General features: G+C 42.6%; 6 protein-coding genes across 23 annotated transcripts; all 6 read right to left on the minus strand.

The window, feature by feature from the left end:
• Nucleotides 1–3,751: 3,751 nt before the first annotated feature.
• On the minus strand, nt 3,752–49,312 carry mpp2b (MAGUK p55 scaffold protein 2b). Of its 4 annotated transcripts, none has more exons than XM_085284099.1 (13): nt 48,952–49,312; nt 34,824–34,903; nt 20,844–20,944; nt 11,758–11,910; nt 11,371–11,526; nt 10,467–10,694; nt 7,481–7,612; nt 7,295–7,397; nt 6,205–6,273; nt 5,937–6,098; nt 5,595–5,797; nt 5,155–5,283; nt 3,752–4,008 (listed from the first exon to the last, which is right to left on the minus strand). In XM_085284099.1, the coding sequence occupies exons 2-13, from the start codon at nt 34,852–34,854 to the stop codon at nt 3,832–3,834; spliced, it is 1,644 nt and encodes a 547-aa protein (XP_085140225.1). In that variant the 5' UTR covers nt 34,855–34,903; nt 48,952–49,312; the 3' UTR covers nt 3,752–3,831. The 4 variants fall into 4 exon arrangements, with proteins under 4 accessions (XP_085140225.1, XP_085140226.1, XP_085140224.1 ...); XM_085284100.1 differs by lacking the exon at nt 48,952–49,312 and adding an exon at nt 48,655–48,680; XM_085284098.1 differs by lacking the exon at nt 48,952–49,312 and adding an exon at nt 31,187–31,293 and having other exon boundaries at nt 34,824–34,925.
• Nucleotides 49,313–49,541: 229 nt separating this feature from the next.
• On the minus strand, nt 49,542–51,624 carry LOC146568215 (peptide Y). Its single transcript, XM_085283368.1, has 4 exons — nt 51,536–51,624; nt 51,148–51,335; nt 50,049–50,129; nt 49,542–49,780 (listed from the first exon to the last, which is right to left on the minus strand). The coding sequence occupies exons 2-4, from the start codon at nt 51,333–51,335 to the stop codon at nt 49,756–49,758; spliced, it is 294 nt and encodes a 97-aa protein (XP_085139494.1). The 5' UTR covers nt 51,536–51,624; the 3' UTR covers nt 49,542–49,755.
• Nucleotides 51,625–60,898: 9,274 nt separating this feature from the next.
• tut1 (terminal uridylyl transferase 1, U6 snRNA-specific) lies at nt 60,899–70,314 on the minus strand. The gene is made up of 10 exons (XM_085284102.1): nt 70,089–70,314; nt 69,034–69,224; nt 68,728–68,934; nt 68,395–68,509; nt 68,156–68,283; nt 67,844–68,070; nt 67,641–67,750; nt 67,017–67,139; nt 62,558–62,650; nt 60,899–62,476 (listed from the first exon to the last, which is right to left on the minus strand). Exons 1-10 carry the CDS (start codon nt 70,162–70,164, stop codon nt 61,344–61,346), a joined length of 2,403 nt encoding a protein of 800 aa, XP_085140228.1. The 5' UTR covers nt 70,165–70,314; the 3' UTR covers nt 60,899–61,343.
• A 551-nt stretch (nt 70,315–70,865) lies between these two features.
• mki67 (marker of proliferation Ki-67) lies at nt 70,866–82,285 on the minus strand. 8 transcript variants are annotated; one of them, XM_085284110.1, is made up of 18 exons: nt 82,000–82,283; nt 81,335–81,437; nt 80,618–80,699; nt 80,327–80,442; nt 78,509–78,578; nt 78,305–78,380; nt 77,521–78,132; nt 77,178–77,410; nt 76,894–77,102; nt 76,780–76,812; nt 75,824–76,707; nt 75,408–75,523; nt 75,122–75,299; nt 74,888–75,031; nt 73,872–74,767; nt 73,638–73,686; nt 72,932–73,444; nt 70,866–72,777 (listed from the first exon to the last, which is right to left on the minus strand). In XM_085284110.1, the coding sequence occupies exons 2-18, from the start codon at nt 81,421–81,423 to the stop codon at nt 71,126–71,128; spliced, it is 5,952 nt and encodes a 1,983-aa protein (XP_085140236.1). In that variant the 5' UTR covers nt 81,424–81,437; nt 82,000–82,283; the 3' UTR covers nt 70,866–71,125. The 8 variants fall into 8 exon arrangements, with proteins under 8 accessions (XP_085140236.1, XP_085140237.1, XP_085140234.1 ...); XM_085284111.1 differs by having other exon boundaries at nt 75,824–76,404; nt 76,546–76,590; nt 76,627–77,102; XM_085284108.1 differs by having other exon boundaries at nt 75,824–76,812.
• Nucleotides 82,286–86,333: 4,048 nt separating this feature from the next.
• On the minus strand, nt 86,334–229,635 carry raraa (retinoic acid receptor, alpha a). 8 transcript variants are annotated; one of them, XM_085284116.1, is made up of 11 exons: nt 229,317–229,635; nt 211,228–211,277; nt 190,458–190,576; nt 165,125–165,958; nt 102,143–102,291; nt 94,968–95,109; nt 90,133–90,293; nt 89,824–90,000; nt 89,507–89,711; nt 89,153–89,311; nt 86,334–88,984 (listed from the first exon to the last, which is right to left on the minus strand). In XM_085284116.1, the coding sequence occupies exons 4-11, from the start codon at nt 165,276–165,278 to the stop codon at nt 88,788–88,790; spliced, it is 1,344 nt and encodes a 447-aa protein (XP_085140242.1). In that variant the 5' UTR covers nt 165,279–165,958; nt 190,458–190,576; nt 211,228–211,277; nt 229,317–229,635; the 3' UTR covers nt 86,334–88,787. The 8 variants fall into 8 exon arrangements, with proteins under 8 accessions (XP_085140242.1, XP_085140243.1, XP_085140240.1 ...); XM_085284117.1 differs by having other exon boundaries at nt 165,125–165,954; nt 190,458–190,579; XM_085284114.1 differs by having other exon boundaries at nt 190,458–190,579.
• Nucleotides 229,636–270,512: 40,877 nt separating this feature from the next.
• On the minus strand, nt 270,513–271,717 carry LOC146568219 (gap junction delta-3 protein-like). The gene has a single exon (XM_085283369.1). The coding sequence runs from the start codon at nt 271,715–271,717 to the stop codon at nt 270,866–270,868; it is 852 nt and encodes a 283-aa protein (XP_085139495.1). The 3' UTR covers nt 270,513–270,865.
• Nucleotides 271,718–275,074: the final 3,357 nt, after the last annotated feature.

The raw sequence follows: 275,074 nt of genomic DNA on the forward strand, positions 1-275,074 counted from the left end.
ATCTCTTTCCATTTAATTATTATTATTAATCTCTGGCTCTCTTCCACGGCGTGTCTTTGTCCTGTCTGCCTCACCCCAACCCGTTGCGATAGATGGCCCTCCCTAAGCGTGGGTCATCTGGAGGTTTCATCCTGTTAAAAGGAAATTTTTCCTTCCCACTGTCTCCAAAATGCTTAGTTATAGGGAGTCATATGATTGTTGGGGTTTTCTCTGGTTCACTTTGCAAAGTAAAGTGCCTCGAGGCAACTGTTGTTGGGTTTTGTTGCTAATATTGAATTGAATTCAGTAAGAAGCACGGAGAAGCAGTAAGTCTTTTCCTGCACTGGACGTCTTTAAAAGGCTTTCTTTTTTCTTGCAGTAATGCCTGCAGATGGACCCAATTCCAGCAATGACTGAGGCGGTGAATATCCTTCAATATATGTGAGTTGCTTCGTTTTGTCAAGATAAAATCTCTATAAACAAAGGGGATTGCCGATTATTAAATCTTAAAATGGTATAAATGTGTTCCCAGGTTCCCAGTCTTAGTCCTTGCTGTAGCTGGCATACTATTCTGCTTCTATGTCCATGCAAAAAAGAAAAGAGCAGAATTTAATGTCACCATACCGATGCAAGATGATACCAATTCTTCATCACCCATTTCTTTGTCGGAGGATCAGGCAGAAGTGGACACACGTTATGATCCTCCTCGCTACAGCACAGTGGATTTCCCACCACCATACTCACTGGTGCGTGACCAAATTCTATAGCTAGCTTCTGATTCACATTGCACATAGATTTGAGCTACGAGCCAAAGGGATGGATCTGTCTCCAGTGGTGAAACCTGGTATAGAGTAACAGAACTAGAGTTCCATTATTAAGCCTGTGTAGATTCACACAGACTACTAATGGTAGTCTTGAGTGACTAAAAAGAAAGAAACTGGGCTTCTTTTCTTTGATTTGTGAAGACATTTCACCTTTCATCCAAGAGGCTTCTTCAGTTCTAAAACAGCAGATGGCGTATTTACTCTCTAGTGGGGTGTGTCTCCTTGGAGGTGGCCTGGGAGGTTGTTGACCTACTATTAATCATCTGAGTCGTTACGATGCAAAACAAAGTATATATGACCCTAACGACTCAGATGATTAATCATGGCTCAATGAGGGCTACCTCCAAGGTTAAATACCTGGGACTCTCCATTAGTTGTTTGAGTTAGCCTTTTCACAAACCAAAAAGAAGTCCACTTGCCTTCTTTCCAAACTTTCAAGGCATCCCACCATCCCAAGATGCCACCATTACAAGTGAATGTGAATGTTTTCCCACCTATATGTTTCCCTTATCAAATGCAAAGTAGAAGCATGTGGGAACCAAAAAAATTTATGCAGCAAATGGCAGACCATATAAAGTTTAGGAGGTTGTTGAATGCTGAGGCACATGATGTGCAGAAATTGAGCTTAATGGCATGGATGACCATGGCTGAGATGTAATATCTAGGTGCCCCATTACTTTGTTCATATAGTGCATGTAAGCCTTTGTGGTGCACATCTATGTGATGGATATGCCCGCATGAGCAAATGATAAATGAAAAAAACAAACAGATTTGTCCTACAGAGATTTGAATTGCAGAAAAAATAAATTAATGAAATGATTAAATTCCAGCCCGCATTATCTTGAAAGGACCGCAATGTCTTCAAGAGAAAAAACACTTTTCACACAGCACTGGTTATTAATTTCAAACCTACAAACTAGTAAGAAAACCAACATAATTTTTATCTTTATTTTGAAAACACAAAGCTTTTCCAGTTAGCTTAGCCTTAGCACAAAGACTGCAGGGAAAACAGTCTGAGTCTGGCAAAATAAAGCAATAAGGCTCATTTAGCAGTTGCTGTTAAACTCACCAGTGAACCGCTGGTTTATTTATGTTGGCTTAATCACTGCAAAAACTAAAACATAAAACAAGCTTGTGTACAGAACTGCTTCTTGGCTGCACACAATCGTTTCCCATTTCCAGATGTTTCCAGTGATTGAACTAATCTAAAGCTTACTGAGTGTTGGGAAAAGCTGGGAAAAAGCTTTACAGGCAATGCAATTAAACACTGTGCCATAAATTCAAACTGAACTGTGTACGGACAGTCTAACTTTGAACTCTACTTTCCTACAGTTTGATCCCAGGCTCATAGGTGTCTGCCCAAGTAGCCCACCGCCTGCCTATGACATGTATCCAATAATGCTGCCTCTGGCACCTCATTACTGGACAACACCAACTGGACATCAACAACCAACCCCATCATCCTCGGGCAATAATTCTGCTCACCCAAATCCTCAGAGGTCACACAGATTACACTCAACTTGAACTGTCAACAACAGCAGAATGTATTATGTCTCATATATGCATTTAAAACAGTGTTGTTTTCTCTTTTATTGAATATAACTTGAAGTTTAAAAATGATTATGCACTATGCATATTCTCTATTTCAATTTTTAATAGTCGTTACAGGAAGATTCAGACTACAGTGTAGTAGATCCCTGGTAGAACCATAAAAGCACCATGTATTTCTATATGTTGCATTATATACTCTTTATTACAATACAGTACGTACAGGTTGAAGGAAAAATAACATAAACAATGAATACGTTGCCAGAATTTTTTTTTAATTTTCTGAGTAACATGTACAGTGATAGAAGTGAAATGTTACATGATGAAAAAATATAGCGTTTCCTTGGCTTTTCAACCATGTTAAGGCAAAAGTAAGCATTAAATCGAAGCCACTGATAAATATTTTTACTGTTTGTACATCAAAATAACAAAAAAACTTCCATCAACTAGCCAACCAGCAATGTTAGGTTACACGTTCGCCTTCATTACACAATCAGTGCATACTGTAGGCTACTTCGTCAGGTATTTTTCTTTCTTTTTCTCAATAGAGCTTAAGTGTTCTCAGTGCTACAAATACAAGTCCGACAGAATCAAGCAGACAGAAGTGACACGCTGTGATCCACTGGCTGGATCCTTTAACTGTCAAACAAACTAGAGCTTTACCAGCACGGGACAGGAAATGTTCAACGTATTCAACATTGAAAAGCAAATAAAACAAACTGAGACTTCAGGAATACTGCAGAAGGTCTCACTCTGTTTCTGTATACATATACATATATATATATATGAGAGTGTGTGTGTGCACATTAGGGTATCTCGTGTGTATTGCATGTATCTTCAAAATGATCTATTGCTGTTCAGTTTTCAAATCTGTGGACACAAACGAGATTACGCACAGTTCTGAACACATACAATCATACTGTATGATCAAATAAAATATAGAGAATTTGATACAAATATGACATTTGGTATCTTTTATCCTTAACCAATCTGTCCTACCGATCCAATGTAAACATTACACTACATAAAGTATTTAAGATTCAAAGGCTAAAACGTTAAATGTCCTTCAAGGAAAACCTCCAACATAGCACTGTTACTTGCAAAACATATGGATTACTCTAAGTCTATATCCACATTTATGATAACACACGCACACTCACTCGCACTATTGCACTGAACCTCATAATTACCTCTAAGTCCTTCTTTACAAACATCAATAGAGCTTTATTCCAGTTCTGACAAATAAAGTACAACTTGACCTTAGGCTCAACAGAGGAACACTAACTTTGTACAAAAAACAATGCTCTACATGAGGCTGGTCTTCTGCAGTGTATCCGCTTCTTCACCACACGCCTCTGCCACCAATAGCTGCATGTGGAAACAACCCACCCCACCCCCCCTCTGGAGCTACCAGTGATGTATCGTCCCTCAACCTTTGGCCTGTGACCTTGGCACCTTGCTGGCGAGCTCTCGGTGACTCTCAGAAAACCCAGCTGACAGGCACCCACTGGTGCTCTGTCGACAGTTTCTCCAGCGCAAGCCGTAGACTTCGGAACGCCGCCTCCAGGCCGTCGTTTATGATGCAAAGGTCAAAGTAATGTCCATAGGCTCTCTTGATGCGCTCACTCTCATCCACCGTCCTCTTTAGTTCTGAGTCCTGAAAGGAGTGTGTCAGGGAGAAGTGCTTTAAGGACAGAATTGTAAACACTGTTAAAGCTACTGACACCAAGGGAGTGGACATAATGTTAAGAAACCAGAGAACTTTCACGACCCACAGCGAGCAAATCCAATATATATTTTTCAAACTGCAAAAATCCATGCAACAACAAGTCATGGTCATAAAGTTTTTACAACTCTACCTGATTCAAGTCAATTTGATCGGTTTCTCCTTAAAGGTCACCTCTTTGGGCTGCTTCCAGCGAGGTTTCTATTTCTAAAGTGCTCTCTGGAAATCATGCTACGACCTTTTCCCCATTTTGGTGTGTGATGCAGGTGTGTCCAAACAGCTACTTTTCAACTAAAATTTTATTTTGTCAGAGCAGACAGTCACAAGAGTCTCAATCTGGTGAGTAGAGTGGGCAATGACCAATGATTGTGAAGAAAACTCCTGCTGTGTGAACAGTGTGAACCACAGTTTCTGCTGCATGTCCTGCTTCAGATACTTCCTCTGCACTGATGACCTGACCCTGGAGGACAAATGTGCTCGCACAAAATGACAAGTGTCCTTGGTGTGTTTCTCCTGACCTCAGGCAACCTGCCTTCAGGCTCGGACACTCAATCGAAGACTGAGGTTTGAGATATGATCTCTGTTAACATGAAGGATTCATTTGATACAGAGTGTGATGTTTGCTTTCTGAACAAATTATAGGTCCAAAGTGAAATTGCAGCACACACAGTTCAAATGTTTAGAACCTGTCAGGACTTCAGGTGAGCAATTTAAATATACCAGCGGCAGTGGAAGCGAGTGCACCAAAGGAGCACATAAAGAAAGCATTAAAGTCAGTTTAAATAAGAAATAACTTAACTAAATAAATAATAACATGTGTTTTGGGGTGGAAATGTGCAAAGACTTTTGCTACAAGTTTAAATATATATTTCTACATTGCGCAAAAAATTACCGGAACACATCAAATGTTTTGGTTCAGATGTTGTCAGATCTTGAATGCTCCACCAGAGTAACTGATATGAGCTGTTTCCAGCAACACAGGGGTCGCATCAAACCATAGAGCCAACAGCTACATCTCATTTGTTACTGTGGGCCTCTAATGATCTTGGTAGAGAACGAATGAAAGCACAGACTTACTGTTAACTGTTTTGTGACAACTCCTGACTCAATTGCCGACCTATTCATAGCTTTGAGGACCTCAAAGTCTGGGGCTTCGATGAACACAACGTAGGGCAGGAATTCAGATGTCCGCAGGACTTTAATAGCCTTAAGAGAAAAGCAGAAACAGTACAGATGTTTTACAATCACTGCATCCCTTTGCCGCAAATGAGCAAAAACACTCAAACAAATCCAATAGAAAAGCTAAGAATCCCATTAAAAAAACACCTGCAGCGTCTTTCTCTGACTTAGTTAATAAGATGTGTAAAAATAATTATCTGAGTGGATGCAGATCATTAAGAGATCCTCTTGGATAAACATTGATGAAAAGACTGAAAGCAATTCAGCAGCCACAAGCTGTTCTATCCTGGAGAAATTAAAGTGTAACCAAATAAAGAAGGTAAAGCTGTTTCCTCTACCTGTGGGTTAACATCCAGGATGCAGATCTTTCCTGTTTCTATCACATCGTGTATGGAGCTGATCTTTGTGCCATACAGGTTCCCGTCATACTCGCCGTGCTCCAGGAAACGCCCGTTTTTGATGTCACATTCCATTTCGCTGCGGCTCATAAAGGAGTACATCTGGCCATCTCTCTCATCCACCTTTGGTTTTCTAGAGGTGACTGGGTCATTGCAATAAACAGAAACATCTTGGGGGTTTTTTAAACTGATCTGCACTAAAGGTTCAACTTCAGCTACAACAAAAACCTGCTTGTGCTTTTACTGGTGAGTATGGCGTCGTGTGATGATAGCTTTACTCACAGGGGATTGTGGTGCCATAGCGTTGGGGATCTGACACCAGCAGTTTGTTCTTCAGGCTACGACGGCCGACACCCTGAGCTCCGATCAGAACCAGAGTCTTCCTCCTGAAGGGCGGGACTTTGGCAACCTCCTCGTAGATCCGCAACTCATGACGATCAAATTCTGATCAGGAAGTAATAATAAGTCAAACTGAGACAAGAAAAAATAAAATAAAATAAAAAAATCACAAGGTAGTGGATCATTTTGCCCAAAGCTCATATAAAGTTACCTGCATTCTTGGTGGTCAAATACATCATCTTTTTCTTCTTCTTACCCACCACTCCTGCACAAAGAGGACCTGAGACAGAGCAGAGAGAAAAGCAACATCAAACCTTCAACCACTTAACAAAATACTTCTGAAAACACTCCAAGAGCTGATGAAAATGTAAAGCATGGGAGGGTTTTACAGAGACCACTAGATGGCACTGTGCGCCAATACTAATTAGTTGCATACAACCAATCTGCTGCCAGGGACACCTGTGACTGCACGATCTGCTGACCGTCTGTGCGGCAGATTATTTGGCATAGGAGAGAGTATCTTCTAGAAGGAAAGTAATACTTGGAATCACGAGTACTCATATACTCAGTACTATCCTGATGACAAATTTACCTTGTCAAAGTAGGGCAAAAAATAATTGTGACTTTGTTCTGAACAGCTATAGTTCTAATTATTAAATATTGTGTCCCAACTATATAGATCAGTGGATAAACATTATTGTATCAATTTCCAAATGTTTCATTCTCTCTCTGCTGGTATATGTGGAAAACATGCTGATAGACAGCTGTGTCCTTCCTGAGCTCCAAGGGCAGTACAGTTGGACTGTCATCTTCCTCTCCTCTACAAGTGAAGGGTATGCAGCTGGCTATGACTCACCACCTGTTTTGTTGCAACTGAGCAGAGCAGAGCAGTCAAATCTAAAGAAACACGGCCTCTTTTCACGCCACGTCTCATGAGAGGAGAGATCATTATTGATCAGATTTTACGGACCGTTGTCTTATCACCGCTCCTCAATCAAGCCTTCTTGTCGAGGAGGGGTAGCGCTTGAATGTCAGACCCTGCAGCTTAATAACCAACAGATTGGATCAGGCCACCTGAGTCACTCCGATGCTCATTACCAGATCAGCGCTCTCTGACTGAGGAGCAGACTGAAGAGGTGAGAGGAGGATGAGCGAACAGCGCCAGATGAAGCACTTGTATGATATGGAGAGGAACAGATGTTGGCTTTGTTGCCGGGGTGTTTGTGCAGTGAGGAGCCTGTATCGAATCTGCATAATGAGAAGCGCTTCTCTGCTCTGCTGCATACCGCTAATAGGTGTACCTGTAGTAGCGAGCTCCAGATCTCTCTTCACAAAAGCCTTCCTCTTCTCCTCAAGTAGCTGGCTTGGAATTAGACCTGCGCTGCCACCTTCTATATGACAGGCCTACGAAGGGGAAACGCACATGAAGCGGCTAACAAATTGAAACATCTTATGTGACTAAAATACGCACATGTGGCTGTACTAACCTGCCACCAGTTGAGGTCCTCCTGGTTAAAGATCTGCAGAATGTCCCCACTGTTGAAGCTAAGCCCCGCCTCCTTACATGGAATCAGGTTATCATGAGACGGGTCGTAATCAAAGTGACACTTCACAAAGGCCTGAATGAATAATTACATTAGAGAGAGGGAACATGTCAGTCAAACCTTTTACACCGAATATAGAATCGTGATGCTTCCTGTGTGTACACGTGATCGGCTTAGATGGTCTGGATGACCGACTGTCCATCAATATGAAACAGCCCTAGCCCATGTAAAGCCTTCCCTATCTCCCAGCTCGCTCTTCCGACAGCTTTAGCCTGCAGGATTCAGCTCATAAACCAAACCATCTATCCCAACCCCCACTGATAGGACAAGGAGTCGATGGACTGAGACAAAAAAAAAAAAAAAAAAAAAAAAAAACATGGAGAAAAAGAGGGAGAGAGAAATAAAGAGAGAGCCAAAATCTGTAGCCATGGCAACCATCCCCTCCTCCCCCCTCTGCGCTTGACGTCGTCTCTTTTCTGAACTGATGCATGAACATAAAATGGGCTTTGCCATCCTGTACCGTACTGCCTTTGCGTGCGTGCGTCCTTCCCTCTGTAAGGACACGACAGACAGACGGACAAACGCATATTCTCCTTTAGCCAAAGCGAGCTGTCAGTTGAGTTTAGTCGCCAGCGTTACAACCAAGCTCCAGGCCTGGACAGCTGGATTACACTGAGACTTCTGGGTACAACTCTAATCGTAGCATCGACACCACATACGTTGTGCGTCCACCTACACAGCTCTTAACTGTGCGAGCACAACCAATCATTCTTTAATGTCTCCTGCGCACAGATTTCTCTTAAGTATTTAAGTAGGGCAGCTTTCATAGAAAAAAGGAAAACTAAACCCTCAACAAAGCGAAGGCTTTTAGACCATAATGTATGCCGGAGATATGTATTCTTACAAAGAAATCTGCATCTTTTGAAATCCATGAAGAGCTATACCTGAGGATAGACTCTTCTGAGGTGCTGAATGGAAAGGAGGTGATTTCTCTTATACATGAAGGCCCTCTTTCAGCAATTTTGCCAGACTGAACGCTGTCTTTTGGTGCAGGGTGCTATCATCCTAATGTGTGAAATACTTCTGTTCTGTAAGGTTCTGCTACCATCGTAAAGATACGCACAAGGTGTCTTTTGAAGTCAGTGCCTTGACACATTAGAGTGTATAAGGGAGGGATGGTGATTTGTTGGCCGTAGTCTTTTCAAGGAGTTTGTTTTGTTTTGTTTTTACTCCCTGCTGTTTTGTTTACTTTCATGTTCAGCTGCTGGTCTGGTTTTTACACCAAAACTAATGAGGTTAGGTTTAGAAACAGATCGTGGTTCTGGAATAAAACACACCCCTGGAATTAAACTTACCTAATGAGTTTAATTCACAGACAGTATAAAAGACAGGCACTGGTTTCTGAAGTCATAGAGTTGAGTGTTTCAGACATCACCATGTTGGTTTATGCTATCTGTGGTTTAAACGTGATACTATTGGTCCTTTACAAATGTGCATGTGTGAAGATGAGAGTGAGAAACCCGTCTTAGTGTGACAGTAACCTGATGCACGCACTGAGGCCAAAGCATCGCTTGTATTTGATTAATTAAATCCCGGAATTAAGAAATAGACAGAAATAGACATTTTTTTCACACAAATCTAGTCAGAAACAGGTGTCTTAAAATTTTGTCCTCATGATATATCTTTTTCCTCAGGAGGAAAATTAAACCAAAGATATTAAAGTTTATTCTGTCATGCATGTCTGAACCAATAAATTAGGAGATCGTAAGCTTTGTAAAATCACAGCTTTCTTCACACTAAAGGACTATAAAAATACATTTCTAGTAGGTGGTGAACACAAAAACAGTTTAACTGCAAACTATCTTTATAGTATAATCTCATATATAAGCTGGATTTTTTTTCACCTATACAAATACAGGCCGTTTACCATTTACTATTCTTTTCTTATAAACGATGTTCTTGTATATGTTGGTTAGACATAAAGAATTTATTTAATCCAGCTTCTCAAGATTCACTGCATTTTTCCTCTTCGCAGAGGCCAATCAGTAGCAGTGTTGTGTACACTGCATCCTCTCATCCTTGCATCCTATTGGCAAAAATTTACCAGGCAAGATAACCTTTCAATTTCCCCTCAATACTAAACTCGGTGAGCGGGTTTCAGTTTGATCAGAGTCTGATTCTTAGAAAGCTAATGCTCATCAGCTAACATAACCAGAGGAGAGCACTGACATCAACTAATAACTAAGCACTACACCAAGCAATTTCCTGCAAACATTTGATAGTCAATCAACTGTGGCATCTGAAATAATGAAAAAAAAGGCAAACATATGAAGGGGATCCTCTGCGTTATAAGCTGCCTGTGAGATCTTTCTCTAGCTTGCTCATGACGATTTCAATTACAGATCCATTATGCATGGGTGCAGGAAAACTGCTCTGCATTTGGATAAGTGACAAAGCTGTAATGCACATATTAAAGCTAAATAGCCAGTGTTATCTAAAAAGTCCCATTATGGTATTACATAATGATTCCTGGCACAGCGTGCAAGGTTATAGATAGCAGGGTGGATGCCAGGGAGGACATTAAGTGGTGCTTACTGATGAAAATGACTGTATACTTTTAAATCAATTGAATCTTTTTATGCAATATTTATTCCACAATGTATTCTACTTTAACAAAAACAGAAGCTTAAATGTGGAAGATCAAAGCATTTCGAGCACAGAAAGTTCCATTAAAGTGTCCTTTTTATATTTATTTCCAGCTCCAGTTTGTGCCATTTAGGTATTTTGGGGATCTTTCATGTGTGATCAAAGAGCAACAGCTATGATGCAGCAGAGTTTGCAGAACAAGTTTTAACTGCACAGATTTAACTTGATTTGAAGCAAAGCTTGAATCGGGTTTGCTTTGTAAACACTCCTAAAAATGACCGACCTGTCTAGGTGTGTGCGGCTCCTGGTAGCTGGGCAGGATCTTCAGTACAACGCTGCCGCTTGCGTCCTTCAGCATTTCCTGGAGGACTTTGGGGTCGTTGCCGACCTCTTTGCCGTTCACCTCCTTGATGATGTCGCCAACATGAAGCAGACCTTGCTGGTCAATCATGCCACCGTGGAGGATCCTGGCAATCACCAGCTCGCCGCTCTCTACTCGAAAAGTCACTCCCTGTGCACATGTACAGAGTCTCAGTGTAATAATTATTTTTCATGCGGGCTAACTAGAGAAGGAGACCCAGGGGGACAGCCTGGCAATGTCCTCCACTGTAAAGTGGTTTAAGAGACGAGTGGGGGTGAGTGTTTAATTTAATTGTGAGGGATGAAGCCAATGGTAAAATCACTTGAGCTGAAATTAGGAAGCCAACAGATGCAAACATATCTACTGTTATATTAGAAAGACATTTAGGCTTAAAGAGATATATTTCAGGCTTCTTGCTTTAACATTGAATCACTATTATTGCACCTTATTTTTCTTTTTTATCTTAAACTAATGTCTCGTCACCTCTGACCCGTGATTGGTTGATCCGAGAAAGATGGCAGAGAGTTTGTGTGCAGAAAGTGAGACAATAGGGCATCTGGCAAAGTTATCATCAAATTATCCGTATGTGCCTGCTCACCGTGGACATAAATCACACTAATTTAGCGCTACAATGCCGCATAAATCTGACTTTTGTCTCTTTTTAACAATGGTAGAGAAAAATCTCATTATACTGAGTGCATATGCTCCACCCAAAGCATAAATCCTCCACTTCTCTGGGGTGTTTTATCTGCTTACAGTTTATAGTCAGGCTCAATCCAGCCTTAATGATTACACTTTGCAGGTTTTCTTTACTGAGCAGACTTACCAGGTGCTCACCAGACACCTTACGGATGCCGACCATCCTGACTGCGTCTGGAGGAACCGGCTGGTTGTTGAGGGCTGCGTCCATGAATGAACAGGGGCTCGGTGGTGGAGTCTCATAGTTTTTGGATGCCACAGAATCATGAGTCTCCAGGAGGGACTGTGAACATACCGACAGGTGATGTAATCACACATGAAGACGTAATACACATTACATAAACTGCAAAAAATTATCTCGTCTTGCTCTCATCAGTGAGGCTCTGCCATCAGAGCAACAAAGTACTGCAGCTCCAGTAAGGGAAATCATGTTTCACGAAGCTTAAAAAGCTAGACAAGTGCTGGTTTATTCAAATTAAAATTTGATGTGAGGGATGTGTCGTGTTTTCCAGACCTGGAAGTGGGGTTCCTTCAGGATGCGAACAAGTTCATCAGCTGCCTGGCTTCTGTTCGCGAGCGGGCTCAGCTCTTTGAGGATGTCCTGGACCAGCTCCACATTGTTCTCACGCACAGCTTCAAGCTTGGGTTCCTCAAATCGCTCATGAGCCTAGGATTCGATTAATATAAGACAGATGTTACTCCAGGCTATCCTTCCAATCTCAGTCCATTACCTGTCTCTCCTATTACGTGTTGTGTGTATTTTCCACTGATGGAGCAAAACTACACAATCTCCTACTTTATTTTATTTTTAATGAGTGCAGCAAAGTAGCTTGTCAAGTTACAACAAATTTAGCAAAGCAGAAGTAGCAAAGAGCACAATAGCAAACAAAACAAAACCAAGTAACCTCAATCCAAGCTCCTGCAGAGACAAGCGCACAGCCTGTGTTCATAAATGGTGACTTGATGATACAAAAATAAAAATAAATAACTACAGGCACCAAGTTGAGCAGAAACATGTACCCTGCAGGTTTTTCAAGGTATGATGTGAGACATCAATATTTCAGGGAGCATTCATTTTTCACTTTCCGCTCCCCTGCTGCTAAAGATAGACGTACACAAGGTCTCCACACCTCTGGCTCTGAGTGAGCAAACTTATCATGTGACTCTTGACTCTAGGTTAAACCTCTCTATGGTACACTGTGCTATGCTCTGCAAACCATTCAGTTGCTACAGAACTTAATTACATGCAGACTGTTTTTCAAAAACCAAATGCAAATGCAATCATTTACAGTGACACAATTGGCAACTGCACACTAACCGGTGCTGTGCTTGTAGATTCATATTGTTAGGCAATCCCACAGAGTATTTGTGTGGTGGGACTGACTACTACCCTGGCAGCTAAAATGTTTGTTTGCTGAGGATGAGATGAAGGATCCATGCCGGGGGACAAGAAACTTACACGTAAACGCACAAACAGATCCACAGATATTCAGTCAAACACATAAATCTGTGTACTTAACTACACGGTACTACACACAGAGGGATACAAGGTTTTATCTTCAGGCATTCGAGCAAGCACGCAGCTCTTTTCTAACCTTAAGGAACAACATAGTATGAGCAGAGAGTAGAAGTAGGAATAACTGGTATACACACAATGCGATTGACACAAAAAAAACAGATCTGTGTAAGCGAAGAAAAACATCTACTCTGAAAACTGCAGTAATAACACATTTATTCTCTGGTGATGAGTGGCATTCCTTTTAGAAGTAATTTCAGCACAGTTAAAAAGCAATCTCTTAGATTATAGTATTACCTAATGATAAGAGTACGCAAGAAAACTTCCACATAAAATAAAATTAATTTTAAAGAAAACATTGCCATGACCTTACCTATGTGTTACAGTGTCCATCCTACCATTCATCTACTTCTGGAAATCCTGACTTAACCTGCAGAGCGAGCTGTCATTGGCAGCACCTCTTCAATCACATGCCCAGCACGCAGGACTATTAATTCCCCTCAGAGTGACAACTCAAGCTGACCTAAAAGCTATTCGCTGCAGTTTCAGAGATGCAGCAACAGCAGCAACATTTTATCCCTCTGGCATAAAATGATGCAAATACTGCCACATGAAAACTCTCTGCCACCTCACTAACTGACCTTAACAAGCCTGCTAACGCAACCATATCCACGAGCTCAGCAGAATGCCTAGAAGTCATGGACGGAAGTAACAAGTAAGAAGAAAATGCAGTGGCATGGTTACAGTAACAGACTGCTTATTTTAAAAAGTAACTAAATAACAACTAAGTAACTTAATAACTTAAAGTTCCTACTTCACCTCGTCTATCACATTCACAAACTTGGGTGTCAACGCCGCCTGCCCACCCAGCCAGTGGCCAACAATACCCTGCCAGCCTTTTATAGCTGAGGGGTATAAAAAGTAATCTGAGGAAAAGAGTTTCTCCTTTTTCTTTTTCTTCAACTGCAAGTGAGTTAGCATCGCTTTATTTGACCTTCATACATTTAATAAGCACCACCATAGTAGGTCAGGACTCTTATGACTCTAAGTCAAATATTTCTAAATTGGCCATCTGTGTTAATCCTCGAGGATGGATGGATGGATGGATAATCCGTTTAGAGCAAGCCCATGTTAAAATAAAAATATTCATATTTGGCTGAAGTGTACCGAGACTCTGATAAGTATCCACATTTTCTCCCACCCCTAGTAACCAGTAGTACAACTCTTTATCTAGGCTTTTCAGCAATCAAGGCTAATGAGCACTGGTGCTCTAAAGACAACCAGTTAACAAAGCTGGCGCAGCAGTGTTACAATTATATTAGTCTGTAAAAATTCACTCTCTCATTTTTGCCATTTTACAAGCTGCATGAGACAATTTCCTTGCCTTTGCCTAAGATATCAGCTGTAATTCAACAGGACCTCTATGTCAGCTATAGAAATAAACATAAACTGAATGCCAGGTTTGTGAGACATGAGGACCTTATTTTAAAATAATCCCATGCTATAGCACTGTTTGGTCCATTTACATTAATCTGTTGTTAGGTGGTTGCCAGGCAATGTGATTGCACCATATTAAATCACATATATCATTCAAATATAAAAAAACTTTATAAGGTGTTACAGGTGCAAAGATCCTAAAAATTGGTCAATTTAGCCTGTTAGTGGTTGGTTGCTGGGCAACACCATGATGCCTTAATATCTAATATAGATTAGAGCCTTCAGGGTCCCAATATATATCACTGTGTGCCAAGTTGATGGTGCAGGAGGTCATGGATAACCACAGAGCCAGAGATTTGCTGTATTATAGAAAGATACTTTGCAGAAGCCATTGTGAGTAGTACCAAGGTTCATTATTTCAGAGCCACGTGGCATTGTTTTACCAAGACGCCGCAGTCTCATTAATAGTCTGAACAGGCGGCATGTGACGGCTTAGAAATTAGATTAAATAGCACGAGGTACAAAGCTGAAAGTGTCAAAGCAAGCGTCGGCTCATTTAGTCGCCCTAACTACTTTAATAGTTCCGACTACTCTGTTAGATAGAGAGCCAGGTGCTGAGTCAGTACCACAAAACTGATAATAATGAAGCGCTGCAACTGAATATTCGAGCTTCAGCTCCTCTTATCAATATCTGCTAAATGTCCTGTAATCATGATTCTGATTCTTTATAGAACTGTGGGTTGTGCTGATTGCATTGTTCTGTGCAATTAGCATAACTGCAGCCACCGTGCCATAAGCGTGCACACATGAACACTCGCTCTATCGTCCCCGTCTCTCTGTTAGCATTTTCTCGGTCTCTCAGCACATCAAGCAAAAGCTCGTTAAGTGTTTATAGATCCACCACGAGTCAAAGGGAATCCACCGTCCAGGAAATCCTTCTTAAATCCTTCACCAAGACTCACAGCTTGCATCAGATGAATCTTTTATGAGGATGCTCATCAATACACTGGGACTGTATGTCTCTAAGACACTCGGCACAAATAGCAGGGTCATGCTCTTGCCACGCACTCACACACACAAACATGCCTCAAAGCATACCAAAAACGAAGCAACAGAAAGGGACACAGAGAGAGAAAGGATGCAAGGAGCATCTCCCTGGACAGAGAAACAACTTCAACTTTACTCTTAGCAGCACAAATATAAGGAAAAATTAACTCTCTGTCTATACTTTAAATTACACATACTTTTTTCTTGCATGTCTTTGCAGTGCACAACGGGAAGCTTTTTCCTTATCCTCCTGTTGCTTGGGGAAAAAAGTCCAGGTTTTTAAAAAGGGATGAGAAAAATTCTGCTCTTGGCAAGAAGTGGGAGGGGAAGACGTAGTGAGATGAAACTGCGAAAAAAAAACTGTCTGGCACCACTCAGCTCTTCCACTCAGCTCCATTCACTTCAAAAAGCTATACCCTGTACCTCCATTTGAATAAGAATGACCTAGGGCTGGTTTTGCATGAGGACAGCTAAGAAATTGCATCTCTCATCATGTGCATGGAGAGTACTACTTTGTAGTTTTTGAGAAATCAGCTCGGTTATTCAGCCATGCAGCCCATGTGCAAGTATACATCGTGATGATTGAAGAAATGCAAGGATCCACACTAAGGCATCGTAGAGAAACAGCTGACTGTCACTAAAATCAGGCCTATGGAAAAATATCCAGTTACTGAATTGTTGATGGCACCTGCTCTATTATTGATACAGTAAATATTTTACCAGTCTAGACAAAAAAAAAAAAAAAAAAAAAGACTGCCAGTCATGTCTGAATTTTCTTGGACAAAAGGATGATGTTGTAGGCACGACTACACTGATTTTCTCTCTCTTTAATCCAAACGCAATCTGTATAAACTGAACATGTTTATTTTCACTGATGACAAAAAAAGAAGAGTGCATGTAGAGTAAATCAAAGATGTTTCAGTGGCATGGCAGCCTTTTTCATCCTTGTTTCTTCTTTGCTGTAATACTTTAGTAGCGAGTATCACAAGGTGTAAGGTTCTCCTTTTACATTTTAGATTTTGGAAGTCTCATTAAAAACTGATGAACGCTGAACGCTAAGTCTAGCAGATTGTTTAGTAGAGCAGCAGCTCAAACCAAGGCTGGATACAACCAATTCCACAGTCATATTTTTGTCACATTTCGCAGTGAAAGAAGAAGGCATCAAAACATTCTGTGTGTGAAAACCACACAGGCATTATAATGTACAGAGAGCTTGTCAAGCCTATGCAAAATGTGCAAGTGAGTCATTTTCAATGCAGTAAATATAAAGAGAGTTATAAGGAACATGTCTCATCTCTTATGAGCACAGCTTTTTGAATAAATAAATACATTTTAAATCTATGTCTAATCTAATCTACTTCATGTTTTTAGTGATCATTAGAGTTGCTACTGCCATCTGCACTGAATAAATCAAGAATACGTGGGCTGTTCCCTTCATGTGTGTTGTTTAAATGACTGACAGGTTTGAAAGAATAGGAATGCTAATACTTCTAAAAAAAAAAGAAATATATGTTTATCTGTTATTTTTTGTTATGTGTAGAGACACATTTAACCTTTTTGTGTATTTTTGCATATTTTCTGGAATCCATTCAACCTGCTGCAACAATGAAACGCCTAGAAACAAGCTCCACCTGTGCCAACAGCAGTGACATAAGCCAGAGGTGTGCGTTAGCTGGGTTTAAGTTTGCACAGCATCAACAAAATTGGTTCCTGCCCCTGCTGAGCATGCTCAGCTGGCTCTCCCAATCTCTATTAATGGGAGTGTTTATGAGGCAAACAAACTTTAATGGCCAGTATCTTGTTCTCATTTGTCTCCAGTAAGGGGGGCAAATTCCTCAAAATATTAATGTTTATTCTAGCTTTCTGAATTAAACTTCAAGCACTTCAAACCACTGAGAGAAGTTGTAAACCCCAAATTTAAAAAAAAACAAACATGCTAATAATACTGCTAAGCAATAAAGAGAGGCTATGTGTGCTTCGTAAAGAGGTAAAATTTAAACAAGTAGGCAGGTACAAAGTTTTTTTTTCTAGTCTTCTTGCAATCCGGTTGTTCAGTGATGACGCGACGAATCCTACTTCCGGGTCTAAAGTAGTCTGCGTTTAATATGGCTTTTGTGTTGTTAACATGTTTAATGTTATGTATTTTCTTCTATTTGATCTCAAAAAGCTCCTAAAACAGTCAGTGATCACTGTTGACCTCCCTCGGCTTTTATTACCGCTAATCATTTATTTAAGCTCAGTTTTTAAAACCTTAGGGTGTAACTACAGCCCAGCCCATGCAGCAGTATATGAATGACTAACCTCGTATTGTGGATGGATTATCTCAGTTGTTCTCCTGGCTGAAGTTTGGTCCTTTTACAGCATCCTGCCATGCGATTACATTTGTTCCTGACCACCAAGAACACTCACGGTAACTTTTATCGAGTTAGCTTGTTTATATTATGCTAACGTAGCTGTGTCGCTAGCGGTCACGCAGCACATCATTATATACCAGCTAGCCCAACTTCAGTAACCCTACAAACGTTACTGCTGTTTAGTTTTCTGTCTTCATTTATGCTGGAAGTGATAACAGAGCTGTACGTTTTAATTTGTTTCCAAAACCCCGCAGTCAGGACATGCTATATTGTATTTAGATAGAAGCTAGCGAGCTAACTTCCTGCTAACTTCTAACTCCGTTAAATGTCATAAATTCCGTTTTCATGGATGCCTGGATGTTAAACTCAATTGTTACACCTGGTAGAGCAGAACGCTGATCATTTTATTAAAGATGAAAGACTTTAGACAGTTTTTCAACTCTCAGTAATGCCACAGTGATCGTTTGATATATGGACCTGCAGCGGAGTTTAGACCCAGACACGGCTAGTGACGTCAGACTGAACAACCGGATAGGAATTCTAAAACTCCCATGAAAAGTCAAATTAAAACATGCTAGTAAATCCATCCGTCCCTTCTCTTCCGTTTATTGTTATTAAAGTTGCGAGGGAGGAGCTCGAGCCTATCCTAGCTACCAGATTGCGAGAAGCAGGGTACACCCTGGACAGGCGTCAGGCTGACGCCTGTCCATGGGGCTAGCACAATAATAAATCAATTTGAAATAATATTCAGAATAGAATTGTGGGTGGTTATTAAAGCTTAGCTTTTAATGTAGTCCACAAAAGTTTCCAGTTTTTCTGAGATTAATCAGAAAAGCCATGCACAGTGAATCTTAATTTCTTAAGTTTTAGATGCTTACCTGGCTCGTCTAATTCAGAAGAATCAATCTCTGTGCTAATAAACTGACAAACTCTGTTATTTTAAGCTTAGTTAAAATAACAGAGTTTGGATCTGGTTGAATAGTCATTTCAAAAATGTACTGACGATATTTTAAAGACTTAACTCCAATACCCAGGTAGCTTAGTAACCAAAAAAAAAAAAGAACATGGCAAAAATGACTTTTAATGTAACAGTGTTAAAGCTTTTCATAGGATGTGAAAATTTAAGAGAAAACACAAAGACTTGGCAGCAACTCTGTGCATTGAGGCATGTAGAAACTGCTGAAGTTCAACCTGAGCATCAAAATGGGAAAGAAAGCTGATTTTAAGTGACTCGAAATGTGGCGTGGTTGCTGTTGCCAGAGAGGTCAGAAAGTGCTGATCTACTGGGATTTTCCCAACATTCCCAGCCATCTCTGGGGTTCACAGAGAATGGTCTAAAAGAGAGGAAGCGAGCGGCAGTTCTCTGGGCGTAAATGCTTTGTTGATGCCAGAAGTCAGAGAAGAATGGCTTTTAAGAACATGACAATGAGTTCAATGTATACCACAGTCGCCAGATCTCAGTTCAACATAGCACATTTGGGATGTGATGGAATGGGAAATTCACATCATGGACGTACCCCCAACAGATATGCAGCAACTATGTGCAGCTATCATGTGAATATCATGTGACCAAAATCTCTCAGGAATGTTTCCAGCACCTTGTTGAATCTGTTCTACAAAGAATTAAGATATGTTTAAAGGCAGGCTAATGACTATACAGAAATAAACTTCTAACACAGAAGTTTTAACATTTTATTCTGTGTTACTGAACTCAAAATTATAAATATGCATCCTTACAATATTGGTGATTTTTCTCTAAAACAAACTTGCATCTAACTTAAAATACGTCCCCAATGTTACCACATCACACAGACATACACACTGTGACACGAATGACCCACACGTACACACTGTTAGTTACTCGTTGTGTTATATATGCAACTTTTCAAGATTGCTCTGTACAATTTTTCACCCAACTTGTTACTGGCACAGCGGTCCCAGGTTGCAACTGAATTAGCACGACTGATCACCAAAATATGTCCCAGCTGCTCTGTCAGTCTTCTGGCACTTCCCACTGAAGCCACTGTTCCACCACTTCCCGACTGAGGCCGGGGAGCCATCCGGCCGAGCCGACTAACCCCCACCCCCAAGTGGTACCCCAAATACTGTACCTACATACATCCAACTGCGCACTTCGGGTTGGCAATGAGCCCCTGCCTCAGACACTCCAGGACCCCAGCCATCCACTGCACATGCTCCACCCAGGTGTAACTATGGATGATGGATCATTCAGGTAGGCCGCAGCATATGCAGCGTGTGGATGCAGCACCCGGCCCATAAGTCACTGGAAAGTGTCTGGGACTCGAAAAAAAAGAAAATTGGAAGTGTGGCAAAATGGTACAAACTTTACGGATTGGAACATGCTGTCTTTTCCTTGGACTCTGGAGACAAGGGAATCTGCCAGTAGGCCTTGGTTAAATCCAGTGTCTGAAAAAGGGAGCAGTGCCTAACCAGTCCAGGAGCTCGTCGACCCAGGGCATGGAATAAGTGTCAAACCGTGACACTTGATTCCTCTGTGGTAGTCAACACAGAACCCTATAGACTATGGGGCTACACCATCCTCATCCTCATGAATGAACTTACGAATCATGAATTTTAAAGTCTTATTCAGCCAATCCACCAGCCCGTCAGTCTGAAGGTGGTAGACGCCAGTCCGAACTGATTTAATGCCCAGTAATTCATACAGTTCTTTTACTTTCGAGACATGAACGATGTGCCATGGTCAGTCAGTATCTTTTCGGGATGCTGACTCGAGAGATGACCTGAAACAGCACCTGTGCCACACTGTTTGCATAAATGGTCTGCAGCAGCACTGCTTTGGGATATCACGTTGCATAATCCACCAGAACTAATACAAAGTGATATCCACCAGTGAAATGCCCCGATGAGGTCCAATGCGGTCATATGGGACCTCCATTAATGGTAATGGGCACAATGGTAATGGTAGTGGAAAACCACTTCCCAGCAGCTTTTAGGCACCAACTGGATGTGTTCATCTTCCGTGCAAGTGTCACGGCTCACTCGATAAAGCCTATCTGTGATCAACACAAAATGCAGGTAGGTCAGTGCTGCGTCAGGGAGCGCCACTTGGCCATTAATTCTTATCACCTGTTCTGAGCTAAGAGTTTCATCACAAATCCACTGCCTCACAACTCCTCTGCAGCAGAGCCGCAGAACACATCCACGCCACACACACACACATTTCACACACTTATTTATGTATTTATTTATTGAAGTCATTCTCACCACTGGGCTCTCCATGATGCCTTTGAGGAAGATGAGGTCCAGGTCATTGGCAGTTGTGGAACTTGTGCTGTCACTCAGTGTGTCCAGGGCCTGATGCATGGCTATACAAACATCAAAAAAAGGAAAAAGAGAGAAAACACACAAAAAAAAGAAAACAGAGTTTATCTCACTCTACTACTGTGCTACCTTCCACTGCTACCCATGGGAAACAGACTGAACAGCTCACCTCAAAGACAAAGGGAGCACATATACAGTAGCTCATACTTCATTTGCGAGTGAAAGAAGTCTGGAGGGAAAGTGAGCAGAAGGGAGGAGGGGAGGAGGGAAAGGAGGAGCAGCCTCACATCCTTTCCCAAGCAATTTCACCTCTGTCAGTCACTCTGCTCTTAAGTCTGTCACAAGTGGCAGTATCTTTCTCCCACAACTCCCGACTTCCTCCTTCCCTCTCTCCTACACATAAGTTCGCACACGCACACACACATTCACACACTAACTCGCTCCAGCTATACAACAACACAGCTGCTGAAGTTGCTCAGCGAATAAACATTTTTTTCCATCAGAACACTGTTTTACAACTTGGATAAGAATAGATTTTAATAAGCCATAACTCAGCGGTCTCGTTTTGAAATGAACTTTCTGGCTCGTGGAGAAGCTTCAGTGAGAAACATGAATGCATGAATGCTCCTCTCTCTCTGTGATGTAAACTCAGACTGCTAAACCCTAACCAATCAATCAGCAGCCGCAATGAGACATCAACAATTCGATGGCGGTCAGAGAAGGTTCAGTCTATCCTTAAAGCATTGCTTTCGACTTACACTCTGACTCCTACTGGGAAGCATTAATCACAGCAGACATGGCTGCCAGAAGAGTGGGTATTTTCGCTAACAGGGAACAGAAATGGTCTAAGTTGGTAAACAGACACTAAGGCCTTTGTGTCAACCCAACACCGGTTCTTAATGTTCGAGATACTGGCAGAGCAGTGTCCCTGCACATATCCAGCATGGCTGACTTCAAAGCTCTCACCACCTCAAAGGCTCATATTAAGATGTGACTGATCAAATAACAGGGCGGCTATTTCCTTTTGTGTTAAAAGTCTGTGTCCCAGTTTCCTGGAAAAGGTAGAAGACTGAGCGTGTTCTTACTCTGTTGAATTAAAAAACCAGAGCCCAACTAATACAGCATTTTTAAGACTGGTTATTTAAAAATTCAACTTATCAGTCACTATGTTTTTCTTCCAGACACATTTAACAGATCCCTAACATTTGTTATGTATGTGCTTACTAGGAGAATAGGACAATGCAACTTAAAAGAAATCTTGTTTTATTGTCACAATAAGTTGCGGATGATCTGCTAGCACCAGCTGGCAGTTGTGTTTATGGCATTTCAAATGCCTGTCATTAACAGGGAAGTTGCAGAGTGCCCTCTAGTGGACAAACAATGCCACATCAACAGTAATTACACGATTGAAGGGTGTTTCTTCACGTTTTTAATTTTTGTTTACTGGCTGTTATGAACGCAGATACTGATATATCTCCCATAGTTAACATCAGCTGATATAATAGCTCCACCAATCGAATGATCAGGCTAAAAATAAACAAACAAGTAAAATAATGAGAGAGCTAATACAGCTATCTAAAACGAGAGCTCATAAATTCTAAAGTAAATCGAATTTTGTTGTTAACAACAGCAGCAACAATGCAATTAATTGGCATAAAACGCATCGATTTATTCTTGTATAACTAACAGCCATACTTTTGTTAAATATATAATTTTACAATATATGCCACACCATATAACAGAACTCTGCAGACATTAACACCACATTAAATCTGTCCTAAAATAAAATTGATTTTTGATTTGATTTTCCACCTTCTGAGCTGTGAGAGCAAAAAGAGCTACAACACAAACACGTGTAATAAAAAATAAACCAACATAAAACAGTAAATACATTTATCAGTGAGCCAGGAAATATCACATAATAGAAAACTTCACATTTTTGTTGCCCCCCTGAAAGCCTGATAACAATGCATGCAGCTGCTCCATTAACATTACACAATAACAAGAGTCTTAAATAATTTTATTAACTTACTTAATGCTATTTAATTTTATTTTTAATGCTTCAATGCTTGGTTCTGGCTTCACTGCACACTTTTTATTGATCATTAACCATAAAAATTTAGGTGTCCTAGTTTCATTTTAGTGAAGTGAAGCTCAGCATGTTCGCTAATTCATTCAACTTAGTTCCATATTTTTCCAAATAAAACTGGCAAATGGCTTAACGGTGACAGATTTGAGATATTTAGAGAGTAGCCACAAACCTATTTTTGGTCTACTTCTGTTAAGTATTATTAAATGCACACTTGAAATACTAACAAACACATTGAGAGCAAGCTGTTCTTGTCTCTGCCTATAGCGAGAAATAAAAGGTAGAAAGGAAGAAAAGAAGACAACGGAAGACCACCTCAAAGATTACACAGTCCATCCGTCCTCTTGCCCAACAATTTCACAAGTAAATTAAATTAATAATTTCACAAGTCTTCCGCAGTGGAGTCTTTTTTCTCTTCCCTTTTTCCCTCTAACACCAGCTCTGCTCCAGCAGGAGAGTTGCCAAGTTTGCGTCTGGCAGAGAATATCACACCAGCAGGCCTGGTTTACAGGTCCTGCATAATTCTCTTTAATCATTGCAACTGTACGCAATTGTTGCTGTCACATCGGCCCTTTCCCCAATCTTAGTTCATCTCTGCTGCGCCCAGACACGTGTGAGGATTTTTATTTCTTTTAGTCACATGTTTCACTTCCATCTTTTTTATCATCTTTTCTAGCTCTCATCCAACTTGTCACTGGCTGTTTTAATACACTTACACATCAGCCACTCTAACCATCCTGATAAAACAGACAGCTGCTTTACCAAAGCGTGTCAAAGATTTTACACAAAGTCACAAAAATATCACAAACTGGAAATGGTTTTGACTCACATTTAGGCACAAAGGAACCATCAGAAAGTGTGAAAAGGGCCCACGTTTAATAATCACACTGCGGAGTATTACTGGAATACATCTATTATTCAGAGAAATTATTAAAAATCCAACTTGTCCTCTTTGGGTATCGTTGCCTTTCTTCTATGTCCAAGTTTATGCACATAATTCATGATGTATAACAAGCACTATAATGTAATAAGCACTGCTTCCCCTATTTTTCATGGTGTGCATCAAAGCAAATATCACAGAGACGTGTCCACAGAGATAAATTTCACCCACCCAGAAGAATCAGCCACCCACGTGGTGAAATCCATATTTTTTTAAATCACAGTGGCTTTTATGTTGTTTTTTCCTCTTTTCATTTTGTGTTCCTTTGTGTTTTATGTGATTTTCTTCACAGGTCTTCAAAAATCTCTCAGTGCTCCTCTTATATACAGAACACATGTTCAAAGTACGGCAATTTTTCTTGAATGAACTGCAAAATCTGCTTCTAGTTACAAATGTTTGACCCTAGTTTTTTTCTTTCCCCCCTTCCTACAAGTGACATTAACAGTGTTCGCATAATAAATTATAGTGCTATAACAATGTAGTGTAGTAGTGTTGTCACTGTAGTCACTGGGTAACAGCTTGATTGGTCTTTCCTCTGGTGCACGACCCAACAGGTCTTCTGAAGCAACACGAGATCCAGCAGATCTATCACAATAAAGTCCTTGTTAATAAATGTTCACTGTAATGCTAAATGACCACAGGGCCTGGTAGGAGTTTGTTTTGTGTTAACAGTGTAGTGCTGTACTATTAACAGGGAAATGGGAGCACATCAATATGAGAAGTTGTACATATTAGGCTCAAACAGAAGGAATTATAAATTAAAGTCTTTAATAAAAGCCCCCTTCAAATAAAGGCCTTGATACTTTCTGCAGGTGAGGTAAATAAAAGCTCCAGCTACTTCTGTGGAAGAACCAAAAAAACCCACATAAATTAGACACTCAATCCGTCAACGAGTCCAAATTGCATTCACAACAGGCCTGACAGTCGTTTAGTCTGTACTCAGCTTAAGATAAAGTATTCATTGGCTTCTTTTTATACTGCAAGCTTCTCTTTCAAACAACTTCCTGTTTAGCATTCAGGTGGAATGTTTCATCTTGTACACCACCACTGTCACAGCAGTCCTGCCTTGCAAAAACCTGCCATAGAGCTGCAGCGTATTACTGAATGCATCTCTCTTCTGCTCACGACTCATTTCAGATTGAAGTTGCGTGTCGACATTTGTGTATTAATATGCTATGTGCCTTTTTTTTTTTTGTCCGTTCTGGGGGCCTTTACAGGTGAGAACTCAGGCGAAAGTTATTTTTCGCTTCGCTGAATCCAAATTGCCTCTACCACACACTGGAACTTGATACCATTACGGAGCTTTCATTTAGCAGGTGAGGGCTTAAAAGCACAAAGGGGGACTCAGGTGTGCCAACAGACTTAACCAGCTACAAGCACATTATGCCCTCTACTCAATCTACTCTTCCAGGGAAAAAAAGCTTCACGCTTGAGCAGATTTTCTCTTTGGAGCATTTCACTATTTTACATTTGCTGGATTTATGGATAAACTCCTGAAGAAGCAGAATATTATGAGAAAACCTGAACATTTTAAGGAAGTTAAAATGGAGTGATGGCTGATTTTTAATATAGGTTTAGATGAAAACCCAATCTACAGTAGTTAGCAGCCAAAAAATTGAAAATTATAACATGCTGTGGTGGCTCCCTGCAACCGCCTCTCAACAAAGATTGCCAAGATACCGCTTGCCTGCCTCTGCTACAGCAGGGGACGTGTAATTAAAGGAAACTAAATTAAAGGTGCTTTTGTCTGTTAAAGCCTCATCCGAGCGCCTGCTCACCTCCAAGGAGAGTTACAATTAAACCCAATGTCACGGACGCAGCCAAACAATCTGGGCTGTTATTGTTTGCGTTTGGAGCACAGCAGGGTGCAAGGACCTCTCAGTGAAGGTTATTCTGTTGCTATGGAGCAGCAGGGAGAGGGTACACAGAGGGACTGCGGGAGGGTGGAAAAAAAAAAAAGGAAGGAAAATTTGTGGGAGATGCAGATGTGTTGTTGTTTCACTATGTGGAATCCTCACGGGGTATTACAGTACTCACAGAGGAGTACAGTGTGCAGCTGACTCTTTACTCCCAGTTGTTTCTAGCTGTAAAAACAGTCTGGTCTGCTTAATACGCCTGAGATACACAATGTGTTTTAGAATGCAGAGCCAGATGAATAAAAGTCAGTTAAAGGAGCTCTTTTGGCAACAGGTAATGAGCAAGCAAGTAGGTTATTTTTTTCTAGCAAATAGTAGATGTGATATTTAAGGCATCATCAGCAACTAATAATAATAATAATGGATTGCATCTATATAGCACTTTTCTGGAGACTCAAAACGCTTCCACATTCACACACTGGTGTGAGGCAAACCACAGTTGTAGCCACAGCTGCCCTGGGCTGCCATATCGTGCCATCAGCCCTTCAGGCCAACACCAGTAGGCGGTAGGGTGAAGTGTCTTGCTCAAGGACACAACGACGAGGACAGACAAAGCTGGGGTTCAAACCAGCAACCTTACAAGATACATAAGGATAAGGTTACAAGATGAGCTTCCCAACCCCCTGAACCACGGTCGCCCTAACCCTAGTCCTGTGTCTTTTTATAAGACTGATCACCTCTTAGACCCCTGACAGCCAAGAAAAGAAAACAAGCAACAATATTTTTAATAGAATAGAGTTAAGGGTAATGACTAAGACCTCACAGGGTTAATTCTACTTCAAAATATGGGCTTTTTTAATTTCAAATGTGGATTGAAATTCAGTATAGCTTTTAAAAGGACACTTAAAGTCCGTATTGGCAAATGCCTGGCAGTGACAAATCAGGGCACTTGCACTGGATGAGGTAAATGTTTAGGTTCTCAGTTTGCACAGCCAGTAACAACACCGGCTTTGTCCCGTGAAACACAGACAGATTCCTGAAGAAGCTCATTGATATTCTCATTGTCTCCTGGAAGAGCTGCTAGAAGTCGCTGCAAGTTGCTGGAAGTCACCTTTATAAAAAAGAAAATACTATTTGGCCTTGAAAGACATTATTAAATACTTTTATGTTGCTTTTAGATTTGATTCAGTTCCCAGCTCTCCAGCTAAATATAATTAACTATCAATCCCTCAGGTAGCAAAAGATAAATGTTTAAGACACTGGTGGAGAATGATATTGGATTGGAATATATTCCATGCGGTGTGTACGTGCTAGAACTGATGAATCGTTAAGGCCGAAGCATTCTATGAATTTATCCCAGTGCAATGGGATTCATGAATATTTCCAACATGACACAGTGTTGCAGCTTGAAGCCCTCTGAGTGCAATCAGTCTGATGAGATTCCTTCAGGAACAACAACACAGAGCGTACAAACTACAACTAAAGCAAACAGAATGAGCACACAGTTGGGGCACGCGCACTCAACTCTGAATTATTAAGTCAACATCCTCCTCGTGGAGTCTCACTGAAAAAGAAAACTGGTTCGTAATGAGGAGGTGTAATAATGTCGTCTGGAGCACGTGTGTGCACAACAATTGTGTAATTTACTTGCATGGTCAATCAGCATGGGTGCGTTTGTTTGTGTGCTACTTGTAGAGACTTGCCTGTAAATAATTAGATCTCCTCGTTAAAAACATAATAATAACTCCACTACATTAATGTGGCTGCACACATAATACACAGTTCTAAGTTTTGGACTTAAACATCACAATGTGAAATGAAGGTAGTGGGAAAATAATCAGCACCCACAGGTGTTGTCACTTCCTGCTGATAAGGCCTCTGCTCAGGATGAGATTAAGTGAAGCAGCTGAATTACATGAAGGAATTACATGAAGCATTAAATGTTTTATATAAATAATGCTGCAGGGACCGTGTGCCTGTGTGTGGGTTTTTGTGTGTTTTAACAAGTGTCAGAAATTCCAACTTGTGATTCTGACTCTGGTTTTTGCATGACAGAGTGGTTTAAAACAGGATGCAAACGCAGCACGCGTATGGTTAATATCTACTTTCCCCAGATTAAAAGAGCAGTGAGTCAGATCCAGTGCGTGCATGCCCACAAAACCTGGTCATGGAGTAGAGATTAAGTGATGCACAACAACAAAAAGGAGTGCCCTACAGAAACATAACTGTATAAAAATATAAGTGGATTGTTTCATCAATCTCAAATAAGTAGTTTTTTGTAAACTTCCCCATTCTGGTCACTTTTGGCAAAAACCTTTAACATCAGCTATCCCATCTCTACATCAGCTTCCTGTTTTTTCAGTGCCACTGTCTCCAAACCATACATCATAGCAGGTCTCACTACCAATTCGTAAACCTTACACACTGTCTGTTGCTTTGGATGGTTGCCCTCAACTATTTAAACTCATCCACCTTTATTACCTCTACTCCTTGCATCTTCAGCTTGCCATCAGCCTCATTCTCATTAACACACATGTATTCTGTCTTGCTTCAACTGACTTCTACTCCTCTTTTCTCCCATACGCCCTTCTACCTGTTTTCTACTTCCACTACAGATCACAGTGTTGTCTGCAACCATCACTGGGACTCCTGCCTAACCTCATTGCTAAAAAATCTTAACTGTAATAGCTCCAATGAAAAAAAGCAGAAATGTCAGGGGTTATTTTACAGAGATATTTCACTAAATGATGTTCATTTTTTCAAGGCAATTGCTATGTTATGCATTGTTATCAGCTTGATAATGGCTGTATATTATCCTTGCTTGACTTTAAAAAAATTGTAAGTGATCTAACAGCTATAACAGTGTAGGTAAAAGTCCTATAAAAGGCAATCCTTCCAGTGGAAGTAATCATGACCTTCTCTCTCTAGGTCCCAGATAGCCAATCAGCAGGATGAGGGACTTTTAAGCAGCCTCCCTATCACCATGGTGATGCTTGCTACAAGCTGGCATGCTATGGATGCAGGTCAGATCGCCTTATTAGCTGTATGAAGGTCACCAGTGGAGACAACACTTGTGATATTTGTTGACATTTTGCAATTGGACAGCAGCCCCTCCTCCACCCCCCATTACCACAGAAACTGTCAACAAAAAGATGATTTTGTGTTACGTCCCCCCCCCGTCCCGTTTGGTTCTTTTGCAATCAGAATTATTGTCTATATTTTATTTTATTTTCACTTGCTACACACGGGACAGACATGACTGGGGGAAAGAAAAGGGAGAAAGAAAGAGAGGTAGGGAGAGAAAAACAGCGGGGAAGAGGAACGGTGATAAAGGGCAAAAAACAAAAGCAAACGAAACAAACAGACAGAAAATACATACATCAATCACCTGGATCACCTGTTGAGAAAGAAAAAAGAGAAAACAAGCAAAAAAAAAAGAAAAAAAAGAGCAATATAATAAACAACATCATCGTGACGACCTATGTGAATATAACAGTAAATACTAAATATTGAATATTATTGTGCAGCACGTAAGATCGACAGCGCACAGTGTGCTTTGAGGTAGCAGCCAAAAAGGGCGTCGTTTGTGTCTGTGAGCACCCGTGTGTACACCTGTGAGCGTGAGCGCGCTTGTATTCAAAAGGTTCCTTCGTGTAATGATCTGCTAGAGGGTGTGGGGAGCCATAGCCCCGTCCTCCAGGGCATGAAGCAGCAAATGGAGGAGATCCAGGCTCCAGACATCCAGAGACACTCAGAGCACAAGAGACCAACAGAGGGGCAACCGTGCCACTCTCCCGGAAAGAGCTGAGGAGAGTCCCAGATGAGGGGTCACTCAGCAGCCGCGGAGCAGAAGCCAGAGGGGGTTGCAGTGACGTGCCCGTGAGCTCTGCCGGCAGCCAGCTGTGCCAGAGTGACCGAGCCCCAGGGCCGAGGGCACCCCACTCAAAAGAGATGATTTTGTCTTACGTTCTCACTGTAACTAACCCTAATAACTTTATGAATGTATCTCGCTGTACGCAGGCAAGCAGTTTGAGTCAAACCGTACATCTGTTTTCTTTGGCAACAGTTAATGAAAGAGCAAACCGAGATCATCTGAGTGTGATACGGATGAAATAATTGCCAGTGTCACCACATTATCGAATACTCTCCGCCACAACCGTATTAAATTGTCCCTTTCTGTTGAAACCCGGCGATTATCTTTGACAGTGTAATCTTACCAACACACTGTACTCAATAATCCATCATCTGTGTTTGAACACTGCTTCATTAGACCGGTAGGCACGCAGAATATTCCTCCAATAGTGTGAGAGTTTGTGTACTGTTCTGCAGATGTGTGGAGTGTGTGTGTGTGTGGAGAAAGGGTGGAAGTGAAAGAGCCGGAGAGTTATCTGAAGGTTGTGAGTGTGACACTTCCAAGCGTGCTGTCTCTGATCAGAACACCGCTGCATATGAATGACCCCCCCCCCACACCCACTTACTCACCATGAATGTACAATGCACTGGAGGTCTCTCTCTTTATCCTCCTTCTCTGTGTCTCATTCACTGTGCACTGATAGACAGGATGCAAATGCATTGACTGAAAATATGATTCATTACGGCTGTCATCGCTGTCAAGCTACACACTGAAAAGCCGAGGATATCTTGCAAGACAGTATACTGTGTGACACAAATTAGACTTGGCAATGATGTAATGATGCTGCTAATTTAACATGACAGCATCAAATACTTGTTTCAGTTCTTATCCCCCTCACCTGATATCCACTGTTTAGCCAAGACAGGCAGCCCATGCATGGACCACAGGGACCCACGTGAATAGATACGAACACACATTCGCAACATATTATTATGTGGTATACAACTTTATCCAGTATTAATGAATTCCATGTATTATAAATGGGTTGTGTGGTACTTGTCACTCAATGCTGTGCTAGCAAACATTGTCTGGCCACTATCATCCAGTACAACAAATTAGCTTTTACACTGAGTTTTTTTTTTTTTTCTTTTTTTATTGTGGCATCTAAACTGGTCTCTCTCAGTTTAAAGCTCCTCCTTTCACAATCTCTGTAAATTAAAAGAGAAAAGAAAAAAACGGACTCTGTGTTGAAATGATGTGTTCTAGTGAATAAATGTCTTTGCATTCTGCTGCCTGGGATTCGTCTAAATCGCATGCTGCCCTGGGTCCCATTCTGTCTCTGCTCATCGTCATCACAATCTGGAGACATGAAGCAGCACATCAGGAGCAGGTACAGTATGAATTCAAACACCAACTGGTCCTCAACCACCAACATTATAACACTGAATTGGTTGCTGATTACAGCCTAACTAGTAGCAGCACACACACCTGAACTGCTGTAAACAATCCCTATATTGCTTCGCGGCAGGCAAGTTCCTGTGTTCTTACCTTCTCCCTCCAGCTTGATATCCAGGCCCTCTAGGGAGTTGGCTGAGTCCCCCTCCTCCAGGGAGAGCCTTCCAAACAGGCTGCCAGCCATAGTGAAGAACACCTCACTACAGGACACACACACTCTCTCAGTAACACACCCAATACTGTATCAGAGGCAGTCTGAGAGATCTTCCTCTCCCTCTCTCTCCTTATCGCTCCCTGATTCCCTCCTCTTTCCGCCAAAATGACTCCTCGCTAACGGCACCTCGCCGCTCTTCCCCTCCCTCCCTCTCCACCTGCTCTTGAAGTGAATGTGTATAAGCTATGCCTGGCCGAGCGTCTTCTCCTCAGCATGAATGAACGGAGATGAGGGAGGGCTGGGTGCATGTGGAAAGAAAGAAGGTGGGGGGACGCGAGAGGAGAAAGAGAGGAGGGAAGTGTGATGCTTTCCTTAAGAGGAGGGTAAAGAGGAGCCAGGAAATTTGCTTGTCTAGGTTTCCCCATGGGGGTCAAGTGGGGGGAGAGAGTAGCAGAGGGTTGGCTTGTAAGAAGGAGGTGTGGTCAAAGAGGTGGCGCTTAGGGAGCGCACTTGTGTATTTTGTTACTGCTTGCCATTACTATTATCAGAGGAACAATCACAGACTTGACTTTTTAAAATATAATACAAATGAAATTATCTAATTAGGAAATTTATATCTGAGCTACTTCGCTGACATAAATTTAAAAAAAAAAACAAAGTTTCAAATAAAACCTGACCCTTCTCTCACCCTTCTCCACGTCTGAACAAAATATATCCCTGCTGGAAGTGCTGCTTTTTAAATGTAAAAAAAGACATAAATTGGTTTAGAGAAACAATCGACTGCATGTTACTAAAAATGCCACTCATCCCAGTCTCAGCCCTCGGCTAGTGCACAAATCAAGACTGACTGACAGCCTATTACACAAAAGACTCAACACACATTCTTGGTATAAATGCTTCTCTTTCTTTCTCTCTTCCTCTCCTTTTCTGGCAGCTGACTGCTGGAATTTACTATCATATATAACAAATAACTTTGAGGCTGTGGATTTGAGATTTGGCCCCACGTTAAAAAACACTGGAGTGACTTTCCCAGACATGTGGGGCTGGATGTAAAAATGATGTGTACGCACAAAAAAACACCTTTTCCCACACATATATCAGTATGTGCATGTGTGTGCATGTGTAAATGTGCAGGCATACCCACATTACTCCAAACAACACAACAATTTTTTTAAATTTACAAATACAATTTACCCATTAAAAACCTCACCGCAACTAATTTTGAGTACTAACTTTATTCTTAACATTTTTTTAAATTATTGATCATTTCTCATGAGCGGTGGCTGTGTATAACAGTCTGCTTCCCTTGTGTGAACTTCTATACACTTTTCCCCTCCTTTTTGTAGCCCAGCTGTTTCTTTTTCTTTTTTTTTAACTCTGTCACATTCTTTTTGTCTTTTTTCCTTCAGAAGTTTTTCTTCTATTTGTGATTCACATCACAAAATACACATTTTCTTTTACTCCACCACTCTGGTGAAGTGTCTTAAATACAGTTTTATTTACAAATATAAATATACCTTTTTTAGTTATATGCATGTATTTTTCTCCTTTTCACGAGTTTCTGTCTTCAGCGATGAGTGAAAAGGAAATACATGGAGACATGGCTATGTGGCAGTTTACTGTTTAATGCAAAAACATTTTCTCGTTTAAACAAGAAAACATACTTTGACTGATGTCAGAATATTACAGATTTACTTTCATATAAATGGAACAATTTTAAACACGTGATGCCAAATTTGCCTTGCAGTCCAGCACTTCTCTGTGGAAGCATTTGCACAGGATACAATGCCTACTTTTGTTATGTTAATCACAAACAGTCACAAATTACTATTCTGGATTCAGCTTGATAACTATAGACAGCTTCAGAGCTGGATAGAAAAGCAACAGTAACTCAAATAACCACTTGTTACAACCAAGGTACGCAGAAGAGCATCTCTGAACCTTAAAGCAGATGGGCTACAGAAGACCACTCCAGGTACTACTATTCTCAGATAAGACAAAAGGAAGCTACAATTCACAAGGGCAACATCTGGATGATAAGGTTCAAATTTGACGTAAACAACATAAAAGCATGAATCCATCCTGCTTTGTATCAGTGATTCTGCCTGGTCCAGCTGGTGTAATAGTGTGGAGGACATTTTCCAGCACATCCTGAGCCACTTAGTACCAGTTGAGCATTGGTTTTAGGCCACACCCTACCTGACTATTGTTGCTGACCATTTCCACTTCCAGTGGGATCATGCATTACTTTACTCTGCTCAAATCAAGCACTTTTGGGATGTGGTTTGATGGTAGGTGACAAATCTGCAGTGATGCTGTGTGATGCTATCATAAGCCAAAGTCTCTGAGAAATGTGTTCAACACTGCGTTGACTCTATGCCATGAAGATTTAAGGCGGTTCTGGAGGCAAAAGGGGGTCTAACCCAGTAAAAGACAGGTGTATCTAATGGATGATGTCACCAAAATCAATAATTAGGGTAAAATTCAAATCTCAAAATTCTGAAAGCGCCATGATATTTCCTTGTCCATGGTAGTGCAGCTGCGGTAGCTCTGCTCTGACAAGCCATGATGATTGCTGCGCAAAAGACAATACGCGAACCATTCTGTGGTCTTTTTCCTACCAAAGGAGGAAACACTCTCAATTCACCAAAGCAAAGATCCAGATCTGTTCAAAAAAACTAAAGCTCAGCAACTGTCACAGTAACAATAGCTAAAGTGTTATCCTTAAGTTCTACTGAAATATGCATTAACATTTCATTTCATGCAGCTGGCACTCGTATTGTAAATCAACTTTACTTCAGGCTAAAATGTTAGCAATGGCTAACATTGTATGCTAATAAAAACATAACATAATTGTAACATTAGTTGCTTAATCTGCAACCATCGTAAGATTTCATCAGTCAACCAAGTATAATGTTAACATTTTAAATAAATGATCTGCCACCCTGTCACGTTTTAATACAACCTTTTAATAAAGGACTTTAAAATGGTCAACCCATGTACTTAAACATTATGTGTTATTAAATTGGATATTGAGAATCATGTGGTTATACAGGTATTGGTTTCTGATATCGTGACATTCCTAGTAACTAATAAAGTGTCCAATGAATGACTGTATTGTATTGTAGCAGCCACCGACTAACTACAGATCTACAGAGTTCAAAAAAGCTGACCAGAAAAAAAGCTAACTGCCAAAGTAAGTAAGACCCTTACACGACACTTGGAGGTTAATCTCGTCCACGTCCTGCTATTTCAGTGACAATCTTTAATAAAAAAAAGTCACTTTATGTGTCAAATGTGTGTTCATCTGAAAACTTGCACAGTTATGTATACACCGATGTATACTACTCAGCTCTCATGCATTTGGCAAATCCTTTAAAGCATGACTGATCTAGAACTGGCGTTTTACCGCTCGGTTAGCCAGCTCATTAAGTCACATTAGTACTCTGGAGATGAGATACAAGTACTGACTGAAAGAATAATCACTAACCAATCTCTTCCTCTCAATATCTCACTCACTCACTCACACACGCACGCACGCATGCGCAATCTTCACAGCGAGACCGAGACACTTACCCGAGTCAGAGCTGGATGTGGCCACGGGCATTTTAGAAACTGGTTCTTCTGAGTATCCTCCACAAGACTTGTTAGGTCAACTGCAATAAAAAAAGAGAGTGCAAAACGAGAAGGTAGATGCATTAAAAAACGAAAACCTTTATCTATCCCACTGCTGGGTTAGAATTAGGAATGAAATAAGCGACGGAGGGTAAAGTTGTGTTGTTAGGTTGAAGCTCAACACTGAGTGATCGGGAGAAGACTTAGTGTACAAATCCCTTTCTGGCACAAGCGCAGTCAATGGACTAAACATTCACACTAACAAGCTCCCACACAGGGTAATTGGTATTTAACTTTATTAAGACCTAAAAACAGAACAGCTAGTTGCCCTGGTAACATCTAAACAATTTTAGCCATTGTATCTGTTGGGAATACCATTAGCAACAGTTGGAAAGACTTTGTAAGTGGGTTCAGCAAGGCCAGTTATCACTAGCTTAGTGAGGATCTCTGCTGACTCTAATTGATCCATTTATCGTCATGAAAACGTAACAAGCGTCGCAGGCAGAAGACTGCAGGATTAACGATCTATTGTTCTGGGATCTAAAATTGGCTCCTCAAGTCATGGAGAATTTGTGAAAATACAAACAGTGAAAAGTAAATAAATGACATGGCGAATGAGGGGGAACATAAACTCAGCAGAACAATGAATGGGAATCGTGTCTATAGAGAAACTGAAAATGTAAGCGGAGGAGAAAAGGCAGGAGGAAACTAAAACGTATGCAAGGGAGTTAAAGAGAGAGGGAACAATGGTGAGGAAGAAGAGAGCGTTGCTGATAGGAGACAGGCAGCACTATTCAAGGATGCTAATTCCTGGTTGTCATGACAATAGCTATCCTTAGTGGAATAAATGCTGTAGTGGTCAAAAGCGAGCAATGTCACCGCAGGGTAAATGTCTGTGTCTGGCAACATAAAAATCCCATGTTAGCCTTATTGTCACGTGGATGGGATGATGCTTATTTTCAAAAAAATGCTACATTATGAATGTTTTCTGTCAGGGTTACAAAAAAATAAAAAGAAATTCAAGCAGCAGCTTCCAGGAAGTTTTCAGCTCTCTGATAGGCTTCACCCAAACTAACTCAAATGACCAAACTGGACCTCTGAACTGGGTTTGGGGTTTGGTGCCTTTTGGATCTGTGTACATCACTGACTGCACTAACAGTCAGTCTGAGAAGTCTGCAGTCTCTATTTTATTTGTAATCAGTATCTGAATCTGTGAGATGCATCCATAAGGTCCTTGGAGCAATGCCATCTAAATCTAATCAGTTCTGGTACCAAAGACCCAAGACAGTGTGGCCATAATGCTGATGCTGAGGTAGTAATGTCACAGTGGCTACGTCTACCTTTTTGTGTGTGTGCATAAATAAATACCAGAATAATACCAGATCAGTCTACTAAAATCAGACCCATACTCAAAGAGGAGTTGCGATTCCTGTCAACTATGGATGGACGAACAGACGGATGTTGGATGCCTCGCTCATTTGTCCTTCAGCTGGATGAGCTAAAAACTTTTATCTTTTACCACTACTGAGCAAATGATATTTTTTAACTTCCCCTTAGGTTGAAATTTCCAATAACAAAGATACTCAGAGCAGTTTCTTGTAGCCCATCAGTTGTCAGTGAGCACAAACATAAAGATGTCTTTAAGCCCAGCGGTATCTAATCTTACTCATTTCATTCTCTGCACTGAGATCAAAATATTCCCAAATCATATTTGCTCAGATATCGTCTGCAGTTTTGTGCCTCAGCATTTTATCAACATATCCCAGGGCACAGATTGAAAATTCAGCTTATTAACTATTAATGTGACCCCACTGTGCTTTTTGGCCTACTTCGAAGGCATACGCTGCAATAAAAACTATGATCTACCAAAATATAGGGAGCTTGGGATTACTGTGTTACCACCACACCTACCTCTTCCATCTGAATAAGTGTCAGAGTGATTTGTTTGGATATACTAATGATACCAAACTGCTGAATATCATTATGCTTTTATTAGTTCGACTGGTTCCACTGGGCCGCGTGTTTTGATTCTGTCTGTGGTCTTTGGCCATATATACTTGCCTTATGTAATGAATCTACTTCTCTTTGTCCCCAGACATGCCATATCATATCACATCTGGAATAATAAAACCCAACTGAATGTAACTGGCCTTTAGAGAAAAGCTTTTGCAGTTTTTATTTTTTTGCGGTTAGTAATTGTTCCTGGGTGTATTTTAACTTAATTCTAACGTGTAATGATACCAGAAGTGTCCAAAACTGTATATTTGAAAGTAATTTACATAATAATGAACCACAGATGGAAAATATTCTCATTAGATTGCTTGACTGCACGGACAAAGGTCTTGTCTCATTCCTCTTTGTGGATTGAATATAACTGGAGGGCAGTATTTGATCTGAGGAGCAGTACACAAGGGCTGGATGAAAAAAAGGATCTTCAATAATCGTCACAGAGTACAAAAAATAATTTTTTCGTATGACATCAATTTTATCTGAATATACCAATTCATTTAGCAGTCTGCTCAATTACTTAGCAATTATGTTAAGTTTTGTGTTTTTTCATATTAAACCACAATTTTGTGGTTTAATATGAAAAGAAGACAATAAAAAGCCTTATTCTGAAATACTTTCAAATTAACCACTGAAAGACGTAGCTTGATAATCTATTTCAAATCTGACATTATTCCTCCCTTTTATAGTTTTTATATCGCTATATAACCCTTCTTCAAGTAGTATCACAAATTTAAACCTACAAATCAATCTCATCACAAAGTTATTACATTTTGTATTTAAAGTATTAAGCTATTTTTATTGACTCGGTGAGAAACAAATCTATTCTTTTGCTCACTAAAAGGACTGTTCTCTGGATTTGTGATTCATATGAATATTGTTGATGACAGTATTAAGGAAGAAGCTCCAATGTATCATATCTATTCTGTGATTGGATGATTTCATAGCTGCAGATTTAGCACACAGCTGAATCTCCCTCTAAAAACCTTAGTGCAGCGTTTGATACTGTTGACCATAATATCCTATTAGAGCGATTAGAACATGCTGTAGGTATTACAGGTACTGTGCTGCAGTGGTTTGTATCATATCTGTCTAATAGACTCCAATTTGTACATGTAAATGGAGAGTCCTCTTCACACACTAAGGTTAATTATGGAGTTACACAGGGTTCGGTGCTAGGACCAATTCTGTTTACACTATACATGCTTCCCCTAGGCAGTATCATTAGAAGGCATAGTGAGTATGCTATGTACCTTCCTTGGACCACTGCAGACCAGAAACACCCCACAAGAGCTGCAGTTTTGGAGATGGTCTGACCCAGACGCCTAGCCATCACAATTTGGCGCTTTTCAAACTCGTTAAATTCGTCACTGTTTTCCTGTTTCTAACACATCAACTTCGAGGACAAAATTTTCACTTTCTAACATACCGACCCGCTAAAAGGTTCCATGATGAAAAGTTAATCAGTGTTATTAACTGTTTGTGGTCAGAATGTTATGCTTAATCTGTGTTACCTTGTGTTACCGCTTTATCAGACCCTCTTTTGTCTTGCCATCACAAAAAAAGTTACAAACTTTAAGATCTGCCCTACTTAGACCTGCAAGTAGTGATACTAAAGAATCAAGAGGAAGGTGGATCCCCTCACTCATACCTCTTAAACCCTGAGGAACACAATTGAAAAGAATCATTTTGAAAAGTGAAAAAATATAAAAAATATATTAAGTCAGCACTAAACAAGTATAATGCCAGCCCGATAATTGTCCCAATAATAACTGATATAACTCAAATCCACAAATTCCCTTCACTATAACTGTAAACATTGTTTAACCTTAAATTAAAGGTTAAACAATGGAACCCCGACTTACGAATACCCCATTTAACGAAAAACTCAAGTTACGAAGGCACTTAACGGCAATATTTCTGCCCGAGTTACAACAAAATGCCTGTGTAACAAAATCCGCTGGCTCTGATTGGCTGAGCCCAGAATGCACACAATGCCCACAATGCCTTCCGAATCATGTGACAACCCCTTGGCTTTCGTATTTGCACTTCGCTGTTCCACTTGAACGACGTATTGTTGTTGCAGTTAGCAATTAGCCTATAGTCTATCGTTCACTCAAAAGGCGCGATGGGTGCTTCGACTTACGAAATCTTTGACTCTCGGGAACGAATTAATTTCGTAAGTCGGGGTTCCACTGTTCTAGCTTATTTCTCTTCTGAATAATTCATTCATTTCCACCTCATTAGAAGTTTTGAATTTTTTATTTTTACTTAGTTTTCTGCTGAGTTCTGCTGTCAGTTAGGTTTAAATACACCCCCTTTACAATGTCAAACACAGGTTAGAAATCTCAATATTTTCAGCTACTGGGGTCCCAATATTCACACAACCGAAAGTTAACATCACTACCAGAAGCTTTACACTGTCCTTTCTAATGGCATTTAACTGAAAAGCCTGTGTCCACCAATTAATTATTAAATTGAAATATGGTTGAGAGTCCCTCTCTGTTATCGACTAAAATGTGACATTTGGGGCTGAGATATTAATTAACCAGCCTGTGTATCCTGTTTCGTTTACTGGGATTTGTAATTGATCATTTTTTCCCCTGAATCTTTTATTTAGATGGTTAAATTTCCCTTTTTTTTCTCACTTGTTTTTTAATTTTTGTAATTTTTTTTATACTTTGCACTTCTGATGGGAACACCTACAGGCCGTGTTTCTAAAAGTGTAACAGTAAAACACATTCTTAGATGCTAAAGAACTCATGGCTTTTGCAAAACTCTGATCCGAGTGGATCAGGTCCTTAATACCACATACCAAGCCCCCCAAGCTTATCCGAGGCATCCCATGTTTGCACTGAGAAATGACGGCACTTGTTAAAAGTATGCAAAGACCACACAGCAGTTAAGAAGTCAAAGCCGACTGCAGCAGACCTTGGCCATGCAAGATACCAACACACCAGGAGGGTTGGAAGGACAGGATGCCGGGAAGAGAACCGAACCCTTTGAGCTTTTTACTCTGCTATTCTGCCTTTTGTAATATTAATAGGGTAAATTAGTCGAGAGTCAATGATGGTGCGGTCATAACCAGCCAAGGCATTTTCTTGGTAATTGGTGCCATTTTCAGAGAGAATAGCCTGTTACATGTAACCAGTAATCAAGCTCTACAATCAAGGATAAAATAGGTATCTCTCAAAAATAACATTAAGGGTGAAGTTGTTCAAAATTAGCATTTCTCGCTAACTGCCTTTCTACTACAAGCTACAAGAGACCCTGCATGCAGCTTGTGGGTCAGTGTGTCTCCACTGTAATACTGTATCGCAGCATCTAAACTATCTCTGCTCTCTGAGTGGTTTTTCCCGCTGGGTCCGCATTAGTCAGCTCACACACACACGCTCATGCAGATCTCCATCTTGCTCACTGTATTGCAGGAAGAGAGCAGCTGTCATGACATCACATTTGCCGGCCTGCTATCATCTCTACATCAACTGTCAGTTCCCCAAAACAAGAGGCCAGCAGCAGGTTTGGTTCTTGTGGTCGACGTACACAAAAAATTATATTCATTTTAATATAGCTTACTCAACATTTCCAGTGGAACAACATTATTCTGGAGATTGCTGCAACACAGAATAAAAAGGGCAAAGGTCAGTTAAAAATATCCCTAGAGTTGAAGGGAATTCTTAATTCTGCATTCAGGGAATTCTTTGTTGCGCAGACTGTAAGCCTACACTTGTGTGAACCCAATGCACTGTGATAAATTTATTATTAACTCCATTTCCTTTAAGGTAGTGCTTGCAGATATATGGCATACAACTGCAAAGAAAGCCTGTGTCCAATTTTCCTGAAATTGCACGCTCCAGGACACTTTGGCCTGGAGCAATGACACAAGCAGCGGCTCAGGTGTTTGTACGCCAAGTGTAAAACGCCTTGAGGTGTTCTCACAGTGAGGCTGCATTAAAGCCTGCACACATGCTCGCACATACAGATACACATGCGAGCACACAAGCACCAGCAACCAAACAAGTCTTAATCCACACATGCAGGCTGGCGTCACGCCTAAAAATAACCCTGTGCTCCCACAGGTTCAGCTCCTCTCATTACTTTACAAGGGAAAACTGTCGTATCCAAGACAACCGTGAGCAGCTCTTTTTCTGTTCCCCGGTGCTTTGCCATGGCAACAAGGGAAAATGCGTAAAATAATAATAAGTTGGAGCTAAAATTGGGTCTATTACAGTGTTTGAGCTACACTTCAACTCAGCTTTGCTCTTTGTCTGTGGAAATGATTTCAGATTAGCTTTATATTTCAAAAGTATTCACACAACAGCCTGGAAATACATTTTGACAGATCTCACCAGCCAAAATTAAGCTTGTAAAGGACACATGACACCAAAACAAACCACAAATAAATCTATGGGACAATTACATAACAGCCATTACTACAAAGAGCCAGCCAAACAAAGAAACATACTGTTTGAGTCAATCATGTTGTCGCACTCACACATGCATGCAGCTGGGCTTCACAACAGTCAGTTGTTTAGTGACAGAAGATATCTATGTTTCTTGTTGCTGTTGTAAAGATGCAGGTTAATGGATTCGAATGAGAAATGCACCGATCAACCGGCCAGGGACTGGATCGGTCAGTTTTCCCAGACAGGCGGGCAGCCAGTCGGCTTCCTATAATTACAATTAAAAGTCTGTTTCATGTCTACACAACACGTGCGCATGCAGCACACGGAAATCACGGCATGCATACTTGCACCCACACGCTAAAATGTCACTAGCATGATAGAGCCTCACCGTGACACAAACTTGACCAAAGTAAACTGTGGGGGGACCTGAAATACAGAAACCTAATGAGACAAGCTTTTGCACAACTGAACATGGTCATTTTAAAGACATGAACAAAGAAGTGGCTAAAGCTAGCCAAGAGCCTCGGTATGAGCAAAGGATCAAAATAATTATGAGTGAAAAAGAGAAAAGTATTGGTGACATGTTATCTAATGAAGTTATAAGCATACTGAAAAATAATGTATGTACCCGACAGCTGTTTTGTTATATAAATCAGTTGGACCTGCTTTTGTTTGATAGGGTAAAATATGTCAGGTAAAGGTGGGCGTACAGCAGCTTATATTTATTTAGTTATTGGTATCTTTTTTCATTAGCAGAGCGCTTTTTTCCAGTTGTTTAAGCAAGAGAAGTTCCTGTAACCTACAGCAGTTTAAGAAGATTGTTAAGTTTAATCATTTCTTTAATTTATTTTATTTTCTTTTGGGGGGGGGGGTTGCCTATCTGGTCAGTTATAGCTCTTACAAAGAAAAATGAAATTGGCAGAAATTGCTATTGGCAGGTCATGTGTACAAAATAAATAAATAAATAAATAAACATCAGAAGCTGGAATCAGCCAAGAAAACGACAGTTGTTACATCTCTAATTGAAACATTCTAGGAGGGGAGCAATGTAAAAAAAAAAAAAGTGTTAATTAGACCCAGTGCTACCTCTGCTTGCTTTGTATACAGAAAGACAACGGTAATTAAAAACTGGACATCATTGAAAATTGTCTTTTAAATGCAAAAAGCTAATAACATTGTGCTGGGGATAAAATATTATCAGCCATGTTTCACAAAACACAAATTATACTTGACCTTCTAACAGGAAGAATGACATTTATACTGAAAGAAAAAACAAATACATTTGTAAAAGTCTGGAGATATTTCTTTAAACTTTGTAAAATATGTAGTCAATCGGGACAATTGAATGTCATACCTTAGCAGCATTATATCTTTCGAATAGACATCTCAATTCAAGGATATGTAGTACCATGTGTCATAAAAGAGAAGGAGCTTTTGGTTATCTTTGGGGCTTTTTAGTTTAGATTTTACTATTGATCTGTTCAAAAAACAACTAAAAAGTAGACTGTAAAAAACTTTAGGTGGCTGTACTGTTATTTTTATTGTATATCTAATGTGAATTAGCATGAGATTAGTTAAGTAAACTGTTGGGATGAACCAGATGAGGAAAAAATAGGATATTTAAGCCTGCTTTTTGGACAAAGTCACCACACAACTTAAATATATTTAGCTGGATTTCGCTGGACAAAACAAAAGTTATGGGTCTTTTCTCATTTATTTATATAGGAGGCACAGTTTACCCCAAAATAACTCTCCAGAGGAATATTAAACTCAAGGTTATTGCTTCATATGAAGTCAAACTTGATTTAAAGTGGGCTAATAATAGTAACAGTAATAATAAACTCCAACAATGTTCCCTATCTTTTAGTGTAAATAAAAACAAGCACATTCTCGGAACGTTAATGGGCCATTCATCTAAAAAACAGACGATGAAAAGCCCTGCTTGTCTTTAAAAAAACATAAGTGCAATTTCACTAATATGTGTATGTTTCTGTGTTTTCCACATAGAGTCAGTGTATTATATGTGCTTTATAATGTACAAATCACACTTTAAAGGCACAATGACATCACATATTTTGGAGCTAATAAAAATATCTGATATTTTGCAATCTTGAAATAACTTTAGCCTTCCATATATTTCCACTACTGTGTAATGCTAGCATTGGAATACCAGGAGCAGCAGTCTGTTTAATAAAAACCAAAATGTCAGTGACGTAGTAGCTCTTCTGACTCATGATCCATCAAAACTCACACATTATTTCAATGTTTGACGTACTGAAGAAAGCAGTTTTGTAATCATTGTTTGACTATGCTTCACAATAATGAGAGTTTCAATCCTATCCAGAACAAATTAATCGCATTCACCACCAAATACAAGTGTTTGAGCTGAGGAATCACTGTGTCACAGCACTGACCATATTACCCAACCACACCTTCCTAACGTGGGAGTCTAATGACTAATAAGATGATGATCAGCACCTTTTGACAGGATACAAGTGCTACAAGTGTGTAGCAAAGTGATATTTCAAGCTTTCCCATCATTTTGCATTTCATGATGTTCTTTCTTTATCAGTTTGTACATGTAAAAGTAATCAATATAACATTAATGACACAACCGGCCATGACCCTAGCTTATGACATTATTATGCTATAAATAAACCTAATGATGAGCACACGCCAACGCTCATTTTATGATCATTACAAACCAGACCAATAAGTACGCATAGAAAAATGGAAAACTCAAAGTCAACTTTATTGTCAATTCTGCACAGAACATACACAGGATCAAAATGTTGTTTCCCCCGGCCTACGACAGGCAGCCAAGATAAAAATAATAAATAAAGTAAACTAAAGCAGGGAGCTGTAAGAATACGAGATATAGGTATGAAAATAATTATTAGTATGTAATCTGATTTCAACAAGATACATTCAAGCTTATAAACAACAATTAAGCTATATGCATTATTTAAATTATTTGTATAAAGTAGCAAGTATAAATGAATTACTTGCAAAGCAACAAATATGACCTGATATATGTTTAATTAAATTCTGGCCAGTGCTCTATCTTCACTTTCCACTACTGATATGCTATCACACGGTAGTGGCTTTATGTGCTGACTCCTTAAGATGTGATGAAATTGTAACATCTGCTGCTAAAAGCACTGCAATACAACTTCAAACAAGCATACTTTAAAACTTTTAAGTTCTCTCACCGACATAGATTCATTTTGATTATTCTTACAGAAAAAAACATATTATAGCTTAGCAGGTCTCATGAAATCTTCTAGGAGAACATTGGTATGTTCATTCTTTCCTGAAAGAAATGGAAGAAGTGTCCTTAACATCACCTTCTGGTGATCATATTAACTTTCAACTTACAAATACTGATACATATCATGATAGTGTGTGGAGGTCTTTTGAAGGAAAAGTTAAACTGAAAACCAGTTTAAATCATTGTTGAGTGATTCAAAATAAAAGTGTTCTCTGCTCCCCACATGCATACTAATACACCCAGTGCACAACAGTTTGGCTGCATGAAGAAACAACATGGAAAAGAACACCAGATGTAGTTTTCCGTTGAAGAGATTGAGGTTGATAATGAAACTTTATCTTAACGGGGCTTTAAAAATCTAATTGTAGATGGTAAATGATTAACAATCAGCTAACAGCTTTCAGACCCCATGGCCATTTCTGCCACGAGACAGTTTGTGATTCTCAAATAGTTCAATTAAGTTCATTATCTCCTCTGTCTTTTGCTTTGTATTTGGCTTTATGCTGCTTTGCACAAAACCCCCCAAAAAACAACCAATTTTCTATTTTAAAGCAACATGACTACAATTGAGTGCAATCACTGCATATCATTTGAAAACCTGTGGTTTAAGTGTTACGAGTCTTCCTTTTCTCTCTGGTGACAGAGATTGTAATTAGACTTAAATGTCATGTATGTATCAGTGAAAGGGTAAAGGGCTTAGGCAAAGTGCTGTGAGCTACCCAGGGGGAGCTTTAACAATCAGCACCCTGGCTGGATTTCATTAAAGGATCACTTTTTCTTTTTGTCGTGATGGAATATAATTGTGGGCGTTTCATTGATCCCAAATGTTTTACACAAAATAACTTACATTAGCCTGACTAATATCAGCATTTATCAAGTATAACACAATACAGTATGGCATGCGTAAAAATATTAAAATTACAGCGCAATACAGATACTTTTAGTACAGCTCTGGAGTACGCTAACAACATCTGACGCCAGCTTTGTAATGTTTCGGTTTGTCTCTTCATTTCAGCAGCTTTCATTAAAAATGACTAGTTGCTTCATCAACAGTAGTGTGAAAACAGCTTTAGTAAACACAGCCAACGGGTACAGTCATGTGAAAAAGGAAGTACACTCTTTCCTAAGAGAAATCTAAATGCAGAAGCAGAGTGTGATAAAACTAAGTACACCCCATGATTCAAGAGCTTGTAGAACCACTTTTAGCAAAATAATGTGAAGTAATCATTCTCCGCATGACTTTATCAGTCTCTCACATCATTATGGAGGAATTTTGGCCCACTCTTCCCCAATGTGACGTTGTAGTGACATCTTTTATATGTCATTTTTGCACCTCTAATTTTGGTCCACTGAAGGGGACGTCTAGTGTTGTCGTTCGTACGATCTCCATGTGCGGGTTAAGTTATTTTTGCTTCTATAGACTATGTAGCCACATGTTTCCAGCGGGTGGAGGCCATGTTTTTTGTTCAGTAACAGTTATGTGTGAAGGAATGCAGAACAAAGTTCAAATGTTGAACGTCATATTGACGTCTAAGTTGGGTCATGGCTGGACGTCGAAATTGTAGACTTAGTTTGGACCGCCGTACCCAATATAGACATGATCTGGACATCTATCTGACCTCCAGTGCTTAGTTGGTTGGTCCTTGCAGTTTCTCTGAGCATTGCAGTATCTGACCTTCAGGTGAATTTGTTGGGATGGCTATGCCTAGGAAGATTGGCAATTATTCTGAATTTGCTCCATGTGTAGAATTATAAATTTCAAATTCTTTATCAAGAAGACAACCATTGCTTTTCTAACATACTGCCTGATATCTTTCTTCCTTGCATTTATGGTAAAACACACCTGAATGCTCTAGACCAGCCAAACTGCAAACACCTTTGCTTTTATAAAGATGATCAAACTTACTGATTATTACTTAATCAAAGGCAGCACCTGACTGGTATTTATGCCATTAATTCCTATGGAAGCAGGAAGGATGTATTCAGTTTTGCTAAATAAGTAATGATGTGTTTTATGTCATGTGTTGTTCACGAGGTTGTATTTGGACCTGCAAAAGAACAGATGACTTTTTATTATGTTCTGATAGAAAAACCCTTTCAAATTGAACATTGCACTACCATTCTGTCCTCCAAAAGAGAGGTCTAGTACAGGTAGCCTAGCAGACGACTAGTCCACCTTTTTTTTACCGAGATGTGAACATGTTTATTTCTGTTGTTAAATTAGGCATTTACACGGGGGGTCCATAGGGATTCACTCTTACAGCCACCCTCAAGTGGTGATTCTAGTGACTGTAGGTTTTGGCACTTTCACTTTGGCTCCCTTTTAAAGCTTTGCAAGTTGCCGCCTGGTGCCGGAGGGGCTGAGGTGGCAGGTAGAGAGTAATGAGCAGGTCATTTCTTATGAATAGAGGTTGGGAAAAGATGCTGAGGCTATGTGAACCACGACTCATTAATCTCCCTGTGGAATCAAGCGGGGATGGGGCCTTTCTTTTAGCCTGCTACAATTGATTAGAATTCCTAGTTGATGCAGTAATTCACCACTGGGGCTGTGAAAGCAGTAAGCTGAACAGAGTCACAGTTGAGAATCATTGAAGGTGGTTTGACTAAGAGTATTCTGTATGTATCATAAAATAACTTTTTATTGTATTTGGTTGTGACTCACACGTAGCTCTTTGAATCCTCCTGAAAGTTTGAGTAATACAAAAGGATTAGAGTTTGTTTATGCACTAAATCGAGGCTATGGCATGCGGACATTTTTCTCCTGATCTAAATCAATGCCTAGAGCTACATTTATTCACATTTTTCTTGCGGGAGACATTCTCACTTTATATAAACAACAAAAAAATAAATAAAAGTTTAAAGCAAAGCTGCTAAATGATTAAAGAACTCCTTTGGAAATCTTTCTGTCGAAGTGGAGCCACAACTGCCAGTCTTCTAGTCAATCCCCAAAGCTGGGAAATTTATGGTAAACCTCACACTTCCAAAATAAAACTGATAAGAAGGCAGAAGTTTCTTTAATCCCAGTAAAAAAGCTCTTTAGTAGATTATGGATCCAAATGCAGGACTCAGGAAACAAAGACTCAAATCAAATTTAAAGCTGTCAGCTCAAAGTGAATACAGAAAGTCCAAATATTTGCAGAGCAGGGACCCCAAACACCAGAAATCTCAGGAAACATGAGGCAAGCTGACATACAGGTATGAGGGATGATACGGCAAAGGACATAGGACAAAAGATAAACATCGGTCAAATGCATGCTTGTTTCAGTGAGTGCATCTTTAAACATTAATGTCGTAAAACGCTGATTAATAAATAAAAACCTTGGTCAAATTTTTGGATATCCAATCTTATTGTCATCAAAACAAACCAAAACGCCTCTAATCTATAAATCAGACAAACTCTGTTAGCTACAAATTGTTGAAGAACAATCTGAGATACATTTTAAAGAAGGCACACTTTTAGGCAAAATCATTAAACACAATGGGGTAGTTATATATTTTGCTACATTTTAATTTAGAGGTAAAATAAATAGCAATGGTCATTGCCTCTACTTAAAGGAATAATAATAATAATAATAATAATAATAATAATAATAATAATAATAATAATAATAATGTGCAGGCTAAATCAGAAACAAAGGTCACTTTAATGTTTTTAAATTGAAGACACTAGCAGTACTTTTTAGACTAATATAACGAAAATATTTCACATTATAGATTACTTTGCGGCTCTATGCCCAAATGAACCTTTTATTGTCTATCTTCTCTCTTATTGCTCTTTATTTACAAATCAGGCGTATTGTTAGTTGGGTAGTCCTCACGCGCTCAAACACCTGCACTTATCCCCACTATACGGGCATGCGCAATAGCATCGAATCCAGTATGTTACCAATGTTCCCAACAAATCATTTCATTGTACAAAAAAAGACAATAATTCTGCCTAGGGTTGCCATACAGAGCAATACTGTTTGCCTGTTCTGACTTTACACAGAAGCAAATAGCGTGTAGCCTGAGGCCAATTAGGCTAGCTCAATAAAAATTGCATTAGCCCCCCCCCTCCGCCTCCTCAAGCGAATGAGCGTAACCTCGAGAAACGACTCCACGACATTACCTGGATTTTAACAGGAATTCCTAATGGCAGCACGGTCTCTCCTCCTCGGAAGCGCTCATAAAGACAAGGAGTGAAATAGCTGGACTTCTTTGTAGAGGGTAGGGTAGCTTTAATGACAAGAACGGGGTAATGAAGACTAAACGTAGCCTGTAACAGTAGACACCTGGCGAGTGGGGAAGGTAGACTATGCCGCTGGGAAAGGCTTTGCTTCGATTAACGGTATTAATACTACCCACTGCCGCTAAAAACTAAACACCGCGTGAAAAATAATAATAAACCACAGGATGAGGTGCTCACCTGCCCGGTCACCTTTATCCGGACGCCCTCTCGATATGAGATGCAGGAAGAAGACGAAGAAGGTGTGAGATATCAGACTGACAGTTGCTGGAGCTCGGCAGCCTTTTTCCCCCCTCTGTGCAGTCACTTTCACAAAACCAGCAGCTACCCACACAAACTGCTATCTTTAACGAGACAGCACATAAAAGGGCTCGCGTGCTAATAGAAATGGATCCATTGATTAAAAGCCAGTAGGCTGCCGGATATTAAGCACCGGTCTTGTTTCCCCTCCAAAGGACGTCCAGTCCAAGAAGGCTTTGTGATGGCAAACGCGTGTTTTGGGCTCGTGCCCCTGTGTGAAGTTAAAGCCTGTCCACTGCCGTCGATGTGAACCCATGCACGAGCAGCAATAGGAGAGCAGAACTTGGAAATGTGCGTTTTCTAGTTATATAGTGACACCTAGCGGCAATCAAAGTCATTGCAGTTACAGTGCAGCTGCTACAAATACTCTTACTCCCATCCTCCTATTACTACCACCACTATTACAACTAATAATAATAATGATAATAATAACAATGCAGGATTACAAAAGCACACGTTGGTCGGTGTAATACTTTAAATTCACAGAGGTGTTTATTGTAAATTTGATTTCGATACAAATTATTTACACATTTGGGAGAAGAATTATTACATGTACTTAGAAGGGCAAACAAACATAGTGAAGCAAATAGACATACATGCTTATCATATAATTAAACATATGGCATCACTGGATCCCAAGCAGGTTGCTTCTTGAGGATGTTTTGGTAGTGTGGGATTGTGTGTTTACCACTGGTCAACGTAGTCAGAGCTGTTAAGAAAAGAGAGATAGTTTTAAAAAATGGTTACATTACTTGAACTTTTTTTGCATCTTAATAAGTGGTTTGCAAAAGCGCTAAAAGATTTCTCATAGTTCAATAATATAGTCGGTTTAGTCTGAGTATTAATTAACTGTTGCTTTCTGGTAATGGGGCTCTTATTCAATATTGGTTATTAGCCTGCCTAGTAAATTTGATACACCTATTTCAATTTTTTCACATTAAAAAAAATTCTTCTAGGCATCATGCCATGTTACTCACCGTGGCTCAGTGTCTTGGTTTGAATTTCCTCCATACAGCAGCCAGGCCACCGCCTCCTCAGGGGCTGATCTCTTCCCATACCTGAAGGAAGTCCACACCAGCATATTTAACAAGTACGACTAAATATTAGAGGTTATTACTCACGTGATAACTCTCTCTGCTCTTAAGCATTAGCATTTCATCAAGTGCTCTGGTATGATACCATGAGCCTCACTATGACTTTCAACATAAGAACCAGGCAGGTCAGCTGAATGCTGCATGTTGAGTCTCTGAGAGCTTGTTCTTTCTTTGGTCTCTGCAGTCTGCATATCAGTTCTGCAGCTGTCTGAGTGCAAAGGAGGATTTTCAGGTTCACTGCCCACTGTACAACAAGGCAAACATACCAGTCAGCTCTGACTATAGTACTGAAGTCTCTTTACTGAAAATCAATGCCTGGCCGCTGAAGAGCAAACCTGCTTTTATTTGAGGTAGGAGAGGCTGCATTGTTAAGCCCTTTGAGTTCAATAGTAGATTCAGCTCTTTTAATTACCTTTAATGACATTATTGACTATACTCAGCATCCATCTACTAAACCTAAGCACCCAGACATGTAAAAATCTAATTTTGAATATTTATGACTCAGCTTTGACTTTCACCTGTCAGGAAACAAGGAAAATGAATAAAAATCTGTGGTGTTCCAGAATGTGTATTAAAAGATCTGGAGTATCAACAGAAGCATCACAGTCTGTCTGGATTGCAGAAAAAGAAAAATAGCTGGACTCTTCACCAGCATCTGAAAAGCCTTGATTTAAAGTATTGAACAAACCTTACGTGACTGAGTCATGTCACAACGGGAGGGCTTCCATGCCCCATTTGGCAAACCTTGCAAACCTGTCCTTGAGCCCAAGACTTTAATCCCTCACATCAAAGGAGACAGACTTTGTATCTGATCCAACCAGAGCATGAAGAGGTACCACATCCCTACAAGTTTATCCAGCATCTATTAGCCTTCTTCTCTTCTTTCTCACCTTTTCCATCTGACATATTAGCTTATTTAAGAAAACAACCTGATGCACACCCGGGTTTTCGCTACTCCTTTAACTTTCTTTTAGAGACTCACCTCTGTCTGGTGATGAGGTTGACATAGTGCCTGACGGCTGCGTGATATTTGGCCCAGTCCTCCGGTGAGGCGTCGCTCCCGGGGCTCTCTGGTTTGGGAGGGTAGGCGTCCGCAAAACTGCTCAGACACACCAGGATGCAGACGACGAGCGCTGCGAGCATCATCCACGATCTGAGCGTGTTGGCCATCTGAGGAGAGAGGAGAAACAGCAAGGAACGATCACATCAAAGGCAAAATCTGCTAAGGCTCTGTTTCACAGGAATAGAGAGTATTACAAAGGTTATATGAAAGTACGCAAAGTGCCAATAAGTTTCGAAGTGTGTGTGTCTGTTTGTGGTGAAGTTAAAAATCAAGACGCAACAGAGAAACAGAGTAAGAAATAACTTACTGTCTGATTTGTCTCCTGATGATCTGACTGTCACCTCGGCAGTGCACCTCTCTTGTTTCTCTCCTCTCAGTTCACGGTTTTTATATGATCTGGATGGACATCTGATGCGCACCGAGTTAACGATTAACCACACCCCCCGGCTTTAGTGGCCGTGTGTAAATGGGGTAATTATGTCCCCCACGAAAAAAAAAAAAACTCAGACTAAACTTATGTGCCTGGGTTCCGATATTTGGCTTTTATCTGAATTCTGAAGTTTTATTGGGTTTATGGGGAAAAGACGCTGATTTTACTGTTGGATTAGCCAGTGTGTGTTCAGCACCACGAACAGCGCATCAGGGCAACAATATAGAAAAGAGCACAAACTGCTCTTTAGAAACCATAGCATGGTGTTAATAGAAGTGAGATATATAATGTTTAACATGTGAGAGAAAACATTTTAACACACATTACATATTAACTCGGTAGCCTGTCACTGTTCTCACATAGTCCTGCTTTATTTCACGATTACTCAGTGAACTGTTATTTTGTTACACTGCCTCGTTCCCATAGCGGAAGACTTTCTGCATTTCTTTGCATTTATGTGAATGAATTCATTCTATGATGCAGCAATGCAACTATAAATCCTGCTGCATACATTTTTAGTTCCCTTCACCTTCTTTCTTGGTTAAGAAAGAAAATTCTTTAACATCAAACCAGAGTTCCCCCCTACTCTCTCTCTCGCTCTCTCTCTTTTTAAATAGCATGTTTAAAAAAATCAAAATCAATAACACCACAAATCTCATAAATATCAAAGCTTTCTAAATCCTGGCATATTATTGTTAATTTGCGGACATTGTTGTCTATTTCCCAAAATAATTTTTGAGCCGAGCACAAGATCTTTAGTAACTGATTCTGTCAGTATCAGAAAGTTTATATCAGTTGATCTTTTATTTGCTTTTATTTTTTAATAAACTTTTTTTTGGCACCTGGGAGTTTAATTTGACTAGACAAAGTAGTAATGGCATGCTTATAAGAGTTGGGAAGCCAAACTTCAAATTTAAAAAAAAAAAAGATTAGTGGAAATTTCTGCTTTACTTTAAGAAAAGAGACTTCTAGAATTGTCCTAACTTGTGTAATTATTAGTCTGAAAATGCTTAGCTTGCTTTGAATAATCACCGCAGCATGCATTATTCAAATGGCCATAAAACCTTTGTTAGGGTAGGGGTCATAGGCCACACATGAGTGTTTGGGCCATTGCACTCACGTGTAAGTGGCAGCAGTGTGCTTCATTTTCAGTGAATGCGTGAATTAAATGATTTAATGAGGTGTTGGAGAACCAACCAAACATCGAAAATAATAACATAACCTTCGTGATGCATGGATGTCATGTCACTCTGTCCGAAACACTGTGTTTACAAGATACCTTTCAGGTACTGAGTGCTGAGGCTGACTGTTAAACGCTCACGTGTGTGACCCGTGAAGCAGCTCCAGCGTATCTTGGATCTTCACAATTCGCTGTTCACTTCATGATGCCTGAAGGCATCCTGCAGTGCCTTTGTTGAGGTTTGTGTGCAAGCTGCACAAGATGGAGGTGTGCAGATGGTAAATGTTTTTTGTTTCTCTGCATTTTTTCACTTTTGAATTGTTGTGTATGAATTAAGCTGTAGGGGATACTTGCAACTCCTTGTTGATTTTGCAACCCAAAGGTTAGCTTGAAATTCACAAAGTCAGCAAACAATCATAAATCTGTTTGGTTTTTTTCATGCATTTTGCCCGAATCTTATTATATGATATTAGTTAGGATTAAACACGGGGATAAACATGACACAGATGTGCAATGCCACATAGATATTACGTTAGGTAATTCTCCAGAGAATGCTTTCAAATCATCCTCAGAATGCAAGAAAAGCTAAACTACAGCACAACTACAATACATACATCAAAAAGTCAACATTTGCAGTAACATTTTAAAGGCTCTTGTGAGATAATACATGAATCAGAGATGCTGTCATCATAGAGTAGAACATAAGAGCATGTTTGTCCTACTCGGCTCCCGAGGGAAGTCATGAAAACTCTTCTCTCCTGTGTTTTATAGAGTTGTAAAAAACAAAGGTTTTTCCTTTGTCTGTCCCTAAGCCCTTGTCAAAAAAACAAGTTGACGCAGGCATAAATTCCACCTGACAGCCTCTGCAAAGCTTTGGACAATAAACAAGAAATTAAAGTGGATGTTCCCCTGCCATAAAGGTTGTAAGTGGATTGTGGTATTGCCCGTTGATTGCGCTGACCATTTCTAAGCAATTATTGTACAATAATTCAAACCGATAGCGAGGGGCAATTGTGTTTTATACAACCAACGATGCTGAAATTGACGCAAAATAGCAAAAATGGAATTTAAATTGGTAAATCTTAGCTTTTAACAACCCGACGGGCTTGGATAGGCTGCTTAAATTACACTGATCAAATAATAAATAAGTAGTCTACTATTCAAGATGACCGATATTTGTCCTGTTCATTGTAAGCACCCATTTCCCCAAGATAACAGTGGCTATCCTATTATTTCTACTCCAGTGGTCAACCTCTTTGCACTCTCTCAAAAGCCCATAAAAGTCAATGGCAAGAAACAACAATATGCATAAGGCAAACTCATTAGCTTGGTGCAATGTTTGTCAGTAAACACCAAGAATGTAACAGGCCCCTGATAAGAGAAAGGGCAGACAGTGAAGTTTTCACAGTCGAATAAGCCCCAGCTAATGCACTTCTGAAGAGCAGTTTGGGCTCCTGCATAGAGGTGAAGTGTTTGGATTGCCATCAAGGCCAAGATAATAGCACCTGCAGGGGTGCCACTGATTTCAAAAAACTTTTTCTCTCTTGTCTTGTTCAGTTTTACCAACTTTTCTTTAGTGATATTGGTGCCGCTGATGTGTGTTACAGCATTAGGTATTACATTTAAAATGAAAGACTTCTTTAGCTTAGCAAAACTTAAGCAAATCTACTTACTGTAGGCATTTACCTGCATTCTCCAAACGTAGCCCTAAAAGCTTTTCTCCTGTAAGTCTGTCTTTACTTTAGATAGTAAACCCACCTCCATTTCCATTTGCATTACACAAGCTAGTTCCCAGTCCAAATAAGAACACACACACACATACATGCAGGGAGTCCATTGTGGTGTAAGAGCAATCTGCCTGGAGAATGTCTGACTCCTTCCTGCCTTTGCAGACAGTAAGGGGGAAATGATTAGGCCCTTTTTATTTTGCCTTATCTCCCGAACGGGGTAGCAGCTAATATGAGCAGAGTGCTTTTCAGACAGCCAGGTCTGTTTGCACACCTCGGGAGACAAAACGGGGCTGCCCACCAGCAAAGGGCAATAATTCAAGAGCACATAAGTGGCTCGAAAGGGGTCTATGAGGGGCGCTGTAGATGGGAGGCCAAACATAGCACACATTTCTCTTTCACGGTACATACTTACTGTCTGTCTGTCGATGACACATGTGCACACACACATAAAATGAGCTTCTTCGCCACAGCAGGGTCAAATAACAGGTGCACAAGTCAGGGCTTCACATTTTCTCATTTGGTTTCCAAACCAGTGATACCTCGTATTATTTCCTTTCTCCCCTCCAGGGGCTTTCTCCGCCAGCTGCAGCATTCATCGTGACCATTTGTCTGTTTTGGGAAGCAGAGCTGACGCATTACATCAATATCCCGCCAACGGATACGTGTATGAACGAGCTGGCAGCGGCAGTCAGATGGGCGATGACACACAGGTTAGACAGCTCAAGTGGGGCTGATGATTTAATTCGGTGAATGTCCTCAAATATATTACAAATTAAGGAAGCCATTGTGTTATTTAGGTGCCCAACCTGTCCCCTGAAAATCTGTCACGCTCTATAATGTGAGGTGTAAGAAAAAAGGAGATCATACTAGATGTGATTGCAAAGCAGCTCATGGAGATATTTGATATTTCCTGTAAGCTGTGGGGATTTTGAATCTGTGGGGGATTGATTTGGGATATCTTCACGATGGACTTGGCAATTACTCAAAACATGGGAGAATCTAAATGAAGAATGCGCCCTGGAGCCTAACAGGCACGGTGCACACCTACCAAAGTCAATTCTTTTAGTAATTACACCAAATGAGTTTCATGGAACTAGTTGGTCATCAATAACTAATCAAGCAACAAAGAGACTCATTGTTGTCTATGAATGCACGTGTTGTGTGTCCATTTTTAATTCACAAAGGTTACATGTGCTCCTTGGATGCCTTAAAAGGCCTTTAATTAATGCAAACTGTTATCATGATTACTGTTATTGAGCTGTTTCTTAAAGGGGACCCGTGCTCATTTCCTGCTACTGCCAGAGCTGCCTGCCTGAGATGACTGTATTAAGAATATCCCCTCTCACTGATCATCATATTCGCCTCAGCTATTTTTCTCAAGTTCCATTTCCCATTATAAGAAATTCTAATGCAAAGTCTCGGTTAAATGGCCGGACAAGAGTGCAGACATTTCAGTTAATGTATGACTTGCTTAAGCGCGAAATAAGGCGTGCATAATACGAGTCAAATTATATAAGGGCGTCGCAAAGTGGCTCAGAGTAGGTTTACTTGAATGAAGGACCATTTTTTGAACATAAACTAACCAAGACACAAACATCCAAGCAGGTGGATGCCAGGTGGAGAGGAAGAGACTGAGCAGTTCATCTGGGCCAGCTTTTAAAGCCTGGAAGGCCCAGGTGAGCTGCATTACTGGTGACCCACTCATGTCAGCCAATTATCAGTAAGCGTAGGCCAGGACTTCCTTGAGGTAGTGGGAGGGGTGACACGATGAGTTACTCTACAGGTGACTGGATTCTTAGACAGGGTTAAAGACAGACTTTAGCTAGGAGTGATAAAAAAAATTAAAATGTGCAGTTTTAACATTTATTTGGTGAGTTGTGCTCTTAATAAATGTTGTAAAGTAGCCAAAGATAACATTTCCAGACCTCCAAATCTCACTGATAAAGAGGACGGTGTAGCTCAGATGGGAAGTCAAGAAAACTATTCAGTGCCCCGAAATTCATGGTTGCCAGTAATGAAAATATCTCTATATCCATCCCGTATTCTTGATTTGAGATGGTTCCTAACAAGATCTCTGGACTCTTTCATAATAATGTATCTCAACAACTGCACTGACTTCGTTTAATTCAATATGGTGATGATAGTCTCCAAGTAAGCTTTTAATCTACAGTGGGAGAACCACCCATCCCACATCCTTCATCAAATCCCTGCTACTGTTCTTATTATTCTTTAACCCTTAACCTCCTGAGATCCAGGTACTTGTCTGGGATGAATTTTTAATTTCTCCTGCTGGAATTAGTTGGACCTGATAAAAACAAAAACTAACAATCACGTTTGATATAAATAGTGTAGAAAAGCCGAAATGTGATGCCTGTAAGTGAGTTTGTCCAGTTTGGCTTTCAATTAAGCATTCCTGGTGCTAAATCAGCTGCTGCAGGACACTTTGAGCTATTCTGTTACAGAGTTGGCGTTCTGTGTCAATGACATGATGATAACTAGTTGCCGTGGTGCTCAAATGTGACTCCAATGCAAATGCAAATAAGGAAATTGGATTTATTGACTTTGGGCTCCATTCCCAAAGTAACAGCTAACATGTATGCCTATGTGAATCAGTTAATAATGTGGATAATATATCTTAAATAGGATTTGTATGACCCAAAAGGTGCACATATGGAGTGTGTCATGTATACAGTGAGTCACTATGAAAACCTCACTTTTGCAAGGAACACAATGCACGCAATCTCGTGCACTTTTGTGCATTGGCAGTATCTTTACAGACGTGTAATGTAACAAAAAGAAATATATTATATAAACTTTTGAGCTGCGTCAGTCCTCGCTTGTTGCGTTGCCAATTTGAAGGAAAGGTTTTTACAACAGATTGCCTTCCTCGGTGAATGGAAACTTGAGGCAAATGGCTTGTATGAGTGTGGCCACAACTAGTAATGTTTTTTTTCTTGACTCTGACCAGCAGCAAATACCCTGGCAGTTTTGCAATCAATCACTTTAAATCTCAGGCTTTAAAGTGTGTGTGCGTGAGTCTTTGTTTACCAGCAGAGCCTTTGAAAACAAGCGGTGATATTGGAGTAGCCTGGAGAGCCGGTGAAAGATAGCGCCATCAAGAATAAACCACAGACAACAACAGTAATTGTTTCAGCTTAAAAAACAAAAAAACAAAGACACAAAGAAACTTGAAAATAAATCTACAAAGACATCCATCTATTTTCTTAACCACTTACCGACTACAGCATCAGAGGGTTTGGAGCCTACGTCTGACTTTGGGAATAAAGGGTAGGGTATTTTGGGGTTTTTTTTGTTGTTGTTGTTTTTAAAGTACTGGGTATGAATTCTGGAATTATGTCAATCATCACAGTTGATTTTGTGACCACTGATCATAAAATCGAATCATGCTTGAGTCCCATGTGACCATTTGTGTCAAATTTAAGGAAATTTCCCTAAGGACTTCAAACGGCGTCTCCTTGACGATGACGGGACAAATGGATGGAAAATTCCTCTCGCTGGCTGTCACAAAGGCATAGCGAGGCAAAGAGGTGGCCACCTCTGGATTTGCCCTTGCACAACATTGAGGAGCTAAACAATGCAGAGGCAGCTCTTCAATCACAAGAGGCAAATAAGGCAATAAGTATATAAAGGTTATGTACACTTTGTAACTATAAAGTGTAATAGCTGTCAGATGTGATTTAAATACATAACGACGGCATTTTGATTATACACACAAGCACTTGCATACACATTTAAGACATGAGACACGCTAATTCCATCTCTTAAAATGTGTCTATAGGTGAGACGCTTTGCCTTGATTGGTTGGTTAATCTGGAGATGGAGTCTTTGCAAAGATCCATCTCCAGATTAACCGGGTTAGGGTTAGGTCTTCAGCTTGTTTAGTCCTCGGGTTGTACAGTTTGTACAGCCCGAGGACCCCATGTTTATTTTGTTTTAAAGGATACACGGCACACCAGGCTAAGACTCACTTTTTCCACTCATAGCTCTTACGAGTACTGGCGGCAGTCATAAATATTGTAAAAACATAAATTGCGCCCTGATGATGGCGCAGTTTATGTTTAATGGCAATTAAAGCTCTGGTCATGCATTTGTGTGCTGAATTTAATGGCAGCCCTTCCAGTTGTTGGTTCACCATCTCACCAAAGGACTCCAGGTATTCTCGAGCTCTTTTTCAGTCCAGTCCTTGCCCCTGACCATTTTCAGAGGAATATTTGTTTGTTTGTTGTTAGGCCACTTAGCAACACTGATGATTCAAGCAGAAAAAAGGCAAGAACCGATGCTGTGATTACACATAACAGACAACTTAGCAAATAACCAATTTTAACTCGTATTTGTAGGCACTTTATTCCTACCAGCCTGTCATAAAAACACACGTCTTTAGTCAAATCTATGACAAATCCCAAAGATAGTTTACCTGACATGAAATAGTATTTTTGTTCCAGCAAGGTGATTCCAAAAGAGCTGTTAACATGAAAGTTGATATATATAAAAACTAACTGCAACAGATGACGAGTATGTGAAAGTCATATCCTTTGGAATTAGAAAAACATCAGCAAAGACCTGTCACAGAACCTGCCTGAGCCTTAACATTACTGAAGCAGTGAGAACAAAAGGCAGCCAACATCCAAAGAAGAGCTTTGAAAGTCCTTCAAGACATCTGGAGAACTAATCCTGAAGACGATTTTTAAAAAATATGACAAGAAGTAAGAGTGTTCAGGATGCATTGAAGAATAAAGGTGGTAACACCAAATGTTAACTTTTGACCTCATTACAATTACTGTTTTTTCTTTATTTACTCAGAAATAGGGCTGCCACAAACGATTATTTTGATAGTCGACTAGTCACCGATTATTTTTGCGATTAGTCGACTAATCAGATCATCATCCATTGGACGTACAGCGTACAGCTTATTGCACCAGCAGCATCTGGTCTTACATAACTATCATTAGCTTACAGCTTGAAGTGTTTGTGCTAACTAAAAATAAAGACAAGATGGTAGTTTATCAATTTTAAATGAAATTGTTTCGGTGAAGTTTAATAAACTCCTTGCTTTCTAAAATATAACAGGACACCGGAGTATATTCTCCAGCGTCTCACACTTCTGATAATCAGCTGTCTGCTTGACAGTTTTAGCTGTGCAAAAAACTATAACTTTAATCTCAGCCAAACCGATTTACTCAGGAACAAATAAAATACTAAAGAAAGCCAAACAATAAAATTTTTAAGTTATCTAAGTGACTTATATATATGTTTAACCTGACTAGCGAAAGACGGCGGTGGGTTTGAAAACGATTTGCCGGGAGTCCGGTGTTCTCACGGCTCTAGTTAGCCTTGCCCCCGCCTAGCTAACGAGCTAGTGGGTAACAGACGTCTCCGAAAACGTCGGAGCGCTTTTGAAAATATGTGGTGTCTTGATAAACTGAGCAGATATTTGAGGTTTACACAGCTACATTCTCGCCTGAAAATATGTTAAACGTTTATTTTGTGACCAAGAAAGAATAATAAGAGTAAAGTTAAAACTAACTAGCTGCCGCCATTGTTAACAACTGCGCTGGGCTGCGCTATGAATTCTGGGACACAGCTTCTTCTTCTTCGGGGTTTAACGGCAGCTGGCATCCTTGTACATGCAGTGCTGCCATCTTCTGTTTCAGTCCGTTATTACACTCTTAAATCCTGCTACTCATTCCTGCGTCCTTTGTGATCTTACAAAGCTTCAAACGATGCGTCGACTATTAAATTAGTCGTCGACGATTTTAATAGTCGACATAATCGTGACTGGTCGACTAATCGTGGCAGCCCTACTCAGAAACACAGATGTTTGCACATTTTAATAAGTCAATTTCCATTATTTTGCTTACAAAATGTAAAGGAAGGAGGGGAGGATTGTGAAATATGGGCCAAAAATCAAACCAAAACTGCACATTACCACAAGTTTCCTTTTTTTAAATAGCAGTCAGACCCAAAATACACTGTGAATCGTGAGGGATCACAAATATCCTAACCGGCTGGGTCATACGTTACAGTTTCCTCTGTAATAATGTGGCAACAATAAACATCCTGTCATTAATGTGAACCAGCGTCAGATTAACATGTACTATCTCATCTCAACACTCTTTATCATCACAGCTATCTCCATAGGCCTATCTCACAAGCAGACCATCTGTATTTCCCTATAAAAGTGAGATGAATGATGTTAATCAGCACATGGGAGCTCTGTGCATCCCTCAGCTCCACCTTGTCCTGCTGTAATAAAGAAGACTGCCTGCCTGAATAATTACTCTCATCTGTCTAAGTCATATGAGCACAGAGCCGACGAGGGAAACAGAAAAAAAGAAAGCTTCGCCCAACGGCTTCTTTCTAGAAAACCGTGAAACAAACAACTCTATTTTTGCAAATTTGTTACACTTTACAACTCTTTATGTAAAAGAAAGTGTTGAGAGGAAGAGTTTTTACAAAAGGACTTTATTCAGCTGAAAACAAGATGTGGAGCTGTTAAACCAAACAGAATGACTTTAAAAATAAGACAGTAAAACTAAGTCACGTTAAACTTAAAAATGGGCCAATCAGAACCTCAAATGTGAAATATTCAAGAACTCAGAAGTACAAACGTACAGTATGAATGAAAACCATTAAAAACATATAATAGACAGCTGTTTGTCCCTTTTTTTAATGATTCATTTACACAGCATTTACTGCATCTTTTTTTCATAACTAATACAAAAAAAATCTTTCATTTAGGGAAACATATTGCCTTTTAAGCACTAGCCTCTTCTTTTTCTAACAATGTCTCTACCATCTTGGGTAAGAAAGCTTCCAGGAAATGAAAGAAGTCTTGAAACACTCCTGTCTTGTCGCTGCTCGGCTCTAACTTGAGCACTGCCCTTGTGCTTTCTGTTCCTCCCAGCATCTGGGGCTGAACATTAAACTCCAGGGGTTCCTTGAGCTCTGGCTCTTTTTCAATGATGAAAGCCGTAACCTGGGACTCCAGCTCCACACAGCTGCCCTCTGGCCTCGAGTCAGCATCTTTGATCAGCTCCCGTTTCACTTTCCTCCTGCCCGCCCACACTACGTGTTTTTGCATGCACATCCATGCCAGGAGCTCAGGCTTCCCTCGTCTCGCCATTCTTGGCTTTTTGCCTTGCGGCGACACCGAAGCATCACTGCCAGAAGACAGCGGCCTCTTGCCACCGATAACAACTGTACCCAGAGGGCTGGCTTCGATTTGGGCTTCAGCACCGTCAAAGCTGTCACTGAGTGACGATGTGACAGAAGCTTGTGTAGTTTCCATTTCCTCAGCAGAAATGGACGAGTCCTCGCCAAATACAGCATCTTTAGAGGGAGCGAGGTGACACTTGAGAATGTTTTTCAGTACTTCCTCCACAGCAGAGCAAACTCTCTGAAACCACAGCAGCCGGAAACCGTCTCCCGCTGCGTGCAGTTCGTCGCGCAGTCGTTCTGGGAGCGAGGCCGACTTGAACGGGATACTGATGTTCAGCTGCTCTGTTTTGCACGGTGTCGCTTCCCCATGTGGGCTAAATAAGCGCACCAGGCCCCACGGTTTCCCCTTAGTAGATTTTCGCTGATACTGCAGGCTGCGGCAGTACTTCTCAGCCTCTTGGCACTCCCTCTGAAAGCTGCGCTGACACCGTTCATTCAGGTTTCCTGCTACATTGTGGGAAAGCTCAAAGGGGTCTAAGAGGTTTAGGGGGCCAAGTTTGGGACGTTGCTGATGGGCCTTGGTGGACTGGTCCTCTTGCAAAGCATCGTCCTCTTTATTCTGACTGAGGAAATCTGTGATTGGAAATGAACGGCCCTCCCTAACAGATATAACACTACTTGCAAAATCAAACTTGGCATAAAAGGAGAAGAAGGCAGCCAGCAGGGTACCTGGACAGAGAAACGATTTGTTTAGAGCGAGCAAATCTCTGACTAACACATTTCTTTCTTTACATTTTAACTTTAACTTACAGAGCTGCTGAGTGTTCTTGCTGGGGGGAACAGCAATTGGCTGACTGGGGAAGGTGCAGTTCCAGCCTTCAATCACACACTCTTCCTCCTCACCTGCAATCAAGTTAATAATTATTAACACAGGTTAAACAGTTAATACATAAGCTAAAGTCACAGTATACATTATCTAAGTTACCTTTAATAGAAACGGTCATTTTAGTCTGTCTGCAAGACAAAATATATTAAGAAGTATTTTGTTTTTTATTAAAGTTTTTCTTTAAATTAAACAGTTAATTGTAAAAGTAGGGTCAGGTAACTCTCGGTGCTCATACACTCAGATTTGTTCCTCAGTGCAAGTGATGAGAGTTGAGGGAATTCAAACTAAACAGTAGTTTAAGGAAGAAAAATTTATTTATATAGCATATTTGACACCAAAGTGCTTTACACTAAAATAAATTCGAATAAACAGACACGCATTCACAGGGTTTACATGAAAAACCAAACAGTAATCAATCATCCAAACAGAGGTCCGGCAAAGTTTCCAAAAGCATAACAGAAAAGCTGTGTCTTTATTTTAGATTTAAAAACAGCCACATATTTGTCTGAGGTCATTTGGGAGGTCATCCCATAATTTTTGGTGCAACTGCAACTTCTTTTTTTTTTTTTTTTCTCCGCCTGTCCCATTTGGTTCTTTAGCCATCAGAATTGTTGTCTGAAGACCAACAAGGATACCCAATGGATTTACTTTGCCAAATGGATCATCGTGGCATTGCCGTATTGGTCCATTTGGTCGATCTTTGTTTTTATTATTTATTATATTTTATTTTCAGATGTTACAGACGGGACAGACATGAGTGAGAGATAGGAAAGGGAGAAAGAAAGAGGAAGGAAAGGAAAAACAGAAGGGGAGAGGGACAGTGAGAAAGGGGGGGAGAAAAAAAATAAAAATCTCCTGGATCACCTGTTGAGAGAAGAATAGAAAACAAGCAAAAAAAGACAAAAAAACAAAAAAAACAAAGCAACATACTAAACACAACACCATCGCATTAATCTAGCTAAGTGTAAACAGCAGTAAATACTAAATATTCAATGTTGTTGTGCAGCACGCAGGACAGATGTGCTTCGAAGTAGCAGCCAAGAAAGGTGTAATTTAAGTCTACGAGCAGTGAACACCTGTGTGCATACCTGTGTGGATCAGCGCGCTTGTATTCCAAAGGTTTCTCCATGTAACGATCTGCTAGGGAGTGTGGGGGGGCCACAGCCCCGTCCTCCAGGGTGTGAAGCAGGTATGGAGGAGATCAAAACTCCAGACATCCAGAGGCCCCCAGAACACAAGAAACCAAGGAAGACCAACAGAGGGGCAGCCGCGCCACTGTTCCAGTAAGAGCTGAGGAGAGTCCCAGATGAGGGCTCACTCAGCAGCCGCGGAGCAGAAGCCAGGGGGAGTTGCAGTGACGCGCCCGTGAGCTCCGCCGGCCGCCAGCTGTGCCTGAGTGACCGAGCCCCAGGCCGAGAGGCCGGGGGCACCCCACCCCCGAAGGGGCCCAAGCGAGCCCCAGGCTCCAGGCCCCGATAAGCGGCCACCAAGGAGTGAGCCGGTGTGTACCTGGACGCCCACCCCCAGACACAAGGAACCACCAACGCACCGACACCTGAGGGAGTCCGCCACCGGCAGGGGAAGTGGTGGTAGGTGGAGATAGGCCTCCAAACCTTGGAGGGCCTGAGGTGTCCCCAGAGAGGTGGCGTCTGATACCCAACCTGACATATAGACACAGACATACAGGCACACACAGACACAAACATCCATTCCCACCCTCATGCTCTCATATGCACTTACTCCACACTCAACCAACGTGGAGACAGACATAAAGAGACGCTGTACACACGATCACACTCCCCAAGCGTACTCTACAAACCGGGTCTAGGTACCCTTGCCCCTGGAGGGGGGAACTGCACCCAGACCCAGGTGGTGTTACCCTTTTCCCTGCGGTGGGGAGAGGCAGACCACCCCGACTCCGTAGCAGCAGCAGGGAGGCCCCACACTCCAGACCGCAGTCGGACGGCCAACTCCACCTAGCCCTCCCGCTCCAGCAGGCCGCAGAGAATGGGGGTGGGAGAAGACTCCAAACCTCCCTCCACCCACTCATTGTAGTGTTGATGCATGTGTGTTCTAAGGTGCAATTAAAACCCAGGAGGGCATGGAGCTACCGGCCAAGGAGCAGCAGGTAAGCGCATAGTCCCTCCTGCTAGCCCTCAATGTCTAAGTGTATTTAAAATTGAGAGGTGGGCAACGACGCCAGGGGTGAGGTATACACCCTGATGGTAATTTGGACTCCGTGATTGTGCCCACCCCCAAGATCCTATATGTATGTGTAATGAGAGTGTGAATAATGTGAATGTCTAAGTTGTGGGCTAAAATTGAGGCAGAGGCAGCCAGAAGGGGACAGAGGGGGGGGTAGCCTCCTCTGCACCCTGGTGACATACCCCTACTCCAAGGCCCTGCATGTGTGGGTGGTTGTGGTGGAGCGGGAAGAGAGAGGCAGCTGGAGATGCCTTCTCTGGAAATAAACTTCAACCACAGAGTGATTGAGAAGCAAACCTTAAAGATCTCCAGGGAGCGTATCCAACACGAGACAACAAACTGTGCCACTTTATACTGGACTCTGTAATGCACCAGAGCCAAAGCTGCCACCGCTGGAGGAACGTGACCTCGCTTTTTCGTCCTACTCAGTAATCAGCAGCTGCAGCGTTTTGGACTAATAGTAAACAGGCAAGGGATGATTGATTAACTTCAGCATATAGTTCATTACAGTAGTCCAGTTTATGTGTAACAAAGACATGCATAATCCTTTCCAGATCAGAAGGATTTTGTTTCTGAGCTCTTGATCTATTCCTTTGTCAAATTTCTCATTTTTGTCAAAGATTGTCTCAATGTTCTTAACCTGTGTTTTGGTACAAAAAGAAATCTTAAGGGGTCGTGAGCCGCTGAAGGAGCCATGAACAGTTTGACTCTCCCTAGGACAAAAACCCCCCGAACATCAAAATGGAAATATATACACGAGAATATATTTTTTCTCTTCCTGAAGCATTCTTCAGGAATCGTTCTCCAAGCTTCTTGAAGGACATATACATTGGAACTAACATTTACGAGGTGTGTTTGCTAGTCCCAAAAAATGTCTGTTAGCTACAAAAAACAAAACAAAAATAGACTGAGAAAAAGACAAGTAGTTTTTTTTTACTTAAGTCAGAGGTAAAGCCGCGTGTTCAGCTTGGGGAAAGCAGATTGCTGTTTAATTACTACAGTTTGAAGAAAGAAATATAAGAACTTGAATGAGCAGAACAGATATCTAAAGCTTTGTTAGCCAAGCTGCAAAAAAGCCTTTTTCACTGAGCTGTACAAATCTAGGTATGCAGCCGTCAGGACCAGCTTTGTGATTTCCCAGAAAATCACATAAAATTAACACTGAGCAGAACTGAGTTCAGCTTATTGGTGCACCCACAAAAGCACCTCATGTGGACCCTTGGGTAAATTAACTGGCCACCTCTGACGATCACTAAATACTCACTGTTCTACCTCTACCAACCTCCGTGCATATTAATGATGATATTAACCAAAATTTTTCATTTGGATTCATCACTCCATCAGACCCATTGCCACTGGTTTTCAGCCCAGTTCTTTCTCCCTGTGCCTCCTTCTTAATAATGGCTTCTTGACAGCCACCCTTCTACTGAGACCATTTCTCATGAGGCTTCAGTGAACAGTAGGCAGATTAACTGGTCAGGTGCATCTCTCACATCCTGTGTCAGAACTTTGCTGGATTTTTTTCTTAACGACTTCAGATACTGTTCATCCGCTATAGATAGTTTTTTAGGCCTTCCACTTCTTCTTTTGCCCCCCCTTGTCCAGTCTGCTCATTTTCTAAGCAAACACTGTGCAGAGATAAACCAGGCTTTAAAATTAATATTCTGTTCATTTTTGTTCCTATTAAACAGTGTTATCTTTGGCATTTTTCATAGATTCAACTAAATAAAAAGAGAACAGATTATGTGTTTTTGTGACAGGCTGCTAGTAACAAAGTGCCTAAATTTAAAAATTGCTTAGTTGCTTGTTATGTGTAGACACAACACAGGTTCTTGCTTTGAATTAGGTGCCTTTTTCATCCTTGGATGACTCACAGCTCAGTTCTAAGTGACTTAATAAACAAAGAAACATTCCTCTGATATTTGTCAGGCACAACAACTGGATTGAAGAGGATTTAAAAAAGCAGCCAATGCCCAAGGAAGAGCTTTGAAAGACCTTAAGAAAGCCCAGAGAACTATTGCTCAAAACCACTTTAAAAATGATTAGCAAGTCTGGCTCCTTGGAAGCAAAATATAAAGAAATGAGGGGTGGCTCAAAACTTTTGCACAGTACTGTATTTAGTTGGTTAAGTATACAAAAATGTCCTTGTGTGAAGTGTAGAAGCGATGCAGCACTTACAGGCCAAGTCTTTGAGCTGATCCACTGTAGGGAGGACAGCAGGCTCACAGTTTTGCAAGAAGAAGATGATCAGCAGCGTGAGAGCGTAGTTGTTCAGAAGGGGACCGGCACCACTGGGATTACCTACACACCACAATGTGACAGCATTACTAAGAAGAAGAAACGAATCAGAACACAGCCACAAGTTTTTTTGGGGGGTTTTGTCACCCGTTTGTTTACGCACTCGGACTGACGGTGACTCACGCAGCCATAACATCATTACAGTTCACTAATAAACCCGAATAACTGTTGTGCTGCTGTGACAACTGGAATAGAAGAACCATGGCTCAAGAGTAAAGGTAATCACCAGAAAGGCAATTAGTAGTGTCAGTGAGCAACATTCATTAAGATTTTAATATGAGTCGACACTGGCAATACAAGAAAAAAAGCTGTTTGTGTCGTCTTATTTCATCATAACAAGGTAATAAAATTGTAAAATCACTCTTCTCGCATCAGTGATCTAAGAGGCAGTGAAGTTCTACTGACATCTGTTGACCAGAAAATGAAATAACCACCTAAAATACAGAGGAAACTGAAACACGGGCATCCGTTTCAATGATCTTGTTTTAAGTTGCTGCGTCTTACCGGCAAGCTGCTTCTGCTTGGCCCAGTACCGGATCGTGTACACAAGAGGCCTCAGCCTTTCATCAATCCCTGAGCACAGCTGGAGGAAGCGGGTGTTTCTTACTGCTAGTCTAGTGAGGAAAAACAGCTGTTACGCTCACAGATAAAATAAAAACAGAGCTGAAGACAGCAGATGCTGCACAATATTGCATTCGCTCACCAACCTGTTATTAATGGTGATGTCCCCCTGCAGGTTAAGCTCACGGTGATGGAATTTGACAACGGGGAGACGAGCGCTGCTGACCACGTGGACTTTATGCACGCTGGGGACGCAGCGTTTCAGGATCATCGCCACGAGGTCGAGAACCTCAGCTGGAGCGGCTGTGGACAGGTCGATATCAGACAGTATAGAGTCCTCAGACCGCCCATCGTCTGACACGCCTTCCCCTGGCTGAAGAAAGAGGGAATCTCACCAAAGGCGTCTTCTTTATCGAGCTACATGTGTGATATTATGTGACCAAATGTGCGCATCGAACCTGTTCTGTGGTTGACTTGGCATGAGCCTGGAACACCTTGGTGTGTTCTAGGTCTAAGAACAGGTCCAGGTCACATGAATGGATGCCAAACGTGTTGACAGATGAACCAAATGGGAGAATCTGGCTGTCTGCAAACCACCCAACATATGGCCACAAAAGTTAGAAAAACATTTCCTTCTGCTCTTTTCCCCTCACCAATATGCATGCAAGACCTGTGTACGGGTATTTACAAAGATCACCTGGGAAAAACTCTACAAAAATCTCCTGCATGAGTTGAACCAGCAAGCTTCGGGCATTCTTTTCATTTTCTCCCAGCTGAAATTGCTCAACAACATGCTGCATCTGGGCGTTCACCTAGAGGGGAACAAAGGGCAACACCGTAGTCCCTTTGTTAACAAACATATATGTTATAAGCTCGTCTAGTCTATTCTCAAAGCTGCATATTTTCGATTACACTAAACTTGTCTATTAGCAGAGTCGAGAGTTTCATTGCTCCACAAGCACCAAACAAGTGTATTTGTCATTTTTTAAAGACACACACATTTTAGCAAAGTTTAAAAGAGGATGCTTACAGACACCAACTGACACAAGTCGGGTTTAAGGCAGTCAAGAACTTGTTGGAGGTTCTCGGGATCGTTCTTCTTCTTGGGAATCAACTTGAAATTCTTCTTTTCCCGAGGTTTGACGCGCAGCTTCAGGCCTTTCAGCTTATGCTCAATACAGGACAGAGCTGCTTGGATGCTGTCTGTCTCGCTGAATTGCACGATGGCATACACACCCTGTGAGCGCAAAGGGATAAAGTCATGCTTTAATAGAAATGCAGTAATTTGGGGTTGCTTTAAGACTGTGCACATCTGGATCGGGTATAGTTGTCTGACCTTGTCTTTGTCAATGATGACATCTGCGACTGACCCAAACTGCTGAAAATACTCCGCTAAGTCAGTTTGGGAGATCTCAGGATTGATGCCACCAACGAACACGCTGTGGTCTTCCTGGGTCTTTCTAGTGGCGCGCACGCCACTCAGTGTCTGATGCTTCTTCCCTTTCAGATGCTGATCCAAACTTGCCGCTGCAGGACAAAAATAATGCTTCAATAAAGTTCAGGTACGGGCTCTGGAACGGGGCAGATGCATCTCTCAGGTCCTGTGCCAAGTGTTTGCTGTATTTTTATTTTATTTTATTTTTTTAACTTTGAGACATTGAACATCTGCTACAGATAAGTGGGTGTTTTTTTAAGCCTGACATTTTTTAAGGACACACTGTGCTGGTTAATAGCTTTTTAAGAATCATCTTGTTTATTATTTTGTGCCTTTTAAATTGTGTTATCTTTGGCAGTTTTCATAGACTCAACTAAAGAAATGTGAACAAAATATATATTTTTGCAGCATGCTGCTAGTAACAAAATGCCCAAATATACAATTTAAAGATGGTTTATTTTTTTATTTTTGAATGAGCCAAAGGTATGCGTTAACCGGCATAATAACCAAAAGATTACTCTGAATATGGTCAGGTAAAACGACTGGACTGTAAATGAGTGAAAAACAGTCCATGTCAAAAAAACAAAACAAAACAAACAAAACCTTGAGGCTGGAGAACTAGTGCGCAACAACACTTTACAACATGGCAAGAACGTCTGGCTGCTTGGAAGGAAACTATAATCCTTCGGATCAAGACTTTTGCAGTGTTGTAGAAAAAATTACGAATTTTCTGAGTAATGTTAAACTTTAAAGCTACGGAAAATAAAGCAGACATAACTTAGTAATGTATGTGTAGTTTGCAAAGTGCGGTAACACTCATTAAACTTATGACGGAAATGACTGCAACGTTCAAACTGTAGCCGCAGTTTTATTAGTTATCTGTAAATTAAAGAAACTATTACATTCACAGCACTTCAACAGACTCGTATATGGTTGAGTTAGCTTCCGTTACTTACAGTTGGATAAATTGACGTTGCACAGGGTGCACTGAAACCCTCTCGGCGTTGTTTTTATGTCAATGTCCTCTGACATGATGTAAAGAATAAGTTATAACGACAAACGCAGGAAGCACAAAAATCGCTAGCCAAGTTTGAGGCCAACAACCTTCCACGCGCCTCAAATCTCCCTCCAGCGTCGACTCCGCGTTTGCTTTCAGTCCGTCACCAAACTCCGTCCGGGTTGCTCCCATGTTTTTAATCATACAGTTCCTCTTAGCTTTTGAACTAGAGCACTCACTGTAGCAGGCATAGTCTATGGAAGTTTATTTATAAAGGGGTGGCATTGAGGCCATAGAGAAACGCTAACATTAATTTAAAAAAAAAAAAGAAATATTTTAAAATTTGTCCAATTTCACTTGAGGTCTCTAAAGTAGAATTATAAAATGCATCATTTTAAAGCCAATTTATTTCAGCTTGAAACCTTTAAGCCTTTCACTTAAGGTGAACTGTAAACCTACTGCAGAATAGAGCTTAAATTACAACCTCTGAGGTAGTTACAGCAGAGGTCTCAGGACACATTTAATTAAAACATTGTCACAAAGCCCACTATGATAACAGGCTAAACATACTATTATTTTCTTTATCACTAATTCTATTACACTAATAACTATTTGAGTTATAAACTGTGTTTACTTCTAACCTGATCATCTATTTACCAGCTGAACCCAATATGTAGATGCATTCAAAAATTGTGATTTAAACATTTTTTAATAAAATAAAAACAATTTCCACACATTTTCTAATGTAGAAAAAAATTTAATAACCAATTTTTTGAACCATAAAGTATTTGCAGAATCAGTGAAGAATAATACAGCTTGACACCAAATGATTAAAAACAAAGATTCCCTGCTGAACTCAGGCAAAGCTTTTTCACTATAAAACTATGGACTACAAAGCATTACAATCTTAAAAAAAAAAAGAGAGAGAGAGAGAAAAAAAGCCACAAGTACAAAAATAGATTATCATTAAAAAGGTACTGATGTGTACAAATACATCTATTTGTTTGCTGATCTTCCTCTGCGGGTTTTAGGCTGCGTTTTGGCTTCAACGTTTTTCTCTGGGTTGTTTGCAGGTTCCACTTTGGCAGCAGTCTTCGCCCCTCGTCCGACTCTCTTAACAGGTCTACTGTCAACAGCTTTATCTGAGAGATCCTCCTCTTCAGTTTTGTTGGCATCATTTGACACATTTTTGCTTTCACTGTTGACTTGGTCTGCAGCTTTAGACTTCTTACCTCGCGCTGCTTTTACAGGTGTCGCCTTTGGAATCTCAAAGACTTCCAAGTGTGATTTCCACTTAACGCATCTTTTGGGCATCTTTGCGTTGCTCTCAACAGCTTCAGGATTCTTCTGATCAGTAGTCGTCGTAGGCTCTTCTGTTGTGGACTTGAATGCTCCCCGTCTTCCCTTTCTTGCTGGTTCCACTGACGTGGGAGCAGGCTCGGAAACCAAAACTGTGGATTCTGTGCTGACCTCCTCAGGAGAAACAGTTGTACCTCTGCGGGCTCTCTTGGCTGGAATGGCTTGTGAAGTCTCACATTTAGCAGAAGCCCTCACTCCCCTTGACCTGCTAGTTTTCATAGACGAGGAAAGTGGCTCAGCGTTTTTCGCCTCCTCAGCCTTCGGCTTGTGTTCAGGACTTTCGGCAGTGGCTTTAGCTGGTTTTCCCCTCCTGCCTCGTTTGGGTTTATTTTCTGTGCTGAGAACAGGGACCTCTTGGACCTCAATGGATTCCACACTCTCTGTGTCTTGTTTTGCTTTCCGCCCTCCTCTTCTGGGCTTCGTGGCCACACTGGCCTGTTCGCTTATCTGGGCTGGTTCTGTTGTTTCTGAAATGACCATTTTAACAGTTTGGGCTTCTGTTAATTCCGTTTGGGCCTCCTCAGACTTTCTTGTTAGTTTTATTTTTTTAGCAGGCTCATTCATCTTTTCTTCATCCTGTTTGGCATTTCTGCCCCTCTTTACTCTGGCTGGAGGCTGAGACTGCTCATTCGTCTCCACTGCTGCCTGCTTGACCACCTCTTCTGTCACCTCATTCTGTTCAGCGGTATCCTGTCTTGCCTTTCTCCCTCTTCGTGGTTTTCCAGCAGTGGGAAGAGTGGTCTTCTGAGGCCCAGAGTTTTCCACTTGGCTCTGTTCCCCACTTGCTGTTTCAACCGTTTCAGGCTCTGGTTGAGCTGGCTTAACAGGTGTTTGTTTTGCTCTCCTCCCTCTGACTGGCTTAACAACAGCTTCTTCTGTCTGGAGTGCAGACAGACTGGTGTTTATCAGAGACGCTTGGGCACTGGCATCAGCGGAGGTCTCAGAGGTGCTCTCCTGAGACTTTGCATTTCTGCCTCTTTTTGTGTGTCTAGCTGCAGGTGGCGCTACAGCTTCCATTTTCTTCCCTCTTCTTTCTCCTCTCGCTGGAGTAGGCACAATGGGATCTTCAGCAATTTCAGCTGCCTCTTTTTTATCTTCAAGTTCTTCAGATTCGGCCTGTTTTGCTCTTCTGCCTCGGACAGATTTCTTCTGAACTGAAGCTGGTGTCTGCACGTGAAGTAAGCTTTCAGCTTGACGTGCTTGGACAACAGTTTCCATGGCATCAGATTTGTTTTCATCAGCTCTGCCTGGCAACACCTCAGGCTGGTCACTGCAGGCTACATTTGCATCTAATTTAAACAAGAGCAAGATAAAACAAGGGGGAGAAAATTATACATAAATTATAAACATACATATGATAAAAATGAAATAACATAATGCAACATGCTCAGTTATTAGTTATACTTCCTAAGAGAAGGCACTAAATAATCTAAAGTGTTATACCTGGTGTATCTTGGGGAACATCCTCAGTTGCATTTCGTTGCTGTGACTTTTTGGGTTGCTTAGCTCTTCTTCCTCGCTTGGGCACAGCACTTTCATTTGCTTTCTCCTCAACATCAAGTGGGTGGCTCTGAACACGCTCAGCTTCAGCAGCAACTTCAGGCTCATCAGAAGACTGCTGTGCACTTCTACCCCTTTTTGGCTTAGGAGCAACTTTGGGAGAAGGAAGGTGATTCTCTTCTGCTGACAGCTCAACAGCTGTCTTCGCATTTCTGCCTCTTGTCTGTCTAACAGCAGGTGGTGCTGTAGCTTCAGTTTTCTTTCCTCTTCTTCCTCTGGATGGAGCAGGGATTACAGGCTCTTCCTGTTTATCCTCAGCTGCTTTAGATTCCACCATTTTTGCCCTTCTGCCTCGTACAGATTTCTTCTCATGTGCAGGATCTGCATTCACAGCAGTCTTCACCTCAGCTTCCTCAAGAAGTACTGCATCTGCCTGAGAGACCGTTTCCATGGCATCTGATGTTTTATTATCATCATCATCATCCAAAAGGAGAGAGAGAGAGGGGAGAAAGAAACAGTTTAACGCTGAATCTGTGTGGAGGCTGATATGTTTTGACAACATTACAAAAGAAAGTCACACTGATCAAACCCTTTTCAAGTCCACGCTCCCAAGAACAAACATTTAACAGTTTTAGTTAACCTAACCCACCTTTTACCACGTTTGCACTGCTGTCGAGAGACATCTGAGCTTCACCCTGCTAAAAATAGAACAAAACCAATTTGGACAATGAGGTCTTGTTAGAAAACTAAACCATGCACACCAAACAACTTTCTAAAACCAGGGATTAGAGGCAATGGCATTGATAAGAGTTAACTCAGTAACAGACAGATGTTCAGACTTTTTTGGTGGGCATGTATTTTGTATGAATACTGAATGCATTACCTCCTTTGCCTCTGGTTGTACTGTGGGCTCAGTCAGTGGCTCCTCCATAAGTTCTTGAAGTCCCTCGAAGTCCTCCACTGGAGCATTACCCCTCAGCCTTGGCGACTTCATGAGTCTCTTGAGCCCGAAATTCGCCTCAACAGGTTCGCCTTTCTGTCTGGGAGTTCTCATGAGCCTCTTCACGCCAACCACATCTTCGACAGGAGCACCTTTCTCCACAGGTGTCTTCATCACTCTCTTGACTCCAGTGAGGTGAACCACTGGAGAGCTTTTTGGAGTTTTCATGCCTTTTGCGTCAGATTCTTGCAACTGTGCTGGCGTCTGCAGAAGCTCCTTACCACCACCCAAACTGGCATCACCAGCTTCTGGGACTTCGGGGGTCTTCAGAATCTTCCCTTGAAGGTCTTCAAGCGGTTCAGCCTTCTCCTTTGGAGTTCTAAATATTCTCTTAACCCCAGTGAAGCACTCTTGCTGTTCAGGCTTCTGTTTGGGAGTCTTCAGAAGATTCCCTCTGATGTCCTCTAAAGGTTCGGCTTTCTGTCTCGGAGTCTTCATGATCCTCTTGACTCCAGTGAGGCACTCCTGTTTTTCAGGCTTCTGTTTTGGAGTTTTCAACAGCTTCCCTCTCAAATCTTCAACAGGCTCAGCCTTCTGTTTTGGCGTTTTCATGATCCTCTTAACTCCGGTCAGAGAATCTGGTAATTCTGGCCTCAGTTTGGGAGTTGTTACAGTGGACACCTGCAAATCTGCATTCTGCCGTTCACTTGACTCTGACTGAATCTGGCCGATGAAGGTGGCGTCTTGATCTTCATCAAGGAGGCGTTGGACTGCCTCATTGTTGTATCTTCTGCCTTTTACTGCAGATGTAACACTCAGCGGAGATACTATCATCTCACCTGTAAATAAGTCATATTTTTGTTTTCCTTTATAACAATTTAATGTCCCAGCCAGCTTATTTGGACTATGCAGAACTCAAGATTCACTACCAATCAAAACACCACAAATACACAGCTTACCTGGTTCCTCTGGTGTGCTCAGCACAGATGGCTCCATCACAGATGCGCTCTGACCTCCAGCTGGTGTCTTTGTGACGCTGTTATCATCGATTAAAGACTTCCGCTTCCTTTCGTTTACAGGAGTTTTAAACATTTCAGAAATACCTGAAATCAAACAGCACAATGTAAGAAGGCACAAAACTGAAATTGGCCACAAGTTTCACCACCTGCTGCGGATGAAGGAGAGGTGCTTACCAGTCAAGTCTTCATCCATTTTCATGTTCTTTTTGAAGAGTGCAACACTGGTGACCACTCTTGGTGCAGCACCAGTTGGCTGCACAACGGTCTGTCTGTGTGCTCTACCAACAACAATGGTGGCGGGCGAGTCTGCATGTCCAGTGCTCACGTAGCCCTTCAGATTTCTGGCAGGTGTCTGATTGGTGTTTTGGAAAGACAAGTAGATTTGATAAAGATCATTATAAAGATTCAGAACAACAGACGCATAAACATAAAACATAACTGTACTTGGTACAATATGTACCTGTGGTTTGGGCACTGCTCTCTTCTTAGGCTTTTGGCCAATGGTTTTTTTAAGTGGAGCAACAACTTGAGCCTTAGGTTGACCAAATTTCACAATGTGCGCCCAAGGATTGGAGACTGGATGGACATGAGAGAAAAAAGAAAGAAAGAAAACACACAAAATTAATCTTCTCATTCTCATCGTGATCATCAGATTTCTTTTTCCACAACAACTGCATTAATTAATTATAAACAGCTTTGAAAGATTAAATTAAATTTACATTTTTAAAGATGATAAAAAGAAAATGAGTAAAACAAGTAGCTTTCAGCTACTCCCACTAATGACCTTCATTCTGACTGGAACTGACAGATTTCTAGTGCTGGGAACAAAAACCAAGAGTTGAAACCAGCTATCAAACATTTCAGCACTTATCATACCTTTTATAGATGCTCTTGAAATGCCACTTCTTCTGTGCATCTTTACTGCACTCTTCGCAGCACCTGGAGTCTTCTGCGAGGTGCTTTTCCTTCCCTTGTGTGTTTTAGGGGTGACGGTGGGCAAAAGAACCTGGTCAGTGACCTTGTCGGCTTCAGCTATTGGAGAGGGTGTACTAATTTGTGACACAGAAAATCGCCCCTTGACTGTGGGGGTCTGAACTCCTGAATTAGTGGGAGTTTTAGCTGGTGTAAGGACGACAGTAGGGACACTTTCCAGAGAAGTACCAGGCAAACCCACAGTTGCCCTTCTTTTTCCAGCAGGAACTTGCTCGTGGGGAATCTGCCCTGGGGCTGAAGCCCTGCGTTGAGTTTTCTGCTGTTCATTGGTTTTAGGAGTTTCCACTTTAGAAGGAGATCTTCCTCTTGCAGGAGATGGGCTCTTGGATTTTGGTGATTTATTCGCGGTTGCTTTAGGAGAAGCAGATCTAGATTTGGGTGATTTATTGGTAGGAGAAGCTGCTTTGGGAGACGGGGACCTGGACTTGGGTGACTTGGGCGACTTCTTCGCGGGAGACGGGGACCTGGACTTGGGCGACTTCTTCGCGGGAGACGGGGACCTGGACTTGGGCGACTTCTTCGCGGGAGACGGGGACCTGGACTTGGGCGACTTTGCAGGAGACGGGGACCTGGACTTGGGCGACTTCTTCGCGGGAGACGGGGACCTGGACTTGGGTGACTTGGGCGACTTCTTCGCGGGAGACGGGGACCTGGACTTGGGCGACTTCTTCGCAGGAGACGGGGACCCGGACTTGGGTGACTTCTTCGCGGGAGATGGGGACCCGGACTTGGGTGACTTGGGCGACTTCTTCGCGGGAGACGGGGACCTGGACTTGGGCGACTTCTTCGCGGGAGACGGGGACCTGGACTTGGGCGACTTCTTCGCGGGAGACGGGGACCTGGACTTGGGCGACTTTGCAGGAGACGGGGACCTGGACTTGGGCGACTTCTTCGCGGGAGACGGGGACCTGGACTTGGGTGACTTGGGCGACTTCTTCGCGGGAGACGGGGACCTGGACTTGGGCGACTTCTTCGCGGGAGACGGGGACCTGGACTTGGGCGACTTCTTCGCGGGAGATGCTGCCTTGGGTGATGGTGATCTGGATTTGGGAGACTTCTTCCCAGAAGTTGGAGTCTTAGGAGAAGCCATTTTCTTGCTCGGTGATTTCTTAGGTGATGGTGTTTTTGTTTTTGCAGGACTTTTTGCACGTGGGCTGCCCTCCTATGGAAAACAATATGTTTTAAATAAGTGTTTAACATTCCAAGTATACTGTCACTTTAAACTGCCCATTCTTACTTTTAGCAAGCCGATGACGGATGCTCGTCTAAGCAGTGACTGCTTGGGTCTCAAGAGAGACAAGCTCCTCCGTGGGGTAGCCCCCTTGCGTAATGGAGAGTCAGGAGGCAACCGTTTGTCAAACAGCTCTGGGCTCAGGTAACCTCCAAAGGAAACGCGTTTCCTCTTCGCTTGCTGTTTGGGCACGTCTTCTCCGAGTTCTCCACTCTTGCGTTTTTTGGACACTTCTTTTCCTATGAAAACAAAATATGCTCGTACATTAGTATCAAGCTACCAGAAGTGTACAATATCAATTATACAGCCACACCCAGAAATATTATAATTCAATTTTGAGCAGGAAAACCTTTTCCAGCTGAATTCCTGGGTGATGCCTTTGTTTTTTCTTCTTGGTTCTTGGTCACTGGAGTTTTGCCAGGTGACATTTCCTTACTCCTCCTCCTCGCAGGCGACTTGGGTGTTTCAGCTGTAATTTGCTCAATAACCTCATTTACAGTAAACTTCTGAGGAGTTGCGCCATTTCTTTTCCGAGGTGAAGCCGTTTCAATCACGCTGCCATTTTCAGCCTTTTCTGCTCTGGGTTCAGCCGTCTCCGCAGCTGGAACCTTCGCTTGCTTCCTCACAGACGTTGGGGTTCCCCCGTTTGTACTTCCAGGTCCAGCTAGAACTTCACTTTTCTTAGGAGTGCTTTTTCTCTCAGTGAAAATGGCACTACCTTTTCTGACCGAATTGGGTTTTGGAGAGGCGACCTTTGAGGAAGGCGTTGCAAGCTGACTGGCACAAGATTTCCGAGGGGTCTTGACATCCAGAGATTTTTTGATCATTTGATACAGGTCGCTGAAGGGGGAGTTGCTCTTGCCTTGTAGCAGGCTATCATCTGCCTTGGACTCCAACTCTCCGGTTTTCTCCAAGGAACGCTGAATATTGTCATGGCTGGCTCCATCTTTAAGACAAGTATCTTAAAAAAATAATAAAACAAATCAGTCAGTGGCTGTTTAGCTGCTTGTTCTGCAAGACCATTTACAGCTTTGGTTACATGGGTCTGCTTATTTTCAGACATATTTAGTAAATGTACGCTGCTTCACATAGCTACATTGCTAAAAACGACTGTTTCTAAATAGAAATCACACCTGATGACACTTCAGAGAATCTCTTTTCTCCTTTTTCCACAATAGGGGTGTCACCCACTTGCTGGTCTTGAAGAACCTAAGAATAAGACGCCCCCATTAGTAAAACAATCCAATTTATTAGAAAGGTAATAACTTTTTTAAGAGAGTTGTGGAAGGCTGAAATAGAGTGGTTTAAAAGGAAAATAAATAAATAAATAAAATTACCTTGAGGGTTTCAGGTTTGCCTCCAATGGCAGACCTCTTCTTTGGCGTTTGTGCCGGAGGATACTCAAACCTGAAATAATCAAAAGCAAAGACATAGAAGACGCCCTTTAGGGTGACCATGACAATGCTAACATGGAGACACTAAGTACAGGACTGTTTCATTTCCACTGCAAGCAGTATAATCTATGAGCTCTTAAAATATGTTAAACACATCAGAAGATTCCAATTACCCACCACTTTTCTACAAGATAGATTATCTCATTTTTATCTCTACATGAAAAACAATAAATTAACTCCAGTGCTGCTCACCTGAATTTGCATTTAGCAATAATAACCAACAAACCAATACCATGTTAACTGAAACGGCCAACACAGATTTCATATTAGTATAGAGATTGAAAATGTGACGTCACTCAGGGGTAAAACCGCAAATTCTGGGAACTCGTGGCAAGAGGTACTAGCGCACGCAGGCTTTCAATTGAAATCAGTTATACAGCGATAAAAAGAAACACAAAAAAATGGCAAGAAGCTGTTGTATTATTAACTGCAATAGCCGGTCGCATGACAGCCACGGAAAGCCGACGGGTAAAGAGATCGGTTGTTATCGGATTACGTCGTTGAAGAGAAATTGTTCGAGCCATGTTTCCGAAGTAACAAAGAGGCGACTGGATTGCAGCCATTCAAAGACAAAATATAACGTCCCAGAACCCTCCAGCTCACAGGTTAGTCTGCTCCAAGCATTTCCACAAAGGTCAGTCTGCTGTTGTAGTTAATGCGTCATTTTTATCACATAATTGGTGATATAGGTTACAAGCAAGTCTGGCGCTGAACAGAAATTGTCGCGCTATGCTCCTTTATTTATTGTGCATAAATAGTAAATTGTCCTGACACAATATTGTGTTTCGCTTCTGTTATTACCATGGTACACTGACAAAAACATATACTTTTATTCACAGGACAAAACTGTTGTTTTGTATCACTAATTGCCCAGTACGATTACAGCATACAATATTATTGTCACTGCTACATTTCTGTAATGAACCAGAAATTATTTCTTCTACTAATTAATTACCGTTGAGCTCAAAGGTCCTATTAATAAACTGTTAGCGAATGTGTATTTATGAAGACGATTTGTGAGACTGGTAAACTTTTGATATGTACGATGGTCTTTACTTTCTACACGGTGCATTTCAAGGTCCTGCACCCATCCGTCGGTAAACTGTACCTGGGCTTGTTGCAGTGACCTGAAGTTACTAAACTTCACGAGTGTATGCACTCACTCAAAGAACCGTATAATTATAAATATGAGCGTGGTGTAGTTGGGCAACACGCTAACGTATTTTGTCCCTCTGTGTGCTCGTAAGGGTCTAACACTTTCACTGGTTTGATTTTTTTCCTCGTACCTTTTCTTTGACTTTTCATTAAGTCTGTCTTTGCACGGACCGGCATTGTTCTCCTTCGTTTTGTACATACCTTTTTGGGGGGCAAAGAAAAAGCAAGAATTTATTGGAACCGAAGAATGAACGTTTTGCGGTGCTGCAAATGCTTGCATTTGATGCAGGTATTTGGATTGTTTTGCCACGAGTTACCGGCATGCAATGCGCGAAAGTCACGTGGTCTGTCAATCTCTATTGTTGGGCTTAAGCATTACATTCGGTTTCAGCGGGTTCCTCACATCCTTGACTTTTTGCAGGTTGCATTTCAGAGATTAGACTTCTGTTCCAACAACACACGCAACTTGAATGCCCTTTACCTCAGCGTTTGTCTAACGGCTTATGAAAAAAGGTTGTTAAAATGTTTCTTTCAGACCACACTCACCTGAAAGAACGGTCGATAATGGTTATAACATCTCCATGCTTCAAGCGCTCAGACTGCTGCAAAACCTCGCCATTGACAAGCGTTGGATTTGCTGAGCTTAAATTGGTCAAAATGACCTGGCAGAAAGACAGAGCGAGAGAGAAACACCACATGAACAATGAAAACATTTCAAAGCAGAAGCACAACTACATGATTACACAGCATCTAAGCAAACATTCCCCACAGCAATCATTTTTTAAATATCGGCAAACTAAGGCCATTAAAGCAGTCGCGCTCCTTGTATTTTCTTACCTCTTTATTCTCATTCAAGTCAATCCGGCAGTGCTCCTTGGAGACTTGAGGAAGCTGAATACGAATATCACAGTCAGGCTTCCTGTAAGGTCACAAGCAGAAGGCATTCAGCTGCATGATAAGTGGAACCTCTTCATATTTACATGTAACTGGGAGCTGATCTTTAAAGGCTCATGAAGAAAGACTGATTCTTATAGAGCGCTTTTCTACTCTCACGGAGTACTCAAAGCGCTCTATACAACATGCCTCATTCACCCAATCATACCCATTCTCACAAGCACTTTATTTATACATAGTGCTTTCTAACGACATTCATACTCCGATGGACCCATCGGAGAGCAAGTTCGGGTTAGTATCTTGCCCAAGGATACTTGACATGCAGACTGGAGGAGCCAGGGATCGAACCACCAACCTTCCGATCAGTAAGTGACCAGCTCTACCTCCCTGAGCTACAGCCGGTCAGATGGTGCAAAACTGATGTGGATTTTCTTGAGAGCTTTGATCTAACAATGTAAAGTCTACTGTATATGAGAACAAACATAGTTTCTTCACTTCAACAGCTTAACAGTAAAGTTTTTATAGCCCATCACAATCGCAACATGAGAAACATTGATGAAGTGTATGCGTTTTCTGTAGTACACGAGGGTGTCTTACATGTATGAACACTACTGTAAATTGGATTAAAACAGAAGGTAAACAAAGGCCAACTCTACCAACCTTCCAAATAAACATGCTGCAGTCAGAGGAAATTCAGTCCCATCTCCTCCACTCCGCTTAATCACGACAATCTTACCGTGCAACGGCATTTTCCCAACGTTACCTGGGAACATTACGAAACACAAGTGTCAGCAGCGAAAGGCACAGTCAAATCCACATTAGACAATCAAACTTTAAATGTTAAATAGCATTTAAATGTCGTTCCAAGCCGAGGAAAGACATTTACTAGGCGGCAACATTGTATTCATACCTAACGATGACATTTAGCTATTTTTTTTTAATTTGGTTTATGACATTTTAGGTAGTTTTAGTTTATTCTACACTTCTTTTTAACTCTATGTAGGATTAATCTAATCCTAGATTTGTTTTGTATTTCTATTACAAACCAGCAGGACCGTTGTTCCTCAGTAAAGCGCTAGCAAACGTTTTCCCAGTATCCCACGTGCATGGTGGCCTCGACTGTAGTTTTCGTCTTGCCAGAAATACATAGCTAGCTGTAAGTTTGATTGTTTTTTTATCATTTACTACATTCTCTAGTTAAAAAAAGAAAAAACGTGTATCGTTATAACGCCACCGTTAAAAAAACTTAATGTCGGGTCGCCACTTGTGTTACACGACTTATTAAACTTTAATATAACGGTCGTTTAGGACTATCGTATCCTCACCTGAAAGTCACTTTGCAGATGCGTGAAATCCTGGGAAATCCATAAACATAGACAAGGATACAACGAGGACTTTAACTACACGATCATATCAGCCTAAAGTTAAAACGACAATCTGCCATGCCGACGACTACCTAACGTAAGCAACCTTCAACAGCGGTCCCTTGTTGTCCGTCGCCTGGTCCAGGGAAGTGTTGTGATATCAATCCGCCAGACTTAAACGCACTCGGTCGCCCCACTAAAACTTGACTTCACTTGTGTTTTGTAATGAAATGCGTGTAATATTTTGTCATACTAGGTTTGTCATGCACTGTGTATTTGCTCTGATCAAATTGAACTCGCGTTTAGACAAAAGGGACTATTTTGTTTACAAATTTGGCGGAACAATATCACATCGGTGAATGGATGGGCATTTGAAAATATTTGAAATTCCGCGCGAAGCATCGTGATTGGCTCAGACGTCATCGTTTCGTAAAATGGGTGGGGCTAGTAGCGCAGAGTAAACTTCTCGAAGCAGCACTCTAAGCGCCCAAGTAGGCTATTTAAAGCTCAGCAGAATATTCATTCCACTTTGATGCAAATAAATACAAAAATAAAAAGTTACTAGTACTTACCTTTTTCATTCACAGCAGCTCCACAATGGTGAGAAATACAGTCTACACAATACCATACCATACCACCTTTATTTATAAAGCACTTTAACATAAAACCAGAGTTCACAAAGTGCTGTACATGCTAATAGCATAAGTAAAGAAAATTAAAATGAGATAAGATAAAATAAATAACTAAAAAACTAAAATAAATTGAAACATGTTAAAACAAATTGAGTCAACCCCTCTAATCAATGCCAAAGTCTTCAGCGAATAAATATGTTTTAAGAAGACTTTTAAATTCAGAGAGAGAAGAGGCCTGCCTAACATGCAAGGGTAGATCATTCCACAACTTTGGAGCAACTACAGCAAAAGCACGATCACCTTTAAATTTATACTTGGTTTTCGGTACCTTAAGGAGCTGCCAAATAGGATCTGAGCCACTGCAGTGCGGTACTCCGCATACCCACCAACTGCTCTAAACGGGAAATTAAAATATTATGATCCACTGTATCAAAAGCAGCAGTTAAATCTAACAGCACGATAATAACACAGTCACCTGAGTCATTTGCCAAAAACACATCATTAAAAACTCTTAAAAGGGCAGATTCGGTACTATGTAAAGCTTTAAAACCAGATTGGAAAACTTCTAAAATACCGTGTTCTTCTAGGAAGGACATTAATTGCTTGTAAACTACCTTTTCAAGAATCTTTGAGATAAAAGGCAGTTTGGAAATAGGTCTGTAATTCGCAATAATATCAGGATCAAGAGCAGGTTTCTTGAGTAGAGGCTGAATCACTGCATGTTTGAGATTGACAGGTACAACACCAGAGGACAGACTACTATTTACAATGGATTGTACAGCTGATGCTATAGTGAGAAAAACCTCTTTGAAAAATCGAGGAGGGAGAGCATCATAAGGGGAACCTGAGGGCTTCATGTGAGCAACCAACTCCTGCAGGCAGAGCAAGGAAACTGGCTCGAACCTGTCAAAGACAGCAGAACTAGGGACAGGGGTAGAAGGGTCGAGAACAGACTGGGAAGTCTGCGCTTTGACAGATAGCACTTTATCAATAAAAAAGTGTAGGAAGTTTTCACAAATTTCCTGAGAAGACTCGACACCAGCAGTCTGTGGAGCATGAAGGACCATGTCAATAGTCTTAAATAAGACATGAGGCTTACGACAATTTGCCTGAATAATAGCAGCAAAATGTTTCCTCTTAGCATCTTTTACAGTTTTCTGGTAAGAATTCCAGTAATCTTGTAACATTTGGTATGACACCTGAAGTTGATCCTTCTTCCATTTACGTTCAGCTCTCCTACACTTTCTTCTGGCAGCCCGGGTGTCTTCATTCAGCCAGGGTTCAGGTTTGGCTTTTACTTGCCTAAGCTTAAAGGGGGCCACTGAATCTAAAGCAGTTTGGCAGACAGAGTAAAACCACATACTCAGCTCTTCTGTATCATTGCATATGAAATCAGGAAGGCCGCCGTTCTGATTAAAAACAATAGAGAACTGTCCAGCAGAGGAAGGGTTAAAAATACGAAAGCTCCTAGCAGCAACAGGAGGAAGATTAACTTTAGTACAAGGAAGGAAAACCTCAAACAGGACAGGCCTATGGTCTGACCATACAACATCACAAACCTCTAAGTTAGAGACAGGTAAATTGTGAGTTAAAACAAGATCCAACGTGTGCCCATATTTTTGTGTAGGCACAGACACAGGTTGCACAAGATCAAAAGAGTCAATAAGATTTAAAAAGTCCTTTGCCATTGGCTTGTCAGGGCAGCACACATGAATATTGAAGTCCCCAATAATAAGGACATGATCATATTTGGGCATAATTTCAGCCAACAGATCAGAAAAGTCATTTAAGGAAGTTCTTATTGTATTTTGGGGGTCTGTAAACCACAGCACAGAGCACTGTGTGAGAGCGACCTAGCTGAGGTTGATAATGGCAGTGGTTTACATTTATACTGCTTCTTAAAAACAACCGCTAGTCCTCCTCCTCTGCCTGATATTCGAGGAGAGTTTAAAAAGCAGCAGCCATCAGGTAAGAGATCTGTGAAAGCGCTGGACTCACCGGCCCTCAACCATGTCTCAGTTATACAGAGGAAATTCAGTCCTTGGGTCATAAATAAATCCCTTAAAATACAAGTTTTATTACTCAGCGATCTAGTGTTCACCAATCCAAACCTGGTGGAGGTCAGCGTGTTCGTGGCTGACGGCGAGACCCGACGCAGCGGCCGCAAGTTCTGTAGGTTCACAATAGACATTTCTCACACATTTACTGGATAGCTTACTGGCTAACTTGGGATATTTATTGAAGAACATTTACTGTATTGTTTACAATGTTTTCTGTACTGGTATCTTTATCTTGACACTGGTTTCTTTTCCAGTTAGTATATTCTGATATGCTGCACGCATCTATTTTCCACTATCTGCATATAGATTCATCAGCCAGTTTTTTTGTTTGTTTTTAAGAATAGCTTGCTACTACTGCGTTCAACCCCTTTTCTTTCAAGGTGCTGGAAAAATTCCTCTGATATTTTCTGACCATACTGACATGACAGCATCACATAGTTGATGGCGATGTGTCGTTTGCACATCTATGATGACAATCTCTTGTTCTACCACCTGGTGACTGTGGAGACCATTTGAGTACAGTGAACTCATTCTGAAAAGCAGTTTCAGAAGATTTGTGATCTGTGACATGGTGCGTTATCCTGCTGGAAGCAGCCACTGGAGGGATAGATGTGGTCAGCAACAACACCCAGGTAGGTTGTGGCATTTAAACAATACTATTTCGGGATTAAAGGGGCCAAAAAAGAAAATATCCTCATACTATTACACCATTATCAACACCAGCCTGAAAAGATGGATCCATGCTTTCATGCTGTTTATGTTAAATGCTGAAGGAGACTCATCAGACCAGGAAACATTATTCCAATCTTTTTCCATTCAGTTTTGGTGAGCCCATGGAAAATTGTATTTTCAATTTCCTGTTCTTAGCTGATAGAACAAGGTGTGGTCTTCTGCTGTTCGAGCCCATTGGCTTCAGGATTTGCTATGCTGTGCTTTCAGAGATGCTCTTCTCCATACTTTGGTTATAACAAGTGTTTATTTGAGTTGCTGTTGGCTTCCTATCCTTTCAAAGCAGCTTTGCCATTCTCCTCTGTCATCAACATTGTCATATTTTCACAGAGAACTGCTGCTCACTGGATAGCTTCCTTTTTTGATCATCCTCTGTAAACCCTAGAGATGGTTATGTGAGTAAATCCCAGCAGATCAGCAGTTGCTGAAATACTCAGACCAGCCCACCTGGCACCAATGACCAGGCCACATTAAAAGACACTTAAATCACTCTTCTCTGTGTTGACCTTATTAGGACATCTTGACTATATTTGCATACCTAAATGCACTGAGTTGCTTCGATTTGAAAAAGAAAAAATACCCAAACCATTTCAAGAGAAAGTATTTTTACAGCTTACAAATTTGCAGTGCTGGATAATGTTTTACTCTGACATTACTGTAATGGAGGTTTTCATTGTGGTCATAAAGCTTCTCTGTTATATATTCATGCAACACAGCTCCTGGCTGTTAATAGTGGCCCCAAACCTTCCAGAAAGCATAATTAAAGTCAGTGACTGCGTGTGGATGGTTCACCAGTGTAAATGAATGAAAAGCTAATGAGTGTGATGCTGTAAAGAAAAGAATTGAAAAGACCACCATATGAACAACACAAACGTTTAATTATTAAATGTTGGTTTTATTATTTTTTCTAAATCTTTTTTCTCGTTTTGTTTTGGTTTTTTTTGTTTTTTTCCAAAGTCGCTTGATAATCTTGACAAAATTGCAACATATTCCATACTTTTCAAACTGACGGTGTGTCTGTTGCTATTCCAGATTCGCTGTGGAGGGAAAATTTGTGCACCGTTCTGGACAGGTTAAGTCCTAAAATGACGAAAGCAGCTTTGACCGTACAAGAAAAAAAAAAAAAAAGAGAAAAAAAAGAAAGAAAAGAGGACATGTGAACGACTTGGAGAGAGTCCACACTGGCATCCTACGGATGTTGGAAAAATGAGCGGTCAGGGGTCAGTGTCTCTCGGCACAAGTCCTGGTTTTGCCAGGCCAAACAAAAGTGAGTGAAGAAAAATCTGAAGGGCTCAGTAGCAGAGGTGTGTGTGTGTGTATGTGCATCTGTTACCGGAGAGGGAGGGGGTTGCAGCACAGAACATATACAAATGACAGGCCAAGCACACAAAAATGATTCCTTCCTGAGACATTGGTGCGCGTACAGTAATGATGGTCTGGGTGACGTGTAGCAATGGTGAAGGCGTTTTTGGTGTCACAGGGCACGAGGTTGCTCTGGATTCAGTTAAGTCACATATTGTTTCTACCACAGGTTGCCAAGGTGGAGGTGAGGGGCGGGGAGTTAGCTGACAAACATCACATTTGGGACCTCGCCTTGCCTGATCGCTGACAGGGCAGAGGTAGAGGAGGGGGATCAACTAGAGTCTAGTCTTCTCCTATTGACTACAAATTGATGCACTGAGAGAGAGCACTGAGATTTACTTGTGTTTAATACAGAGTGTATGTACACCATTGTTCACATTTCAACTCTCTTTGAAGCAGAGCCGCCGCCGCTTGTTTGAGCCCGTCAGGCCACAGAAGGCGTCTAAACCATTTCCTCAAACGCCGCCTTCTCTTTCTGCTACATGGCCAAACACACAAAAAAAGCTATGCCCCGACAGGAGTGCTACTTTCTTACCTACTGTACATAAAAAAAAAAAAAAGAAAAAAAAGAAAGAAAAGTGGGGTCGGGGGGGCAAAACTGTTCGTGAAGCCAAAACCTTTAGAGCCAGTGATTTGTGATGGGTCTGCCATGTTTTTGTTTTGTTTTTTTAAAGTAGGACACGAAACATGAAAGAACTTCCTTCAGTAAAATGTGCTCAAAACGTCTTTTCTTGAATCACAAACCTAAAAACACATAAAACGGTATTCTTTAAAAAAAAAAAAAAAAAAAAAAAAAAAAATTGATCAGGTGAACCCTAAAACTCTTCATAGTTTTAAAGAAATGAATACAGCTTATATACACAAACTCAAAAGGCTACTTAAAATACACCTTAATAATGAATCTTCATTAATTTGATTTCTTGAAAGGACCTGTGACCATATCATACAACTGAGTTCATACAATCATTTCCCCCCCAATCTCTTGGAAGAAAAAAAAAAAAAAGAAAAAAAAAAAAGGAAAACAAATCCGACCTGGAATAGTAGGTGATAATCATTGCGACTTGTTTTCTGTGCACATTTGTGTGTGTTTGCTTGTGTAGACTGGAAAGGGAAAAAAATAATCTTATTTTTCTTCCCCCCGTCAATTAGAATATACAAATGTGAAACCAAAGCATTTTTCCTCAATACTCGATGGGTATGAAAAAGATTCAAACAGTGAAGGAGTACAACAATTTCTAATCTCAGCTCAGAAAACATGTCCTCATTTCAACCTGCCATCCTGTTCTGGACATGTCGATCGCAATAGGTCCTTAATTTTTCTCTATATATTTATATATCTTTTTTTTTGTACGAAATCTGTTATTTTTTCATGAAACTGGAAAAGAGGAAAAGACCCAGAGTCTTTGAGGAGTGGGTTCTTTTGACAAGTCCCAAAAGTTCAGTTGTAGTCTGCCTCAGAGCACAACAACAACAACAACGAAAAGAAAAGAAAACAAAAAAAAACAAAAGTGTCTGGTGTTTGTCAAGTCAGTCTGTGTTCATTGTTCTCGTCCTTATATTTGTTCCATTGTGCTCCAACCGCTCTCGGGTTCATCCACACCTCATCTCCGTTAGTCTTTTCAAAAAGAAAAAAGAAAAGAAAAAAAAAAGGTGGAGAAGGGAGGGAGAAGGAGGAAGAGTCATCAGCAGTATTTACGGTGTGGTATGTTGGAGGCATCCGGTTACCCCGGCCTGTCCAGCCTCATCTCCCCTCATGTCTGGATAGAAATCCAGAGAGAGGGGAAAGCGGATCAGGAAATTGGGATTTTTGTTGTCGGAGAGGAGGTGGTTGGCTCTGCTGGTCTCCTGTGTTCAGCAGTTAGGGGTCAAGAAGACCCACCTCCTTCACCCCTCCTCTTCAGAACATTAATGGGAGGAGACAGAGCGCAACACAAAGAAAAAATGAAAATGAAAACGTGGGCCGTGACTACGGCGATTGTGTAGCTGGACTGCTTTGGGCAGAGCTGGGGGACAGGCTGGGGCTGCAGCTGCCTGGGGGGGCGCCGCTGGGTCGTCCGCCTGCGGCTCCGCTTTCCAGACCTTCTGAGTTCTCCAGCATCTCCTGGATGAGAGGTGGCATGGAGCCGGGGATCTCCATCTTCAGCGTGATGACACGCTCAGCTCCTGCAAGATGGAAAAATGTAAGCTATCAGTGTAAGTTCTGGTAAAACATACTCATTCATTCATTCATTCAAAAATGGAATATACAAAAGAAAAAGTAGAAATGATCAATTGTACACCTGAGTAATCACTGTAGCACTATATATGTAGAAACACAAGGGAACTACAGACCTTTAGCACTGATGCTTCTAAGATCAGTGATCTTCATCAGCATCTTGGGGAACATGTGCGGTTTGTGTGGCCTCCTCTTCCTTACATAAATCTTCAGCGCCTCCAGAAGGGGTTCCTGCAGGATGTCCACCTTGTCTGCCTCTTCCAAGTCCTGTCGATCTGTAAACAAAACAAACAAACAAAAAAAAGAAAGCACAGAGAAAAGGGTCAGCCAATACTCTCCGACTGTTAGAACCACAGTGGCCACTAGATGGTGCTAAGGAAAAGAGTGCAGCATTGCTACCCCGCTGCTGTTTCTGACACAAACATGACCCAAGCAAGCTTTAAGGGCCTTTTTTTAAAGACCTGCCGTACCTCCACACAGCAAACAGATGGCACTAAGCAGCCCCGTCTCTGCATCATCCATCTCCAGAGGAAGGAGCTGGTTGGCGAAGGCAAAAACCAGATCAGTGAGGGGACCGAAGCCAGCGTTATGCATCTGGTTTCGGTTTAGCGTAAGTCCATCTGAGAAAGTCATCGTGTCTTGCTCTGGTGTGTAGCGTGTGCAGATCCGCAGTATCTGTGGACAGCAGACAGACTCGGTTTGTGAAAAAAAAATTAAAACCGAACTTCCAGTTTTATTCATTGAAAACATCTAAGGTAGATGTTTTTTGTGTGTGCGTTATTCGTACCAGGATGTCCAGACAGGCAGCTTTGAGCAGAGTGATCTGGTCGGCGATGGTGAGCGTCGTGAAGCCGGGCAGCTGCTTGGCAAACTCCACTGTCTTGATGATGCACTTAGTGGACAGCTCACTGAACTTGTCCCACAGGTCTACGTCCAAGGACACACGTCGTTCTGAGCTGTTAGTCTGTACGAATAAAGGAAGAAAATATTTGCAGATCAATTTTATTTCAAAGGCAAAGAAAAAAACAAAACTCTCACACTTGAAAAAGGTGAATGAACATAAGGACACACAGACTGTCAGTCTCATGCCACTGACCGTAGTGTATTTGCCCAGCTGGCAGAGGGAGGGGAAAGTATCCTGGTGTGCCTTGCGAACCCTGTCGATCATCTGCTCCGTGTCAGGACTCAGCACGTAGCTCTCTGTGCACTCCTGCTTCTTCTCATCCTTTTTCTTCTTGTTCCGGTCGTTCCTCACCGCTAAAGGGACGGAAGGAACAGAGAGATTAGTATGCATCTCGAACCCTTTCGACAAAACTAAGTCTTGGCAAACTTTACATTTAATCTTGTATTCTTTTTCCTCTTTAAACACAGCGGTTCATGCAGCAGCATTTCAGAGCTATTTCAAGTGTAGCGTACAGTTCATGGAGCTAATTACAGTCTGCACGCATTCCTTTATCAGTAACCCCTGACTGCAGATCGAGGTAAAACTGAGGCGAGTTATAAGCAGGAACCGATCCTCAGTGTGCAGCAAACAGCGGCAACAAACACATCTTTTCTTATCCGATACTGTAAGATAAATGTTGTGAGACAGCTCCATCCAGGATGGGCTATGGTGATGGAGAGGGAGAGAAGGGGAAAAAAAACAAAACAAAAAAAACCTTGAAATAATCCTCTGTCGTTTCCCTTCGGGCGCTCTGGCTGCGAGTGGTGTGCTCACCCCAAATGACAAAAAACACTAGGAGGGGTGTTTAGCATTGGAATCCCATTATGAGCTCGATCCATTTCTCCCATCTACGTTTGGATGCGGTTTTGCTTCGACTATGTTGTGTGTACGTGTGTGCGCTGAGGCTGGGGTGGGGGTGTGTTGGGTGTGATGGGGTGCTAGTTGATAAATAGTGGTGGGGGATGGAGCTATCCATAAGGCTGACAAATTGCCACAGCTTTCATTAGAGGTCCCAGCTAATCTAATAACATAATATGACAAATATCCTGCCTCTAATGGTTTTAAAAGGGCTCGGCTGCGGAGACCATACCGGGGAGAGAGAGAGAGAGAGAGAGGGAGAGAGAAAAACCTTCCAGCTTTTTCTCTCCCTCTCACATCTCTCTCCCTCTCCTGGTTATACAACACGTTCTCGCTTTCCTAGTCATCCTCTCAGTGCGTCTCATTCTCAGCCAATGCACGCCCTCTCTCATTTTCAAAATGCTTTAAATCATCCACCTTTCCAACTCTATCACTTCTCCAATCTCTACCTCCCCTCAAGGTACCTGCACCCCCCCTCCCCCAGCCACTAACCTGAGATCAGATTTTCCTTGTCTTAATACCAACCTTGACCATTAAGGGCAAGAGCGCTCGGGCTGATGGGAGATCAGTGTCTTTTGACAGAGGGGGCCTGGACCAGGGCCAAGGAGAGGGGGGGGGGAGCACTACTCTGTGCTGCTGCTCATTCATCAGCCCACAGACAGGCCTCCCTGCCTGGGAGAACAAGAAGGCGAGGAGGAGGGCGGGGGCTGGAAGTCTGATCTGGCATTATGTTATTGCTAAGCACCGCTCACCACAACAAGAAGTGAAGAAGACCCCGCTGCGATCGTGGTAATGCATTATTTTCCAGCATGCACTGGTACTTGCACAGAAAGCTCTGCAGCAAAGAAAGGCCGATGAAGAAGAGTATGCTGTGATGAGACCGCTTCATAAACTATGTGGGTATAAACACGGAAAACAAAATGTTTTTTTCATTCCCATTTACTTTAATGAGCTAATTATGACTTAGTTAGGGAAGGAACACCCTGTTTAACAAGCCCTCATCTTAGGTTGCATAACACTGTAGTAAGCTGCTGAAGATATTTGGGCCAGCCCTGTTTGTGGAGCTGATTGGGATTCTGTGTCCTGTGTGCAATGAGGGGAGGGGTGGAGGGCTGCAACGCACTCAATGTCCAATTAATTCACAAATAAAAGTGGGGCATCCCTAGTGCCCAGACATTACCCTCGCTGACAAATCGGCAGCACAATCATAAGCCGCACAACACAATTTAATGAAGTCATTAAAGAACTATTAGGCACGACTGGCGATCTGTCATGGCGAATTGCCACATGCAATAACTTGGGGGGAAGGAGGCCTCTGGCAGGGGAGTGCAAATGAAAGAAATACTGCCTTGCCTTGCTTTTCTTTTTTAAAAGTATTTATTATCATCATCATCATCATCATCATCATCATCATCCGCGTGTGGATGTGTGTAGATACAAATGTACATTTGATGTTTGTGTGTCAACTTGTGTGTCAACCAGCCATGAATCTAAAAAATGTATTATGAGAATATGAATGCTAATGGAGGGACTTGCATCATGGATTGTCCACAGTTGCGCGCTCGTTGCATAAAAAGGATTTACATGAGCCGGTGTGCAGCGTGCACAGAATACTGCGTCGGCGTGCACGCCCAGCCATCACTCAATCATTCCCTCTCGTAGTGGATTTCGGCTGCGCACGTGCAACTTAGACAATTTCGGTGCCACGGGTGTGTATGCGGGGGTTTTTTGTGCCCGCGTGTTTGTGTCTGTGTACAAGACAGAGGGAGGTGGGCAGACAGGGATAATTCGTGTGAGGAAAATTAAAGCTCTGGCAGCTCGTCCATCACACAGATTAAATTCAATGGAAAGATAAAAATGTCAATGTTACCCCTGCTCCTGCTGCTCGCAGCGCAGAGCCACCGTCGACAGTGATGAAACTTCCCCCCTCTTTCTCTCTCTTTCTCTGTCCTCCAGCCTCACTCCTCCCTTCCTCCCCCGACTCCCCCCTCGGCTCTCTCAACTCTAGATTTTCATTCTTGCTCACACTGGGTTCAGTACACTTCTCTCCCTCTCTCTGCCTTCATCTTTCGTCGCTATCCTGCCTCTCTGGTTGATGTTATCCCCTCTTCGCACCATTCTCCATCATTCTGCGCTTCATCTTATTTTGCTTTTATTACTTTTTCTATCGCTGAATAACACCTTCCTCGAGGAAAGGGTGATTACTTTGGGAGAAAAAGGTGGGATACTGTTGAGAGGACTCCAACATGAACGCAACATGGTAGTGAACTGTGATTATATAACAACAGTTAAAAAGTGGAACTGATTTGCTATAAATACAGCCTTTTACTTGAAACTTCTGCTTCTTGTCCCTTCCCCCCCTTTCTTCTTGAGAATGTACATATTTCTCACAAAATTTAGAGAACAATGTTGCAGCTTTTGCAATCCCTTGGAACAGCTGTTGCTCGTAGCTGTCCGCTTCAACCACACACCGTCAGGTTGAAGCTGGCACTAGCCTTTACAGGTGTTTCCCTTGTAACCCTCCGCTTGCTGCCAACGCCCTCCCCGCTCCTCCCGGCTCTGTCTTGTGTGCCACTGCCACCTGGCAGCAGGCATGGCACTGTCATCTGGAGCTGTCTGCCAGCAGACACAAGGTCACCCAGACGTCCCCCGGCACTAGCGGGGGGTCCACCTTCTGCGTGTGTGTTTGACAGGGAAGTGTATGCCGTTCCAAGCGAAGCTGTCGGAGTGTATTTCTGTTACGGGCTTTTTATTCCTACCAGCTTGTGTTTGTCACCTTGTATGCGCATAATTTAGGCATACGTGCGCATGGAATTATGGTGAACAGTGCACTTTGATGAGCGTGCCCGTTCTCCTGTCTGTGTCAGAGGCGAAGAGAGAGTCCCTGCTGGCCCCAGATGGCCAGTCCCTCCCGCCTCGCCACACCAGACCAGTTCCACTGGCCAAAGTCAGCACTGTGTGATATGAAACCTGCAGAACATGAACACACTCCGGAAAAAAAGTATTCAAGTAAAAACCAAAAGCAGCTCAACAAAAGGAGCCTGGAAAACTATAAACTTATAACAATCATACATCCTTCCCTTGAGTCTACTTCAGAAAAGCCCTCCCCCGCCTGTTCTCTCTCTTATCCAGTACTATACAGTCACCACTAGATGGCTCTCCAACTCCAGTCTGTTGTGTGTTGGGTGCCTCGGTGCCTGTGTGTGTAAAAGAACTGGCTGCTGTGATCTTTCTAACCATGATTAATGGCCCCATTCAAAGGTAAGGAGCTCAGAGGATAACTTCTTTTACTGTAAGCCACAGTGCTGTGGCGTGGGGAGCACTCCCTGCACTTTCTGCAGCAGAGAGACGAGGTAAATAGCTCCGGGAAGACAGGAGGCGCAGAGAGACTGAGCAAGGAAAGCTGTACGCAAGAGTGTTTAAACAGGAAGGAGGCATGCTGCACTTTCTGATCACGTGATTTTTATTATGATTTTCAAATCGACACATGCCCAGTTTCAGACCATTAAAAAGTGTTTATCAGAATATAAAAGCATCCCCCGCCTACACACAAGCACTCTCCCTCTCTTTTCTGCTGGGAAGTAAGTATGTGTGTGTGTGTATGTGTGTGTGTCATGTGATCTGGTTGAGGTAAAAACCCTGCTGGCCTCTGTGGTCACACCTCTCCCAATTACTTTATCAAGTCTGACTGCATGCGTGTATGTGTGTGTTCACACAGCCCCCGGGGGTGCAATGATTGGAGCAGACGCCTGCTCTTTCACTCTCGGCAGGTGAGAACATATTCATCACAGAGGCCTGCCAAGCCTGGAGACACCCTGACTGCTAATGCCAGTCTGCATCACGACTGCATCTCTGCCGCTCGCACATTCGGTGGATACTCTTTTCAAATGGAAAAATCGGAACAGCTTTGACATGTGTTGTCAGATTGTGCTGGAGGATGGGGATGAATTCTTACGCAATGTTAGCAAAGGAGCAAATGTCAACAAACGCTGCGACTTAAGACTTCCTGCAGTGGCCACAATCATGTCAAAAACCCTGGGATTAAAGAGCGGTGATGAGATCTGTGCTTGTCCCTAAATGCCCTGTGAGGGCAGGGCACTCTGGGTAAAAATGATCACGTTTTTACTCACACTCCTTCGACATCCCAACTTCCAGGCACTTCTGCAACCGACAGTACTGGCAGCGGTTGCGGGTGACTTTGTTGATGATGCAGTTCTTCTCCCGGTGACAAGTGTACACCATGTTTTTCTGAATGCTTCGCCGAAAGAAGCCCTGCGTGACAGAGAGACAAATGTGTAAGGTATTGAAGAGACAAGGGGAGGGTTGTGTCGGTGGAATCATTGGTAGAAATATGACTGCCATAGGAAATGGAGCAGTTAGTAGTAAAATTATAAGCAATTTTGCATACTACATGTGTTTAGGCTTCCTCGTCCAAATTGCGCGTTTGTTATGGCATTCGCCTTTTGTTCACATTAAGCAAACAATTTAGAAATAAGAAGCAAAAAGAGGCCATGCTGAATACTTAGAAACATCTGCAAATAAAAGGCAAACAACAGCCAAGTCCAGCAGTGGCGTAATCTGTGTGTAATCACTACAGAGATAATGGTCAGTGAACTGTCACCAACTTATGAGGCTGCCCACCTGCTCGGAGAAAGCTCAAATGAGAAACCTAAACAATAAACGATTCGGGAGGTTTTTCCAAGTCCAAAGGCTTTTGGGGTAAAAGGCACAGGGTTATTGGGTGTCACATAACCATGGCCTAGTTTAGAGAGCCAGAAATAAGCAATTCTAGATCCAGGCCAAGTGCATATAATTAGAGAGAGAGAGAGAGTGAGAGCGAGAGGGAGAGAGTGAAAGAGAGAGACTGACTATAGGCTAAAAGTGTTGTGTAAGAAATAAAATGTAATCCAGCTCCATGGGAGATGAGGGGAAAAAAGGATAATGAACTCATTTTTGGTCAGTAGGCTGAAATGGGAGATTTCTGTGGACCACAAACTAGTTTTTGATTGCACAAGCACGAGCAAAAAAATATCCGATTTATACGACATGCACACCAAGAATGTGGTAAGATCATTTTTAACTCCCTAAAAATTTAAATACAAAAAAAAAAGAAAAGGTAAAAAGCAGTGCAAAGTTCAACCTGAGAGAACCCAGACCATCTCACATGCATTGAAAAGTAGTGCATCCCAACCTATATATTCCTTAATATGCCTATGCAATAAAAATCAATGTTCACCCGTGCAGCCTCACTGCTTAAACATCCCTATCATGTCAGAAAGATAAAGAGAGGTTAATGCAAATTAAGCCCAATTGAGTGAGTACTCAGCAAGCAGGTCTCTGGACAAATGTAATACAGGTCAGTGTCAGTATTGATGCGACGAGGTGGGTCATGTTTTGTGGGTGGGACCAGCTGGGGCGGGCGAGAGGGAGCTGGGGTGGAGTGGGGTAGAGGAGCTGCCAGGGAGCCCCATCCCACGCAGAGGGATTAGCTTTGCTAGCTGACAGATGGCTGATGGATCTAAGCCCGCAATTTGTCCTTCCCGGATCACCGGCCTCTTTCTACATCTCCTGTCCTCCCGCCACAGAGTCATTCAGGCTCCTGATAGGGGAACTGTGCGCAGTTTGTCACGTTTGTCATCTGTTTCAACAAGGCACTTTACAGGTGTGGGCGATACTTGTGATTACGTATGATGGCCTCCATCTCTGGCTAGAAAAGAAAGCCATTTGGTGCTCAGGTCACCTCGTCAAACCCTTTTTCCCCCTGACTTTGTAAGCGCCTCACATCTGTGCTGCAACATGTCAGGGTTTTTTTTTTAATTTGAGAAAAAAAAGAAAAAAGAAAAAAAAAAAAGGGGGGGGTGAAAAACACAATTTCCAATAAAATGTGCATTTTATTGCAATGCTTCCAGCAAATAAACAATGCATTTTCTGCTGCTTTCAGATATTTCCAACCCCCTCTCACCCCCAGCCGCCACCCTGGAAAAGAGCTGTTATCTCACAGTGCAACCTGAGCAAACAATCAAGTGAAAAAGAACAAGGATTGTAGCTTATTTATAGCTGCTGAAGCTGAGGGATAATTCTCCAGTCTTTGTTTGGGCGAGTATCATCTCCTCTTTGATCCAATAGTGCCCCGACCCTGACCCCAGGGTCATCAGAGGATTGACCACTGCCTGCAGATAATGCAGAGGCTCAGGTGCCCGCTTGCAGCACCTCCTGATTGGCTGTTGCTGCTGGCTCGTGGGGCAGTCGATTGTTCCTGCCACCACCACCACCACCACCACCACCACCACCCCCTCCAACTCCTTTTAGGAGTCATTGCTTCCTGTGGCTCTTAAGCCTCTTTTTGTATCACCGCTTAATCCGCCCGGCGACAAGAGCCCTCAGCAGGCCTGTCAGCCACCCTGCAGAGTTCAGTGGAGATGAGGGCGGCAAGAGGAGGGAGAAGGGAGGGAGGCACGAAAAGGACGAGTGAATGGTTCCTAGTGCATTTGTGATTGCGAGTGTCATGTGCTCCTAAATTCCCTGCTGTCTACCTGGTTAAGAGCTTTGTGTGCTTGCGATCACGTTTCGCTCTGTGCACGTGTGTGAGGAAATGCTTTACTAAGTGGGATGTAAGGAGTGCCTAGAGTTGGTGAGTTCACAGGGAAGCACAGGAATCTTCTCTGACACGAATATCACACTGCGCCTGGATTAGGAACGCGTTCCCAACCTCCTACTGCGGTCATGGACGTGTGTATATGCAGGCCTGTGCTCTTGCTCCTATTACGAAACAACTATTGCAACAGCTCGCACACTAATAAAGGCTTTGTTTAACAAAAAGAAAAACACCAAATAGGGGACATTCATCACGGGGAGGTTGGGTTTTTTTTTGTTGTTGTTTTTTTGGGGGAAATAGCCACTTCCCTTGCACTGCAGTGCATACCAGGAAGAAAGAATGCCTGCTTTGCACTGGCATGCCTCAAAGACAAAAACATAAACATGAGGGGGTGGGCATGCATATTTAATGTTTAAGTGTTAATATCTGCAGGGGGAAAAAAAAAAAGAGAAGTGCAATTCTAGTAAGTGTTTGCGAGCGGTAGAACTTAAACAAGAGAAAGAGCTGTCTCCAAGCAGCAGAGCTCGATACCCCCCCCGCTCCTGCTTCCTCCGTTCACTGCAGCCCCCAGGAAACGCCTTTGTAGTTTGGCATGCTGCAGTAAAGCAGACGCTGCTAACCCTCAACTTACCCCAGTCTCAGATGAGACACCGTATACATTCTCACGCCTGTAGTGTTGAATTATTGAGTATGCTATGCCAAGTCATCTCCTCTGAAGTGAGAGATGCGGTGAAGGCATGGTGAACTTTTCAAATTATTACTGCAGCTACTGAGTGAGGAAGGCAGCGGTTTGTGAAGAGGGATGGGACCAGCAGGTGACAGCGGCTGTCGAACTAATGAGGTTTTAGGAGTTTTAGTGCGATTATGACAACATGTTACTAACCTGATGAATTGTTGTGCTGTTAGGGCAATGACATTATTTGAATGGAGCACAGAGGTTTATGTTTTTATTGCCTGCCTGTTTGGTAATGCAAAGAAGCGCCCAATTAACTGCTCCCTCCCCCACCTCTGCCTCAGTCTAACAGTGGCTCCCTCCCTGTATCTACTCAATATATCTGATTGACTGAGTAGAGCCGCTCATTATTCATGCATTCTCTATCTGGTTAATAATCTACCATTCACAGTAACACACCTATTCAGCTGAGAAGGCATGCATGCCAAATTTGCTCGTGGTTTTCTAGATAAAAATTTTATGACCTGAATGCGAAGAGATGAAAGAGCAGAATTTGTATATAGCGGAGGTGTTGCAGGGGGAGAGAGGCCGTCGAAAACTGACAGTGAAACCTATCTAGTACGTTACTGCTTTTCATCTGAAACAACTTATTTTGTGCAGAATATCTCATGACTGACTAAAATATCAGTTATATCTCCAGTGCATGAAAGCCTTCAAAGGCTGATTGCAATATTGGTTCTGACACAACTGCTCTACAGTCAGAAAGAGCAACACTCCAACCACTAAAGATGTCTTCATCATGTGCTTAATACACCGTTTAGAGTTTTTAACCAACCAAAGGAAGTGTATAATAACCGATTCAGTTCGTTAAGGAATAATAATATTATTAAAAAAAAGACTATCCACACTTCAGAATGTTGTAGTGTGAATTTTACAGTTGTTTTTTAACACTGCCATCTGAATATGTGAAAGAAACTGCTTTATATTTTCCATTTTTATATCAAAAACCTCTCAGATTAATGCAGATAAAACTGCTTGAGGTGACACAAGGTGTGTTCAAAATCAGTAGACACACACACACACACACACACACACACACACACACACTAGAATGAGGTGTGATTTAGCCTCATTATGTATCTTATAACCCTGCTTAATTATTGCCTGTGAGACAATGGGGATACATGTTAAGTGAAAACATTAAAAGCAGATTAAGACTTGGAATAGCCGCATTGTTGCAGTGCATCTTTTGAGATCAAAGTCAGAGCTCATTACATGCCAACAATCAGAGGGGGGGAAATGGATACGCCCACTCAGCTTTGAACCAAACCTGATATCCACTCTCTGTGCCACAGACAACTAAAATGCATTAAATGTCTAGAAATCCCAACTTGCTAATTTAAAAATAAAAACCAAATTGTATATTCCTGAATTGGTCATTCCTTCTTAATGATAGTTTCACAGGATAACCCTTAGCCACTGAGGTCGTTAGCATCATCAAATCCCAGCATGATGGTTCTGGGAAGAAAAAAAACAACACCCATCAACTGTGTTTTTTGGTTTTGGTTTGGAGCTTGCATGCTCTCGACATGCCCGGGTTTTCCCTGTACTCGTCCAAGGTGTACCCCTGCCACCTGTCTTATGACAGCTGGGATAGCTTCCAGCCCCTGTGGCCCTTAACTGAAGATGATGAATGTATAACTAACAATGTATAAATAACAATGTAGCTTGCCATCACCAGTGTGTGAATGTGTGTGTGAATGGGTGGATGACTGGATATGTAAAGCGCTTTGGGGTCCTTAGGGACTAGTAAAGCGCTATATAAATACAGGCCATTTACCATAACTAACTGTAGCATGTAACAAGCTTACTAAATACAGCATACTTAAGTAGCTGTGCATCACCATTATCTGCACATCTGTGGGGGTGAAAACTAGGCATGCACCAAATATGAAATCCAGCAGTTCCTGACGTTTAATATAAAAATTAGACTGATCGCACATGCTTTCCTTCGTACCAAGAAAACAAAGAAATCTTTGCAATAAATGATGTTTTCAAAGCCTCTTTCAGCTCCTTGAAAATAAACTGGCGCCTGACACTGGTAAAGGTGCAAAACTGACAGATGAAGGGAAACCTGACAACAACATGTGTGCAGTTCACTGCTGGTGTAATGCTAAGCATCATCCTGTTGTTCAAACTGTTTGCTATTATAATCTGACACCACTCACAAAATGTCATGCACATGCCGATTCTAAATGAAATTATTTCAAATATATTTTAGACATTCACGTATTTAAATGGATTCATACATGTTTTCACATATTCGGATATGGCAGCACACAGTTAGGACACTTCTGACCCTCCTTTGCTTCCAAAACTTAAAACAGTAAAATAAATACATATTCAGATACTCGAGTTCATACATGATAATTACAAAAGCGGTGAATAGTAAAAATATCAAGAAGAGCAACTACAACATCACCATTCTCGTGCATTCAGACACTGAACATCTTCTGCTGTAAACATGAAACAAAGACTGACAGCTCTGCCAATATTATACTTACATATATTTCCATTACTACTTATCACACGTAAGGACATGCAAAAACTAAATTTCATCTTGACCAAAGTGGTGGCTGGAAACTGCTGTCTTTTGTTAAACCAGCAGTTAAAAATGCTACTTGTTAATCGTCAAACTACCAGGATTTTCCTTGGAAAGTGGATGGAGAAGCACAATAAGCAGCATTGTTGTTGGCCCAATTTATTTACTCTGCCAAGTATTAACCTGCTGGAAAGCCGGGTGTACTTTGTATCACACTCCCAACTTTCCTGTGCTCTCCTCCCTTTGTGCATTCTTTTCCTTACTTTATCCCTTCCCCCTGTGCTCTGGGGCGCTGACCATCTTTTACTTTTGGTGTCAGTGAGTTCAGCTGTGGCCCCTGTGCCCTAATCGGCTGCCCCTCCAGCCATCCCAGCTTCTCTCTCTCTCCTCTTTTTTCTTTTTGCTTCTTCATGCCTTCCAGAGCACAGTCTGCTCTCTCGCTCTCAACCAGCTTAGGCCTCTCAGTCTTTGAATGGTAGCGTCTGCATTTCTACATCCCGCCTGAGTGTGTGTCCTTTAATGTGGACTTTTCTTTTTTCAGTACCCGTTTCCTTTCATTAGGCTACTATCCGTGCATGTATGGAAACAAATACACACTGGCCGAGGAGCCATTGGTCACAACTAGTACACCACCCTGCCTGTGCCAAACATACAGCATGTTTTAAAGGCGAAGACTTTCGCTTTTTTTGATAGCTAGAAGACGACCAGAGCGTAAACAGAAAATATTAACAGCACGTTGGGTTTGTGAAATGCACACACCGTGCAGATATAAGGTATGCACCTGGCAGTAACATTACATTAGATTGCACAGATCCCTGCTCCTCATCTCTATCCTCCTCCGAGCTTACACAACTCTGGCTCCTTGCCTTGGGAGCCGTGAGATAAAGAAGTCTGTGTGCTCACACTAACAGGAGAGCGTGTACACGTGCACACAGCAGCTATCAACTGATAACAGAACAGATGGGCCTTATGAGGCCTCTTCTGCACCTGTGCAACATGGCTGTATTGATAATGGACAACCGATGCAGACACGTCAGCAAGAAGGCGATACGAGGAGCAGCAACACTCAAAAAGAAAGAAAAAAAAAAAAACGATGACTAGATGACAAAATTTCACATTTTGTTCATGATAAGAGGCACATTTATCATATACGTGTAAAGGCCTGAGTTTCCATATTCTTGATTAGACAGCTCAGTGATAATGTCAGTGATAATTCTCAACATGCATTCAAAGACATCTAAAGTCAACAGAAGAAGAAGAAGAGAAAAAACAGGGGGTGTGAAATACTCAAAATGATGTGATACATCATTTTTATCATATGAGCTATAAAAAGTTTTTTTTTCTTTTTTCTTTCCAGTGGAAATCACATGAAAGCAATAAGATTGACAAATATCTTGCTTGCTTGGCAGATTCAGAGGAAGGCCGGGAGTCTCACCTTGCAACCCTCACAGGCGCTGACACCATAGTGGTACCCTGAGGACTTGTCCTGGCACACAAAGCAGGGCTTGTAGACGCGGGGTGGAGGGGGAGGCGAGGGCGGGCTTGGCACTATCTCCTCTGAGCTGGTACTCTGGGTCTCTATTGCTGTGGAGAGGAAAGAGCAACAAGAGAAAAAGGTTAGTGGACGCTGCCAGATGGAGCTCCGGCACACTAGCAATAATCAATGAGTGGGATAAACGCATAATCTCGTGTAGACACTCACACAGATCTTAAACAATCCAGTGCAAACAACATGAAGGGGGAACGCTCTCAGTTTCAAGTGTTTTCAGATCAGCCACAGGAAAGATGCCTTCAAAGAACAAACACTCTTGCACACACAGAGGGAGCACAAATGAATCCACCCCTCTACAACATTCTTATTTACAGCTGAATACGTGGTTTCTCTGCCTCTGTTTGGACATTACACAGGGGGTTACATCGCAAGCAGGGTTCAAAGGCAGGTTTTCTCCAGGCGGCCTCGAGTTGTGCCTTTTAAATTTCGTGCTCTTTTTAAGTGCTTCAAAATATAAAAAGGATTAAGGGTACACGCTGTACTAGTCAAGAGAAACAAGCTGATTCTCACCAACCAAGACAGGTCTTTGAAACTCCACTACCCCACACAAGCTTATTTAATATCACACAGGTAAACATGAGGTTAATTACTAAGTAAAGGGTGAAATGACAAACCAAAGAGCAGTAAGGTGTATCAAGTTATTCCAAAGTACATTTGGTGTCTTATTGTAGCATTTCTAAAAAAAAAAAAAAAAAAGTCCCTTCATTCTTATTTTGAAAGTTCAGTCACTTCTGACCAGCTATCTCTGGTCGGCACGCTGACCAGGTTGCTTTAGTGACCGTTATCCACAACATTTAGCTGCTTCACTGGCGCCTCGTCCAGCAGTCGGAAGTACTCCAACTCCACAGACTTGGGACTGCAGGTGGCGAAGGTAATCCTCCTTCCACATTGGTTATCAGCTGCGAGCTTGATGTGCTACTCTAAACAGAACCAGCAGCAGGTGGATAATAGATTCATGAACCACTACACCGAGCTCATTGAGGCAGGAATACAGAAACGTGGACCGAGGGCCAGTTCGGCTATAAAAGGGAGACACACTGAAGAGGCAAGACGATCGCTCTGCACCCTTATTTATTTGTCACAAAGAATAAGCACCACTTTATAAATTGCATAACTGTGTGCGGCGGAGTCTCTGTTTGAGTGAATGACACACACATACAAACAGCATGTATCCTGTCATATCATTTGTGCATGTACATGGTAAACAAAGCGACCAAGGATTATACAGAAGTAACCTCCCTTCACTGGCCTCAATGTTTTGTGTATTACAAAACACAGCGCTTCCATTAGATATAACAACACACATTCACAGCAAAGACCTTCACCCTGTAACTTATAAATGAAGCCAGAAAATAAGCCACAAACACACGAGTGATGGAGCAGACTGGAGCTTTAGAATCCCATGCTATGGCACTCAAAGCAGGTTCAGGTTCATGACATGCAGGTGTGCACCCTTTTAACCCACATTGCTCCACCCAGCATCATCAGCTTAACAGAGAGAGAGAGTGTGCGTTGGCAAGAGGCTTAGGAGTTACCAGCACCTCAGTGCTTGTGTGTAAACAAGCCGTGTACAGTATATTATCAGAGGGGGTTGGCTCAGCAACACACTCCACGTGACTACACTTCAGACAAACCCTGCGCTTGCATGGTGCCTGCACTGCACAGTGGGCAAAATAACAAAAGAATGCCTGCCTGCCTGCCCGCCCCCCACATGCACACACAACTATCCTTTTATACTGTCTCTGTGCAGGTGTCTACTTGCCAGTCTCTACGCGAACAGAGCAGATGGTGCAAGAGAAGATTATATTCAGAACAATCACAATAAATCTGATACCCTTATATGTTCCTGTTTCCTGGAAAAGGGTAACAGACACAATCACACTACACCAAAATCTAGTCCCTCCAAAGCCTGCTTGTTATCTCTGCCATCAGGAGAGAGAGAGAAAGAAAAAAACAAACAAAAAAAAAAAAACATACTGCGTGTCCGAGCAGGTTTCAGGTGTCGGAACAGCTAAGCTTCAAAGTAATAAAGCTCACTTTGCATCAGCTAACGGTGACACTTAATAAGGCCTAGCATAGCGAGAGGCGTCGTTTATGAGGCCCAGATGTCGTATGCCACTTTCGCACCGACGGCGACCTTTAAAGCTCTTGGTGTAAATTGGTCAATGTGATTTAAGGGGGGAAATATGTGGCTCAGAGGGGGGAGATAGTGGTTTTCATTATTTTTAAAAGCAAAAAAAAAAGTTTTATGGAGTGAGCAGAGGGGGGATATGGGGAATGAAAATGATCTTTTTGGATAATGAAGGGTGGAGATAAAAGGAGGAACAACAAATCTAGTTTTAGGGAAGAAAACTGTGTTGTTTGAGTAATAAAGCAAAAGACAAAAATACAAAACAGATGAAGTGCCTACAGACATCAGCTTTACTCCTCCCTGAAGCTTCAGAGTCATCAGCAGGTGGTATATCTGTCCAAGAGACTATTTGAAATCAAAAGAAATCTTCAATCTGACTCACGATTCCCCATTTAGTTGAACTCGTGTGATCACCCGTTTAGTTGTGCTTGGATACAAAGAACGGGACTAAAGTCAAAGCAAGAAGGTCCAGCTCCAACCTGCTTTCGATCATATTTTATTGGTAAAATTCGGACCTGAAGTGATCATTTTAATTGACAAACACAGAAGCCTGGGAAGGATAATCAATGCCAAAATCAGCTGTATCCATCTCACACCCGCTGCTGATGGATTCACTGCCTGCAGGCATCGTAGATGGAGAGAGGGGGTGGAGGCTGTCTCACTGCGCAGCAAAGTTTACAAGATTTGCCAGATTTTAAGATGCGCGTCAAATTAAGCTTTCATTTTATCTTGATCATAACAATTCATATAAGCCAGACATGGGCACTGTAGTGGTTTAAAACATACTCTCAGACTCAAAAGTATAAAAAAGCGTGATAAAGGACACGACTGGCTTCTTGCTCAATGCGTACACACATAAAGAGCAGAGTTATCAGCTCTAGATTGATCTTTCACTTCACTTGAGCTCATTACAGAAAGCATCAAACTGGAATCTTATCCAGAGCAGCAGGTGATTTAACTGGACCAGAACCTCACCAGCATCTATCATCACTGATATCAAAAAGGTAACGTGTATGCAGAGCCTAAAGGGTACTAAGAGACGCTACAATACCCTGCCATAGCCGGTTCATCCTGGCGCCATCTGGCAAGCAATTAAAAATAAAATAAATAAATAATAAAAATCGAAAAAAAAAAAAAAAAAAAGATGTACCACCAGACATCAGGGTAGCTTCTTTGCTCTGACTGTGAGGCCACTGAATTCACCCTCCTACGCTTCATCATGAATTAAGCTTCAGTTATCAAATATCTCGTCATTCATTTTTTTTGGTAATACAAAGGGAACGCATCTGTTTGGTTATACAAGTTAGTGTTGTGTAATGATCACTGAAATTAATCTTGAAAGCGGAATCAGTGTCCTCATCGCCGCATCTTTAAAGATTTATGCGTCAGATGAGAAAACTCAAGCTGCAGCTCAACCATGAAAAAAATAAAATATTTGCACTAAATCGGCAGGTGGTATGGAAAGAAAAAGCACCACCCTAGACTTAACTATATTACACAAACTTCTGTTTGCACTTCAATCCAGGCATTCAATCCAATTATAAACATAACAGAGAATAGAGGGCAGGAATAATACATCCAAGAGAACATGTGTGGACATATCCAGAAAAGAAATTACAAATACAGGAGGTAATTTTGTCCGAAGGATGTGAAGGATTCAGTCTGAATGAACATGACAAGGACGACAGATTGTGGGCAGGGAGACGGCCTGCCCTTTGTTTGCATATTGCCGTTTTATTGGTGTCATTATGAGCCATCTTTGCCCATGCCACTGGGCCATGTAGTCACCACACTCATGTCAAACAAATTAAACTTAAATAGAGCAGGCCTTACATAACACCGCATCTTTTCTCATTACGGATAGAAGGGAAAAGAAAAAAAAACATTCACAGTTTTGCGCGCTCTTCTGCACCTCTTGATGTGGACTGATTACAGCCCTGCATTATTAGGGTGACCACAGAACTATTCATCCACATTAAAGCTGCCATCATTAGAAACACATAGACAAACAGATGTGCCACCCACAAGCACACACACACACACACACACACACACACACACACACACACACACACACACAAATCACATCTATGCTTACATTTAAAGCAGGCTAAAGGGTCTCTAACACACAGAATGTACACTCGCTTAATGAGAGCACCCATGGAAATCTGGGACACAGGGATAAGAGTCTGTGAGAGGGCTGGCGACTGTAATTAAATACAATGGCTGGCTTCTGGAGCCTTGTCAAGCTGAGGCATGGAGCAAAACAATGGCAGGCCTGTGGACAGCGAGGCAGAGGAGCTCAGAAGAGAGGACAGAGCTATTTAGTCCTTAAGCAGCTCTCACCCATGCATTATTCAACACCAGCCTGCATCCAAGCTCTGATCAACACCACCCATCTTACAAGCCTGCCTTTTGTATGATCTGCAAATATCATACGCACAAGCAGTGGAAAAACTGACTCACGCTCGCCTGGAGAGCTTCCCTCAATATCCTTGAAACACGTTAACACTGGGGATGTGTGTGTCTTTTAAGGTTTCCAGATCCGAGCCCCTTCCAGAGCTAAGTCACCGCTGTTAACTTCAGCTAGAGTATCACTCCTTTAACCAAGGCAGAGCAACAAAGAGCAGACAATAACCTTAGGGGATGTCGGTAGGAGTTACTGATAAGAAATCTATTGTGCTTCGGTGGGGAACTGAAACACAAACCATATGGTTGCAACAGTTGTTAAGCAGACACAAGGGTGAATGAAAGTCTGCAGCAGCCTGGAATTTTGTCAGACGAGTCCCAGCAGCGGGAATAAGTGACACAGACTGCCAGGTGTAACCAGCGAAAACCAAACTTGACATGGCGATGACTTGGAACTGCAGAACTTCCCTTAAAGGAAGCTTTGTCTGACCGCTGACTCGTGACCGTGTCTGAGAGTTACGAACGGCGGCTACCAATGAAAAGTTTGAAGCATTCTTTGGTTAGAAATTGTAGCGAGGAGCCAAACACAAAAAGAACAGAGTTATCTAATAAAACCAATTCTGAATGACCAGTATGTCCAAGCACCTTGATTTAATTTAGTTACACATCTCCTTTGATTCCCAGACAACTCTTATACACATGTGCGTGCATGTGAATGTGCACGTACGTGCAAGCTACCCCCAGATGTCTTAATAGCTTAATGTAGTGCGGTGTTCTCGAACTCAGAGCCAAAGCATTTTTGATTTAATTAAGTTCAAGTGTGAGTGGTCTGTAATGCTGCTCTTCAAATTCACTTTGCATACATCATGAGCCACAAGTGCACTTAGAGCGAAGCCGAGGCCTCCCAGCCACATCCTCCATAAGCAATTACCACAACACTAGACTTAAATGGACAAATATGCACGAGAATGAAATGAAATTTATTCTTATGATAAACTATCCTTAGATGTAATACTGACACAAGATAGCCTGGCTAACATCAGCACTTCAAAGGCATCAAGACCAAGAGGCATACACGCTCTCACACATACACAAACCCCACTGGCTATTATCAAGCCTCCAGACACCAGGCCGTCTCGGCCCAGTGCTGCCGAGCAGTTCTTGAGGTTCAGCTCTAGGTTAGTCCTCTGAGATTTGATTACCTTCATCCCCACTGGTTACTGGGGCCAGCTGTGAGGCATATTAATGAGATTTCACCATCATTAGGGAGAAGCTAAGTACATTAGCAGGCTGGCTGGTTGGCTGGCTGGCTGAACTGTAGTAAAGACTATTGCAGAAGAGGAAGGAGAAAAAAAAGGGATGGAGAAAGAGACAGGGCTTCATCGGGGTCCTCCACTTAGCTGAACCCTATTCAGTCAGACTATTGCGCTCTCTGGGTTCCATTAGATTATCTGGACACACAGACATGCACATGTACAGACACATGCCGGCCATCTGTACGCTACGTACGACATATAGACTTCCATTTGTGTTTCTGTACAGTGTGTGCTGGAGAAGAGACATCAGACAGACCACCATGCCACAGGCTGCTGCATTAGGACTCGCTTTGAAGTCTGCTTAAAATAATGAGGTGGGATGGCCGATGGAACAGCCCTGTGGATAGAGAAAGCCTAGGGAGTTGTAAGCCAATGTATCATGACTGTCCACAAAAACGAAAAGCAGCAACCTAAGCGCTGTAACAGAGCAGCAAGCGAGCAGAGAAGGGCATCATTCATGCACGGTGTTTGACTTTTACCAAATATTCAGACTTTATTTCTGTTTTTCAATGTAAGGAATGCGTGTAAGCATAACAGACAAAAAAAAAAAAAAAAAACTTACACACATATGTACAGGAATGCTTTGTCAGCACTCTTCAATTACCGAAGGGGGAAATGGGACCGCTTCCTTGCTTACGGGGAAATCCTGCCATTCTCTAACAAAGCGTCATAACAGCTCTCTGCTGAAAATGGACTGGGGTTCCATTCGCCGCTTTCACACCGATTACTGAGGACACACACACACACACACACACACACGCACAGACTGACAGCTGTAAGGAGACGACCAGTAGGGTGTGTTTGTGTTCAAACACAGAGTGCGAACAGTTATTAGATGGGAGAAGGGGGAGGAAACTGGTGGCGAGGCCGACAGGCGTAAGCGAAAACACACGCTCACAAACAGGAGAGCCCGGGGAGGTTAACATCGGGCAGGAGTGGAGCGCAAAGCCTCCTCCGCTAAGTGAATTTTTCCAGTTCATCCTTGCCAAATGTGAGTCCCAGAGCTTTGAGCAGCAGTCATATTCAAATTTCTGCTTGTCAACACACAAAATAATCAACAATATATAACTGAAGTTTTCCTGGTGGAGGGCTAGCAATGGTAATCATGTCTCCACAGCTGTTTTCATACAAACTGCTGGTAACGATGGGAGAATGGGGCGAGGACACAAGCGGTCCATTCGCTTTAGCCCTCAGCAGGAGATAACCTGCTTTGGATGTGTTCACACTACAAGCATAGATAACAACAGGCTGCTGACTGTGAAATCACCCGACAATTACCTGTGCTGCCCTAAAGCAGAAAATCAGCATAATCAGACATCGCACGGACTCTGTACTGGGGGCAGTTGGTGTAAAGACCATTTAACCTGTGATCAGCCTGAGATATTGAGACATTTGCGCTCTCATGTGAAGTTCCTTCGAGCAATATCTTTTAAATCAAAATGGCTCATGATTACAGCTTAGTTTGAACAATGTGAGTGTGCCACCTAAACATGCAAAGACAAAGACTCATAGGTAAGACGAGCAGACTGCTCACAATCAGTGCTCATATGAAGCTGGGTTAGGGAGATTATTGGGGATTGCCTTACTTCCCTGGATGTGCTCCACCTAAGCTGCTGCATGTAAAACCTTCATTCTACCATCTCAACGTACAGAGAGGGGGCAGAGCGAGGTGACGAGAGGAGGACAAAGTGACAGAGGAACACGTGAAGTTACAGGACTCTGTCACTAGCGGGTCTCCAGGCTTTCTGAGCATAATAGCGACCACATATTTCCGGAGTTGTGCAACAACAACTGATTCCAAGCCCTGTTTGAAGGTCACATGATTCACATATATATTTCAAATAAAGCATCGGACATCACACTGCCCTTAATGCAAAGGAAGGGAAGCTCAAACTGACAAGTTTAGCCTGATTATATCATTTTCTGCAGCAGATGTAACATCACTTCCACTTAAGTGAGTGCACTGTGGTCTACATTTCAGGGAAATGACAGACTAGTATTTTGCAACCATTGCAGATATCCAGATTCTGCAGAGAGCAGAAATTGATGTGACAGCTTAAGTTTTTATTGTGCACCATGTTTTGAAGACTTCACTGACTTAAGACAAAATTGTTTTTGATGGATAACGCACCAAATTGGGGCCAAACACCCCAAGCCGCCAAAATAGTCCCATCCCATCTAGACTGCAAGAAAAACACACACGTATGTGAGTGATAAATGAGGGCCCGAGCAGAGGCCGAAGGGCAAGGCGGTTCCCGAGTAGGGAGTCTTTCTTGCCTGTTACTACGATCTCTCCTCAACACCAGGAAATGGTGATGTTTGTCTTGGACCAGGAGTGGGGAAAACAGCAGGTTGGGTTTAGCATGGGTAATTTATCTTCACACCTGGACGAGCAGGAGTGTCTGCATGCATAAATGTAACAGTGAGATGCACTTTTATTTTCTGCTTTATTAAGGGAAATAACTAACAAAAATGTAGTTAATCAAAAAGTCTTGTATGAAAAGAGCAAAAGTTAAAGGATTTTAAATTGGCGGTTGTCCCCTTTAAGGTATCCTCGTGCAGCAAACACAGCTCTCAGTGCAGATGTTATGCTTGGATCTCTCATAGGAAGTCCTATTCTGACCACCTGCTGGTGCAACTTTCACTGGATATCCTCAATATGTCTGAATGCTGCGTTAAATTTCAATTCTGAGAAGGGGACAAGACATTTTTGGCTAAATTTAAGGTAGTCAAATGTTTCTCAGATACAACAAGATGATGAAAGAAATTCACATGACACCGCCAATAATAGGGTGAATTTACGATACAGAACTTTGGGAATTTTGAAGAAAACAATGTTCCTGGTTGCACTCCTGATCTGATAAGCGTTCTTTGGAGATACAGAAGGTTCTTTCACAAAGACCGCTGCTTGTTCTGTCATTAGGTCTTAACCAGAGACCACTCATCACCAATTATGATCCTTTTCGTGACTGCATTAGCATTACAAAAAAATTTGTTTACTCCTTTACAAGTTTGGGGTCGATGAAATTGTAAATGTGCACCAGCAAATGCTCACATTTCCAGGAAGCGCTCCAGTTCTAACACTGGAAAACTATCTCTGCATTTTAAGACAACTGATGTGAAGCAGCAAATAAGTTTATATTTATAAATGCAGTCAAACTGTATCTGGCACTTATGTAAATGTGGATCTGCCTCTCCAAACATGTATACTGTGTCATATTCTGTATGTGTCTCGGAGCCTGTGCATGTGAACACCAGCATCTTCTTGTCAAGGCGAGGCCTGGTTTTTATCAGCGCAGTGGCCCCCATTATGTTCCCAAAATCCTTCTCCAAGGGGCCCAAGAAAACTTCCCACTCTGTGCTGCCAGGACTCTGAAATAACAACACGCCAGGTTTTCCTATCACAAATGGAGAACGAACTGAGAACATGTGTGGACAAACTGGATCGTGGGGGGAGGGAAAGAGCAGAGAAATGAGTGATTCAGCATATGGCAAAGGTGAGCTCTACGGGTGCTAGACTTTTTAACGGAGACTTCGTGTTAACCTCAGTAGCTGCTATGTCCCGCTGCTGCCACATGCTGGCTTTTGGTACAGCTAATTCTAAAACACATTTCATAAATGCAATAAAACACTCCAACATTTAGGGACCCAACTGAAAGAAAAACAAAAAGACAAACACATCAGAAGGCATCCAAAGACTGCCATCTAGCTGGAGAGAACCACAAGATCCCTGACAACAACGCTCCCTTGCAACCACGAGTGATGCGGTGTAACTCTACCCAGCAGCTGTCCATGCCTGCTGACTGACACTGGGACTATGTGAATTGGCACTCGCCCCGGGCTGACTGGAGATATCTGGCATGAGCTGATGGTGTGGGACATGGTGGTGAGCACAAGGGGGCAAAAGGCAGCCCCTGTAAGCCAGAGGATACCAGGATGTGCTCTGGAAAAGCAGCACATTTTAGTAGCCTGTCGAACTATAGTGGAGACTCCGTGATAGTGAGTGCAAGAATATAAGCTCTTGATTAGAGAGCCATTAATCCACATGATGCCCACAATGGATCTGCCATTGAACATGGAGTTACTTTAAAAAGCTGATCACACACATTTAGCAGCTGTATAGAGCTGAGTATAATGACTGACCTACATTAAGGGAGAGAAGAGGGGAGGCAGGGAAGCGGGAGGAGAGAACATCTGAAGAAAAAAGACGAGATGAGCGACAGGACCAAGGGAGGATGGTGACACGTGAGACAAACATTTCAAAAGCAGGACCCAGATAAAAGCTCTGCATGCTGGCATGTTTGCTTTTAGACGTTTAGTTCAAAGTAAGAAAAAGCAGAAGGTGTAACCACAGTGTAACCTTCCTTTGTCAGCCATTATAAAAGGGAATTTACGCAGCGTTTCTGGAGTAACATACAGCTGGGTTACTTCAGTACAACTCAAGATCAAGGTCATCATCGGATCATAACAGGAACACATGCAAGTAAAACCCCGGCCCTTTGCAAACTGCTCTTTAATGTTACCACTCTGACTTTAAAAACGACCTAATGAAACATTAAGTCTCTCTGTTACAGAGTGCCTGCATTGGTTAATTATAGAACTATGCATGAGCAGATGACTGTGTACATGTTTTTGGGCTTTTTCCCCCCTAAGACCACAAACTGTACTCATGCACACTGTGAGCCAGGAGGGTGCCAAAACAATACTAATCCTGGGCCACCCAATACAGACTCAGTGTGTGGTCTGACAAAAAAAAAAAAAAAAAAAAGCCTTGAAGGTTAGCATTTACTCATCTGGGTGATGCAGTTTTGCAGAGCCACTTAGAAAGAGTGCAACATAAGCTTCAATTCCCTCTATTCCCATAAAAGCCTCAAGGTCAGTGGCATTACAAGCAGAGTTGGAGGGTCAGGGGCCTGGAAATATTCCTGTGACCTTAAAGTAATCATGGAGAGAGACAGGTGCTGGGGAGGAAGGAACAATGGTTTAGAGAGAGGGTGAGTTTGTGAACACTGCACGTCTTTTTCGAAAATTACAGTTGAGTGATGCGAGACAGATGATTTCAGTTAGAGTGGAGATCATGAACACATTTCTGCCTTTAGCATTTAAAAACAACGACACACTAGAAAATGCTGGAAAGTGCATTTGATAAAGGAAATGAATTACGTTCACACACATTAACCGGGCCCTATTCATCTTTATTGGCAGGAGTGCCACACACATTGCCTCTCCTGGTGTTTGAAGGCCAAAAGGCCTTCATGAATACTTGTGCTCTAGTGTTTGCACTTCACTTGCTAACAGAGAGGTTATCTGCCCATTGACACTCACTAATCCAATGTGGCTGGCAGCATTCAAAGTCCTCCGTTCTTAAGCGCATATTCAACAGTGGAGGAAGCGGGTCGTAAATATGGGAGGGAGAAAAGGGCTATTTGCATTAGAGGGCTAAAGTGGACAAGGAGAGGCCTCGAAGAGGTAGATAAAAAAGGGGGGACAAGGATCAAGAGGGGGGAAAAAAGAAGAGGATCACGAGGATCTGGAGAGAAGAGAGGATCACCAGGGACAGGCTTTGTCATGTTAAATCGCTTCTCTCAGCCCATGTTCTCCCTTTCTCCTCCTCCTCTCTCTGGAGAATACAATAGTCAATCACAGGGGAATAGATTACAAGGGTCCGATCTTCTCAACTTCAGAGCAGGATAGTGACATTGGAAGTGGGCTTGAGGTCGCAAATAAGCGTGTGCAGGACTCAAGTGGGTGACAGCGTGTGCTCAGGGCGAGCAGCGACCCACAGGGCAGAAAACAGAACCCAACAAAACCTACAGAATACCTCGAGCGCACACAACTTGAGCCAATTTCAGCAGGGCCAAATTTTAAATTTACAACATTGAAATCTCTACATCTATATATGCAAAAATCCACTATTTCATTTGTGTGCTAGTTAAGTAAATGAAAAACACACTTTCTAATTTTGGCCTGTTTCAAAACAACACAGCAGAGGTCAGAAGGCAAATATTGGTTATGAGGCAATAAAAAATGCTTTAAAAAAGTGCCTCTTCATCACGCCATTTCTCCCCAAAATTAAGAATCCTTTTAGGTTTGTCACTTCATTTACTTGTCAACATGAGTTACAGGTTCTAGTTAAACCTTACATCTGCCTTCAAGCCTCAGCAGGTTAATGTGCATTCCTTTAACATAGACTGCAAACATAATGACCATGGTTCCCTTCATAAATTAGCTAAAAGTACCAATGTCAGCTTTAGAGTTAAAAGGGCATTGTGCATGTAAATGGAGGCATCTGCAAGAGTCTGGACAAGATGATGCAGCAGGCGTGCCATTATCCTGTCACTAGTCTGTTAAAGAAGTCAAAGATGCTATGACCCAAGGGCTTTTTTTTTACTAGATCGGCAAAGTGGTTAGAGTGGCCTAAAGACCCCTCGGAGACAGCTGACATATGCAGAATTGCCAGACGCAGAGGAAAACAAGCTAAATGCAATTTAGTGCGGCTGCCCATCCTTCATATACAGAGATTTGGAGCCTATATCATTGCCTGACGAGGCCGCACATTTGACAGAGCCATTCTGCATAAAGCAATGAGAGTAAATCCAAAGACGAGAATAGCAGCTTATAACAAAAGTTCCCCTAAAGGCTGCACAGCCAGCCAAATCTTCTCCTGCTCATGCCCCCTAATGATGAGTGATGACAGGCGTTTTATTCAAATGTCTGGTGCACAGTGTCGGTGGGGCTCCTCGGTGAAGATGTGAGCAGAGTGAGGGGTAAAACTGGGAGGCAGCAGGAGGCACATTCAATTGCATTTGATGTCAGTGCCATCGCAATAAAAAACAAAAAACCCAAAAGCAGAGGTGCATGTCAATAGCGCTGGGACATTAGGTTTGCTCTGTGTTTAGGACAAATGGCTGCTGACAGCAGGCAGAGTCATTAAGGGAGTGCAGTGGGATGTTACTAGAATTTAATGGAGGACATGTTTAGCTTCCTCGGGTATGGGTCGTGCTCTTCCCTTCTCTTCCCCTCTCTGTGGGTGCTGTCTCTGTCTCTGCAGACACTAATTTCCTGCATGGATCCCTGACCTTTCAATATAACCTGGGGGAACCATTTGATCACAGCACAGACACACATAAACCACACACCATTTCCTGTGATATGGCTGCCCACCAGTCAGTGGGACTGTTTTTTGTCAGACGACATTGCCTCTTAGAAATGGAAGCCTTTATCATAGAACATCAAGTAACTACATCTTCCTCAACTTCCCTTTTTTCCTTCTTTTTTTTAAGAAACAGTAACAAAACTGAAACTGACTTTCAAAAAAAACAATCTAGTTTATAAGTTTTGTGAGGTCGCCATTATTGTCAAACTAGTTTAAAAGTGAAAACATGAGTACAGTTGTGCTCCAAGCCAAGCGCTTGGATTAGCCTGGTGTTAAAGCTTCCACCTCTCCCTCCTGTCCTTTCCCCCCCCCCCCAGGGTTCAGTTAACCCCAGCTGGCCTTTGCCGATTCAACTGCTGCCTCTGCCAGCCCTGTGACCTGGGCTTCATTATGACCCTCGGGGGCGACTGGGTCTCGTTTTGCTGCGACCCAGTTCCACTGCAATAGCAATGTATGCCATTCCCAGTTAACTCTGTCCATTAAGCTAAGTGGGGCCCGTCAATTATTCAACAGTTTCCAATGTATAATTAAAGAGATAAGGTGTACTGTCATGAATAGCGGCGCACGCAGGTGAGGAAAGACAGCAGTACTTTTAATTCAGCGTTCTTTGTTATCATATATCTGAATGGCAAATTTTTTTCCAATGTGATGAGAGGGATGTTCAGAGAAACAATAATGTTAATCAGTAATAAAAAGCAGCAGCAGGGTGTTTCATAATCATTAGATAAAAGACAGGCGAGAGGACAAAATGAGGAAGTGGAGAATTAGGGGAAGTGGTTTAGCATAGGGATGATGAGAAGATGAGAGCTGCATAGAAAGAAAAAGATTCACGGCCCGAAGGATGAGTAGAACATACTGTGTGTTTATTCTTATGCTTTAAAAAGAAAAAAACAAAACAAAATCAACTCATTTATAAATCACACTGAACTCAAACGAGAGTGAGTGCAGAGAGAAAATTAGGCCATAGTTTTAAAAGCAAGAGAAAGCAGATTTACAGAGCTGCCCGCCCGCCCACCCTCCCCCCCTGCTGTGTAGGTGTGCGTCCTGGGGGAGCCCGTGATGTTAATACAGTTATTAAGCCTCTCCACTGAAGCCTGCTCCACCTCCTCTACCCCGAGCATCAAGGAGTTCTCTCTGCCTGCCAGGCAACGGGCAAGCTTGCCTCTTCCACAATGAGATCAAACAGACCCAAGTAGGCCAGCTCAGGGGAAGCCTGTGATGAAGCGTCCCACTGAGCAGCGAGGGCAGGTGGGGTTGGGTATGTCAAGCCCAAGGAGAATCCCAGCAGGCTTTAGGAGAAGGGGTGGGGGTTAGACTTTAACCTTGCGATAGCTCCTCCTTCACTTCTTCTTCTCTTTAAAGTCAGCTGACCAAGATTCCCATGCACCTCTTCTTGGAGTTGGGGATTACAGCCATGAAAGGTTTTAGTGAATGTATATGAGAGCTGACTTTTTCTCTCGTTAGCTTCAAGGATATGTGCAGCCATCAAGGAGGTTTGCAGGTTGATAAGACGTGCACGGCGTACAGCCAGGAAAGCCCCCCCCCCCCTCTCTCTCACAACCTAACTGGTTACCCTTGCAGCAGGGTGTAGGTGTGTGTCTAATCGCTGCGTTACTGCGTTATAATTCAGACAGGACAGGGAAGATTAGTGTTGCCACTCCTGCCTGTAGCCAAAGGGAGCAACTTTGGACAAACATCTAGACAGCGTGCAAAAGTTGTTTTTCTAAAGTACTAGCAGGTTTTTTATTAACATTTTATTTTCCACTTATCTGCAGCAGTTTTTAACAGGAATATAAATGAAATGGCTAAGTTTTGACAAACATTGTGACAATGCTGGCCAACTGGCTCGCACACATTAGGAAGATCACAGGAGGGCGTTTTGTGTCATGATGACACTTGAAACTAAATGAAAGGAAAGAAAGTTAGTGACTAAAGAGATGGGCAAGATAAGGCGTAATGTGCTGTAACGTGGTAAATAGGACGGGGATATAGGTCATTCTGTACCAGACTCAGTTCCCCAACACTGGCCTGTTGGCAGCTAATGGATGCAGGCCAAGTCTCTATCAGTCGCACTAGAACACTAATAAGATGAGTCACCGTGCCAAGAATCTCCCCTTCTCTTTCCCTCTCCCAGTTTTATCCCTTTACTCGTTTGCCCCTCTTCCTCCTTTGCCATTTGTTCTCTGCTGCTTTTTGTTCAGAAGGAGAAAAGGCCAAAAATCCAGAGACCAAAAAAATGACATTAAACCCCCTGAAAGGCTCCACAGAGATTACTGTTTGAAAATGCCAGCCCCTGCCCACCTCCCCCTCCTTTTCCCTGCGCCTGAGATCTCTTTTTCCTCCCTCCCCTTACCTCCATCTCAATTTCTTTCAGCTGAGAGGTGCTGACAGCCCAGACACAATAATCTGGCTCTATTGTGGAACTGCCACAGTGGCAGCAGCGCTGTGCAAAGGTTTCCCACGTATGGCGCGAGGGCAAAGCGGGGTGTCACGTCACGGCGGTGCCACTGAACAGTGCCGCTACAAGGGGGTGGGGGGACTGGTAACTACTTGCAACAGAGCACCATGCAGAGCTGCTTGACAACTCCAGTTCAAAATGTTGTCACCTTTTCCATTAGTCAGCTCCGGGGCTCAAGCAGAGACCGAGAGGAGGGGAAGGGCTATCTAAAATCAGAAGTGTAGGAGCTCCTTGGCAAAGCACAAAGAGGACTTCTCTTTGATCACAATGCTATCACTGGGAGCACAGAAAAGATTATTTGAAGGTTGTTAGACTATGGTCAAAACAAAGCAAAAGTCCAACACTGGAACACCAACTGAATTAATTAGTGAGCTCCATCATATCTTTGGGCAAACCTAGTGGAGCAAATGTATTTCTTCATACACTTTTCTCCGTTTCCTTCATCTTTTCAGCCAACTATAAAAAGCCTTCTACAGGTTACTGTTAAAAATCTCATGGAATAACAGAATGCACCCTCTGAGCTGCATGGCTGCATATTTCCCCGTAAGCCCAGCCTTAAACTGAAAGGATATCCATGAAAACAGGACTATTTTTTTGAAGAAAAAAATAAGGAAAGGATAAGGAAAAGAGAATCATTTGTGTCTGATTTTTAACCAGAGAAGAGAGTGCGTGTCATCCTGAGGGTTGTTGACTTAACTCCACTCACAGCAAAATGAACAAGCAGCAAGGAATTCCGGCACATTATTTTTCCCCGGAACAAAGAAAGGACCTCGGCATCTGACATAACCATTTAATTAACATGATATGGGCCTAGAAACGCTCTCTCCTTACTATCAGCCAGGGTACATCAATAACAATAGCCCAGATAAAAGAGAGCAGGTCACAGCAAAGGTTAGACGTATCTTTAAAAAGACAATACCACCTCCCTTTTGAGAACACAGCAACTCCACTCGTAACAAACAGGATCGAGTTGTTTCAGTCTGCACTCGTCACCTTTCATAACCCGCACTGGTTTGGAGCTGCTCAGCTAGGATGCATCTCTTGGCTCACAGAGAGCACAAACATATCAAACGTGGTTACGGGGGAACAAGTGGCATGTAACCCGAGCCCGTCTGCCCCCTTCAGTCGGACATGCTGTCCTATCCATCACTATCCAGCTCTATACTCTTCCTTCCCACCTCGACCACACTGCTGGCAGTCTATTTCATCCTGGTCCCAGGTGGGTCTTTAAGAGTCAAATGTCAGAGGCCGAGCTGCAGCCAGACACATAATGAATATGAAGCGATTCAGAGGGGCTGTGGGAAAGAGAGGAGACTGGTGTCCAGACAGTCCTGAGTCATGCTGAGCAGACCTTTGGCTGGGATGATATGAGAGAGAACCACAGAGGAAATGCTACGCAACATGGACATCTGATGTTATTTAGAAAGGTGCTTTCATAAATCAAGACAAGACATATGAACAGGTCTCATCTTCCTCCGACTCTGTATGTTCCTGCGGGGCTTGTTAGAAACGGAGATAGCAGGTTAAATATAAACCAGAAAACAGACTCCAGTTATTAACTACAATGAGATCATCAGAAACACCGAGACCGTTTGCTATGTTAGGAGCTGGCCTGCTGGCTTAATAAAAGCATAGTTGAAACCAAGGGGATTTTGTTTTGATGTGCACAAAATAACTGCGGAACATTTTGTGATGGGATCACACCTGCTGAGATGCGTTCTCAGACCAAATATTTTATATTGACAGCCCAAATGAGGATGAGGATGGGTCACCTGAGGATTTATGAAATAGATTACAAATTAAAAACAATGTGGGACGGCGGTGTAAAGCTATCATTCCCACACCCTTTACACACTGCACTTGTGGGTCGGATCGCACAGGTGTTTGAATTTGACCTTCATTCTAATCTCAAATACACATGTGCAAAGTTTCACGGCTGCATATTGCACAGTTGAAATGCTACAGTGTTGAGAAACTCTGCCCACAGACTGAAGGGACATGTGAACACCTGCCCTATAAAAACAGCCTTTAAAAGGCAGTCTCTGCTACAGCAGGTGTCACCGGGGAGCACACAGACTCACTAGGTGAAAACAATGGCAGTCATGCTGTTGCAGCTGATAAATAAGGGCAGGTTTGATTCAGGACTCCGTGCTGATTTTTTTCCCCCCTTGCATTCAACGCAAACACGAGCTGTGACAGAGCATTCGTTTTCAGTTAACAACACCAACTGAGACGGCAGCAACACGGTGCTATTTTTTTGTCCCGCTCGTGTGAAAGTGCCAGGCTTTTGTATTTTTAGCACACTAACCTCTAACCTATTTCCCCCCCCCCTCTCGCTGTCCCGCTCTCAAAATAGGCGGGCATTCCACTGCGGTGCATGTGCAAGTGTGCGTTTGTGTGTGAACTACTTGAGGTGTGCACGGTTGTCATCCATGTGATGCTAACACAGATCCCCAGAGGCAAAAACTGAGGATGAGTGTGCTGGTGGGAAGCAAGCAGTCCTGTGCTCTGGCCTGGAGCTAGTGGCCTGAGAGAGCCTGGCTGACTGCACAAGAGAGGCAGAGGCATGCAGCGGTCCTCTGCAACTGATGAAACAAGGCAACATTCCATGTAATCACTCTATATATAGAGGATGCTGAAAAAAAAGAAGGTTGGAGGGCAGGAAATCTTGTAAAATATGAGGAAAAATTAGGGCAGGGAAGCATTAAAGATTAATCGCCACACTGACTGCCCGGCTCAGGCTTGCCATGCGGAGAATGCCACCACGAGATGGGAAACAGGGAGGAAGATAAAGTGTGAGAAAGGACACACTTTAGGAATGAAAATGCCTCGCAGATGAATTCTGGGATGATAAATGTCCGTGGTTCAATACCCTGATGAATTTATGTGTGTTCCATTGTGGGAGGGTGGGGATAAAACATGGAGATGGGGAAGAGATGGGAAGCGCAGGGAGAGAGAGGGGAAGAGGGAGACAGTGCCGGTGAGCTAGCCATGCAGAGCACATTGCGAACAAGCCATCTGTAGAGATAAGTAAAGAAGTGATTACAACAGGCCCAGCTCAATTTCTGACAGTTGACGCTTGACTGCCCCTGAAGAGCAGAATTGATTTAAATGAAGAAGCAATGAATATTTTAGAGGGCAGAATCCCCCTTTAACCTGAACAGTTTTGATGTCCCTCCCAGCCCCGTGCGTGTGTGTAACGGTGCTGACACCAGGGAGAATGTAATTATTGATAGCGAGATTACAGCCCTGTTGTCGCAACGGCTGCAATCAGCTGCCTCCTTTAAGCCCTGATGAATCAATGACACTGCCTGGATCTTTTCTGTCTGCACTGCTTTGTTCATCAAAGTCAGCTTTGCAGTGTACACCAACCCTTGTTTGGGGATTTAGCGGCAAACCAAACTGGTGTACAGTACACTCTGACTTTTGCCTCCGGCTAATTCTCTCCGCAAACAAGCTGAGGCCCATCAGTTGGTTTGAGCGTGCGTTCATGTGTGCACAAAGGAAAAGAAAAAATGAAATGCCCAGACAAGAATATGCTGAACCCGTGATGTACTCGATATGCAATAGCAAGGCATTACGTCGCGCCACCTGCAAGACAACATCAAAGTTGCGAGCCAGCTATAGCAGTGTTTGGAAGTAAAAAGCCGGTTATTCTGCCACTCTGTTCAAGGTGAGGGACCACACCCAGTCATTACACTTTGTGGAGTGACTGAGCCAACGGGCATTTAAACAAACAAAAACACGCATCTTTGTTGCTCTTGGTAAACTTACTGCAGCGACTGTTGTAAGTAACTGTTGAATTGCATTAAAAGGGCAACGACTGCTCCACAGGTAGGTGGCAAGGTGCCGTTTTTGGGAGCAAGTGATGGCAGGTTGTGAAATGCTGCCCTGCAGCCTTTCCCAGGAGAATGGCAGGAGCAATGCTGAACTCCGGTCACTCCTCTGCCATTGCAAACATACCTTGATGACACAATTTGTTATTGATGTTACCCTGAAGGTGAGAGCAAGCGTATTCCAGTGGACAATCAGATTGCACTCTTTCACCCACACACATCTCCCCGCTCTGTGATGTCCCAGGCATGCAGGCTACTAAATCGCAATCACCTTTGGTTGATCGGGTTTAGATAGATGTGGCAAAAATGAGGAGACTGCCTAACGCTTTCCTTCTCCAGAAGAACAGATGACCTTGTCTCAGAGCTGTGCATCATTTCTGCCAGTCCCATCAAGTCCGGACCAATAAAGCCCCACAATAAAATCCTGATGTTCATGATGGCACCAAGACACATTTGTGTTCAAGCAAAAAACATAAGACTCAGGGACCCCACAGTCGCATAAAGGGCATGGTCATTCAGGAATACTAAGGCCTGGAATTTGCATTCCTGCCTTATATAAACAGTCACAAGCTGTAATGTTATTAAAGTAGCTTTGCCAAGAAATCCTTGATTGTTCCAAGAAAATAAAATTTGTACTTTATGATCTTCCCCTTGTAGGATAGAACCCCCCCACACACACACTTCTGTGCCAGAAACCGACAGTACTCTAGCCAGTTCTGCTTAGTGACCCGACTCACCGTTTATTTTCTGTTGTTCATGTTTTTCCAGTTTCTAGCATGCACTATAAAAAAAAAATGCACATAGAAAGAAAAGGTGCAGGAAGTGATATTTGCATTTCTTTCGTAAGGCTGACACAATCTGTTCTCCTGCACAAAGTCCAAACACATCACCCACTTTCCGTGTTTCAGTGTTGCTTCACAACACAAACAATTACGGGTGCTTTTTGTGGTGCTGTCTGATACTGCAGACTCAGAAAAAACTAAATGGACTTGCCTGTAAATCTGAAACTTAAAAAAATGCAAATTCAAAAAACTGCTCTTACAGCCAGAAAAAAAAGGGGGGGACAAGGACTTAAGGACTAAATATCAAACAACTCAGATTAAGACACATACTGTTCATGTAAGCGCACTTTCATCATCTTTCATCATCAGAAGACAAACATGACAAAGAATGCTTTGCTCTCCATCTCACATATGCTCTATGCAGTGACTAATTCTTTTACACTATAGACAGCCTGAGAAAAATATACCCCAAAGAGCAAGACGCCCATGGGCTGCAGAGCATTTGAGCCTACCGTGCAATCCCCCCTTTCCACCATATCCCCAGTTTTTAGTGTGTGACAGTCATGTGAACAAAGCCGCGTGCATTCTTTCGTGCATGAGCCTATAACCGCTGTAAGGATTCTGACTGTGACTCAGTGAAAAATCAAGTGGATTTAATCTGCAAGGCCACACACTTTTCACCTGAGCCATTCAGAGCCTTCTTCCAAGTAGAACCAAAATACAAACAGCACACAATGCCTATGACTGGGCAACCTAGTGATAAACAGAGGCTACATGTAAACAGTCAAACCTCTTAATACACACCATCTTTTAAGAACTCGTTTTACAGGCTCATAGTGTGCTGGATTATATCAACTGATGTAAAATGGAAACAATCTTTCTCATATTGCACCTTTCAGTCTCTTTAAGGATCCCCTCGGGAAAAGACCAGTCTCCTATGATTAGTTAGCTAGCCTGGCAAAAGAGCACTGAACATTGGTTATGTATCATAACCTCTACTCTACGAATGCTGTTGTAGGCCTTAACCCTTTATCATCAAAGTATCATACTTGCTGTGTAATTCTGACTGTAAAATGACAAAATAATGCTCATCTTTCTTTTCTCTCTAGCCCAAAATGATTGAGGGGATATGAAAATCTAGGCAGGGCTGGTTTTTCTGTCTGTATTCAAAAAGCAGTACTTACAACTGAATTGTGTTACCGTGATACACCGAATATCCCGGCAAAACCTGACTTCTCTTCTTTCCAAAAATCATTAATATTGTCTCTAGAACAAACAGTTATAGAGATGTGATCATCTGTCATTTAACTATAGCATTACAGATTCAAAACAGCCATGTCTAATGAAGTGCATGAAGGGGCTCCAACAGATGAATAACAATGGAAGAAGCTGCTGATTCCATGACTTAAGCTAGACAGGTATAATTCAAATATATATTGGTGATACAAGTAAGAAAATGAGGAGTAAATCTGAATGTCAGTAAATCCAAGCTGAGCAACAGCAAGTCCTGTACGACTTAATTACACCCCATTGGTGTGTGCTTTGGACTTTATAACGTTTAAATGCACAAAAGAAGCAATTTGAAGGAATATCACTATCACTAATATCACTAAAGGGAAGGGAGTAGGCTCAAAAGCATAATATGGCCTTGTTAAAGAACCAATAATACTGGGATGAAGCACCCATATGATGTGGATTTATACCCACTCACTTAGTGGGTCCAGAAGGCCGTTTTAGGCTAGATTCACTTTAGCAAAGATGTCACTGAGTGCATGCTTAGAGCCAGAAAGCTCTTCTGTGAAGCCTGTAATGAATAGTTAGATCCAATGTGGAGGGGTTGAAAAAACAGAGGACCAAAAAAGAAAAGCACAGAGGGGGTAAAAAGAAAAAAAAAAAATGGTAAGACCTACCAGGAAAAGTGCAGAGGAACATACCATGACACTACTCTCTGTGAACTTCAAAAAACAAAAAAGCAAACAGATGTTTATGGGATTGTCTTGTGATTTTTTTGAATCTGGCTCATTTGGATTCCTGCGTGAGAGCGGGGAGTGACGAGGAAATCTCGCGCTGTTGTCTGGGTTGTTTTCTAGCCCTATGATCCAATAAGCCTCTGAGCCACGTGATGACACTTACGGATGTTGCGCCTCTCTGCTCTACACCCTCCCGTCAATGTTCTCTGGTTGTGCACTAAATTTTTTATTACATTCAAGCAGTAAGGCAAAGAGCAGATATGCTACCCCTCACCCACACACACACTCTCACTCTCCCCCTGCAATTCCTCCATTGAGCAAAACAATGTGGAGTCGAGTAAAGGATCAGAGGTCTTTTCCTGGGCCAAACCCCCACAGTCTCCCCTCAGACGAGCTCACATGGTTTGAATCAATGCCACCACTAGAGCTGTTTTAATGGACCGGTTCAATAAATACTATCAGGCTCTTTGAATATCTGTTTAGAAAAAAAAAAATGTACAGGCTTCGCCTCTTTACTCGGGAGAGATCTTTTTCAAAACAAATAATGAGATGAGAAAGATGAAGAAAAGATTACAGCACGTACAAAATAGTTATGGCTGCTTGTCTTTTGTTGTTGCTGCCAAACATTAGAAATTCCTGTCTAAATTTCCCTTTGTCGTGCGTTTCTATAGTCTTGAGACAAGGAGGAAATTGGTCCTTAAGAGCCCGTGGAGATTCCTGCCTTTTTTTTTTTTAGCTCCTTCACCAGTGAAAGACAACAGAGCTATCCCTTTATAAAAAGGGCCTGCTCACGCTTTATGCAGCCTGGCTCTACTGAGGTAAAGAATGGGAAGCAGCTCTTGCTATACTTTGTTGCTGCAATAAAACTCTCTCTCTCTCATATCTGCAGCAGATATGCTATCAGCAAAATTAAATCTCCCACGGCTGCTGGCGGATACTGACCCAAGGAGATCATGCAGCAAACGCATGAACGTATCATCAATCTAAACTAAATCTCACTGATATAAAAGCACAATAAACCTGTCATTTATAAAGACTGCTATCCTCACTACCTAGCACAGGAGTCTACACATAAAATCATACTAACTGAAATATTGTTTTTTTAAAAATAAAGTTATGCGAGAACATCACTTCAAATTATTTATTAAATATAAATAAATGAGTGCAAGGCTTTCAACATTTAACAGATACAGTTGTCTGGTGAAGGCCATGGTGCTGCTGCTGAGGAACTTTGGCCTGTGGGTACAGCTTCCCAGATTACCAGAGGACCAGGGGATAACACTGGCATGAAAGTTTGATCTGATTAACGCTGGCATCACTTGCACAAACCTGGTTTGCATTAAGTGCAGATTTCAGGAACGCAAAAGCTTCGGGTAGCGTGGCCTGGATCAGAGCGCAAACAGACTGGCAGGAAAGAGAAGGAGGGAAAAACCCCAAACCTGAGTGAACGCTCAGAAAGAAACGAGAGAGACGAAAGTGGGTCAAATATATATAGGCCTGTTGCAGCATTGACGGCTTACTGATTGTGATAACGTGCAGCGCTGTTGAGCACATATTATGGGGTTTAAATAATGGAAGTGGTAACTCCAGAATAAAAAGGCCTTCAAATGATCGTTTCACATGCGACCGGCGTGTGCTGGGAAGCGCAAAATAGGAAATATAGTGATTATTATGCACACACACTAACAGGGAGGGTTCAACTTCACCAATTAGTGAGATGAAGGGGAGGGGGGGGGGTGTTTAAAAAAAAAAAAAAAAAAAAAAAAGCACCTACAGTGATTGGAGCCGTTCCAGTGCTGGTTCCTGATGGACGTGCTGTACGGATGGGGCGCCCCGGGCATCAGTCCTTTCTCCGGGATCAAGCATCCTCTGCTCTGGTTGTAGTAATCCATCATTAAAAACGGGTTCGGGCTGGGATTCAGTCCCACAACGTCCACACTCTCATACATCATATGAAGCAGGGCGACGGCAGGGGGGAAATATTAGCAAGAGGGCAAAAAACAAAAACAAAATACCCGAATTGTTTGTGAGGGGTTGGTTTTCAGCTCGCCACCAGCAGCGGTGCCGAACGGAGGGGGGGAAACTGCATTAAAATCGAGGGGAAAGTGGTAAATCCAAACACAGCAGGGACATCGGAACATTTGGCATCTTCTCACGGCAATGTGAAGATCGAAAACCAGACCGATGGATGAATCGGTGTCCGAATGCGCCTGATCGGATATGAAAACATAATCTCAAAGAGCAGTCTGCGTTGTGTCCGAGGTAAGAAACTCGACAACAGAAATACAATAAAAGGAAAAAAGAAGAAAAAAATCGGGGACGAGCCGAATAACTTCAACAGAAGGTGTCTGTCTTTACGGCGCTGCTCAAACAGAGCAACATATGAGGCTGTATCCACACGACAAAGAATAAATCCAACCCCCAGTCCAAACAAATCTTTAAATAAATACAACACAAATCTCCAAAGTCTGCGTGGACAGCGCAGGGAGATTTGGGAATGTGTTGCAGGCGCAAATATTAGGAGAGGGAATTCCGCAGAGTTGCAGTTTGTCCTTTTGGGTTACGGTCGGTTGTCCCGTTTGCGCCCGTCGTGGGTGGACTCCTGTCAGCTCCGTAAAACGAACCAGTCCCCCCTCCTCCTCCTCCTCCCCCCCAGCCTCGCAGACTCTGTTGCACTACAACGAGCGGCCGCTTCCCTCCGTCAGACCCTGCTCTCCAACATCCAGGCTCCCGTTAAAACGCGCAGCGCCGCCTTGTTTTGTATTCGGGGAAGAGAAGCCTAAAACCATTCCCACACCAAACCGTGCGGCTATCATGTTCTGCAGAAATGTGACAAGGCACAGCAGCTGAGAGCTTTGGCTCCACCTCCACTCGGCTCTTTCTCTCTCTCCTCCTCCCCCCCTCTCTCTCCTGCTTCCCCTCGGTGCTTTTCATGCGTTGCTCCGCCCCTTCTTTAACCCCTTCAGGGACGTCACGACGGATCTCCCTCTCCCGAAACACGGGCACTGCGGGAGTGTTTCTTTTTGGGGGGTGAGCCCGCCGGCCGCCGTCAAACTGAGCAGCGAGGGCTTTAAATAGGAAAGTATTTGAGGACATGATTAAGTTATATAAGCTCAGTAATTAGTCTTGCGTGTCTTTACAGAGTGATTGTGCACACAGCGGCTGCTATATCACAATCTAACTCTCTTGTTTCTTTTTTTCTTTTTCCTGGAAGTCCCCGTTTATGTTCTCACTCTTTACTGGGCTCCTCCTTCCAACTAATTTGACCCTTTCCCCTCATCAGTCCCTAACCCTCCCGATTTTCTTCTCCCCCGGCCGCGGTCTCCCTAATTTGCCTAATGCTATGCGGCTGAACTTTTCCTGAACCCAGGCAAGTAGGCAGCCTCACCTTCTGGTGACCCACTGGCTGACTCGGATCTCTGGCTTGCTCTCATCCCCACATTATTCAAGGTTTCCCACCTTGTATACCCAGTGTAACACTATTACACTTTTCCTCTGGTGCTGCCCAGAGAGGCGCCTCGGTTCACACAGCACACACAAGGATAAAAAGTGCCAAAGTCACCCAGTCATAGTAGCAGGGCGCTTAACTTTTTCTTTCCTCCCTCACAGTTTAGTTACAGCTAGAAGAAGTCCAGGAAGTTGTTTTCGGAGTTGCTGACTTTATACCGCAACATTCCAGGTAACATTGTTCCAGCTTATTAAGCAAACCCTGCAGCTGTGTCATCCATGAGGCATAGCAAAAACTCACACTATAAAAGCAGTTTGAACAGTCAGCTGACGCTAATATCAGTGCTGATAAAATATAGTGGCAATGAAGTTTGTAGCCCCGTGAGTGCATCCAAACTTCTCATGTTTTGCCTTTTTCCCCTTATGTGCTTCAGAAATCCCAGCCTGTAATTTTGTGATTGTCATGTGATCTGGAGGACAGCTGCTGGCCCAAATTGTCTGTGCATGCATAATAGTAGAGATTAAGGCCAGGCACCAACATACAAAACTGTGTGGGGGTTTTTTTTAACCTTAACAATGTAAAAGCAGAAATGTAATGTTCGAAACACACAGAGCAAATTCTGCCTGTTTCATAACTCAGTGGGACGTCCCTGACAAAGTCGAGAACATAGGAGGACACTTTCCGAGCTGTTTTGGTATCTCGATGTGGACGCAAAGCTTTTCCAAAACTGCCTGGGTGGACAGTGAACATCTGATACCCGATCTTGTGAAATGTATCTGCGCAAACACAAGCACGGCCAAAAAACCCTGAGTGGCTTGTATTGTAACCTACACCACAGCCGAGACAATACCTCTCCTCCCCCACTTTCCCTACACCTGAGCCACAGGCCACAGCTGGGTCTGACCAGCATGTTTTTTTTTGTTTTTTTTTTTGAAAGGGATTATCTGCACACTGGCAGGGGGGCTCGGCTTGCTCCGCCTCCAGTGACTGTGACACTTATTTAATGCAGGCCCCTAGTGTGTTTACCCTGCCTGATAAGAGCCGATGTGCAGGCCTGGGCCATGGCGACCCCTCGTCTGCATTGATAGCGCAGCCACACATTCCTTGACAGGATTAGCCCAGTGAGTAATGGTTGTCAGAAAATGCTAATTTTCCAGGCTCTGTTTTCCTCTCTGAAGAGGGAGCATTCATCCCTGGGTAATACCCCATGATTGCATAAAACAAGCTGAGAGATAACAGACTGCTGATCATTACTTATTAAGAGAGGGGAGAATACAAGATTAGGCTGACATACAGTCCTTTTCCCACAGCTTTTTATTTGTAGCGAAAAGAGGAACTCCATTAAGTCAAAAAAGAAAAAAAAAGAACTGAATATATCCAAGTGGCTAAGAGTAAATACGTGGCAATTTTCACAGGAGAAGGTGATATTGGAACAGCGGACTCCTCTGAGTACACAGTTGGAGAATTGAGTGTGTTACACTGCATTAGTGGAAAAATTAGGACTGGTTTTTATTCCCAGTAATAATATGTAATATGTCACTCTCACATGAAAGTCAAAATATAAGAGCCAGGACATACACTTGACGGCTGGTACCACAACAGCAGAAGTAAGAGTGGTAAGTTAAAGAGGGAGAAGGACGAGAGGCACGCACACACACACAGGTTTCAGCCCACATCAACACACACCAGTTCAAGTGGCTATTCTTGTTCCAGCATCAACAAGCGCCACACTCCTGAGAACATGGAAAAGTACTTTGGCACTGGAAAGCCAGAGAGAATGAGATTGTGCCTCGATCCCCTAAGTTGACGCTGAGGACCCAGTCTCAGATTCGTCGCTCGGGCTTCAAAGTGAGGGTGCGTGAAGTGCCGACTCCAAACCGATGCACGGACCTGATCAAAGCTGCATTCAGACGCAGGGGCCTTGCAGAAAGAGTTATGCAACTGAAAATAATAGGGAGACACCACGAGCGGCAAACATAACAACCTTGATCTGAAGCAAAGCAAGTGAGAGTCTGGTGAAGAAATAGAGAGAGAAATGGGGGGTGGGGGTGGGGGGGTTTAGGAGAGAATTCAAAGAGTTTTATGGGCTAAGAGAGAAGAGGAGATTGCTGGCTGGACCTTGAGGGTGTCAAACTATTTTTACTGCCCCCACTTTCCTTCTTTCTGAGTCCAATCAGGGGCACTAGGAAGCTGTAAAAAGTGCACGCCTTGCCATTCCTTCCCCAAGGAGATGGGCAGACAGGTTAGAACAAACAATAGGTTGTTTTGTCATTTGGATTATGGCGCACAGCAATAGTGGGGGGGAGCACAAGTCCTGTGTAAGTGCACAAAGTGGACTCAGCAGTATCCTTCTTTAGAGCATGAGTGAGAATTTCTGTTTCTGGAGACGATCCACTTACATCTGCAATCAGCCCTTGGCTCTTGTGTTGCTACCTTCACTCTGGAGATCATTTCTGTCCTCTGTGACTAACGAACACATCCTGCACAATGTGCTCTTTATTGGACATGATGGTCAAATCAAAACAGAATCAAATTGTCTCAATGTCATGGAAAAGTCTGCTGAGCTCTGGCTGCCTAGAGACACTAAACAGGCAAAACAAACAAAAAAATAAATAAAGAAAGAAAAACCAACCAGACCTGCCGTATCGCTCAGACAACAGTCGGCTTGGGTAATAGCCATCTCTTGACACGATAAGGCCAGAAATGTTCCAGTTAGAATGGCCTGGGCCTAATTTTAGAGTTCCTGTCTGCCTTAGTGGCTACTACACAAACACAGGCACTCATGGCTCACCTCCCCCAAAGCACTCCTGCACATGTGCCAGCAGATGGCTAATGCCCAGACGATAAAGAAGTTGGGGCAAGCCTCGGCAAAGGTTTCTATCTTTCTTAAATCTTCCCAGCGGCCTAATAAAGCAGCACAGCGGTGGAGAATTCAGAGAAGAAGCACTTTAAGGAGTTGAAATGTGTCCTAATTTGAGACGGCAAGATAGTGATCGAGTCTGTTCAGGTCTCTGTCACACTGTGAGACAAAACGGGCTCTCTGTATGTCAGCATTATCCCACGACTGATCAGCACCGTAATCCCACCCCACCCCTATCACTAGCATAGCCCTGGCAACCACTTCCTCCTGTCACTCTCCAACTAGAATCACATCTTTGGCGTGCATACCTGTGTGGGTTTACGCATGTTTGCTTTCAAGTCTACCTGAACCTCCGTGGCCCGTCTGTTACCACTCCGTTCCCCTTACTGCCTTTACAGTTTCCGTGTGTGTGTTTGTTTGCACAGCTGGTTTTGTGCAGCCTGTACAGGCAGCACCAGCCAAACCCAGCAGCTGTGCTCCCTGACATTGAGCCAGTGCGTAATGAGGGCCCGACCCTCCAATGTGAGAACAAGCTCCAGTTATCAATGAACAACTGTATCACTTCCACCTCCCTCTGTCAATCTAATGGAAACACATACACACGCATGCGTACGCATGAACGCACACAAACCTTGACCTAAAGTTAAACTGGTCTATAGATCTCAGCCTTGGTGCTTTGCCATCCTGTGTGTGTGTGTGTGTGTGTGTGTGAGAAAGAGTGTCTTTTCTAAAAGGACCCTCTTAGCCCCCCCCAGTCATTATCCCTTTAATGTCCTTCCGACAGCAGATTCCAGCATTTATGGTACAGGCATATATCTGCCCATAAAGCCTTTTATTGTTCAGCCCAGCTCTATGGTGGCCGTAACCTGGTTTTCCCATTTTTTATGGGGGACCTTCACTATATCACAGAGGGGGGAGGACAAAGCTGCCCACCATCGGTGTTTACCAAAGTATGGCCGACTCATAAATCCATCGTGGCCGGCGGCATTCTGGAAATACTTCAGCAGAGGAAGAGAACGAGAAAGAGAGAGAGAGAAGAGGTAAGCGACGTAGCTTATTGTATAGCTTGTAATTGTCCACACTCTACAGCCTTGAGTTAGAGAGCCATCTCCTCAACGATCATTAGGTTTATGTTGCTTTGCACCAAGTCCATCACTCAGAAAATCAAGAGAAAATTGCTATGGATGTTACCCTGGAGGAAGGATATCTCAATATCAGTCATCCAAGACTTGGAATGGCCTCCATTAGATGTCAGAGACGGGGAGATGTTTTAGTGCATTCAGACGGATACTGGCTAATTCTATTTAGAGGAAAAAAAAGGACAAGAAGAAGAGAGAATAAAGCACAGAAACAAGGAACAACAAAGAGAGCAAGAAAATGAGAAAAACAAGGGGAAAGAAAATATGGTCAAATTCCTCCTGAAGTTTTGTTGGCAAATTTATAAGTTTTGTTGATTATCAATTACAAAAAAAGTGTTTATTCACACATTAACCATGATTAATCACAGAGAAACCATTGCAGAGAAAACAAACTGTAACCAAACCTTGACTGAGACTTGATAATCATTATCCTGATTTGAAATTATGTGCGCCTGTCAGCAGAGTCATCATACCCGTATGGTATATTGTCTGGACTGGTCCCGACACGTTGCTACCAAGCTATCAACCTCCAGGGCTGAAAAGTGAAGCCAACAGAGTTGAAGCAAGTCCCAGTCCCCATAGACTCCCGAAAGTGAAAAACTTCAGATGTTTACAGCCCAGCGCTTTAGTTGATTGCCATTGGTTAGTTCCACCTCGGCTAGTTCCAATAACTTCACTCTCAAAGCTGACGGCTGTGTTAATTACAGTAATCAATTACACAGATTGGAAATTAATTGCAAATTTAATGTTTAGCTCATTTTGACAGTGCTCCCTGCAATGCATCCCTTGCTTTTGCTTTTGCATACACGTTCCTGGATGACATCCTTCTATACTCATATTTTACCTGCAGCTGCTGACTAATTAACTAAACTGTGAGAAGCAGGCGAAGTATATTATAAGGAAGTTACAGAAAGGAGATGAGCTCTTGCAAGAAAGCAGGAAGCTGGAAGAATAATCTCTCTGCTCTGCCAAAGCTCACTCAGAAACTGGCATTACTGATGCAATTACAACTCAAGCTACACTCATTTATCCATGTCTGCATTTCCTGAATCCAGGTTTTCCATCTCATGGTCTTAAATCAGAGCTCTCAAAAACTAGAGATGTGCTGATAAAATGGGGGGGAGAAGAAAGAGATGCAGAACATGCTTACAAGTTTTTGATTATGACCATGCTGTCTGCTTTTCTGGTTGAAAGCATTTCATCTCTTTCTTTTAGAGATCTAAGTATTTTCCCCACTCCCTCTTGGTGCCTTCTCTCTCACACTTCAGGATTTGAAGTGCTACAGAGGACCAATTTCCTGTTTTCTATTCAGAAGTGTGATGCTCGTGGTGGCCTGGAGGGGATATGGGAGGTGGTGGTGGTGGGAGGGGGTTAGTGGTTCACTTTAAGTGGATTGCCCTCATTCTTGTTATGCCCAGCCCAAAGCATTATGATGCCTCGGTGACTGACCTCCGCTTCAGCAGTGCCCCTAACACCAGTACAGACAGGGCACACCAATTGTTGTGCTTGTTGCACAAAGGCTGAATGTGTGCCACGACCTGCACAAAAGGTTGGACAACTGCAGGCCAAATGTGTAGTCAACACTCACTGAAACCACAGTCTGCAGTGTGTGGAGTGGGCTGGGAGTTATTTGCGATACAGCTCTAATCCTGTGCTCGCTCTCTCATAAAAGTTGACTGCCCTCTCTCTCTTCTGGGCGCCCTTTCTCGCTGCAACCTGTTTTCTAATGCTTGTATGCATGTCGGTGTCTGTGCACAACTCTGCCAAATGATATGAAATGTTCAAAAAGTACCGATCTAATTTGGATGTTGATGAAACGTGTGAAATCCTCAGCTTACCCAGCAAAGTTGGGAGCCGGTGGGGACAACAAAGGCCCTCGGGAGAGCGGCTCAGAGCATGAAAAATGCCCCTTGCCGTCATCACCGCCACGGCCCCTGCTGGCCTGCCTTTTACAGAGAGGTGGGGGGAGAGAGAAAGAGGGGATGGGGGGTTGGGGATCTGCCTCATTCTAACTTGGGAAGGCAAGAAGGAGGAGGGTTAATGGAATGGATGACTCCGGCACATTAGATGAGAAGTGAGCAGAGCAATGAGCAGAGAGGGAGTCATCAGCGTTTCAAAAGAATGGGGTGCAGTGAAAGTAGACGGAGCAGCTATACTCCTTTCCCTGATTTTATTTTATATATATATGTGTGTGTGTGTGTGTGTGTGTGTGTGTGTGTGTGTGTGTGTGTGTGTGTGTGTGTGTGTGTGTGTGTGTGTGTGTGTGTGTGTAAGAAACAGAGGAGTTAACTGGATGAAAGGCAGCCACATTTAGCCACAAATCCCAGAGGTACACATACGGGTCAGCTTCAAAGATATTCACTGTATGTGGGGTTGTTACTGCAGTCAAAAGGTTTACTCATCGTAGCCCCAGGGAGTAGAATAGAGCTGCGTCATTCTCACACAACTGGCACGTGAAACAGATATCAGTGGAAAACCTTTTGCCCTCAGACATTGGCTCGTCCTACCCTTGGCATTTAGGTGCACAAACATTGAGGTGGGGGAAAAAAAGGGAACTAGTGAAAGCAAAACTAACATCACATGGCTTATCATATGTTTAAAAAAATGCATTTGCATCTGGCAGCACAGAGAAACTTTTGTGCTTTTGCTTCACTCGGTTGCGCATATCATTGCAATCCTAGTGAAATGTGACCGTAATAGAGAAGAGGAACCTTTTTAAAAAATGAACAGATCTGTGAGAAAGTCAGGGTAGAGGCACTGCTAATTTCTTTCTATTCATTCACGCTGAAGAAAAATTTCTTGAAATGAGCTGCCTTTGCAGTTGGGCCTGCCTGTGATTAAAAAAAAAAAAAAAAAAAAAAAAGGAGAAGAAGAGCACAGACTGGCTTTGGACTGATGGCATCCAATGGCAGTCGCTATGGCTACCCAAACCATCTGTGTTGTGAACCCATAGAGAGGGGGGAGTGTCTCTAAAGTAAGTAAATAGGCTAATACAAAAAGTGAATGGCTCAGAAGGGCAGATCATTAGCTGACCACATCTTGCTATTCTCTGTGTGATACCAGGACAGGAGGAGGGGGTGTTGATAGATTAAAAAAAAAGAAAAAAAAGCAGCCTGATAATATTTAACCAGCAGAGATCTGTCATCAATCTGGACCATCTTCCCCCCACCCCACATCATCTGTCCTCACCGCCAGCTCTGACCCATTGTCATTCAAACCCCAGCTCCCTTTCACTCCTTATTCAATATTTTTGAGCCATTGTTCCACCTTACATGCCCCGGCTACACTACATTACTTTTCCCAGTCAGTGGTTTAAAAGGGTGGAGAGCAACAGCCAAGAGAAAACAAAACAAAAAAAAACCCCATAATAAGTTATAATGTCAGAAAGTAACAAAAACATCAGCCGGCCGTCACACAAGTCTGAGTTTTGCACACATTTTCAAGCATGCACATTGTGACACTTTCTCCACTTCATACACACACTCCTTTTCTCCCCTCCCTTCCTCCCCCCCCCCCCCACACACACCCACCCACACGGAGCAACCCTGTGGGCTTCACTGGGCTCTTTGAATAAAAAAGAGAAGTCATTTATCCGACTCATCTTTGCTGCACCTCGCAGCACCTTTTAAAAACACTCTATATTCCTTGCTAAGGCTAAAGCTGCACCTTACTGACAGCATGATGGAGAGCCCTATTCTACCCCCCTTCTCTCTCTCTTTCTCTCTCTCTGCAGTCTCCCGTCTTTCCATCTTAGCTGCCAACAGCCCTGACTTACAAAAAAAAAGTAAAGGCTAAGCTTCAGTGACGATGTAAGAAAGTGTAGATCCTTGTGCATCTGTCTGTGTGTGAGCTTCAGTGTGTGTGTGTGTGTGCGTGTGGTGTGTGTGTATCAGTGTTTGCATGTTTAGTCGGGGGAAAAAAAAGTGGCATAGTTAAATGTGTAAAAAGGTGGAGGGGGAGTTCACAGATGAGCTTGCTCATGTGTGGAGGTGAGAACAGGAGTGCCAGAGGCTGCTGGGAGGCCTGTCGTGTCAGAGCTCATCAGCAGCTAACAAAATCATCCACCAGAACCTGTCAATATTCACTTCGCTACCCTCTCTCCGGATCAACTCGTTTGCTGTATTCCACTCATTCTATTCGGTTTTTGTTATTATTGTATAACCTGGAGAGACATCACAGGCACGCTTGTCAACTTTGCTGTTGTTAAATAAACTAGGTACATCTTTGCTTTCTCACAGATTACTTAGGTTTTAGTCTTTCACGTGTAGGGAGACCACACTATGCAAAGTGTGGACCTGTGTAGGTGTCACGTCACCATTTTTTTCTTTAAATCAGTCAAGGTCACTGCAGAAGCACATTACACTGAAATCGAGTTAAACAGCAGTATACCCACTGCACGCATTCGTCTCAGGATCTCGTAGCATAATGCTCCATCTTATTGATTTTGGGGCAGTTGTTTTGCTTTCCTTTCAGGACATTGTGGGCCAGACGAGATGGTGCGCAGGCTGCGTCTCGCTTGATTTGGAGCGTGCTGCGTCCGCATTTTTAGAGCAAAAGGTCTGTGTAAAAGGTTCTCTGGTGACTTGTATTGTGGTATGGTGATATGGTAGCATGTAAATACAAATCATACAGATTGAACTTAATATAAATCAGTTGGAAATGTAAAAAAAAAAAAAACAGAAGGGAAAAAAAAGAAAAGAAGAAGATGGCGTATATTTCTGTTAGCACACGGTCGAGCGTTGGGTTGTCTAGACTGTATTTGACCAAAGGTGTGCGCGCTCCACATTTGTGTGTTTATCTGGAACAGTTTCCATGTAACCGAGCAGACATCGACAGCAAAACCTTTAACCTACTTGGCAAACAGCCCGGTTCTTTCTATCTCCCTCTCTCCATGGACGGATCATTCATCATGCTCTTCCCCTCCCCTTTCTCTCCATACAGCATCGTGGTCTGCAACATTATCTTCATCAATACAGCTTTTAAAGCAGATAAAGGTCACGATCGAGACAAGATTGATTGAAAAGTGTTCTTATTGAATAAAGTAATAAATGAAGGGGGGGGGGGGGGGGGGGGGGTAAAAAAACTTATGGTATAAGCCTAAAAAAAAAAGTTTGTTACTAACCTGTGCTGTTTCAAAATCATTCATTATATTTTTTTCCACCTCTGTGATCATCTGTATCTAAATCTAACTATGTATGCACCGATGCTGTATGGCTCTCTGAGGCCTGGATGCTAACGGTTGCCTCTTCCACATTTTAACCCTTAAAAATATTAATATATATCTGTTCAATTGAAGATGGTAAGGAGTTCAGAGTAAATAATCTCACACTGCTGCTATGTCTTTGGATTGTGTGAGTGGTGGGTCTAATTCAACCAAGCATCTGTCATGGGAGGTGCCGCTCCATGTCCTCCATCCTCTCCCCTCCTCCTGCTTCTCCACAGTGGTATCAATCTTCTGCCCTTAACGACTAAACTGATTCCTGAAGTGTTGCTGCTCGGCTCATCAGGGCAAAGTGTAGCTGTGATCTCCTGTGTGGATAACCCGAAAGCATTTTGTAACAGATTTTGAAACAAGTCCTGATAATTGTTACAACAGTGGTGACGGCAAAATATAGTAAGTGATGTCAAAAAGATACAAGCGCTGACAGTAAAGACCGATGGTTTCTACACTTCCCCGCTATCAAGCAACTTCCCTCTATTTCAAAATGGTTGACATCCATATTTCTAATACTCAAACACATTTTTTTGTGCGTGAGCAGAGTTTGTGTTGTAAGAGTTGCCAAATGTACTCTGACGGTGGTTTAGTCATTGTGTCATTTGCGTATCCTCCGGTTCAATTTCTATCATACTGCACTGTTGCGCACTGTTCAGTGTTATTGTTTCTACATCTGCACGTATATCCCAGCCTCCAAGAGCACTTGTCAATGCACTTGTGTCAATGAGTGTTTATCCAATGTGTCCACAGCTCTCTGCCCGAGATGTCCCAATAAACAGCTCAAAATCCTTTGCGCATCACTCGTGCTACATCCATTCTCAAGGTCAGGCCTCAGTATGATAGTGTTCTTAGTCCGCAGTGACTTGAAAAGGCAAAAAGTTAAATATCTGGAAAACGTCTGAGAAGTGAAGTGAGACAACAACAGAAAACAAACAAACAAAAACAATCGGAACTATTCACTGAAGCCATTGTTTGCTTATTTCTCTTTTTGGTGAACTGTGCCGTTGTTACCCTTTTCAATCAACCAGCATTACACACAGCGGCACCAGCCTCAGGCTATGAGGAGTCCAAGCAAGTGCATTTCTATATGCTCTGTGGTGGTTGAATTCCCAGAATTATCTATGCACAGCCAGAGAACTATGCAAATTGGTATCCACATGGGACCGTAAAATCCAAAACAACACAAAAACACAAGCAGAGAAAAGCATATCCCTATGGAGTTGGGGCTTTCTGTTTATACTGAACTATTGTATTGGGGAAAAAAAACAGAGAAATGTGTTTTTTGACAGTTCCGCACATATGTATGTGTATATTTCTGTGTGTGTGTGTCTGAGTGTGTAGATGGTGGAGGAGATCGCGAGTATGAAGTGAAGAAAAAAATATAGTGTGAATAATTCATAAAGGACAAAAAGTGACAGTTAACGAGAGTGTCACAGGACACTAACGTCCTATCCGTCGAACCATCTGTATCCCGCCCCATCTCACCCTCTCCTCTAGGGAGTTCAGATAAAGGATAATGGATCTGCTGACATTCATCTGTCCTAAATAAAATTCACATAAAATAACCCTGTTGGTACGAAGGAGCATGAGAGTGCCGTACACGTATAGCAGTCAAATGAGCTCACGCACGCTCTCAAGCCTGTTTGAGCTTTTGATCAGACAGGTGTATGCGCGATCAGTCCACCGCAGAGCATGTATGTGCATCCATACGCCTGAAAATGTACACAGCTTCACAAAGTGGTGCACAAACGTATATACAAACATAAATTTATAAACTAAATATCACTCCACACATACTCTATGCATTTACAAAAACTAATTCATAAGCGATTAAGCACGTTGACCAGCTAGCTTCTCTCTTTCTCCATTTTAAACACGCACATGCACAAAGTACCCTGCAGACCTGGATCCGAGATAATTGCTACACCTCGGAATTTAATCTTCAATTCAATTACTTTTGTACCATTAATTCACAACAACGGTCACTTCAAGGCATTTTATATTGTAAGTTAAGATCCGATAATATTAGAATGAAACCCCAGTAACCACAGAAACCCTATCAGCAAGCATGCGGGTACAGTGGGAAGGAAAAACTCCGTTTTAACCGGAACAAACCTCTGGCAGAACCAGGCTCAGGGAGGGGCAGCCATCTGCTTCAACCGGTTGGGGGAGAAGGCCAGGATGTGGAGCGAGAGATAGAACAAAAGGCACAGATGGGAGAGAGCCAGAATTTAATAATTGTTAATAATTAAATACAGCAGTAGTGTATACACACAGAGTGAAAAGAGATGTATAAAGAAGCCCATAACACACTGAGTGGCAGCCTAAGCCTATTCCAGCAGGAGTAGCAGAGGATTCAGGTTTAACTGATCCAGCCCCAACTTTATAAACTTTATCAAAAAGAAAAGTTTTAATTCTACTCTTAAAAGTAGAGAAGCAAGTCTGTCTACCAAATCTAAACTTGGAGCTGGTTTCACAGAACAGGGCCCTGCAAGTCTCTATCTCCAGTTCTACTTTTGAAAACTCTAGGAGCCACAAGTAAGCCTGCAGTCTGAGAGCAAAGTGCTCTGTTAGTATAATAAGGTCTTTAAGCTGTGACAGGGCCTGATTATTCAAGATTTTGTATGTGAGGAGATTTTAAATCCAATTAAATGCAGGCAGTCAGCCAGAGCAGCGCGGGCTAAACATGGCTTTGGCAGAGTGTGACACCAGTGACGGCCACGTACGTGTCACTGCCACAGTTCAGATACCGAGTAATGGTCAAATGATCTGCGTGCTGTTTGCATGTGAACGCACAAAGAGTTGGATGCAGATGTACATAGGATGTAAATGGACAGAAAGTCAGGTGTATGTGGATAATTAAAGAGACTGAATCAATAGATATGTGCAAACAATAGGTGACTTCAGCGTGCCAGGTCACCAACCACTAAGCAACACGCACATACTTGTGAGTATGTGCAAAAGTCACAGACCAAGCAGATTTTATCAGTTTTCCAAACCACTTCAGTGGAATTTTGATAACTTTTTCATTACTCTAAAATGAGTCATGAATGAATTAAAAGGTTATTTTATTTTCGTTTTTAAAACGAACTAAAGCAAGATGTTAAAGCATACCATTAACACACACACACACACACACACACACACACACAGATGGAGCAAATCCCACCATCAGCACCACGCAGGTGCACGATCATTCCAGCAAACCGATAACAATGGACACCATCCTCTCTGTGTGTGCCCAAAACCCAGTCATCTGGCAAAAGAGCTGAGTGGGACACATCATCAAGGGTATTTTTGTTGTTCCAAAGCACAACCACACAATATGGCTAACACACACACAAACGCATGTAGCTCTCACTCACACAGACAGACATGCACACTCAAAAGCAGGCTCAAGGCTCTGTTAAAACTGTAGGTGTTAATATAATAATTATAAATAATATATATAAAGATACAGATTTTATTCCCTGCTGTAATTTCTTTCTTTTTTTTCCTGTTTTCAGTCCTGTTCAGACATTTCTGGTGTGTACACATTATTATTATTATTTTTTAGATAACAAAATGCCTTTTTATAAATGCACTTAAAATAACATTCAACTCAAATTACACTTCTGATTTGAAACCATCTAACGCAACTGAACAACCCCATGAAAGAATAATTAGACAAAGATCAGTGTGGCATTCATGTGACACTCAAATCACCTTCATGACGCTGCTCTCAACTTTGCTCCACTTTTACACAGGCAACAGGAAACAAAATGGCAAACACCTGACGCTTTCAACCACCAGCTTAAAACTGCTCGAGCAAAAAGTGATAAGAATGAAGTGTCAACATAAAGACATGAAGATCTGGATCGCTTGCTTTAAAAACCAGGCAACAGAATGAATACGGTGCACTGTTTAAGCATTATTAAGCTATATGGATATATGGATGTTGCAGTCACTGCAGTTCTTTAAGCCAAACATCTCATGGTCTAAAAATCAGTGGGATTAAAACTCTTGTTTGTATTTTGGTTGATTAGAAACCTGAGACTGAAGAAAAAAGAAAGAAAAAAATGTTGGCATGGTAACAAAAGCAGTACTAGCTTTGCTTGTTAAATATAGTACTTTTTTGGCAAGAAAAAAAAAATCCATTTTTAGAAAGCACATCCAAAAGTACAATGACTGCACTTAAGGACTACTTGAGCGTCCTTTCAGTTCCGTCGAATTTGGGAGAGAAAAGGACGAACGTTTTTAGAACTGTTATTCTTATAACTCTTCCATTTACAGTTCTGATTGGCCAGAAGTAAAACTGAGTTTTACTTTTTCAAATCTCACTCATCTAATAATAAAAGACAATTAGACCTATTGTAGCCAGAAACATAAAAGTGTCTCTTTTCTATAGAGCTCAAGGTTTGGGGGTTTTTATTTTCCTAAGTTCCGTTCTGCACTTCTCTGAATTTCTGTGTTTATTCTCTCCCCATACAGCGTAAGAGCAGTTGGGTTGAAGGGCTTTTGAAGCTTTTATTAAGCAAGTATAATTTGAAAAAACATTCTCCAGTAAATCTATGTTTTTTATTCCATCATACAAAATTACCCCTACAATTCTCAATAAGAACAACCTTTCTGAACATACTTGTATATTTGTTGACATGCCTGTTATTATGCTTCATTATCCAGTTTGTTCCATTCTTGGAACTTACATTAACAGGATCCTTCCTCTCTTCTCCTTCACTCTGCATATCCTATATTAACTTATTTCTCCCTCCAATTACTCTCTTCTCGAGCATCACAAGTATCTCCTTAGCTCCCTGAGGCAATGTACATCTCTATATAATCAACTTAAGTGCTTTGCCGTCTGCCACTGCCCTGCTGCCATGAGGTTTACTGGTCACAGGACCATACTAAGCTTGTTGTGCAGTCGTCAGAGGCCGAGGCTGGCAGCGACCGAGGATCCAGCTGTGCCTCGTATGCTGCTCCTGGTGGTTATGCCGACTGAGTAGCTAACAAAAGAAAGTAAGAGTTGGGGTTGTGGGCGGGGGTTCTTTTTTTGGTTCAGTAAGTACAGTGTGGCAACAAGAACATTACTTTTAATACTTGTGGCAGAATAGGAGTAGAAATCCTGTGAAGAAAATCTACAAAATGAGTTTGCAGTAATTTTTAATAGTCACTGTGATTATTGATGAAGATGAAATTGCATCTTCTTTTTTTCCCCCTTTCCTTTTATCCAGCTTTCTCAGATATTAGAAGTGGGACAAAATATTGATAGGGTAATATGTCAAACAGTTTGCTCTTTGGATACAATTACTAACACATTAGAGTTAAAAAAAAATCTGGGTTTTTATTAAAACATTCAGCCGCTTTGGGCAAATTTCGCCACCAAATTTATTTCAAATCACTACTTTATGACTCCTTGCGGTGAAGCTTATCAAATGAACGAGGGTAGGGTGAACAGAGGAGAAGAAGAAACTTACGGCGGGAAAATGGCAGACAGCAGGGAAAGCAAATCAGCGAGCTAATGGACTGAACGGACGAATTTAAACAGACGCTGCAACGTACCGAACATAAATCCCGTATAATCTGTAAAGTATCACGGGAACACTGAATTGCGAGACCACTTTTGCTGCGTGGAATCAAGACAGTTTCAGATCGTGAGTTACTCCACATATGATTTAAAATGGAATATATTTCGAGGATTAGTTGTTGATCATCTTAACGGGCTTTTTGGTGTTCTTAGACGAAGTCATTAAGTTAACAAAACACACATTTTTCCTTTCTCTGTTTGTTTGTGCGAAGCTGAATGGTGGGCTAATGTGAATGCAGCAGCAAGAGAGGAAACAGGTTATAATCGGGTTTCCTTTTACTGTTAATGTTGCCAAGATACAAAATAATGCCTGCCTGTTACAAAGCACACCCAGATTCCTACTGAACGCAACTGGTCATAGTGCTTCTCCTGGCGCAAAGACGAAAGTCGACGGGGAGAGGTGCAAGCGTGACATTCGTCGGTGTGCCTACACTCACGGTTGCATGTCTTTATCCAGCAAAAATGAACTCTTATCCAAAATGCACAGGAGATGAGCCAAATCCTGCAACGAGGAAGGGAGGGTTGCTAAGGGAAGGATGGGAGGAGGTGATATGGAGCAGAAGAGGAAGATGGATGTCATAAGTGTGGGGGACTGTGTCGGCGAGGCTCGTGCACAGTTCTATCCGAGTGCTAAATGACTGTTACCAAAAAGGTTTTTCCAACTCTTTCTTAAAATACCTTTGCCAGTTGTTGTACATTGTAATCTGACCATTGCCTTTTCCTGTCTTCTCTTCCGTCTGTCCCGCTTTATAGCAAGCATCCTACCCCCTCCTTCCCTGTTTCTGTCTCTGTCTGTCTCTCTCTCGGGGGAAGCTCTGTGACAGTGTGGGGTTTTATTTGTGTAATTTACATCCACCCTGACAGCCTTCTGTGCCCCCCTGCAACCCTTGGCTTTTACTACAGCCAGACCCTTGTAAAACAGCCGGTCTTTGTGATGAGAGAGATAAGATAAGATAAGATAAGATAAGATAACTCTTTATTGTCATTGCACAGTCATACATAGTACAGTAGTACAATGAAATTGGAAAAACTGTCCTACGTCGGCACTACATATAACACAACACGATATGACACATCACAACGTAACAAACAACACAACACAGTATATTAACTTAGTATAAAAAAGAAGAATAAGTGTATGTGTATTGCACACTGTTATTATTGCACATTAATTATTATTGCACCTTGTTATAAATATAAATATTATTGTTATCGTTTTAAACATTGTTACCTCCCCCTAAAAAGTCCAGGGAGGTATCCAGTCAGGTCAGCTATTTACATTGATCAGGGCTATTGCCCTGTTGTAAAAGCTGTCCTTGAGTCTATTTGTTCGGGACCTCAGCAGCCTGAACCTCCTGCCAGACGGCAGCAGCTTAAACACCATGGGGGATGGGGGCAGAGTGGCACTGTCTGAGCTACAATCCAGACAAAGATGATTGTAAAAACACCACGCGGTCACTTGGTGTCATTTAGCTTCCTCGCCAGCTATTTGCGGGTGTGAGTGTGTGTGCTCGAGTCTCCAAATCTGGATGTTTGTGTGTGTGCCCTCGTGCGTTGCACTAAATAGGACTGGGGAAGTTGCACGATTGGTTTCTAGACCCAGCAAGCTCTAGTATATCCAGGGATCAGGCATTAATCCAGCAGTCATCATGGGCTTGCTGTGTACTTTGCAGGATCGCCCTTGGAGGTTAATGGTCAAACAGAAATCCCATTAATAGTTAGTAGGGACTTCCAACTCACCTGTAGAGGTGAAATCCCTTTGGGGTCAGGTACGTCGCAGAGTTAAGACAGCTAATTTAACACTAAGGAGACGAAAACAACCAACAAGAGTCTTAAAGCGAATCTCAAATGTAAATGGTTAAATTTGGATAACTTTTATCTATTGACAGAAGGAGAAAGAAAGAAAGAAAAAAAAACATCAAAGAGAGCCAGCACCAATAAAATTCTGAGAGAAAATGCTAACTAGAGCAAGAGAGAGCAATAGGAGAACAAAAGACAGAAGCATGAAAGACTGAGAAAAATAGGTAATGAGGGGAAGAGATCAGTGAGTTGCTGCATCTCAATGAGAGAAAACACACAGATGAAGGCAGGGCGATTTAAAGCAAAGACTAGGGGGGGGGGGGGGGGGGGGGGGGGGGGCAAAAAGAGGCACCACCGAGAATATAAAAAGTAAAGTTGCTTGCTTGCAAGAATCGAAAATGTACTTTATGAAGAACAAGGTCACAGATGAATAAATCAGTGAAAGTGAGCAGCAACCCCAATCCCCCCTCTTTTATTCAGCTGTTTCTCAACCTCACTTGTTGTGATGTATTAAACGAGTGATGAACTCGTGGTGAGCTAACATCGGCACGGGCTGCACGCACAACTACACGCACATGTACTCGCACACGCTGGAACAACAGCAGAGTTTGAGAAGGAGCTTTGGGGAACAATGACCCCCAGTGGCTGCAATGATGCTTTAGAGTAGAGTGGATCAGAGATGTTGTGTGTGTGTGTGTGTGTGTGTGTGTGTGTGTGTGTGTGTGTGTGTGTGTGTGTGTGTGTGTGTGTGTGTGTGTAAGAGAGCTGAGAAGGAGCTCATTAGGAGTGTTTGGCCAGTCAGCCTCTCACAGTTCAGAGCAGCCAAGGATGGTAAACAAGCCCACTTCAGCACCCACTCAGTAATGTCACACACATACACAGACACTCCGCAAGCAGCCTCTGTCTGTACGAGACAGCATTTGAAACGTGAACACAGCTTATTAAAGCTATGAACGCACTAATACATGAAAACTTTGTTTTTATTTGTATTCTGTGAAAAGATAACTCAGACAAAAAGTTATTAGACCCACAGCGAAAAAGGCAGGTTGAGAGCATCCAAGCAGACAGCAAGTAGAAAAGCAAAGACGCAGTTAGCAAACACAAACATGCATCATGTGTCACCTGTGACCTGTGTCATCTGCTTTAATTGAAAACTTTATAAAAGGAGGAACAAAAGGACAGTGGACAAGAGAGGAGATTCCATGCTTTACTTTTTAAACCCACGAGATGTATTATAAACAATCACGCAAAAAGCCATTTGACCGTTCATCAATTATAAAAATCACTGAATTTGCGCTATTAAATCGTTTTTCTACCTCTATAAATAACCAAACACCGGCAAACCACAATGTTTCACATATGCCCGTCCATCCATAAAATCTCAATCAGTGTTAATGTGAAGAATAACTCCCTCCTGTGATGTGGTTTCAGCCACAGTACCAGCAACATCATGACGGAGCGATGAGTCTTCTCAATGAAGGGGACCTGATGTGTTATTTTAATCAACTCGGCCTGCCGGCATTAATTATTCACCACGTTAGTGAAGTGGGACAGCCCGCAGGGTAGAAAGAGGGAGGGATGGGGGGGGGGGGGGTTCCTTCTTATTAAGGGTTGTGGGGAGGGGAAAAAAATAAAAATGAAAAGAGAAGAATGTGAGAGAAAATGAGAAAGAGGAGATGTTGAAGGAGATTTGTGCTATACCTCCTCCCCTAGATCGTGTTAGCCTAGTATGTGCATGAGTGTGCGCGTGCGTGTGTGTGTAGGTAATAAAGTTGCTTACAGACACAATGGGAGTGTGAATGCGTGTCCTTGTGTGTGTGTGTGTGTGTGTGTGTGTGTGTGTGTGTGTGTGTGTGTGTGTGTGTGTGTGTGTAAGTGACAGTGAGAGTGTGTGTATCAAAGGTCAAATCTAATCATGATGCTGCATAATCCAATTCTGAATGGCCAGGCAGGTCAGACCCCGCCTTCATGAAAAGAGGGACCACTGGATTGGTGAAATGTGATTGGTAGGACAGTATGTGGCCTGACGCACGCACGCACGCACGCACGCACACACACACACACACACACACACACACACACACACACACACACACACACACACACACACACACACACACACACACACACACACACACACACACACACACACCTGACACTCCTACAGTGCCTTCTAGGCTGGGATGAGATGCAAACCGATTGGACCAGATGTGGCACCCATCTAAGGGCCAGTGTGTGTGATAAAAGTCTTAAGTGAGACCACATGAGCGCCTGTCTGAGAGTGAGTATTTTTGCGCCAAAAACACAAGCACCCCATGAGTGAATGCCTGTGTCTAAGCAGCTCTGAGAGCCATTCTCACAGCAGAAACAGAAGGGGGAACAGAGCGCCCCTGCTGACACTCTCAGTGGGCTGACACAGAAAGCTTGTTTGGGGCATTAAATCTTAAAACACACGGACACTGGGGAGGAGATAGGAGAAAGAGAGAAAGAAAGTGAGAGGCTGGATTGAAGGTGGAAGGAAGATGATAAAAGAGGAGGAGCCGTGTTAGAAAAGGAAGAGGAGAAGGCTGCATAGCAGCACACTGAGGGGAACTCCTGGGGGGCAGGAAGGATGTTGCAAGGGAAAAGAAAATTCTTTCCTCTCCAATCCACAGGAGGATAGCCCAAGATGCCAGAAAAATGTAGCACGGCACTAAATCAAACCACTTAAATCATCATGTGTTAATGACTCCGTTAACCCACTTCTCCCCCTCCCTCCCTTTTCTTTCCCCTTCACTAAAAGCCTGTACAGAGGCTTTGTCAACCCTAATTCATCCTCTCAGCAGACAGAGACAGACGATGGTGAGAGAATTTCGAGGGAGGCAGATGATTAAGGGCTGCGAACTTTCTCCTGAGATTTCTCTATAAATACATTCTGCCAATCATGCCTCAGTTTGTCGACAATATCACTGTAATGGCATCATTATGTTGCACCCCTGTGTAGCTGTGGACTGACGTGCGTCTCCACTATATGCTACTTAGCATGTACAAGAATGACAGGTACACCTCTATGTGCTCATGTGTGACCCACTATGCACTGTTAGGTTTACCGTCATGTAGCAAGTTCCATGTAGCATAGTAAAAACTTTGTGTTTACTGCAAGAAAAACAATTTAGTCTTGTTAACCGAGTGTTTGTGCTGCTCTTCAACAAAGACTCTTAAAAGTGAGCGAGAATATTGTAATGTAGAGTACAGACTGTACTTCCTGTCAAGACGGGTTTGTTCTTATGACAGCGCACCATCCTTCCACACCTGCTTTGTTTCTGCAACAGAACAAACTGGATGAACAAAAATTTTAGCATTTGGTGTCTACCAAAGAAAATCAATTTTATCCATTTTCCAACTGCTCGACCTGGCACTAGGAAAAATATGCACATAATCTCTAGATTACTTCAATCAGCCACAGCAAACCGGATCCATCATTGGTTGCTTTGTTTTGTGTTTTTTTTTTAGTGGTCTCTCCCTCACTCTGAGAATTCAGCTCTGTAAAAAAGACCACAGCTTTGCTTCCCTTGTTCTTGTTTTGTTGAGTTGAACTAAAGTGAAGAACTGTCCACAGACACTGAAGGTAAATGGTAAATGGCCTGCATTTGTATAGCGCTTTACTAGTCCCTAAGGACCCCAAAGCGCTTTACACTACATTCAGTCATCCACCCATTCACACACACATTCACACACTGGCAATGGCAAGCTACATTGTAGCCACAGCTGCCCTGGGGCGCACTGACAGAGGCGAGGCTGCCGGACACTGGCGCCACCGGGCCCTCTGACCACCACCACTTCTGACTAGTCAGTGCAGTGATGTGAGACCTGACATCATATGGTTTATTTTTAACTAAAGAGCACCAGTGCAGATGTTCCCATTCATGCGTCCAACAGCTTTGTGAGCTGACAAGTTATCACAAAGCCCAAGTCAGGTAACTTATCCACACTTTCCTAACTCTTCTCCAACCTCACCACACGTTATAAGTTGCACACTCTTATGAATTAATAGCATGTTGTCCCCACTTGATTGATTATGTAGGTTTATATTATATTTTGACAAAATGCAGCCACATCAGTGACTGCATTGACCTGCTGTCAATTAGTTTGTAGAGGACTCAGAATCAGTGTTACTATACTCTACTGTAATCACCCTACATTTTTCTGTAATGCAGTAATATAACCCTTTATTATTCCAATTTCAGTAATTACATTAGTTATAATTACGTCGTTACTTGTGTTACAAAGGTTCTTCAGTTATTCTTGCACTACAGTCAGCCTACTTCAGTTCATGTGTGGGAGAAGGCAAATGGCGTGAGTCATCTACAGCGAAGATATGGAGATTACTTTGACTATTATTGCCCAAAGAGGTAAATGTGCAATGGTAAAGTGCATCCAGGACAGAAATGACTGCATTATACTGCAAACACAACTTTGTCTCTTTGCACGCATCTGCACAGACAGCGTGCTAACGCAAAGCTAGCCAAGGACCCAAAGTAACATTAAAGCTGCTGCCAGACCCTGAACTTCAGCAGGTAACAAACTGATGAGCAGTCAGGCTTGCAGGCTTTGTTCCTACCTGTTCATGTTTCTTCAGTATAATCACTGTGGAATTGCTTTGATTGCGTTGTCCGCCCTATGTTCATGCATAAACACTAAAAGAAAGATCCCATGCGTGTCTTTGTTGGGATACCTCAACATTGCTCTGAGTACATGTCTGTTAATAGTAGTGGTTTAATGTGTTTCTATTATAGGATGGATGTTTTTCCATGGATTTGGCAGTTTTCTCCTCATAGGTTACACCAGTGCTTCCCAGACCAATGACTTGAGAGCATATTGAACAAATTGACCAGTGAATTTAACAGCTATTCTTCTACTGGCATTATACTTTCCCCATCAAAAGCCAAGTTTGTGGCTACATCCTGAATTTAACAGTGATTCAGAACAGAGGACAAGTTTCTAACTTTAGCTCTCTAACAGTGCAGAACTAAAGGGTTAAAAGCTGTCATAATAATAAAACAATAAGACTGTGAGGAAGGAAAAATAAAAGAGCACATAATCTGTTCCGCTATGTTGTCCTGGAGGGCTCCAACACAAGGACACTCCTAACTGCAGATGTAAACACACAGTCAACACTTAAAACAGCAAGAAAATGCAATCGCAAAAGTCTCCCCGGGCGTTCTGACGCAATAATAAGAGCCTTCAGATGCTAATTACACGCAAAAACATTCATGTCTGCGCTACCTTTTAGCACCTTGTCACCATCCGCTGTTGATCAATCAACACAATGGAAATCATGTTTACTCCACTGGCTTTGCCCTTTGCAAACATGCAAAAATGTGCAATTAGTTTTCAACAGTCTTGAACAGTTTACATAATAAATTCAACAAACATCTTCAGTGGCTCTGCTTTGCCCTGTGAATGTGTTCAAGATGTTAACAGCATAATCATTTAATGATCCCTTTTCCAGAAACGGTTCCAGTCAGTCGGAGTGGTTCTGTATGCAAATAGCGGACAGGATCAGTGTTTCTCTACCCTGTTTTTCTTTTCGCTCCCCGCTTCTTCCCCCCCAGCTCTTTTTACTCTGCCTCTCTCGGCTGAGTGATAAACGCTGTCTGTTGGCCATAAATCCAGGGGGAGTCCTGACAGGCGTCCCAATAAAGCGCTCTATTTTCTCCCTGTTTGGTGGGTTTGTCAGAGGCCCAGAGGAAGTGAGATAACATTAGGAAGAGGGAGAAGAAGAGGAGGTGGGGGTTGGAGGAGGAGATGCAATTTCATCAGTGGCGCACACACACACACACACACACACGCGCACACACACACACACACACAAATGCACTCATAAACACACACACACACACACACACACAAATGCACTCATAAACAGTGGGAACGTCCACATGAAAGGATGAAATACGCTCAGCAACACACAGGCATACTCGAAATGAGTGATTCATGTGCTGAGCGGCCAAAACGCTCAAGCCGCAAGACAGCTGGTGAAAATGGCAGCCTGTAAGAAAAACAAATTTTTTGCCTTTTATGTTTCTCACACAAACGTACGCACATAAACAAAGCTAAGACCAAAATTCACAAAATCACAAACCCCAACTGCCTCGCAAAGAAAACAAGAACTCTCACCCCTTCCGTCTGCGGCAAGAGCCTGATGCATTTAGTACGTGCAAGTGTGATGCACTTACGCATCACGCTTGCACTGATTAGTGTGCATTTCCTCAAAATCTACTAGTAAGATAAATTTATTGAGCCGATATCCAATGGTACAGCCTGGTTACAGCCGCTAAGATCACTGCCTAAAAACAAGCCATTTTAGCTCCTCAACCTTAAAAGCCATTCTTGTTTTTAAGGGCTAGTTAAACAGCAGGTGGGTGGGACTCCCAATCAGACCTGTACACCTCACACTATATTAAGGATAACCGCTCTCACTGACATCATACAGAGCATAGTAAGACACTTCAACTATGCAGATGAGGACACAAGTATTAGCCTCACTATGAAATGTGACATATTCGTTTTTATATTATATTAAATTATTAAAAAGATTATTTTAGAAAAAAAATTACATATAATATTATTAGGCCCCTGAGAAACTGACCTTTTTCTTGAGCCATAGCACAAACCACTGTTGTGCAACGAGCTGCTTTAAGGTCGTAATGCTAAAGTTAAAACTGAGGGCTACCTGCCAATTTACACAGCATAAAAACTTCAGCAAGGGTTTGAGCTGTCACTTCATCAAGAAATTCAAAGAGAGCCACACAGTACAGAACAAGCCTGGCAGAGGTAGGAAGTGAAAAATTTCAAAGACTCTGGAAAGAAAACTAGTGAGAGACGTGTCTAAAGACCCCAGAACAACTGCCAAGACACCAGTGAATGACTTAGCCAAGTCGGGAATTGTAGTCTCAAAGAAGACTATCATCAGAACCCTGCAGGAATGGACTGCGAGGTTGCCGACCAAAAAAACCCAAAAAACCCTCCTCAGCTTTTGCAGAAGAGATACCTTCAAGCTAGATTGAAGTATGCTAAGGACAACTTGGAGAAGGATGCATAGTGGAAGCCTGTCATTTGTTCAGATGAGAGAAAACTAGACCTCTTTGACCTCAAAGACGTTTGGAGAAAGAAGGGAGAGCTGTACGACTCAAAGAACACTGTCCCCACAGTGAACCATGGTGGTGGGAGTATTATGCTGGGGGATGCTTCAGATCATCTAGAATCGGGAATTTGGTCAAAATGGAAGGAATCATGAAGAAAGAAGGACACGACTCTGAAAGAAAACCTCAAGCACTTGTGTTCGAACACAACGATGTATTTATCTATGAGCACCAGGAGACGCACGAGCTGTACGATTACATTTGAGTTTGAATAAAAACTTCCAGTGGCATGCAACACTGCAAATTTACTGCACAAAGGCCAAGGACAATATTTCACATTTTATCTCATCTACCTGTTTTTTAAATTTGCATCTATCATTCACAACGTTCTCCCTCTGTTGGTCCCCATCGTTATTTTATACAAACACCCCCACTTCCTTAATTCATTCCATCCAACTTTTCACCTATATTTTCACCCCTCTTTCAACTCCATCACTCTCTCACATGCTTAAATTTCACCACTGCTCCATCTCTCCCAGACTCACTGGGCTCCTTCTCCACCTCTTATCTTTTCTTCAATGACTGATAGTCGCGAAGTGCTGTTTTCTAGTGCTCGGGGCTAAGCCTTCACTTACACCACAAGAAATATAACAGCATAAAGTCAGACATGTTGGAGTGTGTGTGTGTGTGTATTTAATCAGCTTGGCGTTAATGAAGAAAAATGGAGAAGGGGACAGACAGAGGCAGGCACAAAATGAGATATGGAGAAAAAGTGGAGGCTGGGAGACAAGAGAAAGCAAGAAAGCCTGGGCTCTTCGGGTTGAGCGTTTCTGCTCTTAAGAGGATTCCCACCTGGTAGCAATTTAGGTTGGGCCTGGTAAAGCAGGCCCTGGAAAGGAAAAAATAATGTCTTTTGGGTTAGTGGTTTCATTTTTCAATCAAATAAATCACGACCTTACAGAAAATAATTTTTGTCTTTTAATGGCCCCCACGGCGTTTGAAGTTTCTCAAGGGGCAGCTAGCTTTGAAGTCTGTGAGAGGAGGAGTGAAATTCCCTCTCTCCTTTCTGTGTGTGTGTGTGTGTGTCTGTGTGTATCCATTGCCTTCTCAAAGTCCTGTAACACAACACTTGAAGTAGTCCTGACAAAGGGCGTCCAATGAAGGAGCCAAAATGTTAGAAACACAAGCAAATTCCTACAAAAGCAAACACTTGTAAAAAGATGAAGACGAGGGAAACTGCTACCCTAATTTAGACCATAAGTAACAAATCTACCTACCAGCGTCTCTAAATGTCACTGATTAGCATGTTACTTAACCAGAAAAAAAAAGGAAGAAAAATATGGAGGAAGAGGTCTGTGAGTAATTCAGATATCTCAATGAATATTCCTGTTCGCGGCCCATTTAGGAGAAGTCTATTAGGCTCCAGTAGAATGGTCCAAATGTGCAAATCTCGGGTGGGAAGTAAAGTAAGAAATGGACAGATGTGCACGTAAAGGTGACACAGGGGAAAACTACGTCAGCTCCTGGGCACACAGTTCAAACAGCCACGCCAATGTGTCGACAGACAGATGACTACCTTCACGATAAAGACTTAAAAATATCGCCCTGAAAACCTTTCCCCCCCCCGAAGCTCCGCCACTACTTTCCATGTGTACTTTAAGTCCAAGCGATCTGCTTTTGACATAAAGGCTATTTTTCAAAAGGTTTTAAAGAGACTCCGGCTTTGACGGCACATCTGTCAGGGCTAATGCACTTCAGAAAGACGTTCAAATACTCGCTGTCTTTGCGCCATTCATGTATGAGCGGCCAAGCCCACGGGGACAAAAGAAAGGCAAACTCAAACACACAAAATTAAGAAAAGGTGTGGACGTTTCCCGGACTTAATCAAATGCTAAAACACACTCACTTGTCTTGCACACGCCCGTGGGAACATCAGTTAGTGTATTATTTAAAGCAACATAATTCCCCAGGTCAAACCAGCTCACTCACTGTGTACTCTCTGTGTACACGGCTTGATTAGCATGTCCTATTTTTTTTTTTCTTTAAAGACAGTTGCTGTGAAAGGTTTGCAACAGTCAGGGGGAAAAAAAAGGAGAAAAGGAATCTGATGCTTGAGAAAGAAGACGCTGGGAAAGACGGACAAACAAAAGCAAACCGGGGGAGGGAAAACAAATCCCGCAAAAGTTTACAACGATGAAAGGGAGCGACATGAAAGCCTGCTCCTAGGGTGGGGGGGAGAAAAGGAGATAAAGCGAGAGGTGGTGCTGAGAGACAGAGTGATTTTGGCCTGACATGAAGTGCTTACAGGAAATAGTTCTGTTTGATGAGTAAATATTGAATCAGCAAAAACCCATCTGTGGCACAACCTGATCTCTCCGTCACTCCGTTTCAGGCTTTCTCCGTGTTTACAGTAAACAGAGTCATACCTACATTCCAATCACAAGTTCATAAACAGCTGATGTAACTAAAACTGCATCTGCACCGCTGTACAGGCGTCTGAGAAACTGAAACACAGCGGCTCAGTTTATAGGGGTTTGGAGAATGAGGAAGCTAAACGTTTGTCTACATGGGGATACTTTCTCATTGCAGATCGTGCACCACCTGTATATTGCTGGAGGTATGTGAAAGAGTCGGTGGGCATCTGTGGAAAGCGTGAATCTGCTCCTGATTCTTGGTGAAGTCTGGGCCTGCTGTGATTTAAGATGCCTGCAGGGAGCCTTCACTACCTTCATTCGCTCTCTCCCTCTAACCATCTTTCTCTTTAGCCCTCGAGCTTTCTTTCAAAGAATCTATTAGAGGCATCTTCAGGTCAAAGAGCAAGGTCTTGGGCTCCAGGTATATAGTGTCACTCTAAATCTTTATCTTTGAGTATTGGCCCCCTCTCTTTGAGAAGTGCTGCTTTAGATATTCATAGTTGATACTGAATGGATAAATCATATGTGAAGGATCATAGTGTTTTTGTCTTGAATTTATTTCTCTTTGTTGTGATCCTGCAGACGATGACCAACACAGGCCAAAAGAAGAATGCATAAAGTGGAATATCCATAACTTTAAATTTGTACTTTATAGATCTAACACATCCTAAAATGTTTTTTTTATAAGACATATGCTACAACCACAGGCTGATATATCATATTAGCCAATTATACATATATAGAAAACACATCAATAGAATTAAAAATTATTATTTGTATAGGACTTTTGAAAACAGAGTTACAACTTCAGAATATGAATATAGCCACAAATTATGTCGTTATTTATGTGTCCGTATGTTTGAAAATGTATACTTGTACATGTTTGAACACGCAAGATGATTCTTTACAAGCAAATGGTTGTAAACTACGGCCCAAAACACAGGGGAGAAGATTAAGAGTTAAGCTAACCTATAATAGCTTAATGTGTTTTCAGCAGTCGTTTAAAACAAATCAGAGATCTCACAGGCCATACCAAAGTTTGGGTGCTATAGCTTCAAAAACATGATTGCCTCTGGGACATTTTGAAGACCCTGGTTAGAAGACCAGAGAAGCCGGCTGCAGTGATGACGTCTCAGAATCTCTGCTTTATAAGCGAGGGCTTGTCCGTGTGGAGATTTATATGTTAATAATTGGATTTTAAAGTAAATTCCGAAGGGAGAAGTGAGTTATACGGTGGATGAAAATTAAGTGTTTACTAAAAGTCTATGCATCTTTGCTTCTATCTTTACACCACATCATATGCTTTAAGGCGGGTGGAAAGCATTTTACTTGTGAACACATGACCAACCGCTGTGTGATGAGACAAAAACACTTCTACAAACATAAAACAGGCTGATCACTGTTGAACTACAGCCTGCTTGGCATCTAATGCTCAGATGAGTATTTCAGATGACAAACCATAATCTTCCCTGATTGCATTGCTGTGGGACATAGTTTCTCTGTTTCAGATTTTTCTTCAGCACACAGTATACACAAACCAAGCAGCTGATTAAAAGACTTGGCTGCTTTTGTGTAATTTTGTGGTGTTGGTGCTTGGTCAAGATGTGTATTGTGCAAGCTTAAACAACTAAAAGAGACAAGATCCATAAAACCGTGTGCCACCAAACATCCCTGTTTGCAAGAATTAGAAGATTAAAAGAAAAAGAAGTGCTACAATCCATCCAAACTGATACCTGATATTTTTAACTTGGCAGTAACTGATCATTGTGACTGCTGTGGAAGTCCATCAAATCAAACTGCACTGAAAACCCTGCACAGTCTAACCCACTCAGTGCTCTGCATGTCGGGTTGACTGGTGTCCCTGTGTTGCATGTTTTATAGTTGCCGGTTCATGTTTTGTGGCATTGCTCAGAATAATTAGGTTATGGCAGTGAGAGTTATTGTGCAAAACAGGCTTCTGTTACAATCCTGGCAGACAATTTTGTGGCTGGTATGACTGTGAGACTGAGCGAACATCTGTTTGTTGCACGAGATCAAATTAAGGGACTAATCAAGGCATAATGCACACCAGTTGTTTAGAAGGCCATTTCAAAGCGGTGTCACTAATCACGTCCTCTCCGTCCGCTTAGCGCACTCGCATAATGTCTCTGTGAAATGAAGGAAGACTGGACCACGATGATAAAAGGAGTGTGAGGCCTGAAAGGGCTGTCAAACGCCAGGGCAAGTTTCAGGTGCCTCGTAGCACTAATCACAGGCTACCTGCTGAACAGCTGTTTTCTATGGATGAAAAGAAAACGACGCAGGGAATGAAAAGAGAGATCAGAGAGATGAAAAATGAAGGCAAAAGAGCGAGAGGTAAAAGGAAAATGAGAACGAAAAATGGAGCATTGAGACCACAGCACAAAAATGTATGGCCCATCACACCATAATTTGCAGGTTTAGAAGTAATTTGCACTGTCTTATATAACGAGTTACAATATAAACCCATTAGTTGGGTTAGACGACGCTTAAATATCTGTGTGACTGAACATCTTCTGTTTGAATTAGATATAAATTGCTTGATCAGTAAAAAAAAAAAAAAAGATTGCTCAGTGTTAAACTAACTTAAAGAATTTGATTTAATATCATATTCAAAAGAAGAAGCACTCCTCAGCTCTTTGCTGTGAGTTCAACGATGGGGCGGTCGTGGCTCAAGAGTTCGCCTTGTAATCGGAAGGTTGCCGGTTCGAGCCCCGGCTTGGACAGTCTCGGTCGTTGTGTCCTTGGGTAACACACTTCACCCGTTGCCTACTGGTGGTGGTCAGAGGGCCCGGTGGCGCCAGTGTCCGGCAGCCTCGCCTCCGTCAGTGCGCCCCAGGGTCGCTGTGGTTACAATGTAGCTTGCCATCACCAGTGTGTGAATGTGTGTGTGGATGACTGGATATGTAAAGCGCTTTGGGGTCCTTAGGGACTAATAAAGCGCTATATAAATACAGGCCATTTACCATTTACCAAACAGGGAGAACAAAAAGGGCCAAATATAAGACAACCTTTAATTTTACTGGATAACCTGCAGACCCCGAAGGATTTATGAATTCACACCCAACATCTGTGCCTCATGCAGCTGGAATTTATTTCTGTAAGAGAGATTTGTTGATTTTAATATTGCATGTGCTGATCGCTGATTTTAATCCCGTCTGGAGCACATATGCTTGTGTTTCTTTCCCCTCTATACACCAGCAATAATTACAGTCCTGAATATCTGATTCTTTTCCTAACACAGGGCTTAAAGACACAGGGTGTGGTATGTGGTAAACACTGTAAAAGGTACTGTGCAATTTAATTTTAATAACATATAACCTGTGATTTATTGTTACTATTAGAAATGACACCAGGTCATAATGTTCTCTGTTAAAAAAAAAAAAAAGAGCTGCAGTCACAGCTTGACAACTTTTACCTTGCATTCCTATTCCAGTATCTGACTCCAGAAAAGGGGTTGCGATCTATAAGTCAAAGTCATTTTTTAAAAAGGACATAACTGGAAAAACAAGCTGCTGGCACCCCAGGAGGACACGGAAGGTCGAGAGATCATTAAGCATGCGTTTCCACAAACCTCTGGAATGCTAATGAGTATCTAAAGACAGCACAATTCATTCTGCATTAGCCAACCCGTGGTACACTTAGGACTGTAATGTGCTAATGTTGTCACAAGTGCATTATCTTTCCACTCTGAAGAGGTTATGTGTTAATGCTAGCAGACAGCCATGAGGTTAAGTGTGGCCAGAGGCCCCTTAGAGAAGTGCCAAGAGAGAGCTGGTGGCCCCATGAGCTCTGGGCGAACAGAGCTCTCTTAGCCCCTCTCCACAACACAGTTAGCCATTGTGCCAGGCTGAAAAAGCGCATTAGCTGCTGAGAAAAGGGCTTTCCCCTCTGAAACCCTCTTGGACAACAAGCAAAAGCCCTGCTTGATAATTCAATCACTTTCTGAGCGGTGCGGGGCAGACCTGCACAACCTCTCGCCACCTTTCCTTGCCACTCTCCTTTTCTTCCCTCTCTCGTCTCCTCTATTAGGTAACTGTCCTATATTTTACAGATGCCGTCATTCCTACCGCTTATGAAAGGACAATAGAGGAATGATGCCTGTGAGAGAGAGAGTCGTTGACATTTGAATGTATGCAGCAGTGTGAATTATGGCTGTGCGCTATGCGTTTTGCAAAAAGGGCATAAGAAGATAGAGATATATGTGTGCGCATGTGTGGAAAGGGTGGGGAGGAGAGATAAAAGGAAAGAGAAGGGGGTCATTGAAAGAGTAGGTTGAGGGAAAGGATAGAAGAATAGAGAGAAAAAGGAGGGAGGGGAAAAAAGAGGGACTTCTTATCTCTTTACCCTTGTCTTGACTTCCTTCAGGGGCCTTTGAAGAGAGCAGAAATAAAGATCCTTGCACTAAAGCATCACAGAGAGATTTAGATTATGCCAGTGTTTACCCAACTGAGTGCTGCATGGCTGCTGGCGACAGCCTGCTGGTTTTGAAGTTGTTATGGCCCTACTACAGCTACTCAAAATATAACACTCGTGCTGCAGAGGAGGGGGGTTCTCCCTGCTTGTGTCACTGTATGCGTATGTGGATCTGCATGCATGAGTGCATGAATGCGGCAACTGGAGCGAATGTTTATGAGAGATAGCATGTGTCCTTGTATCCTAACACTGTATGCAATCCATGTGTGTTTGTCTGTGTGTGCAGCACTGGGAAAATGGAGCCATCCATCGGATTACTGGTAGACAGCTCTTTGAAAAGAAGGGCCTGTATTTGCATAAGCAACCGTGGAAGAGAAAAACCTGTAGAAAGAAAGACAGAATAAGAGAGCAAGCAAAAGAAAAAGGAAGGAGAGAGGACAAGAAAATAAAAAGAAGGGGGGGAGCTTGGGGAGTGGACCGCACTTGCCAAGCTACTCGGGGATAAATCCTGTGGTTAGGATCAAGTATTGTGGGCAGGGATTTGGCCCCAGGTCCCCTCAAAGCAAATGGAAAATAACAGCCTGCGAGTAAATAGGTGGCATGGTAATGATAGCTCTGTCAAGTCCTAAGGTGGAGAAAAGGAGGGTGGGAAGAAAGGGGGATAGGAGTAAAAATGTGGTGAATGAAGAGGAGGGTGGAGTGCAGGTATGAAGAAAGAAAAGGGAGTGCAGAAAGGTGTAATGGAAGGAGGGGAGAGAAATGTTGAAGAGGGGTTTGAAAGACGACGAGCAGGAGCCAGAAAAAAAAAAAAAAAAAAAAAGAACGGGGGTGGGGGGAGCGAGGAAGGACGAACACATGGAAAGGCAAGCGCACTAACAGCGAGGGTGATGGGTTTCCTAGTGCGTACCCGTTGGCTAAACTCACAGGTGTTCTGGTGCACGATGGTTGTACAAGACAAGGTTGCTGCCAAAAGTATGTGTGCCTGTGGCTCTTACTCCTAGCACACGTGCAAGCTAGCAACACTGATTTCCTGCCTTTCATATTTTTCCTTTTTAGACAGAAATAAAACAAAACAAACTCCACTTGCTCCTTTTTGCCCTTTATTTCCCTCCTAAAATGGGCACTCTTTTGTTGCACTCCTGTCCTTGCAATCCTAATGAACAAAGCCCAGAAGCTCATTTTGATACACACAATAAGGAGGCCACTCTCATTCGGTGAATTCCCTAACACACGATCATATACAGAAACATCAGTAGTAGATTATGGCAGCTGCCAATAAAAGCCATTGATATTTTTGATCTTGTGCATGCTCTTGATACTAGGATAGGCCTATAACGCCTCATTGAACCTATATTTAGATGCCATTGATCACTAATTTATCATACGTTACAAGGTAGCACAAAGTTTGTTATACATTAAATGTGTTGTTACTCAACAAAAGCAAAGTGAAAATGGCTTTTTTTCTTTAAAAAAAAAAAAAAAGTAATATTAATAACCCATAAAGCCCGCTGAATTAGTCTAACTACTCCCAAAGTACCTTCAGAGACTATTGCTTCTTTGAAAACTTAAGAATAGGATAGTCCTTGTGCTCATTTTTCAACCTCCAAGTGTTGAGCAGTTAATTAACAAGGTCATTAAGCTGGGGTGAACAAGTGCTTTGCTGACATGCTGGATGTGTTTTACACACCATGTTTAATAAGCCCGCGTCTCCACCGTCAGAGTATTGGCACCCCTCAAATGACTTTCCAATAATGACAAGCAGCTCTCCAGAGGTACTGCTTCTATGTAAGAGTCTTTGTGTGTGTCTATCCGAAGGAGCTAAATAGCTGGCACCTGGTAACCTGATAGAAAAGGTGATTCTCACTGTCATTACACTTATCCCTTCCACACAAGCTATGTGTGTGTGAAAGCGTGTGCTTGTGTGCGTTTGTGTTTGCCACCCATGGAGTGCACTGACACGGCCCTCTGATTCCTGCAGACCACCATCGCAGAGAGGAACCACCTGTCTGTCCCAGAAACCAACACACACAGCCCAGTATTACCATATCCATATTTGCTCGTGGTTTGTACATTCCGCAACGGGCTGCTTAATGGGATGGGTAAAACACACACACACACATATAACCTTCCTTGAGGTCTGAAAATATCCTTTAGTATTTCTCCTACTGGCCCCAAAGTACATTCATAAATGCCATTTCACCCTCTAATAAGTCAAACGAGATGGTGCTGGTGCGGGTTAGCCATCCTAGGAAATGCTCCTGTACCAAGCAATTACTGTGGCTGCTGAAACAAGAGAGCTCTGTGGGGAAAAGCCAATTAGTCCATCGCGGCAGCAGGTAGGAAGCTGGCTCCATTCATTATGATCACTCATAACACTGCGCTAATGTAATAGTACAGTGTTAGTGAGCTTGGTGACAGACAGCAGAAGGCTTAAATGATAATGACGGGATCGATAGTTGCAGGTGTTAATGCCGGATACTTCCATATTCATACAGGCCTGCAGTGAGAGGAATTTAATCAAAAACACTAATGAGAGGTGTGCTGTATGTGCCTATGTTTGAGCGTGCATGTAATGAGCACATACTGTTCAATACAGCAACGTGCAAGTTCCTGGTTGCGTGACTGGGATCAATCCATAGTCATAATATTCCGTTAACTAATAAAGCTGCAGGCTATAAATGTATTATCAATATCTGAAACTGATCTGCTCCAGTGCGTAACCTAACCTGATGATTTTCAGATAATGTGATGTGAAGACGTAACCCAGGAGGCAGGATCTGAAGACAGAGGGAGAGAGAGATGAGCTGTAAGCTGAGATTAACCCTCCTGCTGTGCTTGGTCCAAATAATTGGCCTGTTGTGGTTTACTAAAAAAAAAACCCACAACAGACCAGAGCTGACTGGCAGAGTTAGCCTCCCCTTTCTCAGTGATGTCCGACTCTGAGGAAGGGGAGGCGGAGGAGTGTGAAGAGAGGGAGGAAAGCAGAAAGAAAAGACAGAATTTTTTTTTTTTAAGCGAAAGTACTCGAAAAGCTTTTGATTGTAAATGATTTCCGCTTTAAACCATATGCCAAGTCCTGGATTCATGACTGTTTATTCACCATTATTCATTTCAAGAATTTCTAATGACGGTCTTTTACATCAGCGATTAGAGTGCAATTGAACAAAAAGAAAAATGCAGGTGTTTCTGGACCAAAAACACATTAAGGATGCAAACAGGTGGTAGCAATCAGCTTCTCGTCACACTGTGTTCTTCTACAAATATTGACTCATAAATACTTTGGGAAACAAAACATTGCAGAGTGATATTAATCAGCTGCTTATCCAGTGAGTTTCTCAGAAAGACTCTAACTGCAGGATCTTTCGACTACAGCTGACGACGACAATCCTTGCTCTTCTGCAAGGATTACCATCTACTTCATTTGCTCCAGTTTGTAGATAGAGTGGCAGAACATTTCCAAAAAGGTCTTCAGAGCAGAGCTAGAACTGCCGCCAGCCTGCTGTTCATAAATGTTGCAATTGGTCTAGACCACCAGTAGGGCTCCTCTTTGGAGAGTTAACTGAATGACATGTCTTGGTTAGGAAACAAGATGAGAAAGGAGGCCGGGGCTAGCCGGTTCAGTCAGTCCATTTCAATACCAAGCGCAGAAAATAAGCATGCTTTCTTTCAGCATTCAATATTACCACAATGTCGCAAACGTTAATAATTCAGTTTGTGTGTCTGATTTAAATCAAGGGCCAATCTGACCCTATGTGTGGAAAATAATGCACGAGGATTCAAATAATAATGTTATAAAATATGCTAATTATTTGCCACAAAGGTGATAAGAACAGCAGCTAAGCATTTGCACTAATAAAAAAATCCCTGCACCCCAAAGTCATGTCTGTGGACGATCTAGAAACAAGCTAATCATCAGATATGATTTTCATTCTGTTTACAGCTGTCGTTCATTCCCAGCTGCGAACATAATGAAGCTTTAAAACATAACTGAGCTCTGTGTTAACAACTACAAAGCTTGACCTTGAAAATTTTAACAAGGTCAAAGCTATTCATCTGGCCAGCTGTAAGCAACTTTCCAGTTAAAAGGGGGGAAAAGCACATTATTTGCTCAAACATGTATGAGTGTAAACATACATGCGTGTAATTATTAGCATTTAGGTGAAGAGTTTCTAAATCCCTCCTCTCCTCCTGCATTCAAGCTCCAAATACTCTCTCCGTCTTCCTCAGCAACCCCTCTTCTTTCCTCAGTGCTCAGTACTGAATGGGAGCTTAGCTGGTGTGTGTGTGTGTGTGTGTGTGTGTTTGTTGATGTTTATGTGTGCTACGCGAGTGTGTGCGTGGGTGAGGAAGGAAGGAAAGGAAAAAGAAAGAAAAAGAACAAGGGGGAGAGCAATGATCTGCCAGAGAGCTAGATGAGGAGGAGGAAAGAGAAAAAGGGGGTGAAGGTGGTGTGCGAGTGTATGGAAGGAGGTGCGCGTTTCTGCTGCTCCGTGCGTGAGCATGTGTGAATTATGCCTGCAGTTATCTACATGCGTGGCAGAGCACGAGTGAGAAAGTGAGCCAGCATGAAGGGCAAAGATTGTGTTTATGTTGTCCGTGTGTGCATGTGCGAATGTGTACTCATGCACGTCAGGAAACTGTGGTGTCCCTGGCTCTCCAGTGTTTACTGACAGGAAATGTTTGTCCAGGCAAAACGGAAGAAATCTTGCCGCCCCACATGGCAAACACTGGGACAAGGGATACACACGCGGACGTGCATAGACGCACATGCAGGAATGTACACACGCATGCACGCTTGCAAAGAGCGTTTTAAAAAAAAAGAAAAGAAAAAAAGAGGAATCTGACGAGCGCTCCAGTTTATGTGGTGAGGTGTGGTATCTGGTATTGGGGAAGTGGGAGTGACTGGGCTGGGCACGGCCTGTTCTTTACTTCCCTCCACCCTGACTGCCAACACAAGCTCCAGCAGATAGAAAGTCAATACGCTGACCCCCTCTGAACCTGTGCGAGTGAGCACAAGGTTTGACAGCTTTGTCCACACTAATGCACACAAACTGACCGACTTCATTGCTTCAGTTATTGTTTCTGTTGCTCCCTCTACGTTAGCACATTAAGAGATTGTCCAAGCGCATTACTGTTCTGTAAACAGTGGTGGTGGTCCATTTACCATACATATCTATTACCTTTGTAATTCCACCAACCTATAATCATCTATAATTCACAATATTGTGATCTGTAGTTGCAAGTTACTTTGCAGATCAAGTATACAAACTGTACAGAGTGCATAAATCTGACTTTCTTAAGATAAATGATAAATCTGTCAAACCACTGCAGTCATTTCAACCTTTACTGGAGATTAGCATAACTGAAGAACAACAACACTGTGAGACTCTGAAAGCTGCCAGCTCTCCCTGTACTTTGTTTTATTTCAGCGTATTTGTCTTAGACTGAAGGTCGAAATACTTCAGTATGCTCTGAGAAAATTCTTTGGATGACCTTTGAAAAATGTGATGTATTCTTAAAGATTAAATGACACAATGGCTGCCCAATGATATATGGTGACTGATTCTAGCATTTTTCAATCTTCATTTTCAGTCTTCTTTCACATTGTATTGAAAGTTCAGTCACAGCTAACCTTTGCGTTCCAATTTTTACCCAAAAAAACAAACAATTTCTTCCTGCAGTTATACGCCAGCATCTTTGGCTAGAGGCTATCCTATCTGTCACAGGGTGAGAGATGGGATAAACCCTGGACCCGTCTATCAGAGGGCATTCACACCTATTGCCAAATTAGAACTAGCTTTCAATATAATATAACAGCAGATTTGAATGCAGGACCTTCATCCTATCAGTGCCAATCACAGCACCACCATAATGTGGTGAAACTAAGGAGAAACCTCTGAATGCCAGAAAAGCCTGCACGCACATATGGACACATGCACAAATATCTTATCCTAACTGACACCCACAAACCGCTAACTAACCCACCAACACTGTTCCCCCTGACTGAGCCTGACTGAGTCCAAATACTGAATCCAAAGCTGTGGAAAAAACAGCTATAACATAACATAACATAACTAGTTTGGAGAAAAAAAAAATGATGAAGATTGTAAAATCTTCAACATTAGAAGTTCTATTTCCTACCACTGTTCACAATTAACCATATTTCCCATTCCATTTTCTGAATTAATAAACCACTAACACTTTAATTTACTTCTGAACAAGTACTTTTTCCACCAAGTCCTACTTTAATAAGCAACACTGCCAGTTCGCTCTGAAGCTTTTGATGGATTGAATAAAGAAGTTATAAGAAGAACGCTGTCTGCGGCAGTATTTCCGAGATTTACTTTCGGAACACTTGCCAAATGTGTGTTCCCCAAATGAACAATGCTCCTTTCTGGCTGTCCTGCCTCATTTCCTTGTGATCTATGTTGACGTTGCAATGCGTGTGTGTGGGTTTGTAAATTAAGGACAGCGCTGGAGGCGACATGGGCATGTGGGTGTGTGTGTGTGTCTGTTTACCAACACACACTTACACACCTTTCAAACAAGAATGATCTAAACAGGACGAGATGAAAGTGTTTTTTACCAGCATACGAGTATGTACGCAAATACACACAGCAGGCGAGCTGTACCGGAAACTGTGAGCCACAGCGGCGCAGAGAAACCAGGACACACGCACAAAGGAAAGTAAATCTCCATACCTCCTGTCACTCAAAACCTGCACAACAGCCAGAGCATCAAACACTTCCACATGCAAAATGCGAACCAACGCAGAGAAAACTGAAAAGTTGCTCAAACTCTACTCACTGGCTGGTGAGGGGGTGCTGTATCCACTGAGAGGCAGTCCCGGCAGGGCTGGAGGCGACAGGCTCCCCAACATGTGGGGGAAGAAGTAGGAGTAGGTGGGCACGGGGAAGCCGTTGAGGTGGGGGCCCGGCACCGGGTTGCCCTTCCCAGCCATGATGGCTCAGTCCACCTACAAGTCACGAAAAGACCTCACTGGGGTAAAGAAAAAACCCTCACTGAGAGGCAACAGCGCCACAGTCAGGAGTCAGTATGGATTCCTGTAAGGATTTAATCCCCCATAAGGATGCTGGGTAAGAAGATATTCCAACAGGCAAAGTTTGCAAAAAAAAGAAAAAAGAAAATATCTCCTTAAGGTTCACAAGGTTGCCCTGAAAATGGCCGCAAAATCCTATTGGGTTTAGCGAATGTATGTGGGTGAGTGTGTCTGTGTGTGTGTTAAGGGCTGAGTTACTAAGGACACAAAAGATAAAAAAAGAAAAATGGGGCCGAAGTATAAAGGAGGAATGTGGAGCGTTTTATCCTTCCTTTCTCTGGGATTGTGAAACGGTCTTATTTGCAAGAGGCGTTGGGAAGTAACGCGGCCATTCCTTATCTCGAAGATGAAGGCAGAGAAAGACAGGAGGCAAGTTGAGTCAAGAAGAGGTGCACTTTGATGGCAACAGTCAGGAGCGGCAATGGCGGTGATGGGGGTGCTAGTGGTTGTGATGCTTTCACGGGGACGTCATTCCACTCTTCAACTGCAGAGCGCTCCTAGGAAAAGTGCAGATCACATGATGCCAGGAGAAAGCTCTTCTCCCTGAATGGGCCCCCTGTTCGCAGTTGCAGAGCCTCTGTCTAAGAAAAAAAAAAAAGAAAAGGAGAGAGAGAGAGAAAAGGAGATCATTTAGTGCTTCAGTGGCAAGGTAAAGAGATCACTTCCCTTTGTACTTAAGTGTTTGAGCAAAACAGTGCTTTTCTTTTGACACTAATTAATGGTAATGTCTCATCTGAAACGTTACAAAAACACCCCATCCGCCTTAATTATCTAATGGAGTGTTAAAATTGCGATGCGAGCAGTGGGTGTGTGATGTCTCCTCTCAGCTTTGTGCGCTCACACACTCGCTCATTAACAGTGACAGAGTACAAATACTGTGGGAGGCGAGCCAAAACATAAATGAAGAGAGTGCCGCAAAAGAAAACTTTGCTAATTACACCAGTTGCAGAAGCCAGAGGTGAGACCCAAGGCGGCATTTCTGGGAACCGCTCGAGACTCCTGCTGCAGAGTTCGCTTCCAAATTACGAGCGAGACGTGAACAAACAGACCTGTAATCACCACGGAAAGCGTGAGCAGGCAAGAGCGCGCTGACATCTACACACCCGGAGAACAATTATCATAGAATGGTACATTAGCATCACAATATACACAGGGATATGAGAAAAGCCATTTATCCCAAACAGCTCATCATAAAATGAGCAAACTTTTTTTGTTTTGTTTTTTTTAAACCATAATGACCTTTTTATGAGTCAGTGGATGTGATGCGGAGCAGTAAAACAACTCGAACCACACAGATGCCTCACAGAAAGAAAAGAAGCATGTGGAATGTGTCTTTGCATGAAGCAGGAATGTAGCACTCTAGCATGAATTACACCGCGACATCATGGATGAACTCCTGTAAAGAGAGAAGGGTTAAGTCAGACGTGTTCGTGTGCCTGTTTCCACTTGTGTGGTGTACAGAAAGCGCTGGGATATATGACAGGAGAGGCATGCACAGATGTACAGATTAATAACAAATTTAGGAAAGGGGGGACGACGACATAATGAGGTGAAAAAATAGACCATATAACTTTGGTATAGATAACTCTGATGTTACTTGTCATGTTCCCCCACTGTCTGTATCATCATCATCATACTACATTTGATCTTAGTGCCATTTAGATGGCGATTGATTCAACTATTTACTTCAAATAAAAGTGCTGTTTCTTCTTCTGTGTATTTGTATACAACGTAGTTGGTTTGTGAACATGAACAGTTACACGAACGTTTTAAACACTCAACAGGGGGTTTAAGTTTTAAGAATTGGAAAGTTTTTATTTAGTAGTTCTTTTCTCTTAACATATTTAGTCACATGATTCTTTGATTTTTACAAACATATGTGAGTTTATTCACTACAGACTACATGGCCTTGGACTTCCAAGGCCAAAGTGCTATGCAGTCATTCTGTCACAATGAGCTGGTGTGTATGGTGGTCAGGAGATGAGCACATGAGAGCCTGAAAGCCTTTACAGCCCATGGGAGCTAGGTATAGTTTTATTTGCTTTTAAAGCCCCTGTTGACCTAAAAAAAATAGTTAAGAGTCACATAGTAACAATCTCCATCAGGATATTGCATCTGGTTCAGACTACAACACAACAATACGCATTACGAAACACTGGCTTGATACATTCTGCATTGAACCTTGCTGCAATCGCGTAAAATGCAACAGCATTGCTGAAAGTGCACACTGAAGTGATGCAATGCCATATATTTTTTAATCTAATAAACTAAGGAGGCCACAAACGTTGAACCGATACTTTAAATGAGGAACTGCAACTCACCGGGACAATGGGAGACCCATAGACTGGAAATGGGCCACTTCATTCACCATTATCATTACACTGCCTCATATGGGTGCCATAAAAAGTCATACTAAATGATAAGCAGGACCTCATGTTACTGTTCACCTGCACCGACTCTGTTGTGCATTTCCTTTTTGCTGATGTTACAGTAAATAAACATGGCTGCAGAATGACTGGCTTTGGTTACATTTCGTCAGGGATAATAACAGCGTAGGCTGAGCTAAAGGCAGCCAAAGCTTCTGCTCACTTGTGTTTTGATTCATAGTTAGGTTGGACTGTTTAGAGAATGTAAACTGCCAACAACAGAAAGCATCCTACTCTCAAAATTGGGAATAAAGTTCAGGTCAGGAAACTACAAAACAGCCAGCTCATATGTGACATATCTAACCATACAAGTCACACAATACATACAACCAGTGAATTTTGTTGTCTTTGTTACTTAACAACCCCTAATAACAATAATCTAAATCCCCGTATTTGCTAATCCCAAAAACAATTTACATGTTGCGCTGTTTGTGAGCATTGGAGCGTTTCCTGAACGAAGCCCACATGTCTGATGCTGAGAGCTAAAGAAAAGCATTTTCTGATGCATGTAAACAAAGACTGATTGTCGCAGCTGAAGCGTTTCAAAGGCATTATACAATCAGTCATTTTTCCACTCATCCGTGCATACTTGCAAGCGTCAACAGTTGGAGGCAGAACGTAGCTGACTACCTGGGTAATCCCCTCTGCCAGGACAGAACAATCACAGGGAAAAGAGATCAAACAAACACACACACACACACACACCACTACATGAGGAACTGAGACTCACCTGAAAACCTGTCTAATCTGCTGTGAGAGGTGCACATACCACAGTCAGGTAAAGCTGTCGACATACATATCACAACTCTCGCAAACAGCTGTGAGCTCTGTGTTTGCAGTGGCTAGCATGTTAAATAACACACACTTCATCTTAAAACATCTGAATACGAGCATATATTCTCTCCACTTCACCCAATCTGATCTCCTCCACCCTCTGTCAGGCAGCTCTTGAATCTCTGTGGCAGGTGGGTTAGGCAGTGATTTATGTGCATGATATGCCTAACACAGAGAGGTCATCGATATGATGAAGATAGAAGGGGAACAGTCGTGTGCCTAATGCTGTACAGTTTCTGCTCTTTTATTGTGTATTTGCTCAAGATCTCAGACTGAAACCAAATTTTTCTGTATGGCACATAAAAAAATTAACTCACCCATCTGCTACATTAATACAGCAGAAATGTGGACAGATGTGGAATAAAAACAGTTATGGACAGAGTGCAAAAGTCTAACATCAAACAGTAATGCAATAGCAAAGCCAAGATAAGATAAGATAACTCTTTATTGTCATTGCACAGTCATACATAGTACAGTAGTACAATGAAATTGGAAAAACTGTCCTACGTCGGCACTACATATAACACAACACGACACGATATGACACATCACAACGTGATGTGTCATATCACAAGACAAATCCACAGAGACTGTGGGCCTAGAGCTCAGCCCATTAATGTACATCTTCTTAAAGATTTTCTAAGATTTCCTCGCCCATATCTGCCAAACTCATTTTAAAATGCTCAAACGCACACAGGCAAGATCTAGCATGGAGGCCAGCTCCAGGGGGAATGTACAGTATGTGATCACTTACAGTAGAAGGAAAAATAAACAAACATTCTGGGTCACTTGGTCTTAACTATGTTTGGCATGTAGCAGGCAGAGGGAAGAAAGGGTTAGAGGTCATGAGAGAATGTAATTGGATGTGTTGGAAAACACTGAATTAATCAGAAAAGCCAACAAATGGCAGCACGAGGTCCGGGCGGACAGCGAACACAGAGACGCAACCAAGGGAGATGGTCAATGCGAATACATGACGTATAGTGAGATTCTGTTGAGTGGATAAACATAGATGTATTCAAGTTCAAGGAGTTCAGAGTTAGAGCGTAACACAGACACCATTTTTTTGTTTCCTTTCTTTTTTTACCCCAAGACTTAGCACATGGACACAGCAAAGATACCAGTGAGTTTAGTGAAGATAGGCCACATGTTATGATAATGCCACACAAAGCATAATTATAAAGGATCAACCCATCTTAGAACAAACCTGTGATTACCGTAAGTGCTCTTTTAACTAAATTCTAAACGTATGCAGTGCATTGTGGGGATTTTACCAGTCATAGAAAGAACAGGTTACAAAAGCAAATACTCTACAGCCATAAACACTGCATCAGCTCAATTACTCGCAACAACACCTGCTACCTTCTGAACACTTTGCTGCATGCATGTCAGTGATTTGTTGCACGTGCAGACAGAAATACTGCTACATATATGCTTTTACATTTGTAACCGCCTTTAGGTACTTCCCCTACAGCACCGCACTTCATTGTTTAACAGTGAAGGCCTAAACAAAAAATGTGTATGGCTTTGCAGTGGCACATGTAACGGAAGTCACTCAAGCACAATGCAGTAAAATTTTCATGAGGATAGCAGCGTGGGTGGATATGCACGTCAGGTGTGAGTGCAAACAAGCATGTTCGATATGACTGTGTACATATTATACTTTTTCAAATGTCACTTACTTGCTGTCATATAAACACCATTACTGTAGATAATGCTCATATTAAACTAAAGTTTCAACTAATGAGGTCAGCGACAGCAATTCCTGTGAATCCAAAGCACAGGCAGTTTTTCTATTCCAAGCTCTGTATGAAGTTAAGAGGAAAAATATCAGACACACAGCTCTAGCTGTGTACACAGTAGAGATGGACCGATCCGATATTACGTATCGGTATCGGTCCGATACTGACCTAAATTACTGGATCGGATATCGGAGAAAAATAAAAAATGTAATCCGATCCATTAAATATCACGAAAGCACCTCACAAAACTTGCAACACGCCGTAACTCACCTCAGAACGTTAGCACGTCGGAGCAGTATGCATCACGTGATAGAGCGGCTGTGGCATGCTGGACCTGTCGGTGGTCTGGATAGCATTTGGAGCTTCGCTAGCAACCCGGCATTTCATCTCCGACAAAGTTATCCCCGAGAGAAGTAAAGCAAGTGTGTAAGTCCATCTCTGAATGTTTGTAAAGCATTCCCACGTTAAGCTTAACAAGCGACTGCCTCTTCTTGCTGCTACTTCAATCATGAAACTGCTTAATGATCAGCTGATTGGCTTTTCTGTGCGAGTCAGTGTCTCTTGTTTGTTTTTGGCCCACTTTGCACCAGAAAGAGGAAACCAGCGGCTGAACAACAGCAGCACGTTTAACCTTGATCAGCTGTTGTTAGAATGTATTTAATATTACTTTCTACTCGAGGATCTTTTTCTACGTAGCTGACGCTGGTAACTGTGCAGGGGCGGATCTAGCAAAGTTTAGCCAGGGGGGCCGATAGGGCAATAACAGGGAAAAGGGGGCACAAAGACATACTTTTCTTTCTTATTCTCATTTAAAATGTCTAGCTTTTAATAAATAATTATCTGACACCCAAAGTTTTAATTTGATGTAAAATGAATAGAAGTCAATTACTGTATATAGTGACTAATAAGTCTAATATATATACCCTAGTAAGCTATAGTACTTTTTACTTTGGGAAGGTACCATCTGTGCAGTCTGCAATTTTGTTGAAGAAAGATGTTGAATCTATTTAATATTTCTTGAAAAATAATTGATTTCTGTGCATTTTTTTTCACACTGCATCAAATTAAGGTTGATTACGTCGATTAAGCATCATGAGGTGGAGCGTGAGGGGTGGTTCCCTATTTTTTATTTATTTATTTTTGTTGTTGCTGGGAGTTGGAACCCTATTAGTTAGGTTGCTTAATATTTATGCTAAGTACTCTTTAAAATACCAGAATAGAAATTTTTGCGTCATAACTTTTGCACTGTCCACTTCCTGCTGTGACAAAACAAATTTCCCACGTGTGGGACTAATAAAGGTTATCTTATCTTATCTTATCTTATCTTATCTTATAGGGAGGATGGTGTAGGTCTAAGTTTATTAGATTGATCAGTATTGCTGAACTATGAAATATTTTTTTTTGCATACAGGTATAACAGAATAGCTTTAGTGTAGTTGTTGTTTTAAACTTGAGTATGAACTTATACAAAATGCAGCAAGATATTTAAAAAACAGTTTTGTTGATTAAAAAACACTATATCGGATTCATATCGGTATCGGCAGATATCCAAATTTATGATATCGGTATCGGTATCGGACATAAAAAAGTGGTATTGTGCCATCTCTAGTACACAGCAGCCCCTCCAGTTTCCTTTTTAAACCTTCTGTTTGTGAGGAGCAGCCAATCAGGAGAAAGCTGGCTTAAAAGGGAGAGGAGCTGTAAGAGCTTGTTTCAGACAGTGAAGACTACATACAGGGGTGTACAAGAAAAAACACATGCTTATGTAATATATCAACAAGTGCGTGGGTATAAGGGAGCGGTGTGTGTGCTCATGTGTACAGCCTGTGTGGCATGTGATTATTGAGGTTTGTCTGAGTGCTAAATCCCATTTGCACATCTTTGTGCCCCGGGGGAGTTTCTACAGTACACTGCATTTACTGTATATGACCAGCTCAGATGGGAGGGGTTTTGCATAAAGAGCAGACTGCGTGTTTGGTGAGGTCCAGTGAAAGGGGTGGGTGCTGGCTGATTATGATGTAAACAGAAACAGGTTACACGTGGAATCACTCTCAAGTCTATTCTGGCAAAATAAACTCAGATAGAACATTTTAAAAGACCCTACATTAACACACTTACATTATTAATGAAGGCTGCTCATTTACTGTGTATCTTAAGAACATTCTCTTTTTTTTTTTCTCTGACCACACTAAGAAGTCTGTGATTGTTCCCAGTGTAAACATAATCCGGGAAGACTGCTGGCTCTAATCACCCTACTTCTAATTCTAAAGCACTTTAAAATGTCTAATAAAAAGGCTTCAATGGGACAAAAGTGTAATGAGACATGCTCTGTTTCGATTTACCTATTACTCTAATAACCTGTTATAACAATAGAACACCCTGTTCTCAAAGCGCAGGCTAAATCGTGCTTCCTGGAAGTACAATAGGATACAGAGCTTTTAACTATCAGGTTACTCTCACGCAGAACCAGCACCCAGTTTTGGATCAAGACACATGAACCCGCTCAACTCTCTACTATTAAGATTAGGCTTAAAACATAGTTAGGGCTCAATCAGGTGACCCTGAGCCATACTGATCCTTAGTTAAGCTGTTATAGCGCTGGGCTTTTGGGTGGACTTCCCACTGGGGAGCTGTAATCGTGCATTAATATACCTCTACTGCACATCGTGAATTTTGTCTCTTCTTCTCTCCCATGCGGTACCTGTTTGCTAAGCTCTGAAGCTGTAAGTTTCTGATCTGCAAGTTATTTGTTGTTTCTAGCTTCTAGTTTTTCTCACAGTGCTCTCACCTCGTCCAAGGAAGGTGGCAAGGAAGGTGGCAAGGAAGCTGACGCGTTTTGATACTATATAAATAATAAAAGAATTTAATTCAAACAGAAAATGCTAAATGAGTGGCCCTTTCATCCAAAATCCCCCCAAAAAACCTGTGATGCATTATTTGAAGTGCTGTCGTCAGTAATTCATGTTTTTTGGCCAAACCACCACACAGAAGAGTACTGCTACTTTTATATATAGTAGCTGAAAGGGTAAATGATTACATCCACCTCGCTGCTTCTTCCACCTGCATAGTTTTGAGACGGTCAGAATCGCAGCTTGCTGATGCATTGTGGGAGAGTGAGCAGGAGGTGGAAGCTACTTCTCGATGATGATGGTCAGAAGGTGTGGCGCGAGAAAGCTAAAGGGTGCTAAGTGCACTTCTAAAGGTGATGAGAATCCTCCGCTGTTTTGACCGAGGCTCCCTGTGGGGTGAATCCACTTGTCAGTGGAGCAGGCTGCGTGACATTTCTGCCTCACCTCAGAAAGGTCAGCCTTTAATTATCTCAAATGCCAGCAAGCACTGCACCTGGAAAAAAAACCAAAAAATAAAACCCAGAGACGAGCTGAGCGCTTGTCAGGGTAAGACGGTGGCCTGTTTTCTTCACGCAAAATGAGCGCGGCTGTGGCTGTCCGTGCAGAACTGGACCATCTGCCCACCTGCGTGTATGCATGCAGACTCACAGCCAAAGCTCGCATACGCACAGACAAACCCTGACAGATGCAGACACACACACACACACATTCTCTAACTGTGTCAACCAAAGTCACTAAAACCTACAACTAAAGTTGCTTGCCAAGCTACCCTTTAAATAAGATGAAGCAGGTTGAATCCCTGGAACAGTGGCAACTTCTGGGAACACTGATTTAAAAATAGGCTGCTGACAGTATGTGTAGACAGATTACGGAGCTATAGATAGAAGAGTAAGATGGGCCAGTGCTTCTGCTAAATATGGGTAGGCCATGCGACGTAAACTCGCATCACATTCTGTTAATCGATACGAAAACTAGGCATGAGTCAGAGGAGAAGTGAGCGTCTGAAGATTAGAACGCTGAAATATACGCAGCGAGAACGCAGTTGCTGTCAAAACTAAAACTGCAGGCATATTTATCAGCGGATGACTCGACTGTTTGCATTTGAGTGACTCACTGTAGTTTCAACTTTGTTGATATTTGCAGGGGCTATGGTAACAGAAAGCTCCCATACCTGCATAAACACCGTCCTGTACGCTTCAAACTCAAACCTCACACACACAAAAACCAACATCGCTGCCCAGAAAATCCCACTTGAGCTCAAAGGAGGTCGGAGAGACAAAGGGCCATAGATCATCCGTGTGGACGGCGTGTGGCGAGCTCCTTGTGTCCAGGTTTTTCCGCCATTTTTCTCTCGTTCTAAGAAAACATGGAGGGTTGGTCCCTATTGTTTACACAGCTGGCTCCATGGAAAGGATTGCCTAATATGAAATATGAAGAGTGGAGAGGTGAGCGAAGGAGAGTTGGGAAGAAAACAGGGAAGGGAGCCAAGCGAGAGGGGTGTGGCGGTGGTGATGGTGGGGGTAACACACCATCGAAGAGAGCAAGAAGGACGGCTAAAGGTGCTCTGAAGTGGGAGACACAGGAAGTGAGTAAATTTAGACAGAGAGGGAGAAGAACTGGAAGAGGAAGTGAAAAATGGAAGGAAGAACACAATATGGCAATTGCGCATCTGAGAGGAGAAGACACCATGCGGACAACTAAATGAGGAGAGAAGAAAGAGCAAACAGAACACGGAGCAGAAAGCCCTGAGGTTTCCTCGTGGTGAGGGAGTCATGCCTCCTGCGGTCTGGGGTCTGCAGTGCATGTTATTCTTTCCCAACAGTCGCACACTGCTTCCATCCATTCAGTCATGCCTCACAAACCATGTGGTAACTGTCCTGCCGATCCCTTCTTCTAAGCTCTGTCATTTGCATCTTTTATCTGACAAAACGTGCGCTCTTTGAAGGACACGTGGACGCACAAATAACTACACTATTTTAAATCCGTGCCACACACAGATATAGTGTGTTTTATTTTTTTATTTTTTTAAGATAAGTGCAGTGCTTTCATAAATTTCCGTGAATAGCCTTTCCGGGAATTTGGATTAAACTGGCCGGATCCTATTCAGAGTATAAGTGAGTTATGCCATTTGTATAGTCAGAATCATTTTAAGAGCAGAGTGCATTTTTCTGCTGAATGGTAACAACACAAAATGCTGTTTTGGAAAGGGGAAAGCAGCAGAGCTCAAATCTATGTGTAAGCAAGTACATTAGCGTGTATGTGACAATGAGAGCAAGAGAGTGTAGTGGCTTCCTTTGCCTAGTTTCAAACCTGTCCCAGGTAGTGGAAGAGGCTTCACACAAATTAAGTCTATATTTCTGAGAAGAAGAAGAACAGTCAACACCCACCACCCGCTGACATACACACGTGTCTATAGTATATCTACAGTCGAAACACTTCAAAGACACGTGCACCGTCGCCAAGGCATCCGCATCACTGTGCTGCCTCAAGAGGATGTTTCAATCCACTGTGCTGGTACTTTTTTGTCTCCGTCACCTTAGTGTACCTATCCAGGATATCGGGCTAACAATGTTATGTGAAACACTCCAGCACATTTCAACACAGAACATCCAATGACACGAGAGCAAATGACGCACTAAAGCACAGGGCCCCTTCCTGTTTATACTGCTTGCTTGCCCACTGGAGGATCAAACAAGATCTGTTCCTCCGAGCGGGTGTGCCCCCTTTAACAGTCTGTTGCTCCTGCAGCAGCTTCGCAGACAATACCAGGATTAATAGGTAGATATTTTATTTAAAAAAAATAATAAAAAATTCTGGTCTGTTGAGGTGTAAAAAATAATCAGCATTTTAAGTATAGTACAAGTAAAAATGACTCTGACCAAATTAACACTTTCCTATCCCAATGTGCAAATGTGTGACTTTCAACATGTAAATTAATCAGAATGTTTTTTTGTATGTAATTTGTATAGTATATTTTTTTTCTCTCATTTCTTTTCTAAATGTACTTGTATATTGTTCACATGTTGAAATAAATTACCAATCAATCAATCAATCAAACGCACTCATGCGTGACCACAATTCTGCACAGGAGTGTCTGAGTGTGTGTTTCTGTGTGCTGCAGTCACTATTGTGAAAGTGTGCGATTAGTTGATATCAAGTAGTGTGCATATACAAGGCGAGTGTGTGTGTGTGTCCACGTGCATGCATGGCAAAAAGCCAGTTTGACTCACCAAACTAAGTGTCCTGTATTTCCACCAGGCTTGTTGAGTCTTGTTTACAGACAGCTTTTTTCAATTACTTGAATGATCCCGCATAGTGTTTAGAACTGTGCGTGTGTGTGTGGGTATAGTCATTTGTTTTTCACACTTACAGTAAAACAGTAAAAAAGGCCATAGTGCAGGCCACTGATAACAGATCAGACTTTATACCACATCAGCAAACCCAGAGTTTTAGGTCAAGGTCAGATATCTGCATCTAGTTTACTTGTTCACGCTGCTGCTGCTCATCATTAGCTCACATAAATAAAGGTATTTTTCATGAATAATTTATAAGAAAGTCACATAAAAACATGCAGCAGCTACACTTCTATTATTCTTGTTGCCAAACAATAACCACACTCAGATAAATATGATTCAAATGTGCTGATTTTGAACCGATTCATGAGTCTCAAGTTGAGCCAAACAGGACTGGAATGCTTCAGATCTTGACCGACAACCAGTTACTTATGAGTTCTGAGCGTTTCCCTAAAGTTAACAGCAGTACGTCGATAAAAACTCGTTTTCATTGTTTTGACTGCACTGACAATAAGTTGTTATCAGATTGAGCGCAGTTTCCTTCACTCCACCCATTTTTCCTGTTATCTCTGTTCTACCCGCAACCCCAGCCCTCCCCGACATTACCACACTCACCTGGTGAAACAGAGAGCAGAGGAGAAGAGGTGACCACCAAGCATGACTCACAATGATAGCCAGTTTGGGGGGAAAAAAACCCAAAAATCAGTTTCCATGAAAACCGAAATGTGGACAAGTGCTGTCACAGGAGAACTTGCAAGTGTGGCGTGGTTTGATTGCACACTGGGAGGGAGATTAGGAACAGGATTGCACTGAGAATGTAAGTGGAGAACTGTAAACACTAGCCCAGAGAGGTTATGTAACCCAACAGCAAGCAATACTGATGAACCACATTTTCTCATCTTATACCTTATATAAGGTATCGAAAAGTCGATATGACTCTAGCAACCCCAGCAAGAGGTTTATCAGACACTAAAACATTGCACAATAGTCTGACAATTCTTACAGGCAGGCTTGCACAATAATCTCATCCTCAGCTGCTTTGTCTTCCATTCTGGTGATTGCAAGGTAAACAGAGAGAAAGAAATATAGCAAACATAGTCATCTAACATCCATGTGTGCTTTTCTGGCCTACAGAAGCCTCTGCCAGATGACATCACATTACACTGGAGCAAAAGTTAGGGCGGGTGCCAGACAACCCTGAGTCATTTTGTCCGAGACCCCTTTGTTGGCAGCCCCTCTGCATCGACAGACTGGCTCCATTCAAATGAATGAGGGCACGGCTTTTTTTTTTTTTTTCTTTTTTCACCTTACACTGATCACTTAGTGATGTCATTTTATGTTTAAAGTGCAGACTTGGGTTGAAATTTCCATGTCAACTGCATGCTACAGTATAGGATCACCAGCCTTCCATGACAATGCTGCCCATTGTGTTTTTGTGCACGTTTCATACCACAATGACACTCCATGCAGGCAGTTTTTACCTCTTGAGGGGAAATGAAAATCTCCATAGCCTAGCACCAGGGCCATCTGCAAAACAACCAGGCCTACAGTTGCACTATGTGGGGCACACTGCAATCACTTAAAGCATTTGCACATGTGTTTTCATGCTTATATGACAAGAAGAGTAGAGGCAGGGGTTTGTGGGTCAGTCCATACATAGATTAAGCCCTATAAAGTGCAGGTCATCCTGATATGACCTCTCTAGGACACATCCATCACTAACCCAACACTGTCTAAATGAGAATGGCATTTCTAGAATGACCTTTGGCCCACTCAAAGCTGCGAGATTAGGAACATATACAACCCAAATGCACACACTGTATAGCTATATAACTAATGCCCCCCTCCCCCCGCCAAACAATGCAGAAACATAAAGACGACAGATACAAACAACCTTGCAGGAGAGAGAAACAGTGAAAGCGAGCACGAGCAAGATTATGATACTAATCTTTTCTAATGCCTCTGTCCTCCATTTTCCTTCTCACACATAAAAACATCAAGCATATGCCTGGCTCTCTTTCCTTGCCTCCTCTTCAGGAGTCATAAAACTCACATTTAAAAATGCATGGACTCCATAAGCTGCCAGGCCTATCTATTAACTGCGTTATAGTGTGGATGGCTATAGCTGCTGACGGCAGCCAAGGAATGCTGCTTTCCATTAAGGGAGAAATGGAGAGACGAGGAGGAGGAGGACTGAAAGGGATGAGGGATGAGGAATGAGGGGGAAAACAGAATTTAATCATTTTTCTTTTTCCCATGGCACTGCAAACTGATGCCTTGGCATCCGAGCATGTGGAAAAGAAAAAAGAAGAAAATAGAGGGAGGCACTGACTTCTTCACAAAATCCCACATAATAAGGATGAATGCTGTAAAACTGCATCAAAGAAAGAACATAAACACGTGGATATAAGTGGATCACACACCCCAGTGACAGCCTGTGGCCCAGGTGAAAAACTAATTGATTCAAGTGTTTCAGGAAGATCTTCCCCCAGTGTCCTCAGGCGCTCGCAAGATGACTATTGATTGGCTAATTGACTGATTGACATTCGCTTGACACCAAGGCAACAACATCATCACTCTTCATACGAACATCACCACCAACCTTCCCCATTTGGTACTGCTATTTGCAAAATCCTGCATGCTGCATGGATTTAATCCTCGTCAGTACCTCCAACCAATAACTCCCTCTTAAGTTAAGCTTAAAAATTCATTTCAGTTTGCACTTTTCAGCCTTGCAGAAGCTGCTCGCTAATTTGCACAAACTTCTGCTGTGCTAATCGGATATAATGAATCTGCATTAAAAACATATCATTAACAAAAAACAAAAAAACGAAATGTTTTAACTTAAAACAATGAAAACTGAAAACTTTTAAGACTTTTTCTTTTCATTCACTCTGCAACACAACTCTCCAAAGTGTCCTTGAGTAAGACGGTAAACATCAACCAGCACTAGATAGGAGCATCTGCTTAATGACTTTGCATTAACATGTAAATGAGTTTTCAATGGCTTGGATGAGACTTCGACATGCCGGTGCGCATTTCTTCTTGGTTACATTTACCCCCACCTCCCCTCCGCCCCCACCTCTCCGTGCACTTATAAGTCAAACATAAATTAACGAGCTCGCGCCTAAAGCCGCGCCGACACTTAGGAACGACTCTCGCCCCTAACCCCCACCCCAGTAATGGACCTTACAGACAATGCCTGTGGTATTTCAATTAACAGACAGTGGCGTGACATGAAATAACGACATATAGCAAGAGCTGAGTGACATGTGCGAATGAGGCAGTAACGGCAGCATCTATTCCCTTTAATGGACCATTGTGGTTGAGCGCAGATAATACGAGTTAATAGGAAATGTAAAATTATGATGTAGGCTCTTGTCTAAAAGGGTGAGTGACACCTGGGAGTAAGCTGTTACATCTTAATGCACTGCTGCCACCAGGATGAATCATCTCTCCACATAGGAGGTGGAAACCATCTGAAGGTTGCTAACGGTGGCTGCTGTCAGTCTTACATTAACCTTGAGAACAGCCAGGGGACTGGTTAGCCCTGCTGACCTCTCTCTGTCTCCCTCACGCACAAACACACATGCACAATCTCCATTATGACCACATTTATGACTAAAGGGTGACTTGGTGTGGGTGTGTGTGTGCATGCACGCGTAACTTTGCCTCTTCCTGTGTCTTACGAGCAGCATCAGTGGGATTAAATCAGTCCATCACCGGCTGCTGTAACACCATATAGGCTGTCTGGGCTGAAGAGAAATCACCTCAGACCTTTCCTGTTGCCCCCAGGGTTAGCAATAACACTCTCTAAGCTGGTTTTCTGAACACTCTATGTACATGCTCATATTCACTGATCAGCTCAGAATTAAGAACAATGTCCTACTATCTTTGATATCTTTGTGAAATGCATACAATAAATCCTCCCCATACAATCCAAGCAGCTAAAAATCCCAAACAAATGCAACCATTTGCATTTGGAAAATCCAAAGCAAGAAGCATAGTTTTGGTGAAAGCTGCTTATATTTTGCCGTTTGGTTTGAACAACGCCAAGTATTGTTGTGTGCTGAGGCATAACTGGGCAAGCTGATGCCCATGTGTTTTCAGTCAATTTTCACTGACAGCAGGAGAGACAGAACGTGAGAGAGGCCGAAGGGAAGAAACGGAGAATGAGCAGGGGGAAACAAAGAAGTGTTTTATACAATAAAATTGTTGGGATGACTGCCTGGGAACGGGCGAAAGCGCGATCAAACACACTGACCTAATTTTCCGCCACATCCTGCAGAGAAGCGAGAGGAAAAGCAGCCCATGAACACTGGAGAGAGTGAAATCGAGGTTTTTAATACTTTAATACTTCCCTGCAATCTGTGAATGAATCCTTTTTCACGGTTTTCTTGGAATACGACAGGATCTGAACTGGGACGGATTATTATTTGTTTGTTACTGTTTGGTGGTTTTTTTTTTCCAGCTTTTGTTTAACGTCTAAATTTTGCATTAATTACACTCTTAAAAAGTTAAAAACAATACAGTTCATGTATTTGTAACAAAGCTGTATCTACTGGGAAACTGCTGATTGTAAACAATCCAAAAATCACATCATTTTAACTGAATCAGTATGAAAATGTAACAGTTAAAAATTTAAAGCAAAATGAAAAATATATATATTATATTAGTTACCACTGTGACTGACTCCACACCACAGGACGGGTAGTATGGAGATGCGGTCTAGTATAAAAAACATTTGTTTGTTTTTCTTTTTATATTATTCATAAGCAATACCGGGCTTACTATATCACTGATGCCCTGCAGGGATATTTACTCTTGTAAACTCAAACATTGTGAGTTTATATTATTTGTGGAAACTCTTCTGATGGAAAGCATCAGTCTGGCACTGGTAAAAATAAGAGAATAAAGAGTCTTATATCTTCAAGAAAGAGATTTTAGATATTTATACCTTTTGCACAGTTTTTGGAAACTTAAACTTTCATTTATGTTGTTTTCTGAGATATGTTTGGTCATTAAAAAGACATCCCTCTATATCGGAATGCACGATGAAAAAAGTTCAACATTTAAAGTTGCCTTTTCGGGGCTTTTATTAACAATTTGAAAGATTTTCCAACTTCATTACAAACAGGGACCAATTCGTGTTTAGAGCTGTACGTGGCTTGTACACATCCAAGACGGCTAAAAATCAGCTTAAAATTGATTCAAAAGTGGAAGCTGCAGACAGTCAAAAATTAACTTTCATATGCTAAGGTATCAGAGGGATGCAGCAGTTTACAATGTCACCTCAAAGCTAGAAGCTCTGGGCTTGAAGCTGCTGCTCGACTTAAGCCTTGATTATACACCGCTATGGACACGGACTGCTAGAGAGCCAAAGGCTGGACAGTCATTCCTGTTATTCCGCTTTGAAGTCCGCTTGAAGTTCGCCACCTGGGGCGCATCCATCGTTGGTGTATTGTAAGGGAAATTTTCCATGGGCAAGTCCATGTGGTCACAAAAAAAAAAAAAAAAAAAAACAGGCAGGGACGCGGACATACGTGCAAACCCTGTCCTCACCACCTGAAGATGAAATTGTTGTCACTTTGACCCAAATGGACCAGAGCAGACTTGTGGACAGGGGAAGTATAATCAAGGATTGAGCTGCTATGCTGTAGAGAAGGAAGAGTTCCTTCCTGCTTTTTAACAAACTTCAGAGATGTTTACATGGCCGAAAAAGTCATCATCGACGTCTTTCCAACAAGTTTTGCTGGGTAGGCTGATGTTGATGAAGCATGTTTGGGTCTGAACTATCAAAAAACCCAAATTACTGCCAGATAACAATCTAGTAATAATCTTACTGAATGGGATGTTCACTCTTATTATCCCCATTATGGTCTCTGAGTTACTTTGAGGCTATTTCAAAACTTTACCCAACTTCCTTCTTCCTCGGATGATCAAAATTACAACAAATTATTGTTGTTTGGCTGAGGATGTTGTTTTTTCCGTAGAGAATAAAGTCTCTTTCAGACAGTCATTACTGCATCGATGCACCCGTATGCACTTGCAAGGAAGCCATTATGGCCCATACTCAAATCTAATTGTCAACCCCTGTCTTCTACTTTTCCGTCTGGTCTTAGGACAGTGCAAAAAGCTTTTAAAGGGCTAACATTTGTGCTTGAGTGGCCAGAACACCGTGTGCAGCCCCCGCCTCTGCCCATCGCTGCATCAGGTCCGCTTGTAGTGCTGCTGTGCTACTGTGACTGGACTGGAAAGGATATTTATAGAAAGCCGTTAACAATATCCTGTCCCCAAACGGGTGTAATCGTATTATGCTGGAGGTGCTAAAAGCCTCAAGTTGGGAAAGCACATCATCGGAGGAAACGGGCTAAGACACACAAGGACCATTCCCGGGGAGTCTTCAGAGGAAGAAGCTCAGAAGCACACTGGAAGGAGTAGATAAAAAGGCAGACACACATACAAACTCAGCAGGTGAGGAAGAAAGAGTGACAGAGAGAAGATTAACTGAAGGTTTACTGACAAGTGAAGAAGTGACAAGTATAAGATGCAAATTATGCTGCTGACTGAGAGCAATAGGCTTGTTGCTGGAGGAGTGTGGAGGTGGTGCGGGTTGGAGGCTCGATCGTTTTGACAGTGTTTGGTATCGGCAGCTCTGAAGGTTCAAGCCGGCCACGGCGATGATAGATGGAAGACTGAACTTTAATCAGAGTGGCGCCCGGAGCATTTTCATGGAGGTAAACAGGTTAATCAGTCAAGCCCTCCTTCCATCCTCCCTCTCATTCTCCCCTAGTCTTTCCTCAGCACATGACCACTTCTGACACTGGCACGCCATTCGTCTATTTCCCATCAGCACCTCGCCCTTCTCCTTTCCTCCCCCTCTCATTTTCCCTTACCTTGCTTCACATCTTTTGCAACCAGCCAGGAAAACAAATGAACCCCCCCCACAAAAAAAGAAAGAAAATCCTTCCCTGCAGCCCATACCATCAGGCACATCCCACTATCTTATAAAAGGGCATTTCAAACCGTTCAGTCAGCTTATTTAATACCTCCCAGCATCATCCACCATGAAACTATGAGGTGGGAGGAGAGCATTCAGCAAACAGAAACTGTTCATATGCTCTCAGTTTCTTGCATTACTGCCCTTCCACTAGCCTGCATCGAGGGAGGTAGATAATTTGCAGTCATAACCCTCAAACATACTGTGCCTAAATCTAAACACAGTGAGGCAAAGAAAAGAGAAAATAGCAGGAGCAGCGTTGCATTTCCCATTGTTTCTGCTATATCAAGGGTGTAGTTATTAAAATGCCCATGTCTTACAGTCTCTCCAAGAAACAGCACGACATACTGACCTCCATAAAAACTAAAGCAAGTGCTAACCGGTGCCAAATCACTGCATGCATAACCACCAAAATTTTTAAAACAAGCAACCAGTGTACAAAGCAAAACAGGAACTAAAAACTCCTGTCAGTTTACGGTTTAAGCCGCATTTCGTGTTGTCCGTCAAAACTTCCTCTATCTCTGTCCCCCAAAGGAAAATTAACAATCAACTCTTAACAAACCATGCTGGCAAGCCAAGCGTGAACTTTAGAAAAGCCTTAACAGCTCCTGTGGAGGTGGGCCATGTCTAATCTTTGACCACACTGTATTTAGGCAGACTTGGAAAGTGCGATTATACTGTGTTGTCTGGAATTCCAACCACATACTTCTGCGAGCCATCAACAAGGGCTGCCCTTTGCCAAGATAAACTTCAGAGAAAGTTGCCACATATTTACAGGCTTCGCTGCCCCACTTTGCTTCTTTGTAGCTGCAAAGTGTCGTTCTGGTTGCCTTGAAAATTTTTCTCTGAGCCTCGGTTGGAGGGCAGAGTGGGCTTGAAATAAATGCTCTTCTTGTTCGTATTTGTCCAGGATATTGCTAAAGCGTGCTCGTTGTGCAACACGAGTTAGGAAATACACTTAATAGGGGGCCTTCAAGGAAAACAAAGGAGGGAATACTTACTTTGACACCATACATGCTGTATGCAGGGAAACTCTGAAACTATGTTGTGCTATTACCTCCTACCTATCTCCCATTGAGTGATAGAGAGAACTCAGCTTGGTCCCTTATTTAATGATGTGAGGGTTCGTGATCAAGTTTGAATAATACACGCGAGCTTCTTTAGAGAGAAGCGATGCTTTTAATGATAGAGTGACCCATAACTTAAAGGGGCAGCAAGAAAGGAGGAGGAGGACATCAACAGCCTCACCCTTTGAAAAAAAAAGATACAGCGAGTAGAAGTTAAGAGAAGATGGGACAGAAAAGTGAGACAGTCGTTAGTTACATTGTTAGGCAACGGGAACTGGCTAACACCCACACACACCCAGACACACATGCACACAAGGAAATCAGTGAGTGTATTGAGATTTCTCACGCGATGTTGTGTACACATTGCTTAAAAGTTGTCCAACATATTGGACATGCTAACAGCCACTAGTTGTTAGCAAAAAAAATGTGTATTTCCTTACTGGTTACGGCATTAAGTAAGTGAAGTTTATTTATATATTGCTTTAAAAGACACAAAAGTGCTAAACAATAATTAAAATGTAATTACTATCAAAATGAAACATGCAAAAATAAGTAAAAAATAAATAAATAAATAAAAGAAAAAAAAAAGAAAAAAAGAAATCACACTATTTCTGATAAAACAATAAAAAACTGCAACACAAACCAAAAACGGAGAAGCTTTACCTTCAAATTAAAAGTTTTGTGGTTTTTCAAAAGGCACAATTGTCTTTGTTTCCCTACTCAGAGAGTAACTGGACAATGTTTATAGACAAGCCTGCCATTCAAACCATAACTGCAGCAATATGCTAGTAACCAAAGCAATTACAGAGATTTTTGCCAAACAGTTGAGGAATACACATTTTTCTTACTAACATGTGGTAGCCAAGGGGTCATGACCCGGCCTGTAGGCCTGTGTGACTGGGTCTTTAGCAATCACTTTCCCAGCGACTGCCATCAACCTCCAGCAACTACTCACAACCAGTTGGGTAATACTCATTTCTCCCCTCACGACCAGGTAGTCACATGTCTGCACAACCTCAATAAATTACACAAACATCTATACACAAACGTATGCAGTACATGTAAACACATCATACGCTTAAGTCCTCGAGGGCCAGAAATCCCGTGTGAGTTTACAACATCACATCCATCCTCAGGGGGGATTTCATAACAGCAAAAATATCTAATGCTACATACAGTACCGCAGTGTTCCAGTACCAGTGGATTAGCGCTGCCTTCCCCCCACCCACCACCATCACTTCATGCTAATAGCTGCTGTTTTCATTTTCCCCGAGGCCACTCTCAGCTTCCCTTCATTCAGTATGCATACAGTTTTCTCTCCCTCTCTCTGTTTCTCTCGCTTAAGGGAGTGGTGGCCAGAGAAAGTTGAAGATTTAGTAAGGACACTGATTTGCTCATGCAAGACTTATGAAACCCTAGTTTCCTGTGCCTCATACAAACACCCATACAGAAGTCATTTTAAGGTAACATCCTTAGTGCAGTGAGCTCACTCCCATGCTCCTTCCCCACACAACACAGAGATCCGTGGCACTGCATCTTTGTACATTAACTTTATGAAGTTTCTGCTTCTGTGGGGGGAGGGGGGGGGGCTCTTTCATCCCTGATGCCATAGAAATCCTCACTGCTTCGAATCCTATTTAAAACAAAACCGCTGTTACACGTTACCACTCTTATATAAATAGAGAGCAGAAAATGCATTTATTTATAACAAATTCAACCCTCAGACAACCAGTTCTGCCGGAACTAAACTGAGATTTGCTTGATATGATTTGGAACTGAAGTATCATAAAACAATCTGACAAACACATTGAATGAAACACAGTTTGCCAGTAGGACAAGGTGCTGGACACAGACACACATTCGCCATACCCTGTAAAGTGTCTCCACAGCCTAATAATGCAAGGCAGATGAAGCCCGTCAGAGTGACGGTCCAGCTGTAAGTAATTTGGAGGGCCGAAGAAGAAAAAGCAGAGGAGGAAAAAAAAAGAAAGAAAATATTAGACAGCCATCAGGCCCTCTTCTGACAACTCTCTGCAGATCTAGATGAATTTGACCTGACAACACAGGAGCGATGCAGACAACACCTCCTGCACCAGCTGCAAACCACAAGGGCACACAAACTCCTTCTACAGCCAAGAGAGGAGGGAGGGAGCAAATGAGCCTGTGAGTGAAATAAATAAAAAACATACTGAACGGAGTTAAGCGTGCCTGAGAAAAACTACTGACAGCGTAGAGCGAAATATAGAGAGAGAGAGACAGCAGATGAGGGACAAATCGATTTTGGTAAAGAGGCAGAGCAAGCAATGAGCATGAAAGAGGATAAGAAAGACAAAGAGCCAAGAAGGCATGAATGATGGCGGAGGATATGAAGGACAGCTTGAAAGAGAGAAAGTGAAACAGATAAAGAATAAAAGGAGGGGAGGAAAGAGAGGGCTTGATGGAGGGAGACAGAGGGAAAGACGCACCTTGTCAAAAAGATTGAGAGCAGAGGAGAAAATGAACAGGGAGCTAGAAACTGAGAGAGGAATACAAAGAATGAATGAAGATAGAGAGAGAGTGAGGGAAGATGAGAGGATGCCTTATTTTCTTCCATCTCAATTTGCACAAAACTTTCATTACCACCAATTTGGGCTGGGAGCCGTAGGCTGGACCATTAGGCGAGCCCAGCATCAATCAGCTTAATCTCCCTCCCAGGCCGCTAAATTACAGCGCCCAGTTGCTTATTAAAATTTGTCGCCCGTCTCCCAACACCCGGCACTGCTGGAGATTAGACAGGGGCCCCCAGACAAATCTGTTACAGAGAAGAAGACGGAGAAGAGGAGGGGGAGGAGGAGGAGCTGGAAGGGAAAAAAGGACCGAGAGAGATGGAAGGAAGCAAAGGGACAGTAGAAATGAAAAAAAAGGGAAAAAAAGAGGAATGCACTTGCTGAGACAGAGTGGATCAGAGTGGGAGGACGATCATCCGGTTTGATTTATACACTTCTGTAGATCTGCCGTGCTCTCACTCACACATTTCTACGCACGATCATACATCCCAATAAATCCTATATACACTCGCATGTGCCCACACCCCCCCAAATGCAGTTTTCCATTCCTGTCAACACCCCCAACACATAAACACACACACACGGAGGTATAGAGAATGCAGGGTTTGCAGTGCCTCCCATTGCACACTCAATCAAACCGGCGGCCAGATAAGATGCATGATGAATGGCGTAATTGAAGGCGGCGGCAGAGTAATGCTGCATCGCTCTGCATTCAGTGGGGGAGGGCGGGTTATTGGTGAGTGTGTGATTAGCCTGTAGGATTTATTGTTATTGCCCAACTTATTAAAAAAAAATAAAAATACAAAGACTGTCTATCTCGCCTACAGTAGCACACCTCCAGCTACAAAGCATACCGAGCCTACACTTTCGGATGGATGAGGAGACAGCAGCGCTGCATCATATAGAGCTGGGTGGGGTGAGTTCTTTGAAGTCTTGAAATCTGTGCATGTTGCAGAAATGCGGCTTGGCTAATCGTATAGGTTGCAAGGCAGAAATCTCGATGTCAAAATCTGGAGGAAAACCACCCACACATTGAAGAAGTAGCGGTAAAGTCTCTGCTCCCTTTAAACACTTAAATAAGAGAAAGCAGAGGATACATAAAGCATACAACAAAGTGATAGAACCTGCAGGTCAATGGGTAAAGGAGGGAAATAAAGCAATTCTACTTCACACTGGTAAGCACTCAGCGGAGAAAACACTAATGTATCAAGAGTTAGTGAAGGTCCTTGAAAGAAGCAGACCAGAGAGTGTCATTAACACCAGTGCACTGTCTGCCTGCTGACATCATGTGTGCACAGGAGTTTCTTCTTCTTCTCCTTGTTAATACCTATGGCATCTGAAGACACTGAGCTGCTATGGTTTACTTTGGTTAGTGACCTAACGTAACTGCCTTAATTATTTCAATTAGTGAAGCTTAGGATGTGACATTTTTAGATACTCCAGCCAATATTAAACTACACAATCTTGGATAAACAGTTATTATCAGATTCAGATGGGTATTAATCAGTAATCATTTTGTTCTAGTTTCCTTTTTGACACTGAAATTTAAACTCTCTAAGATTTAAAGTAGAACAGCAGGTGCAAGTACTGCATGCAACTCTCTATCTTTGGAAACTAACGAATTCCTATAGCTGCAGGTATGAAATAAACTTGGCAGTGAGACCAAAAGCAGCTACCCAAACTAACTCATGCTGTAGCTGTTACTGCTGAGTCATGTTAATCTGTGCTGCCGCAGACTTTTTATTCGCTCAGGTAAATAATTTACTCTTAAGTAGTGTTTTATAGGCAATTTAATCTGTAATGACAGGAAAGTCAACATACATGAAAAGTTACTTTGGAGAGTTCTGTATGTGTACTTCCCCAAAGATGCAGAAAAAGTACACTCAGTTCTAAACTTGTGCATGCCTCTTCATTAATAGGAACATTTCATTCAACTTCAAGAGCTGAATCATACGAGACTACGATATAGACTCCGTAGCTGAGCCACGCGTGCAGTTAATAACCTTGTGGTCATGTCTCGGTGTTTTATGCAGGGCCAGGCATTATAAAAACAAATAAAACCCTGAGACTTCTTCCTCCTTCAGGGAAAAGATGTTTCTCTACTTCTTCATACATTCACTCACGTTCAATCCGACAGTTTCAGCAATCTGCACCCAGGAATCCTGTTGACATATCTGAGTCCTTATATTAAAGGCTGTGATTACTGTTCTTTATATTAAGGCAGTAATAATATTCACTCTGATCCATCCAAAACCTGAGGTGAAGAAATATTTGAAAATCTAAATAAAATATCAGCAGATCGAAGCACAGAACATTACATTTCTGATTTAGATTTAGCTAGGCTGTTTAGGTCACCAAGTCTCAAGGGTAACCATGTGCTACAGGTTCAAAACTAGCATGCTTGTCACAGCTTTTCCTTTCTGTAAAAGCTGTAACAGACACGAAGCCGATGCGCCGAGATGCTGTCAGATGAATGAAAAGGAGCGCGTGTCTGAAAGGAGCTTATGAAATCATAAACTGCAGCCCTAAAAATAACTACTTACTTCTGTGAGCAAAAGCTATAGTTTCTTATTATGATGGGAGTATGCAGCTCTCGTTAATCAAACAAATGGAGAAAAGAGCAAGGTACTATTTTTAAGGGAAAAAAAAGGGGGGGAAATTCCTGCCTTTTCCCAACTCGACACAAATTGAGACAAAGAGCAGAAACCCCTTTGTACTGCACACTTACAACAGATTAACTAAGAACAAATACACCACTTACATATATTAAGGTTAGCAAAAAATACACAATGCCATGAATGCAATGAAACCTCACATAAAATTTACAATTCAGTCACACACACACACACACACACACACACACACACACACACACACACACACACGAGTGAAAGTAAAGCAACTACAAACAGTGTGGTTGTACAGAGCGTGTCCACTGTCAGCACATACTGACACAGTAACCAGTACAGGGAAAACCACACATGTACATACTGAGCCAGCTGTGGTCTCAGACAAAGCCTATAAATAGAAGGAAAACAAACAGCTGTTTTGTCTGAAAGTTAAATTAGCATATCACCTAGAGTATTCAAAGATATATGGGCTGGCGGTGGCAAAGAGTCCCCGTTCCAAAACACTCTGGCATGTCTGCGCTATTTAAGAGATGAGTGTGAATGTTTGATGTATTGCTGTTGATTCATTTGGCTTCGTTTCGATATATAAAACTTGGTGCATGACATTTACTGCTGTTGCAGGATATGTACATGATTTATCAAATGAGCTCAGTTCAGGATCTACTGCTGTATATATAGCGAGAGTGCGTCTACCTCAGTTGGTTGCCAGAAACCCTGGGTGTCGCTGTTCAGACTGATTGAGTGGTGTGCTGTTCGGCCAACTGGGCTTCCGGTTGGTGGACTGCCTGCATCGATTGCTCGGAGAGGCCTTTCTTCTGGCGCACAGACAGAAAAATTGAAAAACAGAGGAGGAAAGGAGGAGAGTAGCAATGAGGAGAAAAAAAAAGTAAGAAAAGAGAGAGGGGGAGGGATGGTGAGAAGATGAGGGGAGGAAAAAAAGAGGAACATTAGCTTAAATGAAAGTTTATTAGGTGTATCAGTCAGTCAAGTCGATGGGGTGGGGGTTTTTTGCCTCAGGCTCTCCATCCTTCCTCTCTACCCCCCCTCCTTCTGCTTGCGTGTGTGTGTTTGCAAAGGAAGGGGTTTCGGGCCGGTGGGGGCAGCCATGACGGGAAAACATTAGGTTGTTGGCGAGTCGCCGGTACACCAGCCAGTAATTGGCTTGGGTAATGGTCATGTCCAGACAAATGGTGTAGGCCCTAACCGTGTTACGAGCAACCAACTGCTCCGCCTGTATTCACAGCATAACTCTGAGCACTGCTCGGATACCAAATGGCACCAGCGTGCGTATGCGTTTGTGTACAAGACTCACGAAACATGTGATTTACTGGAACAAAACATTATTACCCCCCCCCACTACACCCACCCACACATGCACACACCACTCCCCAACTCAAAACCAGCGTGGCGTGCACGTGTGATTCATGCCTCTCTTGCAGTCTGTGTGGGAAACTGTACCACGATAAGGAGGAAAAATATGGCAGCACAAGCGCCCGCTCACCTCGAGGGACAAACCGACATCTGCTGTGTCCTCCAAACAAGTGACGGATAGGATATAAGCAGGAAGAAAGAAGGAAAGAAGAGGGGGGTGAAAGAAGGTGGGGAGAGGATGACAAGAGAGAGGGAGTAAGAGGATAAGTTCCATTTTTCATCCGTCCCTCCCTCTGCTCTGCATCAATTCGCCTTCTGTCTGACGGCAAGCTGAGCCGCTAATGTCCATTGTGTCTGGATGGGCTATAAACGTGCGTGTGCGTGTGTCTGTGTGTGTGTCCGTCTGTTGATGTTATTTGAGTGAAAATGAAACATATATGCTCCCACAGAAGCTATCCAAGCTAAATGGCATGCATATATGGATAAAGCTGAGTATGTGCCTGTGTATGTGTGTGTGTGCGCGCGTGTATATGTTATGGAAGCCCTTCAGCCATCCAGCTATCATCTCCTGCCAGACAGGCCCCACCAAGCCGACCCAGCTGGATAATGAGATCCATTATGATTTACGTGCCAAGAGGACAGCCAGACAGAACAAAGACATGTACACACACACACACACACACACACACACACACACGGGGAGTTTGGTGTAGTTGTCAGTGTGTGTATGAATGTGGGCTCTCTATCTTATACTGTATGTGCTGATGTGTGCTGCCACTGTTTCATATTTCAGTTTCTTCTCTGTGTGTTAGTTGCCTGAAGGGCATCCTGCAGTGGGTCCTCTTTCAGTCTGCAACTAGAGAACACTTCTTTCTCATTCTCCCTCTCTCTCTCTCTCTCACACACACTTTCCTCATCTACCTCTCACCTGAAGAAGCAAACTAAGTTGAAGATAGAAATAGATTAAGGTTGCTGTGCGAACTCTCTTTTAGTTTCTCACTTTCTCCTTTCTCTCACACACACACACACACACACACACACACACACACACACACACACACACACACACACACACACACACACACACACACACACGGGATTTGCTCCAAAACATTTGTGAATGTGTGTCTCCATGCAAGTGTGTGCTGGGATTTGTTAGTGGAGAGCTTGGAGAAGCTGTCAAACACATTCTGGAAAAAGGAGTAGACCAGTGCTTCATTTCTCTCTTCTGGAACGAGGGGTGTGCTCAGCTGAGAGGAGGAGGAGGAGATTTCTTCAGGGTAAGCAAGACAGAAAGTGTAAGAGGATAAGTTCCAGGTTTAATTTCTTAATCATGACTGACTGTATTCTCGAGGCTGGTGCATTTATGGTTGCATGCCATGAACTACTCTGTCACACTGACTCTTATATTGGTAAAAAATTGTCAGCTGTCTTCATGCAATCAACTCCTAAATGTACAGACAGTCAATTCGGGCAATGCACATTTATGAAACTGAAAAATCTTTACATTTTTTTTTTATTTGCCCCCCCCCTTCCATTGTAAATGCTCTCTCTCTTACTCAGACAGACTGGCCCTGCCTTCTGTGTCTGAACACAGGGTACAGAAAACAATGGTGGGATTCTCTGTTGTTCTTTTCCATGAAGTATTCAAGGGATGCCAGCTCAATTAGAGGCCTAAATGCCAAGATCCAGACTGGGGAGAGATGAGTGGAGATTAAAAGATGAACAGAAAGAGGGGCAACGAGGGCAACAGCAGAGGAGGATGAGCGAACAGGCCATAAAGAAAAAAAATGGAGGAAAAAGGGATGACACTGAGATTTCTTTAAAAAACAAACACACAAACAGATGTATTAAGAGGAAAAAATGGTTTGAGGTGGAAAAACATCAACGCTGGGAATGTAGAGCTGAAGACTCAGCAGAAGAAAAGATAAAAGACAAACATGCATAAACAGTGAGATTAATACCCTCTACAGACACTGGCAGGACTATCATCACCTCCACAATCTGCTTTGTATATACACACACACACACACACACACACACACACAAAGACAATCCTCAGTGGTATGCGTTTCCATCATCAAATGTGATCAGAGCTACTGTCCGCAAGCCAACATTCACTCAACTGTGATAACCCCTGCGGGAAGGCTCACAAAAAGCGCACCACACACACACACACACAGCGACGGTTTCTTACAAGTGAAAACCGAATCTTGGGAAAGGTCCGACATGTCTGGTTAAATTAAAAGGTCAAATAAATTAAATACGCATCAAAAGGAACAAGGCTTCAGATGAATGGTGCAGCAGCCCGGAGGTACAGCCCTCTTCATAGTTTTGGCTGCCATTTCTGTGGGTAATAATAACACAGTAGTCACACAATTTATTGCTGAGAGCTAAGAATATGGTCACATGATTAAAAACAACAACAACAACAACAACAACAAAAAAACAACAACAACAACAAACAAAAAGTCAGCAAAAACAAGAAACACAGGCAGACTGTTTTAGAACACACCTCCAGGTAAGCCAGATAAACTCAGGGATGTGATGATAGCTGGCCACAGCAAGAAAATTTTTATTAAACCTTGTAAGGTCTAAGTCATCACTAATGATCATAAACAATAGGGGTGGGGGAAAAAATCGATACCGTGTAGTATTGTGATATTTTGTTTGCTAATAATGTATCGACAGCAGAAATCGATATTTTGTTACAAACAATTTTTTCGTGGACTGGAACATGCTCTGACTTCAGAGCACGTTGATCCCTTTTTCTGAGCAAGAACCCTGACATTCCTTCACTGTCCAAATGTGTTTAACTTTTTTTTTTGGCAGCAATAAACATGACAGTTTACTTATTTTAATTTAAGACATGTTTTATTTTAATTAAGTTTAAAACTTTTTTTATTTAATGTAAAATTATATTTTGTTTTAATTTACTTTCAAATTCTTCAGTTGCTGAATGGGCTGCATAGTTTTCATAAATTGCATGGTTCAGAATAGCTATAATTGTACCAGATGGTTGCATTCAGTTAAGTTGGACTAGACTGTAATACAAACCGTTCAGTTTGTCAACAATAAAACTGACTGAAATGAGAGAAAGACTGAGTGTGAGACTTTGATATTAGATAAAATTAATATTGATAAAGTTTACCTTTATGTACAGAATTTGAATATCGCAAAATATTTTTAAAAATTGCAATAATATCGTATCGTGCGTTAAGTATTGTGATATTATCGTATCGTGAGTTGTATGGTGATTCCCACCTCTAATAAACAACCCAACAACACAAGGAAAATTTGTGATCATCTATCTGAGGCTAGCTTAAATAGAAGAAGGCTATTCTGAAGGCTTATTTGTTATAGTGATGCACTGTGACAAAGTCCAATGAATGCCATTCGTTGTAGCTGTAGCATGGGTGGGCCATGCGACAGCTAAATCTTGCCATGCAAAGAATATCGTCATTCTCTGTGGATTTCCAGACATTTTTGAGGTTGCAATAAAATTCCCATCAGTGCAGAAAAAAAGCGTTAATCTTCCGTATGGTTAGCCACTTGCGCAACTATTCTGAACCCACAACCCCATTGTTGTGGCGTGTCCCACGCTCCAACCGAGTCGACAATCGGTACCAAGATCAAAACGTAAAACACATGCTGCCACCAAAATAATTCCCTCTAATTGCGCACCAACAAAACAACATTGTGTCTCAGATCTCGCTCTGACAAAAACCTAATGTCAATATTTCTCCAGTAAACCAAACTCAGGCGAGATTCCCCCCCTTCCTGCATCTCAATCCGCCTTAACAAAACAGCTCTTCGCTCACAGCAGTGCCAAGCCTAATCACATTCCCTCAGCACCAGGTGGTTCTCATTGACTGAGGCCCAGCTCCTCCACTCTGCAGGATGCTCCGCCAGAGGAAATTGGCTCGTCTACGAGCATTTATTGCTGGTGAGCTCGATCGAACGGAGTTGTGCGGGCCCTCCAATGCTGTCGCTGGACTTCGGCCTCTTTGAGGAGCCTACTTCACCAAAACAGCTGTTCAGCACACGCTGCCCTATCCAAAGACACAATTAGAAACACCCTTTTCCTATTACTCCCTGCCATTAAACGCCATTGAGTGGAATTAGTGGCAGTCTATGGAATAAGTGGATTCTAATTCATGCCCCTCTTTACATGGGCCACGGCTGCTACCGTGGCTTTCCTCTGCTAATGAAGAGGATAAAAGAGAAGTCTTAATCAAACTGAGCATCTCATCTGTGGTAATAAAGAGCACAAAAGAGGCCTTGGAGTGGCTCACTACTGGTGCTTGTGTACACATAATCATGTGCGTATGGAAGGAAAAGGAACTTTATATACATCCCTTAGAATATACTGAATTCAGCGTTCTGTGTGGTGATAGTTAAACAAAACAAAGCAAAAGTAATAAACACATAAATGAGGGAATGCATGAAATAATGTTTCTCTTGGTCTTGTTTTCTAATTGCTTAGCCTTGCCCTACAGGGATCAATGACCCACTATGGACCAATGCTTCTCTGCTGTCTTTTATCCCTCCCAGGCTCCCTCTTGTCTTGGACCAAAGTGCTAACCAGCAGGGTCTGATTAGATTTAAATGTCAAGAGAGATAGGACAATACAGTTATCTTCCCAAATTATGGCCCATTAAAGGGCCTATGCAGTGTGCCTCCCTCCTCTACTAACTAATCACCAACCAGATTCATCATCTCGCAGACTGGGGCATAATTTGGGGGGCTGCGGTTTCCCCTGCTTCTCCCTTTCTGTGTGTGTGTATCGCACCATGTGCAAGGGCATGCAGGAGTCTCTGTAATGCATGATCAGTGTGTGTGCACGCTGTATGTGTGTTGCTCCAGAGGGAGCAGGTTCGGCGCCCCAGGCCAGTGCCCCATTAAAGGAAAGAAAGACAGAAGCAGTGTGTATAAGGGAGAGACACAGAGGAGAGGAGGAGAAGGAGGAGAGCACCTCCTCATTTAGACAGCAGGAGTGGCAGGCTGTGTTCCACCTGCAGCCAACAGACAGACAGAGGGAAAAGGCTGGGATGCCTCCCATCTGCCTCCTTATAATTCACCTGCTGTCCTCAGGGTGTCATAAGAAGCCGGGTGCCAAAAACGGAGTCTCCCTTCTAAGCCCTGTTATTAATTTTACACTTTTCCCTCTTATGTCATGTTCCTTCACACACTTCTTCTCTCCTTTCTTCATATGCTTTTGTTGTCCTTGTCCTTTATATTCATCTTTCCTCTTCACTCTGCTTGTTCCTCCATAAGGAACCCCATCACTGATCTACCATACATCGCAGCTTTCATCCTACCATCACAGAGGTGGAGATGATAGCGGTGGTGGTTCAAAGTCCTATGGGAAAAGGAAGAAAGTGGAAATGCAGGGCTCATATCTCAAGGTGGTTTCCTCCATATTCTCGCCTCTTTTCACCTCTTTCCGCATTTCCATTACATGCCTTGCCCATCTTTCAGTATGCAGCCTCTATTCATCTTCTCCACGTGGGATCCTCTCTCCTCCTGTGGCCCCTTCTTTCTTTCATAAGAGCTTTTGTCTGTCCTTTAATATCTCCTTCCTCTCCATCTCCCTTTTGTCTATCACGACGCACTCATACAAGGCTCTATCTTCAAACTTCTGCCGGCAATTTATGCACAGGAGCCTGGCTGCTGTGCATTAGGGCCCATGACATAAGGCAACACATTATGGATTGCACTATAAATAGCTACTGTGTACACGTCCTGTAAAAGCTTTTCATTACATGGAGACATTGAACAATCAATATAAGCCCTCTACTGAATCTAATTACCAAAAATGACAATAGCTAGAAAATATATACTTATTTTCAAGATGATCAGTGAAGGAGAACAATGTTTCCACCAAAGAGCCTTCAAGAGGCCTCTTAGTCAAGTATCAGGCCCATTAAAAGCTCAAGGCAATACGGAGATGAATGTGGGAAAGATAAGAACTTCTTTTTTTTCTTTTTTTTCTTAATGGAAGACTAAATGATGAGCAGCAGCTGCAGAGTGGTTTTAAAAATATACTTTCTCAGTAATGTGTATCCACAAAGGTACACCATTCAGTTCTGGGTGATTTTAGTTCATACTCCCACAAATCTATATATGATGCATCTATTATGTTGCTACTGGAGCCCAGACGAAGCTCCATGGGTGCCAGTGGTCTGAGCCAAGCACACAGCAGACCTTCCTATGAGGTGCAGCTTTAGGTAGAGTGCAGAGAAAGCCAAGAAAGAAAAGAGGAGTGAATAGGAAGGAAGGAAGGAGAAAGAGAGAGAATGGGAGGAGCCCCGGGTGTCATTTCTCTCTCTGTCAGCTCCCAGCTCTCCCGTCCTCCCTCCCTCCACCATCACCCCCTGAGATGTGGATGCTTCGCGGGGACAATTACCGACTGACACTTCATCATGGGCCGCGTGACAGCCGCTGACGGCCCTCGTCCAAACAAATGATGCTGAGGTCGAGGTTGCAGGCCTGCCTCCGAGTCTGCCTGCCTGTAGCCCTGCTGTATGGCCCTGCACTGCATTAGCAAGCACCCCCCCTCCCGTGCACGCGCACACACACACACACACACACACACACACACACACACACACACACACACACACACACACACACACACACACACACAGGGGAAAAAAGCTACATTAAAAGAGACTCCTCTAAACCAACCACCTTCTTCCTTTAAGAAAAACACATTTATCAGCAGCGGGGGATGGTGTGTGAGGGGAGGGGTGGAGGGGGTTTCAATAGAAGGATGGAGGGAGGGTGGGGGCGCTACAGTACTGTCAAACCCCATTCCCCTTAGGTAAAGAGAGAGCTCTTCATCTTTGTGAGGCAACTAGGACTCACACACACACACACACACACACACACACACACACACACACACACAAATACTCCCCAACCTGCCACATACGGCTTATCAGATAATGGGGTTAAAAATCAACTTAAAAAGCCAACAAGGCAAAAAGGCAAGCAATCACCACAGTGACACTGGCGTGCATCAATTAACCCTGTGTCTTTGTGGAGCACAGATAACACCGCCCTCCCTTCACGAGCTAAACTCACAATCAAATCGCTCCCTTGACTCGGGGTTGAGTGCAGCTAAGTTTAGATTCATGAAGTAGGTCATTTGCTAATAGTTAAAAAAAAAAAAAAGGGGGGGGGGCAGTGTATAGTTTTAAGAGAAAAAAAGAGAAAAAGGAAAGAAGGCATGTGGTGGACCTGCTGCTAGCAGTCCCTTAGCTGTGAGTGTGAACCTGCAGATTAATAAATGTTGCCTGTGATCTCGGCCCAGGGAGGCAGATGAACAACAATCGAGAAAGACATCAAACGCTCGACTAACACTGAAACAACACTTGACAAAAAAAAAGAAAAAAAGAAAAAACAGAAAGCCCGCCGGTCTCTGAAAACATTCACCCGACTAGATGTAGGATGGAGAGGAGGAGAGAGAAACTGAGACGCAGAAGAAAGAGCATAAACAATGAAACATTTATCAAAGCGAGCAGCGGAGCATCTTCTGCACGGCAGGGGCAGCCTGCTAATGCAGGTGGCTTTGCTGTTTTTGGTATCCTGAGATGACATTGGCAGGAGGTGGTGAGCAGTTATGCCTCAGGTTTGACAAAAACCTTAAAAAACAACCCTCTTTTTTTTCTAAATTTTGAACTATACTTTGTGCATGTCCTCTGGTCTCCTGAAGGAAAGCACATTTTCACTCTTTGTGGCTTTCTCTCTGTTTATTATCAAATTCTTTTCATTCATGCTCTGAATGTTTTCCCTGTTGGTCACTGCTCTTTATAAATGTGCTTGGCATCGCTTGCATCTTCAAACTCCTGCACAAGATAAATAAAAGAGCAGGCAATGGAGGGGGGAAAAAAATCCAGACCTATTTGTCATGTTGGAAAGGCCCTTGAGAACACTTTCAATCTTTCCATCAATAGTCGGCGTGTAGGCCTGTATGTGCCATCATTAAAAAGTAGATGCTTCTCTGTTTATTTATCATACGGACGCATGGCTGACAGCTTCCTGTAAACAAGTCATATGTTTATATGTGTGCACGAGTGTGTACGTACAGTCACTGTAGCTTTCTCTCTGTCCTTTATCTGCAAAAAATGGATGGCTGCTGCTCACTAATGTGTGTGTGTGTGTGTTGGGGGGGGGGGGATGGAGTTGGCCAGAGTGCTTTCTGATAATGACTGCTACAGAGCTCATCACTGTGTACCAGGGGAAAATGCTATTTCCTCACTGACCGGTGGTTAAAGAACTCAAATCACTTCAATGGGAACAAATGAGGTGGTGTTTGATGCTTAACAGCCTCAGAGATAAACGTACAAATGGCGAATGAATCATTCGCCTGATGTAACAGAACTGTCGATGGATCGCTCAGGTAGTGAGAAATAAGGAATGGCTTTTTCCCTTTAATGCTTTGGACACTTTTGCCACTTGCTGGCCTTGCTTTTTAGCAGGTGTGGCAAGAATCAACTGAACATTACGCGCAGCATAAAGAAGCTACCATATGTCTCAGGAACATCACTAGTTTAGACTACCGTGTTTAATGGTTAAAAGCTGAAAACGAACATGTAAACTGCATATTTTTTAAAGCAAAAAGAAAGTGTTGTTCATTGACTGTCCATCATCAACTGAAGTCACTCCATTCTCAGAAAAGGTCAAACTAAACAGCTCTTGGATAAAAAACAGGATGTTGTCAGGCTGTCAGTCAACGCTTCAAACATGTAGGAAGAAATTATATCCGGGTGATTATCAAAAGCAATGTAATAACAATATCCCCTGTTGCTAGGCATCAGTCCTTTAATACAAAGAAATGTGCAAAGTGTGTATTTAAATATAGCCACAGAAAAGGAAATGGTTACAATGAGACATTTTGAGGATTCTTCAGCAGGTGAGCGTCTTTGCATGCTTGTGTGTATCTAGGCTGATGGGTCTACAGAGAAAGACAAATGGCTACAGCAGGGGGCCGTGCTTGACATTTAGGTTTCATGTGGTAATGGACGTTGACCTGCTGGGGTCAGGCCTGCCAGCAAGGCAGCACAGAGGCCCATTCCTGCATCCCTGTAACTAGATACTAGCAAAACAGTGGTGGACACACACACACACACACACATATATATATAATCATTCACTCAGTAGAGGAAGAGGACATCCCAGAAGGTTGGACCACATAGGTGGGATGTCATTAGACAGAAGAGACAGATGTGTTTGGTATGTGGTTTTAAGTCTCAGGAGCAGCATGTGCCGACCAAATAGAAAGGTGACGTGTAGGTGTGTGTGTGTGTGTGTATTTATTTTGTATACATTTCCTATTTTCTATATCTGTATAATGCACGTCTGTTTCGCCTGCTAAAGCAAAAAGCAGCTTCTCTATCGTTCCAGCAAGGCACAGCAGTGGTAGCTGCTGTTGTTAGGAGAATGCCCTGTGTTCACCCACAACTCGGCAACAGGAGGCTACTTTATATACTGTTTGTGACAGCTTTGTGGTAATAATGGAGCCCAGGCCCCCGCTAGTACAAGTGGCATGCTCAGTCAAGTGAGACTTTGCCTAAGAGAACACACATACACACAACAGGCAGCCTCCTTCATGCCTAATGAGACCACTGGGAGAGTGGAGAGCAGGAGGCAGGGAGAGTGAAATGAGTAGAGGGAAGAGAGTGAGGATGGGAAATAAAGGGTGAGCGAGGGAAGAGGAGTGGAACAACAATGGCAAGAAGGGAGTGAGAAAAAGAGACAGAGAGAGTGAGAGCAACCAACTGATTTTCCAGGTTCGGGATCATAGAAAGGAGAAGAAGGGAAGAGGTGATGACCTGGATTGCTGCCAAAGAAGAAAGAGGAAGATGGAGGGGGAGAGCAAGGGGCGTGAGGAAAAAAGAGGAACGAGGGTGTGAGAGAGAAAAGAGATCGGGGGGAGGGGGAGTTGAGGTGAACCTCTAGCGGCGGGTGGTTATGCAATGTACACAACGCAGGAGTGCAGGGGGAGATCAAAGACATGGGGTGCATACATAACCAAATTTGACACCATAGTGCAGCAAGTGATGATGAGCAGGAAGGGGGGGGGCGAAAAACTCACTAAAATATAAAAAGAACAGGCACTCCCTGGGGATAGAGCTAGGGAGAAAGAGTACATTTGGTACAGGGTACACATTGTCTTAGTACAGTAACAGAAAAGGTAATGACAGAGGGAAAAAATCCAAAAAGATGGGAGGGGGGAAAAGAAAAGAAAAATAAAAAAAAAACAAAACAAAACAAAAAACCCCCACACACACACACGGCCGTGCTTCCCTAACTTTGCCTCTAGCACTACAGCATCATCTGCTCATCCGGGCAGGTGCACATTGCAGGGTGTGTGTGTGGCTGTGTTGGGGAAGGGTGTAAGTGAGTAAATAACTTGCAGTCCAAAATGGGAAATGGCTTGAATGTCCAGTGACAAGAAATCTGGACAGACAGCCACAGCTGAGCCTTTTGGTCTTGCTTCCAGAGAAAGCAGAGGATAAATTACTAACAGACGCTCAGTCTAATAAAGTGAAGATGGGCCACTTGGCTTCAGATTCCCTACAACAGGTGAACGCGCTGATTCGAACCCCTCAGCAGGTTTCAGTCTCAACAGATGGCATTTTACCTGGACCACTTTAATAAACTCTGCTTTATTTCTGTAAAAAAAAAAAAAAAAAAATGGATGTGGGGTGGCTTTTAGGTCGCCACTCATGAATTTAGTTGACTTAGAAGCTTAAGATTTTTTCCTGATAAAAAGAAACTGCAAAGTATGGATGAACAGAGTTTCAATTCACCTAGTTTAAAAGTTTAAAAATACATTTCTACTGCAGGACTGCCAGAGACACCCACGAAAGTGAAGTCACTTTCTTGTGGAAAAGGAACACGCTGCCTCAGTCCCTGTGTTTATTGTGAAAAGTCCAAAATGGATTTTCTCATCAGCCTTCTGAAAACACGCCAGTTTATTTATTTATCATGTTCTCCACTTCCCATACCATACAAGCCTCCAACGGGATGTAAATATTGCATTTGCCAACTGCCCCAACATGCTCATCTCATCTGTGACAAAAATCTTCTGGTTCTATAGAACAAATCTGCTTGAACAGCCTGTCACCACTTCCAGCGGTCCACATGCCACGGCTAATCCCTCTGAGACCCACAGGAAGGCTTTGGGATCATTCTGTATGAGAGCTGGAAAAGACAGGAAGCTGGCATGCGTACATCGTCTGGGTGAAAAGCAGTGGAGGAGGGCTACACGCTCATTGGGAGAGCTTCACCTTTCCTCTACATAAGGTATACACAGTTTGACAAAGAGCTGCTGGTGTTGCTGTTGGATAGCGACCTTGCTGACCAGCTAAGCTATTCTTACATGTGTTTGACGCATAGCCAACAGTTATTAAACCTTTGCTTTTTTCCAACATACTTAAATTGTGAGTCAGCTGAATCACTGTGCCTAATATCAGCCCGTGGCCAATTTATAATAAGGCTTGTTGATTAATACAAATTTATTTTCAATTATGTTTTGGTTTCCAGTCATTATGAATGCAGACTCTCGCCAAGACAGGATGATAACTTACCACAGTTCTTCGATTGGTTTCTGAGTAAAACCTCCCTGCCTTTTTGGAGCACATGCTGTTCTGTGCAATTCTCAGAAGCAAAGCAGAATTCAGCATCAACACAACCTATAGAGCCACAAAAGCCATAATAGCCGCAAATACAACTAAATATATATATATATATATATATATATATAGGAAGATTAAAGAAACAATAGCGCGGAATGCTTTGTCTTTATTGGCTTACAGTGTATAAAAAGGGTCTGAATATAAATGGAGTAGAATTGCTCAGTGTGTCAGTACCATATAGTATAACTGAACACATAAGAGTTATTAGCCAATATACCTACTAGGTAATAATTCCAGTGAAAACATGTTTAACTTTGGCAGCAGGCGCAGCCAATTAGACCATACCAATGCGGCACAAACACCGAGTGTCAGGCCCTGCCATTACGAAGACAACTAACGATAAAAACCTCAGCGCAGTCACAGGGATAATATGCTCAGTTATCATTCAATAAGGCAATTCTCATCTATAAGACTGTCACGGGCACAGCACTCATTCCCGAGGAGCCTGCAGGCAAGAAACAATACTCAGGTGTTGAAATGACTCTTTGCTACATTAAGATCAGTAAATACGTGCACTTTCCCACCAGGGGAGGTAGACCTTAGCAGGATAAGTATATACTTTAATGAACACACACAGAGGCCAGCGTAGTGCGACTAAATCTTAGTTACCGACAGGCAGTGTAAAAGGCAACACCCAGAACATGTCCGCCCGGGACTGTATATATTAAACACAACTCCTTCATCTCGATAAATCTGGAGTGTGCAGGAAAGGCCTACATCACTGTATACAATACATCAGTGAGTGCTGTCGTTAAAGTCTTCGGTCCCTCCTATTCTCTCGCTCACTCCTCGGGGGTTTCCAGTGGCTGTCCGGAGCACACGTGTTTTGGTTTACCTAGAGCGAAGCCCTATCTGAGGCCATGCTGAGAGCAGACTATGGGCTTTGTCTGTGGCACCATTAATCAACTGTCCTTTAACAAAAACAGAAGACCAGATGAGAGACAAAGGGAAGAGACGTGGGGGGTTGGCTCTTATTTAGGTAGAAAAAAGGCAGAGAGGGTTAAAAAACAAGGGAGAGAGGAGAGAGAGAGAAAAAGGTGTGTGTGTGTGTGTGTGTGTGTGTGTGTGTGTGTGTGTGTGTGTGTGTGTGTGTGTGTGTGGTGGGGGGGAGTGCTTGACCCAGATCCAGGACTTCAATCAATCAAGTAGCAACAATAACAAGCAAAGTTTTCATGTGGCTTGACTGATTAATCAGGGTTTTCTTAAAAAAAAAAAGAAAGAAAGAAAAACATGCGAGTCATTTTTATCTCTTTCTTTTTTCAAGACTGCAGAGTTACTAAGTGCGTCTTTTTATGCCGGCTGCTTAGGTCTTCATGCTGCAAGGTTTTGGACATGGAGCCCTGAATCGTTCACGATTTAATGACAGCGAGGCCTTCACTCCATGCTACAGCGGAGCGATTTTACTGAAGGTCTCCAGCCACATTAACAGAGCCCAGGAAGGCTTGACAGAAAGACTGGACGGACACTCACAGCCCTACGCACTCCAGACATATGAAGGCAGGGCTTCTTTTCTAGTAAACAAACACGCACTGTTTTACACACATGCACACACAGTATAGACGCACAGTGTGTCACGGCAACAGGCTGTGTAGCAGCCCTCTGAGACCCTGCGAGGTGCCGATCGATGTGGATTGAGTGCAAACAAGGAGGCATTGGGATCGATAAAGGGCCGTTACAGAGATGTGCCTAGTGGGACATAAGAGAGTGCAACGGGGGAGAAGATACATCTGAGGGTCTTGATGCTGTCTTTTTCACCTCATCGGTGTGAGAATGTACTTACTCCCCGTGAGTACTGGGACATACGCACACACAACAGAAGAGCTTTACATACTATACATGTGCATGCACACCCAAACTATTCCAAGAGACCTTTTCTTAATCTCCAAGTTTCACTGTTCTCATATAGTCTTCCTGTGAGGGAGGAGGGGGAACTTTAACTCACTTTTGGTGCCATCTTCTCCATTTCCTCCACATTCCTTTAAACAGTCTCTCCCTGTGCAGTGCACTGTCACCAGTTCAGCCTGCACAGTGCTCTGTCAGTGGAACAGCTTGATCCTAAGACTTTCTGTCAGCCCCTCCTCGTCCTCCACTCCCCCCCCTCCTCCCCCCAGCTCTGCTGTTTGCAGAGAGCACTGACTGTTCTATTCTCGCACATGAATGCGCGCGAGCAATAGGGGAAAACGACAGCATTGTTACTTCCACAAAATATGTGGCAGTGACATAATCGCCGACACTTCCTGTTTTTACATGTTCTTAAGAAGTCCACAATGATTTTGCATAAAGGTTTACTCTACCAGTCATTTCAGCTGTGCAACTGGCCCACCGCAATTGCACGCAGGTGAAATTACTCGTGGAAAGGGTTGATATGCATGCAGTACAAATTTAAAAAAAAAAAAAAATTAATGCTTAAGCCATTATTGCCACTCACCGAGCTGAAAATAACCACTGTGACCACAACTTTATACTCCCAAATAGTTTTAGATATAAGGTCTTTCCTGGCTCAGAGGGGCCCATCGGTGTTTGCTATGTACAGCTGAATGAGTGTGCATCTACATTATTTATTTATTTATTTTTAAACTACACACTTGATTGTGACTTTTACTAAACAGATTTCACATAAGTCCTACAAATACACTACTGACTATGAACCATCAATGAGGTGACAACAAGAAACTTGGTAATTTTGCTTGTAAATACAGGTGAAACAGAGCAGCAGAGCAGCCAACACTGTGAGTCAGTGCTGATTTCAATCAGACAGCTTCTTTGTTATAAAATCAGGACTGAAGAGAAGTAGTCTGAAAAAGGGTCTAAAAATATAAAGGCTGCTTTACATTAGCTTCAGTGGGCGACCTTTCATATCAGTCATATTACAACAAAAACAGGAAGGTATTGGAATGAAAACAGCTTTGTTTTCAGTTCAGCTGCATTACAATAATGTTCTGTGAGCACAAACAGATGTGACTTCAGCTGTGACCTGTCAACCACATGTCATAGTCACACCTGACTTTCCCCTTCGATCGTCCCACCTTGTTGCATTTATTCTAGCGTCTGGATGAATACTTTGAAAAAATGCACACAATACTGACCAATATGTCCCGCTAATCAACATTTAAAACAAATACATAATGCAGTAATCAATGTCAATTGACTGGGTTCTATCATGTGTTAGTCTAAAGGTCTAATTAAAACATTACAAAAGAAACTAAGGTCATCATTCATCATTATAAAATCTTGTGCAATTGAGCTTGTCCTCTCAGAGCTTGGTGCTGAAAGAAAAAAAAAAAAAAAATCACAGTTTTAACTTTGTACATGTGAGCTGCTGTTTATGAGCATTGCTGCTCATTGGTGTTTATGAGTAGAATAAATAATTATCTTTCACTCTCACTTGTCAGGCACAGAGTCACAAAAAATTTAAAAAAGCTCAGCCCTGGAAGTGGTTGGCACGCAAGCAAGACGCAGACAGACCGCAGACTGAGAGGTGTGCTTCCCTATATCAGTGAGACACTTCAAGCTAGCATGTCAACTTAATCACAATAGTTTCTTTTTGCTGACATCAAACTTGAGCAATGCAACTCTGAATTTTTCTAGACATAACCAGCCAGACTTAAGAGGTGAAAACACAAATGTCAGAGACAGACAATCAGCAGTCTTTAGCCTTACAGTTCCACAGCAACTCTACATGAAGTCCGACTGTGCCGATCTGTGACAACAGTGCACATTAATGGAGCATTTCCAGTAGTGAGATTGTGGCTGGAGCTACACCTGAGAAAAGACAACTTGGATAGTGTCCCAACTTGATTCTGCAGACACTGCCCCAAGATTATGTGAGAAAAGCTCTGGAGAGAACATAAGATTACCTCTTAGAATTCACTCTTTGTGTTTTGTTTTGTTTCTTTTCATGACCAGAATGATAGTCTCGCTTAATCATCTCATTAAAGTTGTAAACGCTGACACATGTTTCAACATGAGGGAAAAGCCCGACTGTCCAGCTACGTACACACTCGCCTAGATATGCAGGGGAAATGTGATTTTCTTTTTGTGCCTGTGTGTGTGAAAGAGAGATCGACAGGAAAGAACTAGAGAATCTGTTTTTAAAAAAAACAAACCTGCAAACAAAAACCCTTTGTACTAGTGTTAAGGATACAGCCATCTAGTATATCCCATGCAGAATACATTGAACATATTTCATTTAATGCCCACCCCAAGACAGACAGAAAATCCAGCCTGTTGAAGTACTTTAGTGTGCCACTATTCCACATTATTACAGGTGCTAATCACATGTGAGAGCACACAGACGAGCTGCTGAAGCAGATGACTGAAACCACCGAGGCATTTAATCCTCCTAGTGAGAACTGAAGGAGGCGAAGGGTCTTCTCCTCCTACTCGCCTGCTCCAGGAGCACCGCCCTTAAATGACGGTTGAAAATAGTGCATTTGGATGATGTTATGGAGAAGGACTATTAAAAGTCAGGCAAATGCCTTTACCAGTACTTCTGAAACTGCGCTGAGGTGCCATGTCGGCTCCTGCAAGTCTTGTCCAAAAACCTCCTCTGTGGTTGATCAAAAAGAATACTCAAGTGTACACACACACACACACACACACACACACACACACACACACACAGTTTCTGGCCTCAGCCAGAAGTCCCTGTTGGTTTGGAAGGCCACAGCGGGCTATAACAACTACAGCCTGGCCAGCCTGTTACTAGTGGCCCCTCTGTTTCAGCAATCTGGGTTCTCTTTGCCTTTGGACAGGGACCAGGTCAGGCTGCACAATACACTACTGTGTTTGAAGAGGGTGAGTGAAAAAGAAAGAGAAAACTGCAGACATCTGAGTTTTTTTCTGCACACAAATGCATAAATACAACATGTGCAACACAATGCATTTTTTGGTTGTGCAACTGTTTGGGTATACGTTATGACTACTTTAGCCATCGTGTTCCCTCTCTCTTTCATTCCAGATTGCAACAACTGCATTCGCTTCGATCTCCCCCAACCGCCATCGCTGCCATCATTACATCATCCTTGCTTTGGCTTTTTGCTCACTCAGCACAAATTCGGGGACCCCTGGCTACAGTTCCCCTCCCCTAAGCATGAAAGGTGTTTTTTTGGATCTGTCAGGGGTTTGTGCAGGAGGAGTAACACACACCGCTGTCAGTCTAGAACAACACAATGAAAACAGACTGCAAATACAGAGTGGCCCTGTGCCCTATGATGGAAAGTCAGCAGCACCTGTCCCTTTAAGATCTATTTCTCACAGCTTGTGGGTTCTGAGCTGAGCATGCTAGCCTGAGCTGGGTTGCGCTTTGCTGTGCATGTATGGTAATGGGGGGGGGGGGACCGCACCGCCCAGCCTGCCAGCCCACCACAGGGAATTTGTTTATGTTTCCTTGCTGCCAAGTTCCTGTCAGGAGGCGCCCCAAAGAGGAACTGCAGACTACTCAGTACTGTTAGCTACGCCCTCTCGCATAGAATGACTGGGGGTTTCTGCATCCAGTATCGAGTAGTGATTTGTAGCAATACTCAAATCCAGGGAGGTCTCTTCATCAATTTTAGCGCTCACACACACTTCAAACACTCCATCTGTTGTTCCAAAAGCAGCTCTGAGAGCAACAAACTTCATAAAACATGTTCTAACAAACGGCTTAATTTATGAGCCCCAAACAGATTAACACCAATTTTCGCAAAACACAGTGCATAAAACAGCACAAAGCATAGTTTCATTAAAGCAACACTTTATGAGTGGCACTTTGTTAGGCTCGTGGATAATGGGTATTGTAAAAACTGAGCACCACCACATAAAAAACATAGTAAACAGGATTGGTAAACTCGTGGGCATTAATCCAAGCACTTGTGGGAAAAAGAGCTAAAACGAAATTACTCTCCCACTAATGCAAAAGAGCACTGCGACTTCCAACGACGCATGCACATTTTCCCAAATCATTACAAAAATATGATGTACCGCTTCCAGTGAATCAATAACTGCAACACTTTAGCACATTAATACAGAGCTTTAGAGTGACATAGCCAACGCACGAGCAGCCTAATTTGACCGGCGCGGTCAGCAAGTGTTGGAAACTTTCATTTAAGCACGGCAGATCTCACCAAGTTTGTTTCTGGATAAAAAGGAATGAGCTATTTTTTGTCTCTGTATCATACATGTGTAATGTCCACTGTGTGGTAGGTGACGCAGTGTGTTCCCATGAGCAGGTGATGAAAGGAGTAGTGAGACAAGGCACCAAAACTAGATGTGGGACCCACGATGGTGCGCCACAGGAAGAGTTAGGGCGGGGCGGGGGGGTACAAAAGATGGAAGTATGGATGGAAAGATGTAGGCTGAGATTGAGAGCAGAGGGTGAAAGTAAAAGAAATTTTTAAAACAACAACAAAAAACCCCAGGAAGCCATTTACGTTAGCCTGGATGGCCACGTGCTGGCATGTTTCACTAACTTTTGACTGTGCAGCCAGAAGCTGGCATCTGCATTTGTTTGAATGGGATTAACGCTGTGAAATTGCTCAAATTTGTCACTGTGGTTGGAGTATTGAGCATCACTTCTGCTATTTTGTCCTTGGTGAGGAAGTAACATGCCACGCAATGTCTTGCTAGTCAAACGCCTTACAGTAAATGAGCTTGGCAGCACAACACATTAACTGAGCTCGAAGTAGTTTAGCCGACGATTTAGATCGGTTATTCGATAGTGAAAAATTGGAACAGCAACATAATCGCACCAAAACTTATAGCCAGATTTACCACAATGACAGGAGAGAAATTACCATTAGAGCCACTGGAGTCAGCAGTTCACTCCATGAAGTTTCATCAACAAGAAAAAAAAGAAGATACAGAAAGTGTTATAGCCTGGCAGGTAAACACAGATCCAACTGTGTCCAGCCTCTGAGTGAGACTAAGAAGAACCATTACATGTAAATAACAGTGTATAGCTATGCACTTCAACTTCCCTTAAGTTTCCATGTATGGAGTAAAAAAAAAGAAAAAAAGGGAACAACACTGTGAAAAATACAGGACTCCTACTCTAGACGGAGGGAGAGGCAGCGGGCTCGGCAACCACCACCGACCTACCGCACAGAGTGTGAATCATTAAAGGCATGTGTTCCACATCAACTGCCGGGGCCTTTTCCCAACCCACTTATGAGACTGGATCTAAATTATGAAGGGAGGGAGGGCAGCAGAGGGGGAAGGGGAGGGGAGCTTCAGTATAGTTTTACATTGAGATGAAAACCCCAGTCCAAAATGGCTGCAACTATCCTCTGCCAAGTCACAGAGTAATGGCTTTACTGTGTGATTTCCACAAAATGTGATGAAGTTAACATGATGAAGGCAATAAACAAAAAACTGAACAGCTTCAATTTGTACCTTTTTTGTGTCTACCTTACAAAAGCTAAAAACACAACACACGGACGTCTTCTGTGGGTGTGCGTCTGTCCACAAAGCATATCTCTGTTGTGTGGGTATGCCATGACGGAAGTGATCTGCAGAGAGAGTCTGCATTTTTCTGGGTATTGGCTGGTATACTGGTACACACAGCATTCAGTTTGCTTTTGCTCAGAGGCTGGTATGAGGGCAGGTGCATGTCTGAGAGGAAGAGATTACCTTTCTCCCAAGGCCAGGAAGAGCCGGTTTAAAAACAGGACAGAATGGGACAAGACGGGACAGGACAGAGGAGTAAAACAAGTCTGTACAAACAGGACAAAACCAGACTGAGGAGGACAAACTGCGATCTTTGATTGGCTGAAAGATCGCAGTATTGCTGTTTTCATCGTAGTGAAAATTCTTTCACTACGATGAAAAGAATTTGTCAAAACAGTATGAAATGACAGAAGGGATAAGAATAAACTAATAGCAGTATTCATTTAGCTGCCAGTCTAATACAAAGAACCAAAATGAATCTATATTCACACAGCAATGGTCTGTGCACTTCAAGCCAATATAGCGAATGATGAACGGCTGTTTGTGTTTGGTCTTTGTCACTTTAATATGACAGGGCAAATCTCCCCGCTGCCAACTCCAGCTCTGATGCAACAGTGCTCATCCTAATGCTAGCAGCACGCAGGGCACAAGACACAGCACCCCCTCCAAACAGACGCACAGTGTGTGTGTGAGTCTGTGCAAGGGTGTGTGAAAATGATTGGAAAGACTTTAAAAAGTCAGCTGTCCACAAGCTTGAACTTTACCCAGCCAGCGAAATGCAGACCATGTGTCATGGGAAAAACAAATGACAACAGAGTCGACCTCTCCACGACATTAATATGGCAAAGAGCAACGCTTATATAGAGACATGCGTGCGAAAAAAATTGGAACACACAAAGTGTTAAATGTGGAAAACCAAAATTACCCGGAGTCAAAAGCAGTGACAAATTCGGGCTTACCCCAAAAACGTCAATCTCGCCGTCCTTGAATCGATTGTGGCTCCTAAGCTCTGAGAGAGAGAAAAAAAAAAAAAAAAAAAAACAGAGAGAGAGAGAGATTTGAAATCGAGAGCTTTGTGGTCCTTTATCCACGTGCTGCAGACTCAGTGACTCCCTGGCTTTCTGGCGCAGAGCTGCTTTACTACATGAAAACTCTTACACACTTTTTCCCCCCTCTCGTTCTCCCTATGATCTCCCCACCCTTTTCCAATAGATTGTACTTTCTCACTTACTGCATTTGTACCCCAGACATCATGTGAAAAGTGGAGTAAAACAGTGCTTTTGTGGTGTGTGAATTACCTAGGGCCTAGGCAGGCACAGTAGTGCTTATGGCCACAACTCAATTACAGCAATGTGAATCAGGTGGCGGCCTAGAAATCCCCTCAGCCTGATGCACAAATAGGGACACAGAGGCGCCTTCATTGCCAAGACAGAGACAAATCTGAAGTGGCGTGTCATCTTTTCATAGTAGAGCAGCTTAGCCGATGCTGTGCAGATGAATGGCTGCTACAGACAACGATCTAATGACTCTGGTTTTCAGCAAGTGTATGAATGCTTCCATTTTGTTTATGCAAACTGCTCAAATATTACAAGTGTTTACTAACAGGTCTAGTTACAGATCTACATTGAAAGAGTCACATGGTACTTAGGCTATCTGATAAATGGCACCTTTGTGCTGGAGAAAGCATGGAAAACGCTTTGTGGTATTGTTTTCAAACCAAAAACAACTAGCTGGAAATTACAGAATGGCGGTTAGTAAATGTTAAAAGGCACTTTCGTGGATGCAACGTAAATGCCAAACTACACAATCACGGTCAATCATATTTGAATAGAAAATTGGCTCACGTCAAAAGCAGTGAGCTTATCCTCTCTCTTTCTGAAGGGGGGGGGGGGGTAGCAAATCCGGCTCCAATAAAATGTAGAACTGTGGACCAGGACAGGGTTTTCCAAAAGCAAGAGAAACCAATGACATTTAAAACTGTGGTCTGTTTGGGTATATTTCACTTCACTTGTCACAGTGAGAAAGCAAGTTCCTTACACTTAGTTAACAGCAAGCTGTGGCACAACAGAGCTTTTCTGACAGCCAGGCTAATAGTCGCTCTTTAGAAGGGTCAAGATACTGCTGGAGAAAAAAACTAAAGAAAACAGGGAAACACCATCCCTTGAGGAAGAAGTGGCCTTTTATTGGCAGCAAATGAATTTTGCAGTAATTTGTTATCACAAGCTACCAGGGACAGTGAAACAACAGAGCTTTAAATATAGCATTTTTAAAATTTATTTATTTATTTTTTTACACAAATAAAGATTTGGGGTTATTATAAAGAATGGCTTCATTTGCATACAACTCAATTACAAATGGCTCTCAGAGACACCTTAATTTGGGGTTAATCAGGAAGCAAATTTACAAACTAACATCAAATGCTTGTCTACAATTTCTATGGTCAAAGAAATATTGCTCACATCCTTTTACTACACGCTCACCTTCCTCCTGCATGTGCACATGTCAAAGATGTGGCAAAGTGAAAGGACTACGAGCATTTCGAAGCCAGCTTCATTTTTAGATGTTTTTTCCTATGAACTTGTCTTTACCTTAGACTTTTTAGTTTTAACCAAATAATGTTTTAGCAGTGTAAAAAGCAGTTAGCGAGCACAAAGGTGACATAACACAACAGATAAAGGCTCAACACTTACACTATTGATTGCTATCTTGTTTGTAGGCTGATATGACTACGCAGATATCACTCAAGTGTGATAAATCTGTACATCCCTACATGCAATACTTACACTTTCCAGAACTACAGGATATGGACACATATATCAAAATATGTTATTCATTTTGAGGTGGATTGTGAATAACAAAAAAGTAGTTTCATTACCCATTCCACCCTCTACCCATCAGTTGGTTTGTGCAGAAGCTCCTTGTGCCATTTCCTGTTTTGTTTTGTTTTTTTAAACACACCCTTACTTCCTGTTTATGAATATGAATGGTATCTAAATCATGTGTTCCTACTGGTCCTGTAGAGGAAGAGCAGCATAATTTCTAGAAAGATGAAACAAGGACAGAGTTTGTGTATGTGTGTGTGTCTGTCTGAGCCTCCAGCCTGCACTGATGAGAGTGGAGTGGACAGGATGAGCCCAAGGTAATCGCATCTTTATCCTTGCTGATGGGTGAAAGCAAGTCGCTGTAGACGCTCACCTTAAACACAAAGAAGAACATGGTGTCGTCACTGTTGACGCGTGGTTTCAAACCAAAGCTGATATCGCCACACATAGGAGGTCTTGAGTGCTCAGGAGCTCGCAAGGAGTCTAAAATAATAATTCAGTGGGATCACCCATCCTGAGTGTACAGCCCAGCATCTCAGCAACTGTAACTATGCTCAGGGTTGCTCAACCGTTCAAGGTTTAAAAAGGTTTGATGGGAAGCAGTCCAAGTCTCGAGTAAAATTATCATCGGCCCTTGGATGTTCACTTATTCACTGTGACAGCATCGCCCCTGCGTAGACTATCAGTACAAATAGAATCTCTGATTTTGAGTACGACCAGCAGTCTCCAAGCGTGTGCTTACTTGGGAATGACAGCCCTGCAGCGAGGGTCATGAGCTCACATTAAAACAGACACAATGTGTTGTTTTAACTTGCTTGGTCCTATAAAATTCCACCGGCTGGCTGCCTATACACACACACACACACACACACACACACACACACACCCTGTTCTTGAGGCTCTGACTCTGAGCGGTGGAAAGCCCCTTCAGTGACACATAGATCGCATAACCTCTGTTGACACAAGAGGACACAACTCCCAATGGAAAGATGCAGATTCACACACATACTGATTGCAGGCCAAGGCTCCAGACTGCTATTGTCCTTCAGAGCCATCCAAAGAAAACAATGAAGAGGGTCACGCAAGGCCCCCTGTGGAATGGTAAATAACCAGAGGGAGTGAGACCGAGAGGAAGAGAGGAAGAGACTGAGGAAGTGAGAGAGAGAGATTGAGACTAATCCAGTCTGACAGCGTTATATGGAACACCAAGTGCAAAATATGACCATCTGGGGACAGGTGAATTCCACTAACGTTCAATCATTCAGGAAGAATCTGACACTGCTTGAATGGAAAATATGTCAACTCCATGATGCAGAGAAGAAAAACACACATGAAGAAAGAATGCAAATCATTTCACCTCTATATGGGATTCAGATTTTCTGTAACACACTTTGAAAATGCAGCGCATTTCTTCAGCCGAGTTTCACATCAATATTTTACCAACTGTAGTGAAATAAAGGGAACCTAAATCTCACGCAGTGCAGGAAACACTCTTCTAATGAGCAAAATCAGTTTAGGTGAGTGCTGCCCAGGTCAAAGCCATGCACAGACAGAAAAAAAAGGAGGGATAAAGTCCAAACAATAACAAAGGCTGAGATTGTGGTGATGTTAACCATTCATTAGTGCTGAGTGACCCTTATTATAAAATCATCTTTGTTGTCATTATTCATCTGGCATAAAATGCTGGCCTGTTAATTCAGACTCAGGATGTTGACAATAGGCGGTCTACAAAGGGCTGAGAAGGCACAGTCTCCCTCCCGATTGGTCTTTCATATGCTAATGAGGGAACTGTTTGGGGTTTACTGGCCTGGTTGGAAATGATTTAGGGCGACACCGGTGCTCTGAGCCTTTATGTTAAGGTTGGCCGTAGGGGCTCATATATCACCCTGATCATTAATCAATTAGCGTCTCCTAGCCACCTGTCGGACACATCGGCACACAAAACATTCCTGCCCTTGGGCAGTTGCTAGACGATGATCAGCAGTAGCAGCAGCAGCGCCACTGCTACCTTCTAGCCCCTCGATAGCCCTCCCCACTCCACTTTATGGTAATACCCTGATGGATTACATAATCACACCCAAATACTGTCACCGACGTCAAGGGCTACTCTCCAAGAGCAGCAGATCTGAGTGGAAGCTGCCACAAACCTTTTACGGGTGCCCCCACCCCCTTACCTCCCAATTCAACACAACGCATTTGCTCTCCGCTGTCACAAACAAGAAAAGAGCGGGCAGAGAGGAATTGATGCAGACCTTGAAGGAGAATCAATAAGCTGACGCCTATTCAAAAGTGCTGAATGCACACCAATGCTGTGTCCTCCGTTGTTTTAAATGCAACTGCCTCCAGTGGGGTATTGATGGTTGCTTGGTATTGACGATGTGACACAATAGCCAAACAAGTGCGCGATGGAAAGGTTCAAACTAACAGGGCATTTGTGAAATAAGTCCAGAAAAGTACATTTGTTTGTAGATGAACTAACTGCTGCTGACTTGCAGGGTGACAACCAAGTGCTAAACAAATGCACGGCAGACTTCTAACTAACAGCGCACACTTTAATCGTACACAGCCTGGATCTAAGGGTCTGTTATGGAAAGAGAAGGTGAAAAAAGCTGTGCTGAATTTTTTATGGTCTGGGCTTTTTTCAAAACACCAACTGACTTTGTGATCTCATGGAGTCACTCGAGGCACAGTGTGGTGGGACTGAAATACTCCTCAAAGATTTCTGTTAACAGCTGCCCCTCTACTCAACTGCCACAAATTGAGTTTTTTGTTTTTGTAACTGGAGATTTGTATGTAAATTTCACCTCTTATGCAAAGAGCCCTCACTGCCACTAGACAATCCGTTTTCCACAGCCTTGCTTCCTCTGACAATAGACAATTCCCTCCCCTCCCAATTTTTTGCTCCACACTTTTTTTCTGTTATTTGGAACTAATTCTTAAAAGCAGCTGAAGAAATAAGTGGCACTAAAATTAGCACCTAATCTGCCAACCCTCAATGTGAGGACATGGAGAAAGCAGATTTGTCAAGCCTTGATTTAGCAGTATTCTTCCATTATAAAAGTAGCACTCTTCACGCAGCTTAGCAGGACGAAACGGCTCAATCAGTCTCATGTGGAACGTTTAAGCACGAAGGGGGGGAAAGGATGGTGCAATGGCCTATCTGTGAACCCAGAAAGCCTGGCGTCACAATGGTGCCGTTATTAAGCTGCACTCATTGTTATTCCTACCTGTGTTGCACTTTTCACCTTCTGAGGGTTACCCTTTGAAATAGACATTCGCCATCCACTTCCAAAGCTCCCCCAAAAAACAAGAGCTGTTTTACTGAGGGACCGCAAAAAATCTGGGCCACTATGTAGGATGTGCAATGCTGGAGTGGTCACTGGAGACAGAGCTTTTTTCTCCCTTTTTGTCTTTTTTAAAATCCAACCAGCTCAGGCAAGGAGCCAGCTCCCAACATTATCAGGTGGATTTTCAAAAGAACAAAAGCTCCTGTGCAATTCTTTACACTGCCAGTGGGGGGGGGGGGGGGGGGGGGGGGGGAAGCATGAAACAAACAGAAACCCCACGAGTATGTGTGCATGCACATAAGCCCATTGTCCTTGATATTTCAGTTGAATTGATTTCAGAAGATTATTTCAATGATAATCTCACACTTTCTTCCATTTGCTTATCTCTCCAGCTATGTCCCAAAAATGGCAGGGATTTAGGTGTGTGCGGGTCAAAACTAAAGCTGAGAACACTGGGAGTGGAGCTATCTGTTCAGGCTTTGCATATCTAATCATGAATGTATTTCAGAGGCCACAGGACAAATAATAGATATCTTTGGAAAGATAAATCAGGAGGAGGAAAACATCTCACACTTGACTGCAAACACGGAAAGTGAATAGCTGTGTTGCCTTGGTATCTGTATGGCGGTCAAGCAGTATTGGAGAGAAAAATGTTGCCTGAGCAGATAAAGGCTATCCACAGGGTTTCAGGGGCAGCTAGAAGACAGCGGGAAGGAGGAGGATGATGGGTGACAGGGCAAAGGCTTGACCTCATGGGGTCAATAGGTGATAAGTAACATTTATCATACTTACCCAAGCTGCTAAATGAAAAACCAGGCAGCTTCTCTACTTCACATTTCAATGCCCTAACTCCAATGAAGCTCACACTACTGGCAACCAGATGCCCTGTGTTTATGACAGAGACAAATCCTGGAATCCCTAAGTGGAAAAACATGCCATGCTGGCACACAGTAGCGCCACTGAAACATTACATCACTCTGACGATTTAATGAGCACAGCCTGGATCAGATCAGAAGTTTAAATACCTGCCAAAGCTAATATAAAAGCTTGTATTTCACGCTTCATGAGAGAAGCTGAAAAACAAGCTTCATTTGATAGGACAACAATGGTTTCAACGATGAAGGGCTTGTGGTTGAGGGGGAAGCAAGGAGCGCTGTCTAAGTCCTGAACGCAGGGAATCCATGGAGCCACAACTCAACCACAATGACATTCACATGGAGAAAAATGACAAAGAAGCAATTGAGTGTTGGACTAGATTTGGCACAGACCTATCAGAAAGCACCCCACCCCCAGGGGGCTCCTCGACAGTGGCTCTCTGAAGGATCACGGCAGCTTGGTATTGTTTTGGTGCTCTGGACAAGTGGACAACAGTTGTAGTGGGTACCCTGGGCCATAGGCCAACCGAGAACGAAGACAACGTTGTGCAAATGGACAATTAGGGCACACTCACGCAACGGGCATTCATCAAGTGGAGATGACAGCTAATTTCAGGATTAAAACAAACATGGCCTTCTTGTTGGCCATTTCATAACTTGTGCATGGGCAGAGCATCTACAATGAGGCTACTGGAAGAGAAATGCACATTGAAAATACAAGTTAGGGATGGTGGTTCATTTTCATAGACCGCAACTCCAACGCACAGCAATTTTCATACGCTAACACAAACTACATCTTGTCAACTGCAACACTTTCTCCATCAAAGCTCTCGAGCGTTTCAACTTTAAAGTAAGGAGACATTTCCAGGATTTCTCCATCATCCGATCATTTTAACTTTGTAAAAATACATAATGTGACATACAAGCGTCTTTCTGCTGTTGCTGTTCTGCCAGTATCTCGCATGCTAGAAGATGTGGATCCATATTTTTAAACAGTGGTGTGTTGAGTGTGTGTGTGCCCTAAAGTGAGTGACAGATATCCCATCAGGCTCAGGGAGACATCCTTTTTGCTAGAGTGGGAAAAGCAAAAACGTGTCCTAACAAATGTTTTGTTCTTATCGCAAATTAGAAACAGGGATCCAAATCAATAGTCCTTTTTTCCCCCTCAGGTAACTGAAGAACTCACAAAAGACGCACAACAGAAACAAGAGTCAGCTGCAATCATTCATGCCTATCAGTTAATGTGACTGCGTGCAGCTCAGGCTAGTGCTCTGTTTAAAGTGATGTCTAAATACTACAAGAGATTGCTGTTAGACAAAGCTGACGTTCAGGAGACCTTTGATTAATGCAAAAGAGTGCATGTCTACAAGGGATGAAGAGAAACCAAAACGATAATTACTGTTATCTTTATACAGGGTTCTTCCTCCAAAAGAGGAATTTTTAGTTCCTCCCAAAAAGGTTTTAGAGTCAGAGAGAGAGAGAAAAATGACCCCATTGTCATATACAATTTTCAGCGAGGTTGACTTTGAAACTCCATTCTGAGTCTAACAAAAACTACACAACGTAAACCCATTTTTCACTTTTCCTAACACTTGCAGCAGTGCACACCCGTTTCTACTTTGTCAGCAATTGAGCTGCTGACCTGCGAACTGAAGACAAAATTATATATACATTCTACTGTCTCCACTATAATTTAGCAATTTCTTTAAACGGTTATGTTAATTAATCAAGTTAAACAGCCAAACGTTAAGTGTCAAAAACAGAGAAAAGTGAAAAGGCAGTCTTCTCACATGTGCAAAGGTGTGACAACGGGCAGAGTTCCAGGTGTTCTGCAAGTCGTTTTCTCATCATTTCTCACATTCTTGCTTTCCACCACTGTCCATATTCGCTGTTGAACTTTAACAGTCACTTCTGTGCCGACAGTGATGGTTTGACAGTGAACAGTTTGCGCTCTCCTTCTGACTCTTTTCCTCAAACTCACAGTCTGAGCGGTTTTATTTCTCCACAGCCAGCCTTTTACATATCAAGATAGGAAAAGCCACAGTGTTACTATTAATGATAACTTCAAGAGTCCCAGCAGGGTATACCAGTGAGCCATCATACACGATGTCATTACCCTGTAACTGGCAAATGCAAATGGGATGCAGATATTAAGTGTGTTTGTGTAAATGGCACATGATGAAATTTGTGTAAGACTTCCACATGAAAAGACAACTGCAATATCCCTTTTTATGAGGTCAAACAAAGCAATCTTTGAGTCAAGTCTAGCTCATGATTCGAGTCCTTGAGTGTGGCAACAATCATTTTGTTGACATCTGAAGCTAGTGTTTGCTGCAGGGGTCTTAGGTTAGCAGCTAGAAATACATAACATCACAAGGTATCAGCAGGAACCATTCAACACCAACGTCCCTGGGTTCTTTTGCAATTTTTCTTTCTCGACTCTGTGGATCCTTTTTATGTATTAACAACAGCATCCTGTTGTGCCTGGATTTGCCCCCACTCTTTTGGATTTTACATATTTGTCTCTTTGTGGAACATTTATCAATAAACAGACTTGTTGTTATTAAGAGGTGCCGCTTGGATGGGGGGAAAAAAACATAGTATTGCACTAGAAAGATTCACGGTTATCAGTGATGTAGTTAGGGCTGCTCGATTATGGCAAAAATGATAATCACGATTATTTTCACTGAAATTGAGATCACGATTATTTGACGATATTTATTTAACCCTTTAAGACCTACTATAGAACCAAGTCCACCAGAGCTTATATTATTTTTTTTTTTACATGCTGTAGTGCCATTTGTGGGAGCATTTCAAGTTGCTATACAACTGTTATAGCCCATATTTTAATAATATGTATGCATTAAGGCCATAGTAATTACATTAATTGCAAAAAAGTGCAATAAACTACAAAAAAGTGCAATAAACTACAAAAAAAATTGAAAATCGCTTTTGTTTTGTTTATATATATTTCTACTTGGAGAAATTTAAGAGGTTTATCCCTCAAAACTTTAAATACAAAAAAAGTTGCAAAAAATAGTTTCCCACCACAGGAAATTTATTTTGAGTGTCTTCATAGTTTTATTTTGGAGATACAGCAATTTTTATATATTGCAGGAAAAACAAAAAACAATCCTATGATGCAAATTTGCAAAGAAAACAGCATGTGCATCATTTCACTGTGGGAAGTGTTACGAACAGCTGATAGGAACGGCAAAGCGTGTTTCTGGAATATTATGTTTTTGTTCCTGCAAGCGCTTTTTATGCAATTTTTGCAAAGCTATATGTGGAACGAAACCGTGACCGAGGACAAGCTGATGGCATCAGATGTAAGTACAACTCCTCCGGTTTCATATGCAAAACAAATTATTGCGCTAGCTTACGGTTCAGATTCTACAGGGATTTAAAAATAGTTACGCAAAACGGAGCGTGCTGCTCTGACCGGCTTTAAAGGGTTAACAATGACTTTAAAAAAATAATATAAAATAGTGTGCAACACCACTGAAGTTTTTTTTTAAACTCTCTTTTCAACCAACGGCAGTCACTCTCCTCTCCAAATAACTTCTGCTTAGCTTTCCGAGCTTCCCTCGGGTCCTCTTAATCAGCGGTCTCCAACCTTTTTTGCGCCACGGACCGGTTTATGCCCGACAATATTTTCACGGACCGGCCTTTAAGGTGTCGCGGATAAATGAGGGAGGGGCTAATAATCGGCTCAGTCATTTTTAATGATCGTTGAAAGCCCAGATCGTAATCGTGATTAAAATTCGATTAATTGAGCAGCCCTAGATGTAGTAATGCTTTAATTTACAAATAACCTAATCCAGGAATAAAACACACAACTCAAAAAATAGTTTGTGAGTGTATCAAACCTAAAGCATTCTAAGTTTGTTGCAGAGTTATCTGTGGGATGAAGAATGAGGCCATTTTTTAAAATATGCTAAATCTCACCAATCCATTGCCCTCCTTAATTTTCTAAAGCAGGGGTGGGACTGTTGTGGAGGGCCACAACAATAATTTTACAAGCAGAATTAAATCCAGCTTATTTGTGCAGCAGTCCACAACAGTCCCAGTTTCTCACATGACCCTCTTGGGGAAACTAATTGCCCACCTCTGCTCTAAACACCACAGGGCACTGCAGTAAAGTGTCTTCATAATGTAGTGGTTTACACAATCACGATGCAAACGAAAGCCCGGTGGTTTGATTCCGGGAGGGGACATAAATCCCTCTGGGGTTGCGTCAGGAAGGGCATCTGGCGTAAAAATGTGCCAAATCAAACATGCGGAGCGCCCCGCTGTGGCGATCCCTCGTGAATAAGGGAACAGCCAAAAGTAGCTTTCTTTATCAGGGCGTTGCAGTGAGTGAACCAAAGGAGTGTTACCAAATAAAGCGTGAAGTATTAACAAAAGCCCCTTTTGGATATCAGCTGGAATTACAGCCTCACACTTGAATGCCTCTGGCAACCAAGTCAAGCTGCAGTTTAGAATCATCCCTGCTTCTGCTATAAGGGCACCGAATAACATTTAATGAACATTTGGTTATAAAACGTCATCGGTCCCTCCGTTTCCTCTGGGCATTTGAGTGATTTACTAGTTACTACTAAGCACATGACTTAGAAAATTGTGAAAAACATTTGAGGTCACAGTGAACTTGAACTTTGACCACCAAACACTAATCAGTTTATTCTTGAGACCAAGTAGATGTTTACGCCAGATGTAATTGCAATTATTGAAATGACAAGAATGACAGGGATGGGATGGGAGGTCAGAGCGACTTTCCCTTTAAAAAAATAAAAATCAAACAGAGTTTTTGTGCTAAATTTGAAGAAATTCCCTCAAGATTCTCATAAGATCTTACAAGCACAAGAATGTAACTAGTGGGCGATGAGTAAATATACTCTCACCATAACAAAAGAGTGTTTGAATGTGGAAAGCACCTCTAAAAAGGTCAACAGTTGGCTAAAACCTGCACTCAAACCTCAGTATGTCTACATCCCGTTCAGACCTCCATGCCACAAGAAGCATGCATGTCACAATGCAAAGCAAAGGCACCAAACTATAAAGTTCGGGTCCAAACAGATGTGGATGAATTCAATGATAAAAGTCAGCGTATGAATTGGCAACAAAATTGAGCAGGCAGTGACAGATTACGAATACATACAAATGTGAGGTTCTGTGGATATCACTCTGAAACATGAAGAAGAGTGATGCAGAGAAGCCTGCTGGAACAGAGTCAACACACTTTACACGCACAAGGCCTGGAAACAACACGCTTGGGGCTTCCACCTTCATTGAGATGAAAATGGACCTCCTCGAGAGGAAATAAAGCCATTTTTAACTCCCCCCCCCTCGCTTCGAGTCAGCCTCCCATAATATGCCCAGTCAATGGACTGTGGGTCTATTCAACTGCAGGCAGCCCACAGCACAGCCATAAATAATGTAGGGCAGCTCACATGAAACCCTAATCACCATTGTGCTGTCACCCAACAGAGAAGATTGCTTGTTTAATTTACTGCACCGCATCTGTCTCAGTTCTGCCCAATTTAGTTTCAGAGTTTCAGCGGGCAAGTACTCCAAATATTTATCAATATGCTTTTCACACAATGCCAAATCAATAAAAAACAAACAAATAAATAAATAGTAATGTGTAATTACGTCCGGCTGTGTTTGTCAAAATTCTTTTGGTGGGGTGGGGGGGGGTGTTTGTTTGTGCTCTTTGGGGTGATGATGTGCGTTTTTGTCCTGAACAACAAACCAAAAAAACCCAAAACTGCATCTTGTGTAACAACAAAGGCTGGCTGAGAAAAAGCCATCAACACTCAATAACCAGAGCTCATTACTGGCAATATACAACATACTTCATTACATTACTATTCCATTAGCATGCTCCCATTTGCATATTCCAGTCACCTCCTTACCGAGGCAGTTGATCATAAATGGCAGCCATATGCTGTGTGGTGCGCCATATTACAGAATTATTACTGCGACACAAAAAGCAAAAAAAAAAAAAGTGAATTATGTTGACATGAAATGAAGTACAAAACCAATCAAAAGGATCCGCCGTTAACGATAGCGTCTCGCAGTCTCATTGGCTGAAAGTGTATCATTTCAGGCCACAGGTTATGGTGCCTCGGTAAAAAAAGAAAAAGAAATCTGCAAACCTGACAGCCTAGTTTAACAGACAGGGTGCATTTCTGCTACACCTCCTTTAGTTGTACTGTACATCAAGTTTGTTCATGTCTAAACTGCCAAAATAAACATTGTTTTGCTGTTTTTATTGGAAAAATTGATTGGGGCACAACAAAGCTACAGAAAAGTAAATGTAATTGGTTTTAAAAATTCTTTTCTACATTCTTTTTGGGTATTTCTGGCTTTCCATCACCTTCTCCAGCTGCAAACGCAGAAATCCTGTCATCTAATGGGCTCTGTGCTGCAACGTTCCAGCACGACGATGATTTGGTGTGATGGCTCTTCATCGGGGCTGGCTGCATTGAGATGACAGACCATGGAGACAGAATAAGTAGCAGCGGCTCACTAGCTTCACAGACTCGGCGGGCACAAGCCAAGACAGCAGAGCAGTACGATAACGATGCTATGTGCCGAGCCACTTACAGGAGCTGCCTATTCGTGCTAGCAGCAGCGAGCGCGGTATCATCTTGTTCAGGACCATTATCTCACCACCGCTCTGTTCTCCTCACACTGATAAATGTGGCCTATAGCAACTTGAGCTAATGTGCAAGCAGCTGCAACCACGGCATCTGGGTAATACACTGTTGACGGCCACATACGCCCACACAGGAGGCACAATAGAGAGGATTTGTTCCACTAAAATCAGTGTGAAGATGCCTTGGTTTGTGCAGTGGTTTAACATTAGCCAATGCTACTTCTCGGGAAGGACGCGGGAGCTGTCAACCGCCTCACTTAGAGAGACGTTTGTTTGTTTGTTTGTTTTAAATGGGGAGCAGACCAGCCAAACGTTATCCTCCAAGTAAGAACTAAAATATCAGTGTAACAAATCAAGGCAGAAGATGAGACTAAATCTGCATTTTCTCTTACACACCTTTTTGGAAATATTTAACTAACAAATACATTCAAATTACATCGGTGTCAGCAAAGTGGACATGAAAACTGAATGCTATGACTGACTGCACATTCACACTTGGCACAGAGAAATACGCATATTATCAAGAAGCACTTAAGGACAGATTGGTCGGTCAGACATCTGTGTAAGTGACACTGGCTATCTAGCTAGCTGTCTGACTCATGACAGCAGAAGGTTAACTTGGCAGCTCAGCTGTACAGCGCAGCTCTAAAAGGAATATTAACAGCATGTCCCTCAGTGCTGACGGAGAGAGAAAGAAAAAGCAGAGAAAAAGGAGAGATGGAGAAAACGCAAGGAGCAAAAGGGGTGGGTGTGCAAATCCAATTTCCAGTGACGGTGCGTTCAGGATCACCGTTTCGCTAAAAGAACATATCATCTGTCAAAGTTAATGGCAGTGTCCTCGGGAAAATGAAGGAAAATAGAATGAAGACCGTTCATTAAGAAGGTGGGGGACGGGGGTGTGTCGAAGCCATCGGTCTGCTCCGCCGTCTCCGCGGGAAAATAAATATATACCCGAGCTATTATTTGTGCATTTAGAAGGTGGCAGTGCAGTCGCAATCAAGAGCCAGTTCACATGCAGAGGTAATATTAGTGCAGGAGCAGTCTGCGGGCTCAAACACCGAGCTATCGCTGGGAATGAAGAGGTCGCCCGGGCTGCCTGGGAGGACGGTTGGCAGGCTAGCTAACAGGCCCAGCCAGGCTGTCTCTCACTCAGAACTGTGGATGTACTCAGTGGAAGCAATTGATACCATTGTTTTATGGAGAGGAGGGTGGAGGGGGATTAAGAAGCAACAATAGGTCTCTTTCACTGGAAATGTCAGCCGTCACGCTGGGGGACTGTCCGACTGGGCAGAGACACTTCTGCAAAAAGCCAAGGTACAAAATGAGTGTGGAAAATAGTATGAAATTTTGTGACAAGTGCAATGAAACACTGCGACACAGGCCAGAAACATCCACATGCCAGCTGGTAGAAATGCAATCTCAAACATGCAAAATAAGCTGTGGGAAACTTTACAACAAAGATCAGTCAAGCCATGTCAACCATAAATACAACCCCCTCAGTGTAGTATTATTTTATGTGATCTTGAAGTGGGGAAGGGGATCAGCGCTTCAATTCTGCAGTAAAACATCAATGGTTTCAAGGTCTATCAAAACAATGTGCAGCTCGAAACAGATTCTAAATCAATAACCTGGATAATAGGTTATATGGGTCTTTAGCTCAGCCTCATTAGGAAAAAAAGGAGACAATCGTGGCCTCATTCTTCAGGCAAATTAACATAGCGAGGAACCTAAAATAACAACCGATGATCCATTCTGGGACGTTTTATTAAGAGACTATACAACAGAGAGACACAAAGTTCTTTCTCTGAGTGCTTTGATAACCCAGCTGGCCTTGGACCTCTTTGAAAATGTTGCTCCGAAGGGTTGAGGTGAATATAAAGAACAAATGGAAGCGAGGCAGCCTGCCGCTTTAAGACTGAGATGATACCAAGTTATTCTACCACTCTGACCTAATTGCTCTCTTGCTCTCCCAACATGAACACTGGGAGCTGTGCACTCTGACACGTAAAGATTATTTAATACCATCAAAGCCATTAAAAAAAGGAATAAAAGGAAGGCAGCATAAAAAGGAAGGGGGAGTTAACCCTCACGTGACTGGCAGCACCAGGCACGCTAGTTTGCTATGTGGAGAGCTACAGAATTGGAATCAGTATGCAAAAGCAGGCCTGTCTAACTGCCGCCGGCCAACATGAGCGGAGCTCCCACATCACAGCGGCTCCACTCCCCCTCCAAAAAAAAAAAAAAAAAATCCCACTCGGCTTCAGCTACACTCTCCTCCCACCCTTCTTCTCTCCTGCTTTTCCCACACTCGCCCCAGTCCCAAAGGCAACGACTACGTCATTGGGCACCACAGAAAAACCACAGTAATATCCTAATTTATTTCTACTTATTCTGACAGACCATAGGCCCGTTTCATTTGGGTCAAGGCTGGTTTTATTAGTGTAAAGCCACACTGTGCAGTTCCACTGGACTCCATTTGTAGAAGCATGTTTGCTGCTTACTACTCTTTACGGCAGCATCAGTAGTCAAACACCTGTGCACACCAAATAGATTCTAAGAAATAAAAGACAAAAAAAGAAACAAACCCCAATCTTCACATCAGTTTTTCCTATTTACAGCAAGTCGAACTCTTATTTCTGCTGTGTGGTTTTCACTAACAAAACATCTAGCAATCAAAATCTGACAGGGCGTTGGTGCGACTGGGGTAGAGGTGTTTACCATTCAAAAAGCACTGGGTGACACCTCTAGTTGCAGTGAACTTGGTTCCTCTGTCAGCACATGCTGACTTCGTACTGTACAGTCATAACCTCGTGAGTCAGCCTGGCACATCATCGACAGGGTAGCAGCCTACTGTGGCCAGCAAGACTACTACAATCAAAGCACCTGACAGACGCCATCCTTATAACGGTAAAAGAAGAAAAGAAAAACATACTTAAGTCCAAAAGGAGGTCACTAAAAATGCATTAATTCAATACACAAGCCTTATTATAGTGATATAATATTACACCACATATACATATTAGTATATAAATGTGTGAATTGTGCAAAAAAAAAAAAAGAAAACCCCAAAAACTAAAACAAACCTTCAAATAAATTCCTCTCATCAAGAACAATGCAAACAACCGTTAATAACTCACCACGTATCATCTGCTGAATTCACTAGTTCCATGTATGATGAGAAAAACTGTCATCACATGTAACCAAACTCATAGAGCAAGGAGCTACTGACTCACCACTGCCATGCCAAACCAACAACAACAAAAAGAGAGAGAGAGAGACAAAAAAACCCTTTCTAGTGTTTGAGTTGAGTCTACAAACTATAGAGGAAGCAGAGGGACACGCCGAGGGCGTGGGGGAGGTGAGGTGGCAAACTGAGTGTGCCACTGCCTCTGCTGACATGATGATACATTTAGGGCACACGAGGCCTTTGACTGGCACGGTTCACACGAGAAGAGTCGCTGCTTTCCGCCAACACTTGTCACAGAAGTTCTGACTGCATCACAGAAACCACTCCTGTCACTTTTTTTACTAACAAATGCGACAGTGGGCAGTATGACTAGGTCTTTAGATCTTTAATAGACCTTCTGAGAACAAAAAAAAAAACCCCAAAAAAAAAACAACCTTTAAAATCTTACTAGCATGAAAATGGCGTGTGACTGCAGGAAACCCTTTCTCTGAACCTCGCTCAATTAAAACACTACTATGAGATCTGCTCGCGAGTGCCAGTATCATGCCTTTCATATAACCCCGCAGCTTATCGGGAACTGTATTTTTAGAACACAATGATGAGCATGCGTGACATCAGATCAGGTACCACAAGATGGCTAGACAGCAAACACAACAATTTTATGCAAAATGTCTGAAGGTTATTATCAAAAATTTTCATCAGAGTGACAGCTTACTGGGTAGGAAAGAATAATCTTGTATTCAGGCCAAGCCTTGCCAAACCGTGGTGAGGGCACAGCATTTAACTGTGAATCACACCAAGACGGGAGGTGACAGGGTGGGAAAACCCTCAAACACCCCAGATTTCCCAGTGAGTGACTCTTACCCTAATGCATCTTGCTCTGAATGTCACAGACTGTCACAGGAAAGGTCGGGCATCTTTTTTCCTTTCAGTGCCACCCTGCGATCGCTTCCCCCTGAAAACAATCAGTCTGCCCTGCTCTGCAGCCAGCAGAGAAGATCTAGAGAGTCATAGCTTAAATAAATAAATCACTCAACAAATCCTACACAGGAAATGAGGGTTCATTCAAACACAGGGAAACATCTCTACAAAGTACCGCTATCAACAGAGGGTACAGAACACTGTAATCTGTGGTTTATAAGACAACATTTTACAAGACAACACTGCAGGATTTTGATGCTGCAGGGTATACTTAAAGACTCCTGACATTTAATTTGAGGTGATGCAGACGCCTTAAATCGCCACATTATCTTGACAGCAGATAATCGAGAGTGTTAACAAATTGGGGGAGATATCTGTCAGTTTGCCAATGTACCTTAAGGCTATAAAGAAAAGCAACAGAAAAAAAGCATGTGGCTGTTTTTGTTACAGTACTTTTTTCCCCCCTTCTCGGGTCAGCAGGTATGCAGCTCAGTTTCAGAGCACCTTGAAAGTATTGCAAGCAGTGGCTGGTGCCTCTAGTCTGCACACCGAGGAAGTGGCTCGGTATTAATTATGCACTGGAGCAAAGTTTACCTCCAGCCTGAAGTAGCCCACAGCCAAACAATGGTGAGCGAAATGTGCATAACGCACCATGTGAAATGAAATACTATCTCCCCACATTCCGCTGTTCCGACGCTGCCAAAAACACTAGCTTTTCTCTGAGAGGGTAACAGAGACATCCAGACACACATTACAGGGTTTTCCCCTCCTCCTCTTTTAATCCGTAAATCCCCACTTTCTCAACAGCCAAGCTAGGTGGACACCGAAACGGCTCTGCTAATTAAGTAAAGGAAGCTGTCAGCACTTAAATGTGACCCGGTGTCTTTCCAACCTCCACCTAGGCAAAGACGCGTTAGCTCTGACATGCTAGCCGACCTAAGAAGCGTCGGATTCGCACACTATAACGTCGCTCGGTTAAACACACCTATGGTTTATTTTTTATTTTTTTTTTGCTTAATTGGCCATGAGAACGCCAACTTGACAGGGAGTTTTATGGTCAGGCTGTCCAGTACGCTTCTGACAATGAACGGCGTTAAAACAAACAAACAAACAAACAAAAAACTGTCACACCCGTGCATTTAATGACCGTGCCGACTCGTGACGCGTTCAAAGTCCTCCAGGTGTAAAGCGGACAGGTTACTACGGTGCCTGGCTAACCCCCCGAAGGAGACCCGAGAGCTGGACACATGCTGTCAAATGTTGTCTAGCTGTCAATGACAAGTGTATGGTAATACCTGGGACCTGTTGACTCCTCCTCCTGCCGCTGCTGCTCGCCTCGGACTGCTGCTGGAAGTTCAGTCGCGCCGCTGTATTTCTAACGCGGGTTGTACTCTCTTTTTTCTTTTCTTTTCTTTTTTTTGAAAGTTTTCCGCCGACTTCTCAAAATCTCCAAAAAACGGTGGCCCTCACGAGCGCTGAGTGAGTTAACCCCCACCGGGCAAACAGCGGGTAAGAAGTCGGCGAGTGGCGTTCAGAGAGCAAGCAAGTTCGAAACGACGTTCGCAGAAGCAACCATGGCAGTCACGTTCTCTGGCTGTGAAATCCAACACCAGCCCTGACCCCGCCCCCTTTCTCTTATGGGGCCTGTCATCGAAAAAGTGGATGTCCTGTTTCTCTCCAGATGTGCTCCGCGCGCTGCTGCAACCAAGCGAGGCAACAAGAAGGAGCACTCACTTTGTTTTGGTTGCATTTTTAATGCGTTTCTTGCAGCTCGTTTATGCTCCGTTAAAAATAAATAAAAACACAGTTTTCTATAATTCTCTGTATCTAAACAATGAAACCAAGCACACAGTACAGACATGAATTTTTATTATATTTTATTTACTTTTTTTTTTGACAAAACAGCTTCAACTTAAAATGATTTCGACACTTTAAAAAATTCCATATCATCGCGGTGGGACGGGAAAGCTGTGCAGTCTTTCTGATTTTTGTTCAAATATGTATTATCAGCATAAAATTTTAAACGATCCCGCCGCCGTTGCGTGACTATGTCTCGGTGTCATGCTGAGAACACCATTAAAGCCTCTAAAATATCTTCCATCGCAGGTTGTGCTGTTCCCTTTTGTCACACCGCATTTGGGCAGTCGGCTTCTTCTGTTTAATCCTCCACTCAGAGGAATGCTCCACCTGAGCGCATAAAGAGGGGCCGCGCTGTCAGTGGCTTTCAAGCATAATTATGCATCTGTTTAACAGCCATGTGTTCGGTTAGTCTGCATTTTAATTTTGTAACACGCACCTTACATTTGTCTATGTTTAAAGAGCTGTTATGCATATTATACGGTACTGTGCAAAAGCCTTGAGCCACCCATAATTTGGGAAATGGATAAAGGGATTACTCAACAACATGTGCAAACATACAAGTAAATACAGAATATGAAGCAAAAACTGAGTGTTTTTCTGACAAATTTGATCATATTTGGTAGGATCACCTAAATTCTACTACACTCTCTGTGCTCCTTCAATATTGCTATTCTCTGCTTCAGTAGTGTTGAGCTCCGGACTTTGGGGAGGCCAGTCTATGGCTGAGAGTGTTCCATGTGTTTTTCTATCCAGGTATGCTTTTACTGCATTGCTAGTATGTTTGGGACCATTGGTGTGCTGAAAACTGAAGCAGATGTTTTCCAGATGACATTGTGGATCCAAATCTGACTGTACATTTCTGCATTCACAACTCCAACAATTTTGACAGAATCTCCGATTCCACTGGCTGAAAAGCAACTCCAAACTGTGACACAGCCTCCACCATGTTTTACAGAGACTTTTACGTACTATTTTTGCTTTGTTTTGTTTTTTTGCTTGAATAGTTCACAGGTCCCTGTTAGGTGGGTTAACAAACAAACAGACAAACCAACATTCCAAAAATGGTCAGGTACAAGGACTGGACTGAAAAAGAGTGAAAAAGCAATCGATGTCCAAAGAAAAACCACAAAGCACTTGCTTCGATAAAAAGGTTCACTGTGGGGACCAACATTTAGATCTGCCTTCCCAGAACCACTACTGTTGTACTTTTACCTGTGTCTTTGAAGGCGTACTGTTAAAAGTAATCAGAAGCGATGGCTAACTGCTTGAACAAAACGCAAACAGGTTTGTGTGGATATACCGTCATCAGCTGTAGCACTGGTGAGTGTATACAGACTGGGTAATCCAGTCTGTATACACTTTACACATAAACTGTATTCCAGGAAAAAGGACAGGTCCTCCTCCGTCTCTCAGACATGGTGGCTGCATTCGAATGCTTTCCAACCCAGAAAGCAACATTTTGTGACAGGTGGCAGATGTGAAAGCCCTTGTCCCTTATGACTGGGCAAAAGGCCACAAGAGAGCTAGTGACATATTTTCCCTCTGTGGTATCTTCTCAGTTGCTTTTCATCTTTCCCTCAGAGCACTGACACTGCTACAGAGAGAGAGCAAGCGTCAGTATCCTCCTTGTTCTCCCCTGCTGCCTTTAAGGCTTTCCTATACAAAAGCTGTGAGTGTCACTAAACTGTGTCAGTTGTCACACATCACCACACAAGTGAGGAATGCATTGCTGGGGGGGGGGTGCTGGTTGTGACACGGGACACGCAGGCATGCGAGTAAGCATGGAATGAGGGAGTCGTCAAATCCTAAAAGTATGCTCTGGTGGAAGTTGTTGCTGTCATAGGAGAATGGCTGTAGAGATGGAGCTGTCTTATTTCACCGCTTCCTGACAGGTGAAACTTGGCCCCAGCATGCATGTGTTCATCTAGACTGGATAGACTCAGACTCATTTACCCAACTGCAGTGTGGGGATTTGTATTGTGAAGCTTTGTGTTTCCTCTACATATCTCTAGGTTGGATAGTGAGGCCTCTAGGGTCTCCTTAGCCCAGCTGCATCCTCTGCTTGTAGCCAGCTTTAAAATGGAAGTTACTGGAGCTGAATCTTAACGGTTCCCCAGTCCAGCGCTGTCTAGCAGAGCTAGCCTCTGCTCTGTAATAGTGATATAGACTGCATTTCAGCATCTACCGTAGAGCCATCAGAACATGTTAAGCAAAGTGAAACGCCGTGTGCTGCATGCTTCGTTTAATCAGCCTTTAACATGCCCTCATACAAAGCTCTCATACTGTCTGGCTTGACAGTACCTTTAAGGCACTTGCGCTAACTTTTTGTTCAGCTACAGGCAGAAAATGTTGACATTGCTGAAAAATACAGAGATTTCTAATGCCGCTTTCGCTTTTTTCAAAGAGCAGCAAAGAGTAACAGACAAGCCTGACAATGGCTTGAAGGATTAAATACAGCACGCACACAGCACATGCAGGTTGGAGAAGCTCACTCCAAAACTCGAGCAGCTCTTGAGGGTTAGGAGTCACCAGAGAGCAGTGGTCTTAAGGCACCAGAAACAGAATAGGAAAGGCAAACAAAAGTCTTCAGTCCTCTAAATAGCAGACAGAGGTAAAGACACTTTGATTCACATATGCACTGAAACACAGAATCTTTCCAGGCATTACTCAACCGACTTGTATGTGAAGTCGGATGTAAATGTTTGGTACAGGCGAACTGCAAGTCAGAATGTGTCTGAGTATCTCCCAATGTTTGCTACATGTGAGAAAGTAATTATTTTACATTTAGACAGAAAGAAGCCAATATCTCTTTATTTCTATGCTTTCAAAGCTAAGGCCGAATACTACTTATTTATCACACAGACAGCTTATCAGCCCATATGTTCATTTCATTGATTAACAGAATAAACCTTCTGGGGTCATCAGACTATACCTTTACTCCAACAAAATATTAGCACCCACTGAATAACTTAAGTCAGACACACTTTAAGATGCTTTCAGAAGGCCTCAGGGTTATTTATACTCTTAGTCCTGCCATTTCCCCCCAAGAAACAATAATATAAAACAGTCCGTGTTAATGGTTGTTGTTACATGACTATAACAGAGAGTCCCTTTCATGTTGCTTTTTACAAGGCGCCGTGTGAGCCCTTTAGCAGGTGCTCGGTTTCTGCCTATTTACTGTCCAGCGTGAAAGTCCAGTGCTATTTGCAAAGTGTGGTAACATTAGCCAGCCTGATCAATGTGCTCAACCCCAGCGTGGGGCCACATACCACATGTCACATCCTGGTTCACAGAAAAAAAAAAAGAGAAAAAAAAAGAAGAAGAGGGTGTCAGAGACCCCACACCCCCTCTGTGTAGGGTGTCACCTACACCCAAGAGAAACATTTCCAGCTCTCCAAATGTCAGTGGGCAATTACAGTGGGGTGTCTAATGCACTAAGGCAACCTGAGAGGAGGAGGCTGGCATGAAAAAGGGAAGCAGTCTGGCAGTTCTTCTTGGGTATACTTCGGGAGATAGCCTGCAGCTGGAAAACTGTGAAGGATGTCAAAGCTCGGTGGTCAATCACTGTATCCCTTTTTGCCCTCTTTTAAAAACCAGATTTGTTGGAATTTTCCATTCCTATCCATTCATCACTTTGCAACTCCTGTTTATTAGCTTGTCATTCATAGCGGAGTATAATGGTAAAACCATCAAGCAGGCACCATAAAAAAGCACCTCGGGGTGAGGCTTAAGGCTACTTGATCAGGCTTAATAAAAGAGGCTTTATGGATATATCGCAGTAAGATGAAGATATCACACCACTCGAACACTCTACTGCTACTCCGCCAGAAGCTTGATGTGCCACTCGTATCTGTAAGTGTGTCTGGACAGGCGTGCTGAAAGGCTGCATGGCTTTCACGTTGGTTCACTTTATGGTGCTAGACTGTGAATAATAAAGAAGAAATGGAAACGAGGGGGGGTAAAAAAAAAAGAGAGAGAGTGCAGGGTAGATGGTATCAGCCGCATGGAAACAGTTAGCCAAGCCTCAAAGCCTCTTTTGAACTACAAATGGCTGTTAAGAAACAGCTTTCACTCAGAACATGTTCAAATAACATGCCACCAACATGCAATAGGACTCAGGGAGAGAGCTCCCCTTTGCACAGCAAAAACACAGGTATCCCACCCACCCACCCACTCATCCACCTCCCTACCTTATCTTACCTGGAGAGAGAGAGAAAAGCCTTTTAATTTTCTCTGTCTCATTTTTTCCCTTCCTGGCAAATACAAGATGATTTTTTTTTTGTAATTTTTTTTTTTTTGCAAACCTCTGACAGGCGAGCCTTTCGCAGGATTTAGTCCATCTGAAAACATGTGGTAAGCCTTGAGGAATGTTTCAAATGATTCCCAGATGTGGGCCGCAGACAGGTTTAACCCATTCTTCTCTCGATTGGTGGCCCAGATGAAGCAGAGAAGACGCCTTGCCAGGAGAAAGTCTGAGCAATATCGCGCAACTCTTATCCTTTTCTGTCAATTTTTGTTACTTTCAAAGCATTAGGGCTCACTGAACTGTAGCTTAATATAATTTGCTGCGAGGCTAAAAATGGAAGTTCTCTTATGGTGCATTAACCAAGAATAAAGAATGCGAGAGCGCTGCTTTCTTTTCTTTCTTTCTTTCTTTCTTTCTGTCTTTCTTTTCTTTTTTTTCCAGACAACTCAGCAAACACAGGAACCTGGCAAAAAACCAAAACAAAGCAAAACAAAGGAAAACACCTTTAAGAAGGGAAAATTCACACTCCTGATACAGTTAACTTCCGAGTGCAAGCTCAACAGAATGCATTCTTTGCCCTTTTCTCTTGCAAAGTAACCTGGAAAAAAAAAGATAAACATCTCTTAGTCATTTAATATATTCCACCGAGCGCTGACAGTGCCAGATAAAAGAAATGCAAGCTTAAGCTTACTTAATGCTTCGGCTGAACTTCATCTTCAGTGTTTTATATTGCGCGATTAAGCCAGGACTCAAAACAGGGCTGCTGGATTGTTTTATGAAGAACATTGTTGTTATAGTAACACTCCCAAAGATGGCAGTTTTGGTAGAGATAGAGAGGGAGGTAGCAGAAAAGCCAGACTACTAAACGGGGTGGAGAGAGAGAGAGCTGCTTGATATCCTATGAGCAACAAACTCAAGTGACCCCTTTCCCAGTTCTCGCTCTATCTCCAGCTCTGATGTTCCCTCCCTCCACCCTTTTTTCTCTTTCTTTCCTTTGCTCTCGCTCCTTCCCTCTGTACTTCCCCCTCGCTCACCAGCCCAGCCAACTGTGAAGCAGTTGTCCAACACGCCCGTCTGCCTGCCAGCCAGCACGCTGGACTGAGGCCCATTATACACAATCATAACAGACAGAAGGGGTACATGCAGACAACTGATAGAATTGCACTAAAATTGAGGACAGAGGAGAGTGGCAGGCAGTCACTCTGGCAGCACATTGGTGAGCAAGCAAAGGAAGAAAGGGGAGCAGTCAGACAGAGAGCGGGAGATAGAGAAAGAATAGGCCTGTGCTTTGAGGCTCTTAGCAGGATACTATAGGCCATATGAGGCCAGAGCAGGCTGGGAAAGATTGTTACTGCTTTGAGCTTCCACATGTGAATGCACCGCAACCCCCCACCCATTTTTGTGCATCCCTCCCACAAGCCTCCCCAAGGAAAGACCAATGTTTTAAAAGAATCACAAACAATTGCCAACTCCGTATTTTGCTTTTTATTTTTGAAACAGAGTCAAACGTGCTTTTGCTTTTTTGGCCATGCTGTGTTGCAAGCAGCTCTATGCACTTACTCAGTGCAGCTATTAGGACCAAATAGGCCTGGGGTCAATTTCCCCAGAAGGGATTGGCCTTACGATATGATGTGAGTCATACAGCTGTATTTTGTGTACCTGTCATTTCAATTGCTTGAAATCAAAAGCTGTTACCGTTCATGAGCAGAGGGTGTAGTGTGATGCAGGAAGAATTCGACGCAAATGCTGGATGTCAAAAACCTGTGACAATCAGCTGGTCACCCCCACTTGTTAACATGCCCATTAGAGAAGCAGAAATTAGCAGGTTGGTACCCATTTTGGTTTTGATCTCTGCAGACCAATCACATTCAGTTTTATTGGGGTGTGGCCACTTTGCTTGACAGGTGAAAGCCTTTTGGTCCTGTTTTTTTTTTTTTTTGGTTGTACTAAAGCATACTCTAATCAACTGTAGCATCTACTGCAATAGCTCAGTAAATATAGGCACCTTGTTAACTAGGCTAGCTAGATATCTAGCTAGTGTGATGACTAGCTAGCTAGTTTAAAATGATCATGTGCTGTTTGAAAAGCAAAAACAAGATGGCGACCGCCATAATAATGAAGTTATCTGTACAGTTCCTGCCAACCAATAGTTTTCTGTCACAAATTGTTTTAAGGATCCAGGATGGAAGATTAACCCACTGCAGACATGCTTTAAATCTTTAGCATTTTGGCTACCAACTTATTTAACAAGCCATTAGCCAATGAGCAAGTCCTCATCACGTACGTTTTTTATAAACAAGATGGCGATGGTAAAAATGCCAATCCTTGGGCTTCAAAACTTTAAAAACCAGCAGGTGATGCTGTGGTAGCTATTTGTTTTATAGAGTTTATAACTGAGGTGGGCTAGCTGTTTCGCTAAGCTCTGCTTGTTGTTTTTATAGAGTGTGCCTTTCAAGGTGGAGCGTTCATTATGCCCTTACTGCAATATAAGTGAGCAGCACGCTTCAACAGGTGTACATCAACAGAAAAGGTAGGAAACTGTATTTCTGCCATTTCCTTCAAAAAAGCAACGATTACTTTGATGGTATTAGTACCTAGAAATAATTCACAAAGGTTAAATTGTGAAACCTTGCAGTTTCAAAGGTGTAGCTTGACAAAACTGATTCAGATGCAGTCTACAGTGCAAGGGTTTCCTGTATTCAGACTGGCAGATCAGTGTTAAGAGGTTAAGGCTGGCAGAGCTTTAATTAAAAACACAGTTTTATACCTTCACCTCTGAAGCATCTGAACCCACCATGTCTTGTAATAACACCATGTCAAGCAACATGAATTCCCAAACTGACTACCTGGCAACCTCTGTCTACGCAGCATCTTAATTCTCACACATAGTGTTGTGTTACATGCCCTCCCACTGGGTCTTCTATTTTGGATCACCAGGGTGCCAGTCGCCAACATGTTCCCCTTCTTAGCATCTCATCAGAAGAAACCCAGAGAGTATGTCCCTTTAATTAGACCGCCCGTGAAAATAATGGTGCATTAATGACTTTTCTATGGGGGCCAATGAGCTGGAACAACAGAGGAAAGACTAAATCACAAATCAATTCCAACAAATGTAATTAAGGCTTAATTAGCCTCCAGGGTGTCACTGCAATGCCATAGAGGGGATGATGTGGAGGAAGAAAGCAAGAGAAAGGGGATATGAAACAGAAATTTAAAGACAGAAAGCTAGTCACAGGCCATGAAACAAATGAGCGCTCTCTTTTGTGACGATTTACAGTCCTGCGACCAACTGCTTGTACATCAGTTTTAAAGAAAGTACTACATTTGTTGCTACGCTTTAACAGCATAATATAATTCAGTGCTTATTGCTTTGATTACACTCATAAGGAACGCTAGCTTCTGTATGCTAAATGTGTGGTTCTTGGCACGTGCCTGAGCGGTTTTAAAGGGGAGGGCTGATTTAAAGGCAGCACTTCCAGTGTGGAGCCACACAGCCAGTGCTGGGTAGAGAAGTGCTAATTCTCTATAAAAACAGCTGCATGTACGGTTAAGCCCAACAACATTCTGGTGTAACAAAAAAAAAAGAAGAAGAAGAAAAAAGGAAAAAAGAAAGGAAGAGGGGGGGGAAAGAAAACAACAGAGAAGGAGGTTAAAAAAAAAGAAAAGCAAAAAAACCACAGGGAGGCTTGGATAAGACTGGCCTGCCTTGCTGGATGCCACATCACACAAACACAGACTCCCGAGCCAATAAATGAGCTTCATAAACTGCAATTAAAACCCTGGGCACTAATTTAGTGGAAATGGCAGCCTGTAAAAAGGGAAGAGTGTTAGAGAAAGGGGGAGAGGTGTGAGAGAGGCAGAAAGTGGGAGAAGTGGGAGTTTTTGGACTTTAGTAATGGTGATTTTTTTTCTCTCCTCCTTTTTTTTATTTCTTTGCATTAATGCAAAACACACGCACACGTTTGTGTGTTTTCCTTGCTTGTAACACACACACAGAACAAACGCAGGCACAGCGTGCTACTCGTTTTAACTCGGGAAGGGTCGAATCCAAAAACACACATGCTCTTGATTTTCATACACGGTAACTTTAATAAACTTCAAATAGCGCTGATTAAGATGAAAAGCCCTATTTCTTCATTCGCAACACACACAAATACACACTCGTACACACGCAGTCCACTCATAACACCACTGTGCTCTCCAGGAAAGCTGGCGGGCAGGTTTATCATATCAGAGGTGACGGGTAGAATGGGCTGGACGTGGCTGATGGGTGACATCTGCCGCATCTGCCTGCTATCAGGTCAAAGAACTAAAGAATGAGGTGACAGTAGTGTGATTAAACAGGCCACACACATGCTCGAAAACAATGCCAAGAACAGAAGTAGGGAAAAAAATGCCGGGAGCTTGAAAAAAAGCCCAAACCCTATAAACACATCTCACTCCCACTACCCTAGCAGACAAGACGGTGTAAACCGTCAGTGACACAATCGATATGCTCGTCAGGTTTGTGTGTATCTTAGGGCAAGCACAGCTGTAATTGGGGGGGGGGGGGTGTTAGGCGATGCAGTGCAACAGCGTTAAATGATGATGTAAACATCTCTGGTTGCTGCAGCCAAACATCAGATGCTTTGAAACGGTGTGACAGTCACAGGCGCTATTCGTAAATCCTTCATAAACCACAGGATGGGTGGCTTCAACCACTCTTCCTGGTTAAGATTACTACGTGTATCGACTGACCTTGAGCTGGCTCGTCTTTTCCCCTCCTTTAATCATAAGCTGGGGACTTTAAATGTTATTCACGGAGCTTGCATAGGCAACTCATCGAAATGTCAGGAAAATGGCAAATGCGACAGCAGAGTCAATAAAAAAAATGCTCCAATACCGTACCTGCAGTGGCAGATATAAAAGCTACCAAAGACTTTGAGCTGCTTTTGTAGCTTTCGTGCTTGCCAGGCACACACACCAGTGGTCTCACCTGTGCATTGTGCCCCTGAGAGAGAACCAAACGAACATTGGAACTATAAGCAATGTAAGGCCTCTGCCACGTTGCCTTTTTTAATTGCTTATTGATTAGAATGTCATGCTGTGACAAAAACCGGGAAACAACAAAGGAAACCTGGAAGTGATGAGAACTGGGGGTTGTAATGCATGGCTGAGCAGGAGGCTGTCTCAGAGGGGGTAAAGTGAACTCTCTGCTGGAGAGTAAATAAAGGGTTTTTTTTGTTGTTTTTTTTTCTTTTCTTTTCTAAAAGCACACCCTACAGTGGCTCTTGGGAGGAGTTTGCCTAGAAATGGAAGAGAACTACGCAGCTGCTAATCTGGGCATCAAGCACATCGCGAAAGAGAAAAACAACACGAGCTTGGCGACGGAAGTTTGAGGTTAAGACATTTATCACCACCCAAATCCTCTGCTGTATCTCTTTTTTGGGTTTCCTGTGTAAGTCACCATCGTACTAATGTGCCCCTGAGGATTGTGTAAAGAGGCAGTCACATGCAGTTCAAATAGGAGCGCAGTTCTGCTTGATTTCTAGGTAAAACGATAGCGTAAACACACACCGAAAAAATGTTATGACTAGATAAATTATAATATGTTTGACAAGAAGATTTTCCCGCGTGATGAGCAGAAATGGAAGGTCTGCGTTTATGAGATGAAAGGGGGTTTAAGAGTAGATTTTATCACGCATTACGTACTTTCACTGCCCTCGTTGCAAAATTCTCCAAAAGTCAAGGGTTCGAGTTTGCTGATCGTTAAAGATGAAGAGGCGCGGTTTTCAGGGCTGCCGTTTCCTTTCGAGCGCTATATTTTTACATTGAGATAATTATCTTGGCGCTTCAGACATTTCAGTCACTAGTTTCAGTGTCTATATTGGCACTCTGACTCACTGTCACTATGACTCATCGCACGCAGGCACGCAAATGGGAAATGATACCCACTTATAATGATCACTCGGGATCAGATGTTGCTCATCTGTGACTCCTGCAGCCTTTCCCAGGCCTGCAAAGACAAGAGTGGGTGCACTGATACTGACAGAAACAGCCTGTGAGTAGTGACCATAATCCTCAAATGCCCCCCCTGTGATCCACAAGGAACCTACTGCTGATCTGATCTAAATGAGGCAGAGAAGGAAAACTCCTTCCCTTGATCTCTCTGGAAGAAAAAAAACACAATGGCTGCCACAGAGCTGCAGCAGTATGATGGCTGCAAGGACTGCAGTTCATTATAGAATATAGGAAAAGTTTTTCCTTTTACCAACTGGTAGAAAGTGGTATTCTCAAATATGAGACTTTTTTCTCTTTAACATGATCGTGAATATAAAACAAAGATTAACTGTCAAGCTAATTTAAAAAACAACAACAAACTATGCTCAGTTGTGGAGTTTTATGGTCAAAGGAGAGTGCCGCTACTAATGCCCTTGAAATGAATCACAAAAATGGCAGTTTTGCTTTTTCCTGTTGTCTTTTGTCTCTGGCAGTGGCAGTGTGGTTTGTCTGTGTGTCTGTTGCAAGCAGGGAGGGAAGAGGAAGTGTAGTTTCTTGTGTATCTCTACAATGAAGGCTGCATTTTAAGCTACTTTTTCAGCATTACATGGAGAGCATTTCAAACCCAACCCCCTTTAAAAAAATGAAACCACATGGGTACTTCGGATCTTGATGTATTTACAGTATATGAACAAAAGCTGGCAGGACATTGCCGGGCAGGGGGGAGTTTGGTGGCGCAACAATCTAATTTACCTTATAAATAGAAACTTCCCCTCTCAGCAGATAATTTATTAGTACAATTGCTACTGTAACAGAACTGGAAAGCGGCCTTCGCAGTGAGGTTGCTGGCAATGTGGCAAAATAAATGATGGATGTGTTCTGCATGAGCAGGAAAAATGTTCTGCAGCAGAATCCTGCCTTTTTTGTGCAACCAGAAAGCTTCATTAAGAGGTTGAATCTAAACATAATCTGTAAGCAGTGAAGCTTAGACTGATGGTAGGATGGGTTTATGGATGGTAATGCGGTGAGCGTTTAATCACTCTTAAAGATCGCCATGTTTCGTTTTGATCCCCAACATGCCTGAGCTGATCAGGGAGTGCAGTTTAATAAGCGCCAATCCATGGTGATGCTGTGATGTGCAACCAGTAGGGGATTATTATAGTCACTGTAGGGCACACAAGAACAGCAGAGGCAGACATTGCTGTTGAATCCGGAGATGTGCCAGATGTGTCAGGAGCTGGGTTACAGGTGAAAAGATTAAGGTCGCATTGTCCTGGCTGGATTAGCGCCATGAGCTACATGATGCTAATGGGCTGGCACTGCCAGGCGGAACGAAGGCGAAGATAGGCTGGCAGATGTCGGCACGCCGGTTTTATGGTTGCGCCTGGATCCTCCCTGCACATGGCTCCCAGTTCCTCCTGCAAGCTGGCGTTGCTCAACTCAAAAAAAAAGATAAGCGGTGATATAAGAGGTTTGGTAGCAGCAGCAGGGTTACGAAACAGTCTGCACCAGCCAGAGGTCCCAACCTTTTGATCTAATCGTGGGCAAAGAATTAGTCTCCAGAATATTAGGGGAAATGTACTTTCTAGATGCTGCAAAAAGGCATGCAGAGAGTGAGAGAGAGAAGCTCAATATGAGCACAACCTAATGCTTTTCAGTTCAACACCTAAATCAAGCTCTGTGAGGTAATTATTGTTGGATCACAGAGGTCTTCTATACCTTATAGATATGGTTTGATCCTGTGGTTAGATAGTTGTTTGATTAGTTTTCACAGGATAAAACTTGTAAGATTAAAACCTAAACGGGAGGATTACTTCATAAAAACAGGAGTATATGAAACTGCCTTGTTTTTAGAAATCCACCCAACAGTGGTTGACACAAGTGAGAGGAACTTGCTGTGATCAGTGCACTGATAATAAGTAGTACAAAAACATGTTTTGGTATTATTGAGGTAACATAATATGGTTTCCCATTTAGATCATGCTGTCTGTCTGACACTGGCCCTCATCTACCAAGTGACATCGATTAAGTCTTTGAGGGTTTAGTGATTAGTGATTCCCACGTGGCTCCAAAGAACTAAACAACTGTAACCTGGAATCAGCAAATCCTGGATCAGACACTTGATCTTGGATCTTTTAAGCCGTATACATAAAACGAGTCCCAGAATAGAGTGACGGGGAATGTAACAGTGTAGGATGCAGAAGAAGAAGGTGCAGAGTGGATGGGGCCTTTCCGTGTGGAGTTGACGTACGCTCTCTGTGCCCGATTGGGTTGCCCCCAGGTTAGGTAACTTGTTGATTCTAATTTGGGAGTAGGTCTGAATGATAAGGTATCTGATTGTGTGCGCCCTTGTGTTAGCCCTGTGATGGACTAGTGACCTGTCCAGGGTGTACGTTGCCTTTCTCACCATCTCAGCTAACCTCAAGCCTCCCACACACAGCCCACAGTTAGATAAGGAGTCAGAAATATGGATGGATGGATGACATCCTGACCTGATTCTCCTTGACGTTGGCCAGAGTTCATGTGTGACATCAGCTTTAGCCCATCAGTCAGTCAGTCAATCACAAAGGTAAATAAAAAAAGACATCTAAAGAAAATCAGATTCCAAAGACATTAATGCCAGAATATGTTTTAAAAAGCTGGAACCAACTTTTTGGCTTTTCTGTTTAATGAATTGCTTATTTTATGTGATTGTAATTATGCTATGTTCTAAAATTCAATGAAACACCAATATCAAAGGTTTAATTTTTCTAAATAATAAAAAACAGAAATAAATAAGTCACAAACATATTTTTTGTTAATGCTTAGTAACTTCCTGGACCACTTGAGCAGCGTTTTTGCAAATGTTACTCAAACAGGTGTTAAATCATGCATTTGTTTGCGGCTTTTGTCAGCTGTCCCCAGCTGTGCAGAATGTAATACTTGGAGCAAAAGCTGACTCAAAATAAGCTACAGTCCCAGGTGGTGATAAAGGAACTGGTCAACCAGTGCAACAGTTTGACTCATGTCTGTGTGTTAATGTTTAAAAAAAATAGTAATATTCATGGTTAAACATGCGAAAGTAGCTTTAATTACCTATTGAGTGTGGACTTGTATCTGATATGTTGTAGAAAATTACATTTTGTTTTGGTAGCTTTAATTCAGGAAATGGCCCAAACTCTGAAAAAAAACCCTGCTACATGAGCTCAGTGAAGGCAGCACAGTGGACGGTGAAATGGCCAAGCAGGCAGGCAGACGGCAGGCAGGCTAGCTACTCCGGGGAATGGATGGAAACGGGAACGTCCACATTTCTAGACAGTGACTGGCCTAGTTTCAGGAGTACAGTTCATTTGCTTTCTCCCTCGCTCTCCCTCGCTCTCTCCTCCTTTCCAACTATCCCTCTGTTTGCCGTGGAGCAGCCAAACAAATCATGCAAAGTTAACATCAAAGTTTGCTCTCAAAGGTCACCGGATCTCTCATAGAACAGTTGACCTCTGTGCTGCTGGAGGGCGGAGTCGACCCAAAGACAACAGTGTTTTTGAAAGCTGCATGTCATTACTTTTTATTTGGTTTCCTCGTAAATTTAACCCACCCTGTCTTATCTCCTATTGTACTATTTGCACATCTGATTGTTTTTTATATGCATATTTCTCCCTCCTTCTATATTTTCTCCCTCTCTGTTGTCTCACATTTCTTCCAAGTTTTAAGGACACAAGCATGTGGAAAGCATGTGGCCTGTCGCTTAATATTATGGCCAACCTAACACCAGCGGAGTGACGCAAGGTGGCGAAGCCAAAAAAATAATAATTCAGCCAGACTAAAACATTAGCTCTTTCTCTCTGTCCTACTTGCTTCTCTGTCCATCCTTATCCCTCAGGATGGGAACAAACAGAATGCCTAGGCCACGGAGGGAAAAAAAAAAAAGATGTGGGAGAGTGGAACATATAGGAGGCGAAATGACTAGCATAGCACATAATCGAGAGAGGAAGGACAGAACAACGAAAAAGGAGAGAGTCTTTGGAGCGAACTATAATCCAATAAAAGGTCTTGTGAAAAGACACGCTGACCATAAAAACTCTACAGAGGTTACAAGAGGACTTTGCTAGAAATATAGAGCTCGTCCAGATGCCAGAGAAGGATGATGGGACAGCAGAGTAGAAGTGAGGACAGGTTTGTTCGTTTGTTAATCCCCAAACACCCCCCACTCCCCCGCGATCTGTTCATCCCAATCTTTCCCCCCAGTCGAAAGTCACCTCCCCCCGCTCTGCTGTGATGAGATTTCCCTGGAGAGAGTCAGATGGTGCCGCTCCACCCCCACGTCCCCGTACCTCCATTCCTCCCTTTTTTTTCTCCTGTTTTTCGTCTCTCTGTCACTCGTTAAGTCTTCCCTTCTCTTCTTCTTCTGCCATCATATCACTCATTCCCATGGCAGTGATCTGTGAAGACTATTGGAGGTGGTGGTGTGTGTTGTGTTTGTGCGTGTGTGTCTGTGGGAGGGGGGGGGGGTTACATTCACCAAGGGGCCTTTTAAGTATTCAAGGTCACCGCTTGACAAAGCGTACGCTGCAGCGCATTGAGTGTTTCACAAGGCATGTGATGTTTTGTAATTTTTGATGAGCTTCCCTGCAAATCTGATAGTGTGTGTGGGTGTGTGCATGTGATGTGTGTGATGGCGATGTGTGTTTGTGTGTGTCTATCTTTGTGAGGACCAGTTTGGGGTTTTCAAACCTTGGAAAGTGAGGAGATTGCTCCTGGACTTCAGTCTGGGATAGAGCCTCCAAAGGCAGTTTGATGGTTACATTAGTGTTAGTGTTGGGACTTGAGTTTCTGTTAAGGAATGCATGATATCAGTGTGAGTCCTCACAGTAATAGATTTCTATCTGTGAGTGTGTGTGTGTGTGTGTGTGTGTGTGTGTGTGTGTGTGTGTGTGTGTGTGTGTGTGTGTGTGTGTGTGTGTGTGTGTTTGCAGTTTGTGAAACAGGATGACCTGTGGACCGGGTGTGTCCCAGCAATGAGAATGTTTACACTCTTTCAGATGTTCTGTTTCAACATCGTTTGCTTTTCTCAAGACTGAGTTGATTCATATGGTTCAGCCACAGTTATCACATGCTCCATGTCATCGCTTACTCACGTTACTGCATCAGAAATGTGTTTACTTTAGAGGAAGCAAACTTTGTTTTTAGACTAATAGCTGCGTAATTATGACTCATGTTTATTAGACCAAGATATTAAATGGTACTCAACCACATTGAACTGCTGATCCTTTAGCTAGAGTTAAATGGTACTTTTACTACAGTCCACCCTTGTTACATTTCATAGATCCTTTCTTTCTTCCTCAAGACACTTTATAAAGTTTAGTTTGTTGTAAAGTAAACACCCCACAATATCAGAGATAACCTCAACGATCAAATTTTCATTTCATTTCATTTCATTTCATTTTTATTTATTTCACACTTGGTACTACAATCAAACAAAACAACCACATCTTCTGTCAACAAAACACAACAACCATGTGTGAAAAGGAGCAGGAAGAAGAAAATATTCTTATTAAACCCTGCCCCCTATCTACCATCGAACTTATATCACCGGTGGGCACCAAAAATCAGGAACAAACTAATATTGACATTTCTCTCCGGTCGAATCCCAAACCAACATCACATTCATTCGCATTCTTCATACTGAGTTATCGTTTTAAACATATAACACTTTTTAAAACATTGTAAATTTATACAATTCTTTATGACCACCTATGAGCAAACACTTGGCGACAGCGAGAAGGAAAAACTCCCCTTTAACAGGAAGAAATCTCTGGGAGGTCCAGGCTTTCAAAAAGATATATTAAAAATCCTTCCTCTTTTGATTTTTATATGTATTTTGGAAATTTCATTAGCTTTCTGCTAATACGATGGGAGCACAACATCGTATTAGCAGAAAGCTAATGAAATTTCCAAAATACGTGGAAACCACGCCGGCCAGAAGAACAAGGAGGGGGCTCCTGTCGCAGACATGTCTCCTCCTGACAGCGCGTCACCGCACAGTCCCGCCCCACTCCACACCTGAACACAGCCTCCCTCGTAGCACCGCCAGATGCAGGCAGAGGGGCACCCCTGCCCTGCTGTGAACTGCGGCCATCGCCACCCACTGTTGCTGTTCCTGCCATGGGGACTGGATCGCCGAATGACTCGTGGCCCCCCACAGTCAGGCAGCAGTTCCTCCAACACATGTGCAGGCTTACACGCGTTTGGTTTTCTCCTGCTCACCTTTTGTGCGTCGCTCCTCTTGTCTCTGCGCTCACCATCCCTTTTAACAGGTCAGTCTGGCGGCTGATAGGCCACCTCGGGGAACGCCCCCACCTCACAGGTGCCTACAATTGTCTGCTTAGTCCACAGTGGATTAGAAGAATATTGTGCAACAACACTAAAATACATAATGTAAATATGAGGATAAAACCATGCAATATAAATATCAATAAACAAACATGCAATATAAATATCACAATAAAATCGTGCAAATAAAATCAACTCTATGTACCAATACACAGATTGATAAAACATAAAAACACAAATTTCCACTGTGTGACACTAACATGAAGCTAACCAAGCACGCTGACCCCAGCCTAGCAGCCAGTGCCTGATCTTCGACAGGCAACAAAGGCAATGGTGAGCATTCACACGTGCAACATTGCTGCCTGCATTTATACCTGTAAATGTTTGTACAGCACAATGACTTGCTTTGAAGTTTATATGGGCTGGTTTTTAACCATGAATTTTGTTGCTATTCTTATGTTCATGTGTAAAAACTAGTGCTGTCAGCGTTACTCTCATTAAAATGACGTTAACGCCATAACCGCATTAACGCGACAAATCTCCGTTAGCGAGTTAACGTGGATCGCCCCATGCGTGTGGCTGCACGGCGCTAACTTGTTAACGAACTAACTGTTGACGCTAACGCGTTGACGGCGTGCAGCCCCACGCACGGGGCGTTAGCATCATTTTAACGAGATTAACGCTGACAACACTAGTAAAAACTAAAAGAAAGATCATATACTAATGTCCTCATTAGGACAGGGATTTCCACTGGGTTGTGGAACTGTGGGTTTATATCATTAGCTGATAATTATGTCACAGCTCATTTCAGGTCATGTTAAAGAGTAATGAAAAGTAATGTAACAAGTAGTTACTTTCTTTCAATTAAGTCCTTGCTGACTGTCTTCTGGAGTCACTCCCAAGTGCTCACTAAAGAAAATGCAGTTTTTTGGACGTCCTCATTTTTGGCGGCGTGTGTTACTTTGTGAGGTTGCGGCTTGTTTTAAACAGTATATGCTTAATAAATCTGATGCCAAATATAATATGACACCATAAAAATAGAACAGCTCAAAAATAATGGAAGTAATAAAAGATACACACACATACTGTGAATGACAGTGATGCACGGTCTGTGGCTGTCATCCAAGTTAACATTGATCAGAACTGTCAGCACACCACCAAATCAATCATGCTCATTGATCTGACACAACATTGGATTGGGGAGCGTTTGTTGTTGTAGGCTAAGAACATGATATTACTGTACTGGGTAAAATTCGAGGAAAATCAATTTTGATTTTCATGGTGCTTGGGGAAAAAAAAAAGTTGGATCCTCACTTTCTCAGGAAAACAACACAAGATTAAAGCTAAGGCTAAATGGAGCTTGAAGGTAATTTAAGGTCATTAACAAATGTGCTTAATTTCTTTTCTTAAGAAGTCTTAAGAAACAGAAGAATTGTGTCAGACTGAATGTTTTAAAGTCACTTTCTTCTGACAAGCAGCAGATCTATCAAAAAGAAAGGAGGGAGTTACATATCCCATTATACCAAAAGAGATATTAGTAAAGTACATAGAGAAAAGTTTAGCCATAGAACATAAATTCTGGTCATCCTGTCTTCGACCTCGGGGCAGAGATCAGAGCATAGAGGGAACTAAAGGAGTGGGAGAGACACGGCCCCTAGACCTGTGTGTATCTCTGTCTCACTTCTTGTCTCCATTTTTCCACAGTCTGCCCTGGCAGAGCGGAAGATGTTTGACACAGACATTGTGATAAAAGGGTGATGAATAAAGAGAAATGAATGTTACAGTTGGGTGGGATAAGAGCGAGGAGGAGAGAGTGTATGTGTGAGGGAAGGGAACTGTTGCCATGCTGGTGGAATGAAGCATGCTCTTATCTGTCTGGAGAGGAGACAAAACAGAGTGTGTATGATACAAGGGCCAACACATAAAAACCCGATGGCGGGAAAAGAGAAGGAGTTAAGCAAAGAGGAACCCCACCACCACCACCACCAAAAAAATCAAAACACCAGACCTCCCCCAAAAGACAATTGAAACATGAAACGCCTGCCTTCATGGTTTAAGAACAATGTCCTGCATTCTTTCTCTTAACCACAAAACTTGCAAGGAACTTACCCTTCTGCATCCACACACACACACACACACACATGCGCTAAAGGATTTGCACACACCTCTTTTTGAGCAAATGAAGCCAGGCGCCCTCGCACACACACGTTCATGCACAAAGGTGCGCTGCCTTTTTCCTGTAGAAAAAAAAAAGAAAAAAAAGGAGGGGTGGGAGAAAAAAAAGGGCAAATTACACATGAAAGGATGTGGGGAGAGGTGGTGGGCGGTGTGCTGGCGGTGGGGGGAAGCGCAGGGCGGCTGTTTTGAGTGAGTGTCTTTTTATCAGGTGAAGGAGAAGCAGGGAGGGGGGGGGGGGGGGGGGGGCTGGTGGTGTAAGATTTATCTGCTGCTGTCGGAAAACTTTGACCCCGGAGTTGTAAATCTGTCAAAGGAGTCTAGCCAGCTCAACAGGAAACACGAAAAGGAAGGGGGGGGGGGGGGTGAAGGGGCGGGAGGGTTGGCGTGGTGTGGCGGGGGCGGGGGGGCACACCCATAAGCTGAAGCATGAGGGGTTTTGTTAATGGGGGGGATGTTTACAATCTTGAAACTGATTCCTCACAGCCGGTGGATCTCTGCCTGCAGCTTCACCTCTCACCCACTTACGCATGCTTGCAAGACATAAATACATGAATATATTTATTAAAAAAACTGTGAATGTGCAAAGACATAACTGGCTGGAAATGACTGTTTTGATATGTAAATGCGCACTGCGGTTTGTAAGTGCGAGTATTTATTAATACTGAATGTACGTCGACATGTTTTCATTATGTTTAGTTTCCACTTCCAAAAATTAAGCGTTTGGACGCATGAAGAAGTTGACATGGCCGATCTCCATTTGTGAAAGAGCGACTAAAAAGTCGACTTTCTGTCAAGTACTGTTATGTCTATGATTGCTCAGTATTACATTCAGGATGACTAAGCACACATATTGGCATCCTTATGTGTATTAAATATGGTTATTTAAATGACGGTCTGAATGCAGGTTCACAAGAAAAAACTCACATTCACATCTAAACTGAATATCTGGAGCAGCTATAGGAGTACACAGAGCAAAACAGTTAAATGCTCTTATTACTAATGATTTATAAATCTCTATAAGCAAAGAAGGAGGATTATAAAAGCTCATGCTGACCAGGAATCAGAAAAGAAAATGATCATTTTACATACACGGAGCAAAACGATAGCACACCTTGTACCTTTCACCTCACACAAGAAAGTTCTGGGTGTAGTCCAAAGCCACGCATGTTAGGTTAAGTGATCATCTGAAATTTGCTGATTTGATTGGCTGTCTTCCTCTTACTGTTAGCTGCTGAGGTTGTGCGAGGCCTTTCATGAATGCCAGATGTGACCTGTTCCAGCCTCATGTGACCCTCTGCAGAAAAAAAGATGCAGTAATGGATGGAGGGATGTTGCCCTCTAGCAACCGCTTATAATGACTAACCAAAAAGAAAAAAACCCTCGCTTTTATTGAACTAAGCATAGCATTTGGAAATACAACAAGGTAATGATCAGGTGTGGTAGGATAATGCATATGTTATTGGCTCCTTTTTCTGAACTCAATTGCAGTCACAGGAGATGTTTGAATCCACATCGGGCACAATAGACTCACTCGACCCAGCATGTTTCAGCCCAGATGAATGTGCTTTGCATCCGGTACTGTGAGCCTTCTCTGTGTCATTGGGCAGGGTAATTGGACACACTTTACGTAGACTAAAAGCATCTATTCTTGAGCCCTGGGAAACGGCAACACCTTGGCACAGAGTGGCACGCTGTTACAGGCTGCCCTGAGAACAGCTCAATTAGCCACCTGGCCACTGCCTTCCCATCACAAAACTGTGCCTGTCAGCCCACGCATACTGTAGATGTAGTGGATCAAGAGAATGGGAGGCTGTTTTGGCAGCAGACATCGCACAGACTGGCTTACTGGAACACATTTCTTGGATATTGTCCTTTTTCCTAATCAGCCCTTGAACGTCTCCATGACACGAGTGACCGGTCACGAGAATGAGCTCATCCGAGAGCTTTTTGTTCACTACTATCAGCCCACACCTTCGCACTGCATCGCTTTACCCAAAATTCCCGGGAGAAAACACTGTGAGACAATGAAAAAGCTGAGCCATTGTGTCAGTGGGTTCATTCACAAAAAAATAAAAATAAAAGCAGAGCAGGTTTTGAGGATACAATGTGAATGTGTATTTGGAATGAATGTACTGTCTACAGAGCTGTAAAAATGAACACACACACACACACACATATGGATAAGGATAATAAAGTGAGGTGTGGTTTGCTGATCTGATGCTGATTGACTAGCTGCATGCTGGCAGACCTGGAGCCAATATGTGTGAGAGGGGATGTGAGCTCAGACTATTTCTGCATGCGTGTGCACATGCAGTGCATCGGGTATGTAAATGACAAAGACGTAGGCCAAACAAGGGCATAGTTAGTCAGTGCCCTAGACAGACACTGAAAGCATGCGCATACGCTGCGGCTCACACACACACACACACACACAATTCTCACATTACTGCGGGGGAGGGATTTTTTTCATGCTTTCATTGAGTGAAAGAGAGAAAGAGAGGTGCGAAGCCTCAGTCACGCAATGCTGCTCCTTTTGGCTTGCTATATGTGTGTGTGTTTGTGTGTGTCTGTGTGTTTTGGATGCCATCCCACTGATAGTATGTCAAACTGAGTTTGTATGTATTAGTCAAATTGAGACAGTGGCTGTGCACACAGAGGTGAAAATCTGCCACCAAAGGACCTGCACACAGGAAGTCAGGGTTAGTGACGCCCTCATTCTAAGTTCAAAAACAACTTAACACCTCTAAAAAAAAGAAAAAAGGAGATTTCTTTCAAAATTCTTACCATTGCCCAGGGGTCAGAAAGCATCACGAGCTTGCAACAGTAAACACAAGAGACAACCTCACTGCCAAAATAACCTGCTGGACACCCTCCTCGTGAAGTACGGTGGTGTCAGTTTTTCTATATATACATATATGTAAGTACACCCGGAGGCACACGTGTGCATGTGTTGGCACGAGGGAGGCACAGAGGGCATTAGAGGCCACGTTTAGGGAACTTGTTGTGGTAACAGATACATGTGTGGTTTCATAGAAGGGGAAGTGAAAGCAGAGGGCTGCAGCTGTTCATGTCTAGAAGGCCTCATCTAGGCTAACAATTGAGAGAAAGGAAGTGAAGAGCAGAAATTGCCCATGTGCCGCAGTTATCTGAGTGTTACAATCTTCCGTGCGTGTGAGTACAACCGTACATATTGGTGTGTTGCGTATTGGTGCATTGCATATTGGTGTGTTATGCCTGCAAGACAGAGCGGTGAAACTTCTTCCTCGGTTACCACTGATAAGATACAAATGATCTGCCATTGAGAGATGATTTTTTTTCTTTGTATTACTGAAACTGAAGTGATTCGTTATGCTTTCTTTTGTGCTGACAAAGGAAACTGCCTTAATTTAGAAAAGGTCAAAGTTACACCACACAGAAACTGGCACTTACCCTCACCTAGACTATTTCCTCTATCAGGCTGTGTCATTCGCAACCACAAAGGTCATGATCTGGCAGATAGTGGTCATGTGAGCACTTCTGGGTTAAAACTGTATCATATCTGTTATGCTAGTTTAATAAAGAGGGATTTCAAAAAAAATGTTCTTAATGTTATTTGACTTGTGTGAACAAGTTGAAAGTTTCTCTCCCCCCCCAAAAAAGAAAACTCTACATGTTTGCTCACTTAAAACACACACGCGCGCAAAAAAAGCTAAGTGGAGGTGAAGGTTGTTTTTGGCTTGATCCCAAACACCCCCACGCTCTCCATGTTCTCCATCTCACAGACTCCCACTCTAAGCCCTGAGCTCCAGTATGAAATCAACATTGGGCCTGCAGGAAATGAGAGATCTCCACAGGAGATAGCGGAGGGAGGCAAGGAGGTGGAGGAGACAAAAGAAAAACAGCAGAAAGAACCATAGATTTGACTTTTGACATCGGAAAGTCTACTTTCCATGTCACGGTCCCTTCTTTTTCCTTTATCTCCTCCTTCCCTCTTCTCTCTATCTCTCTGTCTGCGTCTCCTCCGACATCTGCTTGCTGTGTTCGAGCGTGCAGCTGTGCCTGCGTCTATACGGCGAGCTTGAAGCGCTCGCTCCCGTGAAAGGCTCTGGGCTTGTTGTTCTTTCCTGGCACGGTAATTCGCTCGGCTAAGCCAAGAAAGTGGACAAGCGGCAAGCTATTTCAGCAGGGCCTTGTTTTTGTTGTTCCACATTCAAAGACAACATGACCTCATGCGACCCCCGTCCTCCCTCCTTCCCCTCTTAACTACTCGTGCCTGGAAAACGGCAAAGTTTTCAAGGTGTGGGAGGCACATGACGCCGTGATCCCGCAGTACACCGGCCTCTGATGAGTCTGCGCTTTGCTCAGACTACTTGAAAGCACGGAGGTTCAACAAGAGAGGCCACTCGAAGAAGCGCTTTCTCGAATGCGCCGCGCAGGGCCGAGGGGGTGTTTTGACTTTTGCACACGAGTGTGCAGGCAAATGTGTCTGCGTCTCTGCGCCCAGATAAGCGAGACATAAAAAAAGAGAGTTGCACACACTCATATACACAACGGGGTGGGGTAGCAATGAGGGGCTCGGCTAATAGCTTTTAAATTTCCACTGAGTGAGTGACTTACAACTGTGGAGGAGCACAGCTGTTCCTGATTTGGGGAACAAAGAGGGGGAAAGGCAGCGATCTGAGAGACTGGACCGAGCTGTGCTCATTTAATGGGCTAAAGTCTCCCAGGAATGACACAGATGCATGTGTGCGAGGGAGTCTGTGTGTGCGTTTGTGTAGTCATACATGCTCATAAGTATCCACGGTCATCCTTCATGTGCTTATTTCACAGCGCAAAGTCCCTTTTGAGTGCACATATGACTGGATGTGTACGTGTGCACTTGTGTGCAGTAGGTTGCTCGGACAGCAGGATACGTCTGCATCCACAGCCGTAGATTAAGGCAGCAGAGCAAGTGAGAGCAGACGTATGGCTTTGCGGAGCTGAGTGATGGTGAAGGTCAACTCATGGGGGAATAAATGAGAGAGCTGGAGAGGCAGGGAAGAGAGAAAAGGTTCAGATGCGCGAGATTTAATGCGGGGAAAGGGAGAAGGAGATAGGGAGTGAAGGAGAGAGGAGATTAAGGCCAGAGCTCATCTTAGCATGTCAATTGGACTTGAGAAATATATGTGGACCAGGTGAAAAAAAGAAGAAGAGAAAAATCAAGCTGCTCTGATCAAAGGTTTTCCATCTCAGGCCAACAACAATGCAGCACGTTTGAACGCTTCGTGATGTCAAACTTTTTATAGCGGAGTTCCATCGCTTGAAATACTGCTTCCTGATCCCCCACCCACACAATCGCCCCACTCACACACGCACAGACACACACTCCCCTTCTCCTCTCCGACTTTTGCTTTGTTTCCTGCCGCTGGTGAACGCAGCCCTTTTCCTCAGAGGCCCCCTCACTGCCCTGCAGCCTTGTAAAACATAGCAGGTCAGCGTCACATGACTTAGGTCTAGGACACTGTAGGCTGGAGCCAGCCCTCTGCCGTGCTGAGCAGGAGTTGGGTGTCAAAGTACACATGGGTGGGGCAGAGCGGAGGGAGAAGGAAGGAGGGGAGTAACTTTAGAGGGAAAGAAACACTGAGGGAGAAATATGGAGAGGAGCGAGAGGAGAAAGAAAGAAAGGAAGTAAAGGAAGAAGGAATGAGCGTTTGCAGTAAACCAATAACTTTCCAGAGAAGCTGAAACCACTAAAAGAATATTGTTTCCATCCCTCCCTCCCTAAAAACCACCTTTCTCAACTCAATTTATCACCTCCTCCCAAAACAGTGGAGCCTTTTTTTTCATCACCTCTGTTCTGAAATACACAATCTCCATCTACATCATAGACTAATGTGCATGGAGAGTATGCACTGCCACCCCGCCCCATTTCCACTGAGTGATCGGAGATGACATACATATGGAAAAAACTCATCTTGGTAGCACTCAGAAGAAAGGAGGGGGGGGAACATGCATACACCAACACGTAGATTCACATGGATTCACATGTAGGCCCATCAATCTCCACGCACACACACACACACACACACACACACACACACACACACACACACAGACAGACACACAGACAGACACAATCTACATAGACAGTAAATTCACTTTTCAATCCAGCCTGTAAATAAAGTTCCGAGTTGCATCGGCTGGCTCAGTAGCAATGGTATTTCCATACGTGCACATGTGCAGTACGTGCAGCATTCTCTTTCTGGGCCTGAGATTTTGGCTTCTTTTACTGCCTTTAATTTTAGCCTCCTGTCTCTTCTTGTGTCTCTTTTACCCAGCCTCCTTCTATCTCATAGATTTTTTTCATTTTTTGGGCTAAGCAGTTGAAGTCTTCATCTCCATAGGTGGCCTACCACACATAATAGATTTTGCTTTCTCTCATTTTCTCTCTCTCGCTGTCATTGCTTTCTCATCTGCTGCCCAATACAGGCAAAAATGTCTGCTCAGTACAAGATACTTCAAACCCACAGAGACCGATGAATATCCACGGCTTTATTGTTTCCACTGGCGGTGCTGTAAAATTCAGATTTTTGTTTTTAATTAACATCACGCTTCTCACAAACTGCTGATGTTTAGTGCAGAAAAGGGAGCCTGTACAGTTGATGCAACCTCCCCCAGGTAGTAGCCTACTGTGCAGAGATGCTGTTAAAGGCAGACATAAACAGCAGCAACACAAGCCATTGTAGTTGCTTAATATGATGTGGCCAGCAGCTCACTGAGATAAAAAACAATAACAATACATTCAAGCTCATATTCCGGTACAATGAATGTGCCGTGCTAATGTTTGCTAATTAGCACTAAACTGTGTCTGGATACGTGCATTAGACTTCTGTGTAGAGCAGTACACTTCGTACTTACATGTGTATAAGAAAGAATCTTGACATTCTAGTTTCCAAAAGCACATGATGTTGTGCACTTATAGAAAATTACGTTTTAGCTAATTGTTGTGCTAGCTGTAGGATTTTTTGAACATTTACCACGTGCAAGGGCTCTGATCAATCAATACTCAATAACTCTATGGTAAAGGTAGGAAGTCAGCACACAAAAACATGTATGTGATGTTAAGTAGCTATTACCTTGCAGGTACTGTTGTCATGATCAGTGCTGATCATTTATTTTCCTGCTACTGGCTGAAAATTGGTTGGTGATCCTGTTGCTTCTGCTATATAATCGAGACACGAAAGTTTCAGCACAGACTATAATACAGACAGATTGTTGATCTAAAAGGTAAAGCCGGTGCAGACGTGACATAAAATCTGCATTCTTTCTTATGGCCAGCAGGTGGCGACACCTGCGATTGTAAAAATAGGTGAAGTTACGCAAAAGTGTGATGGTTTTTTAGCCTCAAGATTAGCGTTTTCACCATGTGTTTACGCAGGTCACGTCAGAAAGTCATTTTTCCATAGGACCACAAGTCCTTTTGCAGCCACAGCTATCGCCATCTGGTGGCTTTCAGATGGAATGCATGTTGAAGGCACTTTCACATTGGCTTCATTTTTCTTACCTGGCAGTTTCCCCCTGGTTTTATACCGTCTGTGGGTCTTCCCTAAGCCACTGTTGATGTTCTGGTGGCGGTAGTCATCTTTTATTTACAGTCTATACAGAACAGCGCGCACTCAGGTTTTTGACTCGTATGAATGCACCATTTAGATAGGTGTAGCACACTTCATGTAGCGGTACCTGCTGGTGAAAATGCACTTACTGTCACGGCTGGCGGAGGGAGCCGTGTGGTGTGGAGGAAAAGGAGGACCCAAGATGCAGCAAACTGATGATACGAGTGATGTTTTATTTACAAAGGTGGTGGTGACAAAAACAGGCAACGAGGTATGAGTACTTTACAAACGGAAACCTAAACTGGGAGAAACTAAATAGCAAACCTGAGACCGTACAAAGGGGGTGCGGGGCAGAGGGACGCAGAGACAGGACACCATGGAACGCAGATGAATGCAGAGATACGCAGAGATACACGGATGAGTGCAGTGATACATGGATGAACGCAGACGAGCCGACAACAAACACAGACCGACACCCACTAAATATACACACACAAGGTAATCAGGTAATCACACACAGGAGGGAAGAACAGCTGAACCTAATACACCTGGGGACCGGAGGAGACAAGCTGAACACAATAACAACAGACACAGACCTTCAGAACAGAACAGGAAATCCAGAACACGAGCCTTCAAAATAAAACAGGAAACAGACTGATGTACAACACAACACGGGGACATGAACAGAGCACCAAGGACAGACACAGGTAGGGCTGACAATACACCAAACTTCAGGTTAACCCTAACTAATACAGATCAGAAAAAACGCAAAACGCTGGGTCAACGACCCAGGACCATGACACTTACAGTCTCAAGATAGATAGCAAAGGTATGGAACTATGCATTTTGAGACACAGCTAAGGTACAGCCAAAACTTAAGCAACTGTGGCTAGTTTTCTTGGCATGTCATGAACAAGAGTGGGCTACTGGATAGAAAATCCCCAACCTGCAAAAACACTGGAATATTAACATGACTGCCATTCACTGGATATTTGAGTTTTGAACAGAGTGGTGGATAAACTGACAGACTGTGTAATCCATAAAATCCACTACAGTCGATTATAACCTGCTATGTTATGATAAATTCCCACTACATGATATTGAAGATTTCCATGTCTTAATAGTAATACCAATATGCTGTTGAGTGTATTCATGCTTTAATGTCTTTCTGCATTGATTCAAGTGCTCCGGTGGAGTCCTGTCAGTGTTAATGTTTACCTCGCTTCACGGTTATTTACTTGATAAAAATCTGTTTCGCTCTGTCTATTTAAAGTATGCAGGAGTTTGTCAGCCCGACTTTGTGCATCTCTCAGTCTTGTGCTTTGAAATGTCCCCTAAAATCTACCTTCTGGATCCTCACCTATCACCCTTTTCCTCTTCCTCGTCCTCTCTCCCCCCTCACTCCATCTTACTCATCCTGCATGTCACATCACATTTCTCAGGCAGCCTCAGGAAAAGGGCAGAGGCCTTACGAATTGATGTGGGTCGCTTACAGGAGCATGGCCAACACAAGGACAGGAACACAAACACACACTCACACACAAAGGTGGATGATGTGGCGTCTGTGTACACATACCGCCCTTAACCTGTCACCTACTTTCATCTGCAGTGTGTTACTGACAGAACCGCAGCCTCTGCATCCGCACGCAAAATATTTATTCATAAATCAGCGCACTTTAATTTACGCGGACACACTCGCTTGCCTTTGTTGTCTTTATCGTGACAGAGCTACAGTGCACGGTTACCCCACATCTTGCTACAATAGGTCTGAAAGGGAACGATCTCTCTCTCCCTTTCTCTCTGCCGGCTTGACCTGAGAACAGGCTGGGCAATGACGACACCTATTGGTGGCTCTGTGACTCTGTGCCGCAATGGGAGCATTTCAGAGAATATATGAGATGAATAACCAGCGATATTGAGTGCATTCATCATCCGCTGACAGTAAATTCACAGAAGAAAATTGACATTAGCTCATAAACATCTATCACGGGCCTGTGTATTCGGCAACACACATTCGAGTGTGGAATGTGTGACGGATGAATCAGACGCAGTGGGGCAGAAGCGGCTACGTTGTTATATTTTCAGCTTTTTATATCAGTGCTTCATTGTTTTCACACACACACGCTTCCTATCTGTCCTTTCTCGCCATAATCTCCTTTCCCATGACACTTCTTTGCTACTCCTTTTATCCTGATTTATTCCTGTTTCCCACAGCCTACATGCAGTCTTTTACATGTCCACTTAAGTATTTATCCCTTCTAATTGGTTAGTGGGGAGCAGAGAGAGAGACCGGGAGGAGGGGGGGGAGACTGGTGTAAAAGGGAAGTCCCCGGAGCCTCTGAGGCCTGCTCCATGCCCACTGGACTGGAAGGGAGCTAAAATGTAGTCTCCACCAGGCATCGCCCTTACGCCTTCAGTGGACTGGAGAACATCCAAGATGGATGCCTTCAGGGCTGCGTTGCTGTGAAACTTACACTAATGTAGATAAATCTGCAACAGAGAGAGCGAAGCTGTCCATTAGCGCTTGAATTTTACATACTAAAAACGTGATAGCACGACTCAGAGCTGCCCATCTTAAGCCACTTTTGAAACCCGAATATGATTTTAGGACGGTGACAAGCACAAAGAAATCATTTTGCATCAATAATGCATCAAAACTTCATCCATTAGCTCACCGAACAAATTCCAAGGCAGGAACCGCAGCATCATATCAGCTCAGCGCTTTAGAAAAATGCTCGGTGGAAAAAAAAAAAAATGGAGCAATTTTTAGAAACGGTGTCTTGAAGCTCAGTGATCCAAAATGCTTGTGCATGCAGCTGTCTCCCTGAGGATAGAGGAAAACACGGGATGGAAAGAGGGGAGGAGAGATGGCAGAGAGGGAAGAGAGAGAGTTCACATAAGCCCACAAAGAGGAGGAGAGGTGAACTGGAGAATGATGCAGAATAAAAATATAGAGAAGCTGTTCAGTCTTTATATAGATTCTTTTGTATAAAAGGGACGAGTAACGCCGTCCCCTCTGTGGCCTTAATTCCCCCTTTCCTTCTCTCTCAGAGTATCTTTATTATCAGCAGTGGTGTGAAAAGTGCCCATTTTTACTCGCCGACATCAAGCAAAGCACTTACTTTTGTTTGCTATAGGTGCCTGTAAAACTGCAATAGTCCACCACTGTGTATCTTAAATTCTCTCAAAATCCTTAATCTACCACAAATGATCCTTATTGTCTCATTAATCATAGTAGCAACAATACTGACATAACTCTTTTTGATTTAGTTGCCAAAAGGAAAAAGTTAGTCATATGAGGCACCGAGGACATAATATCACAGTCCTGAGGTGATCTATATATGGTTTGAATTGCACACACACACTTTATGTTTTGTTTAGAGATAGACTGGAGACCCCCACCAACTGGTCGATGTCCAAACATCTTGTGCTGTGATACTCTTTCTTTTAAAAAAACAGTCACAAGCACAGTCCAGTAAAATCTTGAACTTGCTGCGCTCACTTTTGCTGTTATTCTTGGACTCTGGGGTTGCACTGCATGATTCACAGTTCAAAATAATCCTTATATACACTGGGTTTTGGTGTGACCCCCCCTCCCTCAGTTCATCTTCTCTCTGAAACAATTCTTTTTTAGCTCCTCTCCCTTTTAACCTAACTTTCTTCTTAGTGGCTCCCCTTCGCAAACAGAAGGTTTGAACAACAGGTGTGTTAGGGACACCCACCCACACTGGGGTTCGTGAGTAGAAAATACTGTCAGCTGCAGCTATTTGACAAATTACAATTTTAAAAGCAAAAAATATGATTGGTTTACATATGTCTGTGAAGGTTCTCAGTCATCCAGGTCATCGTAGTCAAAGGAGCTTGCAAAGAAAAGCGTCTGAACTTCTTTAAGTTACTTGAAGACTTTTCACCTCTCATCCGAGAAGCTTCTTCAGTTCTAAGGTCAAATGACCTTAGAACTGACCTTAGACACACACATGTAAAGGAAGCACTCAAAACGTGCGGCTATCCTAAATGGGCGTTCTTAAAGTCAGCAAAGAGGCACAGAAAAGAAGATCAGACACCAGCGAGGGAGGATAAGAAGGACAGACGCAACAACATTGTCATCCCCTATGTAGCCGGTGTATCAGAAAAACTCAGGAGGGTTTTCTCCAAGCATGACATCCCGGTGCATTTCAGACCCAGCAACACGCTCAGACGAAAACTAGTTCACCCGAAAGACAAAACGCCAAAACACAGACTTAACAATATAGTGTATGCTGTACAGTGCAGCGAGGAATGCCCAGACCTCTACATTGGAGAGACCAAACAGCCACTTCACAAGCGCATGGCACAACACAGAAGAGCCACCTCCACAGGACAAGACTCAGCAGTCCATCTGCATCTTAAGGTTAAAGGACACTCTTTTGAGGACGCCAATGTTCACATTTTGGACAGAGAGGACAGATGGTTTGAAAGAGGAGTGAAAGAAGCCATCTATGTCCACTGTGAGCGACCATCTTTGAACAGAGGCGGGGGTTTGCGACACCAACTCTCTGCCATCTATAATCCAGTTTTGAGTTCCCTTCCCAGACGCCTTAACGCCCACTCACATCCTGGGCCATCTGACCTCAGGAATTCGCATGATAAGGTGGGGCCAGGTTTCACAATGAGCTCACCCGAAACTCTGGCTGGGACCCACACCCAGTTTCACACCTTGGCTTAGGCGATTAGAGGATCATCAAGGGGTCCTTTTGTCCCCCTGTGGGGGGTTACTCCCACTAGGTTTATATCTGGGACTCTCCACCATTTGACCTTAGAACTGAAGAAGCTGAAGAAGTAACTTAAAGAAGTCCAGACGCTTTTCTTTGCAAGCTCCTTTGATTGGTTTACATAATACAACTGCACTTATCCAGGTGAAACATTTCTGCAGCATATAAAATTGTTGAGGCTGCTTCCAGTATGACAAACTGAAACAAGAAATATATAATAAAACCTGCAATCTTGACTCATCTCCACCTATGGACATGAGTTTAAATTTATTTTTTTGGCTATTTCATGCATGCGCATGAATTTTGTTGATGTTTCCGTACTTGATGATATATGTATTTCCTTTTGTAAAACATTATTGATTTGTATCTGTGCTGGTCGGCAGGTACCTGAGCTGCTTTTGCTTTTTGGCCGGTCATGGTGGGGGTTTGCGAATTGGGAGTTTGGGTGGAGTGTGTAAGTTGGGGAAAAGGTGTAGGGAAAATATTTTTTTTCTATTTTTATACAGATGTAATAAATCACTGATGAAAAATTGTATACCAGTCAGAGAGGAGCTATTTATGTGAGTGTTTTTCTCTGACTTCGTAAGTATAGTACCATACTGTACCATCAGAGGGGAGAAAATGACCTTAATCTAGCTTTTTGTGTATTCTAATGACACCCGTTAGAGCCTACTCCAAGCTTGAAAAGTAAAGCAGAAATGTCCTTGAGCAAGGCACTGAAATGCTCCAGTGGAGCTGCTTAGTGGCCAGAGAGTAGCCTTTTATCCAGCTGTATCCAAGCGTGAAAATGTGTAATGGTATAAATATGAGTCGAGGTGCTGCATGATAAATCAGCCATAGCCTGAAGGTTATAAGAAAGATGTCTCTGTGTTCTTTGACACCGGGACTCTAAGATGAGAAGATGGTCGCATGGTATTTAAATTTCTCCTTGTCCTATCAGCTTGAACCCGCCAGCTGCAAAGGAGCAGAGGTCAGGGTTCAAATTGTGACAACTGCAAATGTCAAATGAGTTTTGTCCCCTACTGGGACTGTCACCTTGGTTCACCGTTAAGGAAGCCAACCAACCGGTAAGGAGATATTGAAAGAACGAGAGAGCGAAAGCAAAGTGGAGAAAAAGGACCCATCTCAAGAGGGTGGGTAGATGAACACATGAACATTTTGCATTACATAATGGGACATTGCGTAACGTGTCCCATTTCATACCATGTCACACATTGATATTAGAGTAGGGCCCCGCATAATGCTGCTAGTAGGCAGCCAAATGGGGAGAGCGGTTTTTCGGGGGTGAGGTGAAATGAAGGGGGAGGGAAAAGCATGGATGGCTCATGGTTCTGTCTCCGAGCAGAAGACATGGCGTGACGGAAGTAGACAGCCAATGGGGTGCGGGCACGGTGCGGTGGAGAAAGTGGGAGATGGAAGGGGGGGAGGAAGTGGATGGTGACGGGATGGAGATCGTGTGTGTGTGTGTGTGTGTGTGTGTGTGTGTGTGTGTGTGTGTGAGACGGTGGGTGGGCGAGAGCACGGTCGGTACTGGTATTTCTACCCTGTCACATCGTGTTAGTGTGCAGCCGAGCACGACTGCTGAGCACACCACTCTGGACAGCTCTGCACGCACGGGGTGAACCATGCATGCACACACTTATGCACACACTCACACAAATACCGAGGTATACGTTCACAAGGACACAGTAGCTACACTTGAGTGCGCACACACACTCTCTGTAATCTCCCACGAGGACCGCAAGGACATCAAAAACAAGTGAACACCAACGGAGAATTGACAGAAACCGGGGGAGAGCTCAAACTCCCAACTTTACTTCCATCCATCCATCCTTCCATCAATCTTAGAGCAATATTACTTTTTCCATTTAAATGTGCAAAGGAAAAGACAAAAAAAAGATACAAAATTAATCAAAAAGCATTCATGTTCATAAAATATTGCAATCTAATGTTCCTGGCTCTGTGCTTTAGCAACCCAGGCAATACCTTGTTTTGGAAAGAAGCTCTCAAAACAAGGCAGTCAGCTCATCCACTTTCCGGTCACTATTTGCAACATGGCCTTTTTTTGTGGCCATAAGCCCAAAGGCCTTTACGCAATATTTTCCTTGAGAAAACGATAGCAGGGGTAAGGGTGGGGGTGAGATAGGATGACAGTGTATCATTCACATTGTAGCCCAGCATCCCGTAACCCCCCACCCAGCCCCTTTGGGCAGAGGAAACAGGAAGAAGCGAAGAAAGCAGATGGAGGGAAAGAAACAGAGGCGACGAGAACATTTCCTTGCAAATGCTGCGCACAGTGTGCCCCGTGGCAAAGGAAAGAGAGGAAGGGTGGAGGGTCCAGATGGATGGATGGATGAGGATGAGGACTAGGAAGAGTGTCGAGGTGTGATGTGCGGTGACCCGAGCTCTTTAGTGACGCCATAAACATAGAGGCACGCTTCAGCTGCTTTGACCGAGGGAAAAGAGATGGGATCCATCAGCTCTGTGTCCGGCTGTGTGACGGGCTAGAGATCAGCAAGTACACACAGAACTGTACGGGAAAGCGTCAGCATTACCGAGGGTCGGCGAGGTCACGGTTACATAGTTGCGTAACTTGGCCCTAAAAGACTCTAAGGTGGTAATCGAACTTTTCTGGTAAATTAGCACCAGAAAGGCACATTCAGTCTGCAGTGACAAATACATTGTTTGCACCAAAAATGACCTCATGCCTTTGCATGGCTCTTTGAAGGGAAGAGCTCAGAGTTTTGGAAAACGCTGCATTTTACTTTTTTGCCAACATCCACTCTTATTTTCTTATTTTCATGAGCATGATCAGCAGGTAGCGACTAGGTTATATTTTTTTGGGGGGGAGTTGCTAAAAAGCTGGTGAAGCCAGCTGCAGTCATAAACTGTGTAGGTGTATAACACAGACACAGATACCTGCTAATAAAAATAGAATTTCATTCCCTAATACTTCACAAGCCTCATGACAGATAATTCCAATAAAAATACTACAAAAGGCATCGACACAACAACTGTCACCTCAAGGCACTTTATGATACGAAGAACTTGCAATAATAGATAAACCCCCAACAATCAGATCCCCACACCCACCCATACCCCATGAGCAAGCACTTGGTGACAAGGGGGGAAGGAAAAACTCCCTTTTAACAGGAAGAAACCTCCAGAACCAGCCACAGGGAGGGGCAGCCATCCAAGCGACCATTTGGGGGCGAGGGAGGGACAGGAGAAAAAAATAGACACACTGTGGAAGAGAGCCAGAGATTAATAATAGCTAATGATTAAATGCAGAGTGGTGTATAAACACAAAGTGAAGGAAGGTCAGTGAAGAAGAAACACCTAATGCATCATGGGAAGCCTCCAGCAGCCTAGGCCTATTGCAATGCAACTAAGGGGGGGCACATGATCCAGTCCTGACTATAAACGTTATCAAAAAGGAAAGTTTTAAGGCTAATTAAAAGTAGAGAGGGTGTCTGTGTCCTGAATCCAAACTGGGAGCTGGTTTCAGAGAAGAGGAACCTGGACGTTGAAGGCTCTGCCTCCCTTTCTACTTTTAAATATCGTAGGGACCACAAATAAACCAGCAGCCTGAGATTTTGAGTATAGGCTAATATAAGCTGAAAATATCGGTGTGACTGACTCAGTTATAGATGAATATGTGTACTTGAGTCAGTTTTTCCAGCATTTGTTGTTTTCCTCTGCCATTTCTTCGTTTTGTTTTGTTTTCCAAATAAGCATTTGTCATTTGGTTGTCACAGGAAATGCTCTCTGTTTGTTCTCCTGCCATTAATCACTAATCAAACCCCCATGCAAGTTCATTAGCAATAAAAATACATACAAATGTAAGATGTCTTCTTCTGTGACTTGTTCGCCAGTGTTTACTCTAACCCTCGGAGACTTACATCAACATCATTGGGTCACACGCTACCAAAGTCAGTCCGGTAAACAAGCTGCTTGATTTGCTTAGAACTGGGCGCTGTGCCATAAATAAACCAAATCAAAGAGTGACGCAGTAGCTGAGAGTGAGCTGTTCATACTTTGTTTGGAGCAGAGAAAGCAAACTGTAGGAGTGATGTTTCTGAGGGGGGGGGGAGAGACATCTTGGCAAGTTTTGTCCCCACACGACTGAACAAGATGTGGGACGCTCAGAGGCACTCCGCACGTGGAGCTGTCACTCAGGTCGGTGTGTACTGAGGGAGCCTCCGAGGAGCGCGCAGAGGACACAGGTAGAGCGCGGGGAGCCCCTGAAGTGTCTCATTCAAGGTGGAGAATGAAAGAGGGGTGGGGAGATGGAGAGAGCAGAGAAAGATGTTATCATTTCCATCTCCTCCTCCGTGTTGGTGTGAGGGGAATCGCAGAAAACAGATGACCTACATTTTCTCTGAGACAGCACCGAAGCCTCCTTGGATTCAGAAGAGAGAGAAAAAAGAACGAGAGAGAGAGTGTGAAGTGTAGGAAAGCATAGAAAGTGGAAAATAGAGAGGGTAGAGAAAGAAAGAAACAGACAGGCTTCCAGTTTGACGAGACAGACTTAAAAAGGTAGAAATGCAGGCGGGCAAAAGGAAAGAGGGGAAGTTTTGACGGTAATCCTCTTCGACTCTTCCTTCCTTCCCTCTCGAGCGGTTATATAAAACACATCTAGAATTCTGCTCTGTGCAACATCAAAGAAGCTGCACCACTTTGCAATCTGCATATATGATGCGTCCAGGGAACTGCAGGAGGGGTTTGTGTGTGTGTGTGTTTCCTGGAGGAATGCATAAAGCAAAAAATAAGCTCCTTTGGAGATTATTTAGATCATCTTTGTGTTCAGATGAGCCACTTGGACCTATGGATGCTTTGGTGTTCAAATGACGGTCACCTTGTTTTTTTTTATGTTCCAGCGCTCTTTCTTAACTGAAAACACAGAACCAGTTCATTCAATTTACCTCAAATGACAAAGCTTTAAAGCAAGTAAGATATTGCACAGTTTCAGTCTGAACTGTTCGTGAAGAAAAGAAGCGAGGCCTAAAAGGATTGATATGCATGAATAAACCCTGCAGTGTAAAAGATACTGTCACTGGGTGTCACTGGGATAATGTGGCTGCAAATTAAGTCATCTTACAGAAGATGAGTGGCATAAGTGTGGGATTTAGTGTTCCACTGCTGCCCCCTACTGTTGACAAGACGAACTTGACAGAATAATCAAGGTTATCATTTTTGCTTTAGTGCAAAATTTCTTTTCAGCAAATTCTTTTGTGGTATATTATTTTAAACTATGGTGTATATTGACTTCTTTAGCAGACTGTAGTCCAAAAAAATGTACATATGCTCCTCAGATACTTCCACCACAACCTGAAGTTGATCTAAGATGATTTGAGGCATGTTACGTGGAACATCAGTGTGTACCCAACAGAAGATGTAATCACTGTGGTCATTATTAAGGCACGGTCATGGTTAGCAACAACACCCAGGCATGCTGTAGTGTTTAAATGATCATCTGCACCATTCGGCCACTAGCAGCAGGCTGAAGTGTTGATGCAAGGATCCACGCTTTTGTGTTTATGATTGAAACTTTTCTTCCAGTGGCCTGTTGGCCGATTCGGATGAGCCTGTGTCAGCAGTACCCTCGGTTTGAAAGTCTTAGCCAGCAGGAGTGGCACCAGGTGTGGTTTTCTACTGATGTAGCCCATCCGCTTCAACGTTGTGTTGTTCAGAGATGCTCTTCTGCATTCCTTAGTTATAACGAGTGGTTCTTTGAGTTATCTGTAAACTTTCCATCAGCTCGAAGCAGTCTGGCAATCTGACCTCTGCCATCAGGAACTGCTCACTGGATTTTATTTTTTTGTTGGCGTGTGGGAAAATCCCAGTCTGAAATAATCAGACCAGCCCATCCAGCACCAACGTGCTGTGTTCAGAGAACCTTAAATCACCTTTCTTCCTCATTCTGATGGACTTGATCACGTCAACATGGCTAAACTCACCGAGTTGTGACATGTGTACCTATTAAAAGGGCCAATCAGTGAAGGGTAAGTTATATCATTATTACGCAATTTATAATTATGCAACAGTGGTTACACTGCAGGGCACAAAAATTCACTGTCTGGAGTTTCTGGAAGTTTTTGTTATAAAACTGGTGTCCCAAACCAGTTTTATCACTAATCCTGGCAGGAAAAACACCTGCTTGCCAGAAATGTGAGGTGAGCAGAGGGAAACCATCTCTGTCATTCAAAAGAACATGAGAGAAATAACTTTTACACATACACTGCCCGTACCGTCAAGGTCAAACATCCAAGTGAGGTAACAGCAAGCAAATCAAGTTCCTGAGCAGAGGGGGGCTTTAATATTCATGTTGTGCAGCTGAGCGGTGATCAAATGAGACTGCTTTGATTAGAATATTTTACACCACCTGTGCATGTGACACAAGTATTTAGGTCAGAGTCAGTGTTGGAGCTACAACAAAGACACTAAAATGAGACAGGCAAACTGAAAAAACACCCAGCAACAGCAGTTTTTGAGATCAGATGATCGCAAAGGGTAACGTTTTAAAAAAGTCTGAACCATGAAATAACTGCCAGAAATGTACATTTTTTAAACCTTCTTTCAAATGAAATAAAAAAGAAATGAACTAATAAATCTTTTTTTTTTCCAATTTATTGCTTTAAAATGTATTGTGCAATTTATTTAGGTTTTTCAGGAGGAAAGAAAATCCACAGTGATGATGCAGAGGTCTCGAACACTCACAAAAACTCATGTATCAAATATGATACTCTTGGCATTACAGGGTTAAGGCTTTACATAACAATTTTTTTGACTGCACACTGAATGAAATTCAGCGCGATAAACTCATGAACAAAAACAACAGGTTCGTGTCCAAACTTGCGCAGCAACGACTCTGAAAAATGCCACAGAGCTTGTTTCTTATGACATGATTACATTCACCCCCCATGATCCTCGGCCACAAACAGAAACGGCGCGCATGCTGTCTCGTGGTGTGTGGTGTGCCGGCACTAGAGCAACTTATTGACGGTACACTACGATATCCTTTGAAAAAGGGCGCCGGGAGAAAAGCTGCTGTGTCTGATTATTAATAGTGAAATGTGTTGTGACATCAATAAAAGGAAACACCGTTGAACTCACAAAGAGTCTATTCATTCGCTCACGACCGTGTCGGAGACACAAATATAAAAGCTGAGCAACCAGTCCAGCTGCCTGCTGCTGGTGTGCGCCTCTGAAAGTTTCCCAGCCATCGAGGCTAAATACTCCACTTCAAAAGGAGAAATTCAATTCGTTAAACTCCACTTGAGATCTTTGTTGTTTAAGGATGCTGTAGCATTTTTAAATAGGAGTTAGAGTGAAGTGAAGTCATCCTTTAAGAAATGTAACACCACTTTTGTAGACTGTACCCTCTATTGAAGGTTTGGACATTTTAACCATGGTTTTGGTTAGCAGATGATTACAAATGAAGATGAATTAAAAAAAAAAAAAAGGTTAATCGACTGGGAAAACGCAGTGCAGATATGAATGTGAGTAATGCATTCCTTATACTAAATGGAGTTTGTCCTCTAAGGCTTTTTTTTCTAGAAAGGAAGTGTGTGGATTTTTCACTTCCAGTCAACCCACACTGGGTGGAGTGAGTTGGCCCCGTAGAATGTCAGCAAATCTTACATTAACCATTGATAAAACCATTAGTCACAAGTTATGAACCCCACATAAAGACATACCAGGCAACCATGACAGGCGTACATCACAATAATATCACAATATGGCTTTAATAACCTCATTTAATTCAATTACAGTCATATCGATTGTCCATTCATTTAAAAAAAAAAAAAAACACATTTGAAAAACTAAACAAAACAAACAAACTGAAAGTTACAAGCTCCATCACAAGAGTTGGAAACCGTGATGTAATTATATTTTTATTTTATTAAATAAGTTAGCTATGACTTGATGAAAGCAGATTTTATTTGCTTTGAACAAAAACACAATTACTGTATCACAGTCATGTACTGCATATTTATCTGAAAAGCTGATCAGCAAACAAAAATAATCAGTGAGTAGAGACTAATTTGTGACTAACTGTAAGTAATGAGTAATGAGCCGAGTGAATAACCTCAGTCTGTGATCTGCTAAGTAAAGTGCTGATGCTAGGTTTTACTTTTAGCTCGTGTGTCATGTCTACATTCAATTATGTTTCCTGTTTTATTTTGAAAGTCTTGTGTTTCCATGTTCAGTGTGTTTAGTTTTGCTTCCCCTGTGACTCTATGTTCATTTGTGTCAGCTGTGTTTCCACTTCCCTCATTATCCTTCTGTGTGTTTTAGTCGTCTGTTCAGTGCGGGTCCGTCTGTTGACTTCATTTCAAGTCACAGAGTCTTGTTTTCAACTGCTCAGGTTAATGTACATGCTCATGTTTGGATTACTTCAGTGTTCAGTTATATGTTCTTGTCTCTTTTCATTGTTTTCATAGTTAATCTTAGTTTCCCCTCGCCTTGTTTTTTCTGTTTTGTGTATCAGCTGTAATAAAGGTTCGCTTTGTGTTTAAACCTCAGTTCATGTCTCCCGTGTCTGCATTTGGGTCTGCTTCACAAACACACCTGCTTCTGTCAGCTACTCTGACAGAACGGACCCTGAACAGAGGAAGACAAAGGACTAAAATACACAGAAGGATAATGAGGGAAGTGGAAACACCTGGGGAAACACACCTGACACAATTAAACATGATGCCACAGGGGAAGCAAAACTAAACATGCTGAACACGGAAACACAAGACTTTCAAAATAAAACAGGAAACATAATAGAACATAGACATGACACACAAACTTTACAATGTGGACACATAAAGATGAAACACATGACAGACTAGACAGGAAACATGATATATAAACCAAGGGGTATGGAAATATTAACTAAAATTCATCTCAGATAAACTAATAATAATAATAGAACTTAACACTATTTCAATATAACATAAGAACTCAAAAATATAACAGAAGTGAAAATGGAGACCCAGCCCCCTGACAGTTATAGAAACTCTTAAATCTCTGTCAACTCAAAAACACAGTGAAAAAACCCTGAAAAACAGGGTGACCAGACGTCCCTCTTTATGTGCGACTTTATTCCTTGTACCCCTCCCCTACATCTTGAGACAATGCCACACATTTTGACTAGTACTGCTGGCTGTGCACTTTTCTGAAGTCTGGCATTTGAAACAGAAGGGAAGTTTTTTTCTGATAGTCAGAAGGTTAACGCACCTAATGATATACTCACAAGTGGCTTCAAGTCGAGTAAAAGCTTTGCAGATTTTGGTGAATACGATGGAAACAACCTTGAATGAAATGAAGCAGCGATATATTCCGAGTAACAGAGTTTGCATGTACATCCTACAATCTGATAACGTGCAGAATTTGGTGTATTTGTATTTTTAAAGTAGACACGAAAATTTCAGACTACTTCCCAGCATCTCACTTTGTCTTCACATTTACTTTGCTGGGAATTTGGTCACTCTACCTTGAAATAATTCCAACATTACAGATTGGATAGAGACAGATGCCTCCATTTACAAAGCCTTACTTCACTTTCCAGATCTGCTTAAATAAATTAATCTTCACACGCTGCCTCAGGGCGGATTTGTCCTTTAAAGTGGGAACAACACAAACACAAAATGCAATCAGTCTTAACAAGTGTTATCAAGTGAATTCCAGAAAGTTCTCCTTTAAGCCTTTAATCAGTCACCAGAACGAACAAGTCAACAATGTCTCACATGCATCCTTCTTGTCCTTCTTATCATCTGTGTTGTCTTTACTCATTTCCTGAAATTTGATGGGTTAGCTTCCATGCATTTTTTTTTGAAGTGTGTAAAAACTCCTAAAAAGGGAAATTCTTTCAAGTGAAATGGAATTAGAAATGTTGCTGTGAGTTTAAAATAGAAAATAGAGGATGCTTTGATTGCAGCATGTGCTACTGCAGAGTCATCTCACACCATAAGCATCTTCCTTCTCACATATTTTCCTCTTGGACTCTTGCACTTGCAATAGACCTTTCGACCAGAGCTGCTTCTCACTGATCCCTTCTTCACTTTCACACTGCTGGCTGTGCTCTCTGACAACGTATTTCCTCCCGATTTCTCCTGTGTCTCCTCTTTCTCGAGGTTGTGGAGGTTCTCGCAGTCACAGTAGTAGATTTTGTCCTCGTCGTTTGAGCAAAACCACTTTCGAGAGCTGTAAAGAAGCTCAAAAAAGCTGGAAAATGCTGATATCACCCCTACAATAAAGTAGAAGAAGAGAAAGATTGTCTTCTCTGCAGGCCGGGAGGTGTAGCACTTCACTGTCAGGGGGCAGGGAGAACGACTACATTCAAAATAGGCTTTTACCTCAAAGCCGTAGAGATACCACTGGGTAAATAGAAAGACAATTTCTGCCACCAAGCGGAAGATCACAGTGATAATGTAAAGCCTCCTTAAAGCTTTTTCTTCTCTGTTCTCGCTGCTCCACCTTTTACTCGATGGGGGGGGATTAGCACTCTTTTTATGCTGGTGTGTGGCGTACACGAGGAAAAGCAGAGAAGGTGTAGCAATGAGGACTATATGAAACACCCAGAATCTGTACTGGGAGATGGGGAAAGCTAAGTCATAACACACCTGCTTACATCCTGGCTGGAGGGTGTTACAGATAAATTCCGCCTGCTCGTCCTCAAACATGTCACTGGCCACAGTTCCCAGGATCACTATCCTAAACACCAGCATGAGGAAGAGCCAGAAACGACCCAGCATCGGCGACTCAGTCTGGAGGGCATCGAAGAATCCACCGATGAAGCCCCACTCACCCATGACTGCAGCACTGTCAGGTCTGGCTTCTTTTAAGTCTGGAGGCTTGTTCACCTGTCTGTCTCAGAGCAAAGGCTGCCTTTGTTTAAAAACACTAAACTAAAATTCTTGTTATAATCTCCCATATATGACTCACAGTGAAACTAAACCCAATAAAAGTGATCAAAAGAAGTGGGTTCATAGTTTTTGCACTTTAGGTTGATTGAGTTCATATTCCTGCAAAGACAATAATTCAAGGACATCACTAAAGGAATCAAACAATATCACCAGCCTACAATAAATCTCTATATTTCTTTTGCTTTCAGTTAGCGTAATATTTCAAAGAACTAGGAAGCTGACAAACTTAAATTGTAGAGTATAATAATGCAGTTTTGCAGAATACAGGATTTGTAAATGATTTTGATTACTAAAGGCTGACTCTCATTGACATATACAGGCTGGTTGAACTGCTCAGTCAGAGACACATGTGCTGCCACAATAAAAAAGGTCGAGCACACATTTGATTTAGGATTTAATCTGTAGTATCTAGACAAATGAATGACCTACACCCCTTAAAAAGCCTTAAAATTCTCCTACCATGTATAAGCTCAGATAAACCAGATAAAAAATGGTCAATTCTCATGCCCACACGATCTTATAGTGTACTCACCCTTAGCTCTCTCCAAAGTGCCATGTTCCTCAGGCTGGCTGGCACTTATGATTGAAAGGGCGGCAACAGTTGTCAGGAAATTCCTGCTACGTCCTAATCAGTGTCCATCCAGCCCCAGACAGAAGGTGTTTATCCAAGAAAGGCAAACTCTTGATGAGCATTTCCTAAATGGCAGGAAATATCTCTTTTAAGTTGGTCCACCAGTTTCCCTGGTAACCGCATGAGAGGCTGCATGTAAAAAGAAAAAATTGGGAATGTTTTTCCTCTTCATTTAGTCAGCTATCACCAAAATCAAAAGAGCTCATAGGTTTTCAGTTCAGGCTTTGTTAGCTATAGAAATGTTCCAGTAGTTTTGCATTGACAAGCTTTTAAAAGAAGTTTGAGGTTTAAAACAAACATGTTAATGGTATGAAACTCGAGCTGTGCTGTCTGCTGAAGTTACAACAAAATATTACTTGTTTCCCCCTACGTAAATATTTAAATATTTCTACAGAGCTCTGATTTTGGAGGCAAAATATGTGGCAAGTGACATGAAACAGGACACAATAGTAACACAGTAATAGCAACACAACTTCAAATAAACCATATAATTAATGTAAGCAAGTCAAAATTGTGTTTTTTAAAGGTATAACATGACCAGCCAAAAAATATTTACAGGTAAAGGCAAAACACTAACAAGTGGATTATAGAACAGAGTCCCTTTATTTTAGTTAGTTTTAACTTACTGAGTCTTTCCAATTATCTAAGCCATCTTCTTATAGGTTGTGTGTATTGTAACGTAACCTTTATCTTCTCTTAAAATTCATCAAACAAAACACATAATTTATAATTCTTGGTAGCTGTTTTGAAGTGAAGAACGGTCTGCTTGCACATCTTTAATGCTGCTGCACATAAGCAATGTGTTTCTTTGTGAACTTTAACAAAAATCTAAATTGCAATTTGTTATTTTACTGACGTCATAACTTATTTATGACAGTCAATGCTTTTGAGTGCTGTGATATGCTCTAATAACCGTGCAAGACTAAGCACCTGGTTTCCCACAGTCCAGCAGCATACCAGTGCAGGACTCTGCAGTTTCTATCATGTTGTTGAAAGTATGCAAACTAAAATTTGCAAAACATATGTAGCAATATTTATATGACTGTGCTACAGGGACACTACAGTTGTACTTTCATATGTGAATAACAAGATGCACTTATGACTGGATATGGAGAAAAAACAAACATAAAAACCACTTAAACCTTGGCACTCTCTGCTCCCAGGACGCCTGCCAACCTGTCCTCTCAGCACAAATTACTTCATCTGTAAGTCAAAGAAATTTTTGAGGATATCCTGCACAGACTCATACTTTTTCTGGCTGACCACATGGCTAAATAGAACTTGAAAAACAAATGGAAAAATGTTGACGTTTCATATGGTTTGTAAATATGTAAATAAATTCTTGGGATTTCACAGAAAAGCACCCAAAGACTTTATTCATCCTGCTGTGAATGTGTGCAAATAAGTGGCAATCATTACCACAGAGTTGCAGGTGAGGGAGCTCTGAAGCTTGAAGACTTTATGGAGGCCGGCGGCCTCAGCCTCCCTCAGCTTCTCTTCTGTCATCTTGACCACAAAGCGCAGTGTGATGTTCTCTTGTATCTTGGTTTCCTTCCCTGTGTCCCTCATGCTCGCCTCTGTATTTAGTCAGTCTTGTCCCCAAATTCACATTTCATTGTCTTTGACTCAGTGTGTGTCACTTCCTGTTTTATTTTGACAGTACCTCATCTCGTGTGTGTCTTGTTCAGTGTTCCTTTCTCTGTCTCTTTAGTTTGCATTAGTTCTAGCTGTGTTCCCTTCTGTTGCCCATCCTCTCGTTATCCTGAACGAAATTCTAACTCTACTCAGTCTACCTCTGCTTGTTGTCACATCATCCCAATTTGCCGTGTTTCCTTTGTTTATCCCTAGTTTCAAGTTCCGAGTTTTACAGTTTCCTGGTTTCCTCCTGGCCTGCATTTTTGTATTTTTTGTTTTACAGTTTCTTGTTACAGCAAATGAAGCTGTCTCCTTTAGTTTATTCCCCTGTCTCCAAGTCCTGTGTGTAGGTTCTACCTTGCCTGCCACACAGAGGTTAATAACTGTCTCCATCAAAATGGTCTAAGAAGTACAACAAATGAATAAGTGTATATTTATTAAAGTCAGTTTAATATACCTACAAAACCGGCAAATCTTGAAAAGAAAAGCGTCTGGACTTCTATAAGTTGCTTGAAGACGTTTCACCTCTCATCCAAGAAGCTTCTTCAGTTCTAAAGTCAAATGGTGGAGAGTCCCAGATTTAAGCCCTGTGGGAGTGTCCCCCCAAAGGGACATGGAGCCTCTAACGATCCTCTACCTAATCACATGAGCCAAGGTGTGAAAAGGGGTTTAGGTCACAGTCAGCCAAGATTTTGGGTGAACTCATTGTGGAACCTAGCTCCTATCATGTGATTTCCTTAGGTCAGAAGGCCCAGGATGTGAGTGGGCGTTAAGGCGTCTGTCCTCTCTGTCCAAAAGATTTTGGACAGAGAAGACAGATTGTTTGAAAGAGGAGTGAAAGAAGCCATCTATGTCCACTGTGAACGCCCCTTTTTGAACAGAGGCGGTGGTTTATGACACCAACTGTCAGCCATCGGTAATCGAGTTTTGAGATCCCTTCCCAGACGCCTTGGGAAGGGGTTAGGTTCCACAATGAG

Source organism: Mchenga conophoros, linkage group LG8 (genome assembly GCF_057382185.1).
Source record: "Mchenga conophoros isolate Kocher_MC1m ecotype Shallow Benthic linkage group LG8, M_conophoros_male_GT1.1, whole genome shotgun sequence".
In the NCBI taxonomy this organism is placed as follows: domain Eukaryota; kingdom Metazoa; phylum Chordata; class Actinopteri; order Cichliformes; family Cichlidae; genus Mchenga; species Mchenga conophoros.

What these genes read in the sequence shown, in the direction of transcription:
- mpp2b (XM_085284098.1), bottom strand. Translation starts at nt 31,277, where the DNA reads ATGGCTGGCAGCCTGTTTGGAAGGCTCTCCCTGGAGGAGGGGGACTCA. An exon ending in AGCCGCACACACCTAGACAG is followed by an intron (nt 7,613 to 10,466) that starts GTCGGTCATTTT and finishes TTATTCATTCAG; the next exon opens with GCCTTTGTGAAGTGTCACTT. An exon ending in TTGTCACAAAACAGTTAACA is followed by an intron (nt 4,009 to 5,154) that starts GTAAGTCTGTGC and finishes CACTCCTTTCAG; the next exon opens with GACTCAGAACTAAAGAGGAC.
- LOC146568215 (XM_085283368.1), bottom strand. Translation starts at nt 51,335, where the DNA reads ATGGCCAACACGCTCAGATCGTGGATGATGCTCGCAGCGCTCGTCGTC. An exon ending in AACCTCATCACCAGACAGAG is followed by an intron (nt 50,130 to 51,147) that starts GTGAGTCTCTAA and finishes GACTTCCTTCAG; the next exon opens with GTATGGGAAGAGATCAGCCC. An exon ending in AACCAAGACACTGAGCCACG is followed by an intron (nt 49,781 to 50,048) that starts GTGAGTAACATG and finishes TTTTCTTAACAG; the next exon opens with CTCTGACTACGTTGACCAGT.
- tut1 (XM_085284102.1), bottom strand. Translation starts at nt 70,164, where the DNA reads ATGTCAGAGGACATTGACATAAAAACAACGCCGAGAGGGTTTCAGTGC. An exon ending in TTTTGTAGAGTTTTTCCCAG is followed by an intron (nt 68,284 to 68,394) that starts GTGATCTTTGTA and finishes GGTGGTTTGCAG; the next exon opens with ACAGCCAGATTCTCCCATTT. An exon ending in GACATCACCATTAATAACAG is followed by an intron (nt 67,751 to 67,843) that starts GTTGGTGAGCGA and finishes TTTCCTCACTAG; the next exon opens with ACTAGCAGTAAGAAACACCC.
- mki67 (XM_085284104.1), bottom strand. Translation starts at nt 81,423, where the DNA reads ATGCCGTTGCACGGTAAGATTGTCGTGATTAAGCGGAGTGGAGGAGAT. An exon ending in CCGTCATCGGCTTGCTAAAA is followed by an intron (nt 77,103 to 77,177) that starts GTAAGAATGGGC and finishes TGTTTTCCATAG; the next exon opens with GAGGGCAGCCCACGTGCAAA. An exon ending in GAGCACACCAGAGGAACCAG is followed by an intron (nt 74,768 to 74,887) that starts GTAAGCTGTGTA and finishes ACTTATTTACAG; the next exon opens with GTGAGATGATAGTATCTCCG.
- raraa (XM_085284112.1), bottom strand. Translation starts at nt 126,269, where the DNA reads ATGATGTATGAGAGTGTGGACGTTGTGGGACTGAATCCCAGCCCGAAC. An exon ending in CATCTGTTTGCTGTGTGGAG is followed by an intron (nt 89,312 to 89,506) that starts GTACGGCAGGTC and finishes TTTTGTTTACAG; the next exon opens with ATCGACAGGACTTGGAAGAG. An exon ending in TAGAAGCATCAGTGCTAAAG is followed by an intron (nt 88,985 to 89,152) that starts GTCTGTAGTTCC and finishes TCCATCTTGCAG; the next exon opens with GAGCTGAGCGTGTCATCACG.
- LOC146568219 (XM_085283369.1), bottom strand. Translation starts at nt 271,717, where the DNA reads ATGGGTGAGTGGGGCTTCATCGGTGGATTCTTCGATGCCCTCCAGACT.